We start from the raw sequence: 240,920 nt of genomic DNA, 5'->3' as shown, positions 1-240,920 counted from the left end.
GCCCTGTAGAACTGGTCCTTGCTTCTGTTGGTGCCCCTGTACTCAAGACATAATACTAAATCAATTTCTTATGAGGATATGCGCTGGCACAGAAATTGTAACTGAATCGTCCCTTAGACCAATTTTATTTTTTACCTGTACAGTTTAACAATTTATTAAAAATTAAGGTGTTGCTCTTTTATCTTCAGCCTATTAAGATAGGATCACAGTTTTCATCAGCTAGATCAGGGGGCTTGAACCTGGAGCTCCAGAGTTGCAAGTGGCTTTGTGGCTCACTTGATATATAAAATGATAAAATATTGACCTGTTTTTTGTGCCCCCATGAAAAAAACACTACCCCAAAAAACACTGTAATCTTTTTCTATGTCTACAGAGCAGATGTGGACCAGAACACTTAACACCTTTGATGATAAGATAAAACATGATCCAATGAGTCATATATCCCAGATCTTATTAACAGCTTGGTTCACATTAACTCCTATATTCATGCTTAACAATCGATGCAATCATGGTCTGTTTTTTATAACATGAACCTTAACAATGCTGTAAGACAAGAATGTTGTTCAAGATTAAACATCACAATCTTTTAAAAGTCAAGGTCCTTCCAAACCACACCTCATACCTTTATAGTTTATGATGAGGCTGAAAGTAATTCGGTGTAAGAATTCCTGCTTAGAAGAAAAGACGCAAACAATGAGGCGGGAAAGATTAATGGCGAAGAAATTAAAGGATGAAGGGAGGAGAAAAAAGACAAGTGGAGTAGAGAGCTCTGCAAGATGCGTTCTTTATAAGATTCTCAAGGTCAAAGCAGACTTACTGCTGAAGACAGATTATATGCTAAAACTGGATCGCTTGGAAGAAAACCTGCTGTGATGACATGCTCAGACTCTAACATGATGGCTCACATGCTCACAGAATGAAGTGGCAGATTTCAGCTCCAGCTGCAAGTGCGAACAAAATCACTGTGGCTGCCTGTCTGATACAGACAGCAAATGGGGAATACGGTGGCCGGGGGGTGCAAAACACTTTTACTAGTACTGAAACAAATTTACATTTCAGAAAACACTTTTACATTTCAGAAAACAAATTTACATTTCAGAAAACAACTTTACATTTCAGAAAACACTTTTACATTTCAGAAAACAAATTTACATTTCAGAAAACACTTTTACATTTCAGAAAACAAATTTACATTTCAGAAAACAACTTTACATTTCAGAAAACAAATTTACATTTCAGAAAATCAACCGGAAAGGGAATGTACCAACGCCGAGGCTGACCCGGAAGTCAGCCTCAGGGCTGCATCCTTCGAAGGCCGTATTTGTAGGCCGATTACGTTACAGCGCGGCAACGAAGGCTGTCCCAATTCATGAATCATTCCGAGCAAATCCTGCCGACAAATGTGTCCTTATTTTGTCCGATTTGAAGGATGGGTCGTGAGTATCCTTCGCGGCCCATCATTTCCCATCATTCATTGCGGGTCGAAGCGGATTGGTCAAGCAGGGGAAGCCATGGCGGACCATAGCAACAAAAGCTGTGAGTAAATTGTGGAAAATTACACTTTCTGTGACACAAATTAACTTCTACAATGTTTTTAGTGCAGGAATATAACTATGTAGACGTGAAATATCTGCTTGATTTATCTAGACATCGCTTAATTTCAAACGTGCTCCGACGTGTTCGGAGTTTTCCGTTCCCGGCGTAGTAACTGGCTCGCCTCGCCAGTCCTACCGGCGGCGATTCGAGCTAGCCCGGTAGAGATCTGACCGGACTATCGGCACTAAGCTCCCGCTGGCAGTCATCACAGTGAACGTTTAACACAAGTGATTTCTAACAGTTTATGTTATTATTTTAATTGTTACTGAAAATCGATTTAACATTTCAGGTGATATTAAGGTTAACCAGAATAAATGGACAGTTTTATGTAATCCAACTGTATCGCTGGGGAGTGTGATTGAGAATAAATAAGCTTTTCAATATGAATTTTTAATGAAGAAATGTGCCATATGTTTTTAAAAGTTTATTTATAATTCAGTTAGCATTATAATTTCTGATTCCAGGTAAACCCGACAAGGAATACACCTCCAAATGTAAGTGAATCTCAGTAAAGAAGTGAAGTTTGAAAGAGCTTGTTTTAGACATTTGCATAAAATATTTTAATATTTTCTTCAAATTAAGACAAATGTAAAATTAAAAAAGGCTTTATTTTTGCTCTGATATTAAGCAAGATGTTTTTTTTTGTTTTGTTATTTTCATATTTTTTTAGGTACAAAGGAGCAGACGGGCCAGTTTATTAAACTCAGGGGTGAGAACCACCACCTTTTTACTGGAGCTAAAAACTCAGCCACCGTGGCTTGGAGGCACAATAACAACATTCTTTACAGTCAGTTTCTGTCCAGTTTAAATAACTCCTATCTTTCTAACTTTCATAAATATCCATCCAGTGATTAACATCTTTCGGTTTAGGACAATTCTGGAGAAGATGGACCAACAGGGGAAGGTCACCCCCTTTGCAGGCCAAAACAATGTGGGACAATTTGAAAAAAAAAAAAAAATTTAGAGTATGTTCAGAACTTCTCATGTCACACACAAATAAAAAAATATTTCTAAAAGTCTTGTTGGTTTCTCTGTTTAGTCAACTCTTTTTTTTTATTCCATCTAACTTTAGGATTGCAAGTATCCAGGGTCAGGAGAGGGAGTCAGTGAAAAGTCCACTGCTGCTACTTGGCCCTGGTTTGTCTTTATGGATGAGGTGTTGGGTCAGAGGCCTTCCACAACACCTCCTGTCCTAATTGCCTCCATCCCTGAGGACACTCCAGGGCCAAGCGGAGCGGTGGGCAACCAGATGGAGAAGGAAGACAGTGAGCCAGCAGGAAGGGGTCAGAAAAGAAAAAGGGACAGAGATGATGGATTTGATCAGGGAGGACATGAGGGCACAGAGAATGGACAGACTGTTTTCCATCTTAGAAAGAATGGTACTGAAATAAGGTGCTATATAAGAAATAATATTAAGTTTTGTTCAGATTGTTTCTTAAAGTTTTAAGCTGTTCTAATAAATTTCTAAATTGTTTTTGTCACCATTGTATTTTATTTATATTTGATCTAACAATACATCAACTTCATTTAAAGTTATAAACAGAATTTATTATGAAAAATACAAACAGCACTTTAAACAGAATGGGGGAAGAAAACGTTCAAACAGATCAAGATTACAAGAAACAAAAGGCATAAAATAAAACTGTACAAGTATTTACAATGGCGACAGCAGGATCACCCTGATTGACCGGTTCCTGGAAAAATCTCTTCAACAGAACAAAGAGGCAGATTTCTTTCTGAACAGAAAGTCTGGCGGTGTGGCTAAATCTTTCACAAGGTCAGAGACTTGGATGGGATGCTGCAACTGAGACCTGTGGTTTATCTTTCTGGATGGTGAGTGAAGCATCACACAGGTGGTCTGCAGATGTTTGTGATGCCTCTCTCCGCTGTCCACGGTATCGTCCATCAAGTGGGTTTAAAGGGCTGGCTGAATTGACGGCTGCCACATCACTAAGAGGTAATCGGAAAAATGCAGAATTAGAAGATGGTGCTCACAAAATACAGGTCCTTCTCAAAATATTAGCATATTGTGATAAAGTTCATTATTTTCCATAATGTCATGATGAAAATTTAACAGTCATATATTTTAGATTCATTGCACACTAACTGAAATATTTCAGGTCTTTTATTGTCTTAATACGGATGATTTTGGCATACAGCTCATGAAAACCCAAAATTCCTATCTCACAAAATTAGCATATTTCATCCGACCAATGAAAGAAAAGTGTTTTTAATACAAAAAACGTCAACCTTCAAATAATCATGTACAGTTATGCACTCAATACTTGGTCGGGAATCCTTTAGCAGAAATGACTGCTTCAATGCGGCGTGGCATGGAGGCAATCAGCCTGTGGCACTGCTGAGGTCTTATGGAGGCCCAGGATGCTTCGATAGCGGCCTTTAGCTCATCCAGAGTGTTGGGTCTTGAGTCTCTCAACGTTCTCTTCACAATATCCCACAGATTCTCTATGGGGTTCAGGTCAGGAGAGTTGGCAGGCCAATTGAGCACAGTGATACCATGGTCAGTAAACCATTTACCAGTGGTTTTGGCACTGTGAGCAGGTGCCAGGTCGTGCTGAAAAATGAAATCTTCATCTCCATAAAGCTTTTCAGCAGATGGAAGCATGAAGTGCTCCAAAATCTCCTGATAGCTAGCTGCATTGACCCAGCCCTTGATAAAACACAGTGGACCAACACCAGCAGCTGACACGGCACCCCAGACCATCACTGACTGTGGGTACTTGACACTGGACTTCTGGCATTTTGGCATTTCCTTCTCTCCAGTCTTCCTCCAGACTCTGGCACCTTGATTTCCGAATGACATGCAGAATTTGCTTTCATCCGAAAAAAGTACTTTGGACCACTGAGCAACAGTCCAGTGCTGCTTCTCTGTAGCCCAGGTCTGGGGAATGCGGCACCTGTAGCCCATTTCCTGCACACGCCTGTGCACGGTGGCTCTGGATGTTTCTACTCCAGACTCAGTCCACTGGTTCCGCAGGTCCCCCAAGGTCTGGAATTGGCCCTTTTCCACAATCTTCCTCAGGGTCCGGTCACCTCTTCTTGTTGTGCAGCGTTTTCTGCCACACTTTTTCCTTCCCACAGACTTCCCACTGAGGTGCCTTGATACAGCACTCTGGGAACAGCCTATTCATTCAGAAATTTCTTTCTGTGTCTTACCCTCTTGCTTGAGGGTGTCAATAGTGGCCTTCTGGACAGCAGTCAGGTCGGCAGTCTTACCAATTATGGAGGTTTGGAGTGATGAACCAGGCTGGGAGTTTTAAAAGCCTCAGGAATCTTTTGCAGGTGTTTAGAGTTAACTCGTTGATTCAGATGATTAGGTTCATAGCTCGTTTAGAGACCCTTTTAATGATATGCTAATTTTGTGAGATAGGAGTTTTGGGTTTTCATGAGCTGTATGCCAAAATCATCCGTATTAAGACAATAAAAGACCTGAAATATTTCAGTTAGTGTGCAATGAATCTAAAATATATGAATGTTAAATTTTCATCATGACATTATGGAAAATAATGAACTTTATCACAATATGCTAATATTTTGAGAAGGACCTGTATTACAATTAGTTATACCCCTCAAACATTAATCACATCTATAATATTATACTTGGCTGACACAGTAGTCATGTTCTGGTGGTACCTCCTCCAGGGTGGACACCTCAGCTGAAAGCTGGTCCTGCCAGAGAGCAACGCTGACTGCCTCAGTCCAAACCTCACCCTCATCCTCTTCTACAGCCTCCTCTGGGTCATCCTCTGGGGCCATGACACCCCCAGCACCAAGGCAGATGTCGTGGAGGATGGCTCATGCTGTTATGACCTGAAAACAATTTAAAAGAGGGTGCATATATGTGTATGTATTATGTATAATGTATATAAAAAATGGATCTAGGTCAAAACTTACGTGAGGTACAAAGGTGTCGTGCACCTCCAGCGCTTGCAGGAAGATGGCCCTGAATCTGGTTTTCATCATTCCAAAAACATGCTCTATTATAGAGCGAGTTCATGGATTTCTGAAATGTAAAAGTGTTTTCTGAAATGCAAATTTGTTTTCTGAAATGTAAATTTGTTTTCTGAAATGTAAATTTGTTTTCTGAAATGTACATTTGTTTCGGTACTTGTAAAAGTGTTTTGCACCCCCCGGCCACCGTAGAGGAAACATGCCATGTGCATCTAAATGCAGCAGCAGAACAAAAAGGACTTGTTTCAAACATTTACTGCTCTCCTGCTTGGAAGAACTGAGGTATCGTCCTGATTAACAAGTGAGTTTGCTGTCTGACTTTGAATACCATGGTTTGCACATTATGAGGGCATCCCTTTATTCTTTATCACAAATAACAATTAGTTATTTTGTATCAACAGTATAAATAGAGTTCATGGATTTCCCTGAGTTTGCTCTTTGACACAACCAGAACCTGTCCAGGTCTTACACGACTCCTTGCCCTGGTGAGCTGAAACAGATCCCTGGAACCCTGAATTGTATAAAAATAGCATATATCATGGATAAGGGAGTGTTTGGATAACCTTTTAGATGAATGTCTCAGTGAACTCAGTTCGGTGGTTGGGATTAATTGGAATGTATGTAACCTGACTTTTCTGAAGTGCCTTGAGACAACATGTGTTGTGAATTGGCGCTATATAAATAAACTGAATTGAATTGAATTGAATTGAATGTCAGGAGCAATGCATTGAGGTAATTGACTGGACTAGTTTCCACTCACTGGTACAGAAAACATGTCCACTTGAAAGCTTTATACTGACAGAATGATGAGATATAAGTATTTAAATGTGAAGCTTAATTACTCCTCAGTTACCTGAAATGAAAAAAATGGCAGCTAATGTGGTTTACAGGTAAATAAGGTATTTATGAGTTAAAAATAAAACGTGTTATGTTTTACAAATATAGTCTTATCTAATCTCATCTGATTAACTGCAGCATTTACTGACCACGACATGAATCAATACACAGCTGGACTGCCCAAATGCACTTATTTACAAATATATAACAATAGGCTCCAGGTAAGGATTTCATCCTAAAATACTAATAGAAAATCATGTAATTTAACATTAATTATCCCAACCTCTCTACACACTGGAACCCTTACGACTCACAACAGGCCAGTAAAACTAAAAACAGAGCTAATTTGTCCCATTTGTACACATCCCATGGTTTTGGGAACCTGTAACTTAAATTTTTGTTAAATTGTTCATTCGTTTTAGTGCCAAATATCAAAAAGCGGTATGAATGAGAGCATTTGGATGTGCTCGTTTTTTTTAGCCCCTTTGAAAACATGTGGAAAGCAAAAAACACTGACATCATTCCAATTAAACGCACGATAAAAGATGCTATTGTGATAATTAAATCAGACTCAGGGTGTGTTAGAGCGAGGGAACAAACCGAAGCATGTGTGAAGGAGGAAAAATGAGCCAACTGTGAGAGTCTGTTGAGCTTCTTCTCACAACCAGTGTTCAGAAAGTTGAAAAATGGGGGGGGGGGAACGTCATAGACGTAAAGACGAAGTGAGCAAGGAACAGAAATAGCTGAGGCCCATTATCGTCACCTCCACCTGTCTGGCTGTCACACCTCTAATTACTGCTGCAAATAGCACACAATGTGAAGTGTGTGAGTGCAGAAGTTTGTCTTTGTGTGGATACATTTGTCTATGATGTATATTTGTGGATAAGAAATGGTTTATTTCTTGTAAAGGTTGTGTGTTGAGTCACTATTTGTTGTTGCTCATATTTTTTGTTTCTCTGTGTGTGTGGAGATTATAGCTTCCCTGTTAACCACCTAGCAAGAGGCAGCCTGCTGAGAGAAGCTTAAGATAAATCCTTCCTGTAAAGTGACAGCAGCATTTCCCTGAAACTACTATCATTACTAAACTGTTGAATATTCCTCTCTGAGCTTGTGTGTGTGTTTGTATGTTTAAGCAGACATGCAAACACACACACAAGCTCAGAGAGGAATATTCAACAGACACAATCAAACACAATCTTGACCACAGACGTTTGCAGAAGGATACTGTGAGTATGACTTCATGCGTCGCCCTGGAAGAATGCTGAGCAGCCGACGTAGGTCAGGAGCATTGCAAACCAGTCCCTGACTGTTCCCTGACTTATGATGAAAACCAGTTGCAACCAGAAGTATTATGAAGCGGCACATTCAGCCCACCCACTCATCCTCGCATGTACAAGCATGCATACTGTCACACAAACACAGAAAGAGCATTCAAATCTAGGTCAGTCAAGAAGTGGAAACATTGCTGACCTTTACTGCCAATAGGTAAATCTCAATAAAACAGAATAACAGAGAAAAAAAATCACTTGTTCAATTAAAAGTGTGAAAGTTATATATATTATATTTAATTGAAACTAGATATTTACATACAATGTATAAATAAATAAAAACATGTAACCTCAGTACAACACCACACCAATGTCCAGCCATCATACTGATCAAGTAGGAGACAGGTTCTGTGTCCCAGAGATGGATGTGTTTTAGTGTAAAATAGGCAGACCAACAACAGAACAAAAATTGACCTTGGGAAGATTCTGGCTGAAGCCAGTAAAACAGTATCATTATCTAGAGTGAAACAAGTTCAATTCCAATACGGGTTAGAAGTCATTACTGCAAAAAGCAACACAAAAGTTAAATAACAGGTAGCCAATACCCCCTGAGACAAAAAAGCTTAATTTTCTGGAGACATGTCCTATGGGCTAATTAACCTAAACTCAAGTGTTTTGCTATAATGGTTATATTTATAATTAGTGACAATGTGGCCTAAGCAAAACAAAGTCAATGTTTTGGAGTGGCCATCATAAAGCCCAGACCTCAGTCCCAGAGGTAATTTGGGGATGGAGCTGTGTAGGTGTGGGAAAGAAAAGTGGCTTAGAAACCTGACACAGTTCCACCAGTTCGTTCAGGAGGAATGGGGCAAAATTCCAACTAACTAGAACTTTGCTTTTAGTAGGAAACCTAAAACATCTGACACAAGCCATCCAGTTTGAAAGGCAGTTCAACCAATTAGCAAGGATATCTACACGAAAAAGAAAATTCTCTAAAAACAATGTTGCCAATCATCTTGTTACTTAGGAAATAAAAATAATGTTGGTAATTGTAACTGACTTAAAACAGGAAAGAGGTTAAATTTAATCTCAGACAGCGAGAAGAAAAAGGTAAGGTAAGGTAAGGTAAGGTAAGGTAAGGTAAGTAAGGTCAGGAAAGATACGGTAGGGTACGGAAGTAAGGAAGGAAGGTAAGGTAAGGTAAGGTAAGGTATGGCGAGGTAAGGTAAGCAAACCATATAAAGTCATTGCTGAAGAAGCTGGATGTCTTATATCTAAGCATGTGAATAGAAAATTGAGTGGAAGGAAAAAGGAGCACAAGAAAAATGGATAACCGTAGCCTTGAGAGGATTGTTGTCAGAGGGAGAGTCAAAAGGGTTGGACGGCAGCTGGAGTTGATGCTTCAACAGCCACCACACACAGATGAGACAAAATTAGATATTCACACTGCTAAAGGCACCCAAAGCTGGTTCAATGACCATGGTGTCACTGTGCTTGATTGGCCAGCAAGCCCACCTGACCTGAATGCCATAGAGAATCTGTGGAGGATTGTCAAAAGGAAGATGAGAAACACTAGAGGCATCATTGTAGAAAACTGCTATTAAAAAAATCTGGGCTTCCTCAACACCTTAGCAGATCCACTGACGTAATTAATGCAAAAAGAGCCCCGACCGAATATTGAGTACATATGCTATACTTGGATGTACCTTTCAGTAGGCTGAGATTTCTGTATCAAAATTCCTTTTTTCACTTTATTTTAAATGTTCTGGGGTTTTACTAAGTTGTAAGCCATAGTCAGCAACATAAACAGAGATAAAAGCTTTAAATATATTGCTGTGTGTGTAATGTATCTAAATGACATATGAGATCAACTTTGCACTGAAATCAATTAACTCTTTGATTATATTCTAATTTACTGATATCCACATGTAAATACAAATTGCCCTAAAGTTAGTAACACAGATATGATATGAAATGTAAAGAGAGAAGAAATGAACCGTCTGATTTGTGTCTCCCTCTTCAACCCTGTGTTTTCTCTGCTAGAACTCCTTTATGTTCCTGTAACCTTGTCATCAATCTCCGAGTCGGGCTCTGTGTGTAAACTGCAGAGGCAGCATCATATGGCACCTGACAGCTTCCATTCGTTTTCCCTCTGCTCAACAAAACTGCTGAACCCCTGCCAAAGAACAAGAGCAGACACCTCTCCATCCAGAGTTTACCATCTGTATATGGCTCTGAGCGCTTCATCTTGTCCAGGTCAGGTTTACCTTTCATGTCATAAGGCTTTGTGTCCGTCTATCCTTTAAATGTGAAGTTACTGCCCTCAACCACATAAGTATTTCTTCAGACCCAGTGTATTCCCTCCACCCTATGTGTGATGTGACAACATTTTCCAAGTTGTAAGACGAATGACTCCGATGCAGGTGTTGCCTGACCTGCCTTTTGTTAAGTGGATCACAAGGTGCCCTAAAATATAACAATACAGAGGGGGGGGGGGACAACCAAGAAATATTATCAAAATGATACAATAAACACTAGGAGATGAGTTTCAGCTTAAGACTGAAATGAAGGGCTTCCTGGGACTTTCTTCAACTTTTGCTATCACCAGCTTAGGAGTTTCATGTCACTTTAAAAAAAGAAAAATATCTGAAATATTTTTTGTTAGTGTCTTATTCTGATGGATGCACGGTGTTGCGGTAGATAGCATTGTTGTCTGGCAGCAAGAGGGTCCTATATTATATCAATGCCAATGGCCTTTTTGCATGGATATTGCATGTTTTTCCCGTTCATGTGTTTTTTCTCAAGGTGACTCCGGCATCCTGCCACAGTCTAAAAACATGCATGATAGGTTAATTCCCCCCATGACCCTCTTAGAACAAGTAGGTATAAACAGGGGATGGGAAGATAGATGTTATACTCAAGGGAATACTCTGTGCATTTAAGACTTGCTGATAAGTTTGACAAAGTCAATGTGTTAGAAATGAAAATGGTTTGTCTCACTGTTAGGGTATCAGGTGAATCTCCGAATTAGGCTTCTGTCGGCTTAATTCGCTCTGTTTTATCAATTCAGACACGACCCTCTATTTTTAAATTCACTAATTGTTTAAATAATCAGAACTGGCAAAAGGTTAAAGTGACACAATCTTGTTAGCAAGATAAGTGTATTGTTAATTTTGATCTTTTTTGATGAAATGTTGGTGGTTGTAAATTGTTCAAAAGCATTGGTCTTATCATGCTGTACACATTTTCAATAAAGTTTCTGTGAGACACAAAACCTTTACAGCTTTCAAAGTACTCAGGGCTGCAATCACAGAATGATAAGAGTGTTTGTTACATGCTCTGCATGCCCACACTGTCTGAATTCCTGTGGCATGATCAATAGGAGGGTTGCTTTCCTTTCACCCCCCTCTGAGTCGAGCATATAAGAGGTATATGTGATACTCCCAAAGACTGAAGATCAAGGTAGAAGGCTTATCCTCCTCATGTTCAGCAAATGCATATTTCCCATGACAACAGAAGGTGTACCTCAAATAGTATTATTTTCCCTCCTATTTGCCTTTTTCTCCTGCTGGCAAAACTTTTAAGTTCTGCCTACAGAGCTTGTGTGAGATTTTGAGTTGGTTGGTGTTCTGTTTAGTCATTTGCTTTTTCTAATGTAAACCATCAAAACGTTAGAAAAAAGTGCACTTAACCTTTTTTTGGGGAGTTTTTCTTTGCGTGTTACCTAATGGCTTCCAGAGGTCGACCTGTGTTCACTAGGTGCATGCATATGTGAGCAACAGAAGCAACTGCTCAGACAGATTTAGGGAGTTGTTGCGGTAGCACTACCAGAATATGGTGCCTGATAAGCTCCTGGAAGGTACCTGGTTAGTTCCTGTAAATAAACCAGTAAGTTCTGGGAAAATACCTGGTAAGTTACAGGAACATTACCAGTAAGTTTGTAAAAATTCCTGGGAAAGTATCTGGCAAAGGATCAAAGCGTCTACTTTCCAGAAATAGTAAGTTCAGGAAGCTAACTGTAAGGTAGCTAACTATAAAGCGAGACATGAAGGCAGGCATGGACGTGGCATGGCAATAAACAAACACTACTCTCCAGGCATCGACTCAGATCAAAAACATCACTGTTAGGTTAAGTAGACTCTCCAAATTGCCCCTTAAGTACAGTATGAACGTTTTGTTTGTCCTGTTTGTCTCTGCGTTGCCCTGTAATGGACTGATATCCTGTCTAGGGTGTACTCTAGGATGGATCTTGCTCAGTGATTGCTGGAAATAGGTACCAGTACCTTCTGCAACCCTGCAAGGTTGAACAGGTGTAGACAATGGATGTATGGATGGAACAACGGAACTGGAAATGAACCCAAAAACAGCATTTTAAAGTGTTATAAACAGAATAAAATATCATGACTGACCACCAATCAGACAAAATACAGTGGAAATTATCTCCTGCACCCAAAAAGGGTGACCTATCTGACTGAATTACTCAGCCGCCACGGGTAATGCTGAGCGTAGAAACAATGTCAAACGGTGATGCTACAACTGTTGCATCCTCAAATGTTAAGCTATAGGTAATGATCTTGGGTGTTAGTACAAAAATGACAGATCATCTTATTTCATAGATCATCCGTTTTCTGTAGAGGGCAGGGGTTCACAGCACTTGGGTGTAATTATCTGTCATCCCTATTGTTTACATTTTTCACCACTGTTTTGTGGATCAATGCGTGGCACTCGAGTTCAATGCATCTGAAGCTTAGTGTTTGACAGCAGAGTGATTGCTTTTTATCTCTAATTTTTTAGGTCACAAACAAAACCACCAAAACTGTATCAATTAAGGTAAAAGTAAATTTTCTAGAACATTGTTTTTTGGCCAGACATTTTATATCTTTTGCTCTTTATGTTGAACTTAGTTCTATTAACTAAACATCCTATGTTTTCCTTTTTGCCTCCTTTAGGACTAGGATTTTTTAAAATAAACACTTCTATATTGCTTTTGCTCCAGTAGTAAAACCCTTTCTTACAGAATGATGGGCTGTAAAATAATTATTGAAAATAATGTTGTCAGGAAGAACTAGTGGAGAAAAATGATTGGAGTAGCTGGTGGAAGTAAAAGTATATTTTACATGCAGAAAGCTCTTAGATCTTAAATGTTTCAGATCTTAAACAAATTTGAATACCAGACAACGATAAGTTGAGTAAGCACAGATTCCAAAGCAGCTAGACATTCATTGATTTTGTTGCTTATTATGTTCTATCCGTCTCGTATGTTGGAGTTCAGATTTTGGAAATCACACCTGAGTTATTCACGTTCAAGTTGCAAGTCAGAAAATTAGTGGGACTTGCTGGTTGTTTAACAGCTACTAACAATACAAGCCAAAAATCATTCTATTGGTCCCCATTTTATACATTCAAAGTGTTCCAATGAAGTATATTGATAATGTCTCACTAAACCTTAGAGATGATACATGGTAGCATCAATATGTAGAGAAGTGATATAACTCATAAATGGTGGACCATTAAGTGTAATACTTAAGAGTTCATGTATGTAGCAAAGTTATATAAGTCCTGAATGAATATTATAATAATGAACTAACTAGATAAAATATATTATTGTTGTATTAGTCTCAAACCTGTTACAGCCTATCTGTTTGAAGGGGACATTTCTTTTTGTCTGAGAGCCTAAATTGCACCCTTCATGAAAGCATTGAGATGAATATATAATGAAAGAAATGTTGTTCTCATGATCAAAATAGTAATTTTACTATTATGCTGGATCTGGTCACTAATAGAATTAATAGTTAGGCTATTAGTAATCACAGTCATATGTTTCAATGATTATTTAGAAAACATGCACACATGACAGGTTAACATAAAATCTGCCTAAGATTGGAATTTTAAAGGAATTGAAAATGAACATTTAGATTATCGCTAGCTAATTACAGATTTAACTTTATCAAAAATGTCTATCGATCTCTGTCTCTCTGAAAGTGTATCTCAAGGTTTCAGTGCCTAATGTGGGTTTTCTAAATACCTCTTAATTTTAGGGAACGTTTGAGAAGGACTGAGGAATTTAACAAACAGAGAGTTTTCAGGTCTGGCAGGTCTTGAGAACAAAAAACAAAAAAAACAGCCTACATATACAACAGAACAAGAGTACCTCTAGTTAGGTAGAAAGCTATTTACCATCTCAGAATCAAAATTTGATCAGCTCTCTTAGTCCTGTCTCAGCCTTGCCTCACTCATGTATTTTCTGCTCTGGGCATTTTCTCTGAAGCTTGAAGGCTGTTGGATGTTTCTCTCTTTGGAATTCAGAAACAAATTATAAGCAATGCAAACACTATCTTCCTGAAAGCTTAAACAAAGTTAAAATTATACATTTGTTTCCAAGTTGATCCAGGCTTGGTTAACACGATTAGGCACAACTTCTTGGTTCTGCTTTTATCTCAGTCAGTCCATCATTGTCCTTGTCTGGATCTCTCCTTCACTTTTCACTCAGCACTAAGAGCACACAGATGTAAGAGGGAAGTTTTGCTCTTCCTACTTAGATAGACATTAGAAACATAGTTTATACTACTTAAAACTCTTTGCTAACCTTTTCAGAGAGTTTTGCAGGGATATCACTAACTAGATAAGAATACCACTGATTGGGGCAATATATTCCAGATCTACTGCAACATTTTTTATATCTATTGACCTGCATCTAAATAAACAATGTATCAAAGCAGCATATACACTGCATTTACATATTCTCAAGAAGGCAGTCTGTGAACAGATTATTTTGTTCAGTGTAATGTTACTTTAAATGGTTTTAGTCTGTCTTGGTCAGAAGAGCGAAGTGTTTACATCTGATCATGTCAAGGTCAGATTCTGTCATTATTTGACCCTGCACAGTAAAGGAACAAGTTTATGAACAGTGATTGTACAACACCATGTGTGGCATTGGTTGAATGTGATAATAGTCCTCAGAAGTGCAAATAAATGGTTCATACCTGTAACTTTTACAATTTATATGTTTAAAAGTCATGTGCTGAACTTGAGTCTGCTCAGCAACATCAGACTTTCCCAGCTGGATTCGAAATGTAGGGTCTGTTCGTGTTCTTTCTTTAATTGGGATCTTGGAAAATCTGACTTCCAAGTACATAGAGAACACACAATAACCCTGATAAGAAAGCTAACTAATACATGGGAATGACATGTAGAGTTTGATGTGCAGAGAAAGTAAGTAACCAAACTTTTGTTTTCCGTGGTAAAATGTTGTGGTCCATCCATAACAGTATTGAAACGCTTCACTAATGATTCCGACAAGCACACTGTTCAGTATTGGAGCAGTATTTACCTCCACAGCACATGAGGCAAATAGGGTCATTGAAAAGCCTTTCCACACTGATGCCTTTATAGTTTTCCAGCATTGTCCAAATTGATTCCCAATACATGTGTCAGCAGACGGAAGGATTTGTGCCATGCAGCAGGCTGTTAAACAGAGAGCTAGAAACATGGCACGGATGCAGCACTTAAAGTGTGGCATGTGAATACACAGCTGTTTGTGATGCAACAAATCAACATGCCAATGTTGCACAATAATAGGTTTGAATTGGCATGAATAACCTTTAATAAGTGCCAAATGAAATTATTAAAATACAAACGTTTTCTCTCCAAAATATAAGAATTTATTAACAAAATAATTAAACTACTTAAAATACTTCAGTTTCTTCAAATACTTCAATCACTCTTTAACTAGGCTACTAACACTCAACTAAACTAGGTAAAATGAAAAGATTGAGAAAAACTAATAAACAAAAAATAAATTAAAAAAATAAAACCAATAAATGACTCCAGTGACATCACAGTTCAATATGTATGTTTAAGAAACAAGGTTTCTTTTGAGGAATTTGGAATGATGCCAACTTAGCTTTAAAACTAAGTAAGAACAGCAATTTGTATGTGTACAAGCAACGAGTTCACAATGCAAATCAGAAGGGTAAATAAAATATTATTTTAATAAAATATATTTTTGTAAATTTATTTGCTAAATTACAAATCAGTAACCTTTTGGACAATTGATTCTTGATGTTGTTTCGACCACCCCACTCACTAGGAGTGACTGACTACTAAAATGGTGGCTTAATAAGGATGTAGACTCAGTTTGGCTGTCTTGACGGCAGGTATGTTGATGTCACATCTGGAGGTAGTGGCTAAAAGCAAATAGTGATCCTCTATGAGCATCCCCTTTTAGTCCAATGTGTGCCTTTAAATACCATTAATACAAATATAAATGTGCATTTGGCCCTGGTGGCGTGCTATGGTTGATTGTAGCACAGACAGAATGATCTACGGTGTAAACACAGCAGAACTAATGATGGCAACAGTTTTAGCACTAGAGCTTTGGCTTCTAGCGTTAGGGATAATGGGTGATACTCAGGCCACTCGAGGGAGGAGAATCTGCTCAGACAGGCACACATGGAAAGGCGTTCGGGTCTGCGGTTCCTATGCCATCTTCTTTCAATGCAGTGGAGGGGAAACTACTTTGTTGAGGTACTTAGAGACACAGTCTCCATGCAAAAAGACCCCTGGGTGGGAGTTGAACCCAGGACCTTTTTGCTGCAAGGCAACAGTGCTACCACCATGCAGCCTCCCTTCTGTTCTATCATATGATTATATGCTCTATATATCATAGCATCCAAATATTCTAAGTATTGACCTGAAAACTCCAGCTACCATTAAGGTGTATTCAAAATGTATGTTTACCATTAAAAAAAAAAAAAAAAAAAAAACTAGCATACTTCACGTCCATACAACGTTTATGTGCCTCTTGGTTGCTTCTCTGACTGATGCTCTTCTTGTCCAAGCCTGTCAGTTCAGGTAGACAGCCATGTCTTGGTAGATTAGGAGTTGTTCCATACCCTTTCCATTTTGGTATAATGGATTGAACAGTTTCAAAGATGTTCAAAGCTTGAGGTGTTTTTCATAACCTATCCCTGCTTTAAACTCCTCCATGATTTTATTCCTGACTTGTCCGGTAGGTTTTTTGACAAACGTAAGATAAAAAATATTGTACAATATTTTTTAGCTTCAAACAGCCTTGCTGTACTGCTAACTGTGGCAACATATAAGTAATTAGTGGGGCGACCTTTATGGTTGCTGTACATCACCAATATTAAAGCAATATTTTAAGAAATACTGATATGGAAAATTACAGAGCACACTAACTACTTCATTTATATTTTCCCACATGTTGTCACATGGCAAAAATCAATAATACGTTTATGATACAGACCTATAATCTTTGAAGTAAGGGCTTAGCTGCTACTTTTCTTGCTTCCTTTAGCAGCTGGCTGTCCTGTAGTGCTGCATTGGCCTGTCACAATAAGTCAAGATTTAGCTTCAGCTGTTTTATTTTCATTCCAGTTATCTCTAAAGTACTGCAGTTACTAACCGTTTTTGTTAGGATCACCACTCGTAGGAAATGCAATATTCATTGATGCGTCTACTGCGAAATTATTATTGAGTTACTACATTTATGTCCTACATCTACCGAACAACCAATTTCATGGTCTTCAATTGGTCAAGAAAGGAATGAAATCAGACTCACAAACAGACCCCTGCCAAATAGATTGTCAGTTTTGTTTTCAACGTAGTTAAGTTTATTAGATTGCAAATTAGACAGTAGTTAAAAAAGAACCCACATATTTTTGTTGTAAGAACAATAATGGAGTAAAAAAAACTTTCAAAAATGCTTAAAATTGTAAGATTTCCTAGCAGTTCCTTTTCTGTCATTCTGTCGTATTTTAATCCGGTATGTCTTTTAATTTCTGATTTATTTTCGAAATTCATCTTACCACCATTTTTTTTGCTTGAATGCACAATTTTATGACCTGCTCTGTTAGTTACTACTTCTGTCTCATTCATCCATGGGCGTGTCTCTGTGATGCCTTGCACCCTCCAGAGAAACACCCTGTTATCCAGACATTAAACAAGCACATCTGCACAACCTTTGTTAACTGATGTTAGCTGTGTTTTCCTGTAATACTTTGCTGTTCCCATTCCTCTGTGAGACATTGAAATTTTTACAGTCGAATAATGGCACATTTGACTTGCAGTGAAGAACATGTAAGGACTTGTAATTCTGAGTTGTAAACTAGCCTTAGGCTTGAGTGTGGAAAGTTGTTTGTCATATGTCCCTGTGAAGGCTTTATGATGGACAGGAAACCCATCCAGGCAGCACTCAGCCTCTGGTGTAATAACAACTGCCTCCATGTAACCCTGAACAAGATAAATTGTGCATGGAAAATTAATGTAAAAACCAATCAGGAGATACATCATGCAGACATGACACATCTTACTTGAAATATTTTGTCTGCACTGTGCAGACTGCAAAACAGTTGTTTAGGTTTTCCTCTTTTTAGAGGTATTATATAGGCTTGTGCATGTTTTGGTGTAGGTGTAGATGGTGGGCTGGAACTAAATATTTTAATTTCTTTTATTTTTGGCGTGAGATATGATTCCGCCTCCAAATTGTCAAAATACAAATTGCCTGTTCGAATATATTAAATATACAACAATGCAAAGAACTCTAAATCTGCTTCATTATTCAGTGCTAGAACATTGTTCTCATCATTCTTCCTGGTTCCTCTGTGCTATAGCTGCAATGCCTGCTCTTCAATCAACTGTGAATCATGGTTTTTATTTTACCTGATTTTAAACATTGTTTGGCTTCTATTGATCAATTTATTAATAGTAGATTGTGTTCTTCAGTTGTAATCACTTGCCTCTCTATTCTGCGTTTAGGTCTACCTTTAATAATTGTTCAATGTCATCCTCAGAAATGATGTTGACACAAATGAAATTTGGGGTGACTAAACAGAAATGCCTATTGTAATAACATATTTCACTTAAGAACAGACCAGGGTAAACCATAAAGCACAGAGAAAAGATCCAACTTGGCAGTGTACACAGTGTTCTCTCTGCAATCAGCCAGAAAAGGTCAAACATGCTTTGGTGCAACAGAGACAGTGAATAGCAAAGGAAAGCAGTGGTACTGAGGGAAGAAAAGGTTGACATTATCCTTCGAGATATTGTTTGTAAAAGCCTGAAGAAACACACTTTGTCTTTTTATTTAGAAAAAAAGAGAAGTCGAAACACAAATCTCAGTTGTACTTGAGCATGCACAGTAAAACATATCTGACCAGCTGCTATAATCTGGGGAAGTATTTGCTTTGCTTTAAATGTGTGGTTAATGTAAGAAGATGTTGTATTTTCTATTGCATTGAGATAAATGTGATCAACCAAATGGGTTAAATGGTTCAGCTACTACTATTAACTGAAATCATATAATGGTTTGGACTGACTTTTACTTATATTTATAAGAGAGAAAGTCAGGAACTGAACAGCAATAAAATGGAGATTTGTCCCATCAGCAGATTTCCATGCATCACTTCAAAATACAGATTAGGGAGAATGTTCTACAACTATTTATAATTAGCTACCATTTAATTTTGCTTATGCCTGTTTTTCTATAATCAGCAATGATACTAATATATAAACACAACACGTACAAGATTGCACAGAGCAAAATGCAAATGAAAACCAGTTTACTGGATGTGAATTGACAAGCAATAAAACTGAACACGTTCCTGCCGGTGTGTGCCGGCATTTTTTCCCCACCTGTGCCTAGGCAGGCTGAGAAAATGCTGACACAGTTTGGGGCTGGGGAATGGCATGTTAACGGGCTGTGGAGCTGATTGTGTAGCAACAGTGAAGAATGCAATAAAGTTAAAGGTGTCACTTTGACATGCTGTGAGGAGCTGAGCTTGCACTGCTCCTCAGTGATCACAAGTCCCCAACAGAACTGAGAGAAGCTGGAAGAAACAGAGCACAACTCCATTACAGACCATGTTAGACTGCAAGAAATTTCTACTGCAAGAGTCTAACAAACAAACTACTTTTCTTTTTTTATTTTGTTTTGCTATTTCATTGTAAATACTAACTTAATCTAGCTAAATCTGCCAGTCAACAAACACACCATCAAAAATTCAGATACATTAAAAGCACTTAAAAGATAAGCTTCCAAATTGGACACTATAACACTAAATATCAATGTGATATGAGAGCAATCACCAGGCAGACACAATTATAAGGAACCCTGTCCTAACTTTTATCACCACCCTATTTGCACCAGCGTATCATTCCAGACTGTGCTGGTGTGCCACTCAACTAGTAGAAGCAATACCAGAAGAATATAGCATTTATGAGTGGAAAACAATTGGAAATAAAACATGAAGCAGGAATATGAATAGATTCATACAAGTTAAAGTTCTGAAGACAATTGTTATCGCTAACATTTGCTTGAGCTTCATCATCCATGGGAGTGGCTATCATGGCAACTCAATCTATCGCACTGTCTGATCCATGTGTTCTTCATCTGCTAATAGGCTTTAAAATATCAAGCAGAACCTATCGACATTCTCTCAAACCGCCACAGAGTTAGCTATAGCCAGTGATCAGCACAAAACCTAGTACTTACTGTTATAATTGCTGTCTAGGGTCACGCCTTCCTGCCCCATGTGATCTCACTGACCATGAAGTACACTATGCTGAAATAGATGAAAAACATGTTTTTGTGAAAGTCCAGCTATGAAAATTCCTATTATAATTCAGTTAAAGATTTTTTGTATTGTAAGGACAAACACCACAGGCCAGACACAAGCACAAATAAAATGTTGGGATATCATTGTCCTCACAGACAAAAGTAATTGTATGCTCCTGGAAGGCCTAACTGCCTTAAACGACAACGCTTGATCTGACAACTACTTTGACCTAAATATTATATTTAAGATATGTGTCCAAGTTCAGAATCAGAATCAACTTTATTGCCAAGTTCGTACATACAAACAAGGAATTTGACTCTGGTACACTTTGCCCTCTGGTTTTTGTTTTTGTATTACAGAATATACAGGGGTTGGACAATGAAACTGAAACACCTGTCATTTTAGTGTGGGAAGTTTCATGGCTAAATTGGACCAGCCTGGTAGCCAGTCTTCATTGATTGCACATTGCACCAGCAAGAGCAGAGTGTGAAGGTTCAATTAGCAGGGTAAGAGCACAGTTTTGCTCAAAATATTGAAATGCACACAACATTATGGGCGACATACCAGAGTTCAAAAGAGAACAAATTGTTGGTGCACGTCTTGCTGGCGCATCAGTGACCAAGACAGCAAGTCTTTGTGAAGTATCAAGAGCCACGGTATCCAGGGTAATGTCAGCATACCACCAAGAAGGACGAACCACATCCAACAGGATTAACTGTGGACACAAGAGGAAGCTGTCTGAAAGGGATGTTCGGGTGCTAACCTGGATTGTATTCAAAAAACATAAAACCATGGCTGCCCAAATCACGGCAGAATTAAATGTGCACCTCGACTCTCCTGTTTCCACCAGAACTGTCCGTCGGGAGCTCCACAGGGTCAATATACACGGCCGAGCTGCTATAGCCAAACCTTTGGTCACTCATGCCAATGCCAAATGTCGGTTTCAATGGTACAAGGAGCGCAAATCTTGGGCTGTGGACAATGTGAAACATGTATTGTTCTCTGATGAGTCCACCTTTACTGTTTTCCCCACATCCGGGAGAGTTACGGTGTGGAGAACCCCCAAAGAAGCGTACCACCCAGACTGTTGCATGTCCAGAGTGAAGCATGGGGGTGGATCAGTGATGGTTTGGGCTGCCATATCATGGCATTCTCTTGGCCCAATACTTGTGCTAGATGGGCGCGTCACTGCCAAGGACTACCGAACCATTCTTGAGGACCATGTGCATCCAATGGTTCAAACATTGTATCCTGAAGGCGGTGCCGTGTATCAGGATGACAATGCACCAATACACACAGCAAGACTGGTGAAACATTGGTTTGATGAACATGAAAGTGAAGTTGAACATCTCCCATGGCCTGCAGTCACCAGATCTAAATATTATTGAGCCACTTTGGGGTGTTTTGGAGGAGCGAGTCAGGAAACGTTTTCCTCCACCAGTATCACATAGTGACCTGGCCACTAACCTGCAAGAAGAATGGCTTAAAATCCCTCTGACCACTGTGCAGGATTTGTATATGTCATTCCCAAGACGAATTGATGCTGTATTGGCCGCAAAAGGAGGCCCTACACCATACTAATAAATTATTGTGGTCTAAAACCAGGTGTTTCAGTTTCATTGTCCAACCCCTGTACATATATACAATGTACAAATATACACATATATGAATAAAAAGTTGCATTTCCAACATCTGTATGCTGTTGTTTGGTATACTATTGAATGTTCAACAGAGAAACAGCCTGGGGGAAGAAACTGTCTCTGTGGCGGTTGATTTTAGTGAACAGTGCTCTGTAGCGGCAGCCTGAAGGTAAAGCTCTGAACAGTTTATTTGCAAGGTGTGTGGGGTCTGCAGAGATTTTTGCAGCTCTTTTTCTGACCCTAGACTTGTATAAGTCCTGGATGGAGGGAAGGTCAGCCCTGATTATTCTCTCTGCAGACCTGATTATTTGTTGGAGTCTGGACCTGTCCTGTTTTGTGGATGAGCCAAACCACACTGAGATGGATGAAGACAGGACAGACTGATCCACTGACAGGTGGAGGCTGGGACGTTGAGCTGTGTGAGCTTCTGGTGGAGGATGTCTGGTATGATAATGTTGAAGGCCGAGCTGAAGTCTACAAACAGGATCCTGGCGTACGTCCCTGGACGGTCGAGGTGTTGCAGGATGAAGTGTAGACCTAAGTTAACAGCATCATCTGCCAACCTGTTTGCTCGGTAAGCAAATTGCAGGGGGTCCAGCAGGGGGCCTGTGATGTCTTTCGGGTGCTTCAGCACCAGCCGCTCAAAGGATTTCATGACCACAGACGTCAGGGCTACAGGCCTGTAGTAATTTAATCCTACGATGGTGGGTTTCTTGGGAACCGGGATGATGGTGGATCGTTTGAGGCAGGAGGGGACCTCACATTTCTCCAGTGACTTGTTGAAGATCCTTGTGAAGATCGGAGCAAGTTGATGTGCGCAGGCTTTCAGGCATGATGGGGAGACGTTATCAGGTCCTCCAGCTTTCTTTGTTTTCATGCGCTGAAAGAGCCTATTTACCTCTTCCTCGGAGATCTTTAGTGCAGGCAGAGGATCTGATGGGATGTGGAGGAGATGATTTGAGGTGTGAATGGCTTCTTGTCATGTCTGCAGTAGAAGCCATTCAGACGGTTGGCCAGGTGACGACTCTGTTCAGGATGGGTGGAGGGGCTCTTGTAGGCAGTCAGGTTTCTCACACCAATCCATACAGCTGAAGTGTCACCAGTAGAAAGGCTGTTCTTAAGCTTCTCACTATAGCTTCTCTTAGCTGCTTTGATCTCTTTTGTTAGTTTGTTCCTGGCCTGCCTGTACCGCGCCCAATCTCCACTGCTGTGAGCTTCTTCCTTTTCCCTGCGCAGATTCCTGAGGTGTGGAGTAAACCATGGTTTATTGTTCCCAAAGGTGCAGAAGGTCTTGGTCTGCACACACATGTCCTCACAGAAACTGATGTATGATGTCACCACATCAGTTAGTTGGTTTAAGTCAGTGGCTGAAGTTTCAAAAAGAGTCCAGTCTGTGCATTCAAAGCAGGCCTGTAGCATCTGCTTTGACTCCTCAGTCCACTTCTTAACAGTGTGAACCGTGGGTTTGGAAGCTCTTAGTCTCTGTCTGTAGGCTGGGATGAGGTGGATAAGAGAATGATCCAAAAAACCCAGAGCAGCCCTGGTAACAGCATGATATGAGTCCTTTATAGTTGTGTCCAGCGGTCCAGTGTGTTTTTGTCTCTGGTGGGACACTTAATATGCTGTCTGTATTTGGGGAGTTCATTTGAGAGGTTTGCGCTGTTAAAATCTCCCAGTATTATGGTGAAAGAGTCTGCGTGTTTTTTCTCCACGTTTGTAATCAGCTCAGCAAGATGTTTTTCCGCGGCAGAAATGCAGCCATGCGGTGGAAAATATGAGCCAATATTATAAACGAGGAAAACTCGGTGAATAAAACGGCTTACAGATTATGGAAAATGACTCCAGATCCGGGCTACATGTTTTTCCCAGCACTTTTACATCTCTGCACCAACTTTCATTTATATAAAAGCAGATTCCGCCACCTCGCTTCTTCCCCGATAGCTCCGCGCTGCAATCCGCTCTGAGCAGCTGGAAGTCCGGCATCAGCAGTGCGCGAGTGATGTTTTCACTCAGCCATGTCTCGGTAAAGCAGAGAACCGCTGATCCGCGGAGGTCCGTGTTGTTACCGGTGAGAAGAAGCAGCTCGTCCATCTTGGTGTTGAGAGAGTGGACATTTCCCTGGTGGATTGAAGGCAGTGGTGTGCGAAGTCCTCTTTTGCGGAGCTTTACCAGTGCGCCAGCATGCTTTCCTCTCCGCCGTTTTCGGCGCAGAATCCCATATAGAGCCGCAGCTCCGCTTGCCAGAAGCTCAGTGAACCTCGGATCGATGAAAGATGGTGAAAAAAACCCAAGAGAGGACTCTCTGATGTTGAGAAGTTCCGCTCTACTGAATGAGACCACAGGATTGTGGCCCGACACCACAGAACTGTGGCTCGAAAAACATAAAAACACACAAAATACAAAAACAAAAAGAGAGCGAAGCTCCGAGGCTGCCATTGTCGGCGCCATCTTCTTACAGGACTACATGTTTTCCCCTGCACTTTTATGTCTGCATCAACCTTCATTTATATAAAAGCAAAGTTAATCCCAAGGTTTGAGATAACTGGTTAAGCATACTGAGCCAAGAAAACCTACATAAATCAACAGCGAGAGTCTCAGCTAAATTTCAAAAGGTCTTGGGCTGTTCAGCCCTTTATGCAGTCAAAACATTTTAGCAATGATCTAGTACAGTTAAGTTTTTATATAGGGACATATATCTATCTTGCTTGCATAGCAAAGGCATGGTGCTCTAGACTTCCTCAATGTATAAAGCCAAGTGAGTGCAAATACAGATCAAGGAAAAGGGGGCCTAAAAATCAGCCCTGTGTAACCCCGCTTGAGAGAGGAGCAGAGGAGAATACATCAGAAGCTAAGGCACTGGTGTCTTACTATTGTATTGACATACAACTGATGTGTTTTTTTAACAAAAGAACTGGGTCTACTGATTTGTTTTACCAGGTATAATTGGATGTTCAAGGATTTGAGAGGTAGTGGTACACACATTACCATCAACCACAGCAACTGATTCCAAGTGCTGATTGTGGTAAAATTTCAAAGCACGCTTTCAGTTTTACTTGCTTTTTTGCATATCCTGCTGTAGAAACGGAAACACAACTATGTCTGATTAATTATTTAGTAGTATTACACAGTGCAATATAAAGATGGGAAACCATGGGTATTGACATTTATGTAGACAAGACATTAACATTAAAGCTCAACTCAACTGGAAAAAGTACTCAATGACGGCTTGAGAAATCAAAAAAACACATGAACATTTCCAGACCTTAGCAGTGTGTCTCCACAGAGCATAATGAGAGCAAACAAAATCTTTAAATTCCACCTTATATTACACAAGATCTTAAATGATTTTCTACCAGTGGACACCAAATTCAGTTTTGATGCTCTGATAATGTCAGTGGCAAAAGTTGGCAGTGGTTTTAGTGTCTTAGCTTATAAGTTTGAGACTGAGCTGATAGGTTAGCGATGCATCCTCTTGAAATAGTAAAGATTGACCTAAATTTCTCAGCAATCCAGTCACATTAAAAGTTTTGGATCCAGGATAACTGTCTGAATTGTGGTGGAGAAAATGGGGGATTGCAAAAGACAAATGGTGAGAGTTAAGAGTTGTGTAATCAGTGGGAGAATCAGGAAAGAGAGTGTTAGAAAGAGGAAGAATGAAGTGAGAAAAAGGTGAGGTAAAATGTAGACTATATTTAGCTGAAGAGCTTCTGTTTGAAAACTTGCAGAAGGTGGAGGATTTGTTAAAGCTTTCTTATAAAACCCATCCATGTAAACCCAACATGTAAAAAACATGCATATTATATTCTAATACAACTCAATTAACACATAACAGATCCATTCTTAGCACTTTATGCCCAGTAGAGTGTCTGCCATCACTGTCATGGATAGGACTCATTACATTAATAAGATCATTATTCAGACATTGACCTTATCAGTTGGTGATTTATTGCTGACTCCACTGCAGTATTATTATCATATCCTCCAATCTCACTGAGTTGGGCTGTGGTTACTCTGTATCTGATTAGAATCATTTAATCATAATGAGTCTACAAAAGCAATATTGCAGAAGAATATTGGCCACAATATAAACATTTAACAAATATTTTCCAAGTCCGCAGACATTGCATTTCTACGTTGAAAAGTACAGATTGTTGCCAAAGTCTTCCAAGTATCCAAAACAAAATTGATAGTCCAACACTATATTTAAGGCCACAGGAGGTGTGTTAAACTTTACTGCCTGATTTTCTTTACAATTCTACAGGTCCTTCTCAAAATATTAGCATATTGTGATAAAGTTCATTATTTTCCATAATGTCATGATGAAAATTTAACATTCATATATTTTAGATTCATTGCACACTAACTGAAATATTTCAGGTCTTTTATTGTCTTAATACGGATGATTTTGGCATACAGCTCATGAAAACCCAAAATTCCTATCTCACAAAATTAGCATATTTCATCCGACCAATAAAAGAAAAGTGTTTTTAATACAAAAAACATCAACCTTCAAATAATCATGTACAGTTATGCACTCAATACTTGGTCGGGAATCGTTTTGCAGAAATGACTGCTTCAATGCGGCGTGGCATGGAGGCAATCAGCCTGTGGCACTGCTGAAGTCTTATGGAGGCCCAGGATGCTTCGATAGCGGCCTTTAGCTCATCCAGAGTGTTGGGTCTTGAGTCTCTCAACGTTCTCTTCACAATATCCCACAGATTCTCTATTGGGTTCAGGTCAGGAGAGTTGGCAGGCCAATTGAACACAGTGATACCATGGTCAGTAAACCATTTACCAGTGGTTTTGGCACTGTGAGCAGGTGCCAGGTCGTGCTGAAAAATGAAATCTTCATCTCCATAAAGCTTTTCAGCAGATGGAAGCATGAAGTGCTCCAAAATCTCCTGATAGCTAGCTGCATTGACCCTGCCCTTGATAAAACACAGTGGACCAACACCAGCAGCTGACACGGCACCCCAGACCATCACTGACTGTGGGTACTTGACACTGGACTTCTGGCATTTTGGCATTTCCTTCTCCCCAGTCTTCCTCCTGACTCTGGCACCTTGATTTCCGAATGACATGCAGAATTTGCTTTCATCCGAAAAAAGTACTTTGGACCACTGAGCAACAGTCCAGTACTGCTTCTCTGTAGCCCAGGTCAGGCGCTTCTGCTGCTGTTTCTGGTTCAAAAGTGGCTTGACCTGGGGAATGCGGCACCTGTAGCCCATTTCCTGCACACGCCTGTGCACGGTGGCTCTGGATGTTTCTACTCCAGACTCAGTCCACTGCTTCCGCAGGTCCCCCAAGGTCTGGAATCGGCCCTTCTCCACAATCTTCCTCAGGGTCCGGTCACCTCTTCTCGTTGTGCAGCGTTTTCTGCCACACTTTTTCCTTCCCACAGACTTCCCACTGAGGTGCCTTGATACAGCACTCTGGGAACAGCCAATTTGTTCAGAAATTTCTTTCTGTGTCTTACCCTCTTGCTTGAGGGTGTCAATAGTGGCCTTCTGGACAGCAGTCAGGTTGGCAGTCTTACCCATGATTGGGGTTTTGAGTGATGAACCAGGCTGGGAGTTTTAAAGGCCTCAGGAATCTTTTGCAGGTGTTTAGAGTTAACTCGTTGATTCAGATGATTAGGTTCATAGCTCGTTTAGAGACCCTTTTAATGATATGCTAATTTTGTGAGATAGGAATTTGGGTTTTCATGAGCTGTATGCCAAAATCATCCGTATTAAGACAATAAAAGACCTGAAATATTTCAGTTAGTGTGCAATGAATCTAAAATATATGAATGTTAAATTTTCATCATGACATTATGGAAAATAATGAACTTCATCACAATATGCTAATATTTTGAGAAGGACCTGTATAAAGAGGTGTTTTTGCTGAGCACCAGATGCTGAATTAAGGCTCTCACAGAGTCGGGTGCACATCAATCCGCGTACATGTGGCAGACTCTAAGCAGGCCTTGAATAGATGTCACACAACAAACTACTTGCCGGGAAAAAGTGTTCACATCAAACTGTTTTATATGTGACACACTGCTCCGAGAAGCCAGTTGGACAAGCCACTCTCTGTCATGAGAAATGGTTGACTATGAAATTGCAAACATCTTCGGACAGTGCACGCAGAGACCGTGCTGCCCACAGTGTACACCCAGTACGTTTGATTCTGTCGAAGCCTTTAGACTTCATTTGAATACAACAGATTTAAATGTTGGTATTTAACATGTAAACAAACCAAAATTGGCCATTACGGGGCAAAACCCAAACCACTAGATGGCGTGTCGAAGCCGTCTCTGCTTCCCCGGGTCCGTTGATTTGGGTACAGGTTTCAAAAGAGTGAAATAAACACAAGTACAATCAGCTTATGTTCGCCTCTGCAGAGTGAGAGAAAGATGCTCCAGTCAAAATCTGCGAGCCCAACTCTGCTATCCTCTGTTTCCAGCTCGTTTTATTCAGTCTTAAGGGTGTGTTCAACATATACATATATCATGTCACTCATGTATATAGCATAACATTTCCTTAGGCCCAAATAAGGAGTGCTTCTGGTTATTCTCTTCTGGAAAACTCATCCTCCCCTGTCTCCTTCACCCCCATCCTCCATCCATTTACGACCTTGCCTTCTCTCTACCCCTTCCTCCCTTGTCATTCACCAATTTATGACTTTGCACTTTCTATGCTTCTCACTCCCTATGTTTTCACTCCCCTATATCTGCACCTTCCAGTTACACACATAGATAGTTTATATTCTACAATCCACACATAGATAGTTTATATTCTACAGGCGGCAGAAGACTTTTAACACAAACAAACATGTTATCGTATGTTACGGTTTGATGCGAATTAGCAACAACAGTCTATACATGTTTAATCAAGTAGAAAGTCCACATTTTTCACAAAGAAAACAATAAGGGACATTGATAATGTCCTCTCCTAAAAAATACTCTGTTGGTTTTGACAGTCAGCTTGTTTAGCTGCTTCTCAATCCAATACTCAATGTTAGTGTTGAAGATTCATCTACAAGCACAATAACTGTAGCCTGAGGCAAAGCTGAGCTGTACAGTATGCATGGGCTGCTGCTTTTTAGTAAATAATTATTTCAGCTCAGGAGCTTGCATTTGGGCTCCTGTTTTTAGCATGTTAGTACATACTGTAAGTTAAATATGAAAAATATTTATGGAAATGATGCAGTCGTTTCTTTTTTTTTTTCATCTCAGATGGTCGGGCAGCACATTGTTATTTGTTATTTATCTGGTCTCCATAGTAATTGAGTGCCACTGATCATGTTGTTCCATGAAGGGCAGACAGTTCACTACCTCCTAAAGAAGATGAAAACAGACAGTCTCAGCTCTCTGACCCTGGCATGGGGGATGCTTTGGCCAAGCCGGGCCTTAAAGGACAAACATCAGAAAGTGTACACGTTATCAGTCACTGCATTTTACCTGATTAGTAAATCAATTATGTACAAGATCAACTACTTTCTCAGTTTTATTTCTCTGGAACAAAGGTCAGTGAAGTCTTTGTTGCACCAAATAAAGGTATTAAATGGTTTTATGTTCCCATTATGTTCTTATCTTACTTACTAATTATTGTGCTCACCTAAACAACAAATTATTTTAACTCCTTTCCAAATTACAGCTTAACTGAATCTTTTGAAGATGCAATTCATGATTAAGAATACTAATTAATTAAACTATCAGTAAGGTAACCCTGAAATCATAGCTGCTTCACAAAATATAGAAATATAGTCACTAAATGTTACAGCATAGAAAACTATGGTTGTTCCTCTGCAGTGCCAGAAGGTTCTTGCACAGATAAACAGAATTTCGAAGAAAGAGAAAGGCTTGCTTACTTTAACAAAAACACACAGCCAAACAGTGAAGACAGGAAAAGATCAAAAATACATAACATGTTTTAGATTAAACAGCCTTGCTTCCACCATCAGCTGTTAGTGAGTATTGCTATATAACTATGTTCCCATCTTTAAAGCAATGCTTCAAGCTGGTCAATTCCAGACCCAATCCACAACTAATTTTTAGGCTACTCTAAGCTGAGGCTCAAGCAGCAGCCTTGTGGAACAGACCTCAACACAGGTTAAATAAACACTGCAACACTGCAATAAACACCAGTTGGCCTTAATTATAGAGTTTAAAACAGAAGGCAGGAGAACAACTCTTTCTGTATGAATTATCCACAATAGATAATTTGGAAAACTTATTTCAGCCATAAAAAAAGTATTGAAAGAAAACATGATATGGATTTAAGTACTAAGACAACTCCTGTGTAAAGTACAGGCAACAAGATTCAACAGAAGAGATATATTTCAAGAATGGGACTCAAAAATATTTCATTGTTAAATAATAGGATAATGTTTGGCATGCTACAAATTGTAAAGTCTTATGAGACCTCAGACTCTGCTTTGGCATTGTCTTTAAACTGTCTTTGGAAGTCTGATTAATTCACATTCTGTCGCTAATTAATTTTCCACCCCTAATTAAGCCAAAGGCAACTACTTCCCACGCAGTCTTCTCCATCCCTTGGCGTTTCTTCTTTGTGCAGCTTCTCAGTCTTTCTACTTTGAATCCCTTTATTTAGAAGCTCCTCCAAGAAGCTAGGAGCACGCATTCCCTGCAGCGTCTTCACAGCGCCCAGTTGATGCCATGACTGTGTTTTGTGCCCTCAGCATTAAGTGCAACATCTTACTGCTATTTAGACCTTTAAATTATTTCTCCAATGGGGGGATGCTATTAGCATGATGTCAAATGTAATCTAAATCGCAAAACCACACTCAGGTAATGGTGATGTCTTTCACACTAACAATCAGCACAGTGATGTGTTTTTCTTATGGGAGAAAGATAGTACGACCTAGGGTTGTAGTAATCTTTAGCAGGTTCTGATGGTAATTAAATCTAACCCCAAGTGTATAAAAATAACAGATTCTGCCATGTTATTACATATTAAACAAAACAGACAAAATGAAAAAAGCTGTGTATAAAAAACTAAGATTGACACATAATTCAATAGCTTCCAGGAGCACCTTTAGAAAATAGTAACTTAACAGCAGATATTTTCTGACTTTATCAGTCTTTACCATTGCAACACCTTGATTTAGCTCTGCATTGTTCTGTTAAAAAAGTGTTCTCTAATCACTGCAAGCGTTGTTGGAGTCCTTACCTATTCAATTATTTGTATCATGAATCACTAAGGTAGTCGAAGTAGAACAAACCAGAGAATGAAAACAGACTCAAAACACAGGATGTAGATGGTAAGTGAAGTTTTATTCCTAGTGTAGGCTTGCCTAGGATAATAAGTTGGTGTTGTCCAGGAACCAGGGGAGGAGGACGGAATCCAGGAATCCAAGGTGAGAGTGCTGATGGTGAGTATATTTACAGTGCAGTCCTTAGGTGAGTATTTACCAGGTGCAGGCAGGCAGATAGGCAGGTCGACAGGTAGACATGCAGGTAGGTAGGTAGCCGGGCAGGTAGGTAGCCGGGCAGGTAGGCAGACAGGCAGTCCACATAACTGAGGTTATGTTCCAGCAAAGACCTTCTTCTTCTTCTGTGTTATTTTTTGACAGTTGGCAAATAACGTTATGATGTGCATTACCGCCACCGACTGGTATGGAGTGTGGTTCTTCATGGTTTTAAATCTTATTTACTATTACAACAATCAAATTCTATTTATTAATTTAGTGCTTTTGAAAAATCTAATTATAATTTGAATATGCTTGTTACCTAAACTTCTTTGCAAAGTATCTCTCAAAATAAAATTTTCTTTAATACCTACAAATTCTCTCCTTAAAATTGTTCTTTCTTGTTCATATTTCTGACACTTCAATATTACATGTTCTATTGTTTTCTCCTCTCCACAATGATCACATTTTCCTGTATTATGTTTCTTTATCTTGAACAATGTAGAATTAAGTCCTGTATGTCCTATTCTTAATCTTGTAATTAATATTTCCTCTTTTCTGCTCCTTCTTCCTGTTCTTACTTCTCCTACTATCTTGTTGATTCTGTAAAACCATCTTCCTTTCTTTTCTTCATCCCACCTTTTTTGCCACTCTTTCCTGATTCTCTGTTTAATTATATTTCTTGCCTCTGACCTACTAATATTTATTATAAAGCTAATGTTCTTTTGTGTTGCCTTCTTTGCTATCCTGTCCGCCTTCTCATTCCCTCCAACTCCTACATGTGCTGGTACCCATAAAAACACTAATATTAATCCCATTCTTTGTATTCTAAATAAAGTATGTTTTATTTCCAACAAAATGTCTGGTCAACCCTCTGATTGATTATGTTTTAAACTTAATAATGCTGAACTTGAGTCTGAACAAATGATTGTTTTTAATGGTTTTATATCCTCCATCCACTGCACTGCTAACAATATTGCTAATAATTCTCCTGAATATACTGATAATCCATCTGTAATTCTTTTTCCTACTTTTATTTTAAATTCTGGTATTGCAAATGCTACTCCTATTTTTTCATCTGTTTTTGATGTGTCTGTGTAAATCTGGACATAATGATAGTAATTGTTTATATATTCTTGTATTATACTTGAATCTAAACTACATTTCATATCCTTTTTCTTTTTCATCAATGCCATATCCACCACTGCTTCTGGAAAAAGCCACGGTGGCACTACTGGCAAAGGCAACATTGAACTTATTTCTTTTTCATATATTTGAAATTCTTCTCCGGCAAAGACCTGTTCCAGCAGCTGCCTTAAGAAGCCCAGTGAGCTCATCAGGAGATGAGCTGCAGCTGCTGATAACGAGCTGCCAGAACCAACCAGGAGGAGAAAAGCTGAGATCCTACAATTTGTCCCTCTTTATGCACATTGGAAGGAGGTGAAGTTTTGCCAGAATCTGTTTTATCCATACCGATGTGGGGTTGCTGTTTTTTTCTACTGTCAATGCCAATTTGAAGCTAAACCTTTGACTCTACAATAACTTGGTATACATATGACTAAAAGCTACCCAGATCTTATGTCTTAAGTATATGGTTAAGAATCTCTAATTTGGTCTCATCTGTCCAAAGGATATTTTTGGAGAACAATGTTCTTTGAAACGTCTAATCCCAAACCATGCTGCAATATTTTTGGAATGATTCTTTTCTGATTATCCCTCCAAACAGCCCATATTTGTTTACTCTAATTGTCCTGTTACCACCTTTAACATTTAACTTGCTAACTGAGGTCTGTAGAGTCTGAGATGAAGCTCTTGATTTTTTTTTGTTATATTTCTGAGAATTGCATGCAGGAACTGGGACACACACTGCTGGAAACCCCAAACTGTTCTAAATAGTTCATTATATGCATTGTGAATAATCATTTTATCTGTAGATTACTAAACAAATGCTTATCTAATTTAATTATGGGGTCTTTCCACAGTGGCATTATCACACCTGTATGCAAACTGCCATAACGTCTCCTTTTGGAAACACGATGAGACCTGCTGATGATAAGTTAATCCAGTGCCATTGATTAACAGTCCCTGGCTGCTACTTTCCCTCTTAAATATTATGGAAGCAACAAGGGTGGGCTTAATTAATTTACACACCACAACTTTGCTATTTCTTTGGCTACGTTTTTGTTTAATAAGTAATGACAGTGTGGAAGACATTCACAAATACTCTGCACTCAAGGTTAATTTAACCCTGTGTAACAGCATGACAGCTTGACTAATCTTATATAACTAATCTTCCTGAAAACTGAATCATATTAGAAATAAACAAAAGAACAATGTGACGTGGAAAAACTAAGGTATTAGAGAAAATATGTAAAACAAACACATAACATCAGTGTATTTGCAGCGTAATCTACTTATTGAGATGTAGAGAGGAGTCACAGAGGGTTCGACACAACAAGCACACACTGTTATGATTCTGGCACATCTGCTCTACCCTGTCTCCCTGGCTGCAATCAGCAGATGAGATGCACCTGGTGACTGCTGCAGTGCCTCTCTGCCTGCTCCCTGTCAGACTGTTTGGAATTTGGTTTTCGACCCTGTTTCCTGCATCTGGTTTATGCCTCTGCCTGCCCCTTGCCTGACGTCTCTTGTTCCGATCATTGACCCTGTTTCTGTCCTCGGATTATTGAGCCAGCCTTGCCCTTGGATTATTCAGCCTGAAGTCACATCTTACCTGTGCTGTGGAGATCACTGCCTGCCACCCACCGAGGTTTCCCCTCTGGGTTTCAAGTTCTACTCAAGACAAAAGCAGTGATTCCCAGAAGCTGTGTTGAGTTTTTCCTGAGTGACCTTTTCCTGTGGCTGAATAAATCTTTAAAATTTTCAGTACTGTGTCTGGCTGAATCTTGGGTCCGCCTGTTTCTGATTCGTAATACACACAGTAGCCTGTAGACAGCAATTGGCTCGCAGATTAGCTTAAACCATGTCTGTCTTTCATCTCAGGTCAAATAAATTAAAAAACAGCATTACCTCCAGCACGCTGCTGATGTTTGGGCTTGATTCTGGTCGTACAAGACATTTCAATCCAGTTAAAGAATGCTTACATTACCATTGAGATTATTTTTGGTATGTAAGATGAAACCCGATCTTATGAAATACATGTGCTCAGGGCAGCAAAACTCACTATGCATTAAACCAAATAAATTAAGACTTTAGATTAAGACTTTAAGCATTCTACAGCCCTGCTGCGTAATGAAATGCTGCGTCAGCCACTGAAAGGAAAAAGAAGGAATTATTCCTTTAAGGCATTAGTGTGTAAATCCAGAAATGCAGCAGGTTGCTTTATTTGCTGTTTCCTTTTCTACCAGCTTTTAGGTGATGGTAAATGTCCAGGTTAACTACAATTCACAAATGGTACTAGCCTTGAAGAATCTAGTGCCTTTCACAGTTTTTGATTCACAGTGATGCCAGATTGAGATTTACATTAATCTTTTAGTTTGACCTTCATGTTTCTTATCACTAGAAAGGACAGAGATTTTTTACAATACAAACAATCTCTATGTTTGAATTACATATTATGCAAAAATAACATAAAACTATTTTTTTATTCTGATTGCAAATTGACATAGTCAGTAGGAAAGTCAAGGTTCTAAATGTTGCCAATGCCAGCATCTCAAGACAAATAGTCAAACTGCTGGACTCCACAGACCGTGGAGGAAGCGACTTCTCAAAATTATGCCCCTGGTGAAGAATTGGTCAGAATCACCTTTTAACAAGCAACTTTTTACACACATTTCTCCAAAGGTAAACTTTATTTGCTCCAAGTAAGAACTCTTTCCTCCTCACAGGCACCTACTGCACTTTCTCACGAAGAGCAGCTGTGCAGGGCCTGGAACAAAAGGCTTGGTGCTAATTATTAAAATACTCAACAACAAAATAAATAAACTTATCATGATGTACAAATCTATGCTTAAAGTGCAGTGCTAAATAAAATGCTTTTAATAAAGTGCAAAGCGACTCAGAAAGCACTGTACAGGCTACCAAAACAGTCCCGCTGCCAAGCACAACGGTGGAACCATAATGCTTGGGGGTGTACATCTGCAACACCTCAAAACACATCAGATAGTTGGCAGAGAAACTTGACCTCAGGAGGCATAAAACGACACAAAATGCACAATTAAAATGGCAGAGAAAGGTGTAGTTAACGAAATTAAAATTTTGGAGACACCAGACTTGAACCTGTTTGAATCTGTTGAGAGAGCTAAAGATTAGGGTGATTGCAAGGAGCCCTTCCAACCTCAAAGACTTGTAGCTCTTAGCCAAAGACAAATAGTTCAAATTACCAGAAGAAACATGCAAAAACCTTGTAAAAATTGTTGATTTAATAACGATTAAATCTGGGCTTTGGAAATTGCTAATCTGGAGTAAACACAAGTCCTATGCTCTGGAGTAAAGTCAATATCTTCTGACCTCTTCTTATGTTGTTTGTCGGGCCTGTCTCCATGTAGTCTCCGTGTCTCCATGTTTTTGGTGCGCCACTGTTTTCAGTTGAAAAAGTGAACTTTTCAGAAAAGTGCTGGCATCATTATTGTGGCTTCTTTTCAGGCAGTAAATCATTTGGGACAAAAAATATCATCATTCAGCAGAAAATTGCTCTTTCCATGTCTATCCTGAGCTGAAGGCTATGACATTCAGACAGAAATGGTCACATAAAAAAAGAAAAACCCATTGGTGGGATCAGATCGCTTTGACATTAAATCCTGGTTGGACATTAAATTGGCCTGATACTGGGCTCTCGCACAAGGTAATGAGATTCATCACATTGCTTTCTTCAGCAGATTACCTGAGAATACTTTTGCATCATTGCTCTTGGACTCAACCATAACAAGCAAACACGTTGATGAATTTACAGCAGGTATTTGGCACATAGGGAGAAAAACAAAGTAACACACTTCAAATGTTTCAAAACGGATCATTAAAAAACAATGACATATGGGGCATGATTAATGTGGAAATATAATGGCAAAATAATGTCACAATAAAATGAAATGATGCGTTTTTTTTCCATGGAAAGTTTCAATCAGCAAGAAACCATCCTCAGTGAGTTTGTTTAGCCACTATTCAGTAGAAGTGTTGCAATTACTGCAACAGATTCTCATACTAAACTATCTTCTTGAGCATAAGAAGTGCTTTGATGTGCTTTGAATATCCATCTCCTTACATCAATAACAATTATGAAGATGAAGGTGATAATAAAGGATTGAGCTAAGAGTCTCCTTGAGCAATTATGTGATTACATTACCATTGGAATGAGAATAAGTAAAGTTGTATTCTGCTGATTACAGTTCAGATAAATATTTATGGTGGTGGTGAAACATTTAACTATTAGTCATAAGGAGAGAAACAAAAGACTGTGTCTCTGTAGTTTATATTCTGTGTCTCGTTGTCAAGTGCTATTCCTGATATTACAATGACCTGCCCATGCAAAAAAAAAAAAAACATGACTCAGAGGGTTATCTAGAGAACAAGGTTATCGGAGCGGTGTTTATAAAAAAAGCTGTGAGTTATCTGCTAGTGATTTGCTGAGTCCATTGGACAATTGATCTATTTATCTTATATTTCACCAAATTTAGAGACAGAATAGAACCAATTGCTACATTTGACCACTTAGCAGAAATGGCATTGCAGGAGCATTTCCAAATCCTTTTTTTACTTTCCACAAAACAGCACAATGCTTTAGTCACAAGCCAAAAGCAATCTCAAATGCATACTCAATAATTTACCCATTCAGATATATTATAGATTATCAGCTTCCTTTTGAAATCTGTCTAAACTACCAGTCAAAACTTTAGAACAGACAGTGCCCTAATGCTATGTTTGGTGCCCTTTAAGTTTTAAAACGTCTTGTCAACCACAACGTCTGCGTCTTTATTGGGATCCTGAGAGACCGACACAAACAGTGTATAATTTAATGTAAAAGGAATTAAACAGAGAAAGAATAATGGCTTGAAAAATATGGTGTATGAAACTGAAATGAATTAGCACACCCTGTCATCGTTTTCTTTAAGGCCAACTTGATCCACATGCAGAGAGAACACTCAACAGAGAAGCGTGGATTAAGTGAATTTATTTATACGAGTTCAGAGAATTCAGTCAAAGAGTGGAGAGGCTGGTCGTCAGGCTGAAAAGGAGATGGCAGATGGTGAGTGGTCGCCAAGGTAAGAAAAAACACTCCAATGGACTAAACTCACAGTTCAGGTAGAGATGGATCCACCGGGGGGAGAGAGATGCGAGTCTGGGGTTGTACGGCTGCGCAGGTGGACTAAGTGTTCTGATTGTCCAGGGGAGTCCCGTGGGAGAGCGGGCAGGTTGCACACGATCATACTGGAGGGTTAGCAAGGGAGGCTGCCAGGCAGAAAGTGATCCAGGAAAAATCCCGATTATTTTGCAGGTGGTTCCAAGAAAAATCTCCAGCGTGGAGCTCAGTTACAGGCCTAGGAATCAAGGGAGACAGAACAGGTATTTAGTCAGAGAACTACTGTTCAAGATTACAAAGTAATGGCCAGGTGATCACTACCGCAGTGGTCAAAACACTCAGGCATAGAAGTGCTGGCGAGCCACCCTCATATAGTCCTCCAGCTGATGAGACAACAATGTGCACCTGTCAGAAACTCGGGCCACAGCTCCTGCGCCCCTTAGTGGTGGAAGAAGGTTAACAGCAGGCAGGATGAAGAACAGACTCTGACACCACCTCCCCCTCAACGGCCTCCATCTGGCAGCCCGGAAGAACTGGCCTGAGAGGCCCTGAAGTCCTGAATGAGTGTCGGTTCCAGAATAAACGACCGGTGAACCCAGGACCGTAACCCTCCCAGTCAACGAGGAACTGCCACCCCCTACCTTGCCGACGGGAAGCCACGATCTGGCGAACAGAATAGGCAGGGTGGCCCTGGAAATCCCGGGCGGGTGGAGGGGGCTCGGCCGGAGGGCCGAGCATGCTGGTTTGAACTGGTTTAATCTGGGACACATGAAAAACTGAGTGAACCCGGAAACTGGCAAGCAGGTGAAGGTGGATGGAGGAAGAATTAACCAGAGACTTGATGGCGTACAGGCTGATGAACCTGGGAGAGAGCTTTCGGGACAGGGACTTGAGGGGAACATCCCGTGCGGACAGCCACACTTACTGGCCCGGGGGGTAGGCTGGTGCAGGGACACGCCGCCTGTCAGCATAATGCTTATTCTGGACTGCTGTCCGGTGGAGAGCCCTCGACGTCACGTCCCAGATGTGCTTGCTCCTCCAGATATGCTGTCGTACTGAAGTCACTGCGATCTCCCTCTCGTCAGAGGGGAATAAGGGCGGCTGGTACCCCAAAGAGACCTCAAATGGGGTGAATCCAGTTGCTGCAGATACGTGAAAGTTGTACGAATACTCAATCCACAGCAGGCAGGTGATCCACTCGGAGGGATTGGAGAACGTAACGCAGCAGAGCGCAGCCTCCAGTTCTTGATTGAGTCTCTCCACCTGCCCATTGGTCTGTGGGTGAAATCGATGTCAGCGAGATCTTTGCTCCCAGTGCTATACAGAACTCCTTCCAGAGCCGGGCGGTGAACTGGGGGCTCCGATCGGACAGCACGTCCTGGAGTATGCCATGGAGCCGGAACACATGCTTCACCACGAGCTTGGCGGTCTGAATTGCTGAAGGTAACTTCCTAAGAGGAACGAGATGGCAGGCTTTAGAGAATCTATCTACAATGGTCAAAATGGCGGTCATACCGTGGGATGTTGGTAGGCCCGTGACAAAATCCACCGCGATGTGGGACCAAGGTTGATGGGGAATGCCCAGAGGTTGCAGAAGACCCGCAGGCGGTTGGTTAGATGTCTTGTTCCGGGCACAGACCGGGCAGGCGGAGATGTACCCTCTGACGTCACGGTGCAGAGTGGGCCACCAGAAGCACCTAGTAATCGCAGCTATGGTCCGACTGACTCCGGGATGCATGGTGAACCTTGTGGAGTGGAACCAGGTAATCAGCCGGGACCGCACTGCAATGGGGACGAACATGCGGTTAGGCGGTCCAGTGCCCAGGCCCGGGTCGGCAAGGAGGGCTTGCCGCACGCAGACCTCAATCTCCCAGGTCATGGCCCCAACAGTACAGCTGGCGGGGAGGATAGGTGCGGCCTGATTCTCTGAGTCGTCTGAGGCAAACTGGCGGGATAAGGCATCAGGTTTGATGTTCTTGGTTCCAGGTCTGAAAGAGATTAGCAGGTTAAAGTGGGAAAAGAATAGTGACCAGCGTGACTGACGGGGATTTAGGCGTTTGGCAGACTGGAAATAAGACTGGTTCTTATGATCAGTCCAAACCAGCACGGGGTGCTCTGAACCCTCTAACCAGTGCCGCCACTCCTCGAAGGCGAGCTTAATGGCGAGCAGCTCCCTGTCTCCAACATCATAATTCCTCTCAGCTGCCGCCAAACGGTGGGAGAAGAAGGCGCAGGAGTGGACTTTGCCATCCAGGCTCTGACGCTGAGAGAGCACTGCTCCCACTCCCGTGTCCGAAGCATCCACCTCCAGTGTGAATTGTTTCTCCAGGTCAGGGTGGATGAGGACCGAGGCTCGGGCGAACTGGCCCTTCAGCGCGTTGAAAGCTGCTCCGGCTTCGGGAGTCCAGGCGAAGGGGACCTTGGTGGACGTCAGGGCCGTCAAGGGGCTGGAGATCCGGCTGTAGTCCTGGATGAACTTCCTATAAAAATTGGCAAACCCTAGGAAGCGTTGTAATTGCTTCCTTGTGGTGGGGATTGGCCAGTCCTCTACAGCCATGACCTTGTCTGGATCGGCGCGAACCTGCCCACTGTCAAAAACAAATCCCAAAAAACTGATGGAAGACTGGTGGAACTGGCACTTCTCGGCCTTGACAAATAGCTGGTTCTCCAGGAGGCGCTGCATCACCAGGCGGACATGTCGGCAGTGCTCAGTGGCGGTTCTGGAATAAATCAAAATATCATCCAGGTATACAAAAACAAAAATGTTCGAAAAGTCCCGTAGCACATCGTTTACTAGAGTCTGAAAAACTGCAGGTGCATTGCATAAACCAAAAGGCATTACCAGATATTCAAAATGTGCCAGTGGAGTCTTGAATGCGGTCTTCCACTCGTCCCCCTGGCAGATCCGTACTAGGTGGTAAGCATTTCTAAGATCAAGTTTGGTAAAAATGGTCGCACCGTGAACGGGCTCGAAAGCCAATGACAGCAAGGGTAACGGGTACTTATTTTTTACGGTTATGGCGTTTAATCCCCTATAATCGATGCAAGGGCGAAGCGAGTCGTCTTTTTTGCCTACAAAAAAGAAACCGGCTCCGAGAGTAGACGAGGACGGCCGAATTATGCTGGCAGCGAGGGACTCAGCTATGTAGTTCTCCGCCCGGTAAGAGGTCAATGGCGCAGTCATAGGGGCAGTGAGCAGGAAGAGATAAGGCCTGTGATTTACTAAACACAAAGCCAAGGTTGTGGTAAACACACGGTACCTGGGTGAGATTAGGCGGTTCGTCCTCCTCTCCCTCCACAAGAGGTAGAAACGCACCGGTTCGACCAGGATTCTATTGTCAGGTCAGCCCAATTTAGATGGGGGTTATGTGTTTGAAGCCATGGGAAACCCAGAACCAACGAGTCCTGGGAGATTGGATAAACGAACAGCATGGTGCGCTCCCAATGATTTCCAGACAGAGCCAGCTTGAACAGTTCAGTCTTATGAGTAATACTGTGGAGCGTCTGGCCATCTAAGGCCAGGACCTGGTATGGTATAGTTAAAGCCTCAGTTCTGATGTGCATTTGTCTAACTAAATCCTGGTCGATCAGGTCTAACTCGCACCCCGAATAGAGCAGTCAGGGGAATGGTGCGACAGTTAATAACTAGGGTGGCTGGCAACATGAATCGGGAGGCCAAACTAGGGTCACACTTTTGGCCGGACTGGACGTGCAGAGATCAGATGCTCTGGGGAGCCACAATAGAAACACTGGCCGGCGTCCCTGCGGCACTGCCGCTCATCATTGGGAAGCCGCGGCTGACCCAACTGCATGGGCTCGGGCTCGGACTGGCTCGGTGTCTGCACTGGCTGAGCCAAAGACGGAGAGGGAGAGGCGAGATGCATTCTAGCAGTGGCCCGCTCTGTACGGGCCCACCTCCTTTCCCTCATCCTGGTGTCCAAGCGTACAGCCAGGGCGATATATTCATCCAAGTCATCGGGCTCGTCTAGAAGAGTCAGCTCGTCTTTTAAAGCTTCGTCAAGGGTCTGAGAAAAGGTTGATTTTAGGGCGCTGGAATTGCACCCAGAAGCTACTGCCAGTGTTTCAGGTATTGGGCCGGTGCAATCATCGTTACAGTTTATATTTTATTCTTTTAGGGAAGATCAGGGTCTCTGTAACACAGATAATAACGAGATGGAGATAGTCACCGTTTGTGTCCTTCTTCACGCTCCGCTTCGGACTGACAAACAAGACACTCAATCCCGCTACTACCACCCGGTGGAGCACTCCGGTACTACACCTCATGTTCACATCTTTTTCCCCGTTACTCTTATCAAAACACAAACAAAACAAAACTGTGACCACATATTTGTGTGTGTCACACTCTCCCCGGCAAAATAAAGAGTACCTTTAACATTTACAAAACATCAGTTTACCCATTCTGAATTCTTTCACTAACAAAACACCATTGGTGTCATACATATCGGCACAGTTGCATGTGTGGGATAACTGTAAGGTGAGTAAGTAACTACCGGGTTACAGACACCCGCATGGTGCGGTATGTACAGGTCCTTCTCAAAATATTAGCATATTGTGATAAAGTTCATTATTTTCCATAATGTCATAATGAAAATTTAACATTCATATACTTTAGATTCATTGCACACTAACTGAAATATTTCAGGTCTTTTATTGTCTTAATATGGATGATTTTGGCATACAGCTCATGAAAACCCAAAATTCCTATCTCACAAAATTAGCATATCATTAAAAGGGTCTCTAAACGAGCTATGAACCTAATCATCTGAATCAACGAGTTAACTCTAAACACCTGCAAAAGATTCCTGAGGCCTTTAAAACTCCCACCCTGGTTCATCACTCAAAACCCCAATCATGGGTAAGACTGCCGACCTGACTGCTGTCCAGAAGACCACTATTGACACCCTCAAGCAAGAGGGTAAGACACAGAAGGAAATTTCTGAACAAATAGACTGTTCCCAGAGTGCTGTATCAAGGCACCTCAGTGGGAAGTCTGTGGGAAGGAAAAAGTGTGGCAGAAAACGCTGCACAACGAGAAGAGGTGACGGACCCTGAGGAAGATTGTGGAGAAGGGCCGATTCCAGACCTTGGGGGACCTGCGGAAGCAGTGGACTGAGTCTAGAGTAGAAAGATCCAGAGCCACCGTGCACAGGCGTGTGCAGGAAATGGGCTACAGGTGCCGCATTCCCCAGGTCAAGCCACTTTTGAACCAGAAACAGCAGCAGAAGCGCCTGACCTGGGCTACAGAGAAGCAGCACTGGACTGTTGCTCAGTGGTCCAAAGTACTTTTTTTGGATGAAAGCAAATTCTGCATGTCATTCGGAAATCAAGGTGCCAGAGTCTGGAGGAAGACTGGGGAGTAGGAAATGCCAAAATGCCAGAAGTCCAGTGTCAAGTACCCACAGTCAGTGATGGCCTAGGGTGCCGTGTCAGCTGCTGGTGTTGGTCCACTGTGTTTTATCAAGGGCAGGGTCAATGCAGCTAGCTATCAGGAGATTTTGGAGCACTTCATGCTTCCATCTGCTGAAAAGCTTTATGGAGATGAAGATTTCATTTTTCAGTATGACTTGGCACCTGCTCACAGTGCCAAAACCACTGGTAAATGGTTTACTGACCATGGTATCACTGTGCTCAATTGGCCTGCCAACTCTCCTGACCTGAACCCATAGAGAATCTGTGGGATATTGTGAAGAGAACATTGAGAGACTCAAGACCCAACACTCTGGATGAGCTAAAGGCCGCTATCGAAGCATCCTGGGCCTCCATAAGACCTCAGTAGTGCCACAGGCTGATTGCCTCTATGCCACGCCGCATTGAAGCAGTCATTTCTGCAAAACGATTCCCGACCAAGTATTGAGTGCATAACTGTACATGATTATTTGAAGGTTGATGTTTTTTGTATTAAAAACACTTTTCTTTTATTGGTTGGATGAAATATGCTAATTTTGTGAGATAGGAATTTTGGGTTTTCATGAGCTGTATGCCAAAATCATCCGTATTAAGACAATAAAAGACCTGAAATATTTCAGTTAGTGTGCAATGAATCTAAAATATATGAATGTTACATTTTCATCATGACATTATGGAAAATAATGAACTTTATCACAATACGCTAATATTTTGAGAAGGACTTGTATAAGTTAAAAATGGATATATATTTTCAAGATGTGACATTGTCTCTGCTGTCCTCATGTGTTGTACAGCTGACTGTCCATCCACAACATTGACAGTAGAATACGGATACACTGAAGGCTCGCCTAATGACTCATACGTGAACAACTGACGGGGTTTCCTCTCGCGTGTAGATCTCCTAATTCCTTGGTGTCCCTCCTGGTGACTCGGTGGTCTCAGGCCAACTTCAGGTGAGCTGTTCCCAAGTTCCTCCTCCGCTGATCCATTGCAAGCAGGTGTGTGATCATCGTCAGTGTTATCTGCTGTCCCCTCCTCTCTACTTCCAGAATGAGGCGTAACAAGTACTTTTCCTGCACTATCCTCCTCAGGTAAGTAGTGAGGTACGCTCAGGGTGTCTCTGGTTGCTGTTGTCACAGGCAAATGTTCTTCCTGCTGCTGTGTCATTTCCTTTATAGATTCTTGCAATGTACTCAGTGGGAACATATGCTGTTCATCCCCAATAGGTTTTTGCATCATCCTTTCAGTGGGTACTCTTAACCAGTAACCTGCACCCTCACCGTCATCTGAATCACTTTCTGCCTCACTTTGATCTGTTTGGTTTTGTGTGTCTACATTCCTTCTAGTGTGTCATTTCTGTCTTGCTTGTTCGGATTTGCTTCTACTTCGAATCTGAGGTCAATTCAGTTCAACAGGTAAGTCGTTTACTGACAGTAGAAGGTTGCGATGCAAAGTCCGTGTTTTTTTCTTATCTCCACCTTCAGGATACACAACAAAAACGGGGTTTTCCGAACGTTTTTTTACATTTTACATTTTTTACATACAGCCCATTTCAACGCCAAAAACTCTAATTTTCTACTATGTAAGTGATAATTACATTCAGCTTGTGTCAAAGTCCTTGAACCATATCCGATTACTCGTAAAATGCCCTCCTGCCACTGGTAAAGAACGGCTCCCAGTCCCTCGGTTGAAGCATCCGTGGGAGGAGGGAATGCTGCAAGTCACTGACTGGATGCAATCTGCTGGGTTTCCTTAGATAGAAAAACGTTTTATCCAATTTGAATAAAAAGCTAACTCTGACTGCACTGTTCAATTGTTAGGATTAATTGGAATGTATGTACCTGACTGTTGTGAAGTGCCATGTGTTGTGAATTGGCGCTATATGAATAAAACTGAATTGAATTGAATTGAATTGAATAGTGTAAAAGGCAGATTGAAATCAGGATATGCTAACATGGGAGGACTAGTGAGGAGCGTGACTAGTTGTTCTAGTGCTTCTTGGTGGGTGCCTGTCCATACAACTGTCTCTCTAGAATGTAACTGTGGACGCTTAATGTTACTCTTACTAGTTGAACTCCGAGATTCGCCTGACTTTGCCTGCAGCAACTCATAGATTGGCCTGGCTATCCTAGATAAATCTTGGATGTACGAGCAGTAGTACCCCAGGAACCCTGTCAGTTTCCTCACATCCCCAACAGTCTTCGGTGTCTTACTGGTCAGCACCCTAACAGCCTCTATGTCGCACTTGTCTATTTTGACCCCATCAGCTGATACAATCTTCCCCACATACCTCACTTCATTTTTAAAGAACTCACACTTCTCTGGTCTCAGTTTTACCCCATGTTGCTGTAAGGCACGGATAACTTTTCTGAGACACTCCATGTGGTCATCAAAAGTCCTTGCGTAACACAATATATCATCTAGATAGGGGAGACAACATTCGTCTCTGAGAGGCCCCAGCCTCTCTTCCATGCTCCTTTGAAACGCTGCAGGAGCGTTTGTTAGTCCAAATGGAATACGGATATACGAGTGGTATAGGCCCCAGGGCGTTATGAAGGCTGTGAACTGGCGGGAACCCTCAGCAACAAACCCTTGGTGGTAAGCCTTCCCCTGATCCAGGATACTAAACTACGTGTAGCCACCCAGTGTGTTTGTCAGGTCCTGTATCCGAGGCAATGGGTGTCGATCAGGTACAGTTTTTTTGTTGAGAAGCCTGTAATCTATACAGAGCCGTAGACTGCCATCTTTCTTACGGACACATACAACTGGCGTGGCATATGAAGACTTTGACCTCACTATCCACCCTTTTAACAGCAGCTCTTGTATGTAGTCTTTCACTTCTTGGAATAATGGCTTTGGTATCGATGAATAAGCTTTCTGAACCGGCAGGTCATCCTTCAAATTAATGGACAATTGCAGAGTCGCTAAACAGGTCCTTCTCAAAATATTAGCATATTGTGATAAAGTTCATTATTTTCCATAATGTCATAATGAAAATTTAACATTCATATACTTTAGATTCATTGCACACTAACTGAAATATTTCAGGTCTTTTATTGTCTTAATATGGATGATTTTGGCATACAGCTCATGAAAACCCAAAATTCCTATCTCACAAAATTAACATATCATTAAAAGGGTCTCTAAACGAGCTATGAACCTAATCATCTGAATCAACGAGTTAACTCTAAACACCTGCAAAAGATTCCTGAGGCCTTTAAAACTCCCACCCTGGTTCATCACTCAAAACCCCAATCATGGGTAAGACTGCCGACCTGACTGCTGTCCAGAAGACCACTATTGACACCCTCAAGCAAGAGGGTAAGACACAGAAGGAAATTTCTGAACAAATAGGCTGTTCCCAGAGTGCTGTATCAAGGCACCTCAGTGGGAAGTCTGTGAGAAGGAAAAAGTGTGGCAGAAAACGCTGCACAACGAGAAGAGGTGACGGACCCTGAGGAAGATTGTGGAGAAGGGCCGATTCCAGACCTTGGGGGACCTGCGGAAGCAGTGGACTGAGTCTAGAGTAGAAAGATCCAGAGCCACCGTGCACAGGCGTGTGCAGGAAATGGGCTACAGGTGCCGCATTCCCCAGGTCAAGCCACTTTTGAACCAGAAACAGCAGCAGAAGCGCCTGACCTGGGCTACAGAGAAGCAGCACTGGACTGTTGCTCAGTGGTCCAAAGTACTTTTTTTGGATGAAAGCAAATTCTGCATGTCATTCGGAAATCAAGGTGCCAGAGTCTGGAGGAAGACTGGGGAGTAGGAAATGCCAAAATGCCAGAAGTCCAGTGTCAAGTACCCACAGTCAGTGATGGCCTGGGGTGCCGTGTCAGCTGCTGGTGTTGGTCCACTGTGTTTTATCAAGGGCAGGGTCAATGCAGCTAGCTATCAGGAGATTTTGGAGCACTTCATGCTTCCATCTGCTGAAAAGCTTTATGGAGATGAAGATTTCATTTTTCAGCACGACTTGGCACCTGCTCACAGTGCCAAAACCACTGGTAAATGGTTTACTGACCATGGTATCACTGTGCTCAATTGGCCTGCCAACTCTCCTGACCTGAACCCATAGAGAATGTGTGGGATATTGTGAAGAGAACGTTGAGAGACTCAAGACCCAACACTCTGGATGAGCTAAAGGCCGCTATCGAAGCATCCTGGGCCTCCATAAGACCTCAGCAGTGCCACAGGCTGATTGCCTCCATGCCACGCCACATTGAAGCAGTCATTTCTGCCAAAGGATTCCCGACCAAGTATTCAGTGCATAACTGTACATGATTATTTGAAGGTTGATGTTTTTTGTATTAAAAACACTTTTCTTTTATTGGTCGGATGAAATATGCTAATTTTGTGAGATAGGAATTTTGGGTTTTCATGAGCTGTATGCCAAAATCATCCATATTAAGACAATAAAAGACCTGAAATATTTCAGTTAGTGTGCAATGAATCTAAAATATATGAATGTTACATTTTCATCAGGACATTATGGAAAATAATGAACTTTATCACAATATGCTAATATTTTGAGAAGGACCTGTACATCCAATGTCTGTGCTGTCCCATGCAAACGCTTCTGACTCTTCAAAGAACATTTTATTTACTTTTTCTTGTTGCTCTTTAGTAAGATGACTTACATTGATGGGGGGTTGCCATGGCGATGATGGTGGAACAACAGCAGAAGTTGAAGTGGTACTGCTTATTTTCACCGGGTGCTCTGATGTCTCAGGTAAGCCCATGTTAATAACTTTGTCAATGCTGTGAATGCTACCTAGTGTTGTTTTCCTATATAGAGTCACAGCGTGTTTAGTGTTGTTTCCAACCGGCAGTAACACATACGGTTTCTTAGTGTTTTGTGCTTCTATAAAGCCCTCCCCAATGTCCAACTCAGAGAGCCAATTGTTACTTTCATCAGGTTCAAACAGGAAAACGGTCTCCAATAAGTTCATATCAGGTGAGATGTCACATTTAACCCAAGCTACTTGGCCAGCCGGGATAGTAATGTCAGTCCGGCCGGACCTGAGTTTTTCATCCTGATCTAAGGGTTTATCGGTCTGTATGAAGTTCACGAGTAGCTCTGCCTTTTCCATAGAGATTGACATTGCATTGTGTAGCAGACTGGTTAATGTTGGGACAAGTCTTTCAGGTTGCCTTTGAATCACTTCTTCAAGTACATTGAAGCCTAACACTGGTCTCTCTAAAGTGAAACTACTTACAAGGAAAGGTACATTGATGGATAACCTAGGATCCTTGTTTCCCAACAAGTTGACTGTAATAGCTACCCAACCCTCAAACGGAAGACTATCACCATTCACCGCATAGATTTTTAACTCTTCCTCATCAGCCATGATCTCACTAATCGGCTGGACAGAGGTGTCCGGCAAGAGTCTATCTTTCCACTCTCTATCAATTAGACTTACTTGGGCTCCTGTGTCCAACAAAGCGGTCACTGCTAGTCCATTCAGGTCACACTGGGTGAGAGCTTTCTTCCCAATTAGTTTGGCTAGGCGATCACTTTTTGTATCGGGTAAGTCATTTGTCAGTGTCTGCACATTGCTCCGCTTCCTGTGGTCATGGGCCACCAGGGTTCCCAATGTGCTGCGTTGGGACTTGGATTGGAACCCGGTCACTGTCTGTCCCTCGGCAGTGACCGGCTCCAGTTTCCCTGATGCGTTACTTTCTTCAAACAGCCCACTGCTCGATGTCCCTCTTCTCCACAATGGAAACAGTGAGGGCAAGTAGGTCTGTCCTCCTCCCAACATTTTGTGCCAGCATTCCGTCTGTCTCTCTGGCGATTTATCTTGTTTTTCTCACCTCGACTTGTTGCTTCCCCTGATGCTTGTAGTGATTGTTTCATCAATTCGACCATGTCTGCTAACTTTTCCACCTTCTCTGTTAGTTGTTGCATCATACTTGTGCTTTTCTCAGCATGTTTCTTTTTGCAAAGATCTTCTTTGTGTACTGGGTTCTGAACAGCATGTGCTTCAACCGCAGTATTCTGCACACTGGCTCCCTTGGAACAGACTACTGAGCCCAGACGTCATTGTCTTTCGCTTTCATCACTTGTTATTTTCTTCAGATGTTTAAGTATGGTCTCATCGGTAACTGAGGAGTTGGCCATCAAGAACTTCAGTTCCGGTATATTTGTGGTTCAATCCCTGATATACAGTATGTAAGAACACTTCTTGTACTGTACTGGAAGCATATTTAATGTCTGTGTCCACCCGTTTTGAGGCCAGCAGAATCTTCTGTTTGAGACCTATAACTCGGTACAGGAACTGCTGCGGGGTCTCGCTGTCACTTTGTTTAGTGCAGATTAGTTCCTGGAACAGTTCGGTATTGTTCTGTTCACCCAGGTGGGAGTATAGGAGGCCTTTGAATTTCTCTACTGTTAGCTCATCTCTGTTCATAAGCATATCTTTGAAACTTCCTGGTTTCATAACTCTCAAAACAGCCCTGACAATTTCAGTACGAAACATATGCACCCCCTTGGATCTTAAACTCTCTGCGGTGAAGGTAAGATAGATCTTTCAGGGATACTACCTTATCACGTGTGTTCTCAGCCGAGTTTCTCTGTGGTGCATTGGTGCCCAGCAGTCTAGGTTGGATCTTTATTGGTGACTGCACAACTGATGTAGAAGTTGTAGGTATGTATTGTGATATTCTTTTACTTAATTCTTCATAACAGGTATAACTGCTGCATTTCTGTATCATTTGTGTTACCCACATTCTGGTTATCTGGCTGAGAGTCATCATTCTTTTCGTTATCAGATGAATCTTCATTAGCCTGGCTATTCCTTCCATTGGTGTTACGAATCTGCGTGTCCGGGGATGGGACGTCCTCAATCTCAGGTTCCACCGGTGACCCTTGACCCTGAATCAGCTCATCTATAGCATCTTTAAGTACCAGCAGTTGTGACATCCCCATATCTTCAGACTCTCGCAGTACTTCACTGTTCATGACAGCACTGATGTACTGAAAACACCCATCTTCATCCTCTGACTTGAGATCGGGCTGGCTTACACCTGTTGTGGGTTCCAGTGACTTGGCGACTTGATACAGCTCCTCTGCAGACAGGGTAAGCAGGCTTCTCTTGATGCTCCTCACCAGATTTCTCCTCTCACTGTCTGCCATGACTGTATCTATTCCCTTTTCACCTGGACGTTCCAACGTAGGTTCTCCCAGATCTCCGTCCTTGACTGCTGTTGTCTGTGTATGCTGCGGTCTTTATTTTTTTCTCATCACTGCAGTTGTGGACCTTGAGTGTCGCACACGATCAGACTGGAGGGTTAGCAAGGGCGGCTGCCAGGCAGAAAGTGATCCAGGCAAAATCCAGATTCTTTTGCAGGTGGTTCCAAGAAAAATCTCCAGCGTGGAGCTCAGTTACAGGCCTAGGAATCAAGGGAAACAGAACAGGTATTTAGTCACAGAACAACTGTTCAAGATTACAAAGTAATGGCCAGGTGATCATTACAAAACACTCAGGCGTAGAAGTGCTGGCGAGCCGCCCTCATATAGTCCTCCAGTTGATGAGGCAACGATGTGCACCTGTCAGAAACTCAGGACACAGCTCCTGCGCCCCTTAGTGGTGGAAGAAGGTTAACAGCAGGCAGGATGAAGAACAGACTCTGACACCCCCTAACATGTTTGGAAGCCTCTTAAGATGCTAAAAGAGGTTTGATAAAGAACATCAGTGAACAGTAAGCATTATGACGACCAAGGAACAGGCCAGGGATAAAGTTGAGGAGAAGTTTAAGAAGCCAGGAGACCCTTGCACTTTTGGAGGAACTCCAGAGATCCACAACTTAGGTGGGAGAATCATTTAACAGAATGACAGCAGTGTAAGCCTTTATGGAAACGTGACTAGAATAAAGACCTAAGAAGTCCTGTTGACAGTTTATTACAAGCCATGTAGGGAACACAGCATGTGGCATGGCTGTAAAACTGTGCACACCATCCCCACAGTTAAACATGGTAATGGCAGCATCAAGCTGTGGGGATACCTTTGTTTCACAGGGACAAGAAAGCTGTTAAAGCTGTTTGGAAGATGGATAGTGCTAAAAACATGGCCATCCTGGGAGAAAACCTGTTACAGGCTGCACCTTCTAGCAGGAAAATGCCCATAAACATCCAACCAGAGCTACAATGGAATGAATGAATACCTTTGCAAGGCACTGTGATGCAAAGTAATGGAGCTCACTTGGGAATTAAAAACTAAGATACTTTAGTGGTGCACAGTGTCACAATGTGTTAATGGTTTATGCAGAAGCAATTACAACATCAACAATATCATTGCTAATGTAAACACCCTTAAAATGATATCTGTAAGGAATTTATTTGTGATTAAAAATAATACTAGTGGAAATGTTTCAGATTTATTAACAAAGAATCAGATGAACTTCCTTCTCTTTTATTATTCTTTTGAGGAAAACAGACAGATGTGTTTCTGCACCAGTTACCAAGTTAAAAGGATGTAGGGTGGTTCAAAAGGCTTAATTCTACACCTAATTGCTTCTTACAGAGACAGCTTAAAAATACAAGAGATTCTACAATTTTAAATATGGAGAATTGCAAGGTCAGTATATAACAACATGAGCCTCACTCAGCTCAATAGTCAGAGCTACATTACATTGAATATTTCAGGCGAAGTCCTGTTTAGTTGATTGTCTGCAATTTCAAAGCAATTGTTAAATTTTATCTTGTTTTTCATTTGTCATGCATGTTTGTGGATGGACTTTGCACGTTCTCCCTGATGCATGCGTGGGTTCTCACAGGGTACTCCTGCTTCCTCCCACAGTCCAAAAACATGACTGTCATTTGCATGAACGGTCGTCTGTCTTATGCGTCTCTGTGTTGGTCCATGACGGACTGCCGACCTGTTCAGGGTTTACTCAGTGCTTGCTGATAAATGTGTTGCATTCCAACAATTCTTATTACATTTTTTTTATATTGATTAGAGAGGAACACTAATTGCAAACCTAAAACAAATCCCTGAAAAATTAGGCCAGACAAGGACCTACATAAATGTTTCCATCCTCCAGACAGACGAAATGGAGAGTAAAAAACTAATCAAAGCTCATCGTTGCAGCATCTATTTATGCGACAGCAAGGAAAGATTTTTTTTTTACACATCTTTACCATGGGTGCCAATAAATATGGGGGTACTGTAGGATAACAAAATGTAAAGCTTTAATTTTTTGCAACTAACTCCAAAGTCTGTGCCTGTCTTCATGGTTTCTGTCTGGGAACAACAGTCTGGTGCTTTTGGCTGCTTTTGATCCATCACACAGAAATGGTCAAATGCCTCCTTTACTTCTAGATTAATGGACCCTGATATGTGTTTGTTCAAAGACCATCTTAGCCTTGAGGTCAAAGCTGCACAGGGTGAAACTGAAATGTCTGAGTGCTGGTGTATTGTGGTGCATGTCAGTTTTAAACGGTCAGTCTTTACCAGGGGTTAGCATTTTAGCTTTTCTTTATGTTTGAGTAGCGAAATTCATGTGTAGTGAAGCATCATCCAGTCTGGATGTGGGATCACAGAGACAAGTAATACATTTAATCTTATTTGGCTGGTTCACATGCGTGTAACGTAAGGTCAGGTCATTTTAAAATTAGGTTTCTCTAAAAAAATGTATTTCCATCTAGTGTCATTTTAAGCACTCAATACTTGGTTGGCCTCCTTTTGCATGAATTAATGCATCAATGTGGCGTGGCATGGAGGCGATCAGGCTGTGGTTGTACTGTGGTGTAATTGTAGCCCAGGTTGCTTTGACAGCTGCCTCAAGCTCCCTCATTTTCCTCAACATAGATTTTCTTTGGGGTTTAAGTCAAAACAGTTTGCTGCCCAATCAGGCACAGTGAGACACACAAATCATCTCATTTTGAACGTGACTAAAACAAAGGAGATGATTGTAGATTGCAATTGATAAAATTTTCTCGAGGAGAAGACAGGGTGAAGGAGAGCCCAACTTGTCCGGACTGGACGTTTTTCTCTGGATACACAATGGACTTCTGGCAAAAATGGAGGATTGTGTGTTTGTCGATAATGTCAGTCGAGGATGTGGAAGATGTGTATATAATTGGATGTTTGATATCAGGATTTCTGCTTTTTGGAGTCAGCGGTTACCTGGCATATCGAGAAATTCGGAGAGTGTCAGCAGCTGTTCTGGCCATTGTAAGGCTGCCTGGCATGTATGATGGGATCTTCAGGGCGATCAGCACTCAGACTGAGATGTTACGTGAGCTGAATCGCAGATTGGATGTGATCCTTACACAGGATCGCAGGCAGGTTGCGGTTCCTGGACTCAGGGGTGAAATGGGATAAATCTTGGAGAAAGTTGTTTGCTCGGATCTGGCGAAAAACCAGGAATTTGGCTGTTTGGATTCGCTTTTGAGAAGCACCAGCGAGACTCTCAAGGCTGACGGAAAATTAAGAGTCAGCCTAACCCAAATAATTGTTGTTTTTCTGAATCTGGCTCCCCTGCACGGCCTTGATGGCTAGCTATCTTCAACTTCTCCTGGAAGCTATGTAAACATGACACTCTGCTCCCTCTGCCCCCTCCCTTCCCTGAGGACATCTGTGGACCTGCTCAGAACTTTGTGGCCGGTTGATGAACATTCCAACGTACCATCAAGGACAATGGCCTCTGGGACAGTGCTTCATGGACTTACTTGCACACACTCACTCGCACACACACGCATGCTCAAGATAAACATATGCACCCCTCACACCACCTTCACCGTTCCCGGCATGATGTTTTGTAAACTTGTTGCTTCTTTGTGCTGAGGTTTTTGCAATCTCAAACTGTATCCTGCTAAGGATAAAGTGTGAAATATGATTTTTTCCCTCTACTTTCCTAATGTGGCCTCTTTTCTCATCTAGCAAGGGCAGCGCCTGTGAGTGGGCAGCAAAGCCTCGGTGACCCGTCCCCCCCTTGTCTTGTGTCATGATGTCTGTTTGGATGGGTTGTACTGGAATTCTAATTTCCCCATGGGGATCAATAAAGTATCTTTTAATTGAATTGAATTGAAGAGAAACAGGAATAAGTCAAAAACTATTTCCATCATGGGAGAAGAGGTGGAGGTGGTGGAGGAGTATAAATACCTGGGTGTTCACCTGGACAACAGACTAGAGTGGAGATGCAACAAGAAGGGACAGAGCAGACTGTACTTCTTGAGGAAGCTTGGGTCCATTGGTGTTTGCAGCAAGATGCTGCATATCTTCTATAAGTCGTAGTGTGATCTACCATCATCTGCTGGGGAAGCAGCATCAGAACCAGGGACTTAAAAAAGCTCAACAAGCTGATAAAGAAGGCTGGCTCTGTTCTGGGGACTCCTCTGGAACCTCTGGAGATCATTGTGGAAAGACGGATTCTTCATAAAATGAAGAACATTATGGAGAACCCTAAGCATCCTCTTCATGAGACTGTCCTACAACAACAGAGTGTCTTCAGTCAGAGGCTTCTTCAGATCTGCTGTAAGACGGAGCGCTACAGGAGATCCTTCCTGCCCACAGTCATCAGCATCTACAACGGCTCTTTGAAGAAACCTTCATAATGAGCTACAACAACATTTAATTTCCCTTTGGGATTAATAAAGTATTTTTGAATTGAATTGAATTGAATTGAGACTTTAGTCATTAAAGCAGGTATCAGTTCTTTTGGCAGTGTGGGAAAATGAGACCAGCATATCCGTTGAGTTTGTCAGAGAAGCATGAATGAAGTGCTCTACAATTTCCTGGTAGGTGGTGTAATGGAAATTCTTTTATAAAGTGCTCCAAAGTGTATGACCTTTAGGTTACCTCACTCCTCAGAACATCTGTGTTAGAGGAGGAAGCTGTAAAGCCGTTATCAGAAGTTTAATGGTTAAAACCCATCATTTAGGTTGATATCTCAGGAAGAGCAGATGGGTTTGTTCCTAGATAACTTTGTCACCTCTGAACCCAAGGAGGGTCCAGGGCCATAAAACACAGACTCTTTGAAGTTGAGATAACACTGTCAAGTTTGGTATAAATACTGTGTAAATTTTGATCGGTGGCTCTCCTTCACTGACTAAACTCAGTGACAGGGTCTTCAAACGCTGAATGCCTTTGAATAAAACTTATAAAGACAAAGTCCGGATTTTCTCTTGTTGTGAGTCAACTTCTCTCACACTTTGATAAGAAAATTCCACTACAATTTTAACGTCACGAACAGGATCTAACGTGCCAGAGGAACCGCCGGAGGGGACACGGACGCCTGGCCAGCCTGAGACGTTGTCCTCAGTCCACCTCCATTTTACGGAGGGGAGTCCTCGTGCCCGCTTGCGGCTTCTGGCCGATTGGATCCAAACTATTTGTATACAAATATATCTGGGTGAGAAGTTGCTCTGTATGATATAATGTATATTATTTTTTATTACACATTAACCATCATCTCCTAACTAATTAATTAGGTTCCGGAGTTGCGAGAGGGAGGGTTTGTATATTAAATACAAAGTGGCATATATAATTATATAGCTTCATTAAGAAGCTATATAATTTGTACGTTTCAGTTTTTTAATCGAATCACTAAAATAAAGTAGTTTTTCATGATCAAGATGCACCCATTTAATTTAAATCTTATATTGTCAAAAATAGATTTTCCTCTCTTAGCTGGAAAAGATTATTTGCCTTCTACCTACATAGTAGGCTCTCACTTTGATTCAGATAGTTTGAGACAGGTGCAGTTACATCTCCTGATGTACCATTTAAGGAGTTTTGAATGAGATCACTATTTTGACAATGTTTGTGCAAAGTGAATTCTCATCAGCAGTCCATTAGCTGCATGAAAGACAGAAACATTGGTAAGCATTAATGGGAAAAAGCTGGATTGTTCTCCTTGATGTTTTTGTCCTTTGGAGGAAACAAAGCTTAGAGAAAACTTGAGTGGCTGAATTTATCACACTCGAATAGTTGAAGCTCCCTTATAAAAGCCCTTGCTTCCCATGATTGTTGGACAACAATGAGAAGTAGACATGCCTCACCTAACACTACTCACGAACATTTGATAAAACCAAAGTATGTAGCCCTGATCTCCTAATTACATGCAAAGTCAGGACTCTCTTATTGAATAATGAATATTAAAATCCTCAGACTTAAATATATGAAAGAATCCATGAATTATTTTGGCGTATTTTTCAATATTTTAGAGTTCATTAAACATTCCTAAAATGTGACTATCCCTCCTATGAAAGAAAATTAATATAACTCAGGCATTGCCAGGAGCTTTCAGTACTTTCTCTTTGAAGAAGGGGAAACTCTGACTGCTACACTGCTATCTCAGCATCAACATTAAAGATTAGATGAAGATCATTTCCCTTGAGCCAGACTTCCATCCTGTTCGTATCAGGTATTTACCTGCCATAAAACATCAGGTTTCCGCTTGTTCCTGTCCTCACGGAAGATTAAAGGTGTCCCAGGGCTCATTATGACATGTAGTTAATCGACTGTGTAGGTTAGACTTGGTTTCTCAGATTGTGATGATAAATATAGATTTGGATAAACAGCTTCGGGGGTGCTACTGTGAAACGTATGCTGATGTCATCAGCAGCCCTGGATGAGATATGAGTCATGCACATGTTTAGGAGCCTCTGAGATGAAAACATCTTTCCTAAACTAGGCTAATCCACTAAACCCAGTGATTCTAAATGAGGGTGCACACATGCACCAGCTTAAGAAATGCAGAGCATTGAATGCATAGTTTATTTAAACAGAGGAAGAGAATAATTAAAATAGACTTTATGTGCTAACATATGTGAGATATGGTCCTGACCTTACACTTTGCAGCTTATTAGGCATGTTAAATTGAAGGCTTAACATTAGACCCATGTGTGTGCGTGCACACGTCCTGAAGCGGCAGTAAACTGGATTTTACAAATCCGCTTTGTGTCACTAAAGTTTTGCAGAAGAAGTGAGTAAAAGAGCAACTGAGAGCAAGTTGGTGTCTGCATCAACGAGGGTTTCATTTCTTCTTTGTTTCCTCTCGCTCAACCCACTCTACCCTGGTATAAAGGCTGATTACTGCCTATAGAGCAGTAATAAGCTCTAAGGTCTACTGGTACAGCATGTGTTTGTGTTAAATATTGTTAGTCAGGAGTGTCTCATTTAGGATTGTTTGATCCTGATCCAAATTATTTAAGATTAGGGTTTACAGCAACCAGGCCACATCTGAGCCTTTAGATGTCCTGCAGGTAAAGGGGTCAATAGAAAATCTGAGCTAAAACATTCATAACATTTAATTATACACTCCAAATATGCTGCTGTAAATAAAAAAAGAAAAAAAAAGAAACTGTTGTTTTCAGTTTCATTGTTCAGTACCTATAGCAATTATTTGTATTTTTTTTTATTTTCTCTGGTTGTTTCAAGAAGAAAATGAACTACTGTTTACAACTTTTTTCTTCTGATTGTATTTTCAAAATAAAGAAGAAATAAAACAGGAACTTAAATTTCATAAACAATAAAAAGTAAAGTGCTCCATTAGCTATTAATTAATAAAACAATTTTAAATTAAACTACCTTTTAATGTTTTCACGATCTATTATTTTGTGCAAAACAAAACTAACTTATTTATAAATTTAAATGGCAATCATTCTGGTTAGTGGATGTAAAGATCTGGGTGGAACAAAATCTGGTAATTCAACCAAACAGGAGCCAAACTGTCAAATGAGATCCAAGAAATAACAAAAGGGTACAAAATTACTTTTAAATACTTAACTTATTTATATGTTAGATTTGGACTGATAGTGGCAGTGATCCATCCATCCATCCATCCATTTTCTATACCTGCTTCTTCCGTACAGGGTCTCTGTGGAGCTGGTGCTTATCTCCAGCGGTCTATGGGTGAGAGGCAAGGTACATCCTGGACAGATCGCCAGTCCAACACAGGGCAACACAGAGACACACAGGACAAACAACTATGCACACCAAAGGGCAATTTAGAGAGACCAATTAACCTAACAGTCATGTTTTTGAACTGTGGGAGGAAGCCTGGCTACCAGGAGAGAACCCACGCATGCACCTGCTGAGGTCTATGCTCCGTTCCCAAAGAGATGTCACACTGCAGTCTGGTATAAATTGTGCAATTCTACTTAACCTGTATTTTGGTGTATTAAAAAACACGTTACATGGGTCTAAATGTAAGGAAATGAAGGGGAATTTATGGAGCATCAAGTCCTGTTATGCCTTGGAAGTATGTGTCTCACATTTGATGCACTCCAACTTATAATAGTGCACTGATATTAAGATCAAAGGTTTGGGATTTACCTTGTTTAATATTTGAACCACAGCTGTGTTGTTTCTGTAGCAGTGTTGCACATGCACGATAGATATGGTCAGCCATAAATTAATTATGTATTTTAAACACATAGAAAGGCAATGCATGACCATTGTTTTCCTGGACAAAATTGTATTTCTTAGCCATTGAAACAAAGGGCAGATATTCAATAGTGTCACCAGAGTAGTAGCACTTCTCTTCGAATGCTATAACATTTAATGACTAGTGTTTCAGATGCTTTCTGTGCTGCTCTTTTCTACACTGGTAGCTACCTGAGCACAACAGGCAAAGCAGGACACATGACACAAGCAGACAGGAAGCAGCTGCTACAAGTATATCTCATTTTAAAGCCTATAATACAGCTTTCTAAATAAAGAGGAAAAAACATTAATTTTAGCAATTGTGCACACACTTGGGGCGCAACTAACATACAATCAAAGATAGTACAACATCAATAGGTCTCTGGAGTAAAGTTTAGTCTGGGTCAAGTGAATAGTTTCCTATCTTTAGTAACCCTTTAGTGCTCTGGCCATGTGTCTCTCACATACTCACAGTGGGGGTCCATCTCCAATCTGCTTCAGTTTATAAGCCACAAGTGAGGGCAGATCTCATCAATGACTTGGTGAGTCAGCCTTACCATCCCTGACCCTTACACACAAATACACACAGTGAATGGCTTTGCAGGGGAGTGAGGCTGTAACATGATGAAACAGACAGTTAATAATGATGTAGACCTCTTACAGAGATACAGCAAATGCTAACACACTGAACAGGAGAGAAGAGGAAATGTACTCATTTATAGCAATCATATAAAGACCGCTTATAAAGATTGAGCTTATGAAAGTTTCACTTAGTTGACAAAAATTGAAGAATCTCTTTCTGCAGCTGTATTTATTTAGTTTGCAATCTCCATTCCAATCAGAACTGATTTTCTTATTTTTCCCTGCACACCTTCATCTTGTCTTGTCTGTCCTTATATAACTACTTCCTTTTTCTACCAATTTATGTTTAACTTGAAGAAATCTACGATAAATGACAGGAGAAGAAGTCTGTGCGTGAGGTTAGAGATGAAGACAGAAATAACAAAGTAAAATGTACAATTTGAAGTAGAACTGAAGATGGAAGGTGACAGTGATGAGTTTTTATTGCATGGTTTTTGTTAATCTCACATGTATCGCAACAGATACATGCACAACCATAACATTTGCTGTAAAAAGCATTCCCAATTTTGTTGGATTTTTAATGTTAATGTGAATTTATGCCACAATTATAAATGAGAATTTTAGTTTTCTGTCACCAAAACAGGTAAAATCACCTCACTCACATTTTAAATTTCACCATCAAACAAAGTAATGAAATAGCTGTTTTGTAATGCAATTCTTTGTAGAGCTCTTACTCCGGCTCTAGATATTTGTTATCCACCTTGTTCCTATTACCCATGATGCTTTGTGTGAAATGTGTTTCCCATTTCTGAAACAGAATTCTTACATCCAAACAGTCTCACTCAGTGCAAATGCAGATGAAAACATTGCAAAATCAACTTTTACTTTAAATTGGATCATATATAGGTATATCTAAAAAGGTCAGAACATCGTGAAAGAGTTAAATATTTTTGTTTCTCATTTCAGGAAGTGAAACTCCTGATATATAGATTATTTACACATAGGATGAAATATTTCAGTCGTCTATTTTTTATAATGGTGATGATTGTGGCTTTCAGATAACGAATACCCAAAATTCAGTGTCTCCAAATTTGAATATTACATTAGATTAATGAAAAAAAATCTTAAATTAAATATTGACTATTAAAAACATTTTAAGCAGAAATGTCAGGCTTCTGAAGAGTATATTCATTTCCATGCACTCTACATTGGTTGGGGCTCCTTCTGCATGAATTACTGCATTATTTGCATTGTTGGTTCTGGTGTCTATCATCTTCTTCTTGTCAATATTCCATAGATATTTTATGGGGTTCAGGTCAGGCAAGTTTAATGGTTAGTCCAGCACAGTAACGCCATGCCTCAATATTTGCTACCTTTGGTCTTGTGTGCAGGTGCCAAATCCTGCTGGAAATTCAAATCAGCATCTCCATAAAGCTTGTCAGCAGAAGAAAGCATGGAGGACTCTGACATTCTTGATAGATGGGACCTTAATTTTCAAATAAAATACAAGCTACTTTCATGTGAAAAGAGGACTTTGTAACATTGAGCAAGAGTTCAGTTGTTTTTCTCATAAAATGCTTATGATGTTGTCTCTGGTTCTGGTTTGGCTTCACATGAGGAATGCAACATTAGGGACACATATGTAGGATTCGTCTGTGTGTAGCGGCTCTTGGAGCACTGACTCCAGCCTCAGTCACTCCTTGTGAAGCTCCACTAAACTCTTGAATGGATTTTGTTTGATAACCCTCTCATGGCGGCAGTTATCCCTGTTGCACATTTCACTGCCACACTTTTGCCTTCCACCCAATTTTCTACATACAGAGCTCTGTGAACAACCAGCTTCTTTAACAATGGTCTTTTGTGGCTTACCCTCCTTGTGCAGGGTGTCAATGATTGTCTTCTGGACATCTGTGCAAAGTGTGTAAATGTTATGTAATTACATTACATAACATTTATACATTAAAAATTATTCTATAACATTGGTGTTATGTAATATTCTAAATTTCTGAGACATTAAATTTTCATTATCTGTAAGCCATAATCATCAAAATCACAATCACAATCTTTATTTGTTTTACTACCTCTGGAAACTCCTTCAACCTAAAGAAGTTCATCAAGAGAATGCCAAGAGTGTGCAAAGCAGTGACCAAAGCAAAGTCGGGTAATTTTGAAAAAAATATATTTTGAGTTATTTCACAACTGTTTGTTTCTTACATATAGTTTTGATGTCTTCAGTATGCATCTACCATGTATAAAGTAATAATGAATAAGAAAATCCAAAGGTGTGTCCAAACCTTTGACTGGCAGTGTCTGAGTTTCACTTTCTGAAATGAGCGACAGAAAATATTGAACGTTTTGACAATATTCACATTTTTTTAAACGTACCTGTAATCATAGCGTCTGTTTGGGAAGATGACCTGAAGAAATGGCCTCCGATTTGGTATAGTGGTATATTTATCTGCTTTTGTAACTCCATTGCTAAAGGAAGGAGAATGAATGGAAAGATATACAGGTCCTTCTCAAAATATTAGCATATTGTGATAAAGTTAATTATTTTCCATAATGTCATGATGAAAATTTAACATTCATATATTTTAGATTCATTGCACACTAACTGAAATATTTCAGGTCTTTTATTGTCTTAATACGAATGATTTTGGCATACAGCTCATGAAAACCCAAAATTCCTATCTCACAAAATTAGCATATTTCATCCGACCAATAAAAGAAAAGTGTTTTTAATACAAACAACGTCAACCTTCAAATAATCATGTACAGTTATACACTCAATACTTGGTCGGGAATCCTTTTGCAGAAATGACTGCTTCAATGCGGCGTGGCATGGAGGCAATCAACCTGTGGCACTGCTGAGGTCTTATGGAGGCCCAGGATGCTTCGATAGCGGCCTTTAGCTCATCCAGAGTGTTGGGTCTTGAGTCTCTCAACGTTCTCTTCACAATATCCCACAGATTCTCTATGGGGTTCAGGTCAGGAGAGTTGGCAGGCCAATTGAGCACAGTGATACCATGGTCAGTAAACCATTTACCAGTGGTTTTGGCACTGTGAGCAGGTGCCAGGTCGTGCTGAAAAACGAAATCTTCATCTCCATAAAGCTTTTCAGCAGATGGAAGCATGAAGTGCTCCAAAATCTCCTGATAGCTAGCTGCATTGACCCTGCCCTTGATAAAACACAGTGGACCAACACCAGCAGCTGACACGGCACCCCAGACCATCACTGACTGTGGGTACTTGACACTGGACTTCTGGCATTTTGGCATTTCCTTCTCCCCAGTCTTCCTCCAGACTCTGGCACCTTGATTTCCGAATGACATGCAGAATTTGCTTTCATCCGAAAAAAGTACTTTGGACCACTGAGCAACAGTCCAGTGCTGCTTCTCTGTAGCCCAGGTCTGGGGAATGCGGCACCTGTAGCCCATTTCCTGCACACGCCTGTGCACGGTGGCTCTGGATGTTTCTACTCCAGACTCAGTCCACTGCTTCCGCAGGTCCCCCAAGGTCTGGAATCGGCCCTTCTCCGCAATCTTCCTCAGGGTCCGGTCACCTCTTCTCGTTGTGCAGCGTTTTCTGCCACACTTTTTCCTTCCCACAGACTTCCCACTGAGGTGCCTTGATACAGCACTCTGGGAACAGCCTATTTGTTCAGATATTTCTTTCTGTGTCTTACCCTCTTGCTTGAGGGTGTCAATAGTGGCCTTCTGGACAGCAGTCAGGTCAGCAGTCTTACCCATGATTGGGGTTTTGAGTGATAAACCAGGCTGGGAGTTTTAAAGGCCTCAGGAATCTTTTGCAGGTGTTTAGAGTTAACTCGTTGATTCAGATGATTAGGTTCATAGCTCGTTTAGAGACCCTTTTAATAATATGCTAATTTTGTGAGATAGGAATTTTGGGTTTTCATGAGCTGTATGCCACAATCATCCGTATTAAGACAATAAAAGACCTGAAATATTTCAGTTAGTGTGCAATGAATCTAAAATATATGAATGTTAAATTTTCATCATGACATTATGGAAAATAATGAACTCTATCACAATATGCCAATATTTTGAGAAGGACCTGTAATTTAATTTGTGCTATGAATCAGAAAAAGGCGGACCCAAGATTCAGCCAGACACAGTACTGAAAGTTTAAAAGGTTTATTCAGCCACAGGAAAACGTCACACAGGTAACACTCCTCACAACTTCCAGGAATCACTGAGGCAGAAAGAGGGATTAGTGACTTGTAGTCTCTCCAGATTTTGCAGGGATCAGAAAAGCCACTAACCTGCTTTTGTCTTGAGTGGAACTTGAAACCCAGAGGGGAAACCTCTGTGGGCGGCAGGCAGTGATCTCCACAGCACAGGTAAGAAGTGACTCCAGGCTGAATAATCCGAGGGCTAGGCTGGCTCAATAATCCAAGGACAGAAACAGGGTCAACGATCGGAACAAGAGGTGTCAGACAAGGGGCGGGCAGAGGCATAAACCAGATGCAGAAAACAAGGTCGACAACCAAAATCCAAATAGTCCGACAGGGAGCAGGCAGAGGCATAAATCCAAAAGGCAAGGTCAAGAACAATGATCAGACAGGAAGGAATGCTGGATATCTACTCACACGATGGCTTTCAAAAATCTGGCACTGTCTTCTTCTTCTGTGTTGTTTTTTGGCAGTTGGCAAATAACTTGAAGATGTGCATTACCGCCACCAACTGGTATGGAGTGTGGTTCTTCATGGTTTTAAATCTTATTTACTATTACAACAATCAAATTTTATTTATTAATTTAGTGCTTTTGAAAAATCTAATTATAATTTGAATATGTTTGCTACCTAAACTTCTTTGCAAAGTATCTCTCAATATAAAATTTTCTTTAATACCTACAAATTCTCTCCTTAAAATTGTTCTTTCTTGTTCATATTTCTGACACTTCAATATTACATGTTCTATTGTTTCCTCCTCTCCACAATAATCACATTTTCCTGTATTATGTTTCTTTATCTTGAACAATGTAGAATTAAGTCCTGTATGTCCTAGTCTTAATCTTGTAATTAATCTTTCCTCTTTTCTACTCCTTCTTCCTGTTCTTACTTCTCCTACTATCTTGTTGATTCTGTAAAACCATCTTCCTTTCTTTTCTTCATCCCACCTTTTTTGCCACTCTTTCCTGATTCTCTGTTTAATTATATTTCTTGCCTCTGACCTACTAATATTTATTATAAAGCTAATGTTGTTTTGTGTTGCCTTCTTTGCTATCCTGTCCGCCTTCTCATTCCCTCCAACTCCTACATGTGCTGGTACCCATAAAAACACTAATATTAATCCCATTCTTTGTATTCTAAATAAAGTAAGTTTTATTTCCAACAAAATGTCTGGTCTACCCTCTGAATGATTATGTTTTAAACTTAATAATGCTGAACTTGAGTCTGAACAAATGATTGTTTTTAATGGTTTTATATCCTCCACCCACTGCACTGCTAACAATATTGCTAATAATTCTCCTGAATATACTGATAATCCATCTGTAATTCTTTTTCCTACTTTTATTTTAAATTCTGGTATTACAAATGCTACTCCTATTTTTTCATCTGTTTTTGATGCGTCTGTGTAAATCTGGACATAATGATAGTAATTGTTTATATATTCTTGTATTATACTTGAATCTAATCTACATTTTGGATCCTTTTTCTTTTCCATCAATGCCATATCCACCACTGCTTCTGGTAATAGCCACGGTGGCACTACTGGCAAAGGCAACATTAAACTTATTTCTTTTTCATATATTTGAAATTTTTCTGCTATATTATTGATAATCCAACCAAAACTCTTAACTTGTTTTTTTTCTTTTTCCCAGCATGGTTTTAAAATATCACGTGTGGGATGATCCGGATTATTGCTTTGTAAGTTTATCCAGTAATTTATTGCTAACTGTTTCCTTCTTAAATCTAATGGCATCTCTCCCATCTCTACCTGAAGTGCTGCTATTGGACTGGTTCTGATTGCTCCTGTACAAATTCTTAAAGCTTGATGTTGTATATTGTCTAATTTTATAAGATGAGTGTTTGCTGCTGATCCATAAATTATACTTCCATAATCAATATTTGATCTAATTAATCCTGTATAAATTCTTTTTAATGATGTTCGATCTGCTCCCCAATCAATACCAGCCATACATCTCATAATGTTTAATATTCTTTTGCATTTATCTATGATTTTTTCTATATGTACTTTCCATATAATTTTTTCATCAAACCATATACCTAAAAATTTTATATTTTTTACTTGTTCTAAAACTTGATTGTATAATTTTAGTTTGATATTTTCTCTTTTCCTTTTCTGTGTAAACACCATTAGTTTTGTTTTTTCCACTGAGAATTTAAATCCCCATTGATTTGCCCATTGTTCTATTCTAATAATCTCATCCTGTATTTTCTTTTCAATAAATTTGATATTACGACCCCTTTTCCATATAGCTCCATCATCTGCAAATAGTGAGCAACCGACGTCCTTACCAATATTTTTAAATACATCATTTATCATTATAGAAAACAATAACGGACTTATAATACTTCCTTGAGGAGTACCATTATCTATTATATATTTATCTGACAATTCTTGACCAATTCTTACTTGTATTGTTCTATTTGATAAAAAATCTTTAATCCAGTTAAACATTTTTCCAGTAATACCCATTTTATTTAATTTAATTAATAATCCTTCAACCCACATCATGTCATATGCTTTTTCTATATCAAAAAATACAGCTACTACATTTTCTTTGTTTATTTGTGCTCTCCTAATTTCATATTCTAAACATAATGCAGAGTCATTTGTGCTTCTCCCTTTTCTAAACCCATTTTGATTTCTAGATATATATCCATTAATATTTAAATAATATGTTAATCTATTATTAATCATTTTTTCCATTATTTTACAAATATTTGATGTTAATGCGATTGGTCTATAATTTTCTGGTTTTGTGTTATCTTTTCCTGGTTTAGCTATTGGAATAATTATTGCTTCCTTCCAGCTCTGTGGCAGCTCTCCCTCCTCCCAGACTTTATTGTATAATTCTAATATTTTGTCTTTTGCTTTGTCATTAAGATGTTCTATCATCGTATAGTAAATTTGATCTTTTCCAGGTGATGTATTTTTTGTTTTCCTGGTTACAAAGTTCAATTCTCCTTGTGTAAATGGTTCATTTATTAATTTATTTGTATCTACATTATTTTGCATTAATTCTTTATATTTCATCTTTGTGATTTCCCTACCTTTCTTTCCCTCTTCACTAATATTATTTGAACTATGAATTTTACTAAATGTTTTAGCTAATATTTCTGCTTTTTCTTTATCTTCCGTTATAGTTATATTATCTATTTTTAATATAGGATATCCATATTCTTTTCTAATACCCTTCATTCTTTTAATCGTTTTCCAAATTTGATCAATTTTTGTTTCTCTCCCTACGGTATTACAAAAGTTTCTCCAATATTCTCTTTTTGTATGTTTAATGATCTTTCTTACCTTTGCCTGCTTTCTTTTGTACTCAATTAAATTCTGATAAATTGGGTTACTTTTTAACATTTTAAATGCTTTATTTCTTAATTTTATTACTTCACTACATTCTTTTGTCCACCATGGCACAATTTTTTTATCGTTCTTTCTTCCTCCTTTTTTTATTGATTCTTCTGCAGCCTGTAATATTTTTTTACAGATATTTATATTTAAACTATTTATATCAATTGACTCATCTATTTCTTCCAATTTCTTTTGACTTAAATATTTAAATTTTTCCCAATCAGCCTTATTAAAGTTCCATCTTTTATATAATCCTGTATTCCTGTTATTTATTAATATTCCTGTTATGATTTTAATGGGGTAATGATCACTGCCTACTGTTGTATCTTTGTCAATGTCCCACTCACAGTTATTGGCTAAACAATTTGATACTATTGTTAAATCAATCACAGATTCTGTACCTGTTTTTACATTAATTCTTGTTCCTTTTCCATCATTTATACATACCAAATTTTTTATTTCCATTATTTCTTCAATAACTTGTCCATTTTTATCATTACATTTTCCCCATAATGTGCTGTTAGCATTAAAATCTCCACACCAGATTACTTTTCCTTCTAAGTATCCCATTAATTCATCCATCAACTCAAATGATAATATTTTACATGGATTATAAAAATTTATTATTTTACACTTTTCCTTTTTATTGTAAATTTCAACTACTATATATTCTAACTCTTTGCCTTTTCCTAATATCTGATATTGTATCCCTTCTTTTATAAATATTCCACATCCTCCTCCACTTCCTTCTATTCTATCCCTTCTGATACTATTATACCCTTTAAACACAAAATCTAGGTTTGGTTTTAACCACGTCTCCTGTATACATATAATTTCTGGTTTTTCTTCAATTCCATCTATATACCCTTTAAATTCCTGTCCATTAGCGATTAAACTTCTTGCATTCCACTGTAATATTATCATATATTTCTATCAGCTGGGGTTCCTCCTTGCCTTCCATCTGTTTCCAACTTTTTATTAATGTTTTCCCAAGATCCTTCTTTAAACCCTAAGAACTTTTCTGCTCCTCTGACTATTATTTTAATCTTTTCTGTTTTGTGTTTAGCCTGTTCAGTGCAGTTAATGACATAAGCTATGAATAATATCAGTTTTTCCACAGACATTGTAACATTTTCCTCTGATTCTACTTTTCTTTGTTGATAATCTTGAATCCTAATTTGACCTTCATCCCTTGATCTTTCTTTCTGTACATTTTTGACTGCTTCGGCATAGCTTATGTTTTTAGTCATTTTAATTTGTTGGATTTCTTTTGCTTTCTTCCTTACCTCACATCCCCCGAATGTAACTCTATGTTGCCCTCCACAATTGCAACATTTTTCCTGCACTTCTTCCCCACAATCTTCAATTCTGTGATCTTCTCCACACTTTGGACATCTTTGTTTTCCTTTACAGACAGCTGCTATGTGACCATATCTCTGACATTTAAAACATCTTAGTGGTGGAGGAATGAAAGGCCTCACAGAAAAACTCAGATATCCTATTTTAACATTTTGTGGCAACACCTTTTCTTCAAAATCTATTAAAATTGACAGGCTTCCTACTCTTTCACCATTTACATTTTTTGTCAGTCTTTTGAGATTTTTTATCTTTGCACCAACAATGCTTTTTTTTAACTTGTCTATATCTTCCTCCATAGGAATGCCATAAATTACCCCCCGAATGATTTTATCTTCTCCTATAATCTTCCTCTCTGTCACTGTTTTCTTGCAAATGTTTTCCACTTGTAAAGCCTTTCTTCTTTGTTCTTCAGTTTTACACACCACCAGTATATTTCCATCTCTCAAGACCTTCACCATTTCAACATCTCCTATCTTTTTTTTAATTTCTCTAGATAGTGAAATAGGACTCAGGTTCTCTTTTTCTTCTTCATTTTTTATCTTTAATATTATTTTACATTCTTCCCTTCCGATTTTCCTCCTAACTACTCTCTCTTCTTCAGAACTGTTTTCTTCCAACTCTCTTTTATTCCTTTGGCTGTCTAACATTTTTCCTTCTTCTGCTTTACCTCTTCCGCGTCCTCTCCCTCTACTTACTGGCGTCCATTCATCAAAGTCCATATTATCCTCCTGTGTATCCATTCTGAACCATTCACATACCAGTTTATGCCTTTTACTGCCACTTCCAAAAGTAAATAATTTCTACCACTGTGGGGTTCTTAGTAGACCAACGTTTTCAGATCGAAGTTTCGCGCCAAGATCCTGCCTCCAACCAATCCTTTTCCCATCTGGCACTGTCTGCTTGTCAGAGTCAGTATATATCGGGGAAGACACAGGTGCTTGGCATTCCACAGATTGCACTACACTGCAGCAGCCACCAGGTGCATCTAATTTGCTGATTGCAGCCAGGGAGACAAGGTAGAGCAGACGTGCCAGAATCATAACAATTTGAGAAAATCTGTTCCATTTTCTGCACTTTTATAACAGTGAGAGGTCATTAATTGAATATTTGATTATTTTTAAGAGGCATCTTTTTCCTATAGGCTAAGAATGCAGTTGGGAATGGAAAGACTGGGACGTCATGAACTAATGAATATCGATCTTTTAAAAATGTAATTTTGGTGTTTTTTTGTTTAGTAAACCTAAAATCACATGTGATTTGCTCTCTGTAGTGGTGTTGATCCTTTTCCGAAGCCAACATTTGACCATTTTTGAACGGGATCAAAATGCAGACAGGAGCTCTGGAAGATCATGGTGGCGAGGATTTAATGGAAATGAACAGTAAACTTCAAGAAAACACAAAGGAAAACACACAGGAAGCAGTGCAAGAGCAGCAGTAGAACCCAGCAGCACAAGAAAGAAACCAAGGAGCTTGAATACTTTGGAGGCGTTATTGTCACAAAGAAACCAGGTGATTACCACCAACACAATGAATATCAACTGAGTAGGCAGCAGGGCTAAGGAACTCGGGAGAGACTAATGACAGCACACAAACATGGAATAACTAGGAGGACAATCGACACTAAGTAAACAGAGCTAGCAACTGGAGCAGCACCTGCCCCATTTTTAAAAGCAGAGGAACAAACGTATTTTTCTGCTCCCCCATTTTTTGACCCAAAGAAATCTGATCGCTCCCTGTAGTCTGACAAATGTAAGTCTCTGATAGTTCTCATTATACCTTTTTAAACTAGCAGGCAAAATATACACATTTGAAATAATTACTAGATTAAAATAAATACCTCAGAGTTGGTTGCATGCAACTCACCACATAAAGTAATTTGGTCTGGTTGTGATCTCTTCAGTTAGATGGATAGTCTTGGAAATGACCAAAATATCAGTCAGTTTTTTTTAAGTGCCATAATACTGTTGCATCTCTCTCACTCACTATTAATCTGATAAAATACTGTAGAACATTTTCAATGGGATAGCAGGTGTAGACCGCCTACCAGTAACATGCATACAGAGCTGTCCTCATCACTTGCAGGAACTCACAGAAACAGCATCCCTAAATGTTTTATTAATCAGCAGGATAAAAAAACGGAGACTATCGTAGACTATGGACTTCCCACTCTGTTCCAGAACTGTATTATTTGGTTCAATACAACCTCCGACAGTGTTCCTGAGCTTTAAGGTTTAGAAATTCATGCATCACACTGCATGTGTGATGTATATTTGCATGGAGTGTAGCGGCCCTCTTTCTCTCAGCCATCTGCCTAGAAGTGGTCAGAAACAGGTGGGGTAGGGGAAGTGCTGCATTACTCTTAGCTCGATACAGCCGAGAAAATGCCAAGACTACAGCACTTTCTCTGGTACCTCAACTTTAAAGGATATGGACGGTGTGATGGAAAATCATTGAGGTTTTTAAACTGGAAGTTTTGAAAACCGTGAAATACCGTGATAGCAGTACCTGCAAATACCCATTTGTGACTGAAAAGGTTCAGACAATAGGTAAGGGCGAAGGTGTGCAATTAAACCAAATGAGAGAACTGATTCAAGATCTCCAATTCCATCTGTTCTCTCTACCCTCCATCTTTTCCCTGAGGCCACCACACTGTTCTTTCCTCTGCATCTTGCTTTTTGGCCAACAGATTCTAAACTTATGTCCCACTTCTCAGAAATGGCAGAATCTGGTAGCAGACTTTCATTCAGAACTTGTGTAATTTATTTTTATAAACTTGTGACCTTCAGTTAATTAGGCAAGATGCACAGAGGACACTTAAAAGCAAGAGGGAAGGCGAGGATTAGCTGATTTGTGGCTCATACATTAACTCTACCATGAAGTCATGGCAATGCGTGTTTGTGTGCCATCTTAAGTGAGCGGGGAAGATGTATCCTTGACATAACTCCTGATGTACTTTGCAAAGGATTTTAAGTAAATCAAGCCTGAGAGGTTTGCACTGAGTAAAAACACCAAGGGGAAATGAGCTGGGGGCTTGCAGAGAAAGAAAAACAAAAATTATCTTGAGCATATCAAAGAAAACTGGGCAAAAACTAATGAAAATGGGAGAGAATTCTTTTGCTAAAATATTTCAAGATCTTTTTATTTGTGTTCTTTAAACATACCCTTATTGTAATTCTCCATATTTTCTGTAAGCTATTTTCTATCAGTCTGCTGCATTTTTCTCTGAATGACTCTTTTCTTTATTTTTATGTCACTCTCCCTTGAGATGACTTCCTCCCTACCTGACTGAACTCCTTTCCTATCCACCTCCCTTTTACTATCCCTCAAGCGACGCCTATTCCCATAGTTATCCTGCTTCTTAATCCTCCCCTTTTCCCTGCGATAATTCCTCTCCCGTTTCCCTCTTCTTCTTTCTGTCAAATCCTTCTCTCGTTCCCCATCTCTTTGGCAGACGCTGTCCTCTTCTCTCCTCCCCTCCTCTCTCTTTGCTTCCTACCTTCATTTCTCCTCTATGCTTTTTCCCTTGCCTCTCATCCTCTGTTCCATCTATCTATCACTCCTTTTCCCTAAATCAGTCCTAATAGCCTGCAGTGCCGCACATGCTCCAGACGTGCTTGCAGAGAAGCAATGTTGTGCAGAGGTACTGGCACAGTCATTAAGCGGAGGCACAAACACACATCACACGTGGATGCAAGAGCATGCATCCTCGCTTTGACCTGACGCTCAGTCAGCACCGATGTTCTTATATGTCGAACTGATAGTCACATACGCAAGGGATGTGACATTTAAGGGAGAAAGAGGAAAATCGAAATGTGCTGCAACAAAAAGACTGAAATGTGGGATTAATCAAAAATAAATGGAGATGAATATGATGCTGTGGAAAAATGGGTCATGAATTGAATCTACAATCAAACATAAACAGCAGGGGTGTAACAACCAGCTAACAGATAATACATGATACTGGTTTCATGTTTTTTTTTTTACAATGTTTTTGGAAACCAGGGTGTAAAACCTGTTCACAACAATAAAGATCCAAAACGTTTCTGGCACAACTTCACCAACTTCCAAGGTGCTTGAAGAGGGTCAATGAACTGTCGTACTCCCCTCCTTGAACCGCCACCTTAACGTGGTGGAGGGGTTTGAGTGCTCAAATGATCCTAGAGGCTATGTTGTCTGGGGCCTAAATACCCCTGGTAGGGTCTCCCATGGCAAACAGGCTCTAGGTGATGGGTCAGACAAAGAGTGGTTCAAGAATCCCTCATGAGGACCATAATATCGAGGCACGTGACGTCGCCCAGTACGGCGGAGCCGGGGTCCCACCCTGGAGCCAGGCCAGGGGTCGGGACTCGTCGGAGAGCGCCTGGTGGCCGGGTTGCTCCTCGCGGGACCCGGCCGGGCCAAGCCCGAACGAGAGACGCGAGGCCATCCCCCAGTGGGCCCACCACCTGCAAGGGGAACCGTGAGGGACCGGTGCAAAGAGGATTGGGTGGCGGACGAAGGTGGAGACTTCAGCGGCCCGATCCCCGGATGCTTAGGCTGGCTCTAGGGATGTGGAATGTCACCTCGCTGGGGGGGAAGGAGCCTGAGCTTGTGCGGGAGGTCGAGAGATATCGACTAGAAATAGTCGGGCTCACCTCCACGCACAGCGTGGGCTTTGGAACCCATCTCCTTGAGAGGGGTTGGACTCTCTTCTACTCTGGAGTGGCCCACGGGGAGAGGTGGCGGGCTGGTGTGGGTTTGCTTGTTGCCCCCCAGCTCAGCTGTCTCGTGTTGGGGTTTACCCCAGTGGATGAGAGGGTCGTATCCCTGCGCCTTTGGGTTGGGGAGAGGTCTCTGACTATCATTTCAGCCTACGGGCCGAGTGGTAGTGCAGAGTAGCTGGCCTTCTTGTGTGCCCCAGGAGGGGACTCCATTATTCTGCTGGGGGACTTCAACGCCCACGGGGAACGACAGTGACATCTGGAGAGGCCTCCCCGATCCAAAACGTTTCTGGCACAACTTCACCAACTTCCAGGGTGCTTGAAGAGGGTCAATGAACTGGTAAGGTGAAAACTGCCGTAACACTTGAAGTACTTGGAAAAAACTTTATTAACAGACCAACTCATTTCGGCTTGTGGCGTTCTTTAGGGTCATTACAAATCATCACACAAGTTATATGTAAATAAAAAGTACAATCCAGGAAAAAAATCAAATATGCCAATCATAAGTACACACATACACCAACTGACCACTCAGCATACAGGGGAGTGGTACTTGCTGACTGGTTAAACCAGTGCCCAATTAGGCTCTGGCTGAAAACACTTTGACTTAAAAGGGGACATAACACCCACACTTACAAAATTCCTAGAAATGCACAATAATTTCAAACAAACTTCTGTGTTCATTTATACATTCTTTTGAAGAACGGTATGTTTCTCTTATATAAAGAGTAAAGATTTTACAAATCCCAACAAGTTTAAAAGAATCTGCAATCATTAGTTTTTTGGGGATTTCTTTTTGAAAATGTGACAGGCTAACGCTTACTTGCTAACATGACTGAAGTTAGCATCTGCTTTGGAGCTTCTTGTCAGTGTTACACAAATAATGACGAGATTCTTATGTTGGGGGTTATGATTATTGATTAAGTAATCTTGATCAATAATTATAATTAAAAATCATAATTTGACAAAATCAACTTCTTAACCAAAATCCTCATTTATGAATCGAGACCAGAGATGTTTGTGGTGTTGTAATTGCGGCTCAACGCCTTTGACAATTACAACCGTTAAATACTCAGTAATAATTAATAACTATTACCGGAGACTTGACTGACAAATCACTTTTTGCACACAATGACCACAAAACGCTCTCTCTTCATCTATGTGAATATTTATTAATCTTCACCTACTCAACATGCAAAATTTTACATAACAAGGGTAACACATCTAAATAAGCAACATAAAGAACACAGTAGTGGGTGTTGAATCAACCAGCATTTATGGCAAAATTGAGAATATGGCAAAGAGGTGTGGAGTGAGTGGAGAGTGGGCAGGGGCGCAACTCCAACTGTATTCAGTGATGTCTTGATCATAAAACTTCCCTCAACTCCTGAGCAGACAAAGAGTTATAAACCTTTTGGCGGCAAGCTAGCAAGCAGTGAGGTTGAAGACAAAGGAAAATGGAGAATTTTACCATGAGGTGATTTTAACAGTCCAGTCTTACCACACCTGCGTTGACTCTCGTGGTAAAACACGCACAGAGCTAGGAACGCGGCGGCTCCAGATATCAAAATAACACATCAAAGTTTCAATAACAAGGTTACATGCACATATCGTTCAGAACACGAGATCCTAACTAGCGATTCTGATCGCTTCTACAACCTCTGACCCTGCCCAGGTCTTCTAATAAAGAAATAAAAATAAAAGATGGGTTTTACTTGGTGAAGTTTCCTTCTGGGTCAGCGAGTGGGAGGGAAAGATGGGGGGTTGAAGCGTTGTGCGCGTCCGCAGCTCAACTCCAGGAAAGCAGTCAGTCCCCGTCCTTTGGCCTTCTTGACGAAAAGGAAAAATATGATCTGACCATCAAAGTCGACTTGGGATGAAAACACGGTGGCGGTTCGTTCCTCGAACTCCGTGTTTTTAGTTACATGTTAAACTCACGTCTTTAATCGGCAAAGTGAAATTTCTGGCCTTCATAGTCCAGAAACCTCAGTTATTAATTGTTCGTTGGCCAACGAGAGAGAATAAATGAAGACTCCACGTGGGATCTCTTCTTCTCCAGAAGATGCTTCAGTTGCGTGGTAACCGTGTCAAGATTTCCAGCTGAAGGCGGGGTTTTCAACATGGAGGCCTCCATATATAGCGCCCTGTGACGTCAGACTTGGGGCGTGTCATATCAGCCGCCATGTCCTGGATACAAAATGGCCGAAAGCACCAGGAGGCCTGGTGTCTGTGCAAGTAGTCCAATATTCAGCAACAAGTGGTCCAACACTTAGTTTATCCTAAAATATTTGTAAAATCTTGTGTAATTTTGTTCTCATTATTATTTGTGTAACACTGACAGGAAGCTCCAAAGCAGATGCTAACTTCAGTCATGTTAGCAAGTTAGCATTAGCCTGTCATGTTACTCTCACAGGCCGTACAAATTTTCTTTTACTCCTCTGTCACTTTTTCTTTTTTCTATCGGTAGCCAAAATAGTGGCAAATGCAAAATTTAAAAGTGGTGAAGGCTTTTACATGTATCAATCCTTACGTAGCCGAGTGCTCTTAGCTAGCATCCTGAGTAGTCTTTATTATTTGACCACAGAACTCAAGAACCACCTTTATGAACTTATTTTGATGCTACCAGTCATATATTGGGTCATATAATGGGTCTGCTTTTTAAAATTAACTCTATCACAAAGTTCATAATGAAGCGTTAAGACAAGATTGTAACAATATTTTTGGTTAAGCTAAGAATCTATTTTTATTTTTTTTTTATGTAGGATACTGGTTCCTGGTCAAAGAAATCTGTTTAGTGTAATTTATCTCATTCAAATTTAATCAGTATAAATATTTTAGATTTTAAGCCAAAGGCACACAACAGATTGCTTAAAAACTGTTAAATTGTCGTTTACTTTAGTAAAACTAGTCAATCAAAAGTGGCATTTTCAATGCTTATGTAACTGGGTGATATTTCCCATCTTAACAAGCTGTCTTTATAATGCAGCAACAAAACAAAGCAACTCCAGGACTTCTTCCTTTCTGAATCTAACCAGGTCTTGTTGACACACACTATATTGTTTTTCTTTTTTCCTTTAATTCCAACAATATTGGGTTCACACGAACAAGACGAGAAAAAAAAAAAAACAGCTTAAATCTTAATCTGTGTTTTCAAGAATATCTGTTCAGAGTGAAATATTCCCATTTAGGTTTGACCAACCAAAACTGTTTAGATTTTAAACAAGAGATGGAAAAGTCCAATCCAGGTTCCTTAAAAAAACTGTGATAAACGCGTTGGTTAAATGCTGATAGGAGCAGCTTACAGATTGTATTGTTTGCTAACATTTAGCCTGCTGCAGTATTCTTAAAGTGTTTACAAGTAATCCGTATCTTTTCTGAACTCTGAGTTAGTTTACCCCATCACCATTTCATGCCCACCCAGTCCCCATCTCATCCCTTCTACCTGTGTTTTGTTCCCATAAACAAATCATTTACTTCTTCATGTGCATACCCTTTCTTTATTTACCATGTTTTACATGTTAGCATGTATGTCCATTTCTCTCAGATATGGAGATAAATTCTACTGAAAAAAAAAAATGGGGCACAGGGCTGGTGGTGTAGGGGGTTAAGCGTGTGAACCATATACAGAGGCCTTAGTCCTCGACGTGGCTGTCCCGGACCTGGCAACATTTGCCGCATGTCTTCCCCTCTCCCTTCATTCCCATTTCCTGTCTATCTACTGTCAAATAATACTGGGAAAATAAAGGCCACCAGTGCCGCCAAAAAAAAAAAAAATGCTGATTTTTAGGCATATGTGTGCACTTCCTGACATGAGCAATAATCAGATGAAGTCTGGGGCACCTCCATTATAGGAAGATCAAGAAAATTGAATGACCTAATGTTAATTCCTGTTGGACGTTTAATTTTGTTAGTTCTTCAATGCTTATGTAACAGTCTGACGTGCCATTTTTAGTCATCAACTCTCTAATAAAATTTCAAAACTAAAGAAACACTTCCTCTTTTACTTCAAACCAAGAGTCTCAAACTGATAAAATAGGGTTTTTACGCTTAAAGTCCTTCACCCATATTATTATCTTGGCAATTAGAGAGCACTTCATAAAAAATACTTCATTTTGACAAAAGATATTTGGCTATAGTCAAATGTATCTTTTTCCACCCCACATACAACTAAGGAGAAAAAAACTTGGTAAAGGCAGTGTCTGTGACATATAATGAGTGAGAGAGCAGGAGTAAAAGGGAGAGTCAACAAGCCAGAGCTGCACTCATTTATGCACAAAAGGCACTTGCATGTGTGTGTGAGTGCAAAAGAAAGACACCATGAGGGAGGGCAGGAGTGAGCCAGAGAGGGAGGAGTGACTTCGAAATAGGGAGTAGGGAGAGAAACAGAGTGATTGCGTGAGATACTAACATCCAGTCCTGCCACAGAACAGTAGAAGCAGCAGTAGGAGTGCGAGCATTGCTGGCGGACGGGACACAGACGATCCAAGCGGACCGAGGATTTAAGGGAATACATGCTGAAGAGGAGGCAACAACAAAGGGAGAGGATGGAATAAAGAAAAAACAAAGGGCATCGTATTGCTTCTGTGAGCGCCTCACACTTCTGTTTGGAGCATCCCACAAGCAGAGCACCAGTGAAAACACATACATATGATATATATATAAAATTCCTATACATATATATCAAATTATGCCTGTTTTCAAAGAAGCTGCAGCCGGACAACGACTGAATTGACATCAAAAAGCTTTAAAAAATTGGGAGATAATATGCAGCATTTGCTTAAAACTGTTGCATATTAAACCTTTGATTTTTTTCAATTGTTTTTCTCAGTAGGGGGAGATAGGAAACAAATAGAAAAATTTTAAAACTGGAAATTGAGTAACCGATGCAAGAATATTACAAAAGCGCTTTTGCTGTCCTATGTCCTGCATTTCCATAGGGGCTTCTTCTGAAAACAGGATGTTTTTGGTTCTGCCCTTGGTGCCACACTGCCGTTCGGCTGTCGCATCACCAATTGTCTCTGTCGTCTGTGCGGGCTGGGCTAGCTTTGTTCCAGTGAGGCTCATGCAGGCGCTCTGCTGAAAGTGCAGAGGGCAGTCTGCAGGCTCCCTGACCCCACGTTGATATTACCTCAGCAGCGGCAAAAAACTCCTACTGGGTCTGAGAGAAAAGGTTGAGGTAAGCCGAAGAAGAGAAGGACAGAGGTGAAAACACCAAAGGAAGGATGATTGGGGGGAGATTAGGATAAGAACATGTAATGAAAATAAAAACTGAGCCATAAATAAAGAAAGGGAGGGAAAACAAAACCACTGAAGAAGGAGAAGCCATGTTCCACTCCGAAATGGACAAATCATTTTAACCCATTAATCTTTTCTTTTATGGAGCAGATCCAAGACATTAAAATAATAGCTTCAGTACAGGAGCCCTTCTTGCTCTCTTCCTCCTCTCTCTTCACCTGTGCACTTGCAGGACAAAACTGAGCAGGCTGAAAGCCAAGAGTGGTGTCCTGGGTTTGTTAGACCCCTGGATCCAAGGAGAGGAGGGGTCTCAGGGGAGCAACAGCAGTTGCAGCAACCCCGCACACGGCGAGTGAAAAAAGCCATTGGACCCCTGTGTATACCACTTAAAAGCTCCAGACTGATACTGACAGTGTTCTGTCATCAGGGAGCTGTTTGTGGATGTGTACGTGTAGAAGTATGGATGTGCACAAGTGAGAGATACCAAGCCCCAGGTGCACTTCTGGACCGTGATCACCAAAGGATTCTAGCTTGACGAGAGCTTGAAGTGATCCTCTAAAGATATTTCACAGCTGTTGTTACCTGTTGGGTCTGTGGCTGAAAATAGAAAGCAACAAATTAGTTAGTAAAGACGTCAGCAGCTGAACAACTGAAAGCTACACTTTTCAGAGAGGGGAGTAACGTTTACCGAAGTGGATTACAGTGGCGCCGAAAACATGGCCACTGCAAAAATTAAAAAGATTCCTCTCAACAGTGACATTGACAGTAGCAGGATGATAGATGCAAGTTAAGACCTGTGGAGGACTTTTTTGTTTTTCTGGACATCAAAACCCATTTGACTTCAGTGTTAAGGTGTTATCCACTCGTGAATATGAGTCTATCTTTGGAATGAAAAACCATCCATGTTGGAACCTTTGCTTATTGCAAGTTTTGATTTGCTTTGTCTGCCAGCACCTTTGGGAATCTACAGATCTCCCTTTTCATGGATTATTCATCCACTCTGTGGGGATGTTCATTGCTGAAAATGCCAGGGGCAAGTTCATTCATAGGTAATACACCCTCCTAAATTGGATCCTCCTCCCCAAGGGTCTGGATTTGTCTACAACTGCCTCTGCTGTCTGCTGAAGACTTGAATGGCTTTGTAAAAGGTGATTTCTGCTGACTTTTTATTAACTTTGATAAACAAATATGTCTACACACACAGTAAAATGTCATGAATTCATAGTGTTTCTGTGAATGTGTATTTGTGTCTACAGGGAAATCATTAATTTATTTCTCTGTAATATAGCATAATATAACTGACAAAACCAGTGATAAAGCACACTTATCTTCTATTAATAAATTGAATTCAGCTCAGTTTGTCTTCATAGCACCAACTCTTGGTGGTCAGGTCAAATTCATACAGCCCAGGCTAGTTCAACTCAATTGATTCCTACCAAGTCAAACTCAATACATTTAATCTTAAAACTGCAGCTGTTCAACATTTGTTGCCAGTTTCTGATGTCCAGTTTTTGCAAAGTGTTTCACCTGCAAATACGTATTTTAGCTGATTCCAATTTCTCTTCAAGAACAAAATTAATAGTATATTTTTTGACTGGTCTCCATGCTGTAAACAGTTTAACTTTTTCTTTTAAGAGCAGAGGCGATGTCACACTGTGTGAAAGAACTCAGTTGCTGTAAAAAAGGGTTTAGCTGTTTTAAAACACAGACAGCAGGAGTGGAGTTAATATTTTAGGCTAGTTTTAGCATCTTGTGCTAGCAGTTAGCACAATTATCACAGAATTAGTAACTGTAAACAACTCTTTTCCCAAGACTTTTCAGACCTATACTTGACTCCATAACAGCCAGATGTTTAAAGTTCAAAATAATGAAACAAGACACATTTGCTGTCATACATTTAGCCTTTCTGGTAGATGCTGAAGTCAGCTATGGGTCTATTGTGCCCTTTTCCAGTTCAACAAAATGTTAATAGGTGAAGAATGGTTTCCTTGCACATCTGAAAGAGTCGTGCCCATAAGAACCAAAATTGCAAAAGTACAAAATGGTGAAGAGGAAAAAGAACCAGCACTGGCTAAGGTCGAGCAGCCTGTTGTAGCAGCCTGACTGAACAGCCAGCAATCCATCATAGAAAAGACAGTCTTCTTTTAAATAGCTTCTTACATGTCTCTGCTTCAGCTGAATCTCCCGTCACCCATCTGATACTGGTAATAGCTAAATGTAGCCTCTTTGACTAAACAGTTCCACTACAAATCCACAAAAAATAATATTAATAATAATAAAAAAGAGCTTTGCTGCCTCTGGCCGTTGATTTCTCACCAATCAATCTGGTGATACCCTTCACATCTGGGAGTTTCGAAAATGAAAGGCGATATCACAGACCCAAAAGAAGCATAGAGTGGAACTCAGTAGAGTCGCACATAAAATGTGTTTCATTCATTTTAAATTCCCAACTGTGAAACACAATGATATTATGCAATACTTTATAGGTTTGTTATTTTTTCTAGCATAACCACTGCTGAAAGAACTACCCCTGGGTAATGTCCAGCAATCTGTCTTGCTGCATTTCAGCGTGACCCATCTAATGTGTGGTACTGGTAAGAAAATATGGGCATGATGCACAGCAATCCCAAAGTGTTTTTGCCTTTAGCCTGCTGGCCATCTTCCATCTGTAGCTGCTACATAACACCTTTGAACTGTAAACCGCTAACCTATACATGATCAGAAGACATGGGTCTAGTACTTCTTTTCTTCCTGGATCAGAAACATCACAGCACTAGGCTGACTTCAATCCTCTTATGCCGTCTCTACATACCGTCCTTTAAGAAAACAATAGGAGATGGCTTTTACCTCTCGCTCCTGCAATAATGTCTGCTTAAAATAAAATTAAAAATAAAATAAACGATTTGTGTTTTGGCATCAGGGGGATGCCAAATTAAGTTGGGATTTTTAATTTAAAAATAGTAAATCCAATAGATTAATAATTAAGCATTTAATGTGCAACTTAGTGACATTTAGGGATAACTGAGCGTAATTGAAACTCGTAGTTGGTGGCAAAGTGCTTCCAATATAACCCTTGTATGTGTAGAATATTCACCAATTGTCATTGGTGAGATATATATGCTACCTTAGTTGTATTTAGATCGGAGGTAATTTGAAGCAAATCCGCAACAACAATGTACAAGGGCTAAGGGGTATGTGAAAGATGATTGAGTTTTCTTCCCTCAGCAGCAATGCCTATACCAAAAAGTGTTGATGTTAGCACAGTAGGGTTTAGGTCTGGTGCATTTGCTAGTTGGAAATCTGATTTATTGGTTGATTTCCAATCACAATCCAATCACTTATATTAATTGTTAAGTTTAATGCACAAAGTTCTTTGAATTAGAATTTTCTCTCTGATTTATTACCCCATCCTGAACATACACAATAAAAATCTCATTAATTGTGTTTTAATATACTAATCTGTCTAATTAAAAAAATAATAATAATAATAAATAAATATATATATATATATATATATATATATATATATATAGAGAGAGAGAGAGAGAGAGAGAGAGAGAGATATGTTTAATTGTCTCTTGTTGTTTCTTAAACTGCAGGAGCTTTTTTGGTCTTCTATCACCTGTTACTTTTCCGAACTGAGACGCTGCAAGAAATTGGAGTAAGTCCATCATGGCCGCTTCGATGTGTTCACTCTTGTTGAACTTTTCACTGGCCATGTTACTAGGCCTGACTACCCTGAGCGGACTGAACTCATGGCCATCAGGTCAAGTTTCAGCACAGGCATCTTCCAACAACCAGACCACAGAATCTCCTGTTTTACCAGAGGCAGCATTGGCAATACCAACACCAGATCCACAGTTACAAACAGATTCAACCAGTGGGAACCGCTGCTGGGGGTACTATGACGTCATGGGCCAGTGGGACCCACCATTTAACTGTAACGCAGGCATCTACCTGTTCTGTTGCGGTTCCTGCTTCTACCGCTTCTGCTGCCAGTTCAGAATCCACAGTTTAGACCAGACCTCCTGTTCCAACTATGATACACCTGTATGGGCGAACACCGGGAAACCAGGAGTACCTGTCACAGAGGTCCATCAGGAACCAGATCGGGATCGAACCCACATGATCGTGTACATTATCTGTGGGGTGGTGGCCATCATGGTGCTGGTGGGGATTTTCACAAAACTCGGACTGGAGAAGAGCCAAGGAGGTCAAACAGACATGACAAACTCAAGGTAAGAACAGAAAAGGATAGGTGGATGATTGAATTTATAAATAATATTGGGCAGATAGATGTTTGTTGATGTTAGCAGATCATTTCTATACCAGCCAGCAAATTAATTTGGTTAGAGTCCTCTGGTTCAGTTTTATTAGAATGCCATTAGCAAAACAACTAGAAACAAGGTGAAGGCATTTCTTTAGCTAAGGTGTTAGTCAACTCTTTGTTCGTCTCTTCATAGTCAATTTAGGCAAATATGAGCACACAGTTACGCTGGCTCACTCTCCCTTACCTACCTTAAATGCAATCATGTGTATCTCCCTAACAGTCAAATCATCCCCTTATACTCTTCATTTGCTTTATTTGGTTCACTTGATTGATAGATCATGGTTGGAATTTGCCTTTATTTAAGTTATAGTACACCCTAATAATAGAAAGAGCTGATTGTGAAAGTGCATACAAATTCTCAATCGCAAAAAAACGCATATGATTCCATAATCTAAACAAACATCAACAACAAAATTACCTTCATATCTGAAGAAGGAGCTACTTTAGCAGTCTCATTGAGAAAATAATGACAAATGTCTCAGAAGCAGAATGTTATTTTATGCTCTGCATTTGTTTTATTGGGTGCCAAAATGCTGAAAGCATTCAGGTGCTACTGAAATTAAAAAGCATGACACAAATACTGATTTTCAGTATTTTAATTTGATACTATCAAACACATAGTTGGGAGATTGATAATGGTGTATTTCTGCAAATGTGTCAAAAGCCAAACAATCAATGTACCAAGCCGATACAATAATAGTAAGCAAAAAATAGATAGCCCAAGCACAGAGAGAGACCACAACAGATTAAATAGAGTTCAGCGAAATGATAAAGATTTCAGCATAGGCGTGAACTAATGGTAAGGGAGGAGTTTCGGGAATTACGGCACACAGGTTACTGTGATTCCTTTGTACTGGTGGTGCAGTTTTACATTGATGGCTGATTGATCGCTGTGACACAACTATGACTGTGGCAATGCGTGGGCTCCAGAGAGCAATGGGAAGTGTGAGGGTGGTTTTATAAAGGATGGAATATTGAGCTGATCGGACTGGAAAGCAGCCAGTGGCTAGTACAAAGAGCAGGAGAGTGTGTTTGTTTGTTTGAGAGTGAGACAAAAGCCTGAAAGAGGAAAACAGAAAGGCAGAGGGAAAGTAAAGGATGCGATTGGGTCACATAACTGACAGTGTGTTAAGAATTGGCACATGGGGGCTTCTGTAAAATTCAATCAATACTTGATCTTATATCAGCTTCCTGGTGTTGCCAGCTGGATGAGTCTGGACCTTTTTCAGTTAAAACTCCACCAAGTCACCATCAACATGACGTAAACTTTGGTACATTATAGTACCTGATTTTTTTTGTAAAATTATTACTCAGGAGATTGTTGTAGGGCTGCACGGTGCCACACTTAGTAGCACTGTTACTTCACAGTAAGAAGGTCCTGAGTGTGACTCCCAGCCAGGGGTCTTTCTGCATGTTCTCCCGTGCATTCAAGGGTTCTCTCCAGGTAATAGTTAATTGGTCTCTCATAATTGCCCTTAAGAGTGAATGGGTGTATGCATGGTGGTTTGTCCTTTGGCTCTCTGTGTTGGCCTGCAATGGACTGGCGGCCTGTCCAATGTGTACCCTGCCTCTCACCTGTAGAGCACTGGAGTTCACTCCCACAATGCTGTATGGAAGTGGCAGGTATAGAAAATGGTTGGAGATTGTTAGAGAGAGTGCAAAAGTATTCCTACCAGGTGGCCTTTTCACCACAAACTTTAATACATTCATTAGAATATAATATTATAGATCCACACAAATTTGTGCATAATTAAGTTGAAGAAAACGTTAATATCTTATCCATGCAGGTTGGTGTAATGTCCGCAAATCATTTGGGCTATGTCCCTACCATCTTTGCACATCTAGAGACTGAAACTTCAGTAAATTATTTGGAAATTATGCTCAAGCTCATACTGACTGAATGAAGAGTGTAAGTAAACATCAGTTTTCAAGTTTTGCCACTGAATAGCTGGATTTAGTTCTGAACATTGAATAGACATCTCTAGCAAAGGAATATGCTTTTATCTATGTAATTTTATTGTAGCCCTGGCCGTGTGTTGAAGTGTTGATGCCCAGATGAAAGATGAACCTCCACCCCAGTCTACCATTTATTTGCAGCATCTAACATGTTTTCTTCTGGAACTGCCCTGTATTTAGTTTAGTCCATATTCCCATAAACTTTGACCAGCTTTTTCATCCTTGCCAGCACTACTTTTCTCTTTGGCAATGGTGAAGATGGGAGGACCTTCTTTCGCATTTGATGTTTTCCTTACATGGCTTATGGCCAACTGCAAATAGACTTCTATTGGCTTTACTTTATCAATGCCTTTATTCTAACAACCCTTCCATAGAGACCACATTTGTGGTTGGCTTGACAAATATCTGTACCTGTCAACAGATTCTCCCAAAAGAGCTGTAGATCTCTTTTGCTTCCCTAGAGCTATTATCAGCCTCTTCACTACTTCTCTGATTAACATTGTGTAACGTTTCCACTGGATTTTAGTTAGAGGTAGTAGAGTAAATGGGGTTAAAAACAAAGGTACACCATACCTTTATGATTTTCTTGTTAAAAAAAAATAGAAAACCACAATTATAGATAATTTTTACTCATGGATGTCGCTTAGATGTATATCCTACAAATATGTACAAGAGGCTGATATCAGCTCCCTCCGCTGGGCACTCCCTTAGAGATAGGGTGAGGAGCTTGGCCATCGGGAGGAGCTCAGAGTAGAGCCGCTGCTCCTCCACATCAAGAGGAGTCAGTTGAGGTGGCTCGGCATCTGTTTCAGATGCATCCTGGAAGCCTCCCTTGGGAGGAGTTCCAGACACGTCCCACCCGGTGGAGGCCCAGGGAACGGCCCAGAACACACTGGAGGGGCTATGTCTCTCCGCTGGCCTGGGAACACCTTGGGCTTTCCCCAGAGGAGCTGGAGGAGGTGTCTGGGTAGAGGGAAGTCTGGGCGTCTCTACTAAGTCTGCTGTCCCCAGGACCCAGTCCCCCGGATAAACCGGAAAACAATGAGTACGATTATGAACAAGAATATTTTCTTTAAAAAAAACTAGAAATAAACTACAAACTGATATTTCTGTCTGGAAAGCATTTAACAATGACAAATGTGAAATTAGTGTAAATGTATACACATTGGGTATCATATTCCCACATAATATGCCTAAGGGGCCTTACCCCTTTAAATACAAGTTTAAAGTGACATAGGCTAAACTGTTGCGAACGTGCCCTTATTTCTTTTTTAATAAAAAAATGGGACAAGGGTCACTAAGAGACTAATAACCACAAAAAGGGAGAAACACGAAAAATAAACACATTATTAGAAAGACTGATGCAAAGAGCTGAAAGGAAGTGACATATGGGACCAGCTCATTTTACAACCCAGCAGCCAACCACAGCTGTTTATTTTATATCAGCCTAAGTGTGTGTGTGTGTGTGTGAAAGGGAGATATAAAGGAGACGGAGATAATGACATGAGTGCTAACCACTTTAATGATGTGGAGACTCTGCTGGAGCATAAGAAAGTGAGAGACAGAGGGACAAAAGGAGAAAGTCATCCAAGATAGTTGAAAGTTTTGGCAAACATGGGGCCAAACTTGTGACCTTCAAATGACTTTCCACTAAAAGATGACATAGATAGGATTTTCCTCTTTCTGGAACAAAGTCTAGCTTTGTGTGCTTTTAGAACTTCTGCACATACTATGAAATACTGCACATACTATGCACACCTACACTTCAGTGAAGCATTTTTTTCTCTTGTTTACTACATCCAATGTAGCAAAGCTTTTGTTTTGCTCTCAAGCTTTAGGCTGTTCCATCTCTTGTGTGGAAACCACCAAAAAGGCAAACATACAATCCAATAATAACTCATCCAGCAACAAACAAAATGCATTGCATTAAATTCCAGTTTTGCTCATAATCAATTATGTACAGGAACATCCCTGGGGCTTTGAGAAAGAAAAACAGAATATGACAACGATTTTTCTTAAATCACCTTATGGTTTTTCAGAATTTTTTTTCTGACCCAGCAACTTCCTTTTGTGGCACTGTACTGGGACGATTACTACATTTGGATTGATTATTTACCACTAGGCCTCTACAGGCACACAGCCTCTTGGGGGTGAATTTCAGAAACAGATTGTATAGTTGACAAAAGATGGCAAACGGATGTGTAGCCACTTGCTGGGGATATTTAGTGACATGATTATGAAACACGCCTTTTACAGAACCTTGGCTTTAAGGGAAGTAACAACACAAGGCTAAGGGACGGGTCATAGGCTGCTTGACAATTTATGCCACAGCCAAAAGCCAGCAGACTGACCTTCAAATACAACCGTTTCTTTGGTGAGAAAATGAGAAAAACGCCTGTCTGTATAAAACTTACTCTATCAGCTGACAGATCTTGTCATAATAGAAGTCAATAATAGTTCTAGCAAAATATTCCTTTTGTGTTACTTTACTTTTGATAATCAGCTACCCAGAAAACATTTTTTTCCTCTGTGCGTGAGAAAAATGAATGGGTGGTGCTGCTGTCTGGTGTATTTCATCAGTATTTCAACTTTCTTGAACTGACGTTTCAGAGCTAAATGACATGTTTTTTCTTGTGTAGTTTAAGCTTTACAAGTACAACTAAAACTGGTTGTGTGAGACTTTCAGCTGCTTCTATTCGGTGCAAATATATAGATTTTTTTACACCACCAAGTCACAGCATGTGAATATAAACTGTTTCAGGGACACATTTGTTCTGAAAAAAGTGATGCATCTATTTACATCAAAGTAAGAATACTCATCCGAGCTGGAGTAAAATATACATCTGTCTAATTTCACTGGGTTTTTTTATTTCGTATTTTATAACAACTGTCATTCTCTACTGTAGAGAAATATACATACTGTGCTCGTGCCAGAGAGCTTTTAAATTTCTCAGTAGGGTGCCAGTCTGTTATGTCTACAAGCTTCTGCCTCTTTGACAAAATTTATCCTGCTGGACGAATTGACGGTAAAGTCTTATTCTGATGACTGTGCCTACATTCTTCTTGTGTAGCAAGCGACTGTACTATGCATAAACGCTTGGGTTCTGTGTCCCTGTTGTCTTGTAAAACAACACCAAAAAATGATTAGATGTTATTCAGACTTTATTCAAGGCAGCCATCTTAGGTAGCTCAAGGACCCTATCTGTTTTTTTCAGTTTGGCAGATCAGGTAACCACTTAAACCCTAAATGAATGTACTGAATTGAAATGCACTATAAGCACCTACACGCACACACCTTCAGACAGTATCTTTAGTAATACGCAATCACATTACAAGCCCAATATCACTTATCATAAATTATTTCACTAAGAAGCAATGTGTTCAAGGGCACACGCGATTAAATGTCCCTCCAAGGAACTAAACAACAATTTCCGTCAGCCGTTTTATTTCTTTACTGCATTGTGTTTCATCAGCAGTGCTTTCTTCTTGCTTTATTGCTCAGCTGCAGAGGTTCTTTCCATCATCACCTGTGACAGCTGTTTGCAACGGAGAGATAAACAAGCACACAGAGCTCGGCTTTCATGTGATGCACTCAGAGCAGTGGCCTCTTCAGTATTAGAACACTATAGTCTGAAAAGTTTTTATACTTTGTTTTTCATCAGTTGGAAAGCAACTTACTGAATACATTTTCAAAATACTTTATTAAGCATAGCAAGGACCAACCAAATGAACAAAGTTTGGGCCTGCATGGTTAACACTGTTGTCAGCTTAACTTTCTGTGAAGCGTGGAATATTCTCCTGTGGGTGTGTGGGTTTTCATGGAATGCTCCGGTTTCCTACAGTCCAAAACAAGACCAAGGTTTTTTATTATAACTAACTCGGGAAGATTAAATAATGTTATAATTTGGACCATTGCTGTTATATTTGACTCGCATGTGCTTCAAATCTTTAGTAGAGCAGTCATATTTGATAATTTAGAATATTATTGAAAAGTTCATTTATTTCAGTAAATCAATTCACTAAGTGAACATTATATACATAAATTACACACAGACTGATGCTTTGAAACCATTATTTCAGTTATTTTTGATGATTTTCTGCATACAGCTAATGAAAACTCGACATTTAAAATTTGAATATTACAGCAGACCAATAGAAAACATTTATTCTACTGAAACTTGTGTTTAATACCTGCTTAAAGGTTATTTTCAAAAAGTGATTTTAATTTTATCCTCATCAGAAAGCATGTTCTAATTTACTTAATTTAATTGGCTGTACTACTTGTACATTTTGCTGCGTTTATCTGGTGGATTTTTTTGATATCCCAAAAAATCTGTGGCAGCCCTGCTCACCTGGTGATCAGCCTGTGTAAGATCATCCATTCGTTAATGCATAAGACATACATTTATTTTTTCATAGTATATGCTTAGACTAGAAGAGAAGCCAGACAGATGTTTTTTTACTGCTAAGAGTACTTTTACTTAGCATCACTTCCAATGCTAACACATTCAGACACTGATCGGTAGGGAACGTGGGGTGCCCAAGATGGGCAGCTACATTTAAACTCACAACCTTCTGATTGCAGCATGAATACTGTACCAAATGAGCTACAGCCACCCTCTTTCCTTCTCTACATTCAGACTCACCATTTCAGATTGCCAATTATTTCTCTTTTCATTTCTTGGCAGGATCTTTCTGTCCTTTCCCATAGATTCTAAAGGGGTCTCATGAATTAAACATGGCCAAATCAAGCAGAAAAAATTTACGATAAATGGTTGGGGTTTTAGGAAAAAAGAACAACAACAACATTACACTACTTTTTATAGTAATTCCAAATGTATTGGGAACATTGAAATAAGTTAACTATATGGAAAAGGAGAATAGTTTTATAAGATATACACAGATTGGATGCATATGACAATAGAGGAAAAAATAATAACAGGAGAGATAAGAATACAGTGCAAATTCAGGAGGGCAATATCAAGAATTTACAGTTTGTACCCTTTACATTACTTCATCTTGATTTGAAAATGTGTCCATGTATTATTATCTGACAATCCATTTGAATTACTCTCAGTTAACACTGTCCTAAGAACTTGAGTTTAGTGGTTTGGTGAGTGTTCTACCAACGCCTCCTTGTCCTTCATGGTTGTATCTCAGGTAACTTACATGCTGTGCTGCAATATTGATAGAGGTAATTAGGCTGCATGCATCACAAAACAAGAACACGCTGATTGTATGTTTTGGAAGATGGCCGTGCAAAGAAACGTCTTCACCTGAAAAACATAAAATACAATGTATTGCATAAATAAATCATTAAAGCATGTTTATTGCTCACTGTATTCTGTATTATTTCACCACTGTTCTTATCGTTTAAACTCCTTGCTAAAAAAGCCAGAATCACATCCAAAATGTAAAGTTTTGTCACTTTCATCCTATTTTACCTAATACTCATAAAGCTCACAAAATTAGAAAACAAATTTAAATGCTGTTTAACATATGTACATAAAATGGTTCACTCCCCTTTACGTTCTCAGATTAGACATCACACAGTTAAAGTGTTTTTGCTCCATAATGAGAGGTTTATTTTTGAGCTTTGGCTGTGGGCTGTTAACAGCAAACTGTGTAATTTTTGACTTTGCAATTTGGAGGCTCTGTAGGAGAGCCTTTTCTAGTAGGCCTTGTTAAACTAAGAGAATATATTACCATTTATATTCAGTGTACTATGCTAACTTCTTTCGGAGTGCGTGCACTTTATTGACCATGTTCATTTCAGAGGTTCTGTATGGGTTGGTATATTTGGCTGTTTACGTGCGTGTAGCATTTACATGAACTCTGGGAACATGTTGCCCAAAACATGGGCTCCATTTTCACTCCATTGAATCTGCTAATGGTCTTGTCCCAGTGACTGATGCTTGCTCCATGCCTTTTTGACAGAAAATCAACTGTTTACATGTAGCTGTTGGTTGGAGTGCCCAATAGCGAGGATTGTTCCTATCTGTCTGTCAGTCCGTCCATCTGTCCACCTGTCTGTCGATCTATCTATCTGTCTATCTGTCTGTCTCTGTCTGTCGATCTATCTATCTGTCTATCTGTCTGTCTCTGTCTGTCATCTTTTAATATCTGTCAATATTCTTTCAAGGGTAGAAAGCACAAATAAAATATATCAGGTCACAAAAATAAAATAAAACAATTTATTTTAGCCTGAATCACATTTTGCATTATAACCTTGACCCTGAACATCTAAAATCCTAAAGCTTGCTTGGCCATACTTTTAAAGCTACAAAGGGTAGGGGCTAAAATCAGATGTACAGGTCCTTCTCAAAATATTAGCATATTGTGATAAAGTTCATTATTTTCCATGATGTCATGATGAAAATTTAACATTCATATATTTTAGATTCATTGCACACTAACTGAAATATTTCAGGTCTTTTATTGTCTTAATACGGATGATTTTGGCATACAGCTCATGAAAACCCAAAATTCCTATCTCACAAAATTAGCATATTTCATCCGACCAAAAAAAGAAAAGTGTTTTTAATACAAAAAACGTCAACCTTCAAATAATCATGTACAGTTATGCACTCAATACTTGGTCGGGAATCCTTTTGCAGAAATGACCGCTTCAATGCGGCGTGGCATGGAGGCAATCAGCCTGTGGCACTGCTGAGGTCTTATGGAGGCCCAGGATGCTTCGATAGCGGCCTTTAGCTCATCCAGAGTGTTGGGTCTTGAGTCTCTCAATGTTCTCTTCACAATATCCCACAGATTCTCTATGGGGTTCAGGTCAGGAGAGTTGGCAGGCCAATTGAGCACAGTGATACCATGGTCAGTAAACCATTTACCAGTGGTTTTGACACTGTGAGCAGGTGCCAGGTCATGCTGAAAAATGAAATCTTCATCTCCATAAAGCTTTTCAGCAGATGGAAGCATGAAGTGCTCCAAAATCTCCTGATAGCTAGCTGCATTGACCCTGCCCTTGATAAAACACAGTGGACCAACACCAGCAGCTGACACGGCACCCCAGACCATCACTGACTGTGGGTACTTGACACTGGACTTCTGGCATTTTGGCATTTCCTTCTCCCCAGTCTTCCTCCAGACTCTGGCACCTTGATTTCCGAATGACATGCAAAATTTGCTTTCATCCGAAAAAGTACTTTGGACCACTGAGCAACAGTCCAGTGCTGCTTCTTTGTAGCCCAGGTCAGGCGCTTCTGCCGCTGTTTCTGGTTCAAAAGTGGCTTGACCTGGGGAATGCGGCACCTGTAGCCCATTTCCTGCACACGCCTGTGCACGGTGGCTCTGGATGTTTCTACTCCAGACTCAGTCCACTGCTTCCACAGGTCCCCCAAGGTCTGGAATCGGCCCTTCTCCACAATCTGCCTCAGGGTCCGGTCACCTCTTCCCGTTGTGCAGCGTTTTCTGCCACACTTTTTCCTTCCCACAGACTTCCCATTGAGGTGCCTTGATACAGCACTCTGGGAACAGCCTATTCGTTCAGAAATTTCTTTCTGTGTCTTACCCTCTTGCTTGAGGGTGTCAATAGTGGCCTTCTGGACAGCAGTCAGGTCGGCAGTCTTACCCATGATTGGGGTTTTGAGTGATGAACCAGGCTGGGAGTTTTAAAGGCCTCAGGAATCTTTTGCAGGTGTTTAGAGTTAACTCGTTGATTCAGATGATTAGGTTCATAGCTCGTTTAGAGACCCTTTTAATGATATGCTAATTTTGTGAAATAGGAATTTTGGGTTTTCATGAGCTGTATGCCAAAATCATCCATATTAAGACAATAAAAGACCTGAAATATTTCAGTTAGTGTGCAATGAATCTAAAATATATGAATGTTAAATTTTCATCATGACATTATGGAAAATAATGAACTTTATCACAATATGCTAATATTTTGAGAAGGACCTGTACTCTTCAGGTTTTCCTGCTGGTAGATACAGATGAGTGGTACCAATTTAGGGTTTTCTTTGAGGTCTTCTTGTTTGTTTTCTGTGCATATTATTTAATCCTTGGAAAGCCCATTGAAGGGGAACCCTCAATTTCAACTGTGCCAAAGTACACCCGATATCATGAAATAAGATGCAATCAATAAAGTAGACAAAAACAAATCAAAAACAAATCAGCCAGATCATTAAATAAAAATTGAACAGGACAAATCAGTGGGAAACACCTCTGGAAAGAAGGAGAAAATATGACTAAAGCAGATTTTGAACCAGGTTTGACTTTTCAATTAAACTTTTGATGATTTTGATTTTTTTCTAATGCATTGGCTGGTATGAGCTTCTCACATTATGATAATCTGGAGCAAAAATGTTAAATCTAAGGTATTAACACCCACATTTAAAAAAAGTAAAACATGAGCAAGTTTACTATTTTTAAATTAATGTTCATTTTATTTTATTAGATTTTGGATCAGCTACACAAAGATGTTTCATTCTGGATTTTTACCTTGCATGGATTCAATCGGCATCCTGTAGCACATGTCAGTGAAAATCTGCTTTTGCATCTGCCTTCTGTCATTTTGTTCACAGCATCTCCTGTCTGATAAAGCACCGTAATCACTTCCCAGCTGTTACCTCCAAACAACGAGAAAGTTTTTAAACTTAGGCGCCGATCAAATTTGCTCTTCTCAGTGGTGCAAATACTTATAACCACTCCCAAGACCGAACATAGTTTTGGTGTAGTCTCCGAAGAGAGGCGAAACAAAAAGTGACAGATGAACAAAGGTGAGGGGAAACCAATGGGAACAGGATGATACAGAAGGGAAGAATTCACTTCTTTAGTTTGGTTTCCTCTTTCATCTCCAACCCATCATGTTTTTTGTGTTTGATTTGCTTTTCATGTTCTCCCCGCCTGTGCTTGTTGCATTTCCTGTTGGCCTCCTGTTGTGTCAATTTCATTCCTTTCCCACTTGGATTTCTTCTCTACTCTGCCACACAGCTGAATTTCTTATACCACTATATACATATATATATATATATATATATATATATATATTGTATAAATGAACCAAACCTTCGAAAAAGCATTGACCCTGTTATTTATTAACCCCAAAGCACTGCTAATACAGGTGCACTTAAACTCATTAGAAACACTTAAAAGTTGTTGTGACAGCACACTTAGTCCAAGGCCTGTATTTAAATAATACTTTTGCCTTTACTTGGAAAGTATGGTGATACATCTTTTTCTCATAAACGTTCATAGACAGGCAGATGAGAAAACGCAGTGCACTGTCAAGGAAAAACAATCGAATTTTCTAGGTGTTTTTTTTTTTGTAATTCAGTACTCTAAGCCAAAATCCTATCACAGAATCGGCTGTGTTAAAAAAAACTAAGTCCACTATAAATAAGATGGGAATTAGAACTACTAAATATTAATTATTTGTTGCACCAGTCTGAAAAAAACACTCAGCCTCAGCCTATTTTTTTTTTTTTTTATCAAATCCATGTCAATTATATAAATTATTTGTGCTGAATGACACATTTTAATCCTTGTTCTTTTTATACATTAATTTAACCTGCTCACCATTTTTTCCTGAGATTTTCTTTATACTATCATCATTGTATTGGCTACATTTGTACAGATTCACAGACACATACTGTATGTATCAGAAGAACAGCAGTGACTAGAAGTAGTTTTGTAATGTGTATAATGTTCTTGTGCTGCCTTTCCGTCTGTGGAGTTGTGTTATTTTTTTATTAGGGACTCCTAGTGTTTGGGAAGAGAACTACATTGAGTGTACCAAAATAAACCCTGCAAAGGACTCCAGTTCATCTCTTTCCTTTGCCAATTGATATCCAAATTTTGCCATTTTGTCTCTTCCTTCTTTCATTTTATACAAATAAACAAAACTGATCATATCTCATTTATAATCAATTGTACTATTTCTGAGCAATTTTCTGAGCGTTTTTGTTTCACTCTATTTCCATTTCCTTTGGTTTTGGTCCTCATTTGGACCAATTTCTCTTGTGAAATGCTCTTTTCAAATACTAATTATAACCCTTAATCAAACCAGAATAGCTCAAATTGAGTGTCTGCTCTTATTTACAGTTGAGCCTAAAATTATTCATATGTTTGGAAGATTTAGATTTAAAGTGTTTTACCAACGTGTTTAATCTAACTAGGTTAACCTTTGGAGTGGCCATGCCAGAGTCTGATAGAGAATTTATGGAGGGGGCTAAAGATTAGGTCGATGGCAAGGAGGCTTTACAATTGTAAGAAGGCTTTGATTCATTCAGAATCAAATTTTAACAAATATGTGACCGTACGGTTAATGTGAGGGAACACAAACAGTGTGTCAAGACACATATCATATAGGCCACAAATCAGAGATGCCCAAGCCCAGTACATACTGTTATACCATACTGTATGTAGATGAAGACAATACCTTAACATATACCATGAGGTTAACCGTTAACCTAGACTCCAATAAAAATCCTAACAGAAAGTATTAGAAAACAAAACAACAAAAATCTAACCCTAAAACTTGGTTATGCTAGTTATGTAACACGCCTGTTGAAAGCACCGGGTCCAGGCTTACGTCACTGACATCACAACTGTATAATGTTCTCATCTGCAACACGCTGGCAGCAGCAACATCCCTTCCCATGGCCCTTCAAGCTTCATACTTACATAAATTACAATCCGAAGCACGCATGTCCCATATTCAACAACAGCAGCAACAGTTAAGAAATAAAGCTTAAAGGCTCCAAAATAAGCTGAAACGTAAATGAAAGCATTTTTTGTACCCTTTCATTTCTGATTAAGTGCAATCACAAGCATTTCACAAACACTAACAGAGCAATGATCCAATGGGGGACTTTTTCTTCAGCCTGATGAACAGCAACATCTATGGCATCATTAAGTCTTTTGCGTTAGGACTGGTCAAAGCCTCCATTATTGTGAATTTTGCTGCAGACACGCCAAAACGTACAAATGCACAGTCATATTAGGCAGCTGGCACACAGTCGATATTGTTCCAATTATACTGATGCTGTATCAACATTTCAATGTCAGTGTGACGCAACACGAATGTTTGCCAAGAGGAAACCAGCCACTGAGAGCAGAGAGAGAGAGAGAGAGAGAGAGAGAGAGAGAGAGAGAGAGAGAGAGAAAGAAAGAAAGAAAGAGTTTGAGTTTAAAAATAACTGTATTTCACACTCTAACCATCAATAAAAAGCACAAAATAATAATCCATAAAACAAAAAACATTCTAAATCAAAAAATCAAAAAGCAACAACTAAAGATGCATCATCCACTGAACACAAAACATCATTAATACCCCACTTATTTACAAAGACAGCTATGTTCTTTGTCAACTTAAAAAATTTAAATTCCACACGAACACGAGCAACTACTAGTCGCTTAAATAAAACACAAACGTCTTCCGTTTGATGTCCATTAATTTTGTTCTTTCTTGATATCCATATTGCTAATTTTGCCATCCCAGAAATAAAATTTAAAAGTATGTAAATAGCTTTCTTTCTTGCACAATACCGTGGACCATAAATAAAAATACAGTTAGAAAATTGTACACCAAACCCACCAAACAAATGATTCAAGAGAACAAAAAGAGGATTCAATCTTGAACATTCAACAAAAATATGACACAAAGTTTCCTCCTGCAAACAATAAGGACAGGCAACACTAATGTCAGGATTAAGGTGTGCCAGATACCTGTTTGTAGCTATGGCCCCATGCACAATCCTCCATTGGAGGTCATCAACCCGTTTCTCAATAGGGGGTTTGTATAGGGACCGCCAACAGCCTCTTGGGGTCGAGCTGGTGTCAAAAAACTCAGTCCACTTTGACACCCTCACCTCTGCCAGAAACCGTAAATTTAAAACCTTCACACAGATATTGTACAAGACTTTCTTCCCCAAGCCTTCAAAACAACCTAGTGGTGCATCCTGTAGAGACATCAGTTTTCCTGGCTCATCCTGCCATTGGTCCACTGCAGGAGAGACAATCAGGGAAGGAAACACATACTCATCATCCCATTGGTCAAATAAAGTACTATTAGCAACAAAACCTCTGATGGAGTCTGGCAGAGAAGCGCAGGTTTCCTCTTTCAGTCTTAACACAAATCTGTTAGATCGCACATCAAGACTCTCAGTGAGACTGGACACAGACAACTTCATCAGATGACCCAGCTTCACACAGCCTGCTTCTCTCATCTTAGATCTTAAAGTAACAGAAAAACAGAAAACAGCTGTGACGAAATGAAATTATTTTCAAACAGAGGTTCTTCAACAACCCACATCCCTGGCGTTGCATCAGTCTTCCTCTCAAAGGTGAGAATCTGCCAAGCATTTAATACCGATTGATAAAAAGGAGTAAGACCAGTTAAGTCCAAGGATCTTTGTCGTAGCAAAAAGAGATGTTTATCATATCCAATACGTCCTGCTTTCCTCAGAAGAAGACATGCAGTATCCAGCCATGGTAATCCAACACCATATAACAGTTTCTGCGCTGTCTGAAGCCTGAAAGCCGTGATCCGTGAGGTTATATCTATGAGTCCTTGTCCTCCCTCTTCTACTGGTAGGTACAGGGCTGCAGCTCTCACCCAATGTCGTCCAGACCAGAAAAAATCCACTAGAGTCCTTTGGAGATGTTGTATGAGAGATAATGGTGGTGTTAACACTGTCAGTTTATGCCAGAGGGCCGAAGCAACCAAGTTATTAACTACCAAAACCCTTCCCCTGTAAGACAGCTGAGGCAGCAGCCATTTCCATTTGGATAATCTGGCACACACTCTCTCCATTAAACCCTCCCAATTTTTTTCTAAAAAGGTATCCGTCCCCAAAAAAACACCCAAGAATTTTATACCTTGGTTAACCCAATGAATATTACCTGGTAATTTAGGGAGATTATTATTAGTCCATGGACCAATTTTTAAGGCAGAGCTTTTTTCCCAGTTCACTTTAGCTGAAGAAGCTTTTTCATAAAGTTCCAAACAATGTTGAAGACCCATTACATCATTCTGATTTTTTATAAAAATGTTTATATCATCAGCATAAGCAGAAACCACTAAACTTGTATAATTTGACAAACCTGGGAGAATTACACCAGTTAGAGTAGAGCGCAGTTGGCGTAAAAGAGGTTCAACTGCAATAGAATACAACTGTCCCGATATGGGACATCCTTGTCTAATACCTCTCTGAACTTTAACTGGACAGCTTAATCCTCCCCCAACTTTAATAACACAAAACACTTCATTATACAATAAACCCAACATAGAAATAAACCCATCACCAAATCCAAAAGCTCTTAATGTTGAAAAAAGAAAACAATAATCAACCCTATCAAAGGCTTTTTCCTGATCTAAAGAAATAATACCAACATCAATTTCATAAAGTTTACAAATGTCAAACAAATCTCTTAAAAGAAAAAGATTATCCATGATAGATCTGTCAGGTATGCAACATGACTGATCTCTGTGTATGATAAATTCAAGAATGTCCTTCAACCTATTCGAAAGCACTTTAGAAAATAATTTATAATCCACACAACAAAGTCAAGTCTCCTTTTTTTGGAAGTAAGGAAAGAACAGCTTTCCGGCAGGATGGTGGCCAGATACCCGTCAAGGTGCACTCCTTGAGCACCTCCCACAAGTCCTCTCCCAGCAGCCTCCAAAAATGTTTATAAAAGTCTGCAGGCAAACCATCTAGACCTGGAGTCTTGCCAGGAGCCATTTGTCCAACAGCAGCAGTCAGTTCTTCCAATGAAACTTCAGCATCCAGAATTGCCTGATCTGCAGCAGAAAGTTGAGGAAGACCATCCAGTAGAGCATCCACACAGCTGCTGTTACAGGCCTGCTGTCTAAAAAGGTCACTATAGAAAGTCACTGCATGCTCCTTCATGATGTTGGGATCAGTGGTCAGAGTTCCATCTGGAAGCCGAAGACACATCATCTGCTTTGTCTGGCTGACATTTCTCTCCAAATGAAAAAAGAAGGATGTAGGGGCATCCATATCCTTAACGGTAGCAAACCTTGACCGAACTAAAGCCCCTTTAGCTCTTTCATGCAAGAAACAACTTAACTGATCTTTCTTATGTTTAAGCTGTTCATTATTAGCCATTTCTGTAACTACATCATTTTCTGACTGTGTTATTTCAATTTCTAAATTCTGAATCACATTTTTAATTTTAATTGTAGAATGGCTTGTGTATTGTTGACAAAAAACTCTTATCTGAGCCTTTCCAACCTCCCACCAGTCAGTTAAGGATGTAAAACCTGATTTTCTTGCCTTCCATATCTGCCAAAAATTACTAAAACTTTGGCAAAAAAAACTGTCTAGAAGTAATTTTATATTGAAATGCCAATAAGATCTGCATCTAGTAGTGGTTGAAAAAAGGAAATCCATACAAACTAAATGATGGTCAGAAAAACCAACTGGATACATTAGGCAGTTGGATAGTCTATTTCTATGAATTTCTGAAATATAAAATCTGTCCAACCTGGCCCCACTCACTGTCTACTCTTTCATTTTTACCCATGTAGATTGTTTAGCTTGCGGATGTTTAATCCTCCAAGCATCGACCAAATTAAGCTCCGATATCACCTGAGCTAATTTAGAGGATGATGGAAAATGAGGTTCTTCTCCTGTTCTATCTATTGTAAAATGAATAGTGCAGTTACAATCCCCACCCATCACAATACACTCATCTTGATTAGACTGCTGCAAAAAACTGTATATTTTCTCAAAAGTCTTCATCCTGTTATCCCCTTGATTTGGTGCATAAACATTAATAAAGCAAAAAAGAGAAACTTTCTATCTCTACTTTAATCCCCAGGACCCTGCCTGGGATTAACTCAATACAGGAAATTATGTTAGCATCCAGTCTTGGTGAAAATAAAATTTCTACACCAGCGGATGACCTGGTCCCATGAGACAAAAAATATTTCCCTTTCCAACTCATACCCCACTCTACCTCATTTTCATGATCTGTATGTGTCTCTTGTAAAAACACAACATCAAGCTTCTTTTGAAAAATCAGCTCTAAACTAACCATCCTTTTCTGTGGATCCCTCCCACCATTGATGTTTAATGATCCCACCCTGATATTATTCATACAGGAGAAACGGAGAGGGAAAACAGACAGAAACAGCAAAAATAAAACCACCCAGTGTATTATAATCAGTCTCATTTACATATTTTTAACCGTTTTGAACCTTTTCCTTTGTTTGCTAAATACTGTTTCCGGACATTTGTCATGTGCTTTTTTAACCGGAACCTTTTCTTTTCATCTAACATTTTAAAATCTACTATTTTCTGTACCATGAGAGCGCTCTTGATACATTTTTCCACATCAGGAAAATAATCAAGAACTTTAACATGTTTTCCAAAGGTTTCATCAAGGAAAACATTGATTTCATCCAAAGTGTACAAATCACCACTGGATGTTTGGGAATCTGCTATTGAAATGCTGTTTGAATCACTGTCATACTCCATATTTTCTACCTGTTCGTCTTCAGCTGCAGGCTGGGCCGCTACCCCCTCACCTGCGGGCAGCACTGCTGCCTCGGCAGCACCACGGTTCGAGTTAGCTGTAGGATCTGTTTCTAAATCAAAATTGCCACAGATTAGGGAATCTTTTGGAACAACGATTCCAATTTTCTCAAGGTCATTCTTAACAGGCTGTATATCCAGATCGCTGCTTCCCTCCCCAGCCTCAGAGACAGTTGACGGGGGAGGCACCCCCTCCTCCACAGCCGGAGGAACACCAGCAGCCAGCGACGCTTCTCCATTTGGATTTATCTCAACCTGCCTTGTCGGGTTTTTGTGCGGACAAGCGGCTCGTTTATGCCCGATACCCCCACACTCAAAACATTTCATGTTTCCGGTGCTCGCGTAAACCATATAAGATCCTTCCTTATATTTAACTCTGAAAGACACTTCCAGCGTTTGTGAAGCAGAGTCTAGAAACATTAACACCTGTCTCCTAAAAGATTGGACATGTTTTAGTTTATCATCCTTACATCCCAAACCCACAGTTTTGAAACCGCTAGCAAGTTTTCCAAAACGTTGGAGTTCTTTCTCCAGCAAGTTATTCGGAATGAAGGGCGGCACACCCGAAACAACCACCCGGGTGGAGGGCACTGCAAGCGGGGACACCAGCAGGTATTCTCCGCCTATTGTCACCCCGCTAACAATCAACTGAGTAACAAAGCGTTCTTGTTTCAAAAAAACCACTACTCCCTTATTCATTCTTGAAGCATAAATTAAATTGATGTGACCGACAATATCTCCTACAGCCAGGAGAACTGTCTCAACTGAGATTGACGGGTCAGGTTGAATCCGAATCCCATTCCTTAAAGAGAGGGGCGGCGCCCCTAAAGACGCCATCCCCGCAAACAAACAGCGCTACAAGCGCTAAAAAAAATCCAACAACTCCGAGACTTAGAATCAGTCCAAAATAAAGGATATTAAAAAAAACAACACATAAAAAAAAAATAAAAGGTCAGAAAAACTGTTAGAGACAACTCATCCACTCTCTCAGACTCACCACGTGCAGCGTCACCATCACCACCAACACCCAGCATGCAGCACGAAAGAAAGAAAGAAAGAAAAAAAAGTTGATGATTGAATAAGCATAAGCAAGAATGATGAGGGGAAAAGACTGATGGTGTGCCCTTGAGCTGGGGCGAAAACAATATAACATTCCTCGTAGGAGACGGTGAAGTAACACACAGCCAATTGTAAATGACAGGAGAAGTGAGATTTCTCATTTCTACATGACAGCCATGATGGTCAAAACGCAATACACCTTATCCATCCAGTCCTTCCTCTCTCCTGTCATCTCATTTTCAATTCATCACCTTTATCCCTGTTTCACTCTCCTTCCTGCTCTGCCACCCTCCTTTCGTCCCCTGATATATCCCTCATAAACTCTTTAACGTGTCTGCCACTTGTGCTTTCTGACCTCATGTTGGTGAAATGTAACATTCTAATCCTCAGAACAGTTATTAACACCCAGTGTCTCTGAGTTTGCAACCATATTGTACCGTCATGTTGTTTTAAACACACCAACTTGCCTTAAATGCCAACATTTATTCCACTTGATCCCAACATATCCGGTTAATCAAACCGATTACCCTGATGATCGGAGACAGCTCATTGACACATCCCTGACACTGCATGCTCTTGGGCAAGCTATGCTGAGAATTAAAACAGACTTTTAAATGCTGTTTCCACTTTATGAACTGGTAACACTTGAAAACACTGGAGAACAGATGGAGGAGAGTAATTACATCAAAAGAAGAGATAATCACATAGCTGTATGTGAAGGCTGCAGCATGTTTAGCTATTTAATAAGAATTGGCAAACAAAAAGAACATTTTTGCATCACGGTGCTTGACACATTATATTGCCTAAAGAAACCCTCATCTGCACTTACACATATATAAACCTCAGTGGCATCCAATTCCTCATCCAGAAGGTTTGATATAATGTTGTTTAGGTGTATTTTTATGGAAAGTTTAGACCCTTCTTTGAGAACTTTATGTGTTATGTGTGAGATCAGACACTGATGTTGGACAAGAAGCCTGGTTCATAGCCTCAACTCTATGAAATACTATTTAGCCTGCTCACCCCGTGGTGGTGCGGGGAATGCCAAGAATGACATGTAGTTCTTCTATACCAAGCTGCCACTTATTCTAAGCATGTTACACATGCTTTATCTATTGTTGGCAGAGTTTGCACTGCTTCACTGCATTTGTGAATCCCACAGCCCCCATTTTCCCGCTAATTTGAAAACCTTAGCTGTGATACATGTTCGTCTACCCATATTTCTGTCAGAGCTTTTAACTCGTTCTCCCTCCACATAAGACTTTGAGCCGTTTCTCTTGGCAATTTTGCAATCCTTTTACCCACAATGTCTTGCTTTATAGCTCACTTCCTGCTTTTGGTCCACATATCCCCCTTTTCCACTGGATTTCGCCCTTCTTAACTCCACTCGGCTCACTATGCAAGCGTTTCCATTACAGTTTTTTCCGTACCAGTACCTACTTTTTTGGTCCCTGCTCCTGAGCAGGTACGACCGGGGTTTAGTCGGGACTACATGTGACGTGACCAGACTGCTTTTCACTGATTGGCCATGGGAGGAGGAGAAATGAGAAGTTTTTCGTTGAGACAGTGCAGGGAAAAGGTAATAAAACTCAAGAGCAACTACAATAATATTAAGGACCACAGTGGCCTGAGCAGGTCAAACATGTAATTTTACCATTTACGGGTCATAAACCATGCCTGAAGGCTGACAGAAAAGAAAAAGGACAAATCAGCTTTCTGAATTACATGCAGGCAGAGCGCTGTATTTAATAACATCAGCTGAACACACACAGAATTGGCTGTTCAGAGGCACAAACGTTTCTCCCAAAACACACAAAACAATACCACCATGAAACAAGGTGTTTGGTTCAGAAATTTTTTGACGGTTCTTTAGCGAACCAGCATCTGCAGGAGGAGGGAGCAGACAGAGAGCAGCTGCCTCGTAATCAGATTGCCTTCATCGGACCAAACGGGAGGACGAGCCCGCTGAATCTGTGGAGCAAGAATATGCAATATCCAATCTAAAAATAACTTCAAAGATCATAAGTCCATGGTTTTGCGCTTTTAAGTCCTTGTCCTTGTTATTGCCATGGATAAAACAAAAACTTCCTCATAGAGCCCAAAATTGTAACTTCTTCAGGCAAACTTTGGAGCTTCACCATCTAGACAGCAGCGTCTCTCCTCTCTGCTTCTCCTGCTACACCCCTTCACATCAAAACCCCTGAGCCTTATTTTATTATTATTAACTTATTTTAAGTTCTGGCTTGGCTGTGGTCCAGATAATTATCCTAGTGGATGATTTTAGACATAAGAAAATGTAAGACATTCTTGTGTATATATTAATACAAACGTTATTAGTCAGTCAGTCATTTTCTACCGCTTATTCCATAGTGGGTCACAGGGAAGCTGGTGCCTATCTCCAGCAGTCTATGGGCAAGAGGCAGGGTACACCCTGGACAGGTTGCCAGTCCATCACAGGGCAACACACATACAACCATGCACACACTCATTCATACACCTAAGGGCAATTTAGAGTGACCAATTAACCTAACTGGCATGTCTTTGGACTGTGGGAGGAAGCCAGAGTACCTGGTGAGAACCCACACATGCACGGGGAGAACATGCAAACTCCATGCAGAAAGACCCCCAGCCAGGAATCAAACCCAGGACCTTCTTGCTGCAAGGCAACAGTGCTACCAACTGCACCACCATGCATTTTGCACAAATGTTATTAGTATTTAGTTTATTTATGTTTTTATTTTCTATTTATTTTGTATCATTTCGTGCAGATCCCTTTAATGTGAATTAATGTAACACAGTAAGGTCAATAGCAGTACAGTGCTCTGTCCTCAGAGCTGGAGGCGGGGCTCCAGCCACCATATCTTCCGCCGTCGGTGGGTCAGTGGAAACACAACAGTTACCATACCGAGTAGTGCGAAACCGAGTGGAGCGGAGCCGCGCTGGCTAAAACAAGCCAGTGGAAAAGGGGGACAATAGAAACATGTTTTTACACATAGTTTCTTCTTTGATCCACACCAGAGTTTTAATGCACATTCAAACCTCTCCAAACACCCCAAGCTTTCCGAGCAAGCTAGAGTTTGCTTTAACACGGCTGGTGTCAATGCATCCCAAGACATAGCTTTTCTGCAGCAATCTCTCCTGATCAGTTTGGATAAAGCAAAGGAGTAATATGTGAAAAAGCACCTTATGCTTAGTGTTATGTTAATGCTGTGGACATCTTTCTCTTTTTCTCTCTGGCCCTAAAAAGTATGGCATCCTGGGATCCTAATATTGAATACTGAAAAAGTATCTGGTGTCCTTTGAAAGAAAATAGTTCGTCATTGGGTCTTTTATAGCCAAAAACATTGGGCAAAATCAACACAAAAATGGTTCTTAAGACACAAAATCAACCTCTTCTGGCTAAAGTTTTATAATCTAGTTTTGTTCCAAGGGACACCTTTTGTGAAAGATGCACAATCATCCATCCATTTTTCATGCCCTCTTAAAACTATACCTGGAGGACATTTGATCCAGAAAAAAAACAACAACATTTGGATCACTATCTTGTTAACATAAGTTTATTCAAGAACAGGGCAGTGAATCCTGAATGGACTTTTTATGGCATATTGTAACAGACAAGTCTATCTTTAACCACCCTGCCTATGTTTTGTTAACCAAACTTGTCTTTGGCTTTACAATCTTTTCTTCCATCCTTGGCAGTAGAGAATGCTTAAAAAAAGCAGTCCGCCCCATCAGTCTTCCAAAATATCTAAGAACTCAGTTGGAAAAAGAGCTGAGCGCCACGCTCAGAACACTGCACTGTTATATGTTGGTAAGCATCAGACTGAAAGAGAAATGTTCTTTTCTACCACACTGCAATGCTGTGCTTTTGTTTATAGAATGCAGAGCATACCAGGTCCCATTTCCAATATCTCCCTTTCTTTCTTCTTAAACTTGGATGCTCAATGTTTGTTGTTATCTGTCACCAAACACTTTCTATGTCTTACTGCCTGTTCTGTACATGCAGGAAATGTTAGTGTTATGTCTCACTGTCAGATTGTCTTCTTTTGTTAACCAATGGGCCTAAATGCACTATAGTTTTAAAAAACCGTTGTAATCCAAACTTTTACTCCCTGGACCCTCAAGGATTTAGTGAATGAATACACCAAGGACAATGAGCTCTAAGACTTTCCTTCTGTTTGCTGATTGAGACTTTAAGACAGTATTATGTATATATCTACTGTGAGGTTCGGGAAGACAGTTGTTTTTCTTGTTATTTGTGCCATTTGACTGAGGAAGGTAGTATAGAAATCACAGATTTGAACATATGAAACATTGAATATCATAAAATCTGGTAATTTGTGCATTTAATATTATACATCCACATATATGTATTGTTCACAGTGAAAGAGCTGTAAAGAGAGTGTGTTTTTTCTGCTGCTATCTGTCAGCCTGTCTGTGATGAGTCCCGTTCAGCTGAGGCCCAGCTCTCTCCCTAAAACCAACAGCAGAGTGGGAGAGACCCAATTGCAGCACCGCATAACATTAATCATTAAAAACTACAATGTGCAAATAAAAAGCAGCAAGTTTTATCCACAGGCTAGTAACTTTAAGGGCAAGGCAAACTCATTATGAGCCAAATGATCCAACCACAAGCTGTGCATGTCAACACAGAAAGGAATAACACTAACATTGCCCAGTGTTTTTCTGAACTCCTGAGTCAGCTAGTCCTTTAGACATAAACTATAAAGCTTTGTGTGTTTTACGTTTTATGAAACCAAGGTAACCATTCTACCCAATTCCCAGAACTGTCTCCAAGAGGCAAATAAACTAAATCTTTGGGAAAATAAATTTTTGTGTGGGAACACAATTCCAAAACTGTTAAGAAAAATTTATGATACCTAATGTGTGAATTTCAGATTAATGTCTGAGAACTTTTATTTTACAAAAAAGTCTGTTTTACATAAAAAAGACAAATGTGCAAATATTTTATTTTAAATAATATAGGTAATTACTATGTTGATACATCGGTATAGTCAATGGTCAGATGATTTCAATAAAACTGGAAATACATACATTATAAATGTATCAATACTTATAAGAATATTTTGTAATTGATTAATTACATAATTATTTAAATGTGAAATAATTTAGTGCAGTAAATTTTAAGTAAATTTGAGAAATCTCACTTTTTGTTCTGACTAGTCATAATCTTAATATACCTCATTATTCAAGATATCTTAAATGTATTTTTAGATATCTGAAACTTGGATTTGACTAGTGCAAATTAAACTGCAGATATCTTGAAAGCTAGGTACAGACTAGGTAAAACTAAGTTAGAGATACTTAGAACTGTGCATTTGAGATATCTTGAAAGGCATTTTGATCCATCAAATGTGAAGATATCTGGAATTGTTGTTCTTACTAGTCACAATGCAAATGCAAATATCTTCAATTGCCATTCCGGATAGTTAAAATGTTGTGATTAGTCAGGACTAATTTTCAGCTATCCAGAATGTCATTGCAGATAGTCAGACGAAGGAGATTTTATGTTAAAATTAAATAGAAATTCATGCCATAGTGTTAATGTGTAAGTGAATCAGAGGGCAGTTTGTCATGTTGCTGCTCCACAGCCCCGATCCGAGCTGACAGGTGAAGCTAAGCGCAGCTTAACAGCACACATAACAGAGAGGATGAGAGGGACAGGGAGCGGGGAAGGCAGGCAGGAGGCTGCAGAGACAAGGGGAGTCAGAGGAAGAAAAAAAACACAAAAGATGGGAAAGAGAGTACGGAAGATGAGAAATGAGGGATGGACAAAAAGTCAGTGTGAGAAATAGAGGGATGGGGTAATAGCTGTCAGAGTTAGAGAGCCATTAAAAAGAGAAACATGCAGACGAGAGAGGAAAACAACAAGGAGGCATGATGGGGAGAAACAGAGCGCTCGAGAGAGAGAAAGACAGAGCAGTTTAACAGTAGCAAAAAAGCCTGGGAAAGGCAAGTGGGATTAACTCCTGAAAGAGACTGATTAATTGACATTTTATCAAAAGAAAGAACTTAACAAGTTAATTTTTCATACCATTCCCTATTAATCCATACCCATCTCTATCCCTATCTTTTCACCCTTTCTGCTGGAAAGATTGTTTTCTATGTGGGAATTTAGCAAAAGATTTTTTCTTTTCATTAAAAAACACATCATTTATGAGCATTCTCAGGTCAGAAGGATTTCAGCCTAAATAAACAGGAACAGAATAGACAGGAACAGAAACAGTGCCTTGCAAATACTCATTTTGTCATGTAACAACCACATACAACCACTGTTTTACTCAGATTGGCTGAGCAACACAGAGTAGTGCATGATTGTGAAGTGGCGGAAATTCTTTCAAGGTTTTCCACTCATAAAGCAGAAGAAAGACACATTACTGGTGGACAAATGACAAGAAATTACCCAGCATTACAAAGTTATAAAAAATATTCTAAACATCCCCCCACAAACAAACATTTTATCGTTGCTTTTTCTTTTATCTGCATTTGCTTATTGAGAATAGCACTTCAATATCAGAAAAAATGCCAAGAAAGTGCTCCTATCAAACCAAATAGTTTTCTCTCAAGTTAAGAGAGGGAGGTAAAGATAAAAACACAAAGTGATGAGATAAAGTAGGGTGTGGATGTCGAAATGAAATAAATCAATAAGGAGGTGTCGGCTCAAACCCATCAAGCTGCAATTTAAATCCAGGTTTCCATTTCATACCTTAATGGGAGCTGCTCCTCCTCCATGTTGTAGGTTGAGCATGTTGATTGCTGTGCAGATTGCAAAAAGGAGTGCTGCAAATGTTTGATCAAAATATGAATATATGAATGTGTTGTTTATCTTGATAGTATATAAATAATATCAAGTTAAGCAACACAATTTTTCTGCAGAATGTAAACCTATTACAGTCTACTGAGGAAGACGGGTCATTTTACATTTTAATCTCAGACCTTGATAAGTTACAATACTGTCTGATACTTACAATACTGTCTCATTACTTACGAATAGAAATCAGAGATGTCCTCTGGTGTTGTGATAACGGGCTCAAAGCTCTTAATAATTACAATTAGTTATTTATCATTAATAATTGATATGTCACTGTTTATTCAACCGCTTCACCGAAGGTGGGGGAACTTTGACCTTATTTTGACGGATAAATCACTCTTGCATGAAATAAACACAAACACTTCTCTTAATTTTATATATTAAGATTTATTGAAGCCATATAATTCTGATATACCACCATTCTGGTGCAAAAACCTTAACCTAACTAACAAGCACTATTCTACACAAAGGGGATAAAAATGACTACCTAACAATAATCACAAAAGAAAATATATGCACATTAAGTTTCTATGAAGATCAAGCCAGCTGTTTTATTCAATTCAATTCAGTTTATTTATATAGCATCAATTCACAACACATGTCGTCTCAAGGCACTTCACAAAGTTAGGTACATAACATTCCAATTAATCCTAACCATTGAACAATGCAGTCAGATTCAGTTATTTATTCAAATTGGATAAAAAGTTTTTCTGTCTAAGGAAACCCAGCAGATTGCATCCAGTCAGTGACTTGCATTATTCCCTCCCCCTGGATGAGCATGTAGAGACAGTGGACAGTCACTGGCGCTGACTTTGCAGCAATCGCTCATACTGAGCATGCATGTAGCGACAGTGGAGAGGAAAAACTTCCTTTTAACAGGAAGAAACCTCCAGCATTACCAGGCTCAGTGTGAGCAGCCATCTGCCACGACCGACTGTGGGTTTGAGAGAACAGAGCAGAGACACAAAGAGAACAAAGAAGCAGTTTTCAAGGTTAGAGTCTGAAAGAGAGCACATAGAGTTAGTCATAGTAAAAGCTATTCAATTGCCATGTCTAGGAGAGAGAAACGGTTAAACACTGAAAGACAGGGCCATGTGGGTCATCGGTAGAGGGTGAGCATTAAGTTTTTGCCAGCAGAAGCTTGGACAATGCCACCCTCCAGAAGGTGGAGGGTGGCATTCTAGGAAGAGAAAAGAGGGGGAACATAAAGTTAAAAACTGAAATAACAGCAAATGATCTAGAATTAGAAAGTAGTGTGAGAATGTAGCGGAGAGGGTGAAAGTGGTCATTATGTCCTCAAGCAGCCTAAGCCTATAGCAGCATAACTACAGAGATAGCTCAGGATAACCTGCTACTCTAACTATAAGCTTTATCAAAAAGGAAAGTTTTAAGCCTAGCCTTAAAAGTAGACAGTTTGTCCATCTAGAGCCCACTGATGGCCATTGTTATACTAAAAACCACAACGATTGGGATACCTCTCTCTGTCAGATTGACCATAACCATTGGAAAAGAGAGGGGGTCATACAGGTAGCAAAAATGGAGGGTGTGTTTGCACCTCAACCATAACTGAGCCGGTTTAGGCTAAACCTCACTCCTCCTTACTCCATCCAACAGGGAGGGAAGAAGATGGAGGTAAGAAAATAAGGAAGATAGCTCAGGATAACCTAAGCTACTCTAACTATAAGCTTTATCAAAAAGGAAAGTTTTAAGCCTAGCCTTAAAAGTAGACAGGGTGTCTGCCTCAAGGACTAAAACTGGGAGCTGGTTCCACAGGAGAGGAGCCTGATAACTAAAGGATCTGCCTCCCATTCTACTTCTAGAGACTCTAGGAACCACCAGTGAACCTGCAGTCTGAGAACCAATTGCTCTGTTAGGAACGTATGGAACAATCAGATCTCTGATGTATGATGGAGCTAAATCATTAAGGGCTTTATATGTGAGGAGGATAATTTTAAATTCTCTTCTGGATTTAACAGGGAGCCAATGAAGGAAAGCTAAAGTAGGGGAAATATGATCTCTCTTTTTAATTTTCATCAGAACTCTTGCTGCAGCATTTTGAATCAGCTGAAGGCTTTTAATTGCATTTTGTGGACATCCTGATAGTAACGAATTACAATAGTCCAGCCTTGAAGTAATAAATGCATGGACTAGTTTTTCAGCGTCACTCCTGGATAGGATATTTCTAATTTTGGCAATGTTCTGGAGATGAAAGAAGGAAACCATAGAAACCTGTTTAATATGGGATTTAAATGACATGTCCTGGTCAAAAATAACACCAAGGTTTTTGACTTTATTATCGGAGGTCAATTTAATGCCATCCAGGTTAAGTGATTGACTAAGCGGTTTCTTTTTTAAAGACTCCAGTCCAAAGACGACAACTTCTATCATGTCTGAATTTAGAAGCAGAAAATTTAAAGTCATCCAAGTTTTTATGTCTTCAAGACATGCTTGTAGTCTATCTAACTGGTTGGGCTCATCAGGATTCATGGATAAGTAAAGCTGAGTGTCATCAGCGTAACAATGAACATTTATTCTATGCTGCCTGATAATTTTACCTATTGGAAGCATATATATCTCTCTTCACTGAGAGAGCTGAGCTGAAAAGCAAAGCTCTCAATTTACCGGTCGGTCTACGTTCCTACCCTCACCTATGGCCATGAACTTTGGGTCATGACCGAAAGAACGAGATCCCGGATACAAGCGGCTGAAATGAGCTTCCTCCGTAGGGTGGCCGGGCACTCCCTTAGAGATAGGGTGAGGAGCTCGGCCATCCGGGAGGGGCTCGGAGTAGAGCCGCTGCTCCTCCACATCGAGAGGAGCCAGTTGAGATGGCTCGGGCATCTATACCGGATGCCTCCTGGACGCCTTCCTCGGGAGGTGTTCCAGGCACGTCCCACCGGGAGGAGGCCCAGGGGACGACCCAGGACACGCTGGAGTGACTATGTCTCTCTTGAACAAACTTCCAGAAAACTGCAAAAAATGCAGAATTCATTAATTTTTTTAATTAAGGTTAAAAACCTATTTGTTTAGAGTTACCTTTGACAGTTCTATTTAATTCAATTCAATTCAATTCAAAAATACTTTATTAATCCCAAAGGGAAATTAAATGTTGTTATAGCTCATATTATGAAGGTTTCCTCAAAGAGCCGTTGTAGATGCTGATGACTGTGGGCAGGAAGGATCTCCTGTAGCGCTCCGTCATACAGCAGATCTGAAGAAGCCTCTGACTGAAGACACTCTGTTGTTGTAGGACAGTCTGATGAAGAGGATGCTCAGGGTTCTCCATAATGTTCTTCATTTTATGAAGAATCCGTCTTTCCACAATGATCTCCAGAGGTTCCAGAGGAGTTAAAGCTGTTAACGGAAACATCATTAATTTTTAGTCTGTAGTCCAACTTTTCTTTACTTTCCTTTACTATACCATGGGGCTGTACTTATTTTCAATGTGTTTTCTGTTCTTATGTTACCAGTTCTCAGTTACTAGACCTTAGTCTTAAAGACCTGTTGAGTGAGCAGAAGTGAAAAGTGTAGGAGAAGATCTAGGATTCTGGATGATCTAGAAATTGTTTAAGGAGGAATGGTCAAAGATCTCCTTCTTCGTATGCTCCACCCTTGTTAAGTCTTATAGGGGAAGAGTGCTACCCTTTTGGCAGAATGGGGTGTACTACTGACTGACTGACTGTATCATTGACAGTGTGGATGGTAATAATTGTCTCACTTGTGATTTGATTTAAATTATTTTTAACATGAGATCATTTCCTACCTGATTTAGAAATGTTTCAAAGTGAGAATTTGTTTCTATAAAATATGAATTTGGGAAAAAGGCTTTCTCATATCATTGATTTTTTTATTTATTGCATAAGCATTTTGTCTTATTTTCTTTTCACGATCCATACCTAATAACTTTACATGTTGAAACATGGATGGACTGGTGGCTTGAGAGCTTTACCTTTCAGCTCAGCTCTTTCTTCAGAATAAAAGGCTAGAGCAGAAGGCTGGAGACAAAACCTCAATCCTTCTATTCATCTGGTGCTCCATCCTGGCATCACTCATGAATAATACTACAAGGAAACTTTAACTGAACCCCTGACCCAGAGAGACAGTCCACCTTTATCTGCTCCAGAGCTATGCCCTCGAAACATGAATGCTTCACACATAATAATATTTAACCTTAACACAAAGTGACCTATGTGTTAAAAATACAAGTTTATGTGATGTAAAAGAAGAGACTAATTGGGTAATGTATAATGTGATATACACCCTGTACAAGGTGATTAAAAAACTATTGTATTAGAGGAAAAGCTGGGATTACCTGTTTGCATATATGTGAGCACCCTTAAACTAATATTTTGTCAAAGCACCTTTTGATTCAGTTTCAGCATTCAGTCTCCCTGAGTTCACACCTGTCATTAACTATATTGAATAAAAAAAACCTTAAAGGTCAGCCATCCTCAAAGGATTTTCTTAACATTTGTTCATTTGCATAATTTAGCTAAAGCCACGGTTTGCAGACAGGTTTAAAAATCTGAATGATTTCAATGTATAAAGAAATCAGTCAGGAGTAGCATAAAAAAATCAGCAGCATTATGAAAACACTGTGGCATAGCGAAGGAGGTTTCCATTAATTGGAGAAAATATGGGTTAGGGACATTACAAAAACTGGGCATTTCTCTAAACTGATGAAAAGAAAAGACTAAAACTGGTCTGGTAGGCTGACAAGAGCCTTACAGGAACACTGAAAGAGCTGCAGGAATAGCCAACAAGCACTGGTTTTGTTCTACGTGTGACAACCATCTCCGGTGTAATTCTTATGTCTAGTCTAAGGAGTAGAAAAAGAAACAAAGATCGTTTTTTTTCAAAGACAATTTCCCAGAATGACTCAAATCTTCCAAATATTGTGGGAGTTTCTGTTATGGTCCCATGAAACTTAACTTTTAATCCATAGTTACATAAGGTATATTTGGAAGAAAAACAACACTGTGCATCACCTAAAGAACAACACATCCATGGTGTAATAAGGCAGTGGCAGCATCAGTCTCTGGGGTTACCTTTCTTTTGATGGAAATGAAGTTTTAAAGATCAGAAACGGACCTCAGCTATTATCAATACATCTATTATGCATATTAAAATCAACAAAAAAAAAAGATTTTCTGAAAGGGAATGACCTAGCCAGAAAGCAGACCTGAAACTTTGGAACCACATGAGAGCTGGGGATAAGACATATCTTCACAATCGGAGAGATTACAAAGTTAAGATATGGTAGGTTAAAGAAGATCAAATGCTGAAATTCAAGGTGCTTTGACAAAGTATTAGTTTAAATGTATGCACACCAATGCAATTGGATTATTGTCCAATAAGACTATCTTTAACATTTGTTTAATTCTGTTAAACTATGCCTTGGATGATTGAAGTACCACAAGTGATTCATTATTAAACCTAAGAAAATTTTTGGACAAACTGAAAAAAAGCTCACTTCAAGTTCTTCCTGAGGTCATATTAACAAGAAGAGCAAGAACAGAAGACTTCAAAAAACAAAAAACTTTTGAACAAAACATTTCCCCCAAAAAAATATGTGTTCTGTAATGGTAGAGTGAGAAAGGTGGGAGGAATTCCAAGGAAAGGCAACGAGACTTAGATGTGACTTTGGAAATAAAATTGGGTCTGAACAGACTGATAGATGTGACCCATCCAGCAGCTTCTCGCTCAGTTCCTATAAATAAAGCAAAGCCAAGATCACTTTTAATGTACAGTACTCACATGCCTGTGCATGTGTCAATGTGTTTCTAACTTTATGACAAATGAGAAACAAGAACTGGCATTGTCAGTTTAATATCCATTATTGTATTAAAGCACACTGTCAGAATGTCCTTACACTGACTGCATTGCAGGTGTCTGTGCCTGGGTTTGTGTGTAAATCCTGTGATAAACGACATACTGTGAAAAGCTCAGATGTTTATGTAGGCTGTAAAGGTTTGAACTGAATGCAGTCTGATGGGAAAACCTCTGTACGTGTGAAGGTGTGGTGAACACAGGTTGACTGACTAACTCTTGTTGCGCTGTCTGTAGTATTACATTACATCAAATTAATTAGGCTGTGTCAAACAAAGCCCAGAGTTGTTTTGTCTATGTGTGTGACCCAAACAGTTCAAATAGTTAGACAAGGTTAATTTCGTATTTGGAGATAGAAGAAGAAATAAAGCACATAGTCGGAAATAAAGCACATGGTCGGATGTTAGCAAGTATATATACATGTATATATATATATATATATATATATATACATGTATATATACTTGCTACATGTTATACATGCTCTGCGATGACCTTTCTAGCTCGAGGAGATATTTTTAAGGATAACCTTTAATGAGATACAGAAGATAATGAAAAGGCTTGCTACAGTGAAGAACCTGCATGGCCAACTGCTGTACTCCAAGACAGAGGCTGAGCAGCAGAACTAGGAGGTGAACACGCCTGAGAGCCAACCTGCAGGAAACAACTACAAGTAAACATGCATTAACACAAACGCATACCACATTTTTCTATTTTTAATTGTAAAAATCTTTAAAAAAACATGTATCATTTTTCTTCCGCTGCACAACGATCTATCACTTAAAATCTAAATCACATACATTAAAGCTTTAAATTCTAACAGGACAAAATGTAAAGAAATACATCTAAAATTTTACAATGACTGTTATTTTTTTTATTGTAGTCACATGTGAAAATAAGAACTGAAATAAAATATGAGTTTCAGACTTTATCAGACAGCACAAGTCATCTAGAACTAAGCCTGCTATTTTCCATCAGGATGTTTCTACAGTAGCCCACTGAAAACCAACCACTGGGAACAGAAAGGTTCAACCTAAAGTTGATGTACTCATACTAAAGGTTAACATCTAAAAGAATCCTGGTTGTTAACCCTGCTTTGCAATTTCCAACTATAACAGCGGCTGCAGGATTTGTATATTCCTAAAACCACCAGGAAAATAATAAACTTCAGAGATCACTGAACCATGCGTGACGTGTCATGAAGCGAAACTAAGCACCAGAATATCTGTATTCAGGTATCAAACACCTAAATCTGCTTTGTAATGAAGCTATTTGCATGTGAACAGATCTTTCATGTTTGTAAACCACCACACGCATCCCCTTAGAAACACAAAGAGCACCCATCAAGAAGGCATCACCTGCTACATCTCTGTGCTCACACATTGTTTATATATAATAAGCCACGCTAAGATTTGCCTATATATCCAAACTGTACTTACTAGGCTGTGTGCCTTATCACCCTGAGCAAACTTGCATTGCTGTTGCCATGTGTCAGTGCCTGAGGTGGAGATGCAAAGTCACCAACTCCACAAATGCTTACCCCACTACGCAACATCTGTTCCAGCCTGTCACTATGCACACTTTGGAAAGCTGTGGTGCTGACTATTCATCAGAGCTGCCCATTGCATGACATATTTACAATATTCAATAAGTAGAGATGCTGCAGTGGTGTCAAGGGGGTGCATCCGCAAAAGGCACCATGGGGGTCTTTGTTTTATATGGAAATGATGAATGGTGGAGATGCTGAGCCATCTGGGTAAAATGAAACAGTAGTCCTGTACAAAATAGCAATTTCCCAAGTACAAGTCATAACTTCAGCTGCCCCAAGAGCAGTACAGAAAATATTTTAGGCAGCTATATCAATGATAAATGCTCGGTTTGACAGAAGGCTGCATTAAATGTATGCCACAAACTCCCATGAGTGGCCCAAACCATTTCAGCAGTATTAGATATTTGACAGTTGATCCATATCATTGCATCTAAATCAATGCCATGATGGATGATGCCGAGATCTTTGCATACCAAGCACCTAAAGATTCCCAGTGATGTCAACTGCTTTGCAGTATGACAGATATCCTGCTGACAAACGTGTGTAAGCATGCACGTATGCGCGCGTGGGTGTATTCATGCGTGTGTTATTTGTGCGTCACGCCGGTGAATGTTTGAGAACAAATCCCTTGAGGAGTGTGAATCTGCAAGTGTGTGTGTGTGTGTGTGGAAAAACAAGAAAGACAAAAAAATGGAAACGATAACCCAAAATAATGAGAGCAAGCAGTGACTCAGACTGTGACATATGGTATTTTCTGTGACATCATCTTTTGCAACACTACAGCCTGAACACTGAGATCCTGCCAGCAACTGGTTCATGCAGCTTCCAGGATGCTGACTGTAAATCTTTTTAGCTTGTCATTATTTTATACATTTTCATGCTTTGAGGGAGTCCAAATCAGTAAGCATTCATAGCTCTCCATGTAATTTGTTCTTTGATAGAAACCCTTTTAAAGCACAGGAATTATTTTTAGAAATGGGTCAAATGAAGAGTTTAGGTTAAAACAGACATATGTAGTGATAAAATGTTTTGTTAAAAAAAACACAGAAAATATAGGAACTGACTGGGACATAAAACATTGCCTTTCGATGTATATATTTTACTTTAAATGTAAGCTGGCGGGACAACCCATGTACAGAGGCTACCGCTAAAATTCCAGCTTTTTTTATTTAAAATATGAGACTTTAACAAATATTTTCACATCTTTTTCCACATACATTTGATGTCTATCCTGTTCAATTTAGGTGTAAAACAAACTTGGAGGAGAAAATGTAGGAAACAAAAGGCTTAAATAGGGCTGCACAGTGGCACAGTTGTTAGCACTGTTGCCTTACAGCAAGAAAGTCTTGGGTTTGACTCCCAGTCGGGGGTCTTTCTGCATGAAGTGGGCATGTTCTCCCTGTGCATGTGTTAGGTTAATTGGTCTCTCTAAATTGCCCTTATGTGTGAATAGGTGTGTGCATGATTTTTTGTTCTGTGTTGTCCGGCGATGGGCTGATGATCTGTGCAGGGTGTACCCCTCCTCTCGCCCATAGACCACTGGAGATAGGCACCAGCCCCCCAGCGACCCAGTATGGAAGAAGCGGGTATAGAAAATGAATGGATGGAAGGTTTGAATAACTACCCTTAAAGAAATACTTTGATGAAGCACCTTTTGATGTAGTTTCAAAATCCAGTCTTCTAAAGGCATATATTGCTGTGAGGTTGGAATCTCTGTGTACAAAGGTATCAGTCAAAAGAAGGATGAGACGTGTATTCATTTTGCGGCTAGCAGGTTCACTGGGCACATTGTCCATCTGTCTGCAAGCTGATCATTTTTGCTAATTGAATTTTTGAATTCCAAAAGGACCCAAATCCATTAAACCTTTTTTTTTTTTTTTTGCTCAAAGTATTGACAATGGAAAAAAAGTCTTAATTCAGTTACATTTTATTTCAAAACCTAAAAAACACTACAGAAATATCAGCATCTTTGGTTGTTGCCATCTTGAATCACCACTGCTGACATCTATATGTTAAGGAACAATTACCTGAAACTGTGTTATATCACAAGACCATTGGACCCTTATTGACTAAGACTAAACTCAATTTATAGCCACCAATGCACCTTGCATTGGTGGCTATAAATTGAGTTTAGTCTTAGTCTTAGCGTGTGCTACTCAGATTTGATACTACTTTAACAATGAATTCCTCTTTATTAACTAAAATTATTATTTTAAAACTAAAACTTTCCCAGTCATTTATCTCCTGAATGATAACAATTTAGGCTAAAGGGGCATTTTCAATCCATTGTTGCAATGTACATAGTTATACATTCAGAAATGAGTTCCGTTCAATGTGAGGTGGTACAAATCTACACACACACTCGTATGAGCTGATGAGAGACTGCATGACCACAAACAGGACATGGCATCGCAGGCACTCAGCGATGCCAAGGGAAATTATTTGGCAGCTGTCAGCTCTAATAGGAGAATAGCAGGGTGGGAGACAGTTTTAAGCCCTCCAGCAAGCCTGCATAGGCGTACTATCTAGCAGTGGGTGTGACGGCGTGATGATCAAGATGCCGGGGACCATTCTGAGTCAGAGGGGCTGTGTTACCAAGTCACATGTGTTATCACAAAACCCATTTAGCGGTGTATGTATCCTCTGTGTGTTTGCAGTGTGTGGAGAGTGCCAGACATAAATTTACATACACTCCTCAGTGGTATGAAGGTTATATTATTCTTTAATGATACTTTTCAACAATTTTTTGAGGCGTTATGATTTTAACAAAAATTCATTGTTTGAACAAAGTGCACATTTTTTAATTTTTTGCAAAGCTGTTTACTAATGAAAAGAGACTTCAAGTGTTGACTTCTGTCGTTTCATAAAAGTCAAAAACTACGAGATGCAAGGGAGCACACACACACACACACACACACACACACACACACAGACAATGCAAAATTGCTTTCTGCCTTCTCTTCTTAGTTTCAAAGCCTTTTCATTTTGCATTAAAGTTTAAACTGCTGTCTAAGTGGCAGCAGCTTTGAAATAACAATGAACCTTAACTTAATTTACATAACAAGCAGCTTTTGAAGAAAGAAAATGCAGTTCACAGCAGCCTACATGAAGGGGAACGGCAATCCTATGCACTGTAATCATATTTCACATGAAGCGTTTTCCATATAAAAACACATTATGCAAAATTCGAGAGAAAGAAGAGAACACTTTTTGATGATAATGATGCTTATTGTTTTGGGGGATTCATAGTCTAATTAAAAATTTATTAATAGAAACAGAGAGAAAGGAGCTGCCAAATGGTCAGAAAGTTGCGTCCACCCTCCAGCTTTGCTCGGTTCAGATTTCACTTTCCGAGCACCGCAGGGGCTTTCTTTGTAAAACCCCTGGGACCCACGCACAAACATCTACTATGTAATTCCCACCCATGAGAATAAACGGGTGAGTCACTCCTTTGTGGCATCGCTTCAACTCCCTCTAGGCACAACTACAGCAATGGATATGTTTGTATGCATGTCTATACATGCTTTAATGTTTTGTGGACGTTGATTTAGTAAAAACAGCTGTAGGTGGCAAAGCAGTGTTGCGATGCAATTATCCAGTATCAGTAATTCAGACAGCAGGGTTTCATCTTCATGTTTGGCGTGTGGGCCCCTGTAATGTAACCTAACCTGCTGTGACAGTGAAGAGTGATTCAGCCTCAAAGTGCTATAGACCCAGGCAACTGGATCTGTTTGAGTGTATGAGTGGGTCTCTGTGGGTCTCTGTAGAACAACCCCAAACATTTTATTTCATTTCATTTCAACCCCGAAAATTTGTTTTCACGTTGTTTTTAGCATCAAAACGTCTCTGACAATGGAAAGCCATGGTGAAAAATCAGTTATGCAACCAAGACTAAGAATCTGCAATTTGAACCTGGTAGCCCTCCTTTTTTGAATGAAAGTCATTTAAAATTTATATCTGCCAGGTGTATGAATAATTTTGGTCCTAACTATATTAGGGTATAGCATGTCCTAACTTTTTATCAGACAGAACACACATTTCATTTAACACAGTTTGTTTAATGAATAAAACAAAGGTATTTTTTGTTTTTCCAGTGCAATTAATGCACACAGCTACAGGTTTTCAAATTTTATTAGCTTAGTCTTCCAGGTCACATGGAGAATCATTAGCAATAAAACACAACAGAAGTAATAATAATATTCATAATATTATCTTTCTTTGCTTCTTCGGTCTGTGTGAAAACTAGACGAAGAATCGCCAGATAAACATTGTTTAATCAAACATGTCACGTGTTTCACCATGGAGAAGTTTCATGCTGCGTTAAATATTAACACGGTTTTCAGAAGCTAATCTTTTTACTGTACACGATTGAATGATCACTTGCAAATAATGAAATGAGGTTTTTCAACAAAGTCAGTCAGTCAGTCAGTCAGTCAGTCATTTTCTACCGCTTATTCCATAGTGGGTCGCGGGGAAGCTGGTGCCTATCTCCAGCAGTCTATGGGCGAGAGGCAGGGTACACCCTGGACAGATCGCCAGTCCGTCGCAGGGCAACACACAAACAACCATGCACACACTCATTCATACATCTAAGGGCAATTTAGAGTGACCAATTTACCTAACAGGCATGTCTTTGGACTGTGGGAGAAAGCCGGAGTACCCGGTGAGAACCCACGCATGCACGGGGAGAACATGCAAACTCCATGCAGAAAGACCCTCGGCCGGGAATCGAACCCAGGACATTCTTGCTGCAATGCAACAGTGCTACCAAGTGTGCCACTGTGCAGCCCAGTTTTTCGACAAATAACATACAATTATGCCAATGATGTAGTGTTGTATTGCTTTATTAGCTGGTTATTACATATCTTATGACAATATAATACATTTGTTAACACATGTAGGTCACATCTCCATTGTTTTCTTCCTTACCTCTCATACATTTCACTAAGTGATCTAACTACTAAATGCACTTCAAAGTCAATAAATGTTTATCCAAAAATTATACTATGAATTTAGATATCATCGCCAATCCAAAAAATCAAAATACATTTGTTCACAACAATCAATTATAAACTTAGTTCGAATGAATGAATAAATGAATGAATGAATATGCTGACTATGCCATTCATTACACCTGCTTTTGATGAGCACGCTGCTTACAAACTGGAAAAAAAAAATATTCCTCAATTTTTTCTTTAAAAGATTAGGGAATAAGTTAATAACTTATTAAATTATTGGCAAAATCGTATCCGTTATTGGCTAAAACCATTTTTATTATTGAAGTGTCATCAAGTAAATGGCTGTACTAATTCTGAAATGGCCAAAATTATGACACCATTGAAAGGTACATAAAGGATTACCATATCATATTACATCATTTACCATTTTTACATTATGAGTTGCTGCAGCAACACCAGAATTGTCCCGGGAACTTGTTTTGACTTGGTTGGGAATGCAAAAAAAAAAAACTCACCTTTTTCTGGTACTGTTAACTTTCTCCCTGCATTTAGTAGCCCAAACTGCCTGGAACATATCATACATTTGGAAATCAAGGATTACATTTCCCATCATTGCTTCTATAAATTGCAACTGATGAGCACAAACTTGTTCTTTATATATTAAAATTATGAATCATTACTGTATTTTAAGCAGAATTTGTCCAAATCCTGTTTATTCATAACCGTGTCACAAGGTAAAAGGCTGGTCCAACACTTTTTGGGTAAAATTTGGAAAAATCTCAATTCAGAAGAAATGTCTGTCATATGTACCTGCATAATTTGTCAAGTATATACCTGTGCTATGTTTGTACTGCATGTTGGCATTTACAGTTACCCCTCTTGTCATAAAAGAAACTTAAAAGACATTTTTCTCACCATATAGACTGGACGAGTGCCTTTCTTATCTAGGGTTTACCATGCACTTCAATTTTTTCTCCTTTGCTTTGCATCATACTTCTGCATTTTGGTTAGTCAGCTTGTATTCTTTCACGCAAGTTGATGCAAAAATGGTGTAAAGGTATAAAAAGGGAATTTGCCTCAGGGAACAAAAAGGTAAAAACTTTGTGAAGGAAACAATAACTGAAGTAGCATCTGCCAATAATTCAAATAGCACTGTATTGTCTGAGCCCGCAAGTTTATAGGGTTTTGATCTCCCTATATTCTACCTCATCACATCAAAACTGCTATTATTGTTCTCAGTGAGGGAGAAAAATGCAGAAAGACTGGGAAGAAGTAGAAAGTAGGCCAAAGGAGTTGAATTCAACTGATAGACCAGAGAGAATGATGAGGTCCTCAGAGATGGTGGTTGAGAGGGAAAAAAAACATCTACATAGATTTACCTTTGATTATAAAACCTACGCCTTCACCCAAAGTCACAAGAAAAAATTTGCGTAAAACAAAGAATCAGGTAACAAAACAAAGCAAGAGATAAAGGCTTCATAACGATAAAATCAAAAATGGAGCAGACAACCAGAGCATGCCGATGAGTCAGACTCGCACAGTTGCAAAGATGAAACAGATAAGAGGAGAAGCATAGAAGAAGATGATTTAAAGGAGATATAAAATGTAGAGAACAACATGTGTCGAATAATACAGCACTTTTAATCATGGAGGACAAAGACTAGAATGTTAGAGTTGAAGTAACCTATGTGAGGTGGAGTAAGAACATGAGAGAGAAATAGGCCTTAGATGTTGTATTTCCTTTATGAATAAACAGTATTGGAACACAAATGAAAGGAGAAACTGGATAAAGGAGCGAATGAAAATGCATCTACAGTTAATCTGATGTGTTGGTGTGGCATACAGAATCCAGGTTGGGGACATATTTTATGGGCATTTGTTGTACCAAACAGTTTATAGTTTAACCAGTTTTTGCATAATCGAGGTTGTAGCATTTTTTTTTTTTTTTTTGCTTCTTTTAACTGCTTTTAAAGTTAAAGCATAATTCAAAACCTTAAGAATTAATATTTCTATTGAGCATTAGCATATAAGTGTATGCTAACTGAGAAGGAGAAAATGCATTGGTCAGCAAAAGGAAACACATGTATTCAATTCAATTCAATTCAAAAATATTAATCCCAAAGGGAAATTAAATGTTGTAGCTCATTATGAGGGTTTCCTCAAAGAGCCGTTGATGGCTGTGGGCAGGAAGGATCTCCTGTAGCGCTCCGTCTTACAGCAGATCTGAAGAAGCCTCTGACTGAAGACACTCTGTTGTTGTAGGACAGTCTCATGAAGAGGATGCTCAGGGTTCTCCATAATGTTCTTCATTTTATGAAGAATCCGTCTTTCCACAATGATCTCCAGAGCTTCCAGAGGAGTCCCCAGAACAGAGCCAGCCTTCTTTATCAGCTTGCTGACCTTTTTTAAGTCCCTGGCTCTGATGCTGCTTCCCCAGCAGATGATGGCAGAAGAGATCACACTCTCCACAACAGATTATAGAAGATATGCAGCATCTTGCTGCAAACACCGAAGGTCCTAAGCTTCCTCAAGAAGTACAGTCTGCTCTGTCCCTTCTTGTAGATGGCTTCACAGTTGCATCTCCACTCTAGTCTGTTGTCCAGGTGAACACTGAGGTATTTATACTCCTCCACCACCTCCACTTCTTGTCCCATGATAGAAATTGTTTTTTTCCTGTTTCTCTAAAAATCTACAATCATCTCCTTTGTTTTAGTAACGTTCAACATGAGATGATTGTTTCCACACCATGCCACAAAGCGATCCACCACCTTCCTGTACTCAGCTTCTTGTCCATCTCTGATCCACCCCACAACTGCAGAATCATCCGAGTATTTCTGCAGATGACGCGTCTGTCTTGTACTGGAAGTCTGAGGTGTACAGAGTGAAAAGGAATGGTGAGAGTACAGTCCCCTGTGGTGCTCTTGTGCTGCTGACTACCTGGTTAGACTCATAACCCTTCAGTCTCACAAACTGTGGTCTGTTTGTCTGGTAGTCTTTGATCCAGTAGATTGTTGAGGCCTCCACCTGAGTCTTCTGGAGTTTCTGACAAAGCAAATCAGGTTGTATGTATGGTATGTGTGGCAGTCTTTTGGGATACTTTATTCAGGTAATGGACATATTTAGGGGGTATTTGGACTGCACAGTGTGCGAGTACCCTAGAAGCCACTATCCTAGTAATCCAACAATTGGACAATCATTTTTTATTTGAGTCATCTGATCTCTTCTTTGAAAGGTTTGTAATTCAACTTTCCTTCCCAGTGGAGCTTTGATTTCCAATAAATGTTCTCCCTGATGTGAATTCATCCGAGACCAATTTTGTTCAGCTCCGTGTTTTCCAGCAATGCTACCATTTTATTCCCACTGAAATACCGAGTCCTTCTGGTCCTTGTGCAGGTCAACTGGAGCTGCTGATGGCTGCTTAATTTGCTGTTTAACTCTCAGCAGAATGTCAAGGGAGAGAAAAGAAATACGTTTTAAATTAGATTTTACAAACCTGTTATGTTTGTTTTTCGGCTATAAAAATATAGATTTGAGTTATTGCTGGCAGTACTCTAGTGGGGATACTTGGGCAAACAATACCACAGGGAATGGTAGCAGATTCAAAATAGCACTTTAACAATGTCAGTCAGTCTGACTTTCTCCCATATGCTAACTCATGTTCGCAGTATCTCTGCAAACATACTGGACGCACAGAGACAAAACTGTAGCTGAGCCAAAATGTAAAATTGGTGCTGCACATGTGTCTTTAAATCTTTTGTCTTTAAACAGACATTTTACCTAAAGTTACTCACAGTTAAGTTAAACAGTAACAAACACATCAGAGGCGACAGGATATTTAATATCAAGCACAAAAAAACATCCACATGAGGCATGGTTCAGGATCAGTTCCCTAATTGTCCAGTCTTTTACATTACTGAAGCTCCAATTGGATCCATGAGTTGATTCCTACTTTGTTTACTTCTTTGTTTTCAGCATTAATTTGTATATGCAAAATGTTTTTATTTGTTTGTGCGTACCGTCAGGAGTTTTTTTTAATTTCCATTTTTACCTTGTGAGTTTTATTAATTGTTTGCATAATCTTCATTATGATCCCATATTCCTGCACCTTGCAAACATCTTTTTTTATTTCTCTCCCAAACATACAGTAAGACCCAAATGAACTAAAATCCAAACCAGTTTGCAGTATTATTTTGATCTTCTTATGTTTTCTTGCATTACTATAATGATGACTATATGAGCACATCTATTCCAGACTTTATAACCCTGCTCAGAAATCGCTTTGACTGACAGCAGGAGATTGCAGTGGTTGTCGGAATGAAAAATGCCTGCAGAGAGGTAGAGAAACACAAGAATGATACTGTTGAAGAGTGAGGAAAATTGGAAAAAGCTGAGTAGGCAGATAAAGGAATCAATCTAGACTTTATTCTTTTTATAATAGGTTTGAAACTTGTTTGTTTCTCGCAAATACTGGAAAGTATTGAAATCACCAATGTGTCAATACAATAAAAAACCAATAAAAACATTTGAATTGTAAGCCCATGATTTTCATTTAATTTACATTAAAACCATTCTGCTCTTCCTACTAAATATTTTTGGGATCTACAGGTCCTTCTCAAAATATTAGCATATTGTGATAAAGTTCATTATTTTCCATAATGTAATGATGAAAATTTAATATTCATATATTTTAGATTCATTGCACACTAACTGAAATATTTCAGGTCTTTTATTGTCTTAATACGGATGATTGTGGCATACAGCTCATGAAAACCCAAAATTCCTATCTCACAAAATTAGCATATCATTAAAAGGGTCTCTAAACGAGCTATGAACCTAATAATCTGAATCAACGAGTTAACTCTAAACACCTGCAAAAGATTCCTGAGGCCTCTAAAACTCCCAGCCTGGTTCATCACTCAAAACCCCAATCATGGGTAAGACTGCCGACCTGACTGCTGTCCAGAAGGCCACTATTGACACCCTCAAGCAAGAGGGTAAGACACAGAAAGAAATTTCTGAACGAATAGGCTGTTCCCAGAGTGCTGTATCAAGGCACCTCAGTGGGAAGTCTGTGGGAAGGAAAAAGTGTGGCAGAAAACGCTGCAAAACGAGAAGAGGTGACCGGACCCTGAGGAGGATTGTGGAGAAGGGCCGATTCCAGACCTTGGGGGACCTGCGGAAGCAGTGGACTGAGTCTGGAGTAGAAACATCCAGAGCCACCGTGCACAGGCATGTGCAGGAAATGGGCTACAGGTGCCGCATTCCCCAGACCTGGGCTACAGAGAAGCAGCACTGGACTGTTGCTCAGTGGTCCAAAGTACTTTTTTCGGATGAAAGCAAATTCTGCATGTCATTCGGAAATCAAGGTGCCAGAGTCTGGAGGAAGACTGGGGAGAAGGAAATGCCAAAATGCCAGAAGTCCAGTGTCAAGTACCCACAGTCAGTGATGGTCTGGGGTGCCGTGTCAGCTGCTGGTGTTGGTCCACTGTGTTTTATCAAGGGCAGGGTCAATGCAGCTAGCTATCAGGAGATTTTGGAGCACTTCATGCTTCCATGTGCTGAAAAGCTTTATGGAGATGAAGATTTCATTTTTCAGCACGACCTGGCACCTGCTCACAGTGCCAAAACCACTGGTAAATGGTTTACTGACCATGGTATCACTGTGCTCAATTGGCCTGCCAACTCTCCTGACCTGAACCCCATAGAGAATCTGTGGGATTCTCTATGGGGGAGAACGTTGAGAGACTCAAGACCCAACACTCTGGATGAGCTAAAGGCCGCTTTCGAAGCATCCTGGGCCTCCATAAGACCTCAGCAGTGCCACAGGCTGATTGCCTCCATGCCACGCCGCATTGAAGCAGTCATTTCTGCCAAAGGATTCCCGACCAAGTATTGAGTGCATAACTGTAGATGATTATTTGAAGGTTGACGTTTTTTGTATTAAAAACACTTTTCTTTTATTGGTCGGATGAAATATGCTAATTTTGTGAGATAGGAATTTTGGGTTTTCATGAGCTGTATGCCAAAATCATCCGTATTAAGACAATAAAAGACCTGAAATATTTCAGTTAGTGTGCAATGAATCTAAAATATATGAATGTTAAATTTTCATCATGACATTATGGAAAATAATGAACTTTATCACAATATGCTAATTTTTTGAGAAGGACCTGTATATCTTGACTTTGTAATGGCTTTTCTTAAATCATTTCACAACTAATTTGGTGGTTTGCTTAGGTCGGTGTCCATTTAAAAGACCCATTGGTGTGGTGCATCGTGGGGTCTGCTTGACTGCCCAGCTGGCCCGGTGGTCTCGGTTTGCCTGTCTAAGGGCCTGGAGCTTGCATTTGGGTGGGCCTGCCGTTTTGGGTCGGGTGCGGTTTGGTGGCGGCCTCGGTGTTGGAGTGGGATGTGTGTTGTTGCCCTGCTTGCCTAGTTGTGGCTGCTGTCTGGTGCCGGGCTTCGGGGGCTGGGCGCTCTGTTGGCTCTGCCCCATGGGTTCGGGGGTGGCTGGACGTGCTGGTCATGTGCCCTCCTTTGTGTGGCGTATTTTGGTTGCGCTGGGCTGGCTGGTCTGCTCCTTTGTTTGGAGTGGGGCCGCATTCTTGCGGCCCCACTCCAAACTCCACCCAGCCACAAGCGCTTGGGCTTGGTGGCTACTTCGGGCGGCGGACTGGGTAACGGGGCAGGGGTTCGGGGTCTGAGGGGCTGGGTGGTTCCTCCCCGCCACACCGCCTGCTGGTGGTTGGAGTCTCTGCCCACTGGTGTACTTGTGGTTGTTGGTGTCCGCGGCCGGGTCTTGGGCCGGGGTCTTGGGCCTTTGGGTCCATGGCTGGATCTGCTCGGGCGTGGACGGCTGCCGGCGGGGCCTGTGGACTCGTCGCTGCGGCTCCCTGGGGCTTCTGCACTGTTGCTGCTGGGTGGTTCCCCTGGGACTCTCCACTGCTCTTCTCAGGGGGGGTTGCGGTAGTCCCGGCAGTGGTTCTCCTGGGGTTCTTGTGCTTTGGGGGGCCTTTAGATGTCTGTGACTCAGATGTCCTCAGTGTCCGTCCAGGAACCATGGGGCAGGCCTGTGGGTCCTCACACTTGCTATTGCATATTTTTGTGGAGAAACCTTGTATACAAAGCGCATCCACACTCATACTCACAGGTGTTAAGCTTCAGGTGTTGACAGATACACAGATGTTCTATTTTGGGCTGCACCTCTCACTAAGTACATTTTACATTCAGAATTACCGTGTACTATTTTGTTAAAAAAAAAAAAAAAAAAAACAGCTGTAGGTGTATAAGCAAGCAGGGTGTAATCTTGTATTCTCTTTATCCTTCTTTCTCTCCTCCACTCTTTCCTCCTTTTCTCCCCTTTTTCCCCATCTCTCTCTTTTTTGAGCTTCATTTTTCCTTTTCATTTCAGTCTCCGTGTCCGTAACAATTGAAATATTCCCAAAGAAGTTTATAATAAAGTTTCTTCTATAAATATCAAGCAGAGCTTTAAAGCATTAGCTGTGATGCTCAGCTTGTGAAAGTAAATCTGTTGGGCAAGTTCTTGGCACTCAGACAACAATTCTGAGCGATACTCTGCCGGACAGGACACAATTAAAAAAAAAGAAAAAAAAAAGAAAAAAGACCCATTTGCACCTGAGCTTAAACTTTCTGGCTGATGTGTTGAGATGTTGCTTCAATGTTTCTGCATAACGTTCTTTCAAAATGATGTCATCTATTTTAGGAAGTACACCAGTCCCTCCCATAACAAAACACCAACACAACATGACATTGCCACCCCCGTACTTCATAGTATGAAAGGTGTTCAAAGGCCTTCATATTTCTGCCCTTTTTAGTTTCATCAGACCGAGGAAACATCTACAAATATTTATACAGTCTCCAGTATTTGAGTATCCAGAAATTGTACTCCAGGATGAACCTGTAGAGGTCCACAATCATTTTCCGGATTTCTTGACAAATTTTCTTTAATTTTTCCATGATGTCACACAAGAACTAAGTGTGTTTCAGGTGTTGCTTTAAAATACATCTACAAGTGTGCCCCCATTAAACTCAGATGTTGTGAATTAATCTATCAGATGCTTGTTTAAAGACATAATAATCTTAATATATGGGGCTACTATGGCTCAGGTGGTAGGAGTTTGTCCTGTAACGTGTGGGTTGCTTTTTTATAAAGTTTATGTAAATATCTGGTTTTAACTGTATAAAGCACAACAATTACATATGCCACACCTTCTTGTGGTGCCACTTTTACCATGCACAGAGTTGGGTTTAAACATTGTGCTGTGCTAATGTCTTAATGCTTACCGCTCTAATAAGCACACACAACTATTTCACAGAAGGCTAATCAAAAGAGAATAGCTCTAATGCATTTTAGAAAGCCTGCTGAAGATTTCAACTGTGAGATTAACAGCGAAGAAATATTCATGGGCCTCTTGATAGCAGCACTCAGGTCACAGCTGTTTTACTGAGCATGTTGCTATAATTTCCTTGTCAACAGCAACAGACTGAAGGGGGTTTAATATGTTTTTTGTTGTATTCTTTTTTTATATATAAATGACTCAGTAAAGCCGCGTTTATTCGTTCTTGCTTTATTGATAGCATTTAGCTGCTAGGGAAAATTTTACTTTAATTTCATAAGCAATGATACTGCAGGCTTGAAACAGCCACTTGTATAACACTTATTACTTTATTCTATCTTTAGTTTACCACCCAAGCACAAAACTAAGTATAAAACTAAATACTTATATATGCTTAAAGAAGGTAATCTTAACAGAAAACAGATAATTTTCTGGTCTACACGTCATATTGGTTGAGGTGTTCAACATTTTTGAGGATCTGAAGTTACTATTAAAGGAATCAGCACTCATGCAGCAAGATCAGCCAGTTCATTGGATTATAAAATAATAATTATTCTGTTCAGTTAGAGTGAAATCAACCCACGGTTGTCTGTCTAATACGATTTGCAGTCCTAGTACTAGTTTACAGCAGCTGGCACTGAGTGCTCCTGAAGAGTTAAACCGGCAGGCCTTTTCCTGCCTGTGTTCCAGTTTTGAGAAAGCATCAGAACTTCTTCAAAGGCTTCAAAAAAATTAAAGATGATAAGAGGAGACGTTGTCCCACATATATATTTATTTTCTGTAAATGATTGGCACTCCCTGCTGGCAAGCAACCAAAAGCTAGTCTTTTTCATCCTCTGTTCTTCTTTCTTTTGCTCCATGATGTGCATTTTCTTTTTCTTTTATTAATGTGAATAATCTGTTTGAATTTTATAGTTTCATAATGTGTCAAAATTTTAAATGTTTTCTATGTTTTATCACCTTGCTATGACCTAACACAATCCGCCCTGTTGTTGAAGCAGTCCAGGTCCATTTCATCACTTTCTTTCCTTTTTCTCTGGTGCTTTTTGGTGAGAATTTACTCAAATGGGAAATAAGGTTTCCAAGATAATTTGCCCTATATGTGTCCCATCTTTCAGGACCCTGACGGAGCTTCTGAAGCAACCAGGGGAGGCAGGAGTGGTGGATGGAGCTGGAATTCATCATCCTATAGGAACAAACGGCATCACCGCCAGAGCAATGCGCTCCAACAATGGTAGGGATTCTTTGTATTTTTAGGACAGTAACTGAGCTTATAAAGGCAATACAATAACATCAAAATACTTCGATCTATGCTGAAAAGTATTCCAAATACTTGGTATTTTAAACCCATTTGACTCTTTTACACTGTATGTCAGCAGTTAATTCATTAGCTCTGGCCTTCTTTTATTTGTTTATTCAACAATTTAGCACAACACAATTTTAAGAGTTACTTTCAATTAAATTACAAATAATGGTAGGTTTAATGGAAATTTCCAGTACAAAATTGTTTTAGTATGTTTTACATTCTTTAAATAAATGCAGTTGGGAGATTTGTTGTCTCAGATGTGTTTTATTTGATCTTAACGTTGGGTCTTCCTTAAAATGTTTTTTGGTGCATCATTCTAAAGGCTGTAAAAATATAAAACTTTAATATTAAAGTTGCCACAGATAATTATTTCTTATTGATGCTACCTTATAAAACAATGCTACAGATGCTAATGTTGACGTAACTATAGCATTAAGGAATCAACTTATTTTGTATTGTTTATGTTTTTGGTATAAATACAGTAACCAGTATGTTTCTCATTTCTGAGAAAGGGAATCCATCAGGCCAAAAATCTTCCTGTTGTAAATCCATCTAAAAGTTTGCTTGATGTGCACATAGTCTCCTTTTTAGGTCCTTTTTAGGAAGAGCAGTCAGTTCAGCCTTTGCTCATTTTTCCATGGTGTGCACCATATTGTTTCTGAAGAGCACAGTTTAAGAATAGTAGGGAACTCTGGTTTTTCCTCCATGCTTTTTTAGGGATCTGTTACTTATGTGCTGTCTTTTAAAAGTTGCGTGGCCAAATATAGAGCTCCATACTTTAGTTCTGCATGACTGCAGGTTTAAAACTGTGCTTTATCAGTATGCATGTGTGCTGAACCGTAAGGCCCATACTAAGACGCTTGATATAAGGAAAACATGAGATATGCAATAATGTTGGTAAATACCAATAATGATATGATTTGCATTAAATGTAAAAGAAATATTTGAACACTGTTAATGTTTTTTCTGTTTCAGGTTCATAGCAAACATAGACCACAGATATTGAGTATCTTATCCAGCCACTGGCAAAAGTCCAATTCAAAATTTCCATCTTAACAACATGGTTTTAGAGAAAAGGTTGCGACAGCTGCTGTTTTGGTAATGAAACATGTTAGTTTTAGGTCCCTACCTAAAGGCTTACAACCTCTTTACCTTTCAGAACATTTTTATAATGCATCAAACAAGTGCTACCAAATACACCTAAGATATAGAGAGTCTGAATGCATGGTACCTAAATTATTAGCTAACAGTTATTGCAGTTTGCAATATGCCTATAGCATACAGTGATTCTGCAATAATAAATTTGTGATACATTGTGCCACCCTAACCCCTGGTCAATGTTATAGCTGTATCACCCTCAACCCACACTCTACACCAAGGGTACTCAAATACTAATTATAAAGGGCTACAGAGAACTTTTTGAATCCTTTTCAGTTTAACAAAAATAATTGACTCCTCCACAGAATTCTTTGGTGAACAAAAATATCAAGATCTCAGGAATAAAAATGCTGAAATGAAAAACTATTTATATCCCATGCCACTCAGAGTGAGCACTCTGTTGCTATTTGTTGATGTGTCATAGATGTAACAAGACTCCTGCTTGCAGCTTGATAAGACGATCTTAGTTCTTAATGTGGACTTTTGAGGAAATGTTTTTTCAAAATGCCTTTGCTTGGTCTCATAATGCCGTTTCAAATTGGAAACCTTTATCATAGCTATGGTCTCCTGGCAAAGCACAATGGTCTTGTGCTGGTACTAGGAAGAATGAATGCAATTGCTCTATCCATTTGTTTTTCTACTGCCGATTTTCACTGTCCACTTTTCGTTGTGCAGTATATTTGAAACACGTTATTTTCTTCCAATCTAGGCCCCTACTTCTGAAGAAGTATCAATTAATTAGAGTGAAAGTAAAAAGGTGCTGCTGGCGCTGCCGCAGTAATGTCTGAGTGACACTGTGACAGACTGTAGCTGACATACGGGCATGTGGCAGTCTTCTCGTTATTGTGAAGCATACAATCCTGCAGCGCCACGGTATGGAATATGCGGATACAGTGAATGAATCACTACTTGGGGGACATAAATATGCCTCTGGCCCGCGGGTTCCCTATTGAGAACCACTGCTCTAGACCTTTCGACAGTACCACATAATTATAAAAGCATTATATTGTTGTGAAGCCTTCTCTGTAATACATATAATTATGAGCAAGGATATATTGAACATGAATAGTTTATATTGCTCAAATGGAGAACCATACTAAACAAACAACAAAAAAAAACAATATTACATGTGGTTATTTTTTTTGAGAGGGTTGGGGATATGATCCAATATATGTGGATCTCTAGGATTTGATGCTAATAATAAAGCCAAAGGACCTTGTTTTTCACTTAAAAGACTCCGCAGTTAATAACTGAGTCAAACTGTGTGTTGCTAAGCCTGATAGATCCTCTCATTTAGCAGCCCAAGTGCCTTGCAATCATTTTAAACTTTTTTACATTTTGTCACCGAAAAAGTGCAAACTTTTATTAGGGTTTTTGCAAAATAGCTCAACCTCAGTCACATTTGGATTTTGTCTGAACAGTAATTTTCAAGTTTTGCCACAAATTCTCAAATGGATTTCAGTCTTAAATATTTTGCAGACTCTAACAGGAATGCCCAATATTTAGTACTGTCTATTTTCTCATCAACTTGTTTCACATTTTCCTGTCTTTGGCATTTCTACAGAAGCCCTGGGCAAGTAAAAAAAAAAATTATTTATAGACTAAGTCCGACCAAATTATCTTTTTCTCATGACTTTAGAAGTTAGCTGCAAGTAAAAATAGTCTATATCAAAATATTTCTAATTGTTTTTTGTTTTACCTTGAATGGCAAGTGAGACTTTTTTTTCTAAAAAAAAAAAAGCTTATTTTTCTAAGTGTTTGTTTTTGTAATACTTTGCTTATATATTCATGTGTGATATAGAATTGACTACAGTATTGATCAAGGATGTTTATTGAACACATGACAAATAACAATTTGACTTACAAATTGCTTTAAAACTTGCTGTCAGTACATGCGTGCTGCAATATAACTTGTTGCAATAAATTAGAAAGGGGTATGATAAATCACCAGGCAAACATTTTAATATGAACCTTTTAATAATTTATATATGTATGTATTTATTTGTTTGATTATTTATATTTTAGCGACAACAGTTGAATAAAAAGTTATTGGGAAAATTTAACAGTTTCTTCAACAGAGTAGGAAAAAAACTTTAATTATCACACAATATATCTAACTCTGTCCATAACAATAAACACAGAAGACGGAGTCCTTATATTCAGCTACCTGTAATTATCAATCACAATGACTTATATCTAACATATACCAACTATAAACATCAAACAAGTAGCGGTAAAATGAGAGTGCAAGTTCCGCTGAAGCCTGCATTGGATGCGGACCTTTGTTTTTCCAAAACCAACGCAGTGAATTTAAAAGCAGGGTCTTTTTTAAAGGACAGACTCCATATATGGCATTTTAAGATCTAATTCCTCATCTAAAAACACCCCAAAACTTTCACCTAACTGGCTGTGCCCCCTTTTTTGTGGACAGAACAGGTATTATGAAAAAAAACGTTAAAAATTAACCACGTTTTTTTTCCCGCTTTGTTGATTGAGGTAGAAAAACTGTTTATTTTTCCCAATGAGTTTTCATTCAGCTGTTGTCACTAAAACATAAATAAACAAACAAATAAATACATATATAAATCATTAAGGGTTCATGTTTTAATTTTTGCCTGCATGGTGATTTACCATACTCCTTTCTAATTTATTGTGACAAGTTTTGATGAGCATGTACCTCAGCAAGTTTTAAGGCCATTTGCAAGATCATGAGGGCAAATGTTATTCGTCCCACACACATCCTTAATAAATACAGTAGCCAAATCTTTATTGCACATGAATATACAAGCTTGGTATGATAACAACACAATGCTCTCCTGGTCCAATCTGTCATTTTAGGTGGTTTATGAATGTAATTGGCTGCACTGGATTTAATTTAGGGGTAGCAGAGTAAAAGGAGCTTAATAAAAATGCATGACACACTTTCCAGGTTTTCAAGTATAAAATATTTCAAACAATGTAATATTTTTCTTCCATGTTATATTTATGCACTACTTCATGCTAGTGTTTGATATAAAATCATCATAAAATACAGTGATCTTTGTGGTTGTAATGTGACTTAATATAATTGCTTTTCACAAGAAACTGTATGAAAGAGAAAGAACAAGGATCGATCACGGTTGCGGTGTATTTCCTAGTAAATTGACTTTCTAAGCTAGGAAGCAAGTAAAGGTTGATGAATCCACCTGATGGAGAACATGTTACAAAGTAACAACACTGTAGATGGCAGAACTACATTAAAAAGAACTAATCTGATAATATTGTTTGCTTTTATGCAGAAAACTCTGACAGCACACTGCATGTCACTGGTGCTCTTTAAAGTCTTATAGCCACAACCGGCTCACAGGACAGTAACATTTATTCCTTTTGACACCTTTTATTTACATGATTTATCACCATGGACACCATGAATGCACATAAGTGTTTACAATTCTAGGAAACGCTCCCCTTGACACCAACTCATGTTATACACACAATCATCACCTCTCCATTCCAGCCCCCTCATTCACACACAGACACACACAGACACACGTCATCTGTGGCTGAGGAAGAGCTGCGGACAAGCAGGTCATATTTAATTAAGATGTAATTAGCTGTTCCAGCTCCAGACCCACAGTGGGATAACTGTGTGACCCAGCTGTCTGCCTCTTCCTCTTGATGCTTTGACCACAAACATACACAAACACACACACGCATGCTCAATATAACCTCTCAATCCTTATGTGAATTGAGGCTTAAATTAGTGGACATATTTTCTAAGGGCTTGTTTGTAATGAGCCTGAAGGCATGTTCAAAGGACAAACATCCCCGCTTCCTTACAGTTATGCATTTCGCTTGTGGATGGGGGGGTGTTCTGTTAAAAGTTTGGCTTGTATCAAAACATGACAGATAAATGCTACCAGTCTTCAGTTAAGGTTTGCCATCTGAGGCAGCTGTGAAGCTGTTTGATGTCAAGAAACATGCTTTTTTTTTTGGTGTAAAGCACATGTACAGTACTGACACTGTTACAAGCCTTATTCGCGCTGCTCAGGTTCAGATGTAAATGATCCGAGTCTTTATTTCCCACCTTAACAAACTCAACTTGCACATACAGTGTTTCTGTTCTGCCTTTTTCTTATTCCTTCTGTTTCTTTAATTCTCTTAAATTCTTCCTTTTGGCCCTTTTAACCTTTTTTGTCACACATTCTATGTTTTTCTTGGCATTGGCTTTGTTCTCTTATGTTCTGCGTCATTAGCATTTAAGCACATGTTGCCGTGGCCCTAAGAGCCAAACACTCTGCAGCTTTAGATAATACATGCAAATAGACAAGACAAAACAGAATTACTGAAACACACAACCAATTTTTTAATTCAGTATGATTATAGCCTCACTTCAGACTGTGTTGGTGTACTGCCCAAAATATAAAAATTTTTTTAATTTACTAAACGTGTGGCTACAGAACCATAATATTTTCGTTTTGCTTAATGTGACTGTTGCCTGACTGATCAGAAATTTTTTTACATTTTAAGGGTCAAAATTCCTGCCTCAATGAAAACACCGGGAAGCAGTTGCAGTGCCATGAAAGAGTATTTGCCTCATTACAGATATTGCTTTTTATTGTCACACTAAAAAGTTTGAGATCCTCAAATAAACGTTTTAAATCAGACAAAGATAACCGCAAACTGAGTTTTTGTAAGTCAGGAAACGATGTAGAATATCTGAGTCCAGATTTGAATGAGATATAGTGTGCTTTTTTTGCTTGACCCAGTTAAAGGTGGTTCCAATGCTCAAAAAGCACTGAAAATGCTCCAATTTTTCCATTTCTTTCTTTGCACAAAAAGATGAAAGTTTCTTAAATCTAAAGTGTTTTTTTAAACGTTTCAGTGCAGAATAATCCAGCACAGATTTAATTTTTTTAAGATTTTATCAAACGCTGTCCAGATCCCACAAATATAATACATTTATTCATTTTAGTTATCAGTTATCTAGTTTAGCACTCTAGCACGCAGTGGTGCACAGCCATGTTTTCACTGTGCACAACCAGTACTGCACATGCATTTGAGCACTAGAAAAAACCTCTAAAGTGCATAATTGACAGAATTGTTTTGTATTGTTGGAGTGCTCACACCAACCGCTGAAGGAATGAAACCGGTTCACTTGAATCCCATAGCTTTAGATCTGTTTTATAACCATTTCCAGATGGATAGATATTAATGACTTTGCATCTGATCGGCTCTCAAGTTTCTTTAGATTGGGCCATGATTTTAGCCTACTTCATGTTGTCTGGCAGGTTCCCTTTAAGCGATTCTTGAGGCTGCAGGTCTGCCAGTAATTAGGCCTGGCTAGTTAATCATGATTTAACAAGACAGACTGTTGCTTTTTCCAGTTTTTGTTTTTTCAGATGGCTGCAATATTGCAGTATTTCATGAAAGAGAAGCCCCAAACAAGTATGAAGTGCACATAAGTTATAGTCCATGGACATAATATTCACTTGAACAATATTTCTGTATTAAAAAACATTTTTTTCTGTTGTATCATTTATTTCTCATTTTCTGAGAAACAGAAATGTTTAGTAGCTGTAAGCCACAATCAGAGAAATAAACAGAAATGCTGGAAATATATTGGATCTACTGTATGTTACATTTGAGTTTTACTCTTTGAAATGAAATACTGGAATAAATTCACTTTTTAAATAATTTTCTAATGTACTAAGATGCATTTGTATTTCATTTGTATTGTAAGAGGTCTTGATGGTGGGTGATTGTGCAAGAGTGTGCTTGGGGGACACTTGGAGGGCATTTGAGCATATTTTTATGAACAATGAAAATAAAAGGAGAAGGAAGTAAGTGAAGAGAAGAGAACCGGTATAATTAAGGATTAACAAGGCCATGTGTGTTTGCTGGTGGGGAGTGGGCACTGGCTGATGACAACCGCAATGATAAGATGAAGACATCCTGATCCTGCTGTGTTAGCCATCACATAATCACCTCTTAATTAAACACATTTAATCTGCCAGGCCACTTAGGTCACTTATTGAGAGTGTTGAAGAAGAAGACTTGGGGTTGTTTTTTCACAGTGATAAAACAACAGAATGATGTAGAATAAATTACTCAAGTGTTGAACATCAATGGAAATTTTAATACCACAGGTTAAGGGAATGCACTAAACCACCAGGAGAAGTCTAATGAAAAAAGCTAAACTAAGCATTTTACCTAAGATGGATTACTAATGCAAACGATATGCAGGAGATAATCAGCTGAAAATCCAGTTGTCAGTCTGTGCATGCTGAGGATTCTGCGTGGTACTGCTGCAAAGGACGACATAAAAGTATGAAAAATGTCTAAATATGGTGATCTATATGGTGATAAATATGGTGAATGTCGAGAATTAAGATTTTGTTATGGAACCAGGCAGATGCTTGTTCTGCTTTTACGTTGCAAGAAATGAGGCAAGGCCTGTGGACAAGTTCAGCCACTGATCTTGAGTTGAGCTGCTGCTTTATATGTCAGTTCATTTATTAAGCTCTGATTCACAAAAAAGTTCTTTTAAAGCACTTTACAAGACAAACAGATCCAATTTATATTGAGAAATTGTAAGTGTCGGTTAAATTCAATCACATACTGACAGGCTTAAATCAGTTTGATTTGGCCAACTATATCAAGTCTGATTGGATTAAGTCACAAACTTTGCTGCAATCGCTCGTCCTGAACACGCAAATGGTGACAGTAGGAACGAAAACTCCCTTTTAACTAAAACAACCTGGCTCAGTGTGAGCGGCCATGTGCCACAGCTGACTGGGGGTTTGAGAAGACAGACCAGGAAGAAAAAAAAACAAAAAACAGATGCATTGACCCAGGAGTACTTTCAATGTTATCTGAAAGTAGAGATAACATCAGCTGTAGTTCCTTGGGGGCTTTATCTAGGGGAGGGGGAAACACAGCTAAACAGATAAGCTCTTAACCCATTGTAACATCTATGGGACAAAAAACAGTGCATTTACAGGGGTTGGACAATGAAACTGAAACACCTGTCATTTTAGTGTGGGAGGTTTCATGGCTAAATTGGACCAGCCTGGTAGCCAGTCTTCATTGATTGCACATTGCACCAGTAAGAGCAGAGTGTGAAGGTTCAATTAGCAGGGTAAGAGCACAGTTTTGCTCAAAATATTGAAATGCACACAACATTATGGGTGACATACCAGAGTTCAAAAGAGGACAAATTGTTGGTGCACGTCTTGCTGGCGCATCTGTGACCAAGACAGCAAGTCTTTGTGATGTATCAAGAGCCACGGTATCCAGGGTAATGTCAGCATACCACCAAGAAGGATGAACCACATCCAACAGGATTAACTGTGGATGCAAGAGGAAGCTGTCTGAAAGGGATGTTCGGGTGCTAACCAGAAAACACAAAACCACGGCTGCCCAAATCACGGCAGAATTAAATGTGCACCTCAACTCTCCTGTTTCCACCAGAACTGTCCGTCGGGAGCTCCACAGGGTCAATATACACGGCTGGGCTGCTATAGCCAAACCTTTGGTCACTCATGCCAATGCCAAACGTCGGTTTCAATGGTGCAAGGAGCGCAAATCTTAGGCTGTGGACAATGTGAAACATGTATTGTTCTCTGATGAGTCCACCTTTACTGTTTTCCCCACATCTGGGAGAGTTACGGTGTGGAGAAGCCCCAAAGAAGCGTACCACCCAGACTGTTGCATGCCCAGAGTGAAGCTTGAGGGTGGAGCAGTGATGGTTTGGGCTGCCATATCATGGCATTCCCTTGGCCCAATACTTGAGCTAGATGGGTGCGTCACTGCCAAGGACTACCGAACCATTCTTGAGGACCATGTGCATCCAATGGTTCAAACATTGTATCCTGAAGGCGGTGCCGTGTATCAGGATGACAATGAACCAATACACACAGCAAGACTGGTGAAAGATTGGTTTGATGAACATGAAAGTAAAGTTGAACATCTCCCATGGCCTGCACAGTCACCAGATCTAAATATTATTGAGCCACTTTGGGGTGTTTTGGAGGAGCGAGTTAGGAAACGTTTTCCTCCACCAGTATCACGTAGTGACCTGGCAACTATCCTGCAAGAAGAATGGCTTAAAATCCCTCTGACCACTGTGCAGGACTTGTATATGTCATTCCCAAGACGAATTGACGCTGTATTGGCCGCAAAAGGAGGCCCTACACCATACTAATAAATTATTGTGGTCTAAAACCAGGTGTTTCAGTTTCATTGTCCAACCCCTGTAGTTAGTGGCAGAAATAGCGCCTTCAACTTATTTTTCTAATAGAAAGTGAGTTAAAATTTCTCCACATACTCCACAGAACATACCAAGCACATCTCACAACTTTTGGCAGTCTTTTTAAGCTGCAAACGTCCTGCATCATTCTGCTGCTGCTGCTGCTTTTCGGCGCCTCAGCATCCATTCATGGGCTCCCTGAGGTTAGAGACTGTCTCCTCATTTTCTGGCGTGCTGAAAGACATGTTCAGAGGGTGGAGATATTCCATCCCTCCATGACATGCTGAGCAGCATGGACATGGAGTAATGAGATCGTAAAGCCTAGACCCCAAAGCCCAAGGTTTATCTACAGGCTTGGATAGAGATGCATATTTAAACAACAAGAATCTGAAAAGTGTAGCATGCATTTGCCCCAATTATTCTGATATCCCTAAATAAAATCCACTACTACCACCTGCCTTCAGATGTTGCCTTCTTAGTAAAAAGTCTACATGTGTGTAATCACAAAGAAAGTAAAGCATTAATCAGCGAAGCTGCCAAAATGAAAATTTGGACTCATGTCTACAAATCTGGTCATTATGGAAGAGTGGAAGGAAAAAAGTTCTTTTTGAAAGAAAGCCTGTTTGCAGTTTGTCACAAGATGTGTAGGAGACACAGCAAATATAAGGAAGGAGGTGCTCTGGCCTGATGAGACCAACATTTATATTTTTGGCCCACATGCATAACACTGTGTGGCAGAAAACTAATAATACCAATCACACCTAAAACACCACCGCCTCGTTGAAACAAGTCCATATTGATGCAGGGATAACCCTCTTCAGAGAGAACAGGTAAGTTGGTCAGAGTTGGCAAAAAGTGGATGAAGCTAGATACAGGGTAATTCTGTTAGAGGCAGCAAAAGACTTGACTAGGGCAGAAATACTTTGTATAATGTGATGACTATGTGTAAATACAAAACTTCAGACTATGAAATTAAATCATAAAATTTTTTCATTAAGATAGAATGGCAATGAAAAAAATTTTATTTTATCTCTCACAGCAAAGTTAACTCAACATAATTAAAACTAAAACCATGAAATGTTGCCTGTAAGGATTCTGTTGCAAATTAGAATTGCTGGACAACCTGACAAAAGACTGGTGTGGTCATTTTATCACTCTATGTCTAAATCCTATGTATATTTTACACAGGAGGTGATGCACTGCAGCTACATTGGGATGAAGCCACCCAATTAATGAAGAACTTTGAGAATATAGCATGTGATCAGGAAAAAGATTGTTTCACTAAGAAATAAGATATATTTTTGTGCCTTTCTCCATAATAAAAAAAAAATCGTCCTATCTGACTTGCCCATTTCTCTGACTATAATGAGATCCACTTTTAATACAGGAACATTTTAATAGCATGAAAGAGATGGGCTAAGAAACAGAAAGGCTGACGGGAAAGGGAAAGACATGGGGTTGACGAAGTCTCATCCGACAATTATTTCGGTGAAATAGAAAGTCTTTGTGTAGATCAGGTATTGTTGAGAACAAAGAACATAAGGAGAGGATTGAGGGGTAGATAGAAATCACTCAGCAAAAACAGAGGGCAAGCACTGTAATAAATTACCATTTAAATTTGCCTGAATAAGCTGAGCAGATGGATTTCCAATTTTTTTCCCACTGTTTTCCCACTGTTTATTAACTTTAGCACATACAAAGATCCCGAATAACTTGTCAGCTTTCCTTATAGTTAGACAGGCAAAATCTTTTTTTCTAAGTTGCATACATATTATATTACATGCACCAAATCCATTATCGTTGTAACCTGGTATTCAAGTGTAAGAATGACTGCAGTTTTACACAAATAATTGCTCCTAAACAACAAGACAACAAAATTATTTTCATAAACTGAGCATGTGCAGAATAGAAGCAGTTGGTGTTTGGAGGCCTAGCTGTGTTGAACTAATTTAAAACCAAAATGGGATAAGATCTGTTTGCCAAATCAGACTGAAGATATTGCACACTGTCCTCTTTCTAGATTAAAAATAATGTGGAACCAGTATTAAAAAATAATCTTTATCCAAAAATGTTGTGCTTGATGAGATTTTGATAATCATCAACATTTTTTTTTTGCATAAATTAACAAACGTTTTGTGGTTGTTGAGGACCCAAACACAGACAGGAGGTGACAAGATAGTATTGTAGTGGAATGAACCAAAGAATAAAAGACTAATAGAACAGTGAGGGTTGCAGAGGGGGAACCCATAAAGAGCGGAAAGCCTGGTTAGATGTTTGGACGGGTTTAGAACAGTCCAAACAATTAACTGAGAAAACCAAGAGACTAATGGCCTGCAATCACTCAGACAGAGTCTGTCTCTTCTCTCAGGGCTGATAGAACAGAACTGCTTTATTTTCTTCTTGCAAAACTTGCAACTTGTCCGGGTCTTGAAATGAACAACTAGAGGAAAACAAAGATAATGGTGTGCATTGTGTCATGTAAAAACGAAAGTAAATAAAATACAAAGAAAGGAAAAGTTGGAACAAAATCTTATGACACAAACCCCCCTGATATTCTAATGCCACAATGTTTCTCATCAAGTCAAGTCTGCCTAGCAGCTGTCATTAAGTGACTTTTGTGAATACCAGGATGGACTAACCGTTAGCTGCTAATGACGCTAAAAGTAGCATCTACTTCATACCTTTCTGTTAGTTATTAATGTTGGAATGTGCAGTTCATATTTGACATCACAACACTGACGTTAATGTTAATCGTTTATATCCATTGCTGCTAACTACTTTACTATAGATTAATAGTGCTGCCTGTAAGTTTCTAATAGTTAAACAGATAAAATTGACTTAAACCATCAGGAATATTAAATACTAAGCTGTTATAGAAATGGAAACAATGGTGACCTTTTTAAATTACTTGTAAACAGCAGAATGTTTGGTATTAAGATGATTTGCCAATTTTGTAGCACAGCTAGCATAAGAATTCTCCACCATCCTTTGGCTTTTCCTGTCCTTCTGCCTTAGAGGCAAAATAACTCCTAACAATGCTTCTGCTTTTTGCCTTTTCGACTAAAGTGGGTTGCAGTGCTTTTGTCTGGGCATACTTCCCAGATAATGGGAGTTTTAACTCAGCTGCACAAACTCATTTATGACTGTCATCATGATTGTGGCAGCCTTGCTGGGGACTAGTCAGCCCTGGACTAGATTACTGATTATTCCTGATTGAGCAAATAAATAAACCGATTGTTTAAAACACAGTCTGATTGGTGAAAACTGTATTTGTGCAAATGAAGTTCAGATTCTTAGTTTTCTTCCAAATGTTGTTAAAATCTCATCTCATTTCTGTGAGCTGGATGTATTGTCACACCCCTTGCAGGAAAGGCTGAGGAAGACATGATTGATCCAAAGATAGAAGAGACAACATGCTGCTAGAGGGACAGCTGGTTGGCTGCTCTTTCTACACTGTTATGGTGTGGAGCGCAGCCTTGAGGACAGTTACATTACTCTGCGAGCAAACACCCCTCCTGTATCTGAAAATGTAATTCACTGAATGCAATTATCCAGTGTATACCTGTAGGCCTTCAGGATGGGAATAAATAAAGAAAAAATATTGTTAAAAAAAGTGATTTATATTTTATTTGAAAAAAATATGATATGCCATTCAGCCTACCTAAAGAGAACAAACACACAACTGGGTAGATTGGTATCGCTGTGTGCACCACATTAAATGTGGAACAGAGAAAGCAAAGGTGAAAGCTCTCAGAGGATCTCAGGAGGAAGACTATAGATATCCTTGTTAAAGGTAAAGGCTACATCTGCGAGTAGGGTCATGTTCCTGTGACAACTGCTGCCAAATTTTATTGGAATATTATAATGGTTTTGAAACTGTATCCAGAAATATAACCCCAGGCTGATTAGGTAGATCATGTGGATGGTAGAAAACCATCCAGAACCATTCAAGATGATCGTTAATGCTTCCATTAGACTACCTGGTATCTGCATCATGTTTCAATGGTGCTGGAAGATACACCACCTTAGGTAAATACCAGTCATTTTGACTGGTATTTAAATATACAGTAGAAGAAAAATAAATACAGCAAGATAGACATGTAAAATGTACCCCACCCTGATGCTGTTAAACACTGTGAGTTCCCAGTACATATGAAGTACACAAACCCAGGAGTCCTTCAGATGTGATACATATATTTCAAAGACATGACAGGACTTGATATTCTACATAATTTATATCATTTTTCCCATTTAGACCTGTATAACATGCATTTGTTTCAAAATCCCAACATACATGGGCTGATATGAAACCATTTAAATTTAAGGTAAAGGTGGGTGATTGTTTGATCACATCACCCTTCATTGTTAGGGCCTTACCGGGCAGCACTGAAGAAGAGTTAGGAGTCCTGCACTCTTGACAGAAAAGCATAAAAAAACCTGACCAGAGTTTGCCAAAAATGCATCTTGACAAGCCCCAAAGCTTCCGGGAGACTATCCTCTGGACTGATGAGACAAAACTGGAGCTTTTTAGCCAGCCACATCATCTCACTGTTTAGTTTCAAAGAAAAGACCACTAGGCCTGCAATTAAATATAGAGGGGACTACACTGAAGTTTTGTTTTGGGGCTGTGCTACACCTGGCTTGAGGGACCTTACATCTGTGCAAGGCACCATAAAGTCTTAAGACTACCAAGGCACCCTGAAGCGAAACATACTGCTCCCATTCAGACGGCTTAGTGTCACTTGCAGGCCATTAGTCCTTCAAGAAGATAATGACCTCAGACATACAGCTAAAAGTACTAGGGAATGGGTGAGGAAAATGGCTATTCTTAAATGGCTCTCAATGAGCCCAGATGTTAATCCCAGTTAATATATATATATATAGTATACAACACTACTGCCACAGTATTCTTTTTTTGACTAAGCAATTTTTAATAGTTTTTTTAATATATGAAATATTGAACTAATTTTCCTTTTAAAGTTATTTTAGAAACGGTTTTTTCTTTATTATCAACACTGGCGTACTGTAAACTTGAGACTACGTACAGTACTATGGACAGCTCCAGTGACATACAAATAATGGAAAAAAGTTAATGTTTTAAGCAAGTTTTTCACTTAAGTGTTTAAATTTAATAAAATGAATTTAAATTTGTAATTTAATGTGACCTTATCTTGGGTACACCTCTGACCAGAAGATCTACTTAAAAATAAGTAGACTTTACTTCTCAGTCTGCAGGGATGCTCCGATGTTAGGGTGAAGTTTGTTTTTTAGAGAAATGGTCTTTAATGTTGCAAACATGCTTTGAAGCTTGAAAGGTGAACATGATTATAACTCAGAGGGCTTTGTGATGCTAAACCTATGAGAGAGCATAACGAGAAGAAATGATACAAGGAAACAGAGGAAGAAATGCAGGAAATGGGCAGAAAAACTGGGGCAAAGGGGATAGTGAAAGGATGAATAGCAGTGAAATCAAAACAAGAGAATGAGCACCATGGGAGCCTGCAGAACAAGTGTCAAGAAAAATGATGTACCATAGGTTGGAGGTATATGTGTACAAGCATCTGTGTCAGAGAGAGTATTTGTTTACATCTCTGCATCCCTGATTTGCATGGACTGTTATTACAGTGCCACCAGGGGCCAATGCCAATTATATCCACACTGAGCTCGTCAATAATGCACCAGAGACAGAAAAGAAAACGTGGTAGTTAAACAGGAAAGAGACATTTTAGGGAAACATTAATGTTAGTGCCTTCATTACAGTTACAATAAAAACATTACAGCATACAGCATAGTTCTTGCATGAACTGATCCCTGGGTGATCCTGTCTTTTGCCACCCCACCAGCCAATTAAAATACATTAAATGATGCACGTAACCTAATCTCCTTATTCTCAGCAACAGGCAGGGGAGACTTACTCAAGACCCGTGAGTGCAACCTCTCTTTGACCGCACATGTTCAAAAGCAATAGCAATAGTCGCCCTGGGCAACTGCCCATATGCTCATATAAAGAATGAAGGCGTGTAAATGTACCATAATCCAGTTACTGTTGTGCTACTATGTATAACTGACTGCAAATCTCCAGCTCAGTTTAAGGTTATCTCTGTTTTTATTCTACACTTGACTGTGAACTCCTGAATCCAAAAACTCTGTTGATACTTAACAAATCTGTAGTTCATTCTTAGGTGTCATAACCAATGTTTTCTTAACTAACTCTGGGATTCGTAAAGCAGTGTCTTGACCACAAGACAAAGGCATTCTCAGCCTCCGCTCCTGCTTCAGTCTGTTGTATTGACCATGTAGCCTTCTACCTGGTGTCAGCCGCGGTCTAACCCACCACTGGGGGGGCTCTTCTCCTTCCTCTTCGAGGAAATAGTCTTCTTCTAGCTATCAGCAGCTAGTGTTGATTTTCCAGTTCCAGTACCAGTACTGTAGCTGCTCTACCTTGAACATCTATGTTGGAACTTATCCTCAAGCACAGTGATGGGCCTTTTTATTATATCATGATGGAATATCCCACAAATTGTAAAAAATAGTAACGAATTCAAATGTATTGTATCTGATTCTGTGATGCATTCGGCCTATTGTCAACAGATTACTAACCTATTTGTAACGTTTGTGCAGTAGCCTTAAAATATTTTTGTAAATATTACTTAATTCCCGACATGTGAATCCTGACATGTGAATCAAGCCAAATCTCACAATTTACCTTTAGCTTTCATACCTGTGTGGTGACTGAATCTTAGGGCTTCACAAATTGGACCAGAAAATTTGCTAAATTCCAAGGACCCTCATGAATCCAATTTGTGTTATTCAGGGTCTGTTGAATAGTAGCATTAACTCACAGATCAGGCAAGGAGAACAATAATCAGAGAAGTAGCCAAGAGGTCAATGTTAACTTTGGAGGGGCAACAGATCTACAGCTCAGGTGGTAAAATCTGTCAACATGACAACTATCATGCACTCCACAAGTCTTCCCTTTCCGGGAGATTGGCTAGAAAAATTGCCCCTGAATACATGCCATGGACAGCAGGTGTTTATTTTTAAAAAGTTAGGAACCCATGTTTTATTTTCCTGGACATCATGGAAATGTTTTTTCTTTATAGTTTTATATAATTTTTTTGTTCAGAGAATTAAGCTGCTAGATGACAGATGTTATTTGCCTACAGTTTAACATACATTTTGTAATTCTTATACGAGTTTAATCTGGAGGATAGTATGCTAGAAATATGATCTTAGCATTTGTTTACAGTGCTCTGCCAAAATGTTATCAGAAATTAGTGCCTTATTGTAATGCAGAAGTAACAGATAAAATACAGTAAGCGCTTACCGCAGCTCATGTTCAAGGTAAACCATCTAGTGCAGGTCTTTTGCATATTCCTGCTTGGCTCTTTATCAACCCTAATTTGTCTTATGGGCAATGCCATTCCCATTCATCTCCAAGTTTTAATATCTCACTCTCCTATCTTGGTTAGACTCCTACTTCCAATTTCTAGTTATTGCAATTCCTTGTGTTGTTTTTCTTACTTTCTCGCTCTGGGTTTTACAATCTTTCTTTTGACCTTATGATGAGATTTGAAAACATGTCTTATTGTTTGAATATGAAAGCGGCTACGTTAGATGGCTTTTCCTCCCTTTTCTTTTTATGAAAAGCTACATACTCATTCATAATAAAAATATTTTCTGAGTTAAATACACGTACATCTGAATAAATTATGATATCCTTAAAAAAATGATTTATTTCATTAATTCAGTAGTCACAGGGATCTCTGATGAAAACTGATCTGTGACCCAGCTACATTTACATTTAAGTTTTTTTATTTGTTTATTAGTTTACGTCATCTCTTGTTAGATAAATAAATAGAAAAAAACTGAAGAAGCTCAAAAAGTAAAAATCATAAATTACATAGATTCATCACACTTTAAATGCTTGAAATATAACCCTCATATTTCAAGCATTTAAAGTAATGGCAATGATAATGGCGTAGAGCCAATGAAAATCCAAAATTATCTTACAGAATGAGTCTAAGCTCCAAAATCATAGGTAAAGTAACTGGCTGTTCACATAATGCGTTATCCAAGCATATTAATGTAAAGTTGAGTGGAAGAAAAAAGTGTGATTGAAAAAGGTGTAAAAGTATTTTGCTTATTTCTGTTCAGCTTTATTTCAGCTCTGATTTACTGTATGAGCAATGTCATCTCTGTGTTTTAATATTTCTTTCTCTGACAGTGATTTGAAAGCAATCATTGATGTGTTCTTTCATACCCCTTCCACTGGCTTTTAGGGTCTTTGCTTTGACCTTAAGATTTCCACAAATTTCAAAGCTTCTTCTTTTTTGCAACACAGTTTAACTCATACATAATGAAGTTCTTTTCTGAGTTATATATACTGTAGTTGAGACCAAGTTACATTTTGTTTTTCTAACTGTCTGACATTAAATAACAGACATTAACTGATCTATAATGGGACTAGTTACCATTATAGATCAGTTGAAGTTACCAGTTATTAAGCTATTTGCTAAATGCCAAGATGGGGAGAGTGAGATATAGATTTTACGTTTTTTCTCTCACTTTAAATTTAGAAGCTAACATACATTCTGTAGTATTTGGGAGAATTGCCTTTCAAAGTCTATGACTTTTGTGTTCCCTTTCACAAGCTTCTCACAATAGTTTGCTGGAATTTGGGCCCATTCCTCCTAACAGAACTGGTATAACTGGGCCTGGTTTTTAGGCCACCATGCTCACATACACCTTTTAAGTTCTTTCCAAAATATTAAAGCCTCGAAATCATTATAGGTTTCCCAAACTGTTTAAAGGCATGGTCAACTTAGTGTTTATAAGTATTTGACTTTGAAGAAAGTAAAATAAAAGTATGTTAAACAATCTCTCTTTCATTATTATGGCATTAAGCAAATATAAATAATTTTGATAATCCTTACTGACCTGAAACAGGAAGTTTAGTCTGATTTTACGTCCGACAGTGAGAAAAATAGTGTACAGTGTATGTAAATATCTGGTTTCATCTGTGTTAAACATTTTTTCTGGTCTTCCCATACCATAAATTCAGTGGATTAGGATACTCTCTCTTACTGCTAAGCATATGTTCAGTATAAATCTAGCTAATGATTCAATGGCCCAATAACTTCATTCCTTGATCTCTAATCTCATCTTCGCATTGTCCTCCTCTGCTTTCTCTCATTCATACAGGTCCTTCTCAAAACATTAGCATATTGTGATAAAGTTCATTATTTTCTATAATGTAATGATGAAAATTTAACATTCATATATTTTAGATTCATTGCACACTAACTGAAATATTTCAGGTCTTTTATTGTCTTAATACGGATGATTTTGGCATACAGCTCATGAAAACCCAAAATTCCTATCTCACAAAATTAGCATATTTCATCCGACCAATAAAAGAAAAGTGTTTTTAATACAAACAACGTCAACCTTCAAATAATCATGTACAGTTATGCACTCAATACTTGGTCGGGAATCCTTTTGCAGAAATGACTGCTTCAATGCGGCGTGGCATGGAGGCAATCAACCTGTGGCACTGCTGAGGTCTTATGGAGGCCCAGGATGCTTCGATAGCGGCCTTTAGCTCATCCAGAGTGTTGGGTCTTGAGTCTCTCAACGTTCTCTTCACAATATCCCACAGATTCTCTATGGGGTTCAGGTCAGGAGAGTTTGCAGGCCAATTGAGCACAGTGATACCATGGTCAGTAAACCATTTACCAGTGGTTTTGGCACTGTGAGCAGGTGCCAGGTCGTGCTGAAAAACGAAATCTTCATCTCCATAAAGCTTTTCAGCAGATGGAAGCATGAAGTGCTCCAAAATCTCCTGATAGCTAGCTGCATTGACCCTGCCCTTGATAAAACACAGTGGACCAACACCAGCAGCTGACACGGCACCCCAGACCATCACTGACTGTGGGTACTTGACACTGGACTTCTGGCATTTTGGCATTTCCTTCTCCCCAGTTTTCCTCCAGACTCTGGCACTTTGATTTCCGAATGACATGCAAAATTTGCTTTCATCCGAAAAAAGTACTTTGGACCACTGAGCAACAGTCCAGTGCTGCTTCTCTGTAGCCCAGGTCTGGGGAATGCGGCACCTGTAGCCCATTTCCTGCACACGCCTGTGCACGGTGGCTCTGGATGTTTCTACTCCAGACTCAGTTCACTGCTTCCGCAGGTCCCCCAAGGTTTGGAATCGGCCCTTCTCCGCAATCTTCCTCAGGGTCCGGTCACCTCTTCTCGTTGTGCAGCGTTTTCTGCCACAAATTTTCTTTCCCACAGACTTCCCACTGAGGTGCCTTGATACAGCACTCTGGGAACAGCCTATTTGTTCAGAAATTTCTTTCTGTGTCTTACCCTCTTGCTTGAGGGTGTCAATAGTGGCCTTCTGGACAGCAGTCAGGTCGGCAGTCTTACCCATGATTGGGGTTTTGAGTGATAAACCAGGCTGGGAGTTTTAAAGGCCTCAGGAATCTTTTGCAGGTGTTTAGAGTTAACTCGTTGATTCAGATGATTAGGTTCATAGCTCGTTTAGAGACCCTTTTAATAATATGCTAATTTTGTGAGATAGGAATTTTGGGTTTTCATGAGCTGTATGCCAAAATCATCTGTATTAAGACAATAAAAGACCTGAAATATTTCAGTTAGTGTGCAATGAATCTAAAATATATGAATGTTAAATTTTCATCATGACATTATGGAAAATAATGAACTTTATCACAATATGCTAATTGTTTGAGAAGGACCTGTACAAGTCCTGCACAGTGGTCAGAGGGATTTTAAGCCATTCTTCTTCCAGGATAGTGGCCAGGTCACTACGTGATACTGGTGGAGGAAAATGTTTCTTGACTCGCTCCTCCAAAACACCCCAAAGTGGCTCAATAATATTTAGATCTGGTGACTGCAAGCCATGGGAGATGTTCAACTTCATATTCATGTTCATCAACCCAATCTTTCACTAGTCTTGCTGTGTGTATTGGTGCATTGTCATCCTGATACACGGCACCGCCTTCAGGATACAATGTTTGAACCATTGGATGCACATTGTTGGACCACTTGTTTGCTGAATATTGGACTATCTGCACGTTGTTGGACATCACTGTGCCTCTCCAATGGCATCGGCCATTTTGTATCCAGGACAGTCCGCTCCTACATATCCTGTCGAGCATTGCGACTGATATGACGGGGCGTCCCAAGTCTGACGTCACAAGACGCTATATAGGAAGGCCTCCGTTTTGAACACCCCGCCTTCAGCTGGAGATCGTGACCCGATCACCAACATCTGAAGCATCACCTGGAGAAGATTCCTGAGTGGATTTCATTTATTATCATCATTATTATCATCATTCGGAAGAGCTAATGGTTTATGCCTAAACCTGTTTTAAACATTCGGGTTTTTTTTTTAGATTATACACCGCAAACCGGCAGGTTAAGCGTTTACAGGCCAGGATTGATTCCCTCACATTCATTCCCCCACGGTTCATAGCACCACCTTTGCCAATGACACAGCCAGGTTCCAGTGCCTAATAGAAGTTGGACGAATAAGCTACGAACCATGATTTTGTTTTCTTTTTATATATATACATATATATGTACAGTATCTTTTATTGCTGTTTCATTTTGTCTCAAGGTTTCCAAAGCTGATGACCAAGGAATGTAATGATGATATGAATGTATTGTCCTTTATTTTCTCATTGAACAACATAGAAAGGTATGAGTTAGTCAGAGTTTAGTCCTGCCCAGGCTAACCTCTACTCTGCCCAGTCATAGGTTTTGAGGAACACATAGACAGTTTTGTTTGTTCTGCTTCGTCATGGATCACTGATTGTTCAGCAAAGGACAGACTGGTCCCAGTAGCTTCAAAGACTGCGATTCATCTCACCCTTTGAACCTAGGGGGGACTGTTGGACCACTTGTTTGCTGAATATTGGACTATCTGCACGTTGTTGGACAACACTGTGCCTCTCCAATGGCATCGGCCATTTTGTATCCAGGACAGTCTGCTCCTACATATCGCGTCGAGCATTGTGACTGATATGACAGGGCGTCCCAAGTCTGACGTCACAAGACGCTATATAGGAAGGCCTCCGTTTTGAACACCCCGCCTTCAGCTGGAGATCGTGACCCAATCACCAACATCTGAAGCATCACCTGGAGAAGAGTCCTGAGTGGGTTTAATTTATTCTCTCTCGTTGGCCAACGAACAATTCATAACTGAGGTTTCTGGACTAAGAAGGCCAGAAATTTTACTTTGCCGATCGAAGGCGTGAGTTTAACATGTAACTAAAAACACGGAGTTCGAGGAAACGAACCGCCACCGTGTTTCATCCCAAGTCGACTTTGATGGTCAGATCATATTTTTCCTTTTCGCCAAGAAGGCCAAAGGACGAGGACTGACCGCTTTCTTGGAGTTTAACTGCGGACGCGCAGCAACGCTTCACCCCCCTTTTTTTTTCCTCTCACTCGCTGCCTCAGAAGGAAACTTCACCAAGTAAAACCCATCCTTTATTTTAATCTTTTATTTCTTTATTAGGAATAGCCGGGCAGGGTAGAGGAGATTTTTAGTGCAGTCAGAATCTAATGTGTTCTGAATGATATGTGCATGTAACCTTATTTATTGAGACTTTGATGTACTGTGTTGATGTCTGAAGCCGCTGCACTCCTAGCTCTGGGCGTGTTTTACCATCTGAGAGTCAACGCAAGTGCGCTGTAAGACTTGACTGTTAGAATAACCTCATGGGGAAATTCCCCATTTTCCTTTTTCTTCAATCTCACTGCTCGCTAGCTTGCCGCCAAAAGTTTTATAACTCTTTGTGTGCTAAGGAGTTGGGGGTTTTATGATTGGACATCACTGAGTTACAGTGGAGCTGCACCCCATCTCCACTCGCTACCACACCCCTTTTTCATATTCTCATTCCTTCTTTCTTTTTTTTGCCATAACTGCTGGTTGATTCAATACACACCCACTGCTGTTTGCTTTATTTTTGCTTAGTTAGATGTGTTACCCTTGTTATGTAGAACTTTGCATGTTGAGTAGGTGAAGATTAATAAATATTCACATAGATGGTAACAGAAGGCGTTTTGTGTTCATTGTGTGCAAAAGTGATTCGTCAGTCAAGATAAGGTTAAAGTTCCACACGTTTCGGCAGAAACGGTCGATTAAACAGTGACATCTCCGGCAATAGTTATTAATTATTATGGAGTATTTAACAGTTGTAATTGTCAAAGGCGTTGAGCCACAATTACAACACCAGAAGCATCTCTTGTCTCGATTCATAAATGAGGATTTTGGTTAAGAAGTTGATTTTGTCAAATTATGATTTTTAATTATAATTATTGATCAAGATTACTTAATCAATAATCATACTTCCAACAACATGGTCCTCAAGAATGGTTCGGTAGTCCTTGGCAGTGACGCGCCCATCTAGCACAAGTATTGGGCCAAGGGAATTCCATGATATGGCAGCCCAAACCATCACTGATCCACTCCCATGGTTCACTCTGGTCATGCAACAGTCTGGGTGGTACGCTTCTTTGGGGCTTCTCCACACTGTAACTCTCCCAGATGTAGGGAAAACAGTAAAGGTAGACTCATCAGACAACAATACATGTTTCACATTGTCCACAGCCCAAGATTTGCGCTCCTTGCACCATTGAAACCGACGTTTGGCATTGGCATGAGTGACCAAAGGTTTGGCTATAGCAGCCCGGCCGTGTATATTGACCCTGTGGAGCTCCCGACGGACAGTTCTGGTGGAAACAGGAGAGTTGAGGTGCACATTTAATTCTGCCGTGATTTGGGCAGCCGTGGTTTTATGTTTTTTGGGTACAATCCGGGTTAGCACCCGAACATCCCTTTCAGACAGCTTCCTGTTGCGTCCACGGTTAATCCTGTTGGATGTGGTTCGTCCTTCTTGGTGGTATGAAGACATTACCCTGGATACCGTGGCTCTTGATACATCACAAAGACTTGCTGTCTTGGTCACAGATGCGCCAGCAAGACGTGCACCAACAATTTGTCCTCTTTTGAACTCTGGTATGTCACCCATAATGTTGTGTGCATTTCCATATTTTGAGCAAAACTGTGCTCTTACCCTGCTAATTGAACCTTCACACTCTGCTCTTACTGGTGCAATGTGCAATCAATGAAGACTGGCTACCAGGCTGGTCCAATTTAGCCATGAAACATCCCACACTAAAATGACAGGTGTTTAAGTTTCATTGTCCAACCCCTGTAATTAAAATGAGACTGAAAAACAACAGAGTTTGACAGCAAAGCTGGAATTGTTTGATTGAAAGTGTTTGTTCATATCATAATGTAAACAACACTTTGGCAGAGGGAGGAAGAGTAAAGAAAGGTATGTATAATGTTGGTCTATAATGTACTTCCTCCAATGTTGTTGTGTTTACTCTACATCAGAAGATCTCAGAAGAGATTTGTAGCTGTTTTTTTTTTTTTACATAACACACTTATGTTCAACATATTTTAAATAATTAAGCACTCTAAAAATGTGTTATGAGAAAATCCAAAGTTTTTCCTACTGCTGATATCTAAACACAAGAGACAAACATTACTTTTAACTAATTCATGTGCACAGCAAACATTTTCTGATTAGATTTGAGCAATAGTAAAAGTTTGCATATGATTAATATGCTGTGCACCATTCCTGCATCATACCTGTGTTAGGTGGATTCTTGATATGCAGTAGCTGGTCTATTTTTAAATTAAAAAAAAACAAACACCACATTAGGGCTTCTTCTAGATGATGGTGGGGAAAAAAACGATTTCTCAGCTGTCGCCATGTTGTAGCCAGGTCACAGCTGAACATACTGTCAATAAGGGTAAAACTGAATTAAGATGAGTATTGTCCATTTTGAAGACCCATTTGTACGTGTTCCTTAATTACCTGGCTGATGGGCTGAGACGTTGCTTCAATATTTCCACACAATCTTCTTTCCTCATGATGCCATCTATTTTGTATAGTGTACCACACATAGCAGGACGGTGGCACTTCTGTGTTCCACAGTTGGGATGATGTTCTCAGGCTGGCAAGCTTCCCCCTTTTTTCATCAAAATATAAAGATTCAATTTTAGCCTCTGTCAGTACAGGGCTCTTTTCACCATGGATGATGACACTCAGCTATAGCCAGCATCTTCACAAGGTGTTTTACTTCACTTTTGTATGCCCACTGTAAAGCTTTACTTACATCCAGATGTGCTTTAAGCTAAAATCAAAGCTATGTTAAATGACAGAGAGCCACAGAGATTGTGTTTATCTCAGTTTTGTAATTAGCACTGTTGCATGGTATTCTTTGAGTTGTACAATAGAGGTGATGAAGAAGAAGCTTAAAACTGCAGTAAAAGAGACTTTATCCGAGGTAAAACATTTTTTAAATATTTATCCCAGAAACTGAAGTTCTTCATGCGTCACTAACTAAAAAGGCAAAAGATGGCAGCAGCCACAGGTAAGGACACAGAAATATCTGTTTATAGGGGACTCTATCACATTTAAGGATGAACATTCATTATTGTTATCTATAATTGTTGCCATGTTAGGACTCATAGTATTACACTCTTGTGTCATGGCTTAATGTGGCATACAACTGTCATAAAAAAGGCAAAAGAGAAACCCGTTCCCAACCAGGGTGTGAAATGGGTGGGTATGAATGTCAGATTATCAGATGCAAAAATGCCCTCAAATTGCACAAGTGATGGCTTGAGAAGCTTTTTAACCATCCTGTCGGCAGATCATACATACTCGCATACTGGCAGCTTCCTGGTGGCACTATCCACAGAGTCAGAAGGATAGGAACTCTAGGGTACCTTTGATGTCGATACAAAGACTGGATGGGGCTGTGAAGTACACAAATCTCTGCTCTCTCCTGTGCATAAAGTGAAGCTAATACTCTCAGGCCCCTCCAGAGGACATCTATATAACACAAAAAGGGCCTCAGAGAATGTCCAAGCACATCAACATTTACACACGGAGTGAAGAGGCTTGTTTGTGTCAGTGTGTGTATTTGTGTGTGGGTTTGTGCATCGATATGGTGCCGTACGGCAGATTTTCTCTCAGTCATTTGAAGGACACCAGACCCCACTTTGTGGCTTCAACCACCAAGCAGTCATGACACCCCAGTTACACAAACTCGCACACAAAGCAGTAGCATCAGCATCTCTCGCATTGTGTGTAGTGGAAGCAGATGATTCATGAACTACTGCGGAGTGGAGAAAAACAGGAGCGTGCATTGATGAGATGTGTAGCCTGTCTGCTCTGTTTGCTGTGCTTAAAATGTTGTGAGACGTTAAGGGGGGCTTGACTACCCCTTTCTCCCTGCAGGCATCAGGGGAGACAACTATTATAGATAGACACATTTTTACTCATTTGAACATAAAACTTATTTTAGAAGGTGAGCTGAGGCATGAACAAGGTCTGATTCAAAATGGTAATGTGCAATAATTTGCTCTCATATCTGTGTTTTCATCAGAAAAATATAAGATCAGCATTCTATTCCATGGGTTTATTATGGAAATAAGTAACATATATGAGGTTTAAAAGGTGCTTTGCAATTCTTGTTTAAAAACAGATGAACCTATTATATAAAAAACAATGAGGAATGAGACACCTCAATGAGAAAATGTTATTATGTGTCAGTTGAAGTATTTGAGCCACTGTCAAAACTCTGACTAGGTGCCATGTGTGGTTATATATTAAATAATAAGGATTAGCCCTGACTGATGCAGGCCCGCTGATAGTTTTACTGTTATGGATTGACTATGAGGGATCCGGCAACATTTCAGTTCTGTTACTCTGGTATAGTGAGGTGTAACCCCTCTCAGGGAGGACTCAATGATTTCCTGATTAATGCAATAGGTTAAAGGTGCTATGAATCAGAAAAAGGCGGACCCAAGATTTAGCCAGACACAGTACTTAAAGTTTAAAAGGTTTATTCAGCCACAGGAAAACGTCACACAGGTAACACTCCTCACAGCTTCCAGGAATCACTGAGGCAGAAAGAGGGATTAGTGACTTGTAGTCTCTCCAGATTTTGCAGGGATCAGAAAAGCCACTAACCTGCTTTTGTCTTGAGTGGAACTTGAAACCCAGAGGGGAAACCTCAGTGGGCGGCAGGCAGTGATCTCCACAGCACAGGTAAGAAGTGACTCCAGGCTGAATAATCCGAGGGCTAGGCTGGCTCAATAATTCAAGGACAGAAACAGGGTCAACGATCGGAACAAGAGGCGTCAGGCAAGGGGCAAGCAGAGGCATAAACCAGATGCAGGAAACAAGGTCGACAACCAAAATCCAAATAGTCCGACAGGGAGCAGGCAGAGGCATAAATCCAAAAGGCAAGGCAAGGTCAAAAACAATGATCAGACAGGAAGGAACGCTGGATATCTACTCACACGATGCCTTTCAAAAATCTGGCACCGTCTGCTTGTCAAAGTCAGTATATATCAGGGAAGACACAGGTGCTTGGCATTCCACAGATTGCAAGCCCCAAGTCGGGGCTCCACGAAGGGCTTGACCTGAGAAACGTGGAGCGTGGGGTGAATCCTCATGGAATTGGGTAATCTCAGTCGTACAGCGACAGGGTTGATGATCTTGGAGATTGGGAAAGGTCCAACAAATCGGGGTGCCAATTTCCGGGATTCTACCCTTAATGGGAGGTCCTTGGCGGAGAGCCAAACTTTCTGCCCCACCTGGTACTTAGGGGCAGGGATCCGTCTCCAGTTGGCCGTTCTTGACTGAACCAGTGACATTCTGATCATCGACCTCCTGGCCTTTCTCCATATTCTTTGGCATCTTAGGGCACCCGCTTAGGCGGACGGAACATTAGCTTCTCTCTCCTGAACTGAAAACATGGGTGGCTGGAAACCAAATGCAACATGAAAATGGGACAAACCAGTGGCACTTGATTGCATAGAGTTCATGGCGTATTCAACCCAGGGCAAATTGTGTGACCACTTGGTCGGGTCAGACTCACATAAGATACGAAGTTTGGTTTCAGCTTCTTGGTTGGCTCTCTCGGTTTGGCCATCAGACTGAGGATGAAACCCTGAGGAAAGACTAACAGAAATTCCCAACAAAGAACAAAACTCCTTCCAGAAACGTGACACAAATTGGGGTCCTCTATCAGAAACAATGTCATTTGGAATTCCATGGAGCCTGAAAACTTCTCGGGTCAGTATCTCACCCATCTCCTTGGCAGATGGAAGCTTCTCCAACGGCACCAGATGAACCATCTTTAAAAATCTGTCAATTATGTTAGTAGTACAAAGTGACCAATAGAAACCGGTAGACCTGTCACAAAATCCATCGCAATATGTGACCATGGGCAAGGGGGAAGTGGCAAAGGGTGCAACAACCCCGCAAGGGGGCAACGAGAAGGCTTGGCACGACAACATTGAGTGCATGCAGCAACAAAGTCTTTGACATCCTTGACCAGCGAAGGCCACCAAAACTGAGGTCGAACTGTCTGAATGGTTCTGCTGATTCCTGAATGACAAGCTAAACGAGAGCAATGACAAGACTCCAGTACCTTAGGCATAAGGCGTTCAGGGACAAAACAGCGGTCAGGTGGACATGATGGTGAGATAGGCAGATCCCTAATGGCTTCCTGGACCTCCCTTTCCACCTCCACTCGGGACACAGACAACCTGACGGTTTCAGGAAGGATAAACTCCTCTTCACCCGCAGACTGAGATTCTTCAGGCTCTTGAATCCGGGATAGGGCGTCAGGTTTGCCATTTTTACTCCCTGGCCTGTAAGATAGGGAGAAATTAAAACGACCGAAAAACAGAGCCCATCTAGCCTGTCTGGGGTTTAGCCATTTTGCTGATTTCAGGTACTCCAAGTTCTTATGGTCAGTCCACACCATAAACGGCTCCTTAGTCCCCTCCAGCCAATGTCTCCACTCTGTCAATGCCAACTTGACAGCCAATAACTCTCTGTCTCCCACGTCGTAATTCCGCTCAGCCTGTGACAGAGTCCTAGAAAAGAAGGCACATGGGTGAACATGATCATCCTCACCTCTTTGGCTTAATACAGCTACGACCCCAGTACTTGAGGCATCCACCTCCACAATAAACTCTCTCTGGGTCAGGAGACCGTAACACTGGAGCTGACGTGAAAAGTTCCTTTAACCTATTGAAGGCCTTCTCTGCATCCTTATTCCACACAAATTTCACCTTGGAAGAGGTAAGAGCGTTTAGGGGAGTAGCAACCAGGCTGTAATTTCTAATAAACCTCCTATAGAAGTTAGCGAAGCCCAGAAATCTTTGAAGCTGCTTGCGATCAGTTGGAACAGGCCATTCCAATACGGCCTTAACTTTGGAGGGGTCGACAAGCACTTGATCTGGGGAAATGATGAACCCCAAAAAGGAAGTGGTAGTTATGTGGAACTCACATTTCTCTGCCTTGACGAACAACTGGTTTTGGAGAAGACGCAGGAGAACAGCTCTGACATGTTTTCTGTGGGTTTCCAGATCTTGAGAATAAATCAGTATGTCATCAAGATAAACAAATACGAATTGACCCACCACGTCTCTTAGGACGTCATTGACCAATGACTGAAAAACTGCAGGAGCGTTAGTAAGTCGAAATGGCATGACCTTGTATTCATAATGGCCCGTAGGCGTGTTGAAAGCCGTTTTCCACTCATCTCCTTCTCTGATTCGGACCAGATGATATGCATTCCTTAGATCCAGCTTAGAAAATATCTTGGCTCCCTGGATCTGATCAAAAGCTGTGTTCATGAGTGGTAAGGGATATCTATTTTTAACTGTTATCTCATTAAGGCCTCTATAATCAATGCATGGTCTCAATGAACCATCCTTCTTCCCAACAAAAAAGAAACCAGCACCTGCAGGAGAGGAAGAGGGTTGAATGTGCCCTGCCTTCAATGCCTCATCAACATAACTCTTCATGGCCCTGTGCTCTGGACCAGACAATGAATAGGTTCTGCCTTTAGGGGGTGATGTGCCAGGAAGCAAATCAATAGCACAATCATAAAGTCTATGGGGTGGCAGAGCTGTGGCCTTGATTTTATTAAAAACCTCCTTTAAATCATGGTATTCTTGCGGTAACTTGGATAAATCCGGATAGGTCTCCTCAACCTCATTCTCCACACTGACCTCCGTAGCAGCAGACAAAAGACAGTCAGCGGAACATGACTCAGACCAACCCAAAACTTATTTTTTCTTCCAGTCGATGTGAGGGTTGTGTTTCTGCAACCAGGAGGCTCCTAGGACTACAGGAAGTTCAGGTGAATTAATGATCATAAAAGTTACTTTTTCTTGATGATTACCTCCAACTGTTAAGGTAATCTCCTCCGTCCTGAGATGTGAATTGTTCATGCTGTGACCATCCAAAGCTAGCACGTTTCTTGTGTCAGCTGACGGAATAAGTTTTATGCCATTCTTATTTGCAAATGTTTCGTCCATGAATTCAGTATCTGCTCCTGAATCAATAAACATGGCCCCCTGGAGAGACAAAGAAGAGGTTTGAAAATGGGCCGGAAACAAGAAGGAGGAGGCAGATAGTTGACTTCGGCTCAGTAGAGACCTCCCTTCCTCTGCTGAGCCTGTCCTTTTAGTGGACACCTGAGTGCAAAATGTCCCTTCTCTCCACAATAAAAACAGAGCTTGAATCTTCTCTGGCGATCTTTCTCCTCAGGGGTAATCTTGGTTCTGCCCAATTGCATGGGCTCACAATTATCATTTTCCTCAGTGAGAGGTGACCGACTCCTTCTCTCATACCGGTGTGCAAAAACCTGAGTTAATGATGAGCAACCCTTCTCATGGCGCTTCTCCTTCTTTGTCTCTGCCAGCCGAATATCAATGCGAGCAGCCAAATCCTCAAGTTGTTTCAGGGAAGAAGGATAGTCACGGGTCGCTAGCTCATCCTTGATGTCTTCGTTTAATCCTTTCATGAATGCATCCATTTGTGCTGCGTCATTCCAACGGCTCTCTGCAGCCAACAAATGAAAGTCAATTATATAGGTCGAGACAGGCTGATCACCCTGTTTGAGGGACAATAATCCTCTTGCGGCCTCACGACTTGGAATGACCAGGTCAAAAACTCGAATGAGTTCCTTGGAAAAAGTTTCATAAAGATTACAAGATGCAGACCTGTTATGCCATTCAGCAGTTCCCCACTGTCTTGCCTTTCCTGCCAGCAGAGATATAACAAACGCCATCTTGGAACGTTCAGTAGGAAAGGATGACGGCTGAAGCTCAAAATGAATTTCACACTGAGTTAGAAAAGCTTGACATTGGTCTGAGTCTCCCCTGAACATCTCAGGCGGAGATGTTCAGGTTGTCCGTGTTACTTGGGCGTGGTTTCTTTGTGACGGTGGTGGCTCGAAGACAAGATTGCCAGAACGTAATGTGGAAATTATTTCCTCCATGCCGGAACCCAACCAGGAAAGGGTCTCATCAACGTGGGTACGCCACTGTTGTGCTGGCGATGGGTCCATTTTTGGCCAGATTTTTCTGCTATGAATCAGAAAAAGGCGGACCCAAGATTCAGCCAGACACAGTACTGAAAGTTTAAAAGGTTTATTCAACCACAGGAAAACGTCACACAGGTAACACTCCTCACAGCTTCCAGGAATCACTGAGGCAGAAAGAGGGATTAGTGACTTGTTGTCTCTCCAGATTTTGCAGGGATCAGAAAAGTCACTAACCTGCTTTTGTCTTGAGTGGAACTTGAAACCCAGAGGGGAAACCTCAGTGGGCGGCAGGCGGTGATTTCCACAGCACAGGTAAGAAGTGACTCCAGGCTGAATAATCCGAGGGCTAGGCTGGCTCAATAATCCAAGGAGAGAAACAGGGTCAACGATCGGAACAAGAGGCGTCAGGCAAGGGGCAAGGGGCAAGGGGCAGGCAGAGGCATAAACCAGATGCAGGAAACAAGGTCGACAACCAAAATCCAAATAGTCCGACAGGGAGCAGGCAGAGGCATAAATCCAAAAGGCAAGGCAAGGTCAAGAACAATGATCAGACAGGAAGGAACGCTGGATATCTACTCACACGATGGCTTTCAAAAATCTGGCACCTTCTGCTTGTCAGAGTCAGTATAAATCAGGGAAGACACAGGTGCTTGGCATTCCACAGATTGCACTACACCGCAGCAGCCACCAGGTGCATCTAATCTGCTGATTGCAGCCAGGGAGACAGGGTAGAGCAGATGTGCCAGAATCATAACAAAAGGTAGCACTGGAGTTGATTGCCAGCATGGGAACAGACACAGAAAATAAGTTAGCAAGACATTATATTCTATGAATGATTGCTAGAAGTGTACTCACTGAGGGGCCTTTGAGCCCATGTTGGTACAGGAGTCGTTTGACTGTGAATAATGAAAGTGTCTTACCTGCCTTGGCCAGCATCTTCACACATTTAACACCAAAACACGTTCATGTCTGGGACACAGAAACCTTCTCCTTCCTGAACAGTATAATGGCTGGACATTCCCTTGGTGTTTTACCTTTCATGTAACTGTTTTAACTGATGAATGCGGGTAAACCAAGACATGTGAAAGTCCATAATTCTCTTCATCATTGTGGTGGATTTCGTTGCATTTTTATGTTGTCACACAAGAAAACAGTTTCTCTGAGCTGTTGCTTTTAAATGCATTCAAATGTGTGAGTGTGAATAAATCAAACGTTGCATATTAACCAATTAGAAGCTTGAAAGGCCATGACATCAACATCTTGGCTTTGCAGACCTTATTAAAAGGCATAGTAAACTTCTGACTTTGAAGGAAGTCAATTTTATTTTATTTTCAATAATTCAATAATTATATTATATTTTTACACTATGATAAAAAAAATTTCATCAGCTTCTAAATATTTTTTTGTTTTTTACAATCAGCAAACAGTTAACTTCTCACTTATTCTTTAAAAGGTGAAATGTGCACCCTCACATTGAGTATCTTTCTTGCATTTCAAAGGGATATGAAGATACATGGCTTTAAGTAAATTCTACATCATTAAGTTGTTGAAGGAGGAGCACAAAGAGACTGAGGGAAATAAACTAATGAATAACATGAATAGAGCTCAGCTTGGACACAAACAAATGATCAATCAAGGGAAGAAATAAATAGAGATGTAACACAATAAATACTAAAAGTACAATGAAAATAAAGTACGAATTAAGAACTAAGGAATAACTAATATGGCTAAAGTAAAGAACATAATGAACAACATGGAAATGATGAAAACAAAAAGAAATGAAAACCATCACCGACCCCCTCCTGGACCCCCTGCAGTTTGCCTACAGAGCCAACAGGTCTGTAGATGATGCAGTCAACCTAGCCCTTCACTTCATCCTCCGGCACCTGGACTCCACAGGAACCTATGCCAGGATCCTGTTTGTGGATTTCAGCTCTGCCTTCAACACCATCGTCCCAGCTCTGCTCCAGGAGAAGCTCTCCCAGCTGAGTGTGCCCGACTCCACCTGCAGGTGGATCACTGACTTCCTGTCTGACAGGAAGCAGCGCGTGAGGCTGGGGAAGCACGTCTCTGACTCCCTGACCATCAGCACCGGTTCCCCCCAAGGCTGTGTTCTCTCTCCTCTGCTCTTCTCCCTGTACACCAACAGCTGCACCTCCAGTCACCAGTCTGTCAAGCTTCTGAAGTTTGCGGACGACACCACCCTGATCGGACTCATCTCTGATGGTGACGAGTCCGCGTACAGATGGGAAGTGGACCATCTGTTGGACTGGTGCAGCCAGAACAACCTTGAGCTCAACGCTCTAAAGACAGTGGAGATGGTTGTGAACTTCAGGCAGAACCCAGCCCCACCTGCCCCCATCACCCTCTGTGACTCCACAATTGACACTGTGGAATCTTTCCGCTTCCTGGGAACCATCATCTCCCAGGATCTCAAGTGGGAGCCAAACATCAGCTCCCTCATCAAGAAAGCCCAGCAGAGGATGTTCTTCCTGCGGCAGCTGAAGAAATTCAACCTGCCAAAGACTATGATGGTGCACTTCTACACAGCCATCATTGAGTCCATCCTCACCTCCTCCATCACCATCTGGTACGCCGCTGCTACAGCCAAGGATAAGGGCAGGCTGCAGCGTGTCATTCGGTCTGCTGAGAAGGTGATTGGCTGCAGTCTACTGTCGCTCCAGGAACTGTACACCTCCAGGACCCTGAAGCGGGCAGGGAAGATTCTGGCTGATCCCTCCCACCCCGGTCACAGACTCTTTGAGACTCTCCCCTCTGGCAGGAGGCTGCGGTCCATCCGGACCAAAACCTCACGCCACAAGAACAGTTTTTTCCCATCTGCCACCAGCCTGGTTAACAAAGCCCGGAAACCACCCTGACACTCTCCCTTTCCCCCACACCCCCCCTTTTTTTGCTGACAGGACACCTGTAACCTGTAACTCTATGCGTTACATTAACGCTCAGCTTGGACTCCTGCTTACTTGCACTGCTTTACTTGCACAATGATCACCTGCACTGTTGTATTGCTCTTGCATCTTATACTGCTCTACATTTACTCTCACTCACTTAAAACTGTGCACTTATATTTATATTATATTGTAGATATGTTTGTACTGTTTAATTTGTACTGTATTGCACCGACTACGCCAAAACAAATTCCTTGTATGTCCAAAAACGTACTTGGCAATAAAGCTTTTCTGATTCTGATTCTGATTCTGATTCTGATAACCTAACACCCATGAATCACAAATTACTTTATCTCATACAAACCTATGTAGGGACTGACTATCTGCACTAATGAAGACCACAGGATGTAGGGAAGTTGAACCTATTTTCTGATTAATGCAGCTAACAATTATGTTTACAAATAGACTGAGCATTAAACTTCAATGTCCAAAACAGTCAGGCAATCACTTAGTATGTAAAAAGAAATAAAAGAAAACACGTCTAATTCTCTGAAGTAGCGCACTGTAGATTTCACACTCTTCATCCCAATATACATGGTACATTCAATATAATGGCAACAACTCAAATTAAATCCACCAAAAGGGCCTGGGGAGTGATTAGTTAAAACAAAAGCAACATTTATTTCTTAAATACATATAAAACGATTTATGGAATCCTAATTACACAGTAGCTGTAAAAATTACTTTCAAAAAGATTGGGCTAAGCACAAATTTCATCATGTTCACAGAGAAAATGTAACTACTATCTACTATATGTCAGGGTTTCAACTAACAGTGCTGTCGAAAATCACCTCCTTGGTGTAAAAATTCTGATTTACATCTGGCTTACTGTGTGTTTGTGTGTTTTTCAAGGAGCTTCATTTAAAAAATAGGATCAACTTGTGCGTATGCAGAATCATGCTGGTAGCAAAATTAATTTTTGAGTTTTATGCATGACTGATCCATGGGTCAGAGTTAAGAGGCTTAACAGACAAAAGAACATCTCTTTGTAAATTTTCTGGTACTGAACTAAAACTAATTCAGAGGTGTTTTGTAAAACTTGGACCGTTCAATAAACTTGATGAAATATTGATATTGAAGACTTATTTAAAAGATTACAGTTAATTCTGGCACATTTAAGCAAATTATAAGCAATTCATTTAGTCAGTCATTTTGTATACCGCTTGCTCCACAGTGGGTTGTAGGGAAGCTGGTGCCTGTCTCCAGCAGTCTACGGGCGAGAGGCAAGGTACACCCTGGGTCGCCAGTCCATCGCAGGACAAGAATTATAAACAAATGCAAGATGAATCAAGACATCATTTCACAGTTCTGCATATGCTCCAAAAGAGCGTATGCAGCACTGTGGAGATATGGAGATATGGAGATAGCAGAGGTTTGTGGAATAATAGTTTTCTGGTATGTTTTTTTACTTTGATTCTTTCAGACAGACCATGTGTTATCACAGGGATCAATTTGCTTGCTCTGCCTTTCACAAAGAGTCTATACATGTGCTCTGCTGTGTTTACTGTCAAACAGGGAAATCCTCCATAATCAGCCAAACACCTTCCACAGACTCAGTCTTAATGTTTCAAAATAATGCAGTGCCTTTCAAAAGCTTTCATTTCAAAATAAGTCTTTCCTGTTTTGTAATGTGACAGCCACAAACTTCATGTAAAATGTGAATTGGAAGGAAACTGATACATTGTTTTTAAAATCTATACAAACCAAGCAAGATGATCAGGTCAGATGAGACTGAATAAAAGCCTCAACAGAAATCCAAATGAGAATCAATGGCAAGTCTCTCAAACACTATCTGTCCATTCTGAATGAGCTTGAGACAATTTGCAAGAAGAATGGGCAAAACCTTCAAAGTAAAACTGGTAGAGACATACCTCAAAGAAAGGTGGTTCTACAATGTATTGACTTAAGGGATGAATGCAAATGTAAAGTTTTCAGGTTTTTATTTTTGAAACATTTAGAATACCACTTCTGTTGACATTAGATGAGAGGACGTTTTGGACCTAACTGCACACCCTTTGTCGCAGTTTTATAACTGTGGCGCATTTAAAGTGAAAAACAAAGTATGTGGAGAATTAATATGTGAGACATATTGTAATATGACTGAATCATATTAACAGGACTATGCAAATAACACATAATAGGGAAGGATAAGCTTTGATAAAAATGGCTCCTGTCTCTAAAGGTTGCTCCCACAGAGAGCTTAAATTGATGCAGTTATCACTAAAGACACAGTGGCAGAGCCAGCTATGTGTGAGTGAGCGTAGGTCCGAGCAAAGCAAAACAATGGTGTAACATATCTGATTAAAATCCTCCTCACAACAAAAAGCCTGAGCTCTTAGAAAGCAGCAGGGGACGTCTGGGACACACAGAGGAAAGAGAAAACAGAGAGAGCAACACACACCTTCAGAGAACACAAAGTCTTCATGGCACACATGAGAAGTGCACGTAAAAATGACAACACACTTGAATGACTAATATTCTCTCCTTAAGGTGCAACACACACACACACACTAACACAAACGCACTGTGCCACATCGCATCAAGTCAAAGTTTGAGAGCATGTTTAACCTAATCACACTCAACCATGCGTGATCCTCAGAGGGGGAGTCAGGTCTGTTATGACAGCTGATGGGCTTTGTGACGGCCAAGGGGTTCAGAGAGCACCGACCAGCAGCCTGCTTTCAGTGCACACACAGACCACTGTCACTTCACATCCGCATGACAACAACCGGAGTGGGGTGACATGTAGACAGACATATAGAGAGAAGATGACCAACCAAATCCAACAAGTGACTAATTGCACGGTTTGTTTCAGTATCGCTGACCAGCAGAGGAGACACACATAACGGCAGCCGCAGTTCTGTCGGATCAAATTCGTACCATAAAAAGTCTCAGGGAAATGCTTTGTGATTCATTGTATACCTGTGGGGAGGTAACAATGGTAAGATGGCTGTCTGAATGAGTCTGCATTAGGTCTTGGCTATTAATACTGCAAGATGGATTCCCACAGTAACATAAAAGCTGAAATCAAACATGAACACTGAGTCCTTTCAGTTATTCAGCCTTTCTACAAAAAATATAGAGCAGGAAACACATCTACAGCAGGCAGCGCAGAACCAGAGGCGATGCACAAATCAAGGGCTTCAGGCAATGTCATATTTACCCTCTATTTTACATCAGGTCAAGTCTTTAAAGAAAGTTTTTATTTTACCAGAATTAGACCAGCGGAACATCTTGAACATAATGAACTAACAATGGGAATACCAGGTTAGGAACAATACTCATACTACTTGCAATGTTTTACATTTCATTACATTACAACCTCTAACTTCAATGTATTATATTGAGATTTTATATAATAGACCAACACAATGTAGTGAATATTTGTAAAGTGGAAAGAAAAGCATATATGATTTTGTCATTTTATTTTACACACCATTCCCATAGTGAAACATAGTGTTAGCAGCACCATGCTGTGGGGATGCTTTTCTTCACAGAGACAAAGAATCAGGTCAGAATTGTACACCACAGTTTTCAGACTTTTATTTCTAAAACAAATTAGAAATCCATCAACTAATGCCTTTTATATACTGATGCATATTTTTTAATAACATACATATATGTTATTAGAAAAATAAACATTTTACTAGTACTGTTTACTATTAAAATAAATCATATTACAACTGCATAAAACTGTAAAATGTAAGAAAACATCACAATGTAATAAAGAGCAAATGATTTAGCTCAATTTTCCATAAAACAATGTAAAATATTTGCAATTAAAAAAATGCTCATTTTAATGTTTTACACAACAATACAGTTTAGTGTTGCACATATTTACATTCAATTCCTTCAGCAGGGACAGGGACAGGGACAGGGAAGGTGGTCAGGGGGAAGATGAATACAGGATGAATACAATCCTGGAAGAAAACCTGCAAGAGGTTGCAAAAGACTTGTTACTGTGGTAGAGGTTCCCATTCTGAAACAACCCTAAACATTGCCAGAGCTAGAATGGATTGGCTTTTAGCTGTGATGTGAGAAGATCCAAGGTACTCGAATTTACTGCTCAAACCCTTACAACAGAACCCCACTTTAAAAAAACATCTGAATCACAGCTCTTTATATATTAGAAGTAGATGAATTGTGATCCAAATGAACCCTGTTTGATGTTGACATATGTGCTCACATCAGCTGATGAACTAAATTATACCTTCTGAACTACTGACTAGAAACAACTGTTGATCTGTAATCTCAATTATATAATTAAAAATATAAATAATATTTTTTTATTCTACATCAGCATGCATTTTAAAATAAATGGTATATTACCCTTCCTGAACAGATATAGTGGCTCTGAAAAGGCAGTTTAGATTTTTGTATTTCTAGCTTTATTCCTCACAGAATCCACCTGTCTCTGCAGTAACTGCTACTGCTTCATAGCACACGGAGAGCAGTAGGTTTTTAGGGATTTTATATTGAAAATGGTAGCATGCGCAATCTAAAATGATGACTGAATCAAAACTAATTGTTGGGTTGGAAGTCATTTTGGAAGCTATATTTATGAATACCTAAAAAAAGCACTTTTATAATAAAAAAATCATAAAAATGCTTTAAATCATTGCTTTACTGAATATCTGAGAAACATTAAAGCCAAAGAAAACCAGTTTTTTCCTCATCTTTGCTGCTTTTTGCATCGACTCCTCTTTGTCTCTGTGAAGCAGGATCACTTCTCTGGGTTTAGTTGTGCAACAGATGCGACGACGTTTCCATCAATCAGTGGACCCAGCAGAAACGAAGCTTCACAGCACACATGTATATCTGTGCAAGCCAGACAAGGTGACACATTATAAAAAAGTGAAGCCATAAAGCAAAGCCAGGCTGCCGTGACAGATATTACTTATCCACCACCTGCAGAAGTGGAGATATTCCCTCTCTCTTGCTCTCTGTCAATGTCACAAACATACGTTCAGACATTAACTGCAGCATTTGTTTGTGAGGATTAGGTAAAAACTCTTCAAACCAACACACCAACAGTCATTTTTCACTTCCACTGCTGCAGCTTTTAGATCTTTATAGTAAAGATCCAGCACTCAATCATCTACGTACACAACTGTAGCCTATATTTTATAAAAATGGTACTTACACTATATAACAACTATAATGTATCATCCACAGTTACTGGCACCCCTGGTAAGGACGATGTATTCAAACTATTTCAAATAAATGGTTGCTAAGGAGACTTGGTGACCCCAAAAGCCACCCTGTGTTGCAGTTTTTACCTCACTGACCCTTGTCCTCAGTATGTGTGGTTGCACAATACACTCGACTACTCATCAAGCCTTGTTAGTCCCAGTTCCAGGTGCTAGACACCCATTTGCCCTATTTGAAAGGGGTGTTCTCCTGTCTTTCCCATTTTGAATCGTTAAACCCCAGGGAAACAGAAAGGCTTGAATTACAAACAAAAGTTCTTCAGCAATCTCAACAAAATGCAAAAGTTTAATATGAATTACAAAAATGTGTCTATTAAACCTTGGAGTTGGTAATGCTGCAAAAACTATGAATTCTTTAAACCAGTGGTGTGCAAAAACTGAAATCTTCAGTTTGAAAGTAATTGTTATTAACAATAAGTCGCTGGATGTCACATGAAAGCAAACAACCTGCTTAACGAAAGACCAACACTTTCTTATCTTATCTTATCTTATCTTATCTTATCTTATCTTATCTTATCTTATCTTATCTTATCTTATCTTATCTTATCTTATTGTACCTAACATTATACATTTGAAGAAAGATAATAATTGGTCTACATCTTTATTGAAAGGCCTCGCATGAGTAAAGATTTCACTCTAAAAACGTTCTAGAAAAGTGTCGATCTTTATCAAACCCCTGTGCTGGCAGCTCAGATTTGTCCCATTTTTGAAATTGTGGCACTGGGCCGTGCAAAATCACTCCAAGGGCCACAAACACCACCCAGGCTGCACTTTGGACATGCCAGCTTTAAACATTCATGCACAAAAAAAGATCCTTTGCTTGTTCCCTATTTGGTACACCTGAAAAGTAGTAAATGAATTATTGTGTTGTGATAGAAAATGTTTAATTGAAGCCGAGTTTTACTGTTGATGCAAAGATCTATAATAATAATAACAATTATTATTATTATTATTATTATGGATCATATTCAATTGCAGTTATTCCTGACTTTCATTGCAATAAACTAAACTAAAACAAAAGAAAAATAAATTCAGACAGTAAACACTGCTATCCATGAAATACTAAGTTCAAAAATGAAATATTAGCTTCCTAACACAAAATCATAATTCTAAGCATGTAAAATGTGAATTACATAAATTACATAGATTAAAAACGTAATGTAAAAAGTGAAAATAAATGCAACATTAGTTAAAAAGTTAAAAAGCTGTTAAAAGGTGTCAAAGATCACAGGTAGAGAAAAGAAAGCACATCATAAATAGTAAGAGAAATAGCTTATCAGACAGAGTGAATGGACCAATTGAGAGAACATTTCCCCGGTGATGCAGCTCAATTGATCCCAGCTTGTTGCATGGAGAGAACTCCTCTGAGATCAGACTGAGTGTTGACACAGCCATCACAATGCATTATGGTGGGGGATCAAACAGAGGCCAGCCTTGGACACTGTGCATGAGCCGATACCCGAGGGAGGTGGGCGAAAACAGAGGAGGAGAAGAAACAAGAGGGAAAGAGAGGAGAGGAAAATGCTTTCTGCTAAACCACATCATCAGTCGCACAGTGTCTTTCAGAGTTCTGTCTCAATCCCTCACCATCGAAGTGTAGCTGGACAGGATAAAGGGAGGGGTGGAGGTGGAGGAGATGGAGGTGTGGATGAAAAACATAAGAGGGAAAAAGGGAAAATTGGAGCAGGGAAGAGCCAAAATATTTCAGATGTGTGTCTGAGAGTGCACAAAGCATATGTGTGTGACAGATGGAGGCAATAGGGTGACGATGAGGTTGGAAACAAGATGGGATCGGGGAATGAGGCTGCATGCAAAGAGGTAGAAGAGGGGAGGAAAATGAGGTGGGTTTGCAGGCTGGAGAGCATTCTAACCAGAATTAGGATGTCTGCATTTAAACACACATGCTAATAAAAGCTCTCTATTCTCGCTCAGTGTGGGCTGTTTTTGTTTTTGTCCGTGTCTCTCTCCAACCCAGCAGTCAGTGTGTCAAATGTCACTGGACAGCTTACATGTGCCGGCTGCAGACTAAGAGAAATGTCAACCATGGTAAAACCGCTGACGTACTTAACTACGTGTGTGAGCTATATTAAGCAGCTTGTGTTTGTCAGTGCAGAAGACACACAGTAGTAGCATCCAAGGAATGGCACATTATATTTTGCATGTGTGAAATTATAAATCATTACAAAGGCATATAACATTTATCTGGATCTCCAAAAAAGCTATCTATTATTTGCTGTCAGCTTGAAGCAACAGCAGTATTAGGAAGAAACCAGAATAAACAATGGGGAAGGAATATAGGGGGAAATATGTTGTTACATTTAGATTTGAATTGTAATGTCAAACTAGTCTGAAATAATTTATATAATAGCCAGGAGCTGTTTGGTATGGCAAGATTTCAAAACAATTTAATACAATTTTTAGTTTAACTAGTAAACTCATTGTAATGAGATGCCTAAAACTCCTGCTGTACAGAGCACACTGTAATGCAGGGCCATCCCTCCCCTACTTGTTGCTGAGCACTGCCTGTCAGTATAAAAGAAGTGTGAAAGATGGCTATTAGACTTTTTTTTTGCATTCAACTATTACAAATTTGAATGTTGGAGATATTTCCTGTTGCAACAATGGTCAAGATGTTGAAACTAAAGGAATACCAAACACCACACCTATTAAGGCACAGTTGACCTAAAACTAAATTTAAAAAGCTTCTCTTCAGCTGCTGTCTACAGACTGGCTATCGGAGCAGATAGACTGACTAATTAACCAGCTTATAAATTTGCTTATTATGTGCTACTCTATGAATCAAGTATAATATGCTCCACAAAAAGGTATTTAAAAGTACTATTAAATTAAGCAAGTGTTTGTTTTTGCTTTGTTTAAGGCAACATCCTTTTAAATCCTGGAAATCATCCAAAGATTGATGTTTTATCTTTTTTTTTGCATCAGCAGTTATTTCTGCTGGTAAAATAAATGTAATTAAATTACATTTTTTTGGAACCTTTCTGTAAATATTGTATTAATGTGATGCTTATATTTTAATCTGAGGTATCGTACTGAGAATCTCATGTAAGCCTGTGCCTTGCTGCACCTTCCAAATATTCCAGTAATTAAATGCTCTAATCGAATAATCTCAAAATTAATTGAATAATCCTATATGTGTGTGCAAAAGCAGATGTTCTCAATCATCCTTTTTTTAACCCCCTCTACATAAATTTACAATAACTGCTGTGTCTGTCCAGACTCTGATCTACATTAGCAATTCACTACAAGCAGTGGTGATTTTTGATATGGGCCATATGAGCAGTTGCCCAGGGTGCCATAGCCGCCCTTTCTTACCTGTCAGTTGTGCTCTGAAAAAGTTTTCTATTGCTTTTATGAATGAGCAATCAATGGGGAGCTGGCTTCCCTGAGTGTTAAGTAGATGTTACTGCTTGCTGATGAGAATTGGGTGACTAGCTTCATGTGGGACTATGAGGCATTTTATCCCAACACAGAATGCCATTTTTCTTATTTTAATTGGTTAATGAGGTGGCTGAAGGAAGGGCTTTCCCAGGGTGCCATTCATTCATGAACTGCCACTGACTACAAGTCAGTCTTGACCCAGTCAACACCTTACTTTTAAGGCTCTATTAGTTTTTGGGATGCAGAAAAGGTTGATCAAATCCTAAAACTGGGCTTATATTTATGTGGTATATCCTAGGATGTGGTCATTAAGATTTGATCAAACAATAATCTAATCCATTTATTAGTGTACCCTTCACAGTCAGCCATAAAAAGTAATAAAAGTTGATGAAGACTAAGGTTTTATAAGATTAGTCCACTCATTTTGCTTTACTGTAAGAAAATTAGAGCAGCTTAGGGTCACAAAACAAATAATTGTAGGTAAATGTGTAATTTATTTTGGTTGTAATTTTTATGCAAATTTATTCAAAGGGATTTGCTCATAACTGGCTATTTCAAAATCTTTGACCTAATCTAAAATAACCCACAAAATGAGCCTTTGAGCTTAAGGTTTGAGAACCCTTGGTTGTGTACACTTCTCTTTTGCTGCTTATAAACCAAGTTTATGACACCTTGAGATTTTCCTTTATTTTTTGGTCTTTGTCCTCTGTCTTCATTCATTATATAACTGACTCATATAATGAATGACTTATATAATGAATGAAGCATTATATGCATATAAGCATTACGCGCAATATGGGCACCAGTGAATGTCAGTGAAAGCCCAACAGTGTTTGGTCATGTGAGTTGAATAAATAATCAATTCCCAGAGTTTGCTTTGGGGATTTCATAGGTAAATGACTCCATGAAATTTTTATAGCCCTGTTGTAAGCAACCCATATCAAGCCTATTTCACAGTTTCAGAGCGGGTTCACCTTTGTTGCTCTTCTGTGTTGTGTGACAGCGGTGAGGCAGAATGTTGGAGCTGGTCCACCACTAACACGGCTCACTAATGAAGGTAAAGTGTGAAGGTCTGAGGGGATTATAGCTGCCCTGATTCTGCAACACCAACGTGTTATGTGTGAGCGTACACTGATGCCCTGACCAGCCTCCTCTGTTTGGAATACAAAGTATTTTTTGCACCGTGGTGATCTTTAGATCAGTTAGTGTTTGTTTGAGCTTAGCCCAGACTATGTGAGTGCGTTTTATAACACCCAGAGGTGGTACACTTTACTCACTCCATCTCTATCAGTAATACACTGGATCCCATGCTGGAAATATCAAAAACCCAAATTTGGTTTGTACAGTCACGGCCCTGCGTTTTGGACATGTAGTTGTTCAGGAAGCTGTGGATGATGCTGCTGTCTTTCCACAAAAAACTGAATGGTTTTTACATAAGGTAATGAAGAGCCATTGATCTTTTTTTTTTGTCCAATCACTTAACCTTGCTGAGAAACTGTCTGCATAACAGAGGAGTTATTGTAATGAGAGTAAATAGACAAAATGTACACAGACCTTGATGACTAAAAGTAAAGGAAGCCTTAAACAGTGTCAGCAATGGTCAGTGTGTGTCATTTGCAAAGCATGTTCCTTCGTTTGTAATTTAAATGTCCTTGATCTAGAGGTTTTTCTCAGGTGTGCATCAATGAAATTTACTGTGGGACTAAGCTGGAAAACTGTCATCGCAAGGGTTTTTTATTACACTTCTCCTTTAGTCATGAAATGTCTTTGAATGAATAAATGTGAGGTAGATAAATAAATATAAATTACACTTTTACAATTTATCTACAGGTTTTCTATAGGATTTAAGTATTGGGACTCAGATGGCATTCAAAAATCTTCAATTCTTTGTCCTGTGAAGCATTTCCATGTATCCCTCAATATTCTGCCAGAACCCAATACATTTTTATTTAAAATGTTCTATTTCAAAGTGTTCACAATAGTGCCATGCAATGGAACAAGGTTCCCCAGGCCTTTAAAAAGAGAAACAGGCCCACAGCATCATAGATCTGTACTACACAGTAAGCATGAACCCCGAATTCCTTAATTTTAAGGTGAGAAAATCCACACTTTCGAGCAAAGAACACAATTCAAGTTGAAGTCAATGTAACATTTTTGCAAAATCAACAAATTTACAGTTGTAATGGTAGCAGACAACATGAATGAGTTGGCATGTAGATAGTGTCTAATACTAGTTAATAAGATTTTATTCACCCAAATTTGCAGTTTTTGTTGTGTTTTTTTTTTTTTTTTTGCTGCAGTTGCCTGCAAGCTTTGAGGTTGTTTTTCCTGCCTTACCATCTGTGTGTGCTGGCGAACCCATGTGCCCTCATCCTCGCTTGTTTGTCAAAGTTACATTTTTTGTACTAGTGCTCTGACTGTAAACGTTGGCCTGTTTATGAGGTACCTGTTTTGCTGCATTCATTTCTTGACCTTTAAAGGTTAGTAGAAGACCTGCCTTAGTTAAATGATATTCTGTCTTGTCTTTCCTGTTTTCAAGAGTGCCTAGTAGAAATGGGAAACAGGAGGTCACGTTACTGATTAATTTGACTTGGGTGGTAGTAGGTCACTGTTCATTCCATCCATCCATCCATCCATCCAATTAGGACTGTAGAACTGCATTTATACTACGTATAAAATATATCATGCAATCCTAGAATACATGGTCATTTCACCATTTTGTGTCCCTATTAGTTTTGGTCCTTTTGTACCTGACTCTTTTGACTGATAAATGGAGCTGTCTGCCACAGGCATGAAAAAGCTGTGATTATTGCCATAATCTCAAGTGTCAAATGGAAAAAACAGGGTTCAGAACTAGAATACAGATATAGGGTGTGAAACAAGGTCTTCAGATGTTAATATGCAATTAAATTAAATTATACATAAGACTTTTTATCTTATTGTATCTATCTATAAATGAATTTATTTGCTATAGTACATCATCATGGGTTCATGTATCCTGGTGTTTTAAAGGAATGGATTTTATTAGGGTGTGTGTTTCTTTTCAGACCCTTTGGCTCTGTATGTTTTTATACTGGTATCACTGATGTGGTTTTCACTGTGTTCTGACCAGGTATGTTACTTTTTTGTGATGTCACTGTCTAAGTTTAAGAACCACTAGTTCAAAGTATATTCATGTGTAAAGGCAAGGGTTGCAGTATATAAAAAAAAACATGAAATAACAATATTATTGAGTGTTTAACATGACATTGATTACAATTAATTCATATTTTCCTCACCACGTTCTTTGCTTTCCAGTATTTCCCCACCATGGTCACACCAGCTTGTGTGTGTGTGTTCAAGGTGTGACATTTTTTGCAAGGCACTTTATATTGAAAAATACTAATACAACTGGATTAAAATATACTTCAACTATCCATCCATTTTCTATACCTGTTTCTTCCGTATAGGGTTGCGTGGGAGCTGGTGCCTATCGCCACTAGTCTATGGGTGAGAGGCGGGGTACACCCTGGACTGTCGACAGTCCATCACAGAGCAACACAGAGACACACAGGATAAACAACAATGCATAAGATTTTCTAACCATGCCTAAGGCCAATTTAGAAAGAGGTCAATTAACCTAACAGTCATGTTTTTGGACTGTGAGAACCCATGCATGCAAGTTGCATGAACCCAGGACCTTCTTGCTGCAAGGCAACATTGCTGCCAACTGTGCAAATAAATTCATTTATAGATATTTTCTTCCAAATCCCAGTACAAAAAATTATCTTCCAGTTTTTGAAAACACATTATGAAGTGAAATGATTAGCTTTTATTGTTAATAGCAGTTAGTCTTGCCTGATCAGCTTACCTCTCCCTGCTATAACAAACGCCCACAGCATGATGCTGCCATCACCATGTTTTACTGCAAAGAAAAAGTTCAGTTCAAGTTTCATCTGACCAGAGCACCTTGTTACAGACGTTTGCTGTGTCCCCCACAAGCAGATTTATTCTTTTTCCCACTTTTCCATCAAGGTGACTTTTAAGATTTTTATTTGTAAAACAAAAAAAATTGTAAATTTTATTTTATTTTCTGTACACTTCAGATATATGCATTATTCTCTGTTAATTTATTAAATAAAAGATACAGCCTCCCTGGTAAGGCCTACGCCAGGGTATTGGAGAGGAGAGTCCGACCGATAGTCGAACCTCGGCTTCAGGAGGAACAGTGTGGTATTCGTCCCAGCCGTGGAACACTGGACCAGCTCTATACCCTCTACAGGGTGCTCGAGGGTTCATGGGAGTTTGCCCAACCGGTTCACATGTGTTTTGTGGACCTGGAGAAGGCATTCGACTGTGTCCCTCGTGATGCCCTGTGGGGGGTGCTCCAGGAGTATGGAATCGGGGGCCCTTTATTAGGGGCCATCCGGTCCCTGTACGAGCGGAGCAGGAGTTTGGTCCGCATTGCCGGCACTAAGTCAGACCTGTTCCCAGTGCATGTTGGACTCCGGCAGGGCTGCCCTTTGTCGCCGGTCCTGTTCATAACTTTTATGGACAGGATTTCTAGACGCAGCCAAGGGCCGGAGGGGGTCTGGTTTGGGGACCAGTGGATTTCGTCTCTTCTTTTTGCGGAAAGAACGAGATCACGGATACAAGCGGCTGAAATGAGCTTCCTCCGTAGGGTGGCCGGGCACTCCCTTAGAGATAGGGTGAGGAGCTCGGCCATCCGGGAGGAGCTCGGAGTAGAGCCGCTGCTCCTCCACATCGAGAGGAGCCAGTTGAGGTGGCTCGGGCATCTATACCGGATGCCTCCTGGACGCCTTCCTCGGGAGGTGTTCCAGGCACGTCCCACCGGGAGGAGGCCCAGGGGACGGCCCAGGACACGCTGGAGGGACTATGTCTCTCGGCTGGCCTGGGAACGCCTTGGGCTCCCCCTGGAGGAGCTGGAGGAGGTGTCTGGAGAGAGGGACGTCTGGGCGTCTCTGCTGAGTCTGCTGCCCCCGCGACCCGGTCCTGGATAAGCGGAAGACGACGAACGAACGAAAAGATACAGTCAGTTTTCTGGTTGTAACATGACAAAATATAAAAAAATTCAAGTCATATGAATACTTTGCAAGGCATCAAACCCACAACGTGGTAATGGTTATATTTGCACAGTGAAATCCAAAACTGTGACAGCAGTGCTTTTAAACATATGAACACTTTTAAAAATGGGGAAGTCATACAGACAAAAAGTAAGAGCAAACCTTGTCAGTGGTCTGTAATATTTTTAGTATGGCGGCCTACATTTCACACTACCTAAAAGATGACAGCATATGGACAGAGGGGATGTGTAATTATTCAGAGCCAGACCTTTACGTGCTCTCATGCCCACTCTCCCTGCCTATCTCTGTCTTCTTCTCCTCCCTCTCTAAGGGAGACAGACAGAGGATCCAGCTGCAGGAGCATGACAGATCCACAAATCACTGCCTTGGGGGAGCATAGAAGGGGGTCGAGACAAATATTGCTGGAGGAGGAGGAGGGAGAGGCAAGATGAAAAACTGATGGGCAACATGATTAGTTAATAACAAAAGAGTGGAGGGAAAAATAATTAGTGGCATCTCAAAGTGTTTAGAGAAGTACCACAAAGAGTGCTGTCCGGCTATTTAAACTGATGGGAGGATGATTAAAAGAGAAAAAAAGTACTTAAAAACATAAAAAAGATAACAGATTGTTTCTCTGCAAGAGAAGACAGCAGCTGGATGCAGCGATGTAGTTTTCTGTTCCTTTGTCACCCTCATGTCAGCCACTTTTTTCTAAGCCATCTGCTCCCTCTGTTCCTCCTCAGTGCAGAGCTCCTCACCATCTCCTCATCGTTTCATCCAACCATCACATCCCACTAAGTCACTCTGTTTGATGTGTTGTTTACTACTTTATAAAATCCCCTCCCACCTCCACATCAATCCATACTTTGTTCCTCCCCTTTCTGCCAAGCACCATAGCAGCAAATTAACAGTGCTTGCAGGGCAACCTATTGCCCCTCACCCACTTCCGCACAACATAGCCTGGTTTTTTCCCAGGTGGCCTTCGAAGTACTTGCCCGTGCTAATAGGATATTGGTCAAAACATACTGAGACACAAACAAGAAGGGTGGGAGGTGGTGGTGCAGATTGAGATACAGGAGCATTTGAAGGTCAGCGTACCCTCATCCCCATGAAGTCATGGATGTATGCACGGTCGGTTAGAAAGTGCGTCTTCTGCAGCATCAATCACTGTTAGACTCGGTGGGTGGGTACAGCAACAAGAGATCCATGCTATATGAAGCACAAGGAGGATCCCATCTAAGAAGACAAAGGAAGAAAGGGTGGGAGCAGCTGCATGAATTTGAAGGACTGAGAGAATGAAGGTACAGTGCACAGTACAGTACATGCAAAATTATGCATTTTTGTTTTACACGTTTCGTCATGTTGCAACCACAAACAATAATGTTTATTTACTGGAATTTAAGTGCAAAGTTTGAGTGAAGCTAAAATAAAAGTGAAGCAGTGCTCTGCACAATTTGCACATCTAGGAGCTGACGTTGTGTCAAAATAGCTCAAGCTCAGTCAGACTGTGTGCAGAACAACTATAAACAGCAATCCCCAAGTCTTGTCACAGTCTCTCAGTTAAATTCAAGTTTGTACCTTGACTAGGCCATTTTAAAACCTGAAAGTCCTTATCGCTTAAGTATTTTGTAGCTTCTAACAGGTTTTATTCCATCTTTCCATCAACTCTGAACAGCTTCCCTGTTCCTCCTGAAGGAAAGCATCCCCATAGCCTGATGCTGCCATCATCATGTATCATTGCAGGGATGATGTGTCATCTTTTTCCAACAGAAAGCATTTTGCATGTAAGCCATAAATTTCAGTTTTGCCTTCTTCTGACCAGAGCCTATCTTTTGAAATGTTTACCGTTACATGACTTGTGATAAAATTCAACTGGAATGTACATGGCTTTATAATAATAATTGTCTAATCAAATTTTTTCGTCACCTATACCAATTCAGTGAAGATTATGCTTTTCACAAGGCCATTTTCAACAGCAGGTGAATAAAATCAATGCCATGTAATTGCTTGAAACCTAAGCAGCTTTAAAGTGCATAAATAAAGTAAAATGGTGATTAGTTTCCTCAGAAATCCATGGGCTGCATTATTATTATGATTGTGCCCTGCTTTTGGCTGTAGATGCTGCAGCGGATATTTTATGTAAACCGAAGTTTCTGCAGATACACTGTTTTTTCTTTGGCTCAGTAAGGTCAGGAAAACCGCAATAACTTTCTGACGGTCACCTGAAAAGTGCATATATATGATTTTTTTTCTAAAGTTAATTTGGCACATACAACTGCAGTTTCCAATAAACATATATTTTTCTCCTGCGGACAATATTTTTATGGTTAGTAGTTAACTGAAGTGCTAGGCTAAAGTTAGCATGTGTACTCTTTTTTTCGATATTACTTCTTGATAATTTGGGTTGTAACATATTTCAGTTTGTCTCAAGTCTATTGCATGTGGGAAAACCTGGAAAACATTTGGTCTCTTGGTTCATATACTTTCATCAAACCCCTTTGCATTAAGCAGTGCACCTGCAGCAACCAATACAGTCTCGCCTTTACTCTGAACGTCTTTAATAAGAATAAAAAACAATTATATTGTAACAGAAAAGCCAGATTTTTTATATCATCAAAAGAATGAGCTTGTAATTCAGGTCTGCAAGTGAAAAGAGGCTGAGAATTTTACACACTGGTCGCTCAAAACACGACTCACTTGGCTCACTGGTTATCTATGGTGCAGCTGGCATAAAATCACTGACAGTAAACCCACAACAGGGATCAAGAGTTGAGTTTAGTGATGTATGATATTTCTGATCATCTAAACAGTCCACATGGCATTTATGGTTTGCATCTTTTTCAGACTTGCACATCACTGTAGGTTTTGTAATATAGCTGCAGTATTATGAAACAGTTTAGCATACAGTACGTGCATAGTCTAAAAGTTGGAAAGGTAGAAAAATGCTCATGCTCTGTGTTTCGTCTGTGGAAGATTTTACAAAGCTCTTTCTGTGATTTAGCAGAGGGATAAGTAACACGTCATGCACCGTTTCTTCACCTTATGGCGCCAACATTTTTGAGAGGCTGCAAACAACCCTCTTCCAACCATAGGTACACAGTTAATATTCTTGATCAGTTGCCCCTTGCCAAGAGTTGTAATGGGAGCAATTTAGTGAAGGACAATGCTGGCTGCAGAGGTTTTATGATGCTACATGAAGTCAGCGAGCTGAGTGATTCCAGTGCCACCGCCTGGAGAATACGGATGAGGTCATTCCCACACATGCATAGAAACAAGGCCGTACCTCTACACTCAGCCTAAGAAATGGCCTCAGATGCCTCTGTATAATATAATCGGTGGTATATGCAGACACATAGAAAAGAGCTTGAGCTTGAACACACACACCAGCACATAGAGATTTTAACACAGTAATGCATGTGCATGTGTGGTTAGAGTGTCACATCACATGTAGCCACTGAAATAAAGTGACAGGCCTGCTCCAAAAAGTAAAGCGCCAGCACTATGTAAAGAGAAGGAACACAATTACTTAATGCTTGTCCATTTGGTAGCAGCCTTTATATAATAATAGGTTTATATAACTGTGTTTATTGCTAATGCTCTCCTACAGTGCAACTTCTAAAGATATTGTTCCTTTAATCCTGTTCCCAACTGATCCAGTCAGCTCCTCCTGGATTTGTGACCAATTATGCATGAGTCTATCTCATTCTGGCTATTCACATGATAGTCTTATTGATTTAATGTATTTTTCAATCTTGCATGTAATGCCTTAAAAATGAACCTGACGTAATATTTAAAATTATAGTGTTAATTGTCCTCTCAGCTTCTTGTGCTGACTGATTCATTTCAGTTAAAGTGTGAATATGGTGCTCCTGTGTTGCTTCCAATTGCTGGATTGCGTTTAACCTGCCAGGGCCGTCCTCTCAAAACTCACTTTTTATTTGCTGTTGGTTGGAACTTTGTAGACTCCCATGGATGAAGCACAGAAAACATATGCAGAATATTATTTGAAAACTTTTTAAGATAGTCACTTGTGACTATTTAAAAAAAATAACCTTTTGCCAGTAGGCCACTTCCAGAGAGGCCATGTTCTGACTTTTACAACCTGAGCTGAGGTCCTAAGTTTCCCTGGGCCTCTTGGCTGCTTCTGTGATTATTGCTTCCCTTGCCCAACCAGTCAGTTTAAGTCAGCCTAAAAATGGCCTCAGATGCCTCTGTTTCATACAATACATAATGCATTTGGTTCTATATATGCCATGTTTTTTCTATTTTAGATGATGGATGGAACAGTGGACCTGCCTACTGTGTTCCTCAGTCTTCATGATGCTGGCCGTCATGGAACAGTTGGATTTATACTTTCCTGATAAGATTAAATTCTGGTGGCAGTTGGTTGCAAGGGACTTTTTAGGGGTATTAGACTAAAGGGGGCAGAAACTATGTATCACTTACCTTTCAGTTCACAAATATGCCCTACTTTGCATTGTTCTGTCAAATGAAATCCAAATAAAATACACGGGTTTGTGATTATGTTACAAAATATGAAAGGGTTCACGGAGTGGTAATTTGTTTGCAAGGCACTACGTAAGAACTTCAATCTATGGGCCAGTTAAACTAGACTGAATTATTCTATGTGGATTAGATTGTTTAAAACACAATTTATTATTTGTGAAATCATTCTTTGTGGGGAAAAAAGGAGAATTCTTAGTTTTTACGCAAAATAATGCTTAAATCTCATCTTGCCTCATGAAATGTGCATCTTGCCATTAGCTGGATGTATCATTCACACTACACTGTAGCAAATTTAAACTTGTTTCAAGCCAGCTCCCATTAAAAATGTTTGTTACAACCATTATCCGCTAGTAACGTATAATTGGCTGTACAACAGATAAGGTATAGGTGTATTTTTAGAGATATTTAAATCAAGAGAACTGTCTGGTTATTAGTTCCCACACAGGTCAGTGTGTATTTTTGGCTCTCCTTGTGCCTTTTCAGAAAATGCATCAGTGGCTTATGTCCATTATACACGAAGCATCCATTTGTGTGGTGAGTGTATCAGAGAATTTAAGTACACCCTTTCATCAAACTTTTTGACAGGTGGGTGGGACTTCCGGTGAGGGCGGGATTTCCGGTGGGCGCCATGTGGGCGCCATGTGGTTGCCATGTGGGCAGGAGGTCACGTGGTCAAGCAGGTGGTGTGTCCAAGGGGGCGTAACCGTGGTTGCTGATTGGTTGTCGTCATTAGGAGCAATACCTTAAATGAGTCAATTAAAACACAGGGGTGTGTTTGTTATAAATAGAACAAGACAAATATGGTATTATCGGAAACTGTTTGGCATCAGCACCAATTAAAAATAGAGGGGGTGTGTTTGTAAGCATCGTTAAACCTTGAATAACCCAATGAAAACAATAGGGTGTGCCTTAGTGTTTACTTTAAATACAGAGATAAAACTCTGCACTTTACATGCAGCATTCGTTGGAAAAAAAGAACACCCATTCAACAAAGGCTAGAGTTAAGAGAGTTTATCGTCAAGCGGAGGAGAAACGCAACGCGTGCCAAGATGATGATGATGAACAAGCAACTGCATCATATACTTCCTCAACGGAGATACCTATTGATGATGAACAAGCAACTGCATCATATACTTCCTCAACGGAGATACCTATCGGAATTCCCGTCTTGACATACTCTACCGATGATGAGGATCCAACATCAACTTCAACAACCATGGTTGAAAATCAGACCTCGGTTCGGCCAAGAGGTATGTCAGTTCTGTGCGAAACCCCAGTGACCGTCTACCAGTATTCATCCCGTGAATTGAATGCTCCTAAGAAATCAACATACTACATCTGCAGGGTACAAAGACCCCCGTTCGACACTCTGCAGGAAGAATGGTCTTTGGAGCCATATGGCCTGGTTGGCAGCTGGGGTTATATTTTCATGTATGAAATAGGAGAGCTTTGCCTGTATCAATTGGATCAAGATGAGGTATTTAATGGATCACTGGCTCTGTGTACACTCACCCACAGCGACTGGCCTGTGTTAAAGCTTGCAATCCCGCACCTTAATGATAGCCCTGAAACAGTCTCAAGGCAGGAGAGGGAGGAAGAAGAAGAAGAAGAAAATGAACTGTCTCCTCGACCTGTAAAACGGGCGAGAATGTTTCATATACCATCCGATGTTGAAATAGCTGAGAGAGAACCTCTCTTTAGCGCAGTGTGGGGGTCAAAAACCACAGCAAATGGCCGCTGGTCTTTTCGGGCAAGCAGACGCAGGAACAACCGGACGAGTCCCTCAGATCTGTTTGTGTTGGAGGCTTTCAATCAAGACTGCGGCGTATTCAAGACAATGCTGGCTCTGCCGTTTGAAGCTTGGGCAGAGAAGATGAGTGAAATTGGACATCGTCTTTCCGACCTTTTCCAAAAGTCACGAAGTTGGATCGATGTCATGTCAGTGAAAAAAACGCTGACGTTTCCTGTTTTACGTTTAGAACGAACCCTCTTCTGAGGACACGCCCCTTCCTATGATATATATACGGGGGGATAACTGCAAGCTCACAGACACTGAGAATCGTATCATGAGAATGAGTGGACCGACACCATACAGGGATCTCTACAACCACCGAGCAGAGATCCACTTCTCTCCTGAGCACGATGAAAGCTTCAACATTGGACCATATCATCCGCCTTCCCCTGACCTCTTCTCACCATCCACCTCAACATCCTCATTCTCAGAGAACCACTTCAGTCCTGCATCACCTACAGGATACAACATGAAATATCTACCGCTTTCTCCAGACCTCTGCTCACCATCACCGCTATTCATGGCTGAGTCTGTAGACGCGAATGTCCTGCCTGAAGACATGAAGGTGGTCGTGGAGGAGGAGGTAGCCACCGGCTACTCACCCTCTACCGAAGCCCCTACACAAACCCTGGGACCGATGGAGGACCCTCAGCCTTCAGCAGAGGATGAGAGTAACCAGGAGGACGAAATTGACGGTTGGTTCTCAACCACCCTCATCAATACGGTGAAAACAGCGATACTTCATTTATTCAACATAACCTCTTTGAACTATCTCAGAGAAACCTGCTATGGATGTATAACGAACCACCCAAGCCAGCGTCAACACCATTGCCTGGAGGTACTGGGGGAGGATTATTACCACGTCAACTTTCAACGCATCGTACGACGACTCGTAACCCCCAAACTCATTCCTGCTATTCAGAATCTTCTGGTACTTCGAAGCATACAAGCGGATGACTTCAGAGTGAAGACGATTGCCAAGACGGTTTTATATGAACTGAAATTGGTACAAGGCATCCACAGTGCAATAGCGCACGTTTATGATCGCATGGTAGATGAGAAACATCTCAAACAACTTAACTCTGTTTCAGAGTGCTATGGACTGACAAACTGATCTCACATGTTTGATGACTTGTTGTATCATTTTTTTTTTTTTTAGTATTCCAGTACTTTAGTTAATCTGCATTATATGATTTTTCTTCTTTTTTCTTTTTACTATTAAATACAATTAAAGTAGGAACATAGTAACCTTTCCCAAAAGTGTTGTTTAAAAGCTAGTAGTGTTTGAATTCATCTGCATTTTATCTGATTTTGTTTTCTGGTTGTTTTTTGTTTATATTAAATACAAAAATAAAATAAAAAAAATAAGGATAAATCTACCCTCCTGTGTGTTTTTTCTCATTATTTAACAAGTAATCGGCAGAGTGAGCATAAGGCAGAGATGGCAGGAAGACGGCTGATGAAGAAAGTATATTATAGCCCTTCAAATCCGGGAAGTTTGGGGGGTGTAGATAGGCTGAGGAGGGTTATGCAAGATGAAACGGGAAAGAAGGTTGCGGTTGAAAAAGTTAAAGATTTTTTATCAGGAGAAGATACCTATACTCTACATAAACCTGCAAGAATAAAGTTCCCGAGAAACAGAGTTTTTGTCACCAGACCATTGAGGCAGTTCCAGGCTGATCTCTGTGACATGCAAGCTCTGGCCATGGAAAATGATGGTTATAATTATTTATTAACGGTCATTGACATCTTTTCAAAAAAGGCGTATGTACGAGTTTTGAAGAGGAAAACAGCCGCTGAGGTGGTAAAGGCATTTGAATCAGTTTTTACAGAAAGTTAGATCCCCAAAAAACTTCAGACTGATGCCGGTAAAGAATTTTTTAACAAGAAATTTAAGGTTTTAATGGAGAAACAAGGTATTGAACATTTTGCCACAGCGAGTGAAGCAAAAGCTTCAGTGGTCGAGAGATTTAACCGCACATTAAAAACAAGGATGTGGAGATATTTTACAGCTAACAATACCCGGCGGTACGTCGATGTACTGCAAAACCTAGCTAGAAGCTACAACCATTCCTACCACTCCAGCATTAAAATGAGCCCTATGGAAGTGACCCCAGAAAATGCCTTTCAAGTGTTTCAGAATCTGTATGATGTCAAGTCCAACAGATATTGCAAGGACTCAGTGACAACGTTTAAACAAGGGGATCTTGTCAGAATATCCAAGGTCCGTGGAGTGTTTGACAAAAAATACGAACAGAGTTTTACGGATGAAGTGTTTACAGTGTATGACCGGATACCCCGTTCTCCTCCTGTATACAAACTCAAAGATTTGGATGGAGAACCTATCGAGGGTTCCTTTTACGCTGAGGAACTTCAAAAAGTAAAATTATTTAACGACAAGATGTATCAAGTGGAAAAAATATTAAAACGACGCACGGTCAAGGGAGTCAAACAGGTTTTTGTAAGCTGGAAAAACTGGCCTGAGAAATTCAACAGTTGGATCAAGTTTGATGAACTTCGAAACGTATAAAAAAGGTTTGCACTAAACCTCACAGTTGACACAGCATCATGAACCGTCAGGTAGAGGATGATGGCTTTTACGTTACTCTTCCATCTAATGCTAGCATGGAAGTGTTTAAAAATAATACCAGTTCAAGTTTCCGTGTAAATTTAGCTCAACATATTGATTTAGAAGGCCAATGGATGGTTGCATTAGCCGAGATTTCATATCCTCATACATGGCATAATTTACCGGATTATGATGCCTACTTTGAATGGAGGAAGGTTGGTGATGTGGAGATCAATACGCAAAGGATCAGAAGTGGCTACTATAACAGCGTTATTCAACTCGAGACAGAGATGGAAATGTTTTTCAAGAAATTGAAATCGGGTTTACGCATTCAATTCAGCAAAGTTCAAAAGAGATTTGCATTTCAAGCAAACAGTCCGTATGAAATACGCTTCTTCAACACTCTAGCTTATATGATGGGCGTGAAACCAGGGGAATGGATTCATGTTTTTGAACCAAAACTGGCTCCTTTTCCGGCAGATATAAAGGCTGGTTTCTATCACCTATACTGTTACAGCGACGTGGTCAGCCCTCAAATAGTAGGCGACACTTTTGCACCTTTACTGCGGACCGTCAAAGTACAAGGCACATTCAGTGATATGATTACTCAGACGTTTAACCCCGCCCACTACCTTCTAGTCTCCAGAAGACATATTGAAAATATCAATATAGAAATTAAATCGGACCAAAACGTTCCTGTAAATTTCGTCTATGGAAAGACCGTCATAAGACTACACTTCAGACCGGTGATATCACAACGTAGCCTGAGATAAATTTTATTTGTATAAACTATTCCAGAGATATGTATATAACCTCTAAGATTGATTGGTTATCATTCATATTACGCTGGTCATTCAACACTGCATCAAGCAGGCAAGAGAGAACATGGCACAGCTAAGTCTGAGACGTGATCCAAATCGCTTTGTAAATTACTATGTAAGTCAATCAGGCGGTAATCTGCCAGGGTTTTATGGGGCCCCGGTCATGTACGGATGCGGAATTGGATCATTCTTTTCAAAATTATTCCGCTTCGTATCCCCTCTGGTTAAAAAAGGATTTGCAATTGCAAAACCCCATCTTAAAACGGCTGCATCAAATATCGCTTCGGATGTCATCGGTAGAGCCGTGAGTAAAATGAGTGGTTCTACACACACCGACGGTCAAGAAGGTTCAGGAATTATGGTTTTATCCAAAAGACCCAGAACAAGACCCCCTGGTGATCGTTTAAGGACGGTTAAAAAACAACGACAAACGCGAAAAAGGAGATCAGTCGCAGCTGACAAACGAAGAGGAAGGAAGTCATCCGCAAGTTTTGATATATTTAAATAATGGCTCTTTTACATAACAAATCATCAGAGTGCACGCTGGCAGAGTTGGACTTATTTTCTGCCCCGATGACACAGCTATCGATCGAAGATAAAATTTACACCGAGATCCAGCCTTTATCAGCAATCACTGATGGAGGGCCGATCGAGTTTTTCATTCCGGGAGACGGAGAAAAGTATCTGGATCTCACCGATACGCTGTTGCATCTCAGAGTGAAAATTACTAACGAGAATGGAACAAACCTGCCAGATGATGCACCTGTAGGGCTCATCAACTACCCGTTAAACACCATCTTCAGTCAGTGTGACGTCACTCTCGGAGATCGAATGATTTCACAATCCAGCGCTACACATCCATATAGAGCCATGATTGAGACATTGTTAAACTTTTCTGAGGATTCTTTAAAAACCCAGTTTAGCTCTGGTCTTTTTATAAAGACACTGCAGGTGCTCTGAACTCTATTGTTACAACTAACGGCCCTAACCAAGGTCTTAACAGCAGAGCAGGCTTTACGGCAAATTCCAGGGAGGTACATCTCCTAGGCCCCCTGCATGCAGACATATTTTTCTGCGAGAGACTTCTTTTAAACTCTGTTGACCTTAAAATTAAACTTACAAGAGCCAACGATGCCTTTTGTCTCATGGCCGCAAGAGACTCCACTTACAAACTCAGGATATTAGGAGCATCTCTTTTTATCAAAAAAGTTACTGTCTCTCCAGCTGTACGACTGGGGCACGCTTCAGCTTTAATGAAAGCAAATGCTCTGTATCCACTTTCACGTGTGAATGTAAAAACATATTCCATCCCTGAAAATTCAAGGGTATGCAACCAAGAGAATCTTTTCTTAGGCGTCTTTCCCAAGTATGTGGTGATTGCGTTACTGGATCATGACGCTTTTACAGGAACACGCAATCTCAATCCGTTTGACTTTAATCATTTTGATATGGAATATTTAGCTTTGTGTAAGGATGGCAGACAAATTCCTGCTAAAGCCTTCCAGCCAAATTTTAACCAAGGTCATTCAGTGAGAGAGTATTACAACTTGTTTACAGCTAAAGGACGACATCTAAAAGATCTTCCACTGAGTATAACACGTCAGGAATTTAATCAAGGATACTCTCTATTCACATTTAATCTTAACCCGGGTGAGGACACAGATGCTCTATCTCCAGTTTCCAGTGGGAATTTAAGATTGGAAATGCGCTTCAGAAACCCGTTGCCTCATACCACCACGCTGATCATCTACGCTTTTTATGATTCTATTTTAGAGATTGATTCAAAGAGGCGTGTGCTGGTGGATTATTATTAATCTAATCAGGCATGAATAATCATGAAATTGAGAGCCTGATGCGTCATCTGCTGGGAGATTCGTTTTGCGGTGTGTGGCCATGCGACCAGCTGCCGCTGCTAGCTGACAAATTCCCAGGGCCGGCCTACTTTATTGTGAACACACATCCTTCACACATGCCTGGAGAACACTGGCTAGCTCTGACATTGGATGAGAATGGTCAATCCAGCTTTTTGACTCTTATGGATTCTCTCCGGATTTCGAGTTCTACCCGTCAAGCATCGTAACATTTTTAGAAGACAGATCCTCAAAAATATTGTATCATAATAATCAGCTTCAAAACACTCTGTCCACTGTGTGCGGTCACCATTGCATTTTTTATCTATGTCATAGAGCGTGCGGATTATCAATGCAGCAAGTGTTGTCGAAATAGACCGGAGATGTGATTAAGAATGATTTAATGGTCTCTAACTTTGTGAAAAAATATCAGAAATGTGTCATTAATCAAAGTTGTACATTTTATACTCACGGAACATGCTCTTTGGAGATGTTTCTGGATTGTTATGGAATTTAAAATGTCTTTTTTTTTTTTTCATTGTTTTTTTTTTTTTCTTCTTATGATTTAATATTTGTGTAATGATATCATATGTTAGTGTGTGAAGTAGAGAACGAAGTTAGACTTGAAAAATATAATCAATAAATATTTTATTGAATAAAAGAAATAAACTACATGTTTCATTTTCTTATAACGGTTTATGGTGAAAATGTAATCCAGTCGTCTTACGAAGAGACCTTTTTGATCTCCCATCAGCAATTTTGGATCTTCCAGCTCAGATCTCGACCAGTAGGGAGAATGAGTTATCTGCCTTCTTCTTCTTTTTCTTCTCTGCTTAACGCTGGGGGGTGTACCCCCATTTTCAATCGATGTACCCTCTGTTTTGAAACGTCTATATTCTTCACGAGCATAAGGGTTAATGACTGAAGATATAGGTATGTTTACTTCTGACATGGAGTGTAGAAAATCAGACCATCCTCGGGTTTGTGATGCTCCAGATTTTTTAAATGGAAGCATGAGATTTTTCAACAAATCAATCATGTGGGACCCTTTTATAACATTTCCGTTAAATACAAATTCACCTCACGAAGTCCAACTCTCACTTCTTTCGGATAATTTCTTCAAAATGTACTCGGCATTTTTACGATTGTGTTTAGGAAGGCTTTTCAGTACTTCCGTAAGAACCTGATCCTTAGGGGCCTCGTCCTGCCCTGGGCCTTGTTTTTCTTGGGACCGCTCATGTTCAGGAACCTCTGTGTCACGCTGCAGCGTTAAACTGACCCGCTGTTTTTCTTCTTTGACACCTTGCTTAAGTAAAGTCAGATACCTCTGGAGAAGAGCATCGTATCTCTTGATTTTTTCATAAGAAGTCAAACCCGGCTCGTTTAATATCGCTCTCATTTCAGCATCCAAATTCTCCTCCGCCGTCTGTCTGATGGACGTGTCTGACTGGGTCAGACGCTTGAATTGATGAGGTGAAATGAGAAACATCTTCTGCGATGTTCTGAGAGACATTATCTCCTGATGATTCCACCCACTAGATCACCGATCAAGGGTGCAAGAGCCGTTAAGATGGGGAGAATAAAACCACCTCGTTGCTTTTTGAGAGCCAACTGTTTAGTTTTTATCCCGGTTCTTTTATCACCCAACAATCTGATGATCTGATGATATTTCTTTGTTTCTTCAATTGTCGGTGTTGAGAGGGTGATAGTTTAATGTTACCTTTTAGGATATTCAGTGCAATCTCGCACAGAGCCTGAATAAAGTCGGGAGAGCAGTGTGCGAGAATATCTTTACGTTTCTGTGGACAGGCCTGGTACAAAGCTCTGAATAATGGTAAATTCCTTTTTATACGCGCAGACATGATGACTTACTTTGTTCTGGGTACGTACACAGCAGGCCACTGCTGAGGAAGTATCCCCGTTCTCAGTCTGAAATGTTCTGGGCAGGTAGGCGTAAAATCGATGATTAAATATCCATGAGCTTCTCTCGTTGCGTCTTCAAAACTCTCCAAGAAGAGACCCTTTTGAGATGGAAACATTTGGCGGGCCAGTATGTTCAGCTGGAGTTTATCTCTCGGGTTCTTAAACAACACCATATAATTACAGTTCAAACTAATAGTGCGACTGAACTTTCCCTGATGAAAAACATTCTGAGTCAACATCATAACACTCATATTACGATGGTGACGAAACTGGGTAAAGACCTTCATCACGTTTTCATCATCTGAGGCTTGAGCAATAACATCGTCTAGAATAATCAGATGATTCTGATCAGGAGGAAACAGGTTTTCATCTTCAAAAGAATGAGGCAATCCTTCCACAAAGGTAATATTTTTATTCATCTTCTGCAATTCAGCATACACGGGTTGAAAAGATGTGTAAATCCATACAATACAAAATTTCCCCCAAAAACTGTTTAAACACAATTTTGCAACCTGCCTTTTGGCAGGATTCATCTCGATTTTCTCAGGGTCTAATTGGATGCCCTGATGCAGTTTGTAGTCGCTTATATACTTTGACTTACTCTCCTGATCCACTGCTTCAGACGGATAGCCTGAAGCCTCCTGCTTACCCTTTAAAAAGCAATGAATGTAACCTTTAAAAATTGTATCACTTCTCTTTTCAAAATGCCACACCTCTGTGATTTTAGCAAGACGATAACTACACTCCAACGCTTTACAGAGTTCTACACTGGCCCAAACTCCCGTCAGAGCTCTGTCCTGATCATTATGCGTGCAAGGACCTGACTGGTAATTTAATTCAGCGCATGTGCGGCAGAGAGTGAACACAAGTTTACCTTGGGATGTTCTGTAAGGTAAAACAGGGAACAACAGGTTACGTGGTGGGTAGACCACAGCTTTGATTATACCGAAGTAGCTGCTGGGGTCATCAAAATCTTTGTAAATGATGGTGGGGTGTCCGAGGGGAAAAACGCAGTTGGCGTTTACATAAGGGTACAGAGATGTGTAATCCACATAGTGTACAGTTTCATCCGGTTCCACTGTGTACCTCAACTTCATAGGACAGGTTCGTCCACCATACAGAGCATCCCGGGGGGATAGCGGTTCGGGTGCATTAACTTTCTCAAGAAAGCTGATCACCCCTGGGTCTGATTTTTTCATTTCAATCCACTCATGCTCCCATATGACTTCAAGACGAAGGCCGTACACAGTTTGTAACACCTTGCTTCTCTCAACAGTGGCTGCGTAAAACTGTTCAAATGCGACCCCTCTCAATGGACACTTGTCATGAGGCATGTAACACTTTTTACAGCCGTGGAAAAAACAGCCGTAAAATTCAAACGCAACTTTGACACCGTTAATCTCTGCATACCCATCCACTGAATATGGGCCGATTTTCTTTTCACCCCTATTTAATGCATGCTCGATAAATATGGCTCTGCTGTCTGCAATCCAGCCGAGCCATTGAATGGACGCGCTGGAGAACGTTTTACTGCTACGTCTGTAGTCCAGAGGTGATGGAATGGCTAAGGTTTGAGGAGGAAGGAAATTGGTTACAAAAACCTTCATGCAGGCTGATGCTATTGTGATACTTTTAAACGGATCCACACTTGTCTCCTTAAAGAACTCGTCTCTGAATTTTAAGCATCCTTGAAAAAGAATTTCAACGTCATTTTTACAATAACGAATAGCTTCTTTCTTAAAGTCAAAGACCTCTTTGCTCGCTTCTCTGTACCAGCTGTTAAACACCTGTTGTTCTTGAAGACTCATGCGTTCTACAGCGTAGCAGGATGGAGGAGGAAAAGCCTCCACATACTGGAGATGTTGTTCAGAGGAAAATAGGTGGGGAAAAAAACCCTTGCTTTGATCGGTAAAGCCTAACGCTTTCGGCATGGCACTAAGCTTCATGCACATGAAGGACAGGCTATCAATGTATTTTAACCTGTAATCAGGGTCGGTTAAACAGAGAAGTTTACTCCCTACCATGACGATATGAGGTTTAATCCCTAACTGCAGCATTGCTGTGAGAATCAGGTAACCATCGTACCCCCGCGCATTGTGCGCTATTAAGGTGTAACCTCTGTACTTTGGCCTCCTGAAATGCAGGAGAAATTTTTGGGTGCAATTCAGTCCATAAGCGTACCATTAATCACCTTTCAACGTTTTAGCACAGACCAGAAAGGGGGTATGCATGCCGCTCTCATTGACGAGGCATTCGAAATCATAAAAAATCAGTTTATCATCAAGCTGATTAATTGCACTGCAAGGCAGAATGTAACACTTATGATCATCGCATGTAATGTCTGGGCTGGGGGGTACATTTTCACCGCAAATACTCCATTTTACATTACACACGTGTGGTTTATTCGGTTTACTGATTGGAATAACGTATATCCGTTTGCATACTTTACACAGTTTTACCAACTCACAGTCACTCATAGGCCTTTCAGCACTATTTCTGATGCGTGGTTCCCTGTGTCTACTGAAACATGAGGAATTACGACAGATTCTTTGACAGCCTGCACAGCTTACAGGATTGCTAATCTCTTGCATACATTTATATGTTCGACACACTGGACAATAACCTTCACAATGGTGTGTATTTGCATTATCATAGCTGGTGTAACAGTAATTACAAATATATCTGCACCCCATAAAACCTTTGAGATTTTTTATCCCATAGTAATGACCTTGAAATAACAGCAAAAACAGAGGGTTTGAACGATCAGGGAAACTGGTCTCAAATTTACACAGAGCAGTAGAGCCCGTGGTTCTGTGAAACACTACAATTTTTCTCTTCAGAATGGTTTCAAATTTACCAATATCACTAAAAGTAACTGCTGTTTGCTCGTCGAGGCCTGCCTGATGCTGCCATCTCCTCCCCAGTTCTACAGCACGGTGATCCGTGAGCTCAGGATCAGAGACGTGTGCGAGGCTGATTGCAAAACATAACTGATTACCGGTATTGTTTATAATATACAAATGACGCATTTTCTTATTAAACAGTTCACAGTCTAACGTTCCTGCAGCTTTACGCTTAGAACCTCCTGCTGGGTCATTAACAACCTGAATAACAAATTCCATGTTATTATCTACAGGTATATTTGCATTCGATTGTACTAAATCGTCGAGGAAGTTTTCGAAAGCAGGCAGGATCATATTTCCATCATCTGTAACAGTAAATGTGATGTGACGATTGAGATTTTCACCCACTAATTCCAGCTGCACAACGTCGTTACGTCTGGTTAAAGATCTCGCAGCGTTGGCTAATTCAATTATAATACGCATGATGTCTGTATAGAATGCGGCTAAATCTGGAACGTTACTTGGACAGGGCGGCGGTATGGTAAAAGGTCTCCTTATTTCATGGTTATTAAAATGTTCATGTTCAACCACAGCTGGAGGGTTTCGTCCTATTTGATCAGAACTAACTGCTACGTCCGTATTGAAATGACCCCCATGCTGATCTGCGGCGTGTGACGTAGAAGGATTCTGATGAGTGTCAGGTGAATCATTTTCCTCAATGCTGCTGTGTGGAGATGGTGCTCTATTTAAATCTTCAAGAGCCTGATTGATTACGTTTAAAACGTCACCGTGCCGATCTGTGGCGTGTGACGTAGAAGGATTCTGATGAGTGTCAGGTGGATCATTTTGCTCAATGCTGAGTGGATACAATGCTCTATTTAAATCTTCAAGAGCCTGATTGATTACGTTTAAAACGTCACCGTGCTGATGTTCATTTATTACATTTTCACTGTTAGCAGGAGATGCATTTAAAACGATGTTATCTGCTACTTCTGCATTAACGGGAATTTCGTTAAGTTCATTAACTAAATTTCTTATTTCATCCAGGGCAAGTCTGATTCGGTTATCCATTTCTATGAACATAAGAAACAAAATAAAATAAAACTAACCTACAGAAAAAAAACAAAAAAACAAAACAAAACACAGTGATCAGTTCAGTTTAAAATCACCTTGATGTCACCAAAATGCTTCTTTAACAGAATCTGACATGCTGCCAGAAGCGTTAACGATGAGGCCTTATTACGAAGATTCCGTGAGGCTGTAGAGACTGTCTTCCTGCGCTGTCCGTTTCTGTGGCCAATCTGTCCTACCATCAACGTTACCTCTGTAAGGAGAATGAACAAAAAATAAATAAATAGATAAATAAATATATATATATATATATATTGAAATAATCACATTAAAGCTGGAAAAAAAACAAAGGAATTCAAATTAATTCAGTATGTATGTATGAATTAAAACGTACCGTTCATTAATCCACTCACTAGCGTTGCTCTGCTTTGTAGCGCAGAGAGTCGCTGTCTTTTGGCCGGGGTTAAATATTCTGTAAAAACAGAAGACAATAAAAGTTATCTTACGCTGCGCAGCACAGCGTTCATAAATAAAACGAAAAATAGTTTTTAAAATACACAAGTTTTTTTTTATTTTTTATCTTACTCCGATTCTTTGCGGTAAAACCTCCAGATTTCACTTCTTGTTGGACTGAAACGGTGCCTCTCTGCTGAAAGCTGTCTTGATCTTTGAAAAGCGACCTTCTGGTGGGCGGATTCAATGTGGCATCTTTGGATGTATCTGTAAACAGGTTTATATGACATTTTATTGAACTATGCTTAAAATACATATATATTGTTTTTATTTAATTTTTATTTATTTTTTCTACCCTGCTGCTGCTGCTGCTCGACAGCTGTGTCTTCCACAGAGCTCTCAGTCGAATCTGTAAACAGTTTTTATCTGAGGTTTAAAATACATTCACTCTCAAAGAAAAATAGATAGTTCCTAGGACTTACTTACTTTCTGGTGGTGCTGGTAACTTATCCGGTGTGTCTTCAGGGGAAATGATGATAATTGACGGGGGAGTATTCAAAGAATCAGTTTTAATTTCAGTTGTTGTTGTTGCGGGTTTCTCTTTTTTGGAAATAATTCACCTTCTCAATTTTGACTGTCGATTCCAGCCACTGAACCCTCCAACTTGATAATTCGGGTTTACCTCTCTCATCAAATCTATAAATTGAAACATTGTCAAGGGTTAACTATAATATATATATATTTATATATATATATATATATTTTATTGCATTTAACATTTACTTACCATAATCTGATTGTGTCAAGATGAAATCATCAAGGTCATCAGCGGTGGGTTCTATGACAAAGAAACAAATATATATATATATATATATATAAACAATATATATAAACAAAATTAGAGAACATTCACATGCATTTAATGATTTCTTAAAAATGAATACTTACTTACTTACTTACGTTTAAAGATGTCATTGTGCTTTTGTGAATTATCAGAAGTAGATTCCACAATTTCCGGGTTTCCTGAAATATTTACCGACATTTTTCTTGTCAGTACTGGTATTTTCAATGTAACAAGTGTTATGGTTCAAAGACATTCAGCATTTGAAGACCCTGACACTGAGGTTAGCCAATGAAACAGAGCCCCCGGACAACATTTACTCACAGTATTTATACCAGAACATGACAGTGTTATCTCAACTGCAAAGACTATGTTTTTAAGACCAAAACCCTTTCTTGAGTTCAAAGGTGATATGGTTATCTAAGGAACAGACCTAACTGCCCTTCCTGACATCACCCCTAACAGTTGTATATAGTATAACTGTAACCCCCCCCCCGAATAACCTTTTACTCTAAGATGAAAAAGTAAATGTTTTAGAAAAGCTACAGGTAACTAAAATTATCATTCCTTTTTCCTAAAATGGAGTCTCTCATGATTCAAAAACAAACACATCATTGCTAGTCAATTTGTAACTTGGAAACAGTATACTGAAGTTCTTTTTTTTTTTCTGTTAATCTCATATTCGTCTTACCTCTTTCAGCTGCTTTTCCAGTATGTTGACGCAGAAGCTGAAGGTTTTTCTTGTTCCATCGATGTAGTGAAGCACAATCTTTTAATTGACTTTTTAGGTCTTTTCTATTTTGAACTGATTTAGACTGGCTCATATATTCAACAAATAGGTCCTGCTGTAAAGCAAAATGAACTTACAATTCTGTCAGGTTACACAGTTCATTTATTAGGATTTCATGTGATAGGTCAACATTAAGTTGATTATACCTTTAAAATATAAAAGGATGCATGTCTTTCTTGTTTTTTAGATGTATTAACGCCTGAAAAAACATACAGATTATTAATAACACCCTTAAACACACTGTTACGCCCCCTTGGACACACCCCCCTGCTTGACCACGTGACCTCCTGCCCACATGGCAACCACATGGCGCCCATATGGCCCCCACCGGAAGTCCCGCCCACGTGTCAAAATGTTTGATGAAAGGGTGCACTTAAATTCTCTCTTGTATCAGTGTGCATATGTGTTTAGCAATGATTTTTTTCATTAAGGGGGGAGTATTACAAATAGATCACCCAGCTCATTGTAAATCAACATACACACGGAACCCACGCATGGAACGACTGCTGTCATTACCCATCACACATCAAATTAGAGCAACCAGAAGATTACTCTTGTGTAATAATGTCCTGTAGCATGTACACCACACACATCCACATACATACACAGTATATGGTTTCTTTTTTTGTATTAGTTTCATTTCAAGCTTCAGACTCCCAACTTTGTTTTTCTAATATGTTTTACATCAGCCTTAAAACTTACTAGGTCATAACATCTCTTTCCTTCTTTTTTCCTTTTCCTCCTTAAACACCCTCCCTTTGAGTCATCCAAGCTCTTTCTTCTCCTCCATCCCTTCTCTTCCTCTCCCCGTTCTTTCTTTATTGCGTTCCTCTGGCTGCATCAAAGGTCTTTCATCCAATATTTCACAGAGGAGCTAATATGCCTAGCCCCTGCCCTTTCCTTTGCTCTGCATGCATGCATAAATAATTACGTTAATATGTGACAATCCTCTGTCACACAACCTGGCAAATCATGTGTGTGTGTTTTCTTTGTCCTTGACCCTGTGTGGGTTCTTTTCGACCTTCATCTGCTAGTAATATTTAGAAGTTGATTGACTTCACAAACCTGTACTGACCTCAGTTCATTATGATACATGCAGATTTAAGATTCATCTCTCTAAAATGACAAATCTCTGCTCATTAAGAATTCATCATTCCTGCAAACCAATAAACTACTAATGAACCACAGATGAAGCTTCCCTTTCATTAATCAACCTGCAGCTAATTAAATTAGAACTTTTGTTGATCATTTAAAGGGATTTAAATCAGTCTTAGATAGTGTTACCATCCTGACAGAAACATTTTCTTTCTTACAGCTTTATTAGAACATGAGATGAAACATCCTTGAGATCATTACATAGTAGTTTTAAACCATATACAGGTCCTTCTCAAAATATTAGCATATTGTGATAAAGTTCATTATTTTCCATAATGTCATGATGAAAATTTAACATTCATATATTTTAGATTCATTGCACACTAACTGAAATATTTCAGGTCTTTTATTGTCTTAATACGGATGATTTTGGCATACAGCTCATGAAAACCCAAAATTCCTATCTCACAAAATTAGCATATTTCATCCGACCAATAAAAGAAAAGTGTTTTTAATACAAAAAACGTCAACCTTCAAATAATCATGTACAGTTATGCACTCAATACTTGGTCGGGAATCCTTTTGCAGAAATGACTGCTTCAATGCGGCGTGGCATGGAGGCAATCAGCCTGTGGCACTGCTGAGGTCTTATGGAGGCCCAGGATGCTTCGATAGCGGCCTTTAGCTCATCCAGAGTGTTGGGTCTTGAGTCTCTCAACGTTCTCTTCACAATATCCCACAGATTCTCTATGGGGTTCAGGTCAGGAGAGTTGGCAGGCCAATTGAGCACAGTGATACCATGGTCAGTAAACCATTTACCAGTGGTTTTGGCACTGTGAGCAGGTGCCAGGTCGTGCTGAAAAATGAAATCTTCATCTCCATAAAGCTTTTCAGCAGATGGAAGCATGAAGTGCTCCAAAATCTCCTGATAGCTAGCTGCATTGACCCTGCCCTTGATAAAACACAGTGGACCAACACCAGCAGCTGACACGGCACCCCAGACCATCACTGACTGTGGGTACTTGACACAGGACTTCTGGCATTTTGGCATTTCCTTCTCCCCAGTCTTCCTCCAGACTCTGGCACCTTGATTTCCGAATGACATGCAGAATTTGCTTTCATCCGAAAAAAGTACTTTGGACCACTGAGCAACAGTCCAGTGCTGCTTCTCTGTAGCCCAGGTCAGGCGCTTCTGCCGCTGTTTCTGGTTCAAAAGTGGCTTGACCTGGGGAATGCGGCACCTGTAGCCCATTTCCTGCACACGCCTGTGCACGGTGGCTCTGGATGTTTCTACTCCAGACTCAGTCCACTGCTTCCGCAGGTCCCCCAAGGTCTGGAATCGGACCTTCTCCACAATCTTCCTCAGGGTCCGGTCACCTCTTCTCGTTGTGCAGCGTTTTCTGACACACTTTTTCCTTCCCATAGACTTCCCACTGAGGTGCCTTGATACAGCACTCTGGGAACAGCCTATTCGTTCAGAAATTTCTTTCTGTGTCTTACCCTCTTGCTTGAGGGTGTCAATAGTGGCCTTCTGGACAGCAGTCAGGTCGGCAGTCTTACCCATGATTGGGATTTTGAGAGATGAACCAGGCTGGGAGTTTTAAAGGCCTCAGGAATCTTTTGCAGGTGTTTAGAGTTAACTCGTTGATTCAGATGATTAGGTTCATAGCTCGTTTAGAGACCCTTTTAATGATATGCTAATTTTGTGAGATAGGAATTTTGGGTTTTCATGAGCTGTATGCCAAAGTCATCCGTATTAAGACAATAAAAGACCTGAAATATTTCAGTTAGTGTGCAATGAATCTAAAATATATGAATGTTAAATTTGCATCATGACATTATGGAAAATAATGAACTTTATCACAATATACTAATATTTTGAGAAGGACCTGTAGAAGTTAGCACATATAACTGTCAGTGGGTTAAATCAGGCATTTCTACATTTAGGTTTTAGATTTTGTTTTCTACTAATAGAACCACACATGGTTGACAGTGGTAGGGGTTGGCCTGTAACCAGTGGGTTAGACTCCCGCTCTGTCTGTCTCAGTTGTCATGTCCTTGGGCAAGACACTTCACCCGCCTAGCCCGCTGATGGTGGTCAGAGGGTTCGGTGGCACCGATTGTAACCACGCTTCTGTCAGTCTGCCCCAGGGTAGCTGTGGCTACAATGTAGCTTACCACTGTCAGAGTATGAATGTGTGCATAAATGTGTGGATAGCTGATTGTAGTGTAAAGCCTTTTGGGGGCCCCAGACTTGATAAAGTGCTATACAAGTGCAGGCCATTTACCATTTACCATTTACCATTTGTATTCAGTCCGCTGAGCCACCTTTCGATTCAATTACAGTTCCAAGTCTTTTGGGGTTTGTCTTTACCTGCTTTGTACAACTTAAGGCAGTCTCCTTTTCTCTCCTAAATGGTGGAGCTCAGTCTGTGAACATCAATTTTTGAGTTTCCCACCAATTCTCAGTTGGATTTAGGTCTGGACTTTGAGTGGACCATTTTAACACATGAATATGCTTTGATCTAAACCATTCCACTGTTGCTCTAGTTGTATGTTTACAGTTATCCTGTTAGAAGTTGAACCTCCACTGTAGTCTCAAGTCTTTTGCAGCCTCTAGCAGGTTTTCTTCCACGATTGCACTGTTTTCACCCTCATCCATCTTCTCTTTAGCTCTGACCACAATCCCTGTCCCTGCAGAAGAAATCCATCCCCACCGCATGATGTCAGTACCACCATGTCTCCCCATGGGGATCGTTTGTTAAAGATAAGATGCAGTGATAGTTTTTCACCACATCTAACATTTAAACTGCTTCTCTGATTAATGCTCTCCCTATTTCGGTGCATGGCAATTTCTATAGGTTAGCAGTCAGGCCATACATTTTCCATTTAGGATGATGAATTTAAAAGTTATCTGTAAGCTGTTCAAAGCTTGGGATTTTTTATAACCTATTGCTGCTTTACTTTAACACAACCTTCTTTCTGAGCAGTCTGTTGGGTTCCTTGGTCTTCACTAGTCTGTTTTTCTTACTAATGTTCTCTGACAAACCTCTACGGCCTTCACAAAATAGTTATTAGTAATAAGGGGACTTTTAAAGGCATTAAGTGTTTGGATTTTATGTTGGAGTATCAGAGTAATAGGAGCTGAAAGCAAATGCACAACATGCCATCAGAATACTATTTGCAGAAAATCTGGAAAACACTTTTTTTTTCTCAGTTTAGATACAATATATGATGTAACTGGCAACAGGATGTTCCAATAGCCGGCGTTGAGCAGATGTTCAGAGATTAGTGAATGTAAATGAAAGCCCCCGGAGCTGCTCGGCTCGGCCTCTGTGATGGAAGGGCCTGTTCAGCTCTCAGATGAGTTTAATAATCCAACAGTTCTACAAGTTTAGATGGGAATAGTATACCTGTACCTCATATGTACTTACACAAATCAGCACACATGCTTAACTGCCAGACAGGTTGCTGGCAGGTTGACAGATTATTGTTTGCTAACAACTGTTTGTATTAAAGGTTTAATTAAGCAGACTGGTTGATGGTTGGAGTCTGTGTTCCCTTTGTAAACTATATTTACCATCACATATTTTATTTCAAAACTTTTAGCATATTAAATGGAAGGTTGTGAGTTTTTAATAATAGATACTGTTGGTTTACTAAAATGAAGTCCTTGTGAGAAGGTCAAAGATGTGGCAAAACTGTATTAGTAAAGAAACCTAGACTCCATTTTTAAGTGACAATTCACATTCTCCTCATAAATTTCCAGCACTTACCTCGATTAATCATCCTCTAGTATTGATGTAATTAATCCCATCCATCCATCCATCCATCCATCCATCTTCTATATCTGGCAGTCGGACAGTGGACCTACTTGCTGCAAGGCAATAGTGCTAGAAACTCCGCCACAGTGCAGCCAAATGTAATTAAATATTTTGGTAATTTTTTTATATTTTTTGTTTGTTTATTTAGTTTGATGATTTGAAGTTTTGTTTTTGTGTCTATCTGTAAAACCCTTTCTCTCTACAAATAAACTTTGAATAGTTGAGTGAATAATATATCATTAAGTTTGTCCTAAGGTAGAATCCAAGTACTTCTTCAGATCAGTGAACATAAGTGGACATTTTCACTCAATATCAATAAAGATTTTGGAGATTATCAAAGTGTATGGTTGGTTTTTGGCCTTTTTTGTATAGTTCAACCTACCCAAACCACAATTTAAATGACTCTAAATGTTAGAATTAACCATTTTTTGAAAGGCATTTTTTACAGTGCAGGAACAAAATTTTATTTAACTGAAACTGAAAAATCCAGTTTTCAAGCTGGATTTGGCACCAGTAATGATGGATGTTAGTAGATTACATATTTTTAAATCAGATTTTGCTGTCACATATTGGCCTCAACGAAATGCCTTCTATTTGTGCATAATTGGTGCAATGAATACAACTTTAATTGACTTTTGTTGCATACCTGAGTTTCTTTACATCTACAGATTCCTGTAGCTGGTAGACGGAGGTGAAAGTGATTGTGCAACAAACTTGCATTCATGCAACAACAAACTGCACATGCAACAGAGCAGGAAATTCAAAGCAGAAAAGGATGCACCTAAAACATCAGTGAATGTCTTGGCATTGGTGAGTGAGTCTTTGATAACAGTACGGTACAGGTACTCTCGGTAGAGCTGCTCTGAGGAGTGAGGCCTCAACTACCACTACACCATGCGCCACTCCCCAAACCTGTAGGACTTTAACCTGTTTTAGGATTATGAAACAGAAATAAAGGGATCTACTCTCACAATGTTTGCTTCACTGTTAACACATGCAGCCTCCATTAAAGAAACTATTTATATACACACCTGTTATTATACTGAGAAAGATGCAAAGATGAAAATTGACTTTTTTTCTTGCTGAGCCAGACTGACTATATTTAGGTTAGATTCTTACCGATGCTGCATCCTCATATTTAAACACTTTGATAATGCTGATTGTTTTTGCTCAACCCTGGTGATTTAGGCTGGTGATAGCACCAGATTCTCAAGAGCTAAATACAAATCCAGTAACCCTAATTTAATCGGTCATAATGGAAACAGGTGGAAACAATGAGTAAAATTCTCACAGCTTGCCTGGTTTATTACTCTTGATCTAATTACAGTGTTGGGCACAATTAAAATTAGAAGTTGCCAACTGTTAGCTGAATGCTTACATCCACTTCCCCGGTTGTTCACTGAAAGACTTTTAAGACTAACTTTTGATTTTCTTATGCAGCAGGGAGTTGCAAATGCCTTCCTTGATGGGCTAGTTGTCTGCTGTGTGTGTAGCATAAGATCAGAATGTTAACATGTTCTGAAAAAAAATCCTTCTTCACTCTGTTCAAAGTTAACTTTAAGAACTAAAATGCTTTGCACATTCCAAATTTTGCTACATTACAACCTCAAACATTAGTGTATTTTACTGTACTTGATTACCTTAAGTAAATCAACAGAACGTTGTGGATATGTATGAAGGGAAAAGAAAGGGGTGCAAGTTTTCACATTGTTTTACAAAATGGAATCTAAAATGTGGTGTGCATTTGTATTCAGCCCCCATAAGTCAATACTTTGTATAACCACATTTTAGGCAAAATACAGCTGGAGGTCTTTTGAGGTATTTCTGTACCAGCTTTGCACATCTATAGTTTAAAATGTTTTCCATTCTTCTTCGTAACAGCTCAAACTCAGATGGGATGTAGTGCATCTGTGAACATTAGTTTTAAAGTCTTACCACAGATTTTCAGCTGGATTTAGATCTAGACTTTGACTGGGCCATTCTAAGGCTTTGATCAAAACCACTCTACAGGAGCTCTGGCTGTATGTTTAGGGTTGTTGTCCTACTGGAAAAGGAACATCCACCCCAATCTCAAGCCTTTTACAACCTCTAGCAGGTTTTCTTCCAGGATTGTTCTGTATTTAGTTCAATCCATCTTCCTATCAACTCTAAACAGCTGCCCTTTAACTGCTGAAGAAAAGCCTCCCGAAAGCATGATGCGCCACCACCATGTTTTATTGGTGTGTTCAAGGTGATGTGTAGCATTAATTTCTCATTTCATTACATATTTTTGCTGTTTTCACTATTTGGCTTGTGGCAAATTTTAAATGGGAGTTCTTATGGTTTTCTTTGAACAGTGACCTTCCTCCTGCCACTCAATTATAAAAGACAAGTTAGTGGAGTGCACAACTAAAACATTTTCCACTTTGCAAATTATTTCTGCAGCTCCTCCAAAGTATTCATGGACCTCTTATCTGTTTCTTTGGTTAATTCACTTACTGTATACTGAGATTAAATTACCCACTTTTGAAAGCAACTGGCACTGGATAATATTTAGGGGTAATACAATAAAGGACATAGAATATACATGCACTCTTCCCTTTGTAGATTTTAATTTGAAAAATAAAAAGTTCAAAGCCATGTTTCCATTTCTTTCCGCTTCTCAGAACACACAGGACAATGCAATTCATGTATCAAAACGTCCAGCTATTGCTTAGATACGCCTCCATCCCAGATTCTACACACACTCTGAATGGTCACAGTCCAGCCACAGAGTGAGGCTGGACCTTAGCATGCTTTCACAGTAATGAGAAGAACGTGAGATTGGAGTCTAAATAAGAATTTCAAGACTTTCTGCCACTTCCAGCTTTCTCTCAGATTGATCATCCAGCAATCATCAAGCTCACAGAGCTTTGAAAGTGGCCAGGGTAAAAATGTTTTCATATCAAATTAATGGAAACTGGTGGGATGAGCAGACTGGTGGTGCAGTGGATAAGTTAATTAACATGTGACATAATTTTGCAACATTTGCCAACTTTAGAAAGGAGCCAAACTCATAAAATCTAATAATTGAATTGTAACTTGTTATCTTGGGACTAAACTTAGTTAAAACCTACATATAATTATCCAAGCCCTCTACCATCTGTGGAATATTTGAGCATCTTTCATCTGATTGTTTTTTTTTACAGAATCCCAGGCTTCAGCTGCAGCTGTAAGCAGTTGGTTTAAAGAAAACCAAACAATTATTAGGAAGAAAACAGAGTGCCAGGTACTATTCTAATATTATACTTAAGACATGCTATCTTTAGGTATGAATGCCAAGAGTTGCAGAATCTTCCCTGTATTTGCTTTAATGTCTCTTTGTTTTACATCCCTCGCTCCATCTCTTTGATTCCACCATTTACTATTCTGTTTCTCCTTCACTCGGAGCTCAATATGCCTTCCTCAGCTATCTGCTCAGTTGATCTTTTTAGGTTAAAACTACTGTCCAGTCTTTACTGCTAGTTAACTGTGAGTGTGCATGAGTGTATATGCATGCCAGTTTACTGCATTGTGTGAAGTGCTGACTAGCAGGACTCTCTTTGAAATGTGCAGAATAGAGACAGAAAATAATGGCCTATTTGGAGGCTAAGCCTTCATTTACTCAGCAAATGGAGTGAGAGAGGAGGAGAGTGAGGAGAATGGAGAAGGAGATTGCAATGTAAAAATCAGTGCTCTGACATTATGCCATTAAGCACCAGTAAGACCAATTTATTAGAGGATGTAAATATTTGGAGCTTTGAATTATACAAAAACAATCAAAGACCAAGTTAAGCACCCAGAACAAATTGTACAATTTCTGCGTAATTTGGTAAACATGCAGATAACCAATTGGTATGTAAATGATTGAATTTTTTAGGAGCAGACACGTGTGGAACAGGCACCAATGGGAATAATTGGTGGAATCAAGAGTCACGCAAAAATGTAATCCAAGAGTCAAAACACAGAAGGTGTTTCATGTCCATATCAGTCAGGACTCCCATGAGGAAATAAAATGACATGAAATGTTTGTATTATAATTATTAACAGTTATCAATATTATGACAGTTTTCTAAAATAGGTTGAAAGCATCCAAAATGTATTATCTTAAGCTCATTATGATGGATGGATGGATGGATGGATGGATGGATGGATGGATGGATGGATGGATGGATGGATGGATGGATGGATGGATGGATGGATGGATGGATGGATGGATGGATGGATGGATGGATGGACTATTATTGTCATTAGTAATAATAGTAGTAGTAGTGGTAGTAATAAAACCCTCACTAGCACAAACTGAACATCTTTCTTACATGTTTTTATATTTTTGAATGTAAATTCTTTTCAGGAGGAGACATGAATAAAGAATAAGGTATTTTGATAATTACTAAGAATAAAATAACTTATATAGATCTGCTAAATTCCTATATGAACTTTTAAGGCACTAATAGTAAGTCAGATCAAATGAATCTAGAGGCCAGCCACAAGAAAGTTTTGTGCAAATGACACATTTCTCACTTTTGGAAATACTTGTGAGTCCAACAACTGCTGTACAAATGTCCACCCAGCACACTGTGGCAGCTGTGAAAGTTGTGGGTTTGATTCCAGCTTTCTCCTCTGGATAATAACCCAGAGTTGCCTTCCAATCTCTGTATTAGTGTATAAATGTGTGCACGTTTGGGGGACGATATGACTTCAACAGCCCTAATGTCAGATCAGTTTGGTTAGCACCAGGATTGTTTCTATTGTTTTAACAAACTTGACAGGTATATTTTATTAAATGATGCCATCAATTACAATCTGCAACCAAAGCACATAGTATTCTCAACATTCACACTGTTGTGTTTTTAGAAGCAAAAAGATACTGTAATCTGTTTTATGTAATAATTTTTTTGTCACTCATACATGTTTCAAATCATCAAACAAATTTTATTACCAGACAAAGAAAACCTGTGGAGTAGGTAGTAAGCTGTCCAGTGCCTAAGCTGCAATGCTACCCCATACCATCACAATACCACCACCATGTCTGACTGCAGGTATTTGTTTTCTGAAATGCTGTTTCAGTTTGACTCCAAATGCAACAGGACCTACAACTTACAAAAAGTTCCACTTTTGCCTCAACAGTCCACAAAATTTCTTCTTATACTAGATGAGGGTCGAGATTCTTGAGGTAGGACAAAGGTCTTCTTTGGACAGTTATTAAATCTATTATAAATCTACATTTGACCCTTGTGCTCTTTGAAATATCCCCAGTTTACTCACTCCGCCTTCTCCTTGTCTCTTTAGAAAAGCATCTGAAACGTTACCTTTTATTAACATTCATTTAACTTAATAGACACCAAGTATAGTTTGAATTGTAATTTTTATCAAGAAGGGCAGTACTAACTGTGAAAAATGCTGTCATCATGAAGTTTAAAACTATTAACCATTTCATCCTTATTACCAACACTTTGATCAGGTTGGTATTTTTGGGTTTGTGTGAATCCGGATGGTTGCATCATGTGATTGTGGGGCTCAGGGTTGGACTAAGTGGTGCATGAGGTCACCCATGTGTGTTTTAAAACGTTTACCACACACACATCCACTGTGGATAATGTTTGAGAGGAATAATACACACAGACGCACACACAAGCCCACTTTGCTTCAAACGTTGGCAACAGATGGCCCCTCTTTCATTCACAAAGAGAATTATAAGGTGAAACAGAGAGCTGCAGAAATAAGTAGGTGAGCAAAAAAAGATCAAAAGTGGCAGATCAGAGGTGATATAGAAATCTGCTCATTCTTAGTTGCTCTGATTTGAAGAAAGAAGACATTATCTTTAGCCAAACCTCATACATTATGTGTGCTTTGAAAGAAGCAGAGAAGTACAGAAAGAAGAAGATTTCTTGTGCAATAAAGACTGGTAAAGCGGACCAAACAAACAGCAAGAAATTCTACCCAATCTATTCCAAAAATATAATAGTCAAAGACAGATGTGGACAATATTTGCCAATGATAGGCTTTTTCCATCACTTCTGAAAGGATATGTTTGGTCATTTTATTCACAGGAAGCAGGTTCAGTGACTTCTTAAAGGCATTTAAGACATATTTTCTGGTTACTCTGTAAAAAAATTCAATTTAGGTTGAAACACAATCGTTTTTTTTCTCCTTACCAATTTTTTTGTGACATTGTCCACATAAAACAGCAACTAAAGACAAATCAACCAAAATTCAAGATGGCTAATCGCAGATTTCTGCACAAAAATCTGCAGTAGTAAAAATTACAAATAGGAAGGAAATGCTGCACAGGTCTGCATATATCCTGACTTCTACTAGTACAGGCAGTGTCAACAAGTACAACAATCATAAGGTTGTGCAACAACACAGAAAAAATTTATATAAATCAGTGTTCATTTTAACCAAATATTTTCTGTTTTTCACCATTTTCTTTTTTTAAACGGTGACGGAAAAATCTGAAGGCCATCTGTCATTTTGACAGATTGCAATTCACACTGCTGACCACTTGGTGACAAGTTGGCAAATTTATTAGCTATTTGCTCCCACAAGGGCGCTGAAGCAGTGCTTGCCAGGATCAGGAAACCCCTCGATCAGAGAGTCCTGCTGACTTCTAATCAGTTAATTTAAGGACATTTCAAAACTTTGGCTGAAGTGCGCTTGTAATTCCAGTCTAGTGTGGCGGCAGAGTGCGGATTCAGCCATCATCAAAAGAGCCACCAGAGGTTGTCTGTCCGGGGCAAAAGTCCAGAACCTCATGACATGTAGCCTCTGCAACAGTCCCACTCAAGACATTTAATTGTGCACAAAAACCTTCACAATTCAGGTCCATGCAGACCAGGAGGAAGTTGTGAGACTGTGCGTTCAGGCTAAAGCAGGCTAAAACAAGTATTTATTTGGCTGATGTGGAATCTCTGTTCAGCTTGTTCGTACTGAATATTAATTATGACAGGATTTGTTTGAACCAGTCAGTCAAAATGACCAACAATGAAAACGTCTAGCACAACCTCTGATATAAACATGTAGTGCTTTGAAAATTACATATTTCTTTAGTTTTTGCTTTTTTGTCAGACTTTAATGTTTTCAGATCATCATGAAAATTTTTTATTTGGACAAACACTACCTAAATAAATGCAAAACCCAGTTTTCAAATAATGATTTCACTTATTAAAGAAAACAAAAAACCTGCCTATATGTGAAAAAGCAATACCAAGTTCAATTTCAGAGAACAAACGTGTAGTTGGCTGAAAAATCTCAACATATCATTCTGGATTTTCAACAATGGAAGAGAAACTTTCACATGGATCAGTCTGAAAAGGGTTACAATTACAACACACTCAGACTGTTTCAAACAGCTCTGCCTTACTCAGCAGTGTATGTGAGAAGGTTGAAAATGCTACATAAGTTAGTTTATTATTGTGCACGATCATAGAACAGTGAAAAACAGAATGTGCCACATGAAGAAGATCACAGCCTCTCAGCTTTCACAAATTGTTCACAATTTACAATCCTTCACGATCTCACATTAGCATATCGCCCAACCCTCCAGGTGTCTGCAATACAAAATATTATGCAGCAACAGAATAGGCAAATCAGCACACCCACTACTTCAAACTTTATGATCAGGCATATCTAAATTAATTTTAAATCAAGATATCCTATGTTGAAATAAGGCATGTTAGAAATTATTAGGTAACTCTATTCTTAAAAGTTAAAAGTTAAAAGATCCGGTCACATTTTACAGTGTACTTGATGCATTAAACAACACAGTGCCCTCCTCACTTAATCTCCTACCTCATTGCATCTATTTTTCTTTATTTCTGTTTGTGTGTGTGTGTGTGTGTGTGTGTGTGTGTGTGCGTGTGTGTGTGTGTGTGTGTTTGTGTGAGACTGTAGTCATGTCAGAGTAAGGCCGGCTGAAACCCTTACAGCAGTCAGCCTCTTTGATGTTGAGCCCTGCCGAATTAGGCCATCACCCAGCGGTGCTCTGCTGACTGCCTGCACCCACACACTGTCTCTCGCACACAAACACATACATAAACAAGGTACACACATACCAACCAAAACAAATGCATCCTGGCAGGAAAGCACGCACAAGGAAAATAAACTTTCTGTGCTGCTGTTCATACAGGAGCTGCGGACACACTGCCGCACAAGGCAAAGCCTCAGATGATGTGCTCAGAAAACATGTCCACAAACATTTCATCACTCTCGCAGTTTCCACACATTTCAACTAACGCTTTACACTCACTTTCTTGCGTGCTCTCTTTAATAAACATAAATGTAAATCCTTATGAGTGCTTCCCCTCTGAGGCTTCTGTACCATGGTGCATCAAAAACATGCGCACACTGACAAATACACATGTTGGCAAAATGTGGGACATTCATAGAGAATTTCTTCAAAATTGCAGAACACAGGCGAGGATACATTCTTTTTGGTCACATGTTGGCACCACAGTGCCATAGTGACTGCAACAGAAAGCTTCTCGAAACAGCGTGCAAACACTTAATAAAATGGACAAAGGGTTGTCGCCCCCTGTTATTTCTTGGATAGTTAATGTGAAAAGGAAATCTGTTAGTGAATAAATACTGCAAAACACAGCAATATGTTCTCTTTAGTCAGTATGAAATTCCAGTAGAAGCCTCTTAGAGACTAGTACTAAAACCTGTTATAGCAATATGAGGCAGCCATGTTTCCTGGGAAAACTGAAACACAGTGTAAAAAACATACCTTACTTGCATCTGCAGTGCCTTGCAAAAGCAGCGGAGTACACAGCTCAGGTGGGAGAAACTGTTAAAAAGGAAATTATATCATAATTTCCATAAATCTGTAGCTAATAGCAGAGCAGCAAGGACACAATGCTCCAAGACTGAAACTAAACTTTTTTCTCTGCATTCAAAACACAAATTGTTGTAAGAAACTGACACGGCACTCCACCATAAATACATCATCCCCAGCAGGAAACATGAAAGTGGCAGCATCATAGTGTGGAGATTCTTTTTTTTAGTAGGGAAATGGAAGCTGGTCAGAGTTGATGGGCAGATGGAAATAAATAAATAAATATGGGAAATCCTAGAAGAAAACCTGCTGGAGGCTACAAAAGACTTGAGACTACAGCAGAGGTTTACAACATGTGTTAGAACATCAAAATGAAAGTTCGAACCTAAATCTGATCACTAATCAGTCAATCTGACTGAGTTTGAACTATTGCAATCAAATGGGCAAAGATTTCTGTTTCCACATGTGCAAAGCTGGCAGAGACAAACCCCAAAAAACGTTCTACGGTAGGTACAGCAAAATGTGATTCTACAAAGTATTTAAATTTGACTGAGATCGAATAATTTATCTATAGACATTTTTTCCCTTCACAAATATGTAACTCTTTGTGCTGATCTACCATAAATATTCCCAATACATTTTACAGGTTTGTGCTTCTAAAGGGAGCAAACAATGGATAAGGTTCAATGGATTGTAATGGGAATCAGAGTTGTCCTAGTATTGTAGACCAATTTCATAGAGGAATTATGTAATACAATAGGAACATTTGTCCATATCTCAGAAATATAACAATGTGTCAAACTCCAGGGTAAGTCGGAGAGCTGTTGTCATGAGCAAAGCGGAATCCACATGAAATGGTGCAAACTGCATCCTTGTGATTTGATGTTTTAACTTCTAAAATTTCCATTTTGACTCCACACCATAAACACTGGCAAGTGGGAGTGTAGAAAACTGAACTGTGAGAAACATCCCATCTGACCCTCCATTTATCTGCTCAACTTTTTTTCAAGCATTTCTCGACATATTAAACATGCCAAATGTCCGGAGTTATGATGCAGCCAAACATCAAACATTAGGAGAGTTTGAACATCCATGTCAACAGATGTTTGGTGGCTCTGTTGCTTTAAATGTTGAATTTATCAAAGGAAACTGGAAAGATAAAATGTTATATTTCTTGCTTTGAGAACATGAATGACCTTCGTTGTGGGTATCTGTTCAGTCTCCTCTAAGATGAAGATAAAAGCGGAACAAAAGGAGCAAGTGATCTAAGAAGTTAGTTTGTTGAGCCTGCCAGGGCTTGTTATAGAGTCACAATTAAGATTTTCTCTTTAAAACAGACTCAAGTACCAAATGCAGTTGTTTACCTGTGATTAAAATACTGTTGTAGAGCTTTCTGTTTTACTTTTTTACACTTGAAGATGAATGTCAAACTCCAGTATGAAAGTAGGTGCTTTCTGGGTGCCTTTCTGGGATATTTGGTGTGTATCGGTAGGAATTCTCGCCAATTGTGTGAGAGAAAAACAGAACATGAAAAACAGTTTACTTGAGGAACAAATACTGACTGAAACTGTATCTTACTAGATTGGGGGGTGTGAACCGCCAGGAGGAGAGTACGTGGGGAACTGGAAGCAGCTGAGGTCGACAAAGGTAAGTATGAGGTTTGTCTCTAGTAACTTGGTCCAGGAGGATAGTGTCGGTTGTCGGGCGTGGGCATGGGTGTGGGCGTAGTGGAGGGTGGACAGGGTTCGCTCTAGTTATTCTTGATGGTAGAAGTCTTGGAAGCGGCCAGCTGATGAATTTGTCCGGTAGATCCATAGCTTGATTGCAGGTTGGAAACCCTCAGGTATCTTCTGTAATCTGAGAAGCGAGGTAGGAACTGGAACAATCAGTCGGAGGCGAGTCTGGGTAAGAACCAGGTCGTCTCAGCATAACACTGTTAAAGAGGACACAAGAGGTTAGACGAGAACGAAGCGAGAACTAAGGTTTACAGCAAGGATACTTGGCTTGAGCTTGTAACACGGTTGGCTAACACTCAAGCAGTGAGATGCTGGCCGCTTCCTGGTTAAATACTCCAGGGAGTAATCATTGGGGATGGAGTACACCTGTCACCTCACACCACGGTCACCAGCGCCTACTAGAGGTTGGACACAGACAATAGCTGACAGGAACAATAACAACACACACAACCAGAACCCCGACATTACTCCCCCCTCAATGGCCACCACCTGGCGGCCCAGATGATGTGAAAGCCCAGAAATCAGCGACCAAGGTCGGGTCGCAGATAAAAGATCTAGGTACCCAGGAACGATCCTGCGATCCAATGACGGACTCTATAATATAAGGACCAATGAAACGAGGAGACAACTTCTCGGACATGGCCTTAAGGGGAATATCCTGAGAGGAAAACCAAACCTTTTGACCGGGACGGTAGACTGGAGCCGGTCAACATTTGAAATCCGCAATTCTCTTGTTCTGGGTAGCTATACGGTGAAGTGCCTGAACCGTCGCGGCCCAAAGCTGTCTACAACGGCGGATATGACAACGAACGGAGGTAACGGCAATATCACCTTCATCCGCAGCAAACAGGGGTGGTTGGTAACCCATGGAGGCCTCAATCGGGGTGACACCGGTAGCAGAAGAAACTTGCAAGTTGATGGTATATTCCACCCAGGGAAGGTGTTTACACCAGTCCAGGGAATTTGAAGAGGTCAGACATCTGAATGCCCATTCAAGCTGTTGGTTCAATGTTTCAGTCTGACCGTTAGACTGGGGGTGATAACCCGAAGGTAAAGATACCCTGGCCCCATGGGTAGAAAAAAACTGTTTCCACACCTGGGAAATTAATTGGGGCCCACGATCGGACAAAATGTCCTGAGGAATGCCATACAGTTTGAAAACATATTTCACCAATAACTGAGCAGTATGGAAAGCAGAAGGAGGGTGTCTTAGTGGAACTAAGTGATAAGCCTTAGGAAAACAATCCACAATGGTAAGTATGGCAGTCATGCCATTAGATCTGGGTAACCCTGTCACAAAATCTAAAGCTATATGAGACCAAGGTCGTTTTGGGATGTTCAGAGGTTGCCTGAAGGAGGTTGAGTGCTGTGTTTGTTTCTAGCACACACCGCACAAGAAAGTACATATTCCTTAGTGTCACAGTGAAGGGATGGCCACCAAAACCGCCTACATATTAAGGCAAAAATTTGGCGATGTGAAACCACCAGATAAGCTGAGTCCTCACAACAGCTGGTACATAAGTACGGTTGGCAGTCCCTGTTCCAGGATCTGGGTCAGTCTACAGAGCCTGAGCTATCCTATCTTTAATCTCCCAAGTTAAAGTTCCAACTGTCCAATTGGGAGGTACAATGGGTTCCGGTACCTTGTCTGGGAAAGTGCATCTGGTTTGATTTTCTTGGTACCTGGTCTAAATGAAATAGAGATGTTAAAATGAGAAAAAAAAAAGTGACCAACGTGCCTGTCGTGAATTCAGTAAGGAAAGCGCCTTACCAAGGGAAACCTAACACTATGTCATTAGAGGCTATAGGAAACACGAAGAAAGAAATCTCCTCTCTGTGATTACCAGAGAGTAACAACACTAAAGGCTTGGTGCGATGAGTTATACACTGAAGTCCTTGTCTGTTTAACGTGGAGGCTAAGCAGGATGAAGCAAGAGGTTCAGTTTCGATCTGGGCTCTTTTAACTAAATCTTCCTCTATAAGATTTTGCTCACTACCTGAATCTATTAAGGCGGACAAGTTCTGGGTAGAGTGATGCGAGGGTACCGAGGCGGATAAACAAAATCTGGAGGCTAACGGGCACGTCACACAACCACACAACCAGAACCCCGACAGCTCCACAATATTGGGAAATCAAACAATTACAATAATATTTCTTGACTATTTAGGATCTCATATCTATATTAGGTCTGGGGGTCAAGGGTAGTGTGTCTGTTCCACTGACCAATTTATAACTAACTCGCAGAGCTTTTATGCATGGCGTCTAAAAAAATCCTAGCAGTCGTTTGCAATTGCAAAGGTAAGTAAAAGTTGAAAAATATTTAGTGATTTGGGGTCTTACAGTTTATCTTGAGTACACTGGTACAGGATGACATTTTATAGAATGTAAAATCGGACCCTTATGGAGATCAATATCTGATATTTTATGGGTTTTTTATAACCGGACATTTTATTGGCATAATATAAGACTTTAAATCTGTCATTCATTCTGTGACCTTCTGGCTGTAGTTAGGTTTGACATCTGCATTAAGATTAAAAATGCAAGCTCTTTGACTGGCTGAGCTGGAAATGGTTCCCCCCCTCTAAATATCTGAAGAGTATTGTTTATTATTGCAGCTTTCACAAACACATAACCGCTGCTTTTCCACAACCTGCCTACACAGATTGAACAGTGAAATAATGCACAGACAGATACTGTATTGACAAATGCAATTCAATATATTGTGCAGCTCTACTTTTCTGCTATTTCACTGCCTCAGTCTTTTCCCCATATTTATTGATGACCTGGCCATCTATTGATGAAAAGTCAATATGCTCTGTAAGCAGTCTGTAGTGCTCTTAAGTGGTCAAATAATTATGAGCTGGACTGATCAGAAAATATGTACTTTTCTTTTGCCATGTCTCAATCTGCATCCTGACAGGTGTAGGGTGAGGTGGGAGTTTAACAGATATGTAATATTGTGTTTTATTGCAGGTTTCATTGTAATGGCCCTGTTAGATTTGACACTATTATCAGGTCATTGCTGTTTTTACTTACAGGGCCCTATGTAACAGTTGCACTTTTGTTCGATATATATGTTGTGACGTACATGGGAGGGAATATTTATTCTTGTCCAGGAAAATCCATTACATCATGGCTTAATTTGTGATTAAATGACTTGGATCTCAAATGTGTATGTTACGGTCTTATATGTGTTAAACGGTTTTGTGTGCCAATAAAAAGCAACACATTCAAAATGCTCTGATGAGATTTTATCTCATGATATATAATTTATCATTCTTCCAATTTTAACATGATCTCTACGCAGTCATTGACAAATTACCTAATCTGTCCTTAATGGACAAAAAACTTTGAATCTGATTTTAAATAAAGTTTAAACACTAGATATTTGTTTCTCTAACTTTGAAATTTTCCTAATTTTGATAAAACTATTTTGAATTTCAGACTAAAAAGGCCTATTAGGGCCTTGTTTTCACCTGTGTCATGCTCTATTTATACTCTTCCATTCTGTTTACCTCTTGCTGGAGAATACTGTTTGCCCTGCCACACCTATGGATGATGGCTTGGCTAGACATGTTTGTTCATGCCAAGCCAAGCTTGTCCATGTCCTTGACTGTTACGTGCCAAACATGCCTATTTTCATGCCTGCATCTGCTACCACCTGCCTGTTGTGACTTTTTCCTTTTTTATTAAAACCTTAATTTACTCACCGCATCAGTGTCTGCCTGTCTGCACTTGCGTCCACTCCCAGTGCCACATCCTTGACAATAGAAGTTATTTTTAAGACACTCAAGCTGACATTTTTGTAAGTATGAGGAAATGAAAAAGCCTTCTTTCAGCCAGCTGACCAGCAGTACACTGCAACAGATCGGGAAAGCCCTGCACTGTTTTATTTTAAAACTCTGGTCACTCTGGCCCTTGCATCGGCATCTCTTTAAACAGACTTTAAACCATAGAAACAGTATGAGGGAAAAGTTTTAGATTTAAAACTTTTTTATACCAAACGTCTTTATACCGAGCCTAAATAGAGTCAGTCAGAATTAACACTCATCATCATTTGAAAAGGAAAATAGATGGATTAAACAAATCCCATATTTCCCTGTTTGGTTTAATGGTTTTATTTGTTAGGTATTGCATCTGCTGAATGAGGTGTCTGAAAATCCAATTTAGTAGTGAAAGATAAGGCTGATCTGCGCATTACAACATCTATGCTGTAATAAACAAACTCTCCCTGTCACTCTCTCCAGTGGCCAGGAACAGCCCCCTGGTCAAACTGGAGAGCAGCCAAGGACCTTTCCATCAATTAGGTGGTGTTTTTTTTCTCTCTCTGTCTATCTGTTCTTTCAGTTCTTCTGTCTTTCAGTTCCTCTGTCTATTTCTACCCCTCTGTCTATTTAATTATTTCCACTGTTGTTTATCTTGTATGAAAACTTGGTGTAGGATGCCTAAGGAGCCAAACTATCACTTTAAATGTTATGTAATCACTTCAAAATAGCTTAGAACACCACCAACACTATCATACACAGACAATGAAGTTTTGATTAACTGTGATATATAGTTAGTTCAGTTAAAGTTGTGCAATTTAAAATTTCTGTCTGAGTGAGAAGAGCAGGTGCTTGTCACAAAAGACAAAAACCATCTCACATTTTATACACACAGCAACACGCAGATAAAATTACATCGCACAGCCAGGCCTCCCTTGCTCGCCACGCCACACACAGCGTGTCACTGCTGCATATCAATTACAGGGGAATGAAGATCTATTTCTAATTCAATCAGTCAGCACTGGTGTGACATTCCTCATTCTCTGGCTTTCTCTCTGCCTCGTCATCCCATTTCCCAACTCGCTTGATTCTCCACCGATGCGTTTCAGTTATTGTAGGTCGGGTGTCAGGTTTAGAGCACTTGTTTATGCACGTGTGCGAGAGACTGATTCTGCAACTTATTCCCTACTGGGAACAGTTTTATTTACATTTATTACTTTTAGGGATGACACTTCAAAGGGAAGTGACCCTGATGCCTTGGATATCATTTAAGGTTAAAGTTAAAGACTTGTTTTTCTTCTTATCTTCTGCTTCTGTAATGTTTTCAGTTGTCTAATTTCCTCCGTAATAAAGACTTTCCCTTTATAGTAATTTAAACTTTATTGATCTCACAATGGAGAAATTGTCCTCTGCATTTAACCAATCCGTTACGGAGCAGTGGGCTGCCATTGTGAGGCACCCGGGGAGCATTCAGGGGCTATGGGTCTTGTTCCGGGACACAGAGTGGCAGGCTGTGGGAATCGAACCAAGGTAATTGTGGCTTCTCCAGAACACAACTGTCCTGCTTTCTAACCACTTGGCCATCACTCCCCACTTTTTATTATTTTTTTTATAATAACATTTTTAATATAATAATAACATCTAACTTACTCATGGAGAAAACTACTAAAACATTTTCTGAGATTTTGTATCAAAAAAGCTGCTGGGTTAAAAAAAAAACAATCACCCAGTTGGGTTATTTTGCTAACTTAGTTCTGGGTCAAATATGTACTGATCTAGGCCTGGATTGATTTAACAGTACGAATTTTAAGTTTAAGCAAGTAACCCTGGGCAGGTTGCAATTTTATCACAAGGCAACATAGGGCAAATAAAAATGCATGCATGCAGTGACACCTAAAGGCTGTTTAGAGTGGCCGATGGATGGGACCCAAAATGAACCCATATATGCACAAGACAAGAAAACATGAAAACTTAACCTAAAAAGATTTTCTTGCTGTCAAGCAACAGAGCTAACACATTCCCCAAAATATAAAATAGACAACAACTTCATAATGTCAACACTTTTATCAGGGTTAAGAACCTTTCAGTGGAGGCTGGAGTGAGTGGCTTAGGGCAGTCTTGTATGTGATTTTGCTAGTAGTTTTATCATTGGACATAACTACAAATTTAGTTTTGTTCAATAGTACTTTACTAGTCTTGACTTTAAGTTGCTTTTGTTAACTTCACTCCCTACTTCCATCTCTGAATGCTCTTTTTTCTTGTTAAGCAATTTCTTCTGGTCACTGGTGATTCAGGCTTTGTCATTGAGGAAACCCCTCATAGTTCTTGTGGGGCTAGTGTTGTCCACACAGAACCATAACTAGTCAGTCACACGCTCATGTATGTCATCTCCATGGGTCTTGCAGAGTACATACTAGTCTTTAGCCTCTAATTATCAATGTAGAGCTTCTTCAACTGCTTGTGACTCTCTCCTCACAGTTCTTTTCTATCACAGGCCACCTCTGAACAAGAGCTTTATTCACTGCAATGAGAAAGACAAGATAAGGATCAGATTTGCCAAGAGCAGGTTTTGCAGAGCAATTGAATGCATCCCAGACATTTCGCTAAAACAAATCCAATATTTTGTTTTCTTTGGTAGAGTGCCTAACAAACTGTTGACACATTGTAAGAGAGGTGTGGTTAAACTCTCCAGATGTTGTCACAACTGCATTGACATTTTGATTCTGTGGACAAAACCAAATGAGCTGATGGTATCATTTGCAGAGTTGGCAATAGATGATGGTAGAATGTATACTGTTGCTACAGGATAGTTTCCCTATAAACACTGGGGAATTTCCTAAGTGAAAAATAAAGACATAAATGTACAGTTAACAGTTCAATATCTGGGCTGCATTCACACTAAAATGTTCTGAATTACACCATCTATTGTTGACTGTTAGGTATTAATTAGTCAACTCAGAGGCAAGAACGATACAGAGTCAGATTTACTTGCAGCAAGGGTAGCTCACTCTCTGCAGTGCACACTACAAAGTGTTGGCACCCCTCTCTCTTTATTTATAAATGCTGGTCAGAAAGGTTAGGGTTCATGTGTCTTGATTTTGAACAGAGAGGGAAAATGGGACTTGGTTGAGCAGCCCTTGGATGCTGCTGATAAAAGCATAACTCACTCCTGTCCCCATCTCCCTTCCTGTGGCATGTAGGAGGGAAAGGCACTTAGAGCAGACATGAGTGATAAACAATACAAAAGTTTTCAAACCCTAACATTGACAAACTGTTAATCCACCTCCTTTGGTTTTGCCACTTATCTTCAAATGTCTATTTACTTGTTTGGTCAGAAAGTCGAGTAGACAAATATTGAGTTTATGCTATAGTCTTTAATTGAACAAACTATCCCATCACTTTGTGGGAGGATTTGTAATGCTACCTTTTAACTTTTGGTCATTTGTTATGATGTGTAACCATAGCAATACCATAGTTGTTTACAAGAGTGGGCAGTTGATCTCAACAGCTAAAACAACACCCAAATTACAACCTGATATGTCTAATAACATTAAGGAAAGATGTAATTCAGCAGTTTTTAGTCCATGTTTTTCTATGGATTTTGGAGCAAATGCATGTTTATTTTCTATTGGATTTTAGTAGGAAATGCATCAAAAGAGGGCATACTAAAGCAAACAAAATAACATTTAAATTCAAGCTGTTATGAATGCAGTTTTACCTCCTAAATCCTGAGTAACTGTAAAAATAGAGCTCTCTGCTTTCTTTAAATACCTGTCACATTAATTTTAGCCTACCTGCCAATATAAAATTTCTATTAATTTCATAATGAATTTATCTTTATTTACAATTGACAAATTACTGTCAAATAACAAATGCCCAAATGTATATCATGCCTGCATTTTCCATTTTTGCTTTGCATTCTGGATTTGGTGCAAACTGATTTCTCTCTCTTTTTTAATGAAAATACTCAGCAGTGCTTCGAGGTCATGATGTACCAGCTTCTTTTTTTACTTTTCTCAAAGCTCTTGCTTCGTTGTGAGAAAATGACTCACTCTATTTTCTCCCTCTGTGTCTCTTTTAGATCACAACCATTTGAACAATGCAGCTTTATCCCCTTTGGGACCTGCCATGGCCTTGTCTCACCCTCACAATAACCTGGGAATTGGCTTCAATAAGTACACCTCGCTCAAGGCTGTAGGTGAGTTGAACTCCACAAAAACACTGACAATCATCCACTCCAACTGCATTGAAAACAGTAAACCTTAACAACCATATTATTTGGATGCACTTGTGAATGCTAACAAATGTAACTACTGATATGGACGTAACAAGAAATGCATAAAACGTGGCTTTATGCAAAGGTGGGACTGAAAGAAAAGTGTAGAAAGGGCCAGCCTCGATGATGACACAGATGGGTGTCATCATGGGTCATCATTCATTTCTGATTGCTCAGTCTGATGCCCGACTTTCTTATTAATACGGAATATAGCAGTCATGATGTGAATAATGTGGCTGAATTAACCTGTTCACAAGAAAGAAACTCCAACACCCTGCTTTTATTACCTACCTGGTTTTAAATATATTTGTTTCACCCCCTGATGTTTATTCTAGCCATTTTATTGATAGTGGTATCTTCAGTGGAGGGCTACTGAAAAGCTGTTTTCTTGCTTGTCTGGGTGCTCATGGTATACTTAGATTCAAGCCACTTCACAGGAACCTTGTGTGTCACTCCAAACTTCGCAGCCTACTGGTCAACCAGTGTAAGTTAAACATGTTCGGCAGTCAGACAAAAACAAGCACCTCGAGTATATCTTGCAAGTCCTTTTATAGTATAAGAGCTCTACTAGTAAATTGGTGACATCAATCAACAACAGACTAATATAGTTTGTAAAAAGGTTTAATGGATGGTATGTATATTAGCAGAAAATTTCCAATAATCATCTGTCCATTAAAGTGGACATCATGCATCACTGTTTATATGTTTACTAACATTTTTATCAGTTCTGGTGCTACAGGTCCTTCTCAAAATATTAGCATATTGTGATAAAGTTCATTATTTTCCATAATGTAATGATGGAAATTTAACATTCATATATTTTAGATTCATTGCACACTAACTGAAATATTTCAGGTCTTTTATTGTCTTAATACGGATGATTTTGGCATACAGCTCATGAAAACCCAAAATTCCTATCTCACAAAATTAGCATATCATTAAAAGGGTCTCTAAACGAGCTATGAACCTAATCATCTGAATCAACGAGTTAACTCTAAACACCTGCAAAAGATTCCTGAGGCCTTTAAAACTCCCAGCCTGGTTCATCACTCAAAACCCCAATCATGGGTAAGACTGCCGACCTGACTGCTGTCCAGAAGGCCACTGTTGACACCCTCAAGCAAGAGGGTAAGACACAGAAAGAAATTTCTGAACGAATAGGCTGTTCCCAGAGTGCTGTATCAAGGCACCTCAGTGGGAAGTCTGTGGGAAGGAAAAAGTGTGGCAGAAAATGCTGCACAACGAGAAGAGGTGACCGGACCCTGAGGAAGATTGTGGAGAAGGGCCGATTCCAGACCTTGGGGGACCTGCGGAAGCAGTGGACTGAGTCTGGAGTAGAAACATCCAGAGCCACCGTGCACAGGCGTTTGCAGGAAATGGGCTACAGGTGCCGCATTCCCCAGGTCAAGCCACTTTTGAACCAGAAACAGTGGCAGAAGCGCCTGACCTGGGCTACAGAGAAGCAGCACTGGACTGTTGCTCAGTGGTCCAAAGTACTTTTTTCGGATGAAAGCAAATTCTGCATGTCATTCGGAAATCAAGGTGCCAGAGTCTGGAGGAAGACTGGGGAGAAGGAAATGCCAAAATGCCAGAAGTCCAGTGTCAAGTACCCACAGTCAGTGATGGTCTGGTTGCCGTGTCAGCTGCTAGTGTTGGTCCACTGTGTTTTATCAAGGGCAGGGTCAATGCAGCTAGATATCAGGAGATTTTGGAGCACTTTATGCTTCCATCTGCTGAAAAGCTTAATGGAGATGAAGATTTCATTTTTCAGCACGACCAGGCACCTGCTCACAGTGTCAAAACCACTGGTAAATGGTTTACTGACCATGGTATCGCTGTGCTCAATTGGCCTGCCAACTCTCCTGACCTGAACCCCATAGAGAATCTGTGGGATATTGTGAAGAGAACGTTGAGAGACTCAAGACCCAACACTCTAGATGAGCTAAAGGCCGCTATCGAAGCATCCTGGGCCTCCATAAGACCTCAGCAGTGCCACAAACTGATTGCCTCCATGCCACGCCGCATTGAAGCAGTCATTTCTGCCAAAGGATTCCCGACCAAGTATTGAGTGCATAACTGTACATGATTATTTGAAGGTTGACGTTTTTTGTATTAAAAACACTTTTCTTTTATTGGTCGGATGAAATATGCTAATTTTGTGAGATAGGAATTTTGGGTTTTCATGAGCTGTATGCCACAATCATCCGTATTAAGACAATAAAAGACCTGAAATATTTCAGTTAGTGTGCAATGAATCTAAAATATATGAATGTTAAATTTTCATCATGACATTATGGAAAATAATGAACTTTATCACAATATGCTAATATTTTGAGAAGGACCTGTATACTGTTCTTGACAATATTACAGCAGTAACTGTTTTTGATGTTTATAAAAAACCTATGGATTAAAACATACCATTTTACTATCAAAAAATAGATTTTCTGTACATTAGTACCATTGCATGCGTTACAGTTTGTGTATTTTTATTTTGTAATGCTGAGATGCAATACATAACAAAAAGACAAACAGGTGTCATGGTGGAGCGATTATCTAAGTCAAATGAGGATGATGCAAGTTAGATTAACTTTAAATGTATCTTCAGTTGGAATATACTAGATGTGTGACAGTGGAGTTGAGGATGCTGAAGTAGTCTAATATTCAGAGGAAGCTGAGGATTTGCCACCTTACAAAGCTCCAGGACTAAAGAAAGCAAAATATGTTTTTGTGTTCCTTATTTGTCCTGCTGGATTATTGTAATTATGTTTATGAACTATTGAGTTCAACTAGCACTTTTACTTCTACCACCAAATTTTTGTTGTTTAGGTATAATCTCATGGTTGTTTAAATTCCGAGTTCAGGAGGGAAGGTCTGAATAATTGAGAACAAAGAGCAGAATTAGCAATAAATGGGTCAGGAGCATGTAGAGAGCACAGGCTGAGGAGTTATTGTTTTCATAACACCAAACAACAACGGTAAAAGATGTTGCCACAGTAGTTTAACAGCAATATTTTTTATGTTATTTATATAGTTTTTTCTAAATGTATTTATATAGACAGCACTCTGCGCAAAAACTCTTTACCTGCACACTCTCCATTGCTGATAAGCTGATAAAAATGTTGTTTTTTTTCTTTATTATTGCAAGGCTGAAACTGATGGTGGAGGCACAAAGGCCACCCACATTTATAGGAAAATCCAACACATTTGTAAAAGTTCAAGGAAATTCCCTCCAGAAAGTTGTGTTTGGTTGCATGAAATGATCTTCTAGCTTGTAGTGGACTCATCCCAAATAAGGGCCTAGATGAGATGGGATTGTCTGTGTAGATTTTAGGATTATCACAGAGCGCGGGGCCCTTGCCTTGCCGTTGCGGCGTGCTGTGTGGTGGGGGAGCGGGGTGCGGCGGGGGTTCTTAGAGCGGGGCTGTGTGTGGAGCTTGCACTGTGTGGGTGTGGCTTCATCGGCTTCTTGGCCATAGAGTTCACCTGTGGGGGTGTGCTCCTGTGGGTGTGGGGATTCGTGGCGTTTGGGTTCGGGGGGATGTGTTCGATATCGGTGTCCTTGTTGGGGCTGGCCCTGTGTGGAGGTTCTTGTTGGGGTTCACTGGGGGTGGGAGACTCATGGGGTTGGGATCGGAGCTCGTTGGGGGGTCGGGACTGCTCCATCCTGGGGCGGCTCCGGTTGGCGGGTTGCTTTGGGCCATGTGGACCCCTCTTTTGTACATAGCCCCTTCTCCGGAGGTGAATGGGGGTTGTTGGGGACTGGGTTCGGGGCGGGTGGGGGGCAGGAGCCGGGCCGGGGTCACCCGGGTCTGGGCAGTACCGGCGCTGTCTGCCTGCCTCTGCCCCAGGAGGGAAAGGGACCACCTCCTGGGTCCGGGGGCTGGTTGTCCCTAGGGGGTACCATTGCCTGGACCTGGGAGTTTAGAGTATGCATGGGGAGTGTGAGTGAGTGTATTACGTCCATTGTTGTTTATCCTTACGTTGGGTGTGAGTGATTTTATGTGTATGCATGAGGGTGGGAGTGGGTGATTGTGACTGTGTGTGTCTGTTTTTTTTTTTTGTTGGTTTTTTGGTTGGTTTTTTTTGCGACAGGTTGGGTCTTGGACTGCTCCCTCTCCTGGATCAGCTTCCTCCCCGCCACACCACCTGCCGGTGGTTGGAGTCTCTGCCCGCTGGTGTACCTGTGGTTCTTGGTGTCCAGGGCCGGGTGCTTTGGTGTGTGCTGGCTCACTCCCGGTGGCTGCTTGCCGGGGCCTGGCCCCCTGGGCTCTGTCGGGCGTCTGCTTGGGGGATGGTGTGTCCCGGGGTCTTGGGCCTCTGGGTCCATGGCTGGATCTGCTCGGGCGTGGACGGCTGCCGGCGGGGCCTGTGGGCTCATTGCTGCGGTTCCGTGCTGCTTCTGCACTGTCACTGCTGGGTGGTTTCCCTGGGACTCTCCACTGCTCTTCTCTGGGGGGTTTGCGGTAGTCCCGGCGGTGGTTCTCCTGGGGTTCCTGTGCATTGGGGGGCCTTTAGATGTCTGTGGCTCAGATCTCCTCAGTGTCCGTCCAGGGACCATGGGGCAGGCCTGTGGGTCCTCACACTCGCTATTGCATATTTTTGTGGAGAAACCTTGTATACAAAAGCGCGTCCACACCCATACTCACAGGTGTTAAGCTTCAGGTGTTGACAGATACACAGATGTTCTATATGGGGCTGCACCTCTCAATAAGTACATTTTACATTCAGAATTACCGTGTACTATTTTGTTAAAAAAACAAAACAGCTTTAGGTGTATAAGCGAGCAGGTTGTAATCTTGTATTCTCTTCATCCTTCTTTCTCTCCTCCACTCTTTCCTCCTTTTCTCCCCTTTTTCCCCCATCTCTCTCTTCTTTTTTCCTTTTCATTTCAGTCTCCGTGTCCGTAACAATTGAAATATTCCCAAAGAAGTTTATAATAAAGTTTATTTTATAAATATCAAGCAGAGCTTTAAAGCATTAGCTGTGATGCTCTGCTTGTGAAAGCAAATTTCTTGGCACTCAGACAACAATTCTGAGCGATTCTCTGCCGGACAGGACACAGTAAAAAAAAAAAAAAAAAAGGATTATCACAGGAACTTGTTGCTGATGTATATTATTTTAGTAAGTTCAGCCTAGCAGTTTGCAATTGCACTCACGCAGAACTTCTTTTTTAATTTGTTGTATTTGTTTATTCTTAATTTGTTGTCTGCAGACACGTTTTAATAGCTAATGTACAGGTCCTTCTCAAAATATTAGCATATTGTGATAAAGTTAATTATTTTCCATAATGTCATTATGAAAATTTAACATTCATATATATATATTTTCACACTAACTGAAATATTTCAGGTCTTTTATCGTCTTAATACGGATGATTGTGGCATACAGCTCATGAAAACCCAAAATTCCTATCTCACAAAATTAGCATATTTCATCCGACCAATAAAAGAAAAGTGTTTTTAATACAAAAAACGTCAACCTTCAAATAATCATGTACAATTATGCACTCAATACTTGGTTGGGAATCCTTTTGCAGAAATGACTGCTTCAATGTGGCGTGGCATGGAGACAATCAGCCTGTGGCACTGCTGAGGTCTTATGGAGGCCCAGGATGCTTCGATAGCGGCATTTAGCTCATCCAGAGTGTTGAGTCTTGAGTCTCTCAACGTTCTCTTCACAATATCCCACAGATTCTCTATGGGGTTCAGGTCAGGAGAGTTGGCAGGCCAATTGAGCACAGTGATACTATGGTCAGTAAACCATTTACCAGTGGTTTTGGCACTGTGAGCAGGTGCCAGGTCGTGCTGAAAAATGAAATCTTCATCTCCATAAAGCTTTTCAGCAGATGGAAGCATGAAGTGCTCCAAAATCTCCTGATAGCTAGCTGCATTGACCCTGCCCTTGATAAAACACAGTGGACCAACACCAGCAGCTGACACGGCACCCCAGACCATCACTGACTGTGGGTACTTGACACTGGACTTCTGGCATTTTGGCATTTCCTTCTCCCCAGTCTTCCTCCAGACTCTGGCACCTTGATTTCCGAATGACATGCAGAATTTGCTTTCATCCGAAAAAAGTACTTTGGACCACTGAGCAACAGTCCAGTGCTGCTTCTCTGTAGCCCAGGTCTGGGGAATGCGGCACCTGTAGCCCATTTCCTGCACACGCCTGTGCACGGTGGCTCTGGATGTTTCTACTACAGACTCAGTCCACTGCTTCCGCAGGTCCCCCAAGGTCTGGAATCGGCCCTTCTCCACAATCTTCCTCAGGGTCCGGTCACCTCTTCTCGTTGTGCAGCGTTTTCTGCCACACTTTATCCTTCCCACAGACTTCCCACTGAGGTGCCTTGATACAGCACTCTGGGAACAGCCTATTTGTTCAGAAAGTTCTTTCTGTGTCTTACCCTCTTGCTTGAGGGTGTCAATAGTGGCCTTCTGGACAGCAGTCAGGTCGGCAGTCTTACCCATGATTGGGGTTTTGAGTGATGAACCAGGCTGGTAGTTTTAAAGGCCTCAGGAATCTTTTGCAGGTGTTTAGAGTTAACTCGTTGATTCAGATGATTAGGTTCATAGCTCGTTTAGAGACCTTTTTAATGATATGCTAATTTTGTGAGATAGGAATTTTGGGTTTTCATGAGCTGTATGCCAAAATCATCCGTATTAAGACAATAAAATACCTGAAATATTTCAGTTAGTGTGCAATAAATCTAAAATATATGCATGTTAAATTTTCATCATGACATTATGGAAAATAATGAACTTTATCACAATATGCTAATATTTTGAGAAGGACCTGTAGGTCTTCAAAAGCATAGTGATTTTGACTCTGGTTCTAAGAGGATCTTGGGGTGTCTTTATGCTCTTCTTTATCTAAAACTGAAAAAGCAGCATTTATCTTTAAGCCACACAAAATAGTAGATTTGTTTGTCAATGGGATGTCTTTTTGTATTTTTTGACAATTCTGCTAACAATACCCAGAAAAATTGAAACATGAGAACTGCCCCATACTTTAGTTAGATTTTGCTCCTTTTTCAGACTCCAAGAAAAACAAAAAAGTTAGGTAAGGCAAAGAACCTTGTCTTTTAACATGAACATGGTTTTTTGGATTAAACAAATAGAACATTCAGATTGCTGTTGCTCAAGAATCATTACAACACTGTGTGCTGTCTGTTCTGAGTTGCTTCAACCATTATTAACTTGACAGTTATTGACAACTGTGCTCACTGTACATAGTAACTGTAGCTGTGCTTTGTGTGGGGGGGAAAAGGGAAAGATGATTGAATAAAACCAGACCTCACGATGATGATATAACGTGAACCAGAACACTGTCAACTGTTTCACAAAATAAAAATATGTAAGACATATCCACACAAAGAAGCAAATTTACAGCGCAACATTTACAGGTCCTTCTCAAAATATTAGCATATTGTGATAAAGTTCATTATTTTCCATAATGTAATGATGAAAATTTAACATTCATATATTTTAGATTCATTGCACACTAACTGAAATATTTCAGGTCTTTTATTGTCTTAATACGGATGATTTTGGCATACAGCTCATGAAAACCCAAAATTCCTATCTCACAAAATTAGCATATTTCATCCGACCAATAAAAGAAAAGTGTTTTTAATATAAAAAACGTCAACCTTCAAATAATCATGTACAGTTATGCACTCAATACTTGGTCGGGAATCCTTTTGCAGAAATGACTGCTTCAATGCGGCGTGGCATGGAGGCAATCAGCCTGTGGCACTGCTGAGGTCTTATGGAGGCCCAGGATGCTTCGATAGCGGCCTTTAGCTCATCCAGAGTGTTGGGTCTTGAGTCTCTCAACGTTCTCTTCACAATATCCCACAGATTCTCTATGGGGTTCAGGTCAGGAGAGTTGGCAGGCCAATTGAGCACAGTGATACCATGGTCAGTAAACCATTTACCAATGGTTTTGGCACTGTGAGCAGGTGCCAGGTCGTGCTGAAAAATGAAATCTTCATCTCCATAAAGCTTTTCAGCAGATGGAAGCATGAAGTGCTCCAAAATCTCCTGATAGCTAGCTGCATTGACCCTGCCCTTGATAAAACACAGTGGACCAACACCAGCAGCTGACACGGCACCCCAGACCATCACTGACTGTGGGTACTTGACACTGGACTTCTGGCATTTTGGCATTTCCTTCTCCCCAGTCTTCCTCCAGACTCTGGCACCTTGATTTCCGAATGACATGCAGAATTTGCTTTCATCTGAAAAAAGTACTTTGGACCACTGAGCAACAGTCCAGTGCTGCTTCTCTGTAGCCCAGGACTGGGGAATGCAGCACCTGAAGCCCATTTCCTGCACACGCCTGTGCACGGTGGCTCTGGATGTTTCTCCTCCAGACTCAGTCCACTGCTTCCGCAGGTCCCCCAAGGTCTGGAATCGGCCCTTCTCCTCAATCTTCCTCAGGGTCCGGTCACCTCTTCCCGTTCTGCAGCGTTTTCTGCCACACTTTTTCCTTCCCACAGACTTCCCACTGAGGTGCCTTGATACAGCACTCTGGGAACAACCTATTCGTTCAGAAATTTCTTTCTGTGTCTTACCCTCTTGCTTGAGGGTGTCAATAGTGGCCTTCTGGACAGCAGTCAGGTCGGCAGTCTTACCCATGATTGGGGTTTTGAGTAATGAACCAGGCTGGGAGTTTTAAAGGCCTCAGGAATCTTTTGCAGGTGTTTAGAGTTAACTCGTTGATTCAGATGATTAGGTTCATAGCTCGTTTAGAGACCCTTTTAATGATATGCTAATTTTGTGAGATAGGAATTTTGGGTTTTCATGAGCTGTATGCCAAAATCATCTGTATTAAGACAATAAAAGACCTGAAATATTTCAGTTAGTGTGCAATGAATCTAAAATATATGAATGTTAAATTTTCATCATGACATTATGGAAAATAATGAACTTTATCACAATATGCTAATATTTTGAGAAGGACCTGTATTTGCATCCCCAGTAAAGACGTGTGAAGAGATAGTGAAGATTCCTTTTTCATTTTCAAGCAGCGTCCGTCAGATGTTTATTTAAGAGCTCCTGGTATTTTAAAGAGTTTAACAGACCATTCAAAACAGGCCCACTGCCCCATGGATCATCTATCATACTGAACAATGGGGATAAGGCATTCCCAGCCCACCTAGAGTGTTTGCTGCTGAAAAGATCAATCATAGTCCCATTTGAAAGGGAGAAAATACCTCATCCTGGCATGTATCCTGGCAGCTGATATGCAGATAATGTTGAACAACCACAACATGTATGGAAGCCTTTCTGTAAGACTTTTTTTGCCCAGCTTACCATCCTGATCCCTTTGTATTGTGGCAAGATAAAGATAGACCAATCCATCCTTGTTTGACACATTTGTTTCAAATATTTTATTGTTGCTCTGATTGCAGATATGAGTGTAGGCTAGTAGCTATTGTTTTGCAGGCATTTAATTACACTGAAAGATCAACATATATACTTAAAAGATATGTTCTACTGTCTTTCTGATTTTGAAGAGTGGCCAAGAGATATAGGCAAATGTCTCACAACACATTTATAGCCCAGCAAAATAGAATGTTATTGCTTACAAGGTATAAATTAAAGGTTAGAACAATTCTACTAAACAGTAAAAATGTATTCCTTTATTTTTAGAAATCTTCCATAAACTTTTCATGGGAAGTTAAATTGTTTTAAAGTTGGAAACTTTCTATAGTAATAACAGGAACTATTCTGGTAATTATGGGTGAGTTAAGCGGTAGTTGAGGGTATTTCCAGTGCATACTATGCACTTTGTTTATGACATTCATATGACATTCATATGATATTTACAAGATAAAGAGTATGATATACCAAATACATTAACCCAATAATATCAATTTATTTAGTCCACGGGCACAAATGTGTGGCTACAGTAGACTTGTGCTCTGGGCGCATAAAAGTAGCTGCAGCAATCATGTGTTTGTGATGGAAGAATGCACAGTGCATGTAGGGCTTGTGGTCTCAATACCCCTGCAGTAAGCAATACACTGTGTGTGTGTGATTCACGTACTGCATTGATATGCTGAAGTGTAACTCACACCAAAAAGTATTGTTTTAGTCAAGATTATGCTAAAATATATGTTTCTCAACAATGAAAACACCTGTTAATAAGAGGCAGCCTTCAATATTTTGAACTCCAGGACCATCCCCATAATATTATCCCCATATATTTCACAACCTAATTTAAAAGTGCTGAGAAACTTTGCTATACTTACGCTCTGTGTGTAAAACCCACTGGCTGTTCCTCCTTCGATGTAGGGGTGCAATCACAGAAGCTATCAATAATTTTTTTGCAAACAGTCAGCAGGACACAAGAAAGGTGATGAGAAAAAAATGCAAATCAGCTGCCAAACATTTAAGAATCAAAAATGAATATACCAGGAACCCATTCTCCTCCAGTGCTGTCATATTCTAGAGCTGTAACCTACCTGGAGTGCTTAGAAGTACAAGGTGTTTAGTGATGAGAGACATGGCCATGGTAAAGAATGCTGAAATCCGACCACCACTGAACAAGAAGCAAACGTTGAAGCGTCAAGACTGGGCCAAGAATGATCAAAAGACAACTTTTTCAAAGGTTTTACGGACAGATGAGATGAAAGTGACTCCGGTTGAATCAGATGGGTGGAGCGGACGCTGGATCAGTTTTAGCGCACTGAGATCCATTTTGACTCAGATGCCAGCAAGATGGAGGTGGGTTACTGGTATGGTCTTGTATTATTAAAGAAGGTCTAATTGGACCTATTTGGTTTGAAGACTGATTTGAAATCAACTCCCAAACCTAATTCCAGTTTTTAGAAGACATTTTCTTCAACCAGAGGTGCAAGGAAAGGTCTGGATCTTTCAAAAAGGCTGAGTGTGCATTCCCGACAATGCTCCATCTCTCTTATCAAAGTGGCTAGCCAGTAAAGGCCTTAAAGATGAAATATACGACACTGCCCCTTTCTAACCTTATCAAAACCCTATTTAGAACTTGTGGGTCCTTCTTAAACAGGTAATTTTGTCAAAATCAACAAATCAAGAAACTGATGGACTTCATAAGTGGAAGACAAGCTACCCTTCTTTTAATAGATTCTTTTTTATGTCAGAAATGTTTATTTGTAAATTTTTTAGTTGTTTTTTTTATTATTGGCACTTTAACAGATAAAATGGTAAATGGACTGAACTTATATAGCGCTTTTCCAGTCCTACAGACCGCTCAAAGCGCTTTACACTAGAGCCACATTCACCCAATTGCACTCTCTAACACTCACACATTCATACACCGATACGCAGATCGGTAGGCAACTTGAGGTTAAGTGCCTTGCCCAGGGGCACATCGACCTATGGCAGGAGGAAGCTGGAATCGAACCCACAACCTTCTGATTGCAAGACGACTACTCTTCCTACAGTAGATGGGACATTTCTTTTTTTATTATTTCTTTGCATAATAATTATGCACATTAATAGTGTACACAGATATTTTCCTAATCAAGCTAAAACCTCACACTTTTTTACATATTCAGGTTGGAGGTCTATTAAAACTCTAGCTTGACTAAGAGTACAGTAGTCACTCAATAATGAACTGAATCCTCAAACATAGAATTTGTCTTACAATTGTCCATTGAGTATTAAACTAAAATATAATTTAAAAAATATTCAATTTCATTTATTTCATAGGAATTTCTAGAGTTACAATATGTTTCCTAAGTTTCTAAATGGTCTTGTTTTTATTGCTTTTGTAATTGCTACTGGATCAGATCTCAACCCTGCAGCAACATAAACATAACCTCCACAGTCTCAATATATAAAACCTTCTTCTGTTAATGCAAAGACATTTATATGTGTGGAGATAGAAAAACAGTCTACATCTGATCACTGCAGACAGAAGAGGACATGGTGACAAAGATGGGGAAGGACAGCTTGACACATGTATGTGTGCTGTTCATTGGCTCAACATGCAAATAGGGATGAGAGGGGCCAACAGAGCAGGAGAAAAATACATGAGATGAAGAAACCAGGATCAACAAAGTTTTGAAGGGCAAACTGACTAATTGCAACAGAGAGTTTTTATTATTCAACTTTTCGCAAATATAAATAGCATAGAAGTTCAATTAAAGCATGTAAGTGGGAAAAGGAAGGAGAATAATATGTAGTGTAGCTGTGGCTGAGGAGAAAACAGAGACATTCCTATCTCATTATTCTGTTCTGAGTGAAAAACAAAGGCTGATTGTGGCTGCAGCAGAGAACCAACTACTGGAAAAATGAGCGTCAGACACATTTCACTGAAAATACTTCAAAGTAACAAATCCCTCACACACTGAGGTGCAATATGCTCCATTCCCGCTCTCTCAAGTTATAAGTACTGAGCTCAGTCTTGGTTTAAGGACACACATGTGTCTCTGTTTGCTACCTGCTCTTAACAGCACAGTGCTGCAAGTAAGAATATAGGCACAGACAGGGCAGTGTTTTCTTTTTTGTTTGCTAAGCTTTAGCTTCATTACTTTGTTTTTCTTAAGTATAATTTTTGTTAGAAAATCATCTATCCATCTAAACATTGAAAAAATAAATTCCTGACCAGTAGGTGGGGACATTAACATAAATTAAATGTTAAAACTCAACAAAAGAAAATTCTAAGCATTCTAATGATGATTTTATGATTTTCATTGGAGAAATTTCTACAAGTCAGACTTTAAATATGGAACCCATAAAATACACAGGCTGGATGGATAGACGTTTGGATGAATGGATGTATTAATGGATGGATGGATGGATGGATGGATGGATATAAACAAATTAAACAAGCCACATTCAACATTCTCATTCAACGTTTTCACCACAAGATTGTACATTTCCATAGCATAAAACTGGACTAATTGTATTTTATTTCTGAAATTCGGAAAGCCTTCTTTAAAATTTCAGTTTTTATCACCAAAAATGCCTCTTGAAAATGGACAAGAGGTGTAAATGCAGCAGGAGCAGTTAGGTTAGCTAAATATCCATGCTAGGACCAACTGGGCAACTCTATCTTCTCTTAACCTTGATTTAATATTTATTTGTTCACAAAAGCAAATTTCCATTATCAATAATAATTTAGGTATGGAATAAACGGAATTTCTACTAATAAAATTTTCTAGGCATGTAATGATACATCCAGCTCACTGCTAGAGATGGTAAATCATATTGAGTTTACAAGAACCCAACAAGATTTTAGCAATATGTTTAGAAAAACTATATTTTATGTTTTCACAAATAAAGTTTTCACAAATCAAAAACCTTGTTTCAAAGACTAATCAGTGCAGAATTGCATTCAGTCCAGGTTTGACTAATCCATTTAATATTGTAAAGAAGGAAAGCTACAAAACAGATGTCTGCTTTAGCAGCTAATGGTTAGCCAAAGGTGGCTAACTGTTTGCTATAAACAATTCAAAGGTGGCGGAGACGTCTTCAAACATTTTAGGACTGAATGTTGTCAGCTAACAGAAAGTCGTTTTTAGTAGCCTCTGTCTTCACACTAATTCCTTTAATACTTAAGGATTTGAGTCTCATGGACTCCTCATGGCTAAGTGGAAGAGCAGGTGCACCATATCCAGAGGCTACCGTCCTCAACACAGTTGTATCTGATTTGATTCCCGACCCTCGGCCGTTTGCTTCATGTCTTCCCTTTCTCTCTACCCTTCTTACCGTCCCATACGTCCCATAGATACAGGATGTAAGGTTGGAAACACTCACCATCATTTCCTGGGCTTAAAATACTTGTGTACACTTCCAGTGTAGCGCACAATTAACTATACCTATGCCAAATTTTGATTTAAAATTCTAATTTCAAAAATTATTTTGAACCTAAATCTGCCCCAAGTATGAATAATTTTAAGCCTAATTACTTTTCTAACCAAAATTATATCCTTATTCAATGCAGAACTTGGGTAGACACTCTTTTTATCGATACAAGTCAACTTTAAATATGCTTTTTGGATACTTTGACTTCTTTTGAAAACAAACATGTTTTCCACCCTTTCGACTTCACACAAGTAAAGGAATTGTTTTTTTTAAATGGACAAACAAACACTTTTTTTCACTGGATTTTTCTATCTGCATTTTTTTCCCCCTTGAACGTAAACTGTCAGCAAATTACACAGATAGGAATTGCAGCAAATACTCACCATTCATCTTTTCACACCTGGTTATCAGCTCCATCAATGGATAATAAACAAGCCACTGGGTCCAGAGATTCTCACTGTGCACACAAAGTCATGGCTAGGGCACAAAACAGTTTGGAAGGGAGAGCTGACCATTTGCCAGGTGAAACAGCAGGTCCTGTGGACTGAGCTCTTTTGAAATATTTTTTAATATAACACGGTTGGCCGGCAGCAATAGAGATTAATTCTAATCAGAGCTGAGCCAGAGCAGGCTTAATATGTATTAACCCAGATTTAATATTAGTCAGAGCTCTGTTTATGATAATCTGGATGTAAATCAGAAAGCTTCACTTAAAGTTGGTGTCAGGACCTTGTTAGAAAAGGAGATAAGGAGATATTAAGCTACAGCTTACATTGCTAATGTCTTGGATGCCATGGCCAAATATGACTTTAATGTTACTTTGATTAACATAAAACGTCCTTGAGAAGTTAATGCATCAGTGGCAGAGCTGCAAATATTTTTATCAGCTCTTATTTTTGAATGTGTTACACCTCATTCAACTTTTTAGCTTGAGAAGAATTTGTCAGTAGCATAAAACTCAGAGCAGTCCTTCCCAAAAGTATTAATGAGAAGCTTGATTATTCTGTTCAGTTCATGCTAATGAATATGTTTCTTTAAAATGAAACCCCCTTGAACTGTGATTTACCACTCAATCACTACGGACTGGAAGTTTAAGATTAAAAGAGACTGAAAGAGATATAAACAGACCACAATTAAATTTAGCTTTAAAATCCACAAATAGGAGGATTAGCAAAAATATCAGGAAATTATGCTACAACAAAGCTCTGCCAGAAGAAAGCCACAGAACATTGGCAGGAGCAACTCTTATATACCTATGTTAATTAAAGAAGTAAGACAAGAACAGGTGCGCTGGCAGGCAGAAAACGTATTGAAGAGGAAGCAAGAGGGTAGAATGCAGAAACCAAACACTAATAGAGAACAGACAGTAGTTGCAGGATCATTAGAATTGTTTTTTATCACTGCCGTGTCTTTGTAGAGCATGCAGCAACAATTTAAGATATTCACCAATGCCTAATGTGTTATTGATCAAAATAATCTCAACTCAACAATTTCCAGTTGGTTCTGATCGCGCCTTTGGACAGACCAATTCACCTTCTGTGTGTACTCAGACATATCACCAATCTGACACCATACGATCCTGATTTTCTGGTGCTGAAAGAGCGTATTTTCATCTTCTCCAAAGATCTTTAGTCCAGGCAGTGGGTCTGTGGAGAGGAGGGTGGTTGGTGCACGGGGATCTTGAGTGTTTCAGTGACATGTAGACACGTTGGTGGTAGGTGTTATGGCTGTTTTTTAAACCTGCAGTAGATGCTGTTAATGTCGTCTACCAGACAAGGGTTCTGCTCCAAATAGGAGGATGTGCTCCTGTAGTTGGTGATGTTCTGCAGGCCAATCCAAACTGACGCTGATCATTTGGAGAGTTTTTGGGTTTTTTTCTGACACAAGTCAGAATGGTAGGATGTAAACACCGGCCAAAACAAATGGAGAGAACTTCCTCAGTGAATAGAAATGCTTACAGCTGATAAAAAATGTTCTCCAGGTGAGGGCGACATGACGTCCGTAACACACTGTCATCGGTACACCAGCCATCATTTACATAAAAACAGATTCCACCTCCTCTGTTTTCCTCCAAGAGCTCCGCACTGCGGCCTGCTAAAATAAACTACAGAAACCGACAAAAACAAGTAAAGTGCCAGAGAGCAAAGCACCAAGGTTTATTGGCCATAGGACGTGAAGTTAAGTTTCCACCAAATACACTTCTTTTCTTCATGTTTAGACATGTGTAAAAAGTTTGTTGCAAGATTTATAAAAAAAAATAGTGTGACAGGTGCTTTCTTATCCTAACATTTTTAGAAAATAGTTGGTGTAACTTTTTTAGGAAAATCCTTTTTCAAAATTCATAATAGGGTTCTAAAAATAGTAATTGGGAGGAAACTATGCAGAGCAGATATTAGTCAGAGAAATGGTGAACAAATATCTGTTGAGTAATAATCACATACACCATACAGAAGATAATTTAAAAATAAGGTTCACAAAACATATCAGTGAAGTTTTAGACTTCAGATTTTCACCGACATGTTATTAATTAGCACTCTATAGAGCAGGCACTCTTAGAATAGCGCCTTCAACATAATGTACTGAATTACAATTAGTCCAAACAGAGCATAGTGTAAAACTCTGAAATCCTTCTGCGGCTCCAGCTTATGCATATATAATGCAGTGGCTCAGACTAAACCCAGGGACATTGTTTTAGGTTGCCACTGGGAAGAGAGCAAAAGCTAATGTTTAAGAAGAGCATAAAACACGTGAAATACGGAGTCAAAAATAAAACAGAGAGTTAGGAAAAAGAATGACCAGATAGGAGATTCTGTGAACTGATGAGGATGTTGAGTAATACTGTCACAGTGAATCTTGCTGTTGACTCTGCCTGGCAACAACATGTGTGGGAACACTTAAATGGACAGCAGCAGATGTTGTTGTTTGAAGGGACGGTCTGTTTAATTCATTGTCCCTGTTCTGTACCAGATTTTCCAACAGCGTTTGCGCTGCCATTTCACCCTCCGCAGGAACAACAGTAGTTCAAAGTTCAGCTCACACAGATTTAAACTGAAATTATTTTATTGTTTACCAGCTAAACACAATGTCATGCACCAATCAACAGGACTGGTAATGCCATCAGGTAGCAAACTAGCTCCTGCCATCTTATTTCCATCAAACTAGTCCTCTTGTATTAACTGTATTTTAACTTAGCTTAATAATTCAAAAAGGCTGCCCTAGATTACACATTTTACAATGTTTTATTTAAATTCTACTTCAACAGCCACTTGGCAAAAATAGTCTGAAATTTTAACTGAGAAGCAGCTCTCTGAGACAATGTTATCACTTGTGACCACTTTCAGTCTACTAGCAGGTTGGTGTTTGATAAAATCCCAATTCTGTTAGGGCATGTCAGCTGACAAAATTGTTCTGTAATTACGACAACATCTGTGCTGCTGTTTCATGAGTACTTACCACTGGTGTGATCAGGGAGAGAAATTAGAAGTGACAAAAAACAATACGTTTATTCTTATTTCTGCTAGGAATTATTAACAATTATGGTCTCCCTACCTGCACCAATGTTTCATGGATGCTGGTAACTTAGTCTCATCAGCATTTTGCACCTTTGTTGTTCAACCTTTTTGGGGAATGAAGTGGAACAGGATATTTCATACTCTCCAATATTTTACCACCAGGGGGATGTTGTGAGCCCTCTATGACATGACTTAGTAATCTATAATATACTAGCCTGCTGTAAGGAAATATGGTTATGTGATTCCAATAATTAATATCTATCAGAAGAAGGTTGCTTAGATTTTAAACGACGTAAGTGGCCACAATGGGTATGGGATAACAGGATAAGTGGTAATAAGGTGTAACATAAGGTGTTAAGAGGTGTTAAGACAATTATAAATCAAGTTATATGTCAAATTTGAACATTTTATTATTATTTATTTCCCTATTTAATGGAAATACACATGTACAAAGGAAACTAAACTAATGCGATGGTTTGAGTAGATTGGTAATAAATGGCACACAAAGGAAGTAGGAAGGGATGAAATGGAAATGGATGTGTTCAAAATGAGGGCAAAAAATGGCAAAAGAGCAAATTGAATCAGAGCGTCGTCTGAAAACTGTCAGGAGAGTAAACAAATTTGCAATAAGCAGGATTTCTAATTAGGTGTCTCTGTTTAGAATCAGCCAATACTTATATAGTAATCACATTGAATGTATTTTAACCAATGTCCATTTTCTGTTGTCTTCTGTTTTCCCATCATCCAGACACAGGTGCTAGAGAGTACTACAAGAGCTACCCGATGGTAGATTACACCCACCGCCAGTCACCTCCAATTTTCCAGCCAATCAACTTCCACCCCAAGGACAAACCCTTTCTCCCACCTCCTGATGTCCACGTACCTCTGGCCATCACCATCAATGCCTCCCAGATGCCCAAGCCCAAGATCTCCAAAACCAACACGCACCCGCTCACCTCCAGCTCGGCCTTCAAAGCGTGGGACCCGAGTAAGAGCCACATCCCGCACCCGACGGCCACCCACATGAGCATCGGCCCGCAGCAGCATCACCCCATCCAGCAGCAGCACCACCAGTCGCTGCATCAGCAAAATAGCCGGCGCCAGGCTTACTCTAACAAGAGGCAGTTCAGCATCGAGACGTTGCCCGAGCTCTTCTCGCAGCCGCTGGGCTACGGCCACTCGCCACACATGCACCCTAAGCACAAGGGACTGGCCACCAACAGTAAGACGGAGGTGACGGTGTGAATGAACAGAGGAGGGGACGGGACAAAGAAACGGAGTGGAGGAGAAGCTCTCTGATATCCTTTATATCCACAGCTACGATGTTGTGTTAGAGCAAGCAAATATCACATCTGGGATTTTTATTAACTGCATTTTCCTCAACATTTTTAGCTAAAACAAAAATAACAGCGTGTGTGTATTGTAAATTTCTAAGACCACCGGATCGAAAGTCAAGCGGATAAGCCGTGAAGGTGACGGAGCAGCAGGTGTCAGCTGTGACCCTTTGAACCTGGCAGCTTTTCTAAATAATTGAATGGCCTCTCGCTGTGTTGACACACCTCTCTGCATTGTCTCCTCTTGCATCTCTGTGGCATTCTGTTCCCCTCTGTAGCACCTGTCCACCACGTTCAAATGGTCAAATCCAACACTGAGACTTTATTTACCCCTAAATCCAGAGTCCAGACTCTGAGGCTTAGAGAGAGGCTGGCAGGGGAATGTTTTTTTTGTTTTGTTTTTTTTTCCCTGAAACTTTGGCTTCTCGTCAGCTGAAACAATATCATAGTGTTGTCAGCTCTCATTGCCCTCCGGTTTTCTGCAGAGTGAGATATCAGCCTTGCAATTCATACCACAGAGGAGGGCAGGGGGATGTGGGAACTATTCATCTCAATCCAAAGGCAACCGTGATGAGGGGGATCCAAACCGTGTACAGAATCACACATGCATACATGCACACACTTGTCAAATATTATGAAGAGTTTTCTGCCATGTCAGAAAGTCTGCAGAATCCACATCTCCCCCCTGGAGACAAACAGAAACACAATTTTCTCTCAAAACACAAATTGTCAGAGACTTGTGAAATGAATCAGTGAGCTGTCTGATTGTGTGCGGGAGCTTGATGAAATGTCTCTTACTCTGAGGATGTTTATAGCTGTAAAATAAAACCACTGATTCTTGAAAATGGGACATAAAAGTCCCATTTGTCCATCAAGATTATGATTGTGAAGTTCCCTGGTAGCTTCACAAATGTGCCAAAAAATCTGTCATCTGCATCTCTGCACCTACATCCTCTGATATTGATTTTGCTATTTTCAGTACAATGGTTTGTACTGTATATGCATGAGGTATTTATACGCCTTTGGAGTTATTCACATTTTCTCACAAGTGCAAACGTTATTGTATTTTATTGGGATTTTATGTTACAGGCCAAGGCTAACTAGGGCATAAAATAAAACTAGGGCAAAATCTGAGAAGTGTGTTTTGCATTTGGATCCAACCCCTTTTACTCTGATAACCCTAAATAAGATCCAGTGAAACCAATTGCCTTCAGAAGTCACATTATTAGTAGACAGAGTCCACCTGTGTGTAATTAAATCTCAGTATAAATCCAGCTGTTCTATATAGGCCTCAAGAATTGTTGGAGAAAATTAGAGAACAATCAGCTGAGTAAGAAGTGCATTAATCAGAGAAGCAGACAAAGAGATCTGGCATAACTCTGGCGGAGATAGAGATCCCCAGATCAGGTGGGAGAATCTGTAAACGGGATAACCATTGATCATAAACTGCTCAAATCTGGCCTTTATGGAATAGTGGCATAAAGAAAAAAATAAGAAAGTCTTACATTTGAAGTTTCCATCAAGCCATGTAGAGGAACAACAAATAAGTGGAAAAAGGTGTTCTGACCAAATAACACTATATAATTGAACATTTTGGCCCACAAGCAAAATGCTAAGTGTGGCAATGCACACAATCATGATCACACAACCTCCTAGCGGTGTGGCAGCAGCAGCATACTTTTTCTTTAGCATGGACAGTGAAGCCGAACAAAGGGCACTTCTGAAAGAAAATCTATTAGATGCTGCAAAAGACTTGGAACGACATTTACTATCCTTCAGGACAACCCTAAACATACTGCCAGGGCTACACTTGAAGGGTTTAAATCAAGGCATATTTAATTGTTAGAAGGGCCCAGTTATAGTAAAGATCTAAATCCAATTGGGAACTTGTCGCCAAACTGTTTTTTAAAGTCGCTTTCCATCCAATCTGACTCAGCTTGAGCGTTGTGGAAGGAAAAATAGGTGAAAATGTCAATCTCTAGATATGCAAAACTGGTACAAACACACCCCTTGGAGTGGTATCTGCAGCAAAATGTGACACAGTATGTATTCTAGGAGGCTTAATAAAAATAGAAACCCCACTTTTCAGATTTTTATCTCTGAAACATTTAGAAAACAATTAAGTTTCACTTTCCTTCTAATTCCCAACTTGATGTTGTTCCGTCATATAAAACCCCCAAAAAACAGAAGTTTTGGATTGTAACATGACAAATGTGAAAAAGCTCAAAGAGTATGAACACTTTTTGTGAGGCTCTCTATTCAGACAGGCATCCTACCAGATTATTAACAACGTTGAGTATTTCTGGATCTAAGGAGTAAAAAGCCCTGGTGCACACATGAG

At 39.9% G+C, this 240,920-nt stretch overlaps 1 protein-coding gene across 1 annotated transcript; it reads left to right on the top strand.

Annotated features, from left to right (window-relative positions):
* The first annotated feature begins 76,916 nt into the window (after positions 1–76,916).
* Positions 76,917–239,721, top strand: LOC124863292 (protein shisa-8-like). Its single transcript, XM_047357619.1, has 5 exons — positions 76,917–78,948; positions 81,400–82,038; positions 129,313–129,428; positions 219,737–219,853; positions 237,994–239,721. Exons 2-5 carry the CDS (start codon positions 81,473–81,475, stop codon positions 238,488–238,490), a joined length of 1,296 nt encoding a protein of 431 aa, XP_047213575.1. The 5' UTR covers positions 76,917–78,948; positions 81,400–81,472; the 3' UTR covers positions 238,491–239,721.
* Positions 239,722–240,920: the final 1,199 nt, after the last annotated feature.

Source organism: Girardinichthys multiradiatus, chromosome X, assembly GCF_021462225.1.
Source record: "Girardinichthys multiradiatus isolate DD_20200921_A chromosome X, DD_fGirMul_XY1, whole genome shotgun sequence".
NCBI lineage: Eukaryota > Metazoa > Chordata > Actinopteri > Cyprinodontiformes > Goodeidae > Girardinichthys > Girardinichthys multiradiatus.
The sequence above is the reverse complement of the archived record's forward strand: the minus strand, read 5'-3'. Positions and strand labels throughout refer to the sequence as shown.

Coding starts and splice junctions, on each gene's coding strand:
- LOC124863292 (XM_047357619.1), top strand. CDS start 81,473: ATGGCCGCTTCGATGTGTTCACTCTTGTTGAACTTTTCACTGGCCATG. Junction 82,039..129,312: donor ACAGACATGACAAACTCAAG/GTAAGAACAGAA, acceptor CCCATCTTTCAG/GACCCTGACGGAGCTTCTGA. Junction 129,429..219,736: donor AGCAATGCGCTCCAACAATG/GTAGGGATTCTT, acceptor TGTCTCTTTTAG/ATCACAACCATTTGAACAAT.